The sequence below is a fragment of the Microcaecilia unicolor genome, chromosome 1, assembly GCF_901765095.1.
Source record: "Microcaecilia unicolor chromosome 1, aMicUni1.1, whole genome shotgun sequence".
Lineage (NCBI taxonomy): Eukaryota > Metazoa > Chordata > Amphibia > Gymnophiona > Siphonopidae > Microcaecilia > Microcaecilia unicolor.
The window spans coordinates 680,001,454-680,289,811 of record NC_044031.1 but is presented as its reverse complement, the minus strand read 5'-3'; the positions used below and the strand labels follow the sequence as shown (position 1 = coordinate 680,289,811).

At 43.8% G+C, this 288,358-nt stretch overlaps 2 protein-coding genes across 8 annotated transcripts in view; one reads left to right on the top strand and one right to left on the bottom strand.

Moving 5' to 3' along the window:
- Positions 1-104,488, bottom strand: part of PKM (pyruvate kinase M1/2) — a 107,651-nt gene extending 3,163 nt beyond the window's left edge. The window contains exons 1-9 of one of the 3 annotated variants that reach the window (XM_030187784.1): positions 104,389-104,488; positions 70,463-70,638; positions 69,780-69,871; positions 48,377-48,508; positions 47,949-48,135; positions 38,464-38,734; positions 25,444-25,594; positions 24,651-24,803; positions 2,273-2,439 (exon numbers count right to left, since the gene is read on the bottom strand). In XM_030187784.1, coding sequence (XP_030043644.1) covers positions 2,273-2,439; positions 24,651-24,803; positions 25,444-25,594; positions 38,464-38,734; positions 47,949-48,135; positions 48,377-48,508; positions 69,780-69,871; positions 70,463-70,619 — 1,310 coding nt within the window. In that variant the 5' untranslated portion in view covers positions 70,620-70,638; positions 104,389-104,488. Of the gene's footprint in view, positions 1-2,272; positions 2,440-3,395; positions 3,560-24,650; positions 24,804-25,443; positions 25,595-38,463; positions 38,735-47,948; positions 48,136-48,376; positions 48,509-69,779; positions 69,872-70,462; positions 70,639-104,385 lie in introns of all 3 variants that reach the window. The other 2 variants (XM_030187776.1, XM_030187767.1) reach the window with 2 other exon arrangements.
- A 66,150-nt stretch (positions 104,489-170,638) lies between these two features.
- On the top strand, positions 170,639-287,523 carry PARP6 (poly(ADP-ribose) polymerase family member 6). 5 transcript variants are annotated; one of them, XM_030190369.1, is made up of 23 exons: positions 170,639-170,842; positions 178,815-179,111; positions 184,575-184,652; positions 190,605-190,699; positions 200,662-200,722; positions 204,672-204,762; positions 212,433-212,499; positions 216,663-216,812; positions 226,203-226,353; positions 227,647-227,700; positions 228,320-228,415; positions 235,501-235,593; positions 238,885-239,010; positions 239,970-240,035; positions 244,913-244,980; positions 245,860-245,908; positions 252,907-253,019; positions 257,795-257,867; positions 260,139-260,208; positions 276,269-276,348; positions 276,841-276,904; positions 283,095-283,179; positions 286,981-287,523. In XM_030190369.1, the coding sequence occupies exons 2-23, from the start codon at positions 179,109-179,111 to the stop codon at positions 287,081-287,083; spliced, it is 1,836 nt and encodes a 611-aa protein (XP_030046229.1). In that variant the 5' UTR covers positions 170,639-170,842; positions 178,815-179,108; the 3' UTR covers positions 287,084-287,523. The 5 variants fall into 5 exon arrangements, with proteins under 5 accessions (XP_030046229.1, XP_030046228.1, XP_030046232.1 ...); XM_030190368.1 differs by lacking the exons at positions 260,139-260,208; positions 283,095-283,179; positions 286,981-287,523 and having other exon boundaries at positions 252,910-253,019; XM_030190372.1 differs by lacking the exons at positions 260,139-260,208; positions 283,095-283,179; positions 286,981-287,523.
- Positions 287,524-288,358: the final 835 nt, after the last annotated feature.

The window sequence follows — 288,358 nt, the reverse complement described above, 5'->3', positions numbered from 1 at the left end:
TTCAAGGTTACTAGATTAATAGATCCTCTGTATATTTGAAGCATAGGTCAGCATGAATGTCAGAACAGGAAATGCACAGCACTCCATAGACCATTTGTGATAAGTAAAACACACTCTGGTTAATGACATTTTCTCTGTATACTTCCCCATGATCTCAGGGGCCACAAAATTCAATGCTGGACCGCAGTTGGCCAGTTGCCCACCCTTGGTTTAAAGCATGTCAATCTGGGGGTGCTTCAACTGAAATTTGGCCACCACATTATCTGGTTTCCTTGTGCTACAGGGCCCAACACACCCTTCACCCTCAGAATCTTGTATAGCAGGCAGGATGAGTAACAGCCATAACAATGTGAAGGTACACACTGAAGCTGTAGAACAGGACAGATTCCCCCTCCCCAGATAATAGCCTAAAAGGTCTAAGCATATACAATTTCACAGCTTCAGTGGAATTTAAGCTTACCACTAGGGTTGTACCAAATAGTCATTTAATTTGGGCCCAAATAGCCAGTGATTTGACAATTCTAATCTGGGGCTCTGTGCTAGATCTTTCTGGGAACCCCCCCCCCCCCAACCCCACAATCTCTAATTTCACTTTGCTTCTTTTATTTGTTATGTTAAAGCTCAACAACATTTGTATTTAGAATTCATATTTGGCTGAATAATATTTTTTGATTTGTATTTGGCTGAATAGTAAAATATGCTATTTGGTACAGCTCTACTTACCATCACCATTAAAACCCTTAATTCTACAGAGGATCCCAATTATGTACGGCATAACATGAAACACTAAATTAACCTTAGTGATGACAAATTAGACATGTCAGATCCCCTTTGATCAAAAGGATATAGTACCTGAGAACATACATGCCTCCTCTACATGTAAAAGTGTTTCAAATCAGGTACATATTTCATAAAAATAAAGTTTGCATTGATTACAGCAATTAAGAACCACTTTTCATTCTGTTCTGGTTTGTTGCCTGTACATTGGAGCTTCAATAGGCAGAGTATATCTGTGGTGGAAACTTGCTATATACTATCAGGCATATTTCAAACCTATGGAACTTTAGAAGGCTAAGTGCTTTGAAAATGAGCCCCAAGGAGACCAGCACGGAAAGTGCTGTGAATAGGAGGAAGCATTCAAATCCTTGGAAGATAGGGTTGGACATAAATGAATTACAAAAACATGGAAGCAGCTAGGCTTCTGTAAGTTTTTCTGCAAATTAGACCAAGGATTACATATCTGGCAGGCCTATATTGAGAAATGTACTCTTCCACTCCAATTTTTGGGTTAAGAACATTTCAATTTGCCTTCTTAGTAAGAAAACTGTATTAATCTATTTAATTTGACTTTGACAAGATTAAACAGGACACACGCCTAGATAATTAATCCAATGGGCATCATATATGGCTCTATTATCAAATGACACTGGACTAAGCAGTATAAATGCAAAGCATCTGGCAGAATAACCTTTATTTTTAAGGTCTTCAGTCCTAAGAGGTACTTTTTAGAACATGAAAGGAAACCTAGTTAAGGGCAAAAAACTCAAAAATTTAGATCACTGGACAGGCCACTACTCTTTCACATCCCTGAGTGTGGAATGAGGTCACCTCTCTTGCCCCCTCTCCCCCCAAAAAAGTTTTAGTTCCTAGGCCTTTAACATTTGCCAAGGACTTTTAAAGCTCCTTTCTAGAGCACAAGTCTCCGTCTTACCTGTTTCAGTATTGTGTATAATATTTACCCAATTTGTCTAATAGATATTAAGAACGTGACAACACCCTGTGTGCCGCCAGCCTTACAAATGTTTGCTGTCTCTGCTTGTGGTACTAAACTCAAAATGGAACACAAGGTCACAACTGTGTTGCTTGCCATCACAGTTATCTACAAAAAAAGATAGTTTGTTACAGTAATTGTTCACTATACTGATTAGTTTGGAGGTGTCTGAACTCCCAATTTGCCAATAAAGACTAAAATATCTTACTAAGACAGACTGTATAACATTTGAAACGATTGTCAGCTATTTAGCTTGATTTGTTCCAATACAATATTTAGATCCAGTAGCTTAGTTTTGGAACTGGCGATTTAGGAGTCACACTTCAGACTAAACACTTGCTACAGTACAGTTAAACTCATGGAAGGAACACAAGGTGGTTTCTACTGAAGCAAACGAGTGCTTTATGACTACCAATGCTGGGTAGCAATCTGCACAGCTGTATTTCAGTTGTCTCGTTTCTTGTCCATCCCAAAATATGCACTGCCACTTGGACCTCCTACCTTCCAGATTTGGTGAGAACGATAATGGCCCCACTGAAGCACTTGAAGGAGGCCTCCACAGCACCAATGGCAGCAGCTTCGGTGGGATCTTGGGTCAGAGGGGACACACGGCGAAGTTCCTCAAACAGCTGCCTGTGAAAGATGGCGGCCTCTGCCTCACGGGCAATCTAAAAAGATCAACATGCATGCGGAGGGGGAAAAGACTATTCATGTTGTTCAGCACTCCAAACAGAGTGGAGCAAGATGGGGTGGGGAAAGAATGGCTTAAAAAACAGGGATGTCACAGCAATAGAGTGTTGTCAACCGAGACAAGAGCACCATCTTCAAACTGATGAAAGAATGCAAAAGTCCTTCTCTTTGTGGATGCACCCTTCAGCATGTTAAAATGAGCTCTTGCTGCCAACATCTGCCATGTTCCCTCCTCATCCCTTCACACCACACTCCCCACATGATCATGTGCAACTGCCAGACACTCTTGCTCTGCTTCCAGTACCTACCTCACTTGGATGAATGAAACAAGCTCTAAACCAGACACTGTTATAAGAAGCAAACTGCCAACTAGATTAACAGTGGAACTATAAATATGACTATTGTGTATATAAAAGCCACCACTTTTCAGAAAAGTGGTCAAATATACAGATCAGAAAAAAAAATACTGGGACTGGAGTCTTTACTGAACAGATCAGGTAGACCAAAATACAGAACATTATAAAAATAACCTGTACCTGTCAATACAAAGCAGGCAAGTACAAAGTACCTGCTAGCACTCATTTCCAAATTTTACAAAACTGATATTTTGTAGTCATTTCCAGAGCTATGACTGTGAATTTCTCTTCAGAGAAATGACAAAGTAAAACACTCTTCAAAACCCAAAACCCACAATGAAGTTCCACTATATGCATAAACTATTGAAAAAAATCATGAGACAGTTTTGAATTTTGAGCAATACCAGCATCTGGTTGAGGCTAGTTTCATCTCCTGTGGAAGGAAAGTATACATTTTCAAAATGTCTTCACACAAATACAGCTATGAGTAATCCTTTCTTTAGAGCCCTACCTGCCGGAGTAGAATTTAACCACCACTGTGGTAGTCACAGTTCTCTCCTCATGCTTCTGAGCCCTACCTGCCAGACTCTGTCAGAACTATCACAGATGCAGCTAAGCACTTAAAAGAGGCCTCCACGGCGCCTACTGCAATGGCCTCAGCAGGGTCCCTGGAGCTAGAGGAGCGGAAAAGTTCTTCAAACTGCAGGCGGTGAAAAGTGGCGGCCTCAGCCTCACGAGCTATCTGCAGGCCAGAACAGGGGAGACAAGAGAGGCAACAGGAGGGAGAAGAAAAAAGAGGGAACACACACCAGAGAGAAGAGAAAGCATGTAATGTTATCTAGCTCATTTATGCACCGCACTCGTCATTAGTGGTAGGGTGGGGAAGCTTCCCGTTAAGGCTTATGTAAATTTTGGGGCTAAGAGGTTGCCATAGTATAGCCAACCTTTAACACCAAAAATTATGTCCTTCACAGCTCCAATGCTATATAGACCACCCCTATTCTTGCTACTGACTAGACATGCTACTGAAGAATATCTGGAGTGATTAAAGAGCAGTTATAGCTACTCCAAGACTAGGAACCAGTTATGAAGAGATTCTGTAGATCTGACTAAGGAAGGGGACAACTGGTTTTGCACTTTGGAGAAGCTATGGAATGAGGAAGAATTTGATGTTAAGATACACTGCAAAACACAAATACTCTCCTCAAGTTTCCTTGGACCATTTTCCTGACAGCGCTTAGGCAGCTGCGCCACCCTACCCCACCTCCAAAAAGGATACTACTATTGTGGCATCAATCCTCCTTATAAGGCTACATGGCTTTATACCTCTTCCAGTCTTTGAAAAATACAGCAGCAGCATTTCATGACCACTTCCTACTGGGTCACACTAGCTGCCCTTTACAACTTTATAAGTAGTATTTGTTTTAGCTTAACTCAGCAGGTCTAATGCTAGGCTGAGAGCATTTTCTTTGTGTAGGGCCTGTGTGCTAGAATTTCATGAGGGAAGCAGGCTGCTTATTCATTATTTACACTGTCATCATTCTATCAGCCACAAAAAATGATGGGAAGGTGTCATCCTATTATCAAAGATCTCAAGTTTCCTATAGAAGTATTGCCCTCCAAGAAATGTCCATTACATGGGGTGGTATGCCCAGATCAAGCATGAAAAACAAACTTTTGTATGAAAAAGGGGAATGTGTTTAAGTAGCTGCTTTATAACCTTGTAAGGTAGGATATGCCACTAAACACTAAGCATGCAACATAGACAGAAGGCAAAGAATGAGTTTCTCATTTGCAGTGTTGCAACCCAACTCCATGAGATGAATTTGTTCTATTAATCCAGTCTTGGTTTTTCCCCCAATGCTGTTTGGATCTCTTATGTTACAGTGGGGAGAAAAAAAACCCCTCAAGACTAGACTAGTGTCTTACGACAACATGGAATCAAGCTAGTAACACTGTAGAATGTTTTGTTCTCTGAAGATGAAGACTATATAGAATGGAAAATGTTGTGTAAGAACAGTTAGCAAGTTTACTTACAATGTATGAATTTTAGTATTTGGCATTATGGCTCGAGAACTTTGAGAACAAACCACCCTTCAATTAGAATTAGTGTATCTCAAAAAAGATAGTTTGTCCATCAAGAAAAAGTGGAAATACTTCCATAGCTATGGAAATAATTTAGCTCCTACAATTCCCCCTCCTCTATCTCAGTACCAGATGCTTCTGGACCTCCTATGGAAATTTAAGACTTATTACTAATCTTACGATTTTGTCCACTAAACTGCTTGATATCAAAAAGCCCTATTTTCCATCTGGCATAATATGGCATATGGATTTAGAGCCTATACATTACATCGGAGACAACCTCCCCCCCCCCCCCCCCCAAGACATTACATGCTACTTGTTAAAATGAGACTAAGGGGCATCTTTTTTTTTTTTTAAGTGCTACATATTGGACCCTATGTTTGGCTAAAAACTTTACCTAATTTAAGGATGTAAATCATCTTACTGGGGTAAACCGTGAAAACAGCCATTGGCGAATGTGTCCTGCAGCAGTTTGGTGCCTTCTTGCCAAATAGTTCACCTTGCAAGAGGACCTGAACAGCTCTATCAAAATCTTGGTGTATGAAGGTGTTCGAGGCTCACCTCTTTTGCCCACTCCAACTGGAATGTTAATAAAATGGGCATTACATTGCAACAGAAGGGAATAAAAACACTTATGCTGATTTTCTATGGATTTAAAACTATTTCGTGAAATTTATGACTGAGCTCATTTAAAAATAAATCCAGATAAACGTTCTGCGAGTAGGGCCTCATGCTATGGAAGTTTCTTGTATGCAAGTTTAACTGGTGCTGATGTATTGATTAGATATGAGAATACTGTTAGCTGTCTGGATAGATTCTGCATTAGCTATGGTACTTCATATCAAGATGGCTTTTGAAAGTTAAAATTTAAATAGAATGAGTAAGATACCAAGCATCTACTATACCATTATTGGACTACAGTAATAGTTTTATTGGTATTACCAGTGAAACTATTAAGAATGCAGGTTATGAAGGTGGTTGCTGCGAAATTGATATCAGTAGGTAAGCAACAGATCATGCTACTCTTGTATGTCAACTACACTGTCTTCCTATCCAAGCCAGGCCAGGATCAAATTTAAAGTACTTACTTTTATTGTTGTTTGTAAATGGTTTGTCTGTTATCTTGTATGTTTGGTGTCTGTATATCTCTTGAGCAGGGACTGTCCTTCCCCATGTTTAAACTTGTACAGCACTGCGTAACCCTGGCAGAGCTATAGAAATGCTAAGTAGTAGTAGTAGTATATCTTCTTGTTAGGCACCTTCAATCCTTGCAAGAACTGTAATTGATTAGGCCTACTCCACATGTATCATTTAGTAAGCCCATTTGGTAAGGGTCCTGAACTATGAAACTACCATTTGGTTATTTTAAAATTTGAGCAACCTGGTGACTTCTGGTGATGCCACGAGGGTGAGCAGATGCTGATTGTATCTGCTCTTCTCCCTGTTCTGTTCATGACCTGAGTTTTGTGATTTACCTGCTAAAATTCTTGCCCCATGCATTTTTGGTCCTCCCTAGTCAGCAGTGTGTTTGAGCTGTAAGCACTTCTCATGACCATGAAATCGGTGAGAAAAGATCAAGAGTACACCAAACAGGGAGAGGCCAACATGGACGGCCAAACTCACTGCTGAGGTTTCGGCGGCTGTGGAAGCTGCAATTGATCACAAGCTGCAACAATTCTTTGATAAAATCAACTCGGCCCATGAGAGCCTGACAGCATGGTGCTGAACTCAAAGATACTCAGCAACGGGTTAGTACTGTAGAGGACAAGCTGGCAAGTGTGGAGACACTTAGAAACCCTCTGGCTACTAAGGTTGCCAGACAGAATCCTTAGAGTTGGTTGGTTTTCTAGAAACTTTATTCCCTCAATCTTTGCAGCTGGGCACTCATCATAGACCTTTCGGGGTGGAAAGAGCTCACAGACTTGGCACTAAGGGCACAGTAGGGACCCAACCCAGAGTGGCGATATTGAAGGTTTTAAATTATACCCATAAGGTCAACATTCTGCAAGCCTTATGATCTGGAAAAATGTTAACATATGAAAAAAAAAATGTTTCCAGGATTACTCTGACTGTAGCCGCAAGGCGCTGTGAGTTTGCGCAAGTGTGCTCTGCTCATTTTGCTAAACGTGTTAAATTCGCACTACTATACCCGACACGGTTGTGGGTAGTTAGCAATGGACAACCACACTGACACGGCTGCTGCTGCTCATTCCTTGTTGGCTTCATTGGACACTCGGGACTCTTCAGAAACCGACTTGGCTGGCCACAGCCTGATTGTGTGTGTAAAGGTAATTTACATGGTTTCCACCTTAAAAATTAGCTCCTGGAATGTTGAAGGTATACACTCTCCTATTAAAATGTACAAAGATATAGAGCTGAAGACACAAAAATTGCACATGGCATGTCTGCAGGAAACATCTGTCAGACATTGAACATCAGAAGTTGAGTAACGGTGGGTGAAAAGTTTATTACTCTGGTACTACCAATAGTGCAGGGGTTGCCATACTGTTTAGTAAATTCCTCATACTATTAACAAGGTTAACAGGATCAGTAGCAGATATAGCTGGATACATTTTGATGTTCAGGGTACTGAACTAGTGTTACTTAATTTCTATATACCTATTATTTCAACAATTAATGAAGCTATGCACACCCTATCTTCATTTACCATTAATGGTGGTTGGAGATTTTAATTCTATTATGAATCTGCAGATGTACCACATGGGTGGAGTTGTAGGGGAGTCAGTCCTGGTGATCATAGGTCAACGTGAGGATTGAATAATTTTGTAAAGCTTTGGACCTAGTAGATGCATGGAGAATATTGTATCCATTAAAAAGATTGCACCCATGTGGACATGCACATTCCTCCATGTCATGCACTGATCTTATGTTGTGACCTCATTACCATTTCCCAGGGTTCTGTGGGCAGAGATTGGACTACCGTGTTTGTCATTTATACAATTGTATGGCTGGAACTTTGGGGATTTCAGGCTGAGCCTTTAACTAAATCCTGGTGTATTCTAAATCACTTGTATTGGGATGAAATTCATTGGCAACATATAATTAAAGGAAGGCTTATGTAGAAGATAATATGGTTCATGCTCTGGATCCTCTACCGCTCTGGGAAACAGCTACGGCAGTTTTAAGGGGAGAAACGATAGCATATGTAGTGGGAAAACAGAGAGGCTGTTAGAGTTACTATATTTACAAAATCAAATAGACAAACACACAACAATGCCTGTCCACTGGAAAGTTGGTTGATAGAGATGACCTTTTGGCAGCTAGAGTGGCTTTAAATGTCAAAGTACATAATACTATGTGCTCTTATAAATATTAAGAATATAAATCATACAAATATAGAGATCACACAAGAAAACCTCTTGTCCATCTGGTTCAGCCATTGATAGTCCCCACTTTTGTAGAGGCATATTATTCAAAATGCAATTGGTTACTGAAAGGGAAAGGATAACCAAGCTTTTCAAAATTCTTTATCAAAAGCAAAATATTTCTCTAGAGGATAGTCTAAAGTCCTTACATTCTCCAATTACTGCAGTGGAAATAAGGCAGCAGGTTAAGCAAGCCCAGGTTTCTAAAGCACCAGGCCTGGATGGGATGACTGCAGAGTTCTACAAGATTTTGCAGGACTATATTGTGCTACCTCTGGCAGAATATAATGAGACGGTTAAGAGCAGAGCATTCCACCCTCGTGATAATTATTCTTTAATAGTGGTGCTGCTGATGCCAGGTAGGAATCCGGCCTTACTATGGACCTACTCCCCTTTATTAATTTAGAATTAAAATTGATTGCTAAAATACTAGCTACTAGATTGGCCAAGCTGTTGCCCAGGGCCATCCACACTGATCAGGTGGGTTTCATGCAAGGGCAACAAGCAGTGTGGAATGTCCACCGGGTTACAGCTGCTATGGGACATAATGCTGCTCATACAATCCCTGCCCTCGTAGTTAGTTTAGATGCTCACAAAGTTTTTGATTGTGTAAATTGGGATTTTCTGTTTCAATTACTGGATAAATATGGTTTTGAGGGTTATTTAGATATGATCTGAATTTTATATACTAATCCCCTATCGGCAGTTTTGGTTAATGGTCAGATAAGTATTGCCATACTGGGAAAGACCAAAGGTCCATCAAGCCCAGCATCCTGTTTCCAACAGTGGCCAATCCAGGTCACAAATACCTGGCAAGATCTCAAAAAAGTATAAAACATTTTATACTGCTTATCCCAGAAATAGTAGATTTTCTCCAAGTCCATTTAATAATGGTCTATGGACTTTTAGGAAGCCGTCCAAACCTTTTTTAAAAACTCTGCTAAGCTAACCGCCTTTACCACATTCTCTGGCAACAAATTCCAGAGTTTAATTACATGTTGAGTGAAGAAACATTTTCTACGATTTGTTTTAAATTTACTACATTGTAGCTTCATCGCATGCCCCCTAGTCCTAGTATTTTTGGAAAGCGTAAACAGACGCTTCACATCTACCCATTCAACTCCACTCATTATTTTAGAGACCTCTATCATATCTCCCCTCAGGCACCTTTTCTCCAAGCTGAAGAGCCCTAGCCGCTTTAGCCTTTCCTCATAGGGAAGTCGTCCCATCCCCTTTATTACTTTCGTCACCCTTTTCTGCACCTTTTCCAATTCCACTATATCTTTTTTTGAGATGCAGCGACCAGAACTGAATACAATATTCGCAGTGCGGTCACACCATGGACCAATACAAAAGCATAACATCCTCATTTTTGTTTTCCACTCCTTTCCTAATACCTAACACTCTATTTGCTTTCTTATCCGCAGCAGCACACTAAGCAGGCAGCTTCAAAGTATCAACAACGACACCCAGATCCCTTTCTTGGTCCGTGACGCCTAACGTGGAACCTTGCATGACGAAGCTATAATAATTCGGGCACCTTGTTCCCACATGCATCACTTTGCACTTGCTCACATTAAACGTCATCTGCCAGACTCCCAGTCTCGTAAGGTCCTCTTGTAATTTTTCACAATCCTCCCGCGATTTAATGACTTTGAATAACTTTGTGTCATCAGCAAATTACCTCACTAATTACTCCCATCTCTAGGTCATTTATAAATATGTTAAAAAGCAGCGGTCCCAGCACAGACCCCACTAATTACCCATCTCCATTGAGAATACTGACCATTTAACCCTACTCTGTTTTCTATCTTTTAACCAGTTTTTAATCCACAATAAAACACTACCTCCTATCCCATGACTCTCCAATTTCCTCTGGAGTCTTTCATGAGGTACTTTGTCAAACGCCTTCTGAAAATCCAGATACACAATATCAACCGGCTCACCTTTATCCTCATGTTTGTTCACCCCTTCAAAGAAATGTAGTAGATTGGTGAGGCAAGATTTTTCTTCACTAAATCAGACTCACCGGTCTATAATTTCCAGGATCTCCTGTGGAAGCTTTTTTAAAAATCGGCATTTATTGGCCACCCTCCAATCTTCCGGTACCACACTCGATTTTAAGGATAAATTACATATTTCTAACAATAGCTCCGCAAGCTCATTTTTCAGTTCTAACAGTACTCTGGGATGAATACCATCCGGTCCAGATTTGCTACTCTTCAGTTTGTAGAACTGCCCCATGATATCCTCCAGGTTTACAGAGAATTCATTAAGTTTCTCCGACTCGTCAGCTTCAAATACCATTTCCGGCACCGGTATCCCACCCAAATCTTCCTCAGTGAAGACCGAAGCAAAGAATTTATTTAATCTCTCTGCTACGGCTTTGTCTTCCCTGATCGTCCCTTTTACTCCTCGGTCATCTAGCGGTCCAACCGATTCTTTTGCCGGCTTCCTTCTTTTAGTATACCTAAAAAATTTTTACTATGTTTTTGCCTCCAACGCAATCTTTTTTTCAAAGTCCCTCAGCCTTCCTTATCAGCGCTTTGCATTTGACTTTACATTCCTTATGCTGTTTTATTATTTTCAGTCAGTTCCTTCTTCCATTTTCTGAAGGAGTTTTTTTTTAGCTCTAATAGCTTCCTTCACCTCACTAACCACGCTGTTTGGTCTTCCGTCCTCCTTTTTTAATACGCAGAATATATTTGGCCTGCGCTTCCAGGATGGTGTTTTTGAACAGCATCCACGCCTGATGTAAATTTTTGACCCTCGCAGTCGCTCCTCTAAGTTTTTTTCCCTCACTGTTCTTCTAATTTTATCAAAGTCTCCTTTTTTTAAAGTTAAACGCTAATGTATTTGGTTTCCTATGTATACTTACTTCAAAGCTAATATCAAATCCGATTTTATTATGATCACTGTTATCAAGCAGCCCCAGCACCATTACCTCCTGCACCAGATCATGCGCTACACTAAGATCTTGAGTTTTTTTTTCCTTTGGTATGGGGTATGCGACAAGGGTGTTCCTTGTCCCTCCTTTTATTTATTCTTTGTGGAGCTATTGCTTGTTACTTTAAGGGAGGCAGCCTCAATCCAGGGTTTGACAATTGGGACCAAGAAGTTCGCTGTATGACTTTTGCTGATGATCTGCCTTTGTTAACCAACTCAAAATTCATTGTTGACGGCTTTATTCTCTTATACGTCAACATGGACAGGTATCTGGGTTGAGCTTAAATTTAAATACATCTGAAGCTATGCCCTTGGGTAGCTATAGCTATGAATATTGGTCTGAGATGTCTCTGCTTAAACAGGTGGAGTACAAAAAAATATCTGGTGATATATTTGACTGCATCTGTGGCCAGAGCTTATTCTGAAAATGTCACTAATCTACTGAATACATCTCAGCACGTCCTGATATTGTGGACGCCTTTACCATTGGGTTTGAGAGGCCGAATAGCGCTGTTCAAGATGGTGCTGTTACCTAAGTGGCTATATGTACTACAGACCTTCCTGATGTTTCTAACAAGCATTATAAAAAAACCCCAAAACACTCTGTACTATGCAAATTTCTCTGGAATAAGATACCTCGTGCCACTTTACACCACTTGGCGCTACCTACGGGATGGGCAGCCTGTCGCTCCAAGATCTTCGGTATTACAATGTGGCTTGCTTGATGAGATTTGGTGGATTGGATTAACGGTACCAACTGCTTTACACCGCTTTCTGTGGAACAACTGGTGGTACCTGTGCATCTTTTATCTTACCTACTCATTAAATCACTATTTGATATTTGCTATGCAACAGCATCCAATACTGAAGTCTATGAGGCAGGGTTGGCATTTGCTCTGTAGGAAGCTGAAGGTAACACCACGCACCACAATACTGCTTATGTGGGGCAATAAATATCTAGATCAGGATGGTTCCAAGTGGTATTTGAGAAGATGGCATAGCCATGGACTGTTATATTAAATACTTAATTACAGAGATTGGTACTATGAAGTCATTTGAACTGGTTCAAAAATTAGATTGGTATGCTTATTGCCAAGTAAAGCATTACATATATTGATGGATTGGTGGAAGATATGGCTGATTTGGTAACAAACCTTTATTCTGTCTTGTCAGACTAAAAGGCCTCCATCTTCTCATGAAATATAGTAAAGTGCTTGTGAATCACTGCCAATACAGGAACAGCAATACAAGTTTTTATTGAGGATCTATGTGGCCCCAGGATAGGCATTTAAGGCTGGTTTTCAGCTACAGCTGAATGTCCTCAATGTTACTTTACTCCAGCTACGTTAAACTCACACGTTTTGGTCTTGTGATGGTATACTGTGGTGAAATGGTTAATTTTCCAGCATATGAATAATAAGAATATTTCATGAAGTGTATTTCTCTAGTTTGGCCAGCAGGTGGTGCATGTTTATGTTTAAAGCTGTTAAGAAATGACTATTCCCTCTTTAGTAGACAGTAACCTGCAGTGAAGTGGCCAGCTACTTTTAAAAAATGTTCTGGGTTCTGGCCCAGGAGCTCAAATTCAGTCTGGAAATACTGGATTTTTCACCAGTCTCAGTTTGGAAGTAGAGAGAAAGATCTCTTTACTGAGACCCTGTGAGCAGTTACATTCTGTAACCTGTGAGCAGCTATTTCCTGTACTTCCCAGGCACTATCCAGGTAGAGATAAAAATGTTTAGATATTAACTTGATCCATCCATATTCAGTTACCTCCTGTTTTCTGTTTCATCGTTCTAATTTTTCATGACAAAACTCTGCTTGTCTGGACTAAGAATCCTGGTGGTTTGTGTTTTGGGTCTGTAGGTGCTTTTTAGGAACTGTGGGACCACTGGGAGTGTAGGCTCAGTGCCCTAGAAATCACTGGGGAATACCTTGAAAGTGGGACACTCGCCCAGAGGTGGTTGGGTCCCAGTTGATGGGAGGAGGGTGCTAGTGTAGAGCACATGCCCAGGTGCAGGCAGACCTGAACTGTGCTGGGAATTAGCAGTAGGGTTAGCCCCAGGCAAGTGGCTAAGCGTTTACATATACAAATGTCCTGGAAGAATATACTGGGCTACTTGCACTGTTCTGTATAACGTTTACCACTGAGGGCAGATATACAGCTGTTTTCTAATTTCTTCTCCTTGGGATTGCAGACTGGGACTAATTTACTAAAAAAGGCTTTTATTTTGGCTTGAAAATGTATTTTGAGAAATTGGAGACAAATCACATCCACCAACACTGACTGAATGGAGGAATGAACTGAATTATTTATTGACTGGATGATAGGAGGGGTTTTCTCAAAGTGCCTTGTTGAATATGTGAAGGCTGCTTCTGGTGTGTTGGATATGCAGTGCTGGAGTGAGAAGGGGGGATGCTTTTGTTTTCTTGGTAAAGGTCATCAAGAATGATGTAGGTAACTCCTATCTTTGTTGTAACCTGGTGTTTCCGGGGTTTTGAGGGTAGGGAAAGGGGTATTTGAGGGCTGGGAGTTATTGTAATTTCTGTCTGGAGTTAAATCAGCATAGTATATTATACTGTTTGGTACTTTGATGTGTCATACTGCTTTCTTTTACTCAAAAAATAAGAAAAATTAAAAAAAAATTTGAGCTGTCAAACTGATCCCTGAAAATGTATCTATTCTCTTTTTAACCTATTACAATTTGAGATTTCATGTACCTCAATTTCTAATACATTTGTATTTGATATTTTTTATTGAAATCTGCTTTGAACTGATGGCTAAAGTGGACTATAAATATTGAAATGAAATCAACTTATCATAGATGTAGTTTCCTAAAGTTAAGCAACTAGTGCAGAAAATCAGTGCTAATTTTCATGGCTGTGGAGTCAGTCAAGGTTAGTAAAAAGGTACTAACTCCAACAATAAAATGATAACTGTAGATCCATCCATCCATTTTATCCAGGACAAGAGGTTAAAAAAAAAAAAAAAAAAAAAGTTATATCTACCAGTATTTTAGATCCAGAACAAGGTCATATCTTGTTTATGCTGACTCAAGGGGCTTTTCCTCAGCGGAAATGTTCCATAATACTTAACCCGAATCCCTAAGAGCACCTCGGCATCATTGGGAGACGTTACTAATTACAGGCCCGTTGCTTCTATCCCATTGTTGACTAAGGTAATGAGGGAATAGTTGGTACTTAGCTTATGAACCACCTTTCCTCTTTCTCCCTCTTGCATAAATCCCGGTCAGGCTTTAGGCCTCGTTATAGTAGCAACAGTCTTGACCACCCTCAACATCTGATTTTAGGAAAGCAGTCTATGCTTTTAGGCCTGTCAGTCTGGATAATGTGGGAATGTCAACCAATGGTTTTACGGCTTCCTAAAATCTAGATCGTTATCAGGTGTTGTCAGGTTCTCTCACCTTCCTGGTCTCCAGACTGTGGGGTGCCACAGGGCTCGCTGCTTTCCTATTCAATGTTACGATGGCTCCATTAGGTGAAAGGCTAGAGGCAGCAGCATTCTGTACTTTTATTTACACAGACGTCAATCTATATCCCTTTCAAGACTGGTCTTCCAGAAATTATCCCAAGATTAAGCTTGGCCAGGATCTGCTGGAATCCTGGGCTTCCGAATTTAAGTACATATGTACTTAAGTACATAAGTGATGCCATACTGGGACAGACCAAAGGTCCATCAAGCCCAGTATTTCTAACAGTGGCCAATCCAGGTCACAAGTACCTGGCAAGATCCCAAAACAGTACAATACATTTTATGCTTCTTAAGTTTAAGCTAAACAGAGAAAATTTCTTGTGGTAACCTACCCTTTTGACCGTACCACATAATTTTACTACCGACTTGTCATAACCCCTAGACTCTACACTTAGGGTACCAGTGTATTAATTGACTGATCACCTCACATTCGAGTCTCAGGTTTCCTCAGTAGTGAAGTAAAGAGGTGTGTTAGCCGTGTTAGTCCACTCTTAAAGATAATCAATAGAAATCAAACAAAATTAAAATGATACCTTTTTTATTGGACATAACTTAATACATTTCTTGATTAGCTTTCGAAGGTTGCCCTTCTTCATCAGATCAGAAATAAGCAAATGTGTTAGCTGACATTGTATATAATAGTCCCTCATAGATGGTCTAGCAGGGTAGACTATGGAATGCTTTAAAGTCCCAATGCACATCTCCTACCCACCCTCTCTAGCGTGTCCCCATGTTACATTTACCCTTTCAAGAGTCAAATAGAAAAATCAGATGCCCCAGGCATGCTGATTGAACCTTAAACCAACAGATGTGCCTGAAAGCACAGGTTCCTCTCTGGTAGGGAGAAAGCAAGTCCCTGTACTAAGGTGTTCTTGGCCAATCCAAAGCAATCACCACCACTAGATGCCAGTGCTTCTCTAGCTTTTGAAGGACTGCATATGAGCTGCCATGGTGTAAACATACCCCATTTTTGGCCATAGTTGAATTAAGGCTTCTATTTCTTTTGATACTGAGCATACTAACTGGCCAGGGGGGCTGTACAGGGTTCTTAAGTGAAGACAGAACGTTGTAGTTCATCAGCACAAGCCAAGCATCTGGACTGGTACAGTAGGACAAGGAAGCTTTTTGATTTGCGTTCCACTAGGCTGCCCCCCCCCCCCCCCCCCAATTTATGGTTGGTCTATCAGCATGCATTCATAGGTTAAAACTTAGCACATGTTGAATAAAGCGAATGCTACATACCTGTAGAAGGTATTCTCCGAGGACAGCAGGCTGATTGTTCTCACTGATGGGTGACGTCCACGGCAGCCCCTCCAATCGGAAACTTCACTAGCAAAGTCCTTTGCTAGCCCTCGCGCGCCCGCGCGCACCGCGCATGCGCGGCCGTCTTCCCGCCCGAAACCGGCTCGAGCCGGCCAGTCCAGTATGTAGCAAGACAATACACTTCAAGGGAAGACACAACTCCAAAGGGGAGGCGGGCGGGTTTGTGAGAACAATCAGCCTGCTGTCCTCGGAGAATACCTTCTACAGGTATGTAGCATTCGCTTTCTCCGAGGACAAGCAGGCTGCTTGTTCTCACTGATGGGGTATCCCTAGCCCCCAGGCTCACTCAAAACAACAACATTGGTCAATTGGGCCTCGCAACGGCGAGGACATAACTGAGATTGACCTAAAAAATTTACCAACTAACTGAGAGTGCAGCCTGGAACAGAACAAACAGGGCCCTCGGGGGGTGGAGTTGGATCCTAAAGCCCAAACAGGTTCTGAAGAACTGACTGCCCGAACCGACTGTCGCGTCGGGTATCCTGCTGCAGGCAGTAATGAGATGTGAATGTGTGGACAGATGACCACGTCGCAGCTTTGCAAATTTCCTCCATGGTGGCTGACTTCAAGTGGGCTACCGACGCAGCCATGGCTCTAACATTATGAGCCGTGACATGACCCTCAAGAGCCAGCCCAGCCTGGGCGTAAGTGAAGGAAATGCAATCTGCTAGCCAATTGGATATGGTGCGTTTCCCTACAGCCACTCCCCTCTTGTTGGGATCAAAAGAAACAAACAATTGGGCGGACTGTCTGTGGGGCTGTGTCCGCTCCAGATAGAAGGCCAATGCTCTCTTGCAGTCCAATGTGTGCAGCTGACGTTCAGCAGGGCAGGAATGAGGACGGGGAAAGAATGTTGGCAAGACAATTGACTGGTTCAGATGGAACTCCGACACAACCTTTGGCAGAAACTTAGGGTGAGTGCGGAGGACTACTCTGTTGTGATGAAATTTGGTGTAAGGGGCCTGGGCTACCAGGGCCTGAAGCTCACTGACTCTACGAGCCGAGGTAACTGCCACCAAGAAAATGACCTTCCAGGTCAAGTACTTCGGATGGCAGGAATTCAGTGGCTCGAAAGGAGGTTTCATCAGCTGGGTGAGAACGACATTGAGATCCCATGACACTGTAGGAGGCTTGACAGGGGGCTTTGACAAAAGCAAACCTCTCATGAAGCGAACAACTAAAGGCTGTCCTGAGATCGGCTTACCTTCCACTTGGTAATGGTATGCACTGATTGCACTAAGGTGAACCCTTACGGAGTTGGTCTTCAGACCAGACTCAGACAAGTGGAGAAGGTATTCAAGCAGGGTCTGTGTAGGACAAGAGCGAGGATCTAGGGCCTTGCTGTCACACCAGACGGCAAACCTCCTCCAATGAAAGAAGTAACTTCTCTTAGTGGAGTCTTTCCTGGAAGCAAGCAAGATGCGGGAGACACCCTCTGGCAGACCCAAAGAGGCAAAGTCTACGCCCTCAACATCCAGGCCGTGAGAGCCAGGGACTGGAGGTTGGGATGCAGCAGAGCCCCTTCGTCCTGCGTGATGAGGGTCGGAAAACACTCCAATCTCCACGGTTCTTCGGAGGATAACTCCAGAAGAAGAGGGAACCAGATCTGACGCGGCCAAAAGGGAGCAATCAGAATCATGGTGCCTCGGTCTTGCTTGAGTTTCAACAAAGTCTTCCCCACCAGAGGAATGGGAGGATAAGCATACAGCAGACCTTCCCCCCAATCCAGGAGGAAGGCATCCGACGCCAGTCTGCCGTGGGCCTGAAGCCTGGAACAGAACTGAGGGACCTTGTGGTTCACTTGAGATGCGAAGAGATCCACCAGGGGGGTGCCCCACGCCTGGAAGATCTGTCGCACCACACGGGAATTGAGCGACCACTCGTGAGGTTGCATAATCCTGCTCAACCTGTCGGCCAGACTGTTGTTTACGCCTGCCAGATATGTGGCTTGGAGCACCATGCCTTGACGGCGAGCCCAGAGCCACATGCTGACGGCTTCCTGACACAGGGGGCGAGATCCGGTGCCCCCCTGCTTGTTGACATAGTACATGGCAACCTGATTGTCTGTCTGAATTTGGATAATTTGGTGGGACAGCCGATCTCTGAAAGCCTTCAGAGCGTTCCAGATCGCTCGCAACTCCAGAAGATTGATCTGTAGATCGCTTTCTTGGAGGGACCACCTTCCTTGGGTGTGAAGCCCATCGACATGAGCTCCCCATCCCAGGAGAGACGCATCCGTGGTCAGCACTTTTTGTGGCTGAGGAATTTGGAAGGGACGTCCCAGAGTCAAATTGGAGCAAATCGTCCACCAATACAGGGATTCGAGAAAACTCGTGGACAGGTGGATCACGTCCTCTAGACCCCCGGCGGCCTGATACCACTGGGAGGCTAGGGTCCATTGAGCAGATCTCATGTGAAGGCGGGCCATGGGAGTCACATGAACTGTGGAGGCCATGTGGCCCAGCAATCTCAACATCTGCCGAGCTGTGATCTGCTGGGACGCTCGCACCCGCGAGACGAGGGACAACAAGTTGTTGGCTCTCGCCTCTGGGAGATAGGCGCGAGCCGTCCGAGAATCCAGCAGGGCTCCGATGAATTCGAGTTTCTGCACTGGGAGAAGATGGGACTTTGGGTAATTTATCACAAACCCCAGTAGCTCCAGGAGGCGAATAGTCATCTGCATGGACTGCAGGGCTCCTGCCTCGGATGTGTTCTTCACCAGCCAATCGTCGAGATATGGGAACACGTGCACCCCCAGCCTGCGAAGCGCCGCTGCTACCACAGCTAGGCACTTTGTGAACACCCTGGGCGCAGAGGCGAGCCCAAAGGGTAGCACACAGTACTGGAAGTGGCGTGCGCCCAGCTGAAATCGCAGATACTGTCTGTGAGCTGGCAGTATCGGGATGTGTGTGTAGGCATCCTTCAAGTCCAGAGAGCATAGCCAATCGTTTTGCTGAATCATGGGGAGAAGGGTGCCCAGGGAAAGCATCCTGAACTTTTCTTTTACGAGATATTTGTTCAGGGCCCTTAGGTCTAGGATGGGACGCATCCCCCCTGTTTTCTTTTCCACAAGGAAGTACCTGGAATAGAACCCCAGCCCTTCTTGCCCGGATGGCACGGGCTCGACCGCATTGGCGCTGAGAAGGGCGGAGAGTTCCTCTGCAAGTACCTGCTTGTGCTGGAAGCTGTAGGACTGAGCTCCCGGTGGACAATTTGGAGGTTGAGAGGCCAAATTGAGGGTGTATCCTTGCCGGACTATTTGGAGAACCCACTGATCGGAGGTTATAAGAGGCCACCTTTGGTGAAAAGCTTTCAACCTCCCTCCGACAGGCAGGTCGCCCGGCACTGACACTTGGATGTCGGCTATGCTCTGCTGGAGCCAGTCAAAAGCTCGCCCCTTGCTTTTGCTGGGGAGCCGCGGGGCCTTGCTGATTCGCACGCTGCTGACGAGAGCGAGCGCGCTGGGGCTTAGCCTGGGCCGCAGGCTGTCGGGAAGGAGGATTGTACCTACGCTTGCCAGAAGTATAGGGAACAGTCTTCCTTCCCCCGAAAAATCGTCTACCTGTAGAGGTAGAAGCTGAAGGCTGCCGGCGGGCGAACTTGTCGAATGCGGTGTCCCGCTGGTGGAGAGACTCTACCACCTGCTCGACTTTTTCGCCAAAAATGTTATCCGCACGGCAAGGCAAGTCCGTAATCCGCTGCTGGATTCTATTCTCCAGGTCGGCGGCACGCAGCCATGAGAGCCTGCGCATCACCACACCTTGAGCAGCGGCCCTGGACGCAACATCAAAAGTGTCATAAACTCCTCTGGCCAGGAATTTTCTGCACGCCTTCAGCTGCCTGACCACCTCCTGAAAAGGCTTGGCTTGCTCAGGGGGAAGAGCATCAACCAAGCCCGCCAACTGCCGCACATTATTCCGCATGTGTATGCTCGTGTAGAGCTGGTAAGACTGGATCTTGGACACGAGCATAGAGGAATGGTAGGCCTTCCTCCCAAAGGAGTCTAAGGTTCTAGCGTCCTTGCCCGGGGGCGCCGAAGCATGTTCCCTAGAACTCTTAGCCTTCTTTAGGGCCAAATCCACAACTCCAGAGTCATGAGGCAACTGAGTGCGCATCAGCTCTGGGTCCCCATGGATCCGGTACTGGGACTCGATCTTCTTGGGAATGTGGGGATTAGTTAATGGTTTGGTCCAGTTCGCAAGCAATGTCTTCTTCAGGACATGGTGCAAGGGAACAGTGGACGCTTCCTTAGGTGGAGAAGGATAGTCCAGGAGCTCAAACATTTCAGCCCTGGGCTCGTCCTCCACAACCACCGGGAAGGGGATGGCCGTAGACATCTCCCGGACAAAGGAGGCAAAAGACAGACTCTCGGGAGGAGAAAGCTGTCTCTCAGGAGAGGGAGTGGGATCAGACGGAAGACCCCCAGACTCCTCGTCAGAGAAATATCTGGGATCTTCCTCTTCCTCCCACGAGGCCTCACCCTCGGTGTCAGACACAAGTTCACGGACCTGTGTCTGCAACCTCGCCCTGCTCGACTCCGTGGAACCCCGTCCACGATGGGGGCGTCGAGAGGTAGACTCCCTCGCCCGCATCGGCGAAGCTCCCTCCGCCGACGTAGTCGGGGAGCCTTCCTGGGAGGTGGCCGCGGTCGGCACCGCACGCGGTACCGACGTCGGGGACCTCAACCTGGGCGATGGGCCAGCCGGCGCCACGCTCGACGGTACCGGTGGCGCAAGCACCGCCGGTACCGGAGGGGTAGGGCGCAACAGCTCTCCCAGAATCTCTGGGAGAACGGCCCGGAGGCTCTCGTTTAGAGCGGCTGCAGAGAAAGGCTGAGAGGTCGATGCAGGCGTCGACGTCAGTACCTGTTCCGGGCGTGGAGGCTGTTCCGGGCTGTCCAGAGCGGAGCGCATCGACACCTCCTGAACAGAGGGTGAGCGGTCCTCTCGGTGCCGATGCCTGCTGGGTGCCGAATCCCTCGGCGACCCAGAGCTCTCGGTGCCGACACGGGGAGGAGACCGGTGTCGATGCTTCTTCGATTTCTTCCGAAGCATGTCACCGGAGCTCCCCGGCACCGACGAGGAGGACGTCGAATCCACTCGTCGCTTCCTCGGGGCCGAGACTGAAGAAGGTCGATCTCGGGGGGGCTGTACCGCAGGAGCCCTCAGGGTAGGCGGAGACCCACCCGAGGGCTCACCGCCACCAGCAGGGGAATGGACAGCCCTCACCTGCACTCCACCCGATGCACCACCGTCCGACGACATCAGCAGACGAGGTCCTGGTACCACCGACGTCGATGCAGCTATCCGATGTCTCGGCGCCGATGCAGAGGCCCGATGCCTCGATGCACTCGATGCAGGGGCGGCCGAGGAAGATGGTCTGGACGCTGACGACGTCGATGCACTCGAAGATCCCGGTGCCGATGCCGACGAAGAGCCCGAGAACAACACGTTCCACTGGGCTAGTCTCGCTACCTGAGTCCGCCTTTGAAGCAGGGAACACAGACTGCAGTTCTGAGGGCGGTGCTCGGCCCCCAGACACTGAAGACACGACGAGTGTCGATCAGTGAGCGAGATAACCCGGGCGCACTGGGTGCACTTCTTGAAGCCGCTGGAAGGCTTCGATGTCATGGGCGGAAAAATCACGCCGGCGAAATCAAAAGCCGAAATGGCGAAATTTGAAGCACCAAATTTAGAGGGAGAAAAAATCTCGACCGAGGCCGAAAAGAGGCCTACCCCGACGACGAAAGAAAACTTACCGGGGCAAAAAAAGCTGGAAGTACGGGGAGGATTTACACGAAACCCGGCGGGGGGTTTCCGGAGCACTTCCCGACTAGGACAAAGCTTTCCCGAAGGAAAAAAACACGTTCAAACAAATTGGACGCGCGAGGTCGACTTTCCGGGGCTCGACACGGCGAAAACACGACCGTACCGAGTGCGGACAAAAGAAGACTGGCCGGCTCGAGCCGGTTTCGGGCGGGAAGATGGCCGCGCATGCGCGGTGCGCGCGGGCGCGCGAGGGCTAGCAAAGGACTTTGCTAGTGAAGTTTCCGATTGGAGGGGCTGCCGTGGACGTCACCCATCAGTGAGAACAAGCAGCCTGCTTGTCCTCGGAGAATTTAAGGTGTGCTGATACACAACCCTAATATTTAGATTTCTTCCAATTATCAGCTCTATTATTCAGTTCTCGCTTCTGTACTATATTTTTGCAACTTTATACCAAGTGCTCAAGTTTTATTAGATACACACTCTTAAGCAACAAAATTCTTATATTATCTTTTCATTTGATCATCTCTGTGAACATTAAGAACCATGAGTGCAATGTGATCAGCTACTTTATAAAATGATTGGCAAAGCGAGTGAAGCCCAAAAAGGATGTTTGGAAGAATAAGGTGGCATGTATCAAGGGAGAGAAGAATAAAAAGGCATAGGAGTAAGGATCTTAAGTGACAATGCCAAGGACTAAGCAAACAAAAGCAGAAAGGTACAGTGCCCAAGGAAATCCTGAGAGCAAATTTTTGCATAGCAGTTATACCTGGTATATTAGAATAAGTTAGTCTTTATTTAATAAATGGCTTTGCTCCATCAATAGGTCTAAATTCCATTCTTAAATATCCTCTAGCTACTGTAATATACATAATTGACAAGATGCTTATAAAAAGTTTAGTTATGAACAGGAGGGGTGTTCAGACTAGAAAATCCTTCCTGTACACTGGTAAAACAAGGTGCCTTCAGGACTACTTAGTGAGGAGGAACTTGAGCCAGGTGTTCTGGGTGCATTAGCACCCCCAACATGGAGCAAGCTCTTCCATTACATCCAGGGTGAACTAGTTTTTCAATATGAAGCAGATTCCTTTGGCCTGACTGGATCAATCTGCAAACTTAAAATAGTTAAGCCACTATGTTCTAAAGTGAACTAGCACACTTTGTATAGAGGGCAAACAAGTCACCAGGGCAAATTACCCATGGTGCCTACATCAATGTGTGCAATTTTGCTCTTATTTCACAAAATTTCCTCCAAAAGGATTATGGCTATCTTGGAGTCTTATTCATTTTGACCTGAACATATAAAGCCAAACAAACCCTGCTATTTGGTCATAGCCAGCAGTGCAGAAGGCATCTAAGAAGGCTTTTTTTTTTTTTTTTGGAAGGTGGTGGTAAGTTCTCAGCCCTGCATGCATAGATGAACGTCTCAAATGAAATGAAATGCAGCCTGTTCCACAAGACACAGCAAAGGCAGCCATTCTGCACTGCTTAAGCCCAATACTGTGAAGTTACTTGACTAACTCTGCTGGCCCATGAATAGCATTAAGTAAGAACCTTGTTTACTAGTAGAAAGGATTAGAGAAAGCCAATTTACTTTTACAGTTTTGCAGAAAAAAAAAGTGTTATGAAAAAGCCCATAAATTAATACAAAGTTAGGACTTCACCATTAACATTCACTTGGTAGCCTTATTTCTACTGTCAATTAGTAGTACGATTATCAAAAGCATAATCCACAGCAGTTATCCAGTTCTACACACACCAATTAAGAGCAGAGCGGAGATTTCTGGCAGTTCAAACATGACCAACCCAATTCTCAGTAAGAAATTCCTAGAATATACAAATATCTAATCAAGCTCACACAAGTGGGGAAATAAAAATCTAACAGAAAATAGGAGAATTACTAAGCATCAGTAGCATTAGAATAAGCTTCCTGCCATTATCCCAGGACACAAGTATCAGCATAACATTAATTTACAAGAGACCAACAAAATTAGGTTAAAAAAAGAAAAAGCCAATCAATAGGCATAAACATGCCATCCCGCTGGAAGAATTAAAATACAGAGAATTGCATTACACTACTTGCATACACAGCAGCTTGGACAGACCTTATCCTGATGGTGTTTTTGTCCTTTGGACCAGCCAGACATGGGAAAGCTGTGCTTGGGGCAGGTTGATAATATTTTCTTGCATGGCCCAAGCTCAACAGCATTAGCTCAAAAAAAAAAGAAAAGAAAAAAAAAAACCTGCCACAATTCAGTTATAAGCTCTCTTTAATAGCGGCCATACAAGCTGGTCCTGAATAACAGTTCCTCAAACTTCTTGCACATGACAGACTAAGTCTATATCTGCTTAGCCCCGTCTCTTAAGGAGAAGCCGAGAGATACTGGTTAAAACACAATTTTGCATATACCAAGGGCTATTAGAAACACTTTGTGTTCCTTATGCTTCATTCTTCATCTACTATGCAAGTCAAAAGTTTCAACCAGTAATAGCAATAATGATTGCTTCAAGAGTACTAAGCTTAGGGGAGTCAGCAAGGCAAAGCATGGGGATGTCTAGTTGAGGATGCCATAAGTTCTAACCACCATGTAGAACTACTGCTCAAGATCCAACGTTGTGTAGCACTGGGAGATAAGCACATGCCTTGCTCCAAAAGCTGCTCAGGAAGGTAATATGCACTACTTCTACTACAATAAGTAGCGTTAAAAAAAAAAAAAAAGTTGTTAAAGACATGGAAGCCACTTCCAGCAATCCAGCCAACCTCTTTAACGAGCAGCAAGTACAGATATCTGCTATAGTTTCTACATCAATGTCCAGTGTGACCCAATTACTCACAGCATGCTGCATGCGCACAGCCTCCAGAGGGTAGTCTCCTTTTGCAGTCTCCCCTGATAGCATGATGCAGTCTGCTCCATCTAGAACAGCATTCGCTACATCACTACCCTCTGCACGGGTTGGCCTTGGCTTCTTTATCATACTCTCCAACATCTGAGAATATATATTAAAAAAAAAAAAAAAGTATGAACTAGTACAGCCTTTTAAAAATAGGTTTAAATATTAAAAGAATGTGTGAAGCAGGCCCTAACACCATGTCGGCTCTATTAGGTACCACAGTATAAGTGAATCTTGGTTGGACCAGTTTGATGTTCAAACTTGAACTGCTATTGTTACACGCAAGTAGAAGAAAATGCTGCAGAATGCTTAGCAAAGTGCTTCCAAAACTGTCAGGGCCCCAGATGGCGTCACAAAAGCCATCTTAGAGGTCATGACATGGGTGGACCCTCATCACTAGGCTCTGCCACTGGACAGAGCTCTGCTTTCTGTGGCCACAGAAAGATTGATAACCACTGGCTTAGCGTGACTAAACTAATACAACTTTTGCTTCCTGGTAGCAAATGATCTTGACAGGCTGGGAAAAGGTGGAAGTCATAGGTGGCTGAACCATTCCCAACCTGGTATGGAATTATCAGAAGAAAAAAACCTCAAGCCAAAGTAGTAGAAAACAGATATGCCAGCTATCTCTAGATTAGGCCTACTGGGGAAAAATTACTATTAAAGTTTACTGTATTACAGTTTTGGGTACTGAAGTAAAGAGCTTTGGGTACTGAAGTAAGGTGCTGATCAGTACCTGAGTGGCACAGATAACTGGTTTTCCAGCTCGGTTGCAGCGTCCAATCATCATCTTTTGAGCAAGGAAGACTTTTTCAGCTGGGATTTCAATGCCTAGATCCCCTCGGGCTACCATGATACCATCACTGGCCTCCAGGATCTCATCAAACCTAAGGCAGAAAGAAAACAAGCTATTTCTTCCAATCTATGCAGGATTTATTTTATTTCCCTTGCTCATTTCTACTCTCTCCCTACTTGAATACCAAGCTCTTTAGGACTCATATCATTAAGCACAAGTTTATGCAGAAGGCTGTGTAAACTTTTGATTCAAGTGTACTACTTTAAAAAGGAAGCATCATGATACCATATGGAAAATGTATGCAAGACTTGATAGCACACAAATGTCATGGGTAAAGATTTTGGTAAATCAAAGCTGAAGAATACTCATAACAGATATTCTCTGTTTACGCTTCCTTAAAACAAATGCTCTACCCCACACCCTCAAAACTGCAGAGGGGCAGTTTTAAGACTCAAAGTTGGTATTACAAGATCTCTCCTTGTGCCTACGCGGTTCAATAAATTTGTCCCCATTAGTCCTGGGGTCGATACCATACATCTTTGCCGATGTACAGATTTTAATGCCCTTAGTCTGTATATGCTCCTTCATGGCAGTCAGAGCCAAACTGTTCCAGTTAGACTTGGTTTTAACTAACAAATTACAGCTTAACATTCAGAAGTGGAAAGAGAAAGGTAATGGGACTTGATATACCTATCTTTCTGTGGTTATAATTAAAGTATTTTATATATTATATACAGGTACTTATTTTGTATCTGGGGCAATGGAGGGTTAAGTGACTTGCCCAGAGTCACAAGGAGCTGCAGTGGGAATTGAACCCTGTTGCTGCTACTATTACTAATTTCTATAGTGCTACTAGACGTACGCAGCGCTGTACACTTGGAACATGAAAACACAGTCCCTGCTCGACAGCTTACAATCTAATTAGGACAAGAGATAAGGGAATATTAAAAGTGAGGATGATAAAATAAGGGTTCTGAACAAGTGAATAAGGGTTAGGAGTTTTGAAAAAAGCATCGAAAAGGTGGGTTTTTAGCTTAGATTTGAAGACGGCCAGAGATGGAGCTTGACATACCGGCTCTGGAAGTCTATTCCAGGCATATGGTGCAGCAAGATCCTGTTACCCAGGATCAAAGTCCGCTGTACTGACCACTAGGCTTACTCCTCCACAGAAGATGCGCCTCCACAGTTTCCTATATTGCTAGATTCCAATTTTGGAGATACTACATTACAGATCAGTGATACCATTACTAGGAATCATATTGAACTGTTACCATCTCAAACAATAACAAAAATAACCAAAAAGAAGTCTGGTTATCCCTCTAACGATTAAGAAAGTATACAAGAGGGGCACATTGGGCTGGAATGACTTGCCTTTTACCTTCTGCAAACACAAAACAGAACACCTTATATATATTCTATCCTATTCTACTGTCAAGTGAGAACTATAATATTGAAATATTGTCACCTTTTATATCTACACTCATTTGCCAAAAATTCCTTTGTTTGCTTTTTTATGTTTCAACACTGACAACATTCAGTACAGAAATCTCTGCCTGCGTTCCAAATATCCAGTAATACAATCCAAACCAGATAAATAAACAGTGTGCTACTGACTGTCATCAAGATTTTCATATCTCCCTCCCACCCTCCCTCATTGCATAAATTCAATCATCTTTATTCACACAATCAATGATCACCAGCAGATATCATTTGCCATGACAAACATTAGCCATTGCCCGTTGTCGTGTATTGCCTGACGATCTGGAGCATGAACTCCTTATATGTGCAATTCCTACACTAGCTAGCACTATTCACAAAGATGACCTACTGCCATATCTACTACCCCTCCCCTCTTCCACTCCCTCCCACCCCCTACTCCCCTCCCCCATTCCCCCCCCCCCCCTAAACTGAGCATCACAGGCATTCAATCACACAGTCTTATCTGAACATGTGCTTGGATTTAAGAGTCTATTTTTTGCTTTCAGTTTTAGGGTATCCCAAAATTTTGCCCAGATTTTCTCCAGAGTCTTTCCCTCCCTTGAGAATAAATCTAACTCCACATCCCTCCAATCTCAGAAGTTCGATCATCTGTGTCCTCCAGACTCCAAGAGAAGGAGCCTTGCTCTCACGCCAGTGCAGCAGGATGACCTTTTTTCCAAATCACTACCACTCTGTGCAAAAATGGAGTAAGTCCCAGAAGAACGGGCTTTGTGCATTTATATATCCCAAAGAGTAGCAATGGTTGTCTCTGTATTGTACCACAGCCCCAACAGTGCTTAACTTCAGCCAGTACGTTGGACCAAAACTGAATGACCTTAGGGCAAAGCCAAAACATATGTCCAAGTCCTGCGAGAGAATGTCCACATCTGGGGCAAGCCCCAGTACTACCAAATCCTGCTTTAAATGCCCTTGCTGGTGAGATGTACAACCTCAGCACAAACTTGTATTGAAACTCCCAATAACGGGTATAGACAGAGGTGCGCTGTGAGGAGGATATAAAGGACTGCAGCACCTCCTCCAACACCTCCACTGCCAGATCCGCTGTCCAAACCTTCGCTCTACCACAGTAATCAATGTCTTCTGTCGTATCCTGAAGAAATCTATGATGGAATCTCAGACACTACATTCTGGGCCCCTAATGTCAATGCTGTGTTCAAAGTGTCTTGTACGTCCTCACTCAGATTAATCCACCCCAGCACTATCATATAATGTTGAATCTGTAAGTATGCAAAATGATCAGTCCCTGGCAGACTAAATTCCTGTTGCAGTTCCAAGAAAGGCCACGCCCTGCCATCATCCGTAAGTAGTTGATTCAGATAACAAATCCCTTTCGCTCGCCAACGAGCAAAGGTCACCGATGAAGATCCCTCAGGAAAATCCAGATTATGATGTAAAGGCAAAAAAGGTGTCACTGTCCATTTGAAACAGTGCCTTTTGCAAAGCCATTTCTAGGCCGCTCTCGCCGACAGAACCAAAGGATTATTCCCCAATATAGACACTATACCCCTGCCTGATGCATGCAACCACCAACCCAAGTGCACAGTGAGAGAGAGAGAGAGAGAGAGAGAGAGAGAGAGACCGCTCAATTTGTATGGCCGAGAAGTCCTGGAGCCCAGTCAGCCAGTCTCTTATATGCCTCATCGCACTTGCTACTGTCAGATACCTTATATTGAGTAGGCCCATCCCTCCGTGCGCCCTCGGTTTTTGTATGATGTACAGGGGTAGCCTGGGTTTCTTCCCGCTCCATAAAAATGTCTGTATCATCCTACCCAAGGCCCTTTCCTCCCTCCTTCTGAGGTATAATGGTAACATCTGTAACCGGTAAAGCCATTTTGGTACTATCATCACGTTTATTAGGCCAATACGTCCTGACAGGGTAAGTGGGCATGCCCCCCATAGTTGCAATAAATCTTCGAGTATCGGCCAGTACTGGAAGCACATTTGCTTCATATAACCTTCCTAAATCTGCAGGTATAACCACTCCCAGGTATCTTATCTGTCCCTCCGCCCATTGTAGAGGAAATGTGTCCCCCTAGTCGCGCCGCAACCCCGAGTCTAATGGCAGCGCCAGTGACTTCGCGAGGTTCAGCCGAAAACCAGACAACCATATCTGTCTATGGTCTGGAGGAGGTGTTCCAATGAAGTCTTTGGATTACCCAGCAGCAGCAACAGGTCATCAGCATAGGCCAACACCTTTATCTTATGTCTGTGAAATCTTATCCCTTGTATTTTCTCATGCGTGCGAATCTCACATAACAGCGGCTCCAATGCTAATAAAAATAACAGCGGGGATAGTGGGCAACCCTGTCTTGTCCCTTTCCTGATGTCAAACCCCTCTGTTCTAATCCCATTAACCAACACCATGGCACGTGGCTCAAAATATAACGTGCAGATAGCCTGCATGAACCACTTCAGGAGTCCTACCCATCGTAATGTTTCAAACAAAAAGGGCCACAGCACCCAGTCGAATGCCCGTTCTGCATCGAGACTCACTGCCATCCTTTGTGATTTAGTGTCAGGGTCTGCTAACATGGCCAAAATGAATTTGCGCACATTTATAACTGACTGGCGCCCCCGGACAAACCCAGTCTGTTCTTCTTTCACTAACTGTGGCATCAGCGGCGCCAACCTATCCGCCAGGATCCACGACAAAAGCTTAGCTTCTACATTAATCAGCGAAATTGGCCTGTAGGAACTAGGGTGCAGTGAATCTCTCCCTTTCTTTGGTATCAAACTTATAAGGGCCGTGTTTGCATGCAGAGGGAATCGCCCAGTCTCTATTACTGTATTAAGATATTCCATTAGGGGTCCTAGTATCTGTGATTTCAACAGCTTATAAAATTCACCAGAGAGGCCATCGGGCCCCGGTGCCGAATGCAGTTTTAATGCTCCTATAGCTTTTTGGAGCTCCTTAGCCCCTATCATCTTATTTAAAGAGGCCAGGTGGTCTGGTGCAATCTTCCCCGTGTGTACTGCCTGCAAATAGGTTCTTATATCCCCTCTTTCATCTGTCCCAGCTTCCTCTCCCCTATAGAGGTCCGCAAAGTGCTGGCAAAATATCTGTGCTATCTCCTCAGGAAGCTTTGTGATCTCTCCTGTGCACCTATATATCGCTGCTATTTAATGAGGCTTCCGAGTACCTTTAACTAATCTTGCCAGCATCCCTCCTGTCTTGTCCCCATATTTATATAGCCTGTATTTCCTGTATAATAGAGAACTAGCTGTGCTTTCCTGAAGTAAACTATTTAATGCTGTTGGTGTGGAGGTGAGAAGTTCATAATTCTGTTGCATTGGTCGTCTGCCGCACTGTCTCCTTATCCCCCTAAGTTTCTTTTCCAACTCTACAATTCCTTGTGATATACGTCTATTCCTTTGGCTAACTTAGCACCGCTTTAGCGGTAGACCAAAATAAGAGTGGGTCTTCTATGTGGTCCTGATTGTGTAATTGAAACTCTTCCCACTTCATCTGTAAGTACTCTAAATTCTGTAGAAGAGAACAAGTAAGATGGGAAACTCCACCCTGGGGATTGTTGGAAGTATGCCATTGGTTCTAAATCTATCCAGATAAGGGAGTGGTCCGAGATCTCTTCCGGACCTATTGTCGCTCCTATTACCTTTTGAAACAGATCTGGGGAAGTTAAGATAGAGTCTAAACTGGACTGTGAGTGATGTGCCCTAGAAGTATATGTGTAATCTCTCTCTTCCCCATGAAGTAGCCTCCAGGGATCCAACAGCCCTGCCTTCTGACAGAATAAATCTAAGAGAGACACTTCTGCCGCAGATCCCGGCTGCAAATGACTGGATCTGTCCAGGTCCGAGTCTATCACTTGATTCATATCTCCTGCTATCACCAAAGGAAGGGCTGAATATGCCTGGGACTGAACCAATAACTGAGCATAAAAATGTTTAGCTGATTTGTTAGGGCCATAGGCCGACACCAGGAGAAACTCTTTCCCTTGTAAGGTGACTTGAATTCCCACATACCTCCCTTCATCGTCTTTAAATGCCAGTCTCGCAATGCACTTCATTGATTTATGAATCAGTATTGCTATTCCTCCCCGCCTGCCTGCCGCTGGTGAGTAAAACACCTCCCCCACCCATCCTCTTTTTAATTTCTCATGTTCTTCCCCTGAGAGCCTAGTCTCCTGCAAGCAAGCCACTCCCACCCTGTGACATTTAAGAGCTGATAGTATCTTAGTTCTCTTAATTGGGGAGGTAATTCCACACACATTCCAAGAGATCAACCGTGTATTACCCATCTATCCATGATCCTTATCTCTGCTAAGATGAAAGTCCACCAAACCACCGCATCTCCGGGACTCCCAGCCTGGCCCCAGAGACCTCTCTCTCCCACTGTGTGTCCATTCTGTGAATACCTCATCCACCTCATTCGTTCCCCCATCTGCTTCGTTAGTCTTTGAGCAAAGTAATCTCACATCACAGTTGAATACCTGTCTTTCCCCTCCCCTGTAACTCCTTCCCCCCACCCTATCCCTCCCTCCCGATCTAACCCCAAAATTCCCTCCTAATGCCCTTCCCCCAGACATATCTTACTCAGTACAGAAGCCACGGACAAACCGCCGTGGGACCCCCACCCCCAGAATTACAGTCTTTCAACATTCTAACAGTGGTTGCTGAATAATACCTTATAACAAACAGCTCATTAAACTTTTTACCATCACAGCATTGATCAGTCCGCTTCCATTAACTTGTTATCCATCAGCAGTTTCTTGGCCTCCGCGATTGTATTACAGGTCTGCCAGCGGTCTTGGATACAGAGTCTTAGCCTAGCAGGGAATTGCAGTGCAAATTTGCTTTTTTTCTCTACTAACATGGAGCACTGAGGATGAAACTTTTTCCGTTGCTCCTGCACTGCTAGCGTGTGATCCGGAAAAATCACAATCTTCTGACCTTCATATTGTAGAGATTCCCTCCGAAGCTTAAACCCCTGGAGGATCTCTGATCTGTGCTTATAGTTTAAAATCTTCGCCACGACGACGCATGGCCTGTTGGTTGCCTCCACCTTGCGCCCCACCCGGTGCGCGTGGCCCACCCGGTACGCGCGTTCTACCACCAAGTCGCCACTTGAATCTGTGAGGGCCAGCTCCTTCGCCAACCAACTTTCGAGCCAGAGCCCTAAGTTCTTTTCCGGTAATTGCTCCGGAAGGACCACGATTCGCACATTATTGCGTCTCGAACGTCCCTCCTGTATAAAAATTAAATTAAACACTCCAGATCCTCCAGCTTGTCCTTCTGGGCTTGCAATTGTCGTTAAAGATCTCTCAGATCGGGGGCATACCCACGTGCATCATCCTCCAGCGCCGACATGCGCGTTTCCAAGTCATTCGTTCGGGTCCCCAAACCATCTAACGTAACTTGAAATTATCCAGCTTATTTAAAGCGGTCCATTTTGGGTCCCACGCTCTCTCAATCGCGGCGGTAAGTTGTATCATTTGTTGATCAGTGAAACCCGTATCATTTGTTGATCAGTGAAACCCGACGGCATCACTTCACTCGAGGCGGCCTCCGCCATCTTCCCCTCTGAGGTACTTGCTTTTAGTTTCTTTTTTGCAGATTTCTGCGCCATTCCGATCGGCAATTTGCTGAGATATTTGTCCATAGACAATTACAAATTCACTCTGTCAAATGTCAGTCCAGCAACCAAAAAAATTAATCAATCCAGGGGTGGAAGTCCCGAAGCCAAAGCAACCCACGTCTGCCTAGTTCATAGCGTCACGTGACCCCTTTGTTTGCTTTTAAGAAAGGTGAAAACCATAAAGCTATTCTGGTTCCATCTTTAAGGTCTTTGAAAAAAACAAGGGCCAACCAGATGGACATTGTAGTATTTGTGCCTCTTCCTTCCCAGGCACAATTGAACATGTTCAAAGTAACAATTAAAAAATCTCTTAAGTCAAACTTCGAGTGGCCTATGCACTCTGGTATCTGTGCCAGTTGGTTTACGCAGAGAAAATGAAGACCTTTAAAATCTAGACTTAATTTGCATCATCAAAATCTTACAGCTCCTACTGTGTCACACTGCTTGCAGTTTGCACATAGTTTCAATGATCTACTGTTTTGTATGACAGAAGCATTTAAACTATTTCTCCTTGGGGGTGAGCTCACTGTTCACCTATTCCACAAAGGAAAACCATGGATTGAATCATATGGAACCTGTTGGTTTGAACAGGGAGTTGGACTGGGGGACTATGTAGAACAAAGGTTTTCAGGCACATTCTGTGTGTCATTCTTCTTACATAACCCTGTGTATGTTAAAGTTGGTTGTGCATAACATTTTACCCAGAAACCAGGTGTAGCCAGCCCGCCCAATTGGAAGGGTGGGGGGGGGGAACACGATTCCTTCTCCTCCTCCCCCACATTACATACCTTTACTGGCAGGGATGCCGAATCCCCACCTGCTAAAGAAATGAAGTGCCCGAGCCTCTCCCCACCTCCATGTGCTGCTTCTGTAATGTGGACGTCAGCAGTGTGCCTCCAGCTGCTGACTCCAGGACTCCAAGCATGCACAAGAAATACTAGCATTAGCAGCAGGAGGCACACCGCTGCTGCAGATTTCCACATTACAGAAGCAGCACAAGGAGAGGAGCGGCTCGGGCACTGCATTTCTTTGGTTGGTAGAGCTTTGGTATCCCTGCCAGCCATTTAAAGGAGTGCTGCATGTTTGGAGAAGGCCTGGGTCCAGGCCCCCCTCCCCAGTTACATTACTACCAGGAATGCTGATCTGAAGTTTCTTCATATACTCAAACTCCTCTGCAAATACTACTACACATTTCTAAAGCGCTACTAGGGTTACGCAGCGCTGTACAATTTAACACGGAAGGACAGTCCCTGCTCAAGGAGCTTACAATCTAAAAGACAAGTGTACAATCTAAAAGACAAGTGTAGAGTCAATCTGATAGGGCATACTATATTTCTCGAAAGGTTAGGTGCTGAAAGCAGCATTGAAGAGGTGAGTTTTAAGCAGAGATTTGAAGATGTGTAGGGAGGGGGCTTGGCGTAGGGGTTGAGGAAGACTGTTCCAGGCATAGGGTGAGGCAAGGCAGAATGAGCGGAGCCTGGAGTTGGCAGTGGTGGAGAAGGGTACTGAAAGGAGGGATTTGTCCTGTGAGCGGAGGTTACGGGCGGGAAAATAGGGGGAGATGAGGGTAGAGAGGTAGTGAGGAACCGCAGACCGGGTGCATTTGTAGGTAAGGAGGAGAAGCTTGAATTGTATGCGGTATCTGATTGGAAGCCAGTGAAGTGACTTGAGGAGAGGGGTGATATGAGTATATCAGTTCTGGCGGAATATAAGACGTGCGGCAGCGTTCTGAACGGATTGAAGGGGGGATAGATGGCTAAGGGGGAGGCCGGTGAGAAGTAAGTTGCAGTAGTCAAGGCGAGAGGTAATGAGAGCATGGACAGGAGTTTGGGTGGTGTGCTCATAGTAACATAGTAGATGACGGCAGAAAAAGACCTGCACGGTCCATCCAGTCTGCCCAACAAGACAACTTGTGTGTGCTACTTTTGTGTATACCCTACTTTTGATTTGTACCTGTGCTCTTCAGGGCACAGACCGTATAAGTCTGCCCAGCACTAGCCCTGCCTCCCAACCACCAGTCCCGCCTCCCAACCACCGGCTCTGGCACAGACCGCATAAGTCTGCCCAGCACTATCCCCGCCTCCCACCACCGGCTCTGGCACAGACCGTATAAGTCTGCCCAGCGCTATCCCTGCCTCCCAACCTCCAATCCCGCCTCCCACCACTGGCTCTGGCACAGACCATATAAGTCTGCCCCACACTATCCCCGCCTCCCAACCTCCAGCCCCACCTCCCACTACCGGGTGGTGTGCTCAGAGAGGAAAGGGCGAATTTTGCTGATGTTGAAGAGGAAGAAGCGACAGGTCTTGGCAGTCTGTTGGATATGCACAGAGGAGAGGGAGGAGTCGAAGATGACTCCGAGGTTGCGGGCAGATGGGACGGGGAGGATGACTTATCAACTGAGATAGAGAGTGGAGGAAGAGGAGAAGTGAGTTTAGGTGGAAAGACGAGGAGCTCGGTTTTGAACATGTTCAGCTTCAGGTGGCAGTTGGACATCCAGGCAGCAATGTCGGATAAGCAGGCCGATACCTTGGCCTGGGTCTCCGTGGTGATGTCTGGTGTGGAGAGATATAGCTGGGTGTCATCAGCATAAAGATGATACTGAAAACCATGAGATGAGATCAGTGAGCCTAGGAAAGAGGTGTAGATTGAGAAGAGAAGGGGTCCAAGGACAGATCCCTGGGGAACGCCAACAGATAGTGGGATGGGAGTGGAGGAAGACCCATAAGAGTGTACTCTGAAGGTGCGGTGGGAGAGTTAAGAGGAGAACCAGGAGAGGACAGAGCCTTGGAACCCAAAAGAGGACAGTGTGGCAAGAAGTAAATCATGATTGACAGTGTCAAACGTAGCGGATAGATCGAGGAGGATGAGGATGGAATAGTGGCCTCTGGATTTGGCGAGGAGCAGGTCGTTGCAGACTTTACAGAGTGCTGTTTGTCGAGTGTAGAGGGTGAAAACCGGATTGAAGTGGATCGAGGATGGCATGAGGAGAGAAAATCAAGGCAGCGACTGTGAACGGCGCGCTCAAGTATTTTGGAGAGGAAGGGTAGGAGAGGTGTGACTACAGCGTGCTTGAAGGTGTCAGGGACAGTTGCAGTGGAGAGAGAAAGGTTAAGGATGCGACAGATGGAGGGGGTGACAGTATGGGAGATGGTGTTAAGTAGGTTGGTGGGGATGGGATCGGAGGAGGAAAGAAGGCGGGAGGTTTCATCCTCGGTGATCTCAGGAAAGGAGGAGAAAGAGGCCATGGTTGGTTGGTTGTTGGATGGGGCTACAGGCTGAAGAGGTGGTGGCAGCTTGGTAGTGAACTCAAGGTTGATCTTTTGCACCTTGTCGCAGAAGTAGTCAGCCAGTGATTGAGGAGAGAGTGAAGGGGGAGTGGGAGTGGGGGGCACTTTGAGGAGGGCGTTAAGGGTGGTGAAGAGACAACGAGGGTTGGAGCTGAGAGAATTGGGTGTAAATAGTCCTGTTTTGCAAGGAATAGGGAGGAATGGGAGGAGGATAGCATGAATTTGTAGTGAAGGAAGTCTGAATGGGTACAGGTGGTGGTTAAAGTTGGACGGGGCGGGGGGGGGGGGGGTGAAGTGTAAATGTGATCAGGTGATGATCAGAGAGAGGGAGAGCAGAAGCGTGGAAATTGGAGGGTGAGCCGGAGGAGGAGAGGACGAGGTCAAGACAATGGCCGTCACGGTGAGTAGGGGTGGTGGAGCACAGCTGGAGGTTGAAGGAGGATGTTAGGGTGAGGAACTTTGTGAAGGCATGATTGCCAGCTAAGTAGGTTTCTGTGATATTTCCATTTTTAATTTTTTTTAATTAGTGACTTTTGCTTGAAGTTATTGCTCTTTTAAACTTCAATCTTTATATGACAACGCTCTTTTTAATGATTTAAACTAGACTTGCTTTTCTGAAGCAGGCTGTGAAAACTAAGGCTGTTATACCTATTCTGCATGCTGTTTTAGATTAACTTGTAACTGTTTTCAATTTGTATTTTGCATTTATCTTATTACTTTAATTTTTAGGGCCCCATTTTGATTAAAATTTGTAATTGTGATAGTATGTTCCCCCACCCCACCTACTTGTGATTCAGGACAAGTCACTCAACCCCCCACTGCTCAATCACAAGGAGCTGCTGGGGGGGGGGGGGGGGGGGGCGGCTTCAATCCAGTGGTTCCCAAACCAGATCCAGGAGGCACCCCAGCCAGTCAGGTTTTCAGGATATTCACAATGAATATTCATGAGATTTGCATGCAGTGGAGGCAGTGCAAGCAAATCTCAAATATTCATTGTGGATATTGTAAAAGTTTTATTGGCTGTGGTGCCTCCAGGATCAGGTTTGGGAACCACTGCTTTAAATCACCCAATTAAATCACGATTGAAATGCAGCGCTAGTTCAAATCCCTAGAAGCAGGCATCTCTGCTGCAACATCTTTTACATGTCTACTTAACCTGTTTGATATGTAGGTATCGGGTGTGTGAACTTATACTTGCTTTAGTGCTGTTATACCGATAGTGACTGCTGTTTTTACATGATTATTTTTGACTGGTTTTGCGATATTTACACATACGAGGTGACGGGTTTTTACTTATTCTATAGGGGACTCCCTGATGATTATGCTGCTTATGATTATGATGTTTATACTGCTGATGCTGATTACGATGATTACAATATCAATATTCATATTGACCTCAGCAACCGAGTAGGAGGTGAAGGGTTTTCACTTGTTCTATAGGGGACAAAAGATTACGAAGTACGAGAGGTGACATACACATACAAGGTGAAGGGTTTTCACTTGTTCTATAGGGGTCAAATGATAGAGTAAAGGCTGTGTTCTGAAACAGGTGTTTCCCTATGAGGCCTTTAACCTGTTTAATATTTCTCTGCCGATAGCTTCTTAAAATTAAAAACAAATTGAAAAATTGAAATGCTTCAAGTAAAATTTAAGATATTTTTCAACATCAGATTTTTCTCAATTTATCTTGTTACTGGTTATGTACCCCCCCTTCCCTTTTTACAAAGTCACACTAGCGGCTGCCACACAGCAATGCCAACACAGCGGCTTTGTAAGGGGGTGGGGTCAGTTTGGGAGAGACTGGAGGAAAAAAAAAAAAAAAAAAAAAAAAAAAGATAGGGCAAAACAATTTTCTAGGGACAATTGTATTAGTATGTGATCAGGCCCTTATTCTGTAAGCCCTTTGGGGACACGAAGTCTACTGTACCCAAATGCATACATTGGGCTACCAAAGAAAGGTATCAGCTAAACTTCAAGAAAAGCAAAATTCTACAAATTGTTCTGGGTATGATAAATTAGCATCGAATATTGAAGCCTCATTAAACTTTTGCAGTCTAAAAATATTTAACTATGCAAACCAAGAATTATATCATTCTAAGAAACTAACATTTTATGCAAGCGTTAATGCATCAATATAAAATAGTAAATCCAGCACTAGATTAAGAGACCAATAGAAACAGTGTAAATGAGGACCTATTTATGGGATATGTTTGTTGTTAAAAAAAAAAAATAAAAATAAATTTCAGCATGATAGTATACTAGGCACTAAACGTCAATAAAGACCATGCTTTAAGGCAGTGTTTACTAGTCTGGTCCTTGCCAGTCAGGTTTTCAGGATATCCACAATGAATATGCAAGAGACTGATCTACATACACTGCCTCCATTGTATGCAAGTCTTTCATGCATATTCATTGTGGATATCCTGAAAACCTGACTGGCAAGGGGGTGCCCCAGGACCAACTTGGGAAACACTGATCTAGTACACAGATGTGTTGTCTCCAGAAAGACTCAAAACCCTGAAGATTTTCCACTCTTCCTAATATATTGTGTTAAACCAGTCCTCCTATACTTACCTGCGGACACCTTCGTGGTTCTCTATCTTACTGATTATCTTAATGTTTGCCCCTTTCTCTCCCAAGACTTTTCTGACAGCGTGGACATCTGAGGCCTTGCGGATGAAGGAGGCAAAGACCATGTCTACACCTTGTTCTACACCAAATTTCAAGTCCTGGATGTCTTTCTCAGAGACGGCAGGAAGGTCCACAGCAGCACCAGGCAAGTTCACGCCCTTCTTACTTCCTAAAGAGCCACCATTTTCCACTTCGGTGATACAGTAATCAGCACCTATAAAAATGAAGGCAGTTCCCAAAGTTAATGGGTACATCATGATCCAGAAAAATCAAATTGCTCAAACTGAAATGGATGTGAACTCAAGCTATAAAAAAAAGGCAATAAGTCATTGCTGATGTGTGAAAATGAGATTGACATTTTTGAACAGCATCTATACCTCCACAGCCATTTTAAAGTTATCTGGAGATGGTGAATCAATGAGTTGCAAGATAGCATTATGCTAATTAGAAGCCCTTGTTGGGCTGTTTTGAACGATATATTCATCTAACTCTAAAATTACACACAGTATAAGAACTTTCATATTTCAAATTCCAGACAGTGAATTTATACATATAGGATTCTATGCTACTTTAACTATAAGTGCCGAGTTTCTGAAGCTGCTTGGATTTATCATGAGTGGGGTTTTTTTTAACCTGTGCTTGAATGAGGCTGCTTTGCGACATGAATACATCAGTTGCTTGCTATTTTTCAGAGGTTTTGCTCCACTTATTTTTTTGAAAATATTGTCCCTAGCACTTCTGCATAACAATGCTGATTTGAGCAATGTTTGATTTTCAGAGTGGTTACTTGTTCTCTATAGATATTTTTGGAATCCAGGACCAAGTATCAGCCTGCCTGCCATTGCTGCCTGGATGTCTCACCGTCATCTGAAACTAAACACAACCAAGACTGAGCTTATCTTTTCCCCCTAAACCCACCTCTCTTCCCCCATTCTCCATCTCTGTGGTTAACTCTCATCCTCTCCGTCTATCAGCTTATAACCTTGGGGGTCATCTCTGACTCCTCTTTCTCTGCACACATCCAAACAGGCTGCTAAAACCTGTGTCTCTTACATGATCAAGTGTACAACACTGCTTATGTCTAGTAGCGCTATAGAAATTAGTAGTATAGCACGACACCACATTCTTTACCATTAATTCTGCTCTTCTCACTTATTCACTAAGAGCCCCTACTATGTTGTCCCTTCCACACAGCTTTTACCGTTATGTTCAGGCTAATATGCATGTGAACAAACAGACATGCTGTATAGGGCAACAAATGATTGCTAATAAAAATCACTGCACAGAGATAGTACATAAGTAATGCCACACTGGGAAAAGACCAAGGGTCCATCGAGCCCAGCATCCTGTCCATGACAGCGGCTAATCCAGGCCAAGGGCACCTGGCAAGCTTCCCAAACGTACAAACATTCTATACATGTTATTCCTGGAATTGTGGATTTTTCCCAAGTCCATTTAGTAGTGGTTTATGGACTTGTCCTTTAGGAAACCGTCTAATCCCTTTTTAAACTCTGCCAAGCTAACTGTCTTCACCACGTTCTCCGGCAACGAATTCCAGAGTTTAATTATGCGTTGGGTGAAGAAAACTTTTCTCCAATTTGTTTTAAATTTACTACACTGTAGTTTCATCGCATGCCCCCTACTCCTATCATTTTTGGAAAGCGTGAACAGAGCATTTTTGGAAAGCGTGAACAGATGCTTCACATCCACCTGTTCCACTCCACTCATTAGTTTATATACCTTTATCATGTCTCCCCCTCAGCTGTCTTCTCCAAGCTGAAAAGCCCTAGCCTCCTTAGTCTTTCTTCATAGGGAAGTCGTCCCATCCCCGCTATCATTTTAGTCGCCCTTCGCTGCACCTTTTCCAATTCTACTACATCTTTCTTGAGATGCGGCGACCAGAACTGAACACAATACTCACGGTGCGGTCGCACCATGAATCGATACAACAGCATTATAACATCCTCACACCTGTTTTCCATTCCTTTCCTAATACCCAACATTCTATTCGCTTTCCTAGCCGCAGCAGCACACTGAGCAGAAGGTTTCAGTGTATTATCGACGACGACACCCAGATCCCTTTCTTGGTCCGTAAACCTTCATAGGAGCTGGTCAAGCTACAGTGGAATCCAGTCTGATGCTGAAGTTACCAGTGGAGTCTTTGGATTTGGTGTTAGGAGAAGTTCTTTTCAACAGTCTGAAGACAGACTACACCCTTTTGTAAATGGCAAACCTGAGCTAGGGCAGAGGAGATTTTTAGATCTTAGATCATGTCTTAATAGCACAAGGTGAGTTATAGTAGGTACTTTCCTGTTCATGAAAAATGAAGATACATACCTGTAGCAGGTATTCTCAGAGGACAGCAGGCTGATTGTTCTCACAATTGGGTCGTCGTCCGCGACGGCCCAGGAGGACCAGCAAAAACTTGCATGGCAAAACAAAGAATTCGAGAATGCTCCGTGCATATGTGAACGGCTTCAGCCCGTGACGCGAGCGTGCCCTCTTCAGTTTAATAAAAAGCAAAATAGAGAACTGGAACAACTCCAAAGGGGAGGAGGGTGGGTTTGTAAGAACAATCAGCCTGCTGTCCTCAGAGAATACCTGCTACAGGTATGTATCTTCACTTTCTCCGAGAACAAGCAGGCTGCTTGTTCTCACAATTGGGGTATCCCTAGCCCCCAGTCTCACTTAACACAATAAGCATTGGTCAATAGGGCCTCGCAACAGCGAGGACATAACATAGATTGACCTGAAAAGGAACACAACCAAGTGAGAGTGCAGCCTGGAACAGAACAGAAATGGGCCTAGGAGGGTGGACTTGGATTCTAAACCCCGAACAGATTCTGCAGCAGCGACTACCCAAACCGACTGTCGCATCAGGTATCCTGCTGAAGGCAGTAGTGAGATGTGAATGTGTGGACGGATGACCATGTTGCAGCCTTGCAAATCTCTTCAATAGAAGCTGACTTCAACTGAGCCACTGACGCAGCCATGGCTCTTACATTATGAGCCATGACATGGCCCTCTAGAGTCAGGCCAGCTTGGGCATAAGTAAAGGATATGCAAACCGGTAGCCAATTAGAGATTGTGCGTGTGCGTTTTCCGATGGCAACTCCCCTCCTGTTGGGATCAAAAGAAATGAACAACTGGGTGGTCTATAGGGCTTTGTCCGCTCCACGTAAAAGGCCAATGCTCTCTTACAGTCCAAGGTGTGCAACTTGTCTTCACCACGGCAGGTATGTGGACAGGGAAATAATGTTGGCAAGACAACTGACTGGTTCAGATGGAACTCAAACACCACCTTCGGCAAGAACTTAGGATGAGTGCGGAGGACTACTCTCTTATGATGAAACTGGATATAAGGTGCATGCACTACCAGGGCTTGGAGCTCACTGACTCTACGAGCTGAAGTAACAGCCACCAAGAAAATGACCTTCCAGGTCAAGTACTTCAGATGGCAGGAATTCAGTGGCTCAAAAGGAGCTTTCATCAGCTGGGTGAGAACGACATTGAGATCCCATGACACTGGTGGAGGCCTTGACAGGGGGCTTTGACAAAAGCAAACCTCTCAGGAAGCGAACAACTAAAGGCTGTCCAGAGATAGGCTTACCCTCTACATGTTGATAAGCACTAATTGCACTAAGGTGAACTCTTACGGAGTTGGTCTTAAGACCAGACTCTGATGTGTAGAAAGTATTCAAGCAGGGTCCGTGTAGGACAAGAAACAGGATCTAGGGCCTTGCTGTCACACCAGACGGCAAACCTCCTCCATTTGAAAGAATAACACTTTTTTGTGGAATCTTTCCTGGAAGCAAGACTCAGGAGACACCTTCTGAAAGACCCAAGGAGGCAATTTCTAACCTCTCAACATCCAGGCCGTGAGAGCCAGAGATTGGAGGTTGGGATGTAGAAGTGACCCCTCGTTCTGTGTAATGAGGGTTGGAAAACACTCCAATCTCCACGGTTCTTCGGAGGACAACTCCAGAAGAAGAGGGAACCAGATCTGACGAGGCCAAAAAGGAGCAATCAGGATCATTGTTCCCCAGTCTTGCTTGAGTTTCAGCAAAGTCTTCCCTACTAGAGGTATGGAAGGATACGCATACAAAAGGCCCGTCTCCCAATGTAGGAGAAAAGCATCCGACGCTAGTCTGTCGTGGGCCTGAAGTCTGGAATAGAATTGAGGGACTTTGTGATTGATCCGAGTGGCAAAAAGATCCACCGAGGGGTGCCCCACTCTCGAAAGATCTTGTGGACAATGGCCATGTTTAGCTACCACTCGTGAGGTTGCATAATCTGCTCAACCTGTCGGCCAGACTGTTTACTCCTGCCAGATACGTGGCCTGGAGAAACATGCCGTGATGGTGCACCCAAAGCCACATCCGGACGGCTTCCTGACACAGAGGGCGAGATCCAGTGCCCCCCCCCCCCCCCCCCCCCCCGCTTGTTGGTGTAATACACAGCAACCTGATTGTCTGAATCAGAATGATTTGGTTGGACAGCCGATCTCTGAAAGCCTTGAGAGCGTTCCAGATCGCTCGTAATTCCAGAAGGTTGATCTGAAGATCCTTTTCCTGAAAGGATCAAGCTCCTTGAGTGTGAAGTCCATCTACATGAGCTCCCCCACCCTAGGTGGGATGCACCCGTCAGCACTTTGTGCAGCTGAGGAATTTGGAATGGACGTCCCAAGGTCAAATTGGATCGAATGGTCCACCACTGAAGGGAACTGCAAAAGTCGGTGGAGAGATGGATCACATCCTGTAGATCCCCTGTGGCCTGGCACCACTGGGAAGCTAGGGTCCATTGAGCTGATCTCATATGTAGGTGTGCCATGAAAGTTACATGAACTGTGGAAGCCACGTGCCCTAAGAGTCTCAACATTTGCCGAGCTGTGATCTGTTAAGACGCTCGAGCCAAGGACACTAGGGCCAGGAAATTGTCTGCCCTTGCCTGGGGAAGATAAGCTTGAGATGTCCATGTGTCCAACAGAGCTCCAATGAACTCCAATTTCTGAACCGGGACAAGGTGGAACTTGGGATAATTGATTACGAACCCCAGTCGTTCTAGCACTCGAATAGTCATCCGCATGGACTGTAGAGTGCCTGCCTCCGAGGTGCTCATCACCAGCCAATCATCGAGATAAGGGAACACATGCACTCCTAGTCTGCGTAGTGATGCAGCACTTTCTGAAAACCCTGGGCACAGACGCGAGACCAAAGAGCAGTACACAGTACTGAAAGTGCCGAGTTCCCAACCGAAATCAAAGATACCTCCTGTGAGCTGGGAGTATCGAGATGTGTGTATAGGCATCCTTTAAGTCCAGAGAGCATAGCCAATCGTCGTTTTCTTGAATCATGGGAAGAAGGGTGCCCAGGGAAACCATCCTGAACTTTTCTCGGAATAGGAATTTGTTCAGGGCCCTTAGGTCTAGGATGGGACGCATCCCCCCTGTTTTCTTTTGCACAAGGAAGTACCTGGAATAGAATCCCAGCCCTTCTTCCCCTGGTGGTATGAGTTTGACCACATTGGCCTTTAGAAGGGCGGAGAGTTTCTCTGCAATTACCTGCTTGTGCTGGGAGGTGAAGGACTGAGTTCCTGGTGGGCAATTTGGAGGCCTGGATTCCAGATTGAGAGCATATCTTAACTGGACTATTTGAAGAACCCACCTGAGGTTATAAGAGGCCACCTTTGGTGAAAAAATATCAACCTCCCCCCGACCGGCACGGACACTTTTTCTGAGGCTATGCTGCACTGGAGCCAGTCAAAAGCCCGTTCCTTGCTTTTGCTGGGGAGTCCTAGGGGCCTTAGGCTTACGCCGTTGACGGGAACGAGCGTGCTGGGACTGAGCCTGGACAGGCTGCCGAGAAGCAGGAGTGTACCTACGCCTATTATAGGAATAGGGAACACTCTCTTCCCTCCAAAAAACCTCCTAGATTAGGTGGTAGCAGAAGACGCCCGGCGGGAGAATCCATACCATCATGATCCTTTTTGACCTGATCGATCATGTCCTCTACTTTTTCTCCAAAATGATTATCCCCCCGGCAAGGAACATCCGCCATTCGCTGCTGGGTCTTATGATCCAGGTCATAGACACGCAGCCATGAGAGTCTGCGTATCACTATACCTTGAGCAGCTACTCGGGATGCCACATCAAAAGTGTAAGTACCCCAGGCCAGGATATTTGCGACACCTTCTGCTGCCTGACCACCTGGTGAAAAAGTTTAGTGAGCTCCAGAGAAAGTGCTTCAACCAAACTAGACACAGTTGCCTCACCGAGTTCCACAAGTGGATGCTCATGTAGAGCTGGTATGTTTGGATCTTGGCTGCGAGCATAGCGGCCTGATACGTTTTTCTCCCAAAAGAATCCAAGGTCCTAGAATCTCTGCCTGGGGCACTGAGGCATAGTCGCTAGTACTCTTGGCTCTTCTGAGAGCAGAGTCCACCACCATGGAATCGTGAGGAAGTTGGGCCTTCACCATTAGATTGGAGGAGTGGCCTAGTGGTTAGGGTGGTGGACTTTGGTCCTGGGGAATTGAGGGAGTGAGTGATTCCCGGCACAGGCAGCTCCTTGTGACTCTGGGCAAGACTTAACCCTCCATTGCTCCATGTAAGCCGCATTGAGCCTGCCATGAGTGGGAAAGAGCGGGGTACAAATGTAACAAAAATAAAAAAAGTTACCGGTTCTCCATGGACTCTGTATTGGGACTTGGATTTTTTGGGAACCACTGGATTAGAAAGAGGGAACCACCAATTTCGCATAAGAACTTCCCTGAGTGTATTATGCAAGGGGGCCGTTGCAACCTCAGCAGGCGGAGAAGGATAATCCAAGACCTCGAGCATCTCGGCCCTGGGCTCATCCACAACCTCCATAGGGAAGGGAACATTCCCGAACAAAGGATGAGAAAGAAAGACTCTCAGGTGGAGACATTCTTCTTTTGATTGGTGGAGTAGGATCAGAGGGAACCCCATATGACGTTTCCTCTGAAAAGTATCTGGGGTCTTCCTCCTCTTCCCACAAACGCTCATCATCTGTATAGGAGAATAGCTCTCTAAACAGCAGCCCGAACCTGTCTCAACGTCAAGGAATGACAACCTCATTGGGGATGTCGAGAAGTCGACCCCTGCCTGGACTCCGGCAAAGCTTCCTCCATCGACGTCGAGGGGGAATCAACCCGGGTGGCGGCCGACACTGATACCGCAAGCAGCACCGAGGACAGGGACCTCACCACAGGCGATGGCCCAGATGCCGCTTCCGCAGTCAGTACAGAAGGTGCAAGCACCCCCAACATCGAAGCAGACTGGTGCAGCAATCCCTCCAGCAGCTCTGGAAGAAGGGCCCTGATGCACTCGTCAAGAGCTTTCATCGGAAAAGGCTGGGGGGGGGGGGGGGGCTCGAGTGCTGGTACCAGGCTGCCAGATGACCGACGCATCGGCACATCCTGTATGGAGGGTGAGCGATCCTCCCGGCGCCGACGCTTCTCGGGTGTCAACTCCCTCAGCTCCCGGTACCATGCATGGAAGGAGAACGATGACGGTGCTTCTTAGCCTTCATTCGACGCCCATCATCGAGACTCCTCAGTACCGAAGAGGAGGACGTGGAATCCTCACGCCTCCTCGGGGCCGGGTCCGACGAAGGTCGGTCCCGGGGGGGCCTGCATTGCAGTAGGCCTCGAGATAGCATGGCCCACTCAATGCTTCGCTGCTCCCAACGCGATGCGGTCGTTCGTCAGCCATTACCTGCGCTCTCAATGTTGATGCTTCCCTCGACGTCGATGCTGCCGACCTCAGTACAGATGTCGACGCAGACGTCAAAGGACCGGACCAATCCGCAAAGAGCTTCTCACGTTGAGCCTCCTGAGACACTTGGGTCCATTTCTTCATTAAAGAGCACAGCTTACATGCAGTTGGCAGACGGTCGGGTCCAAGGCACTGGAGACACCACACGTGGGGGTCGGTACCAGAGATTGTCCAGTTGCAGCAAGTACAACGCTTGAAGCTGCTGGGAGTCCTCGATGACATGGCCAGAAAAACAGTGGCTGCGAAATTAAAAGACTTGATTGTGCCAAATGAAAAAGGCACAAAAAAGGAAAAAATGAGCTGGCCGAGCAGCCTAAAGGGCGGCCACGACGAAAAAGAAAGGAAACAAGAAAATTTTTTTTTTCTTTTTTAACATCTGAAAAAACTAGTAAGAAGTCAAAAAAGAGAATTAAAAGGGGGTGATAAAACGCTAACCAGTCTCCTGTCCGAAAAACTGAGTACCATCGAGAAATGTGTAACAAGATGCAGACAGAAAAAAAAAAAACTGAAGAGGGCACGCTCGCGTCACGGGCAGGAAGCCGTTCGCGCATGCACGGAGTGTTCGGCCCATGCGACGGAGCGAGACTTGTTTTGCTATACAAGTCTTTACCGGTCTCCAGGGCCATCGCAGACAACGACCCAATTGTGAGAACAAGCAGCCTGCTTGTCCTCTGAGAAGGCTTACTTCCATATAATTGGAAACATAGTAAATGATGGTAGATAAAGACCTGAACAATCCATCCAGTCTGCCCAACAGTCACACTGATTCATGATTAAAATCAACATTAATGAATTATATTCTTTATCACAAGTCTTTTTTTGGAGTTTCTGGGACACAGATCATAGAAGTCTGCCTGGCTCTGTCCTTATGTTCCACCTACTGGAGTTGGCATCAAAGCTCACACCAGCCAATATTCAAGAATTAAAAAAAAAAAAGTTTGAGGGATATAAAAGCTTCATACTTATGAAATGAAGTTGGTACACCAAGTGTTCACAGCAACTGAGAATCAACTCAGTATTAAGTTGTAAATTTGGGTTTTGAGAAGTTGGGAGGAGAGATTGACGTATGATGCAATATGGATTGTATATAGAGATTTGTTATGTATTAAGGATGGAAGACTACAAATTTAATCTAGATGTGCATGATGAAATCAATTCAGATAACCGGTATGTGTGTGTTAAATGGACTGAATTTAAGAGAGAATGAATAGTCACGTGCGAGGAAAGAAAAAAAAAATGCAAAAAATAGTCTGGAACAAGACTGCAAGGTGAAAACTAGATGAAAATGATTCTACCCTCCCCAAGTCTTTTTCCATAGACACTGAAAAGGACAATCTTGATGAACCAGGCCCAATAGTGTTATTACTATTTAAACCCATTAAGTAGGGGCTTTTCTGAAAAAGCATTCTACACCGTGTGGAGTTCGACTTGCTTTGAGTCTTAATTTGGTCTCACTGCAGTCAAAGATTTTACATAATTTATTGTTTTTAGGATTCAAGTGCAGAAATTTAACATTTGCTGTCTATTGAAGTCAATATGAAACTGTTCTGTGATGTGGTAGTATCCCCATAAACTGTAAATATATACTATTTGAACATTAACAAAAAACGAATAGTTCAGTACTCAAATCACACCTTTCTCCTTAACAAGTAGGGAAATGAGACCATCATCAACGTAAATTTTACTGCCGGGTCCCACAACTTTGGTGAGGTTCTTGTAGTCTACCCACAGGATATTCTCATCACATTTCTCCTGATAAGCATCATCCAGGGTCACTTTCAGCTTTGCTCCCTTCTTCAGCTCCACCTCAGCTGTACCACTCTGCAAATAAAAATTAAAAAAAAAAAAAAAAAAAAAAGTGTTGACCATCAACTTAAACCTCAGCTATGTCACAGAGCTGGTAAATGAACTAAACACACCCAAAAACCCAATGGAACCCTTGGGCTATCCTTTACTAAAATAGCAGATATTTCATCGATTATAGAAAAGCATTACTTATTTGCCCATCTATGTAGTCAAAGTAATGGTTAGATAAAGAGGTAGCAAAAAAACATGCACTTACTCCCTTAATGAGTCCAGTTCGGATCTCAGGTCCCTTTGTATCCAAGGCAACAGCCACAGGCCTGTAGAGAATGGGATTTGAAGCAAAACTTTCTGTGGCTTCTCGCACATTCTTGATTGTGCCTTCATGGTACTGTCAAGATTTAATAGAAGAAAAAAAATTGTTACCGTCCTCTCACTATAATCTTTCTGTACTCCCTCTCACTACATATTTTCCCAGACTAAGATAGTGTTTTCTTAAGTTTGGAGAAAGATGAACTCACTAGTGGGAAGGCTACTCTGGAATAAACTGTGCCACCACATATATTTGTAGGTTGAAGTGTAGTTGGGCTTCATGTTGAAGGTTGGGGAGAATATAGCTATACCAACAGTATAATGAACATAGCTAGCTTAAAAAAAAAAAAAAAAAAAAAAAAAAACACTAAGTAGAGCTGCATGTTATCATGACTAATGCAAAGACTAACAGTGTTAGTTGCGATTAATTTTTTTAAATTACCCTCTCTTCCTCCAATTCACAGTCCAGAATCTCAACCCAGGTCTTCTTAGTTACAACTGTAGTACTCAGGGTGCCTAGGTTTATATAGTAAAAACTAGGTAAAGTAAATAGAGTACCTAGTTTTAAAAGTAAAACTAGGTACCTGAAAACTAGGTTGCCAACATTACCTCCCACTACTGGAAAGTTCTAACAGAACAGTAAAACACTTGACAAAAGTGGGTAAGTACAATGAATACTTAATACAAAAGTGTAGATGATAAAACCTTAGACTGCAGTATTGTACTTGAAAATAGGTTGACTAGATGGAACTTATGGTTATTACCTGCCATCATTTACTAATGGCAGCTTCATTAATCTACTGCACAGCAGATTTCCTTCAATATAACTAGATGTGAATGTACCTAGGAAGCGAGCATTATCACCTCCTTTTTCCTACTGGCCATTCCTCTCCTTTTACATCTAAACATCCTTCTAGCTTTTGCCATTGCCTTTTCTACCTGTTTAGCCAACTTAAGATCATTACATGCGATCACACCCAAGTTCTCTCCCCCTAAATGTACGGTTCCCTCAGGTTTTTGAAGCCAAATGCATGACTACTACTACTACTATTTATCATTTCTATAGTGCTACAAGGCATACGCAGCACTGTACACCAAACACAAAAAGACAGTCCCTGGTCAAAGAGCTTACAATCTAGATAAGACAGGTAAACAGACAGAACAATTAAGGGTAAGGCAATAATAGGTGAGGTTAAGGACAGGGCAGGTGAGAAGTGGAGTCAAAAGCAGTGGTAAAGAGGTGGGCTTTAAGTTTGGACTTGAAAACGGCCAGCCAAAGATGGGGCCAGACGCACAGGCTCAGGAAGTGTATTCCAGGCATGGGGTGCAGCAAGACAAAAGGAAAGGAGTCTAGAATTAGCAGTAGAGGAGAAGGACAGATAAGAGAGATTTATCTACAGAACAGAGTATACGAGGGGGGGCGTAGGGAGAGACAAGAGTGGAGAGGTACTGGGGAGCAGCAGAGTGGATACACTTATAATAAGAGAAGCTTGAACTGAATACAGAAACGGATAGGGAGCCAGTGAAGTGACTTAAGGAGGGGGCTAATGTGAGCATAGCTACTTTGGCAGAGAGTGAGTCGCACAGCAGAGTTTTGGACTGATTGAAAAGGAGAGAGATAGCTAAGAGGGAGGCCGGTGAGAAGCAGGTTACAATAATCAAGACGAGAGGTGATAAGAGTGTGGATAAGGGTTCTGGTAGAGTACTCAGATGAAGGGACGAATTTTGCTAATGTTATAGAGAAAGAAAACAGGTTTTAGCAATGTGTTGAATATGAGCAGAAAAGGAGAGAGAGGAGTCAAAGATGACCCCAAGGTTACGAGCTGATGAGACAGGGAGAATGAGTGCCATCCACAGAAATAGAGAAAGGGGGAGAGAAGAGGTAACATAACATACATAGTATATGACGGCAGAAGGCTTAGGGGGAAAGATGAGAAGCTCAGTTTTGGCCATGTTAAGTTTTAGATGACATTGGGACATCCAGGCAGCTATGTCAGATAGGCAGGCTGAAACCTTGGACTGAATGTTGGTTGAGATTTCAGTGGTAGAGATGTAAATTTGGGAGTCATCAGCATAGAGATGGTATTGAAAGCCATGAGATATCAGAGAGCCAAGGGAAGAAGTGTAGATGAAGAACACGAGAGGACCAAGAACAGAACCCTGACCCTTCCTTTTTTGTTTTTAGCATCTCAAGTCTTTGGTCCAGAATTTGGCTTTTTTCAACTTTAGCTAGGTCTTTCCTCATGTTCTCCACAAACAGTAAAGACTCACCAGACAGCCCTTCAGGAATATCGCTTACAAATGTTTAGAAGAACCAGCCCAATAAACCAACCTTGCAGCACAACACTAACATCTTTTTCCTCAGACTGAGCGCCATTTATCACTAGCATTGAAAAGGTCAGCCAGCAGAGCCTCCAGAACATCCTTAAAATTCATTCACTACACTCAGATGTATGCTATTCTGCAACATTGCTTTGTCCACCTTTAATTTAGCTGCCTCTTCACAGACAGTCCTTTGAAAGTCATTCGGGGACAACACTTCGATTCCCATTTGTTCACCTTGTGGTCCTGCTCCCGGCCCTTTAACTGTGAACATAATTGACACGAATGGAGGTTGCAGGTAAACTTAAGAGTAACGTCAGACTTTCTGGCTCAATATTTGACTCCCTGTATTTCATCCTTAAACCAAGTCTCCCAAGTGACTTACAGAAATTCCTCATTTAATATAATGGGCCCCGAGCTTTGCAACCAGCTTCTAGTGGCTTTGTGGGAAGAGCTTTCTATCCTCATAAGCAGTTGCTTAAAACAAACTTGACAAATGTACCTTAAATAAAACTTTTCTGTGTGCTGGGCTCAGCCAGATGATGGGGCACAGTGGGCTAGGGTCTGGAGACATGGTAATAGAAATCACTTTTTTCTTCTCTGTCCCATTTTTAATGGCATTCCTTTTAGTAAATTTGGTTTTATGATTGTTTATACTCCACCCTGATGGATATTGCTCCCTGGGTGGTTAGTGGGAGCTAGTGTAATTTTTCTTGTAGAGGTTTAGCACTTTCATATTTTGTTTTACCGAATACGAGTCTAGCTGCTGCCTGGGCTGTCTGAAGTTTCTTGATTATTTGCTCTTTACAAGCGGAGTACAGTGCGTTGCAATAGTCTAAATGACTGAGCACCATTGATTGTACTAGGTTACAGAAAACACTGCTTGGGAAGAAAGGTCTTACTCTTTTTAGTTTCCACATTGAGTGGAACATCATCTTTGTTGTGTTTTTCGCATGGCTCTTGAGTGTTAGGTGTTGATCGATGGTAAGCAAGAATTTTTAGGGTGTCCGAAATCGGGAGGTTCAGATTCGGTGAGTTGATACCATCCTGGAAGCCCAGGCCAAATATATTCCTTGTATTTTGGAGGAAGGAAGACCAGAAAAAAAAAGTGAGGTGAAGGAAGCTATTAGAGCTAAAAGAAAATCCTTCAGAAAATGGAAGGAGGATCCAACTGAAAACAGCAGCATAAGGAATGGCAAGTCAAATGCAAATGAATAAAAAATTGCATGGGAAGAAATTTTTTTTAGGTATATTAAAAGAAGCTAGTAATAGAATCAGTTGGACCGCTTGATGCCCAATGGGGTAAAAAGGGGCACTCAAAGATGACAAAGCCATAGCAGAGAGATTAAATGAATTCTTTGCTTCGGTCTTCACCGAGGAAGATTTGGGAGAGATACTGGTGCTAGAAATGGTATTCAAAGCCAAGTCAGAGAAATTGAATGAAATCTCTATAAACCTGGAAGATGTAATGGTGCAATTCGACAAACTAGTGTAGCAAATCACCTGGACCAGATGGTATTCATCCCATACTGAGAATTGAAAAATGAACTTGCAGAACTATTAGTAATATGTAATTTATCTTTAAAATCAAGCATGGTACCGGAAGATTGGAGGGTGGCTAATGTACTGCCGATTTTTTAAAAAGGTTCCAGAAGTGATCTGGGAAATTATAGACTAATATATAGACTGGTGAGCCTCGCGTCAGTGCCAGGCAAAGTGGTAGAGATTATTATAAACAAAATTACAGAGCATATTCAAAAGCATGGATTAATGAGACAAAGCCAATATGGATTTAGTGAAGGGAAATCTTGCCTCACCAATGTATTAAATTTCTTTGAAAGGGTGAATAAACATGTGGATAAAAGGTGAGCAGTCGATAATGTGCATCTGGATTTTCAAAAGGCATCTGACAAAGACTCATGAAAGACTCCAGAGGAAATTGGAGAGTCATGGGATAGGAGGTAGTGTTCCACTGTGGATTAAAAACTGGTTAAAGGATAGAAAACAGAGTTAAGGGGGAAGTGACGTCAGCTCCGGGAGATGGCTGCTTAATGCTAGAGCTCAGCTAGCTCCGGAGCGAAATTAAGAATTCTTCCCGTTTAAACTGAGCGATTTTTGCTCTCTAACATTCCCAAAAGAGCAGATGGCGGCTAGGAAAAGGCTGGCCAAATTTAAATTTACATCAGATGCCGCAAACAAGGGCCAGGGATCGGGACATCGGGCGGTGACACGAGGAGCCAAAATGGCCGCCGAAGACTCTGAATCCGACCCGGACCTCGAGGAGCCCGTTGGTAGCGATGCGGAGATCAGTAAAAACGATCTCGCTAGATGGTTTAAGGAACTGAAGGCAGAGATGGTGGCGACCAGGAGGAGCATCCACACGGCGGTGTTGGAATTACATGATGAAATGCGGGAAATCGGCAACCGGCTCACAGAAGCTGAAGAAAAGGGGATAACGGAGGAAGTGCGGGTCCTCGGGGCAGCCCTTAAAAAGGAACAACAAGCGAAAATAGAGATGGATTTGATGATGGAGGATTTGGAAAACCGCTCTCGTCGGTGTAATCTGCGTTTCAAGGGGATCCCCGAGGAAGAGGAGTATAAAGACTCTGTAAAAACAGTACAGGAGATCTGCGTTCATCTGCTTCAACAAGATCAGAGTGAAGGAGAGCAAATCACAGTGGATCTGATAGAACTTGAAAGGGCACACAGAAGCCTGGGTCCACAACGGGGAGGAGTGCCCAGAGATAGTGTGGCATGTTTCCACAAATACACCATAAAAGAAAGAGTGTGGAAAAAAGCAAGAGCCTTGGGCGACATTGAATGGAAATCTGGCAAAATTAAGATATTCCAGGATCTTGCTAGAAAGACGCTGCAAAGAAGGAGAGACTTTAAGGAAATTACCACCTATCTTCAAAAGGCGGGGCTCCGCTATAGATGGCTCCATCCATTTGGAATACAAATAACAGTGGGTAACAACACGCAAGCTCAATTCACATCAGGGAGCTTGGAAGATTCTGCGAGAAATGGGATGTTCTGATGTTCCAAGAGAGGACAGCGAGACTCAGCTTCCACAGTGAAGTCCGGGAAAGAAAAATCAGAATGGCTGGAAGTAGAAAGGGGGAAAAGGCCATATATCCCCCCACGCAGCGAGACTGGGGTCAGAAAACGGAGAGGCAACCTGATGTGGACACTGTATATTGATCAGAGGGATGAGGATGAGAGGAAAGAAACTGTTGTATGTTTAAGCTGGTGAATGTTTTGGGAAAATGTTTAAGGAGGGATGAAAAGGGGAGAGTTAAATTTAAAGTTAAAGGCTTGTTTAGCTGGATTCTGGGGAGGGCGTACTTCCTAAGGGGTAAACTGGCTGGTAAAGGAGTAAGCCAGTTGCAAGGGAGACTTGGGGGGTTGTTGGGGGGAATGTACTGAGGAAGGGGGGGGTGGGTTGAGGGTGGGGTCATGGAACGTTAATGGGTTAAATAGTCCTGGTAAGAGAAGTATCATCTTCAAAGAATTGCGCAGAATGAATTGGGATATAATAATGCTTCAAGAGACCCATGTTCGGAAACGTGATGTACCATTAATCCTGAATAAGGGTTTTGGAGAAGGTTATGCGCTAGCAGACCCCAAGGGAAGTAAAACAGGAGGGCTGATAATTTATGTAAAAGAAAGCCTGCAATTCACATGTGAGGCCCAATACTGTGAGGGCGATGGTAGATGCCTGGCGATTAAGGGTAGGATAAATAATCAGCTAGTTACACTAGTTAACATATATGCCCCCAATGTAGGGCAAGGCAGGTTTTATGATAAAATATGGGCAGAACTGATTCCTTTTGCGGGGGGGGGGGGGGGGGGGGGGATGGTAGTATTGGGGGGAGATTTTAATTACCCTATGGGGGAGATAGACCATTCCACAGGAAGGATGGGAGGGGGAGGGTACCCTAGGAGGTTGCTACTTAGACTGATGAGGGAACTAGATCTGATAGATGTGTGGCGGTTGCAGCACCCAAATCAAAAACAGTATACTCACTACTCTCATACGCAGGGAACATACGCAAGAATTGATGCTATCTGGTGCAGCAGAACATGGTGGGGTGAAATTCATAAAGCAGAGATTGAAAGTATGCATGCATCAGATCATTCTCCGATATGGATTTCCTTGAGGGGGGTGGGGAAAAGAAGAATGGGAGTAGTGTGGAGACTTAATGAATCACTTCTTGACAGTGAGGCTGATTGCCAGGAAATTCGAGGATCCATAAAAGACTATCTGGCCCTAAATGATAATGGGGAAGTCACAGAGGGGATCTTGTGGGATACTATGAAAGCGGTTATAAGGGGCAAGCTTATACAAAAAGGGGCACAAAAGAAAAAGGAGAGGGAAGCACACGAGTTAGAGGTCCGAAGGCAACTAGTTCGAATGGAAGCTTTACACCAAAGAGAGGGAGGTACATTACATCTACAGGAGCTTAAAAAGTGGAGAGCCGCTTTACAACAGATACAGGTGAAGCGGATGGAATTCCACAGAAGTTTAATGCAGCAGAAATTCTATGAGTTTAGTAATAAAGCGGGTAGTATGTTGGCCAGGGGGCTTAGGGAGAGAAGGATAAAAAATACTAACACAAAAATAAAAGGGCCAAAAGATATAATGCATTACCAAGATGAGGAGATTAGAGAACAATTTATGGAATACTATAAAAAATTGTATTCCTCAGAATCAGTAGCTCCTAAGGAGGAGACTCGAAACTTTTTAAGAGATCTAGAACTGCAAAGGGTCACGGCCAAGCAAAGATGTGAGCTGGAAGCCCCGATTTCCTTGAAGGAGGTGTTAGGAGTTATAAGAGGACTACCGGGGGGAAAATCTCCTGGATTAGATGGGTACACAGCTAAATTTTATAAAATTTTCCAACAAGAGCTAGGACCCTTGCTAGTACGGACAGGAAATGCATGTTATATGGAAAAAGGTTTACCCCCCAGTATGAAAGAAGCGGGAATATCAATATTGCTAAAACCAGGAAGGGATCCGACGGTTTGTGGGTCTTACCGCCCGATATCGCTGTTAAACATTGATGTTAAAATCCTAGCCAAAATTATGGCAAATAGATTAAAACTGATATTACCATCCCTTATACATGAAGACCAGTCGGGCTTCATAGCACACCGTCAGGTAGCTGACAATATAAGGCGCACTTTAAATATTTCTTGGGGAGCACAGAGACGAGGAGACTCGCTAACCCTCCTAACGGTCGATGCAGAGAAGGCATTCGACAGGGTGGAGTGGGACTATTTGTGGGAGGTTATGTTAGAACAAGGAATGGGGAGGCCCTTTGTAAGTTGGGTGAAGGGGTTGTATGCAGATCCGGTAGCACGTATTAAGGTTAATGGGGGGTGGTCGGATCAATTTAGTATCCGAAGGGGAACCAGGCAGGGTTGCCCCCTCTCCCCATTACTGTTTGCTATATCAATAGAACCATTGGCCCAGCGGATCCGGTTGCTAGAGGATATTAAAGGGGTTAGGATAGGGGGCAGGGAGCACAAAATGGCATTATTCGCTGATGACATTCTATTCTATGTGGGGTCCCCACAGAGGACATTGCCGGTTCTTGTAAAGGAACTAGACTCCTTTGGTAAGCTGTCGGGGTTCCGAGTGAATTTTGACAAATCTGAACTAATGGGGATCACTGAAACGAGTCAAGAACTGGAGCAATTGGGGAGAACGTTCTCATTTCGTATAGTGGAAACCAGCTTTCGTTATTTGGGAATCCACATATCTAGAGACCTTAGTATTTTGTACCAGCTGAACTATGTACCACTCAGAGAAATAAGGAGGGATTTAAACAGATGGAGGGCAGGTTGGTTGTCATGGTGGGGGAAAATAGCAGTTGTGAAGATGAACGTTCTTCCCAGATTGCTCTTTCTATGTCAAACGCTACCAATTCCTATTCCAAAGGGAGAGCTAATAAAAATCCAAGCTGACTTGGGGCAGTTTGTTTGGGGGGGGACAAACGGCGAGATTATCTAGGCAGGTTATGTGGAGGGCCGTAGAATAAGGGGGGAGGGGTATGCCAAATATAACTTGGTACTACTGGGCAGCCCAACTTAAGCAAATTGGATTGTGGAGCAAAGTAGATTATTCTCATGTGACACGGTTGGAACAGATTTTTGTTCAGGAGGGGAGGCTGGGTGCACTGTTGTGGGGTTCCATTATAGAAACTAACTACAAGCGCATGTCAGTAAATCCATTTGTATCCCATCTACTCACTCTATGGGGCGCACTTAAACAGAGGCTAAGGGGTACACAAAACCGATCCTCTTACGCTTGGATCACACAAGAACCAGGGTTCCCAGGAGGAGGGGAGAATAAGGTATTCAAATCTTGGTTCCAAAAAGGATTGATTCGATTTAGAGAATGTATGGATGGAGGAACCATTAAAAGCTTTGAAACACTTCAAAAAGAATATGATTTGCCGGACACAGATCTGTATGCATATCTTAAAATTAAAAATTACATTCTGAAAGAAAGGTGGTTAAAGGAAAGCCCAAAGGAAAGTGAAAAACTCGAAAACTTATGGGGGGAGATAGACATGGGAGGGAAAGGGATCACAAAATTATAGGATCATATTAGGGGTAGGGAATTCGTAAAATTAGCTTATATGAAAGCCTGGGAACAGGATCTCAATAAAGTACTAAGCGAGGCAGACTGGAAGAAGGTATGCCTCGAGGTGAAAAAAAGCTTCCTTATGTGTATTACTCAAAGAAAACGCATATAAAATATTAAGTCGCTGGTACTATACACCGGATAGAGTAAAGGCTATGTACCCCCAATCATCAGATCTCTGTTGGCGGTGTGAGAGGGAGAAGGGCACATTTATCCACATATGGTGGGATTGCCCAGTAATAAGAGTCTATTGGGAAGAGGTAACAGCCTCTCTAACTAAAGCGGTGGGGCAACTATTCCCGTGTGATCCCACCTGGTGTTTATTGGGTTTGGGGAATAAGGGGGGGAAGAAGTGGCAATGCCGTATTAAGAGAATGGGTATGGCAGCGGCAAAATCTACTATAGCCTTGAAATGGAAACAGACAAAGGGCCCGGTGGGGCAGGATTGGATAGAGAGACTTAAAGTGGTGATCACAATGGAGAAATTAACAGATAGGCGCAGAGGGCGATATCGCCCTACAGCAGAGGAATGGATACATTTGGATGGAGTAATGGGGAAAGTATAGGACTATGGATTGGAGAAAACCGAGGAGTGGGGGAGGTAGGGAGGTGGGTAAAGGGAGAGGGCAGATACTAAGGAGAAAATGTAAAGATGTAATGTGTTGTTTACGTCAGATTGATGAATAGAATTGGAGTCTGCGCACTCAAACCGATGTTATTTTGGCTGTTTAATAAAAATTCTGAAATTTAAAAAAAAAAAAACAAAAAAAAAAAACAGAGTTAAATGGTCAGTATCTCAATGGAGAAGGGTAGGTAGTGGGGTTCCCCAGGGGTCTATGTTGGGGCCGTTGCTTTTTAACGTTTATAAATGATCTAGAGATGGGAGTAACTAGTGAGGTAATTAACTTTGCTGATGACAAAGTTATTCATTGTTAAATCACAAGAGGATTATAAAAAATTACAAGAGAACCTTACGAGACTGGGTGACTGGGCATCCAAATAGCAGATGACATTTAATGTGATCAAGTGCAAAGTGATGCATGTGGTAAAGAGGAACCCAAATTATAGCTACATAAAGCAAGGTTCCACATTAGGAGTCACCGAGCAGGAATGTATGTCATCGTTCGTTGATGATACATTGAAACCCTCTGCTCAGTATGTGGCAGAGGCTAATAAAACAAATACAGCGACACCTCTGTTTTTGTCGATAATCCATCCAAAAACAATCGGCGAAATCCGAAACAGACGAAAACCGAGGCAATTATTTCCATATGGAATTGTTTGGCTAGACGCGCGGGGTGATGCTCACACGAGAAACAACGCCACACTAAGCAGGAGAACATGTGGGTCACCCTTTGTTTTCGCAAAATTAGCAGCGAGGTCACATGGGCATCCGAGAAATATTTCGTGGGGGAAAAAAAAAAAAAAAAAAGACGAAAACCGAAGTCAACGAAAACAGAGGTATTACTGTAGAATGTTAGGTATTAGGAAAGGAACAGAAAACAAAATACCTTTTTATCACTCCATGGTGTGACCGCACCTCAAATATTGTGTGCATCTCAAAAATAAAGATATGGTGAAATTAGAAAAAGGTACAGAGAAGGGTGACGAAAATGATAAAGGGGATGGGATGACTTCCCTATGAAGAAAGGCTAAAGAGGCCAGGGCTCTTCAGCTTGAAGAAGAGATGGGCTGAGAGGAGATATGATAAGAGATCTATAAAATGAGTGGAATGGAACGGGTAGACGAGAGGGCTTCAATGACAACTCCATATCTGGAATGGAAGGACAGTGTTAGCTTCTACACATGTCCCAGAAATTCCAAATAAAAACTAATTATAAATCACATTCTTTGTCGTCATCAGTTACTAATGTTACTATGTTAAGCAATTCTGCCTTATGTTTATCAGCTTCTACTTATTCTTCTGTCACCTTTGAGTCTCACGATGCCACTTTTGCACTTCCTCCTTTCATTAACCCATCTAAAAATGTCTTGTCCCTCAATTTTACTGTATTGACTATTGTTTCTTCCATTTATATCTTTGCTTTCCTGACTACTTTACCAGGTTCTCTTAGTTTTTCCACATATTGTCAACTTGTCTTCCTCTTTCTGCAATGTTTTGTAGTTTTATTTTCCCTTACCTTTGCAGCTACTATTGAGAGGCTAAGTGTCCTTTTTTTTTTCTTTGCAATGAGGAGTATTGAGTAGGTGTACAAAATCTCCTCTCAAATAGAACCACCAAGACTAGTTTACTATCAGGGGCATTTTCGAAAGAGAAGGGAACCCATCTTCCGACTCAAATCGGGAGATGGGCGTCCTTCTTTCAGGGTCGCCCAAATTGGCATAATTGAAGGCAGATTTTGGGCGTCCTCAACTGCAGTCCATCGCAGGGACGACAAACGTTCACAGGGGTGTGTCGTAGGCATAGCGAAGGTAGGACTGGGGCGTGCTTAAGAGACTGGCATCCTCAGCCGATAATGGAAAACAGGAAGGGCGTCCCTGATGAGCATTTGGTCAACTTTACTTGGTTCATTTTTTTCACGACCAAGCCTCAAAAGTTGCCCAAACTGACCAGATGATTAACAGAGGGAATTGGGGATCACCTCCCCTTACTCCCCCCAGTGGTCACCAACCCTCTCCCACCCTAAAAAAAAAAAAAAAAAAAAATTTCCAGCCTCAAATGTCATACCCAGCTCCATGACAGCAGTATGCAGGTCCCTGGAGCAGTTTTAGTGGGTACTGCAGTGCACTTCAGGCAGGCGGACTCAGGCCCGCCCGCCCCTGTTACACTTGTGCTGGTAAATATGAGCCCTTCAAAACCCACCAGAAACCCACTGTACCCACATGTACAGTGCCCCCCTTCACCCCTTAGGGCTATGGTAGTAGTGTAAAGTTATGGGGAGTAGGTTTTTTTTTTTGGGGGGGGGGGGGCTCAGCACTGAAGGTAAGGGAGCTATGCACCTGGGAGCAATTTGTAGTCCACTGCAATGCCCCCTAGGGTGCCCGATTGGTGTCCTGGCACGTGAAGGGGAACAGTGCACTACGAATGCTGGCTCCTCCCATGACCAAATCCCTTGGATTTGGTAGTTTTTGAGATGGGCGTCCTGTTTCCATTATCGCAGAAAACCGGGGACCACCATCTCAACATTTAGGTGGACCATCTTTGCCCCTCCACATGACCCTACCCTGGAGAGAAGGAGTAGCAAAAACTTCCCACAGCCAACACTGTCCAGTAACTCATGGGGCGGGGGGGGGGGGGGGGTTTACAAGATTTGACTCACTTTTGCATCTTTGTTGGCTAGATGCATGGTCCATTTCCACACTGAGTTTCTCAACATTGGAAGTATGACCCTGGTCCTCTCTGCTAAATCAAGGCCTCCTCATGTCTAGTTGAACCAAATTGACTGGGAGACAGATTTCTGAAAGCCTTGTGTTCCATACTACTCTTAGCTCTAGAAAGTTTATCTGAAAGCCTCTCCTGAGTAGACCATATATCCTAGGTGTGAAGACCATCTAGATAAGCTCCCCTGCCCAGTTGAACAGTTATTTGAATTGTAAGAACTTGGAAGAGGATTCCTTTTGACAAATTGGAATGCATCATTCATTAGGACCATTGAGCTCCATGAAGGAATGGTGGCGCAGTTGCTCGAGTCATGTCTAGCAAGGCTCCTATGAATTTCAAGTCGAGCTAGCTCCCAATGTGAATTGGAATAATTTTATAATGAACTCTAGCAACTCCAGCACCCAAATGGTTGAACAGATGTCTGCTCTTTCCCAAGTTGCATGTTTTACACCACCCAATCATCCAGATAGGCAGACCAGGGGGTGGGAGGGTGTACATTTCCCTATATACACTGATGACTGCTAAATATTTTGCGAGTACTCAAGGCCAAATGGCAGAACACAGTGGTCGTAATAGTGTTCCTAAAATGCAGATACTTCCTGTGCCCTAATGCAACCAAGTGCGAGTGTAGGCCATCCTTTAGATCCAAGAACATAACCAGTCCCCTTTTGAAGAATTGGTATTAGGGTGCCTAAAAGAGCCAATTTTTTTTTTTTTTTTTTTAAGTTTAGGACCTTCAGCAAGCTTTTCCTGCACATCTTGCCTTAAGTCTGATGCCAGCAGCCAGGTGAGTCTGAAAATTCCAATCATCTTGGCAGAAACTGATAGTGCTTCAAAAAAAAAAAAAAAAAAAAAAAAATTTTCTGCACTCCTTCCCTTTGGCTATTAACAAGTGGAGTCTTGAAGCTTTGTCTCTAGAAGTGTCCTCAAACTACATGACACTACACACTTCAGTGTCGGCTTCCCTCCCTAGGGGCACCACGAAGTGAGTCTTGGACCTCTTGGCTTTTCATAGTGGATTTGACCAGCACAGAATGGTGAAGCTGTTGCCTTCTGGATTCTGTGCTAACCATATGGTCAGGTCTCTTACAATGTTCAGACCCCGCAAGTCTTGGTGCCTCTGTAAAGCTTCCTACCCAGACACACTCAAGTGGATACCAGTGCAACCAGTCTCCAACTTCTAAACCTCCTCCAGGCCTCAGTGTTTATGACTTCATTCAGGCAGGACATAAGTTTCTAGTATCCGAATCTGAGGATTGCCTCTGCTCGATATCAATGATGTTGAACCTGCTGCATCACGTCAAGCAAGGAGGTGCACAAGCAGAAGTTCAAAGAACAGATAGAGCATCACAGTAGCAAGCCACAGCCTTCTGAGTTACGTTGGGTGCATCAGAACTGATGTCTTAGGTCTGTGGAAGCTGTCACACCCTTTGATAGCATGGCACTAAGTAGTCCTCACATTGAGGGTACTTCAAGAACACCAGTGACCTCTGTTCTACTCTTCAATAGATCATATTTGGGGACGCTCCAGCTTACATGTTCAGCCTGATTGATCTCCCTCCCAGAAATTCCAAGAAGCCGTCCCGCAATTATCTCAATCTCCACTATCCTAACTGCAGGAACCTAAGATACAAGCTACTCTTCGCCTCCTCTTTCTGCTTTCTATGTCCCCGTTAGTGGAATGCTCTGCCATCAACATTAAAAAGAGACTGCCGATCACAATCTGTTTAAGAAATCCCTAAAGACTTATGTGATCGATCTTACTCCTCTGCTGCTTAACTTCTTGTCGTCCCTCTTGCATTTCTCCTGTTGTTCCTTCCCTCCCCTTTATGTATCTTATTCTCTGTGTTGAACTAGATTTGCTATGATGTACTTTTCTTAAATTGCTGTAAGCCACTTAGAGCCTGCCCTAGTGGGAATATGTGGGATATAAATGTTCTCAATAAATAAAATGTTAGAAAGACAATCCGAAAGAGCCAAGGAAGTGAATTCTAGGCTCTCAACATCCAAGCTGTGAGAGCCACAGACTAAAGGATAGAGTTTAGAAGAGACCCCTCGTTTTGCTTAGTCTGTTGGCCAGGGTATTGTTTACATCTGCCAGATAAGTGGCTCAAAGGAACATGCCATGTTGGCGAGCCCAATGCCACATATGGATGGATGGCTGCCTAACAGAGGGCGTGATCCGGTGCCTCCCTACTTGTTGGTGTAATACATTGCAACCTGATAGTCTGTTTGGATGCGAATTTGATGAGATAACCGATTTTTGGAAGCCTTTAGAGCATTCCAGATCACCCGAAGCTCCAGAGATTGATCTGAAGATTTGTGAGTGGACCAAACACTTTGTGTGTGAAGCTCACCTACAGGAGCCCCCCGTTCCAGGAAAGATGCATCCATCATCAGCCCCTTTTGTGGGTGAGGAATTTGGAATGGAAGTTCCAGGGTCAAATTGGATTGAATGGTCCAACACTGAAGGGAGCGTACAAGCTCTGGGAACACTTGGATGACATCTTCCAGGTTCCCCGTGGCCAGTCACCACTGAGAAGCCATGGTCCAATGAGCTGATCTCATGTGAAGGTGTGTCATGGGTGTAACACTGTGGAAGCCATGTGGCTCAACAATCTCAACACCTGCTGAGCAGTGACCTGCCGAGAGGCTCAAACCCCAGAAGCAAATGAGATAAGTGTCTGCTTTCATCTCCGAAAAGGTAGGCTTGAAACTTGTGTACTGAGCAGGGATCCTATGAACTCCAGTCGCTGGACAGGGTGAAGATGGGACTTGGGGATAGTTTAAAACAAACTCTAGTAGCTCAAGCACCCAAATAGTTATCCGCATAGACTTCAGAGCACTGTCTGGAGAGGTACTCTTTACCAGCCAATCGTCAAGATACGGGATCACATGGACACCCAGACTGCGTAGCAATGTTGCAACTACCACTTTAAAAAAGGCGCCTATATAAAAGCTACCAAATATATTACAGCGTCTCACAGTTAACTTGAGAGAAGAAGACAGTGCAGAGAACGGCTTTACCCCTAGTCCCTGAAGAAAGAAATCTGAAACCCGCGGAATCGGGCGTATCCAGAAGGCGGTTGGATGTTTCTAGAGATTTTGGTCCCTTAATCCAGAGGGGGGCATGACTGCTGATATGAAGATAAGTGCAGTTTGCATGAGTAACTGTCATTTTTTAAGATGTAATGAAAGACTTTAATGGGTGCTGGTATAGAAAGTATGTCACTAAAAAGAAGTATAGTTACTAATATGAATAGCACATAAGTGGGAATATATGATAGCAGACTACTTGCTGGTGATTTGGAAACAACAGGACACGCTGTTTTTTTTTTTTTTGCATTTCCTATTTCCTTGTCCTGATACGCAATTTGCAATTGTTCTTATTCGTACAGATACAGACTAGCCCCTGACGCAGCCCTTTTTTGAGCGAAACACGGCCTGTGTCGGGCAACTGTCTTATAATATCCGCTTGTTATACTACTATCATGTTGCCAACAATTTTCTGTAACACTAAATGTGTATTTTCTATTGTATTTCCAGTACCCTTGATGTATTGTAAGCCACATTGAGCCTGCAAATAGGTGGGAAAAGGTGGGATACAAATGCAATAAATAAAAAATATATGGTATCTTCAATAAAATATTTTGGATAATATACTGCTCTGCTTGCTTATTTTCCACTAAAAAGAATCTAACAGTACATAGTAATGACATTGGAGTTCATCATTATGAAGTTCTTCAATAGGTAGCAAAAACTCCTGGGTCTAGTAGAGTATTGCAACTACCACTAGACATTTGGTGAAGACTCTGGGAGATGACGCGAGACCAAAAGGTAACAGCAATGTGTTCTCAGTCAAAATATGCATAAGTATTGGGATATGAGTATATGCATGAGAGCATAGCCAATCTTTTTTCTGAATCATTGGGAGAAGGGTGCCCAGGGAAACCATCCTGAACCTCTCAGACTACAAATTTCTTCAGGGTCCTTCGATGCATCCCCCGTTTTCTTCTGCACAAGTATCTGGAACAGAACCACCCCCCTTCCTCCCCTGGTGAGCAGGCTCAACCACGTAGGCCTTCAGAAGGGCTGAGAGTTCCTCTGCAAGTACCGGTCTGTGCTGAGAGCTGAGTGAGCTATTGGTGGGCAATTTGGAGGTTTTAGATACCAACTGAGTGCGTTATCTGAGATGGACTATTTGCAGAACCCTCTGGTCAGAGTTGATAAGGGGGGGGGGGGGGGGGGGGGGGGGGGCAACTTTCTTGAAAAAAATTTCAGCCTCCCCCCAACCGGCAAGTCATCTGGGACAGTTACTTACTGTGGCTATGCTCTGCTGGAGCAGCCTTTAGCGCACACTGTTGGCGTGAATGAGTACGCTGGGGTTGAGCCTGAGCAGGCTGGTGAACCAAGTTGTAGCTACGCCTCTGATGTTAATAGGGACGACTCCTTGGCTTGCCAAAACGGTGCCCGGCAAGAGAACGAAGAGATAGTATCAGCATGTTTTTTTTAACCTTCTCTCCAAAAAGGTTATTCCCCCCCCCCTCCAACAGCATGGGGCATCCGCCAACCTCTGCTGAACAGAATGTTCCAAGTCAAACCCTCAGCCATGAGAGTCTGTGCATTGTACGCTCTGGGCAGAGACCCTGGATATGACATAAGAGCCCCTGGCCAAGAATTTTAACATGCCTTCTGCTGCTTGATCAACTTGCGAAGTGACTGACTGCTCCAGAGGGAGCGTCTCAGCCAGGTCCAACAACTTGCGTACTGGTTTTCGCAAGTAGATACTTAGGATTGTATTCAGGATATGAGCATTTAAGCGAACATCTTTCTCCCAAAAGAATCTAGGGTTTTAGCTTCTCTACCTGGGGGCGCTGAGGCATAGTCCCTGGTACTCCGATTCCACTATCATGGAATTGTGAGGCAACCGAGGCTTATCAAAACCAGGTGTACTGTGGATCCGGTACATGGTATCGATCTTGGGCATGACCGGGACCGACAGAGGGGACTCCCCAATTCCTAATGAGGACTTCCCTGAGTACCTTATGGAGAGGGACAGTAAGAGGAGAGAGACAGTAAGAAGGGAATGAAAGGCTCTCCAGAGGAGACTCACTCTTTGCAGGTGGAGGGTCTAGAGAAAAAAGTACCTTGGATCCTGCTCTGAATCGCATGAGCGCTCCTGGTGGGAAAGTCTAGACCAAACCTGCTTCAACATGGAGGAGCTATGTCCTCAAGAATGGCGTCAAGAAGTCTGTTCCCACCTCAACTCTGGCAAAGCTTCCTCCACCAGTGTTGAGTGCCAGCTTGGCTGGCAGTCGACAGTGGAATCGCACTGAAGGCCAAGGGCCAAGCGGAGCTACAACGGGAGGCAAGGTATGCGCAAGCACCCCCCGATGTACACAGTTGCAGGCGGCCATCCAGCAGCTCAGGGAACAAGGCCTGGATGCGCTCACTGAGGGTCGACAGGGCAACACTGGAGTGTCTTGTTGAGGCACAGGTTGCAGAACTGCCAAGGAAAATGCAGGAGATGGCTCTTGGCTGCTGTGAGACCAATGCATCGGCACCTCCTGTATGGAGGGAGTGGTCCTCCTGGCATCAACGCTTCTTGCGTGCTGAATTCTTCGACACCGCGGAACTCCCAGCAACATGCTTTGAGGGCGATCGATGTTTATGCTTCTTGGCCTTTGCCCAAAGCTTGTCAGAGGTTCCTCTGTGCTGAGGACATTGAATCCACATATCACCTTGGAGCCAGGTCTGACAATGGATGGTCCCAGAAGCCCTGCACAGCAGGAGGCCTTGAAGCAGGTAGAGACCCACTCAATGCTTTCACTGCTCCCAGTGTCCAAGGATCTAACAGCAGACATGCCTACAGACACTCAATGTCAAGGAACTGGAATTGACTCCAAAAATCCTTTCTGGAAACCTGGGTCCTCTTCATATGAAGGCAGAGAACACAGTAAGGCTATATGGTTGGGCCCGAGACAGTGAAGACACCAAGAATGGGTGCCTTTCCCAGAGAGATTGTCCAATTGCACCGGGTACAGTGCTTAAAGCCACTGGGAACTTTCGTGGACATGGAAGGAAAAACTTCCTCAGCTAAATTAAATGAAGCAATGGTGCCTGAAAAAAGGGGCAAGGCACAGAAAAAGGAAGAGAAATAACTCAGTCGATGCTTAAAACGGCCAAATGACAGAAAAAAAAAAAAAAATAGAAGATAAAGGAAAAAGGAAAAAAAAAGGGGGGGGGGGGGTTTCCCACAACAGGTACACAAAAAAAAAAAATCACCAAAAGGCACAAGAAAAAAAACCCCAACAACTTTGCACCGAGCAAAGTGAGGAGACTGTAAAAAAAAAATCCACACCCTCTCCTCACTAAAGTAGAAAAGCTTTCATGGCAGGCGGGAAGGCACTTGCACACGTCTCACGGTTCACAAAGCTCTACCAAACTGGGTGACAAATGTCAGCATCACCAACTTATGAGAATTAATGCCCTGCTTACAGGACATCTAGTAAGTTACTGTGTTCTGAATTTTCAGGGCAGTACAGAACTCTGGCAATGTCCTGTAGTAAATGCTGCACAGCATTTGTGTACTGCAATTTGATTAGATGCTCTCAAGCAGCTGAAAGCAAGTTACAACAAAAACCCCAAATTAGATTCTGCTTACTCATCTCTCAGTACAGAAAAACGGTTACTTGATATTGCCTCATTCTGGCCACAAAGAACATTCCCATTCCCCCAGCAAACTAAATAAAAAAAAAAGCAGCATGTTCTTCCAGAGTAACCGAGAATTTGGACTAGAACAGTAAAGGAAATCTGCCAAAAGTAATCAGCACTCTTTCAAGACATCTTAATTTTAAAGCCTATTCAAAAAAGTCAAATGAATATTATGAAGGCTCAATGCCATCAGGTGCTACTGGGCACAGGTAATGTCTTCACTTCCCTTAGGAATCAGTCACATGACATGAGTCAGCTTTGCAAAAGGGACACAGAGATGGCATTAAACACTACGATTAGTTATGGAAAAAATAAGTTTTTAAGAAGCACACACACAATTTCTAAGAAGTTTATTAAATCACATTAAAGATCTACATGGAAAGGCTAGGATGGAGCAGAATATAGGGATTTACTCCAACTGCTTCCTGATCTGTGAAGCCATTAATCAGTTCCACTGCCAAACTGTAGGCTCTTGACCTTTGGGAAGGATAAAGATCAGCAGACTGGAATTTCAGAGGCAGCTTGGCTTGGAAGAGTGTTAATGGTCTACACAGAGCAGAGCACTAATTATAAAAATGTTTGAGGGGCTTGCTTGTCTAGCATGAATGGATAAAGTTTCTTGTGACCTTCTGCGGAGTAACAAATGCCAGAACACAATCTCTGTAAAAGCAGCAGTACACCAAGTGCCAACCAAGGAAGCAGCAAAAAGGAAGGAGATATTGTAGCAAAAGCTTGCCCACTGCCTACCAACAGGTTCAGAGGCAGCTCAGTCTATATACTAGCTTTCACCAAGGATCATATTAAGTGCATTTGGAAAAAAAATTATATAAATTAAGTCAATAGACTGAAGTGGAGGTAATGTGAAAAATAAAATTAGGATAACATATTAGACAAAAAAAGTAGTATTAAGGGTTATATGTGAAGTGCTATAATTTCATGCTGAACCCATGGATAAGATGCAGTGGAGTCACTTATAACCCCCCATCTTCCCATCCATCCCTTTCTTCCCTCACCAGCCTGGTAGAAGTCAATGGTGGGGCTATTTCTCCATTCTCCCCCATACCATACCTTTCTGCTTTCTTAGTGTTACTTATTCTCTTAAGAAAGAAAAGACAGAAATAAAGCCAAGAGGGTAAAAAGTGGACCATAGAAGAGAAAGGACATGACAAAAGGATAAAAATGTAAGACTAGCAAAGCTAGTGAAAGAAGGGCAAAAAAAAATATTGGAACCTTAGGTCAGCTAACATTAGCACTTGCCTCACTGTGCTGCACTATGTACATCTAGCAGAGCTATAGAAAAAGTAGTAGTGGACCAGGAAGCTCCTATTTTGTTATAAACAGGTGTCAGAGAAGCACCAGGAGCGGGTGTTGCCATGTTTAGCATTTTGCAGGAGTGAGCTTAAGTCAGTTTAGTTCTTTATATATGATGGAGGCTATGCCAAAGAGGGGAGGGGGGGTCTCACAAAGGGTTCTTTTGAGAGGAGACCCCAGAGCTTCAATAGGTCCCTTAGCCTGCCAATGTTCTTGATGCACAGAAAGGTGGTATATCAAATCCCATTTCCCTTTCCCCCCAAAATCATAAGTAAATAATCTTAAAAACGTGTCTTGCAAACAATAAAAAAATGTATGTCCATAGGCTTTAGTTACAACCAATTGTGTTTCAAACAGATCTCAGACCTTGAAAGAAGGCTATTGCCCTTCAGCAGTAGTGAGCAAAAGGAGTGCATCCTGATGTATTCAGAGAAGGTTACCTGATCCACCTCCACAAGTGCATATTTACATCTTTTCTGCAGTATTGTCTATATAGAAGCTACTAGTGAAGTGGCTAGGATAATTTGCAAAAAAGAGGCAGGCAGCATTGTCAGAGGTGAAGATTGGATTCTAATGTAGGACAGGTCAACATCTTCACTCAACCTCTTTGGTTCAAACAAAACCCGCTTTACATCTTTTTCCATACCATGCCTTCAGAGCACAAGTACCAACTAGAAGGGCATGCTTGAACGTCCTGGAATAAGGAAGCCCAAGAGCAATATAAACCTCATGACCTTTCTTCCAATAGAGCAGATTGCCTTCTGCTCAGAATTCTTAGTATTTCAATACCATGTGCTCTACAGCAAGTGCTTGTGCTAAAAAAAAAAAAAGAAAATTAAAAATCTAGTTATGCCATATTGAAATTTCTCCCACTAACTTTACATAAGTAAATGATAGAGGTTCAAATGTTCACCACCTATACCTACTGCAATTGAAGGCCCATGGTGTTATACAGTTCTCAACCTGTCCACAAGCTCTGCCTCTCCATACAGATGCTTCCTTGCTCACCTCATGAGTTCCATGAGAGAAGTTAAGACGAGCCACATTCATTCCAGATTTAATCATTTCCTGCAGAATTTCCACCGAGCGGGAGGCTGGGCCTAGGAGACAAATCATCCATGTCAAAACTTAAAAAAAAAAAAAAAGAAATACCCACACACATAGGAAATTCTAGCTCATTTGTTCAATTACTCCAACTTCCTCTGAAAGATTCATCTAAATACTGCACTACCACCACATGTGACAGCTTTGTCCCTAGAGGTTATCACAATGGGCACACAAATCAGAGGACCAAAAATATTTAACATAGAACTCCAAGATCACATAACTGCAAAACACAAATACCAACATTTCAATAGTACTGCGAGAGGTGGCAACCACCTTTCCTTCACAATTTTAGATTGTACCAGTTCTGTGGATAGGAAACTTCTAACACCTCCAGTCTCTATATTTTAGATCTATTCTCAAATGCAACAAGCCATAGGCAGTTTCCATTTTTTTTTCTTTTGGGGGGGGGGGGGGACTGCTCAGTACCTGAAGCATTTGGCCCTCCCCCCCCCCCCAAAAAAAAAAAAAAAAAAAAAAAAAAAACACACCCCCCCCTATGCAGCTGAGCTACATGCATTCTTACTTCAAGTAATCCTACCACCTTATCATACTTTTCTTCCCCATCTCTACCTACTGGTACTTACCAATAGTACAGACGATACCAGTATTTCTTGCTACAATAGGCTTCGAGTCGATATCTAGCCGGCAGAGATGTTCCAAAAATGTGTCAGCCGTGGCAGCATGGAGCTGCTGCGTCTGGATGAATGCACTCCCCACATCTGCGGTGTGATGTTTTGACATGGTTGCTTCAATTTTTTACCTGAAGAAAATTAAGGAACCTTGTTACATGCTAGATTGTTTGAAATTGGGGCGATGTCTATAGCAATAGGCTTTACAATCAAATTTACGTTTGACAGCTTATTCTGCCTGAGGAATGGCTCTGGAATACTTTCCCCCTAGAAACCAGTAGTCACAAAACCATGAAATGTGAGGTTCCCCAAGTCAAGGATTATTCCAACTCAGTTGGTAATTACAATTATCTAATGTTCCAAGTGCTGTTTTAATAGCTACAACCACAGAATACACTACACACAAAAATTCAATTTAGAACCAAACGTTTCGTGTCCTTCATGCCCTAGTTGCCCAAAAATCCTGGTGAGAGTATGGTTTATGGTTATGTTTGAAGTTTAATATACCAAATTTAGGGGTATGGTTACTAAGGTGTATTAGCGTTTTTAACGTGCGTTAAATACTAACATGCCAATATACATTCTTATAGGTACATTAGCGTTTGACGCACGTTAAAAACGCTTACACACCTATAACACGCCTTTGTAAACACAGGAGTTAGTGAAAAATTATATTACCATATTTTGAGTTGTCTGAAGCTTTTTCAGTAAAAATTTAAAAGAAGTCTATATGTCCATATAAACATTACAATGATCAATTTGAGAAAGAGTGATTAGTAAACAGAATTTATCCTTAAAAAAAAATTCCAAATACATCTCAATTTCCATATTACACGGAAAGTTCTCTTAAAATGTACCTGAGGTAGCAGACAATACCATTCCTAGAACCTGGATGTGTGACAAATCTAACACCATACTAAGCTCTTGTGTGTCACTGCTACAATTTCCTACACAAAGCAACTGAACATATATTCTATGAACTTAAGAGTTTGCATATCTTGTATTTATGTTAATTCATCTATTTGTGATGATTTGACTGAACAAGTTTTAGTGCAGATTTAGCTTTTTCTTCCTTCATATTATCCAGTAAAAGAAAACACTAGTAGATCAAGTTAATTTTTAAATTTTTTTTTTTAAAGAGGTCCCAATATGGGTTAGATGAGAGTTGAAATATCTCTGTGCAGGTTTGTGGACCAACCATAATCCTGACTAGCATGTGCCTTTCACATAGTGTCCTCAAACGTCTCACTCTGTGCCTCATCCATCTTCCTATCGCCAGGCTTTGAGGATTCTACCTGGCATTTAAAAATGAGAGGGAAGCACACAGTAATTCTTTCCAATCCCTGAGTATGTCATTTTCTATGGAAATCTTTGTGAGCTGGTATTTCCATGTCATACACATGCAAGCATGCACAGTGTACGTGTGAATGGTATTTGTGTATATTCATATTTGTGTTCTGCATGTCTGATGACAGAAGGTATAACAAATGCCCTATTCTGTAATTACTATGTCTTCTGAGAATCAGTCTTTGTATGCTGCAGCTGCTGGAACCATTTACCATGGGGGGGGGGGGGGGGGGGAGGAAGGGGATTGGTTTCATTTCTCCCCCCCCCCCCAACTCCCACTACATGTGGAAACTTGATATCTATAGCACAGGAACTTGCTCCACACCACCTCCAGCCTCACAGCTTTCCCACTGGTTGGGAACGACAGGGCAGTTAGTCTGGTCTCAGTGGTAAGTAAATTAAATAGAAATGCTTCTACAACAAAAGAGTGATGTTTCCCTCAAGGTCCTGCAATATATTGGATTCCAGAGAGTACTCAGTATGGTGTATTTATATTTTAGCAAATCCTATGCTACAGTTCTGCATAGATGACTAAAACTGAGTGCCTTTAGTATAGTGTTCAGTTATGTGGGTGCTAAATGCAAAGACCTCCTAGCTCTTGGAGAGTGAGTGTTCTCTTGAGGCTAGAGTAGAGGAGCTGGGGGAGACAGAGGTACATGGATGTTATAGATAAGTCCCACCTCCAGTATGGCAGCCCCTCTGCAACCTTGGAGAAGGGAGGTCTTCTAAAAAAGGACAGCGTCACCCTGGTGAAGTAGAAGGTAATCCTGCAGCCAGGACCTGCCCACCAGGGGATACAATATCCTCTCACACAGAATGCGTCTCCAGGATATTCTGCCCAGGAGGGAAGGGTTAGGACAGCTGTTATAGTTGGCAAAATCGATCATTAGGCATGTAGATAACTGGGTAGCTGGTGGATGTGAGGATCACCTGGTCACTTGACTGCTTGATGGGAAGCTGGCGGACCTCATGCATCACCTAGATAGGTTTTTAGATAATTCTGGGGAGGAACCAGCTGTCTTGGTACATGTGAGTATCAATGAGAGAAAAATGTGGTAGAGAGGTTCTGGAAGCCAAGATCCTCGAGGGTAGAATTTTCAGAAATACTCCACGTTCCGTGTGCAGGACCCAAGAGGCAGGCAGAGCTCTGAAGTCTCAATGCATGGTTGACATTGTACAGGGATGAAGGATTTAGATTTGTTAGCAACTGGGCAACATTATGGGAAAGGGGGAGTGGATGGGCTCCTAGCGCTAACATTTAAAAGGAGATACAGCAGCTTTTAAACTAAAATGGTGGAGGTGGGGGGGGGGGGGATGCTGTCACCCAGGAGCACATGGTTTGGTGTGGAGTATCCTTGAAGGATACCATTGAAACAGGATCGTTATGGAATGGAATCCCAATACAGAAGTTTCAATAATGGTGAAAAAGCCAGGAGTGTTTAATGGCAGAACACAGTAAAGAACACAAGTTATCCCCGTCATCTTCTAAGCAGCTTGTAGATGTAAAGAAAACACAAAGTGTATATACAAATGCTAGAAGCCTAAAAAAAATAAGATGGAAGAGCTATATATAGCTCTAAATGAAGAGGCAGAATAGGCATCTCAGAGACCTGGTGGAAGAAGGACAATCAATGGGACACAGGGTATAAATTTTACCGAAATAAGTGAATCAAATTGGGAGGGGGGGGGGGGGAGGTTACGCTATATGTTACAGAGGGCATTGAGTCAAATAAAACATTCTACAGAAAACAGTGTGAATTCTTATGGATAGAAATTCCATGTGTGAAGGGAACAAGTATTCTGGTAGGGATGTACTACCATTCGCTAGGACAGAACAGAGATGAAGAAATGGTTTACAGAAATTAGGAAAGCTGGCAAACTGGGTAACAGTATAATGGGCAATTTCAGTTACCCCAATATTGACTGGATACTGTTACATCAGGGAGCACTAGGGAGGTAAAATTCCTAGATGGAATAAATGACTGCTTCTTGGAGCAACTGGTCCAATAACCAACAAAAGGGGGAACTATTTTAGATCTAGTCCTTAATGGAACACAGGGCATAGTATGAGAAGTAATGGTGTTGGGTCTGTTGGGAAACCATGATCATAACATGATCAAATTTGAGCTAATATCTGAAGTCACTAAGGAAATCTACTGTAGTAGCAATTAATGTTTCAAAAAAACAAAAAGGCAACTACAATAAAGGAAAATGGTAAAAAAGCCAAAATGATTGGCTACAAATATTAGGACTAAAATCATGAGTGAACATTGTTTAAAAATACCATCATGGAAGCCCAGACCAGATGTATTCCACATGTTTGTGGTAGGATAAGGCACTTTTTTTCAGGGGGGGGGGGGGGCAACTCACTGGGAGAGTAGAGAACAGGGAGAGAATTTGAAAGGAAAACTTCTAACTGCTATGTTTCACTAAGTCCTAGTGTCTGTAGCATAGAAACACCTTGGGAGATTTTTTTTTTTTTGGGGGGGGGGGGGGGGAAGGGGGATGCTTCTTTTAGAATTCTACATTTTTACTAGTTTCTCCCACATGCCATTCTTCATCCCATTCTGAGAAATTTAGGAGGAGTTTTGTCCTCTTTCCCCCCCCCCCCCCCCCATTAGCCCCTTTTAGATAATTCTTTCCAACTACTGTTGGGTGGGAAACATCTACCTACCAGCGAGGTACTGAAAAGGCAATGGCAGTAGGGTCTGGGTTGCACTAGAGGTGCATGGGGCTACCTTTGGCTTGTGGGCTTTACAGTAAAACAAAAACAAAAAAAAACTCTTCCAGCAGTGTTTATTCAAGGTAGCTGCCATCTACAGAAAAAGCAATGCGTCCCATAGATACCACGATTTACCACACTAGTTACAAAAAAAAAAAAAAAAACTAAAGTACAGTACATCATCTTCCTTATGAAGCTAACCCCTGCTGCCTTTAATGGTTTTGACCAGCAAGGAGAGTACCTGTAATCTAAAAGGCATTTTGCACAGAAGTCTGTGCAAGACTAAGAACATGCCAGGTAAATATCATGGTTTAGTTTATTAATTTATAATAGGGCAAGGTATCAGTATGGAAACACACATGACTATGAAAAGCTACAAAAAGGAAGTTATACTGTTAACATCCCAGTTTTCTGAATGATGGATTCCCTCCCCCATCCCCTCAGGGCAAAACCTGATCCAATTACTGTATCCAGGGAACAAGGAGTTCCCTGTCCTAAAGCTGTTAGTCCATAAACAATAGCAGTACTATAACCAGGCATATAGAGACCAATACAGAGTTACCTATATGCTTATATAGGTATGAGCGCTCATTTTCAAATCGCATAGACTAACAAGGTTATATAGTAACCTATTTAGCTTTGTAAGTCTATTTGCAATGAGCATCAGTGTTATATACTTATTGGGCCATTTTTCTTCCAGGAAAGAACAAATCAAGCCTTAACATGACAGTTTTAAGTTATTGTCTAACACTACACAACATCTAACTTGATATACTGGAGTTTTAGCACAACAGGACAGATGCTAGCACATTGCAGGGGGCTCTTTTGCTGCCCTTTTAAGAGTGCTTAAAAAGGGGGAATGTCAGCCTTAAAGATGCTTGTCCCAATACTGGGATCTACTAGAAATCAATACTTTTACGTTTCCCTTCAGTTCAAGAAGTTACATTTAAGAGCTTCTTTTGTTTAAAAAAAGTGACTATGGTGAATCCTCTTCCCCATTTTATTAGGAAAAAGGATTTATCAACAGTTTAGAAAACTGCTCAAGACTATTTATTACTAAAAAAAAAAAAACTATTTAGGGTTTGGAGTTATAACAACTTGAATATCTGATGTGTTTTGATATTGTAAATTTCATGAAGTATGTTTCAGGTTTTTGCTTAATGGTACCCAAATTGAACTTTATAGCTTTTGCAGGCTACAAGACCCTAATACTATATAATGATCTGGCTCAAATGATGTGCTTGGAAATTGGGGGGGGGGGGGGGGGGAGATCATACTAGAGAGCTGCACGGCTTCCGTCCCCGTGGGATTCCCGCGGGGACGGAGGCAGTTTCTGCGGGGTTCCCGCGGGGATGGAAGCAGTTCTGCGGGGTTCCCACGGGGACGGAGGCAGTTCCTGCGGGGTTCCCGCGGGGATGGAACCAGTTCTGTGGGCTTCCCGTGGAAGTGTAAGCTGCACCTGCACCAGCCTCTCATCTACCGAATACCAATTTATTTGAGTGCTGTCTCTTCCTCCTCTTCTTCCTTGCTTTAACAGCATAAATGTGGAAAGTCTTCCATTAAGGAGGTGGTAGAGTCACAAATGATGACGGAATTCAAAAAGGCATGGGATGAACACAGAGGATCTCTAATTAGAAAATGGAAGTTATATAAAAGCTAACCTTAAATGGCTGCATGTGTGTGGATATGTCAAGTGACACTTAGATGGCGACTCTGGCTGTGATGAACTAGAGCTGATACCTGGCAGACTTGTATGGTCTGTGTCTCATACATGGCAATCTGGTGTAGGATGGGCTGGAAAGGGCTTAGACAGCAACTTCAGTGGCTGGAACATAAGGACAGTGCTGGACAGACTTTTACAGTCTGTGTCCCACAAATGAGAACATGAATAGGATGGAGTGGGCTTCGATGGCAACTCCAGCAGTTGGAACATAAGGATGGGGCCAGATAGACTCCTGTGGTCTTTGTTCCAGAAACACGAAAGAAAGACCATAATCAAGTATATAATATCACACTCGTTGATTTAATGATGAATTGATCATGAGTGTGACTATTGGGCAGAGTGGATGGACCGTTCAGGTCTATTTGCTGTCACTTACTATGTTACTGTTAATCCTCTTTGCTCCCAGGCTGGTGCACAGACCTCAGCTCTGACAGGCACGAGAATCAGATGTCACCTGACCTACTGGCGCGTGCATGTGGCAGCCTCTCAGCACACACTGCCAGTGAATCAGAGACAAATCTTACATGTGCGCACCAGAGTGTTCCAAGTTCCAACTTCCATTCCTTCCTTGCCTACAGTGCTGTGGCTCAAATCCAGAAAGGGAGCTGACTGGAACTTTCTTTTATGTACTATTAAATTTTTGCGGGGATGGGTAAGATTCCAGCAGGGACGGGTGGGGACGGGTAAGATTCCAGCGGGGATGGGTGGGGACGGGTAAGATTCCAGCAGGGACGGGTGGGGATGGGTAGGATTTCTGTCCCCGTGCAACTCTCTAGATCATACCCCAGTCTTATGTAAAACACCTAAGGCAATGAATGCAGAAGCCCTCTATTATTAATATGCACCTAGGCCCACACAACCTTATTTTAAAATACACAATGCAATGATTTTGTGTGCATTAAAAATATTCTAGTAGTACAGTGAACAGCCTCAGGCTTTATCATACAAAAAAATCTGCCATTTGACACTGTGCCTGTGCAACCCCTGCCCCACCATCATGGATGTTTAACTCTGTAGTGTACTGTTATATGCCCTGAATGAAAATAAAGGTACAGGTCAGGACCAGTAAACTTGTCATCAATACTAAATAGCACAGAAAAGGCCAAAATTGGTGTTCTGAACCAAGCCATTTACTCAAAAGTGGTCTTAAGCAAAAAGGGAAGCAAATGCCAATATGGTAAAGTTGGGAGCACAAGAACATAAAGGCACTCTTCCAGGACTCTTGTCCCAGAGATCTGCACAGATGGTCAAGTAGCTGAAAAGAACTATCTGCTGTGTCCTCCTTTTCCAGGACCAGAGCCCCTTCCTATACTTCTATTTCCCCTTTTTTTTCTTGGAGGCAGTACACTGACCTTCTCCAGATCACTCCTGCAAGTTCAAAAACCTATGCAACCCCTGTAACCTCCAGTTATGCTATTACTCTTCCTAGCACAATGGCTGTGCTAGACAAAGTCCTTGCCTGTCCTCTCCTCCTCCCTCACAAAGCATTGCAGTAGCTGGGGCCAAAATCTTTCAAGTGGGGCCAGGGTTTTATAGCAGTGTTTTCCTCCTATTGTTTCTCTAATAGTTAGAAGGAAAACAAAAACAACAAAACAAAACAAACCCTTTCCTTTTGGGAACTGCAGGAGCATTCACAAGTCAAAGTACAATATTTTAGTAGAACCACTAAAATCTCTATTATCCACCTAAGGTATAGTCTTAAGAACATTTTCTTAAAACAGATGTAGACCTCTTATTGTGGAAAAAATGGTCTCTGCATCATACAAATAGCGTTATTCCAATACAGCAGGGTGAACACTCCAATCAGTGCAACTTAACAGGACCCGTCTACAGACGAAATCAAAATAGAGTTACCCAGTGAAGGGTAAAGACTGTCCACATAGATGCTATTAATCTGTTGAATGCTCTTCATATAAACTAGAGATTGAGAACTGTGCAACAAGTGTTCTTTCCTGGATCCTTTGGTGTTAAGCTCCATATTTTAAAACGAACTACTGAGTTCTGTCGTCATATTCATATTTGAAACATCCTCAGTTTTATCTGTATGTGTCAGCTGGGATACCATTTAGACATATCAATAGAGAACACCCTTGAAATGAATACATAGTTAAATACAGCACATGTTCAAGTGCATCTTCAAAAAGCCCCACCAAAAAGGTTTGCTGCCTTGTAATTTAAAATATTAAGACTTTTTGCTCAATTAGATGTACACAAACAAGAAGCCTTAGCTTACATGGTCAGATTACAAATTGCAATCACATATGATCATTCAGTGAGTTCTATACAGAACATCTCAGAACCCTCATCAATTCTTAATTACATAGAAAGCCATGGTTTGATCCTGTGCAACATTATATTTCCTTCTTGGAAGAAAGAGTAGAAAGTCTTCCTTAAGTATGTACAATGCAAACAAATATAATCTGAATAAAAAGGCATTCTATTGAATAGTGACTATACTGTTTATTTGATTTAACCTAATGGGTAATTGGATTGTTTTGTATTACATATGTAATTTTGGAAGCCACCTAGGTTTTAAGGTGGTATATAAATTTTAAAATAAATATTCCTTTAAACCCCAGTAGCTTCTCCTTTCATGTAGTGCAGATGAAATTAAATGCACTTGCTGGAAGCTAAACCTAGTCGCTTGAGGAACAGAGCAAATACAAATTTCATTTAGGTCTTTACATTTTATAAAAAGAGCTATGCGTGATAAGATGGAATTTTGGCCAATTTTCTGTTCTCCATAAATCCTACTACTACTACTATTTAGCATTTCTATAGCGATACAAGGCGTACGCAGCGCTGCACAAACATAGAAGAAAGACAGTCCCTGCTCAAAGAGCTTACAATCTAATAGACAAAAAATAAATAAAGTAAGCAAATCAAATCAATTAATGTGAACGGGAAGGAAGAGAGGAGGGTAGGTGGAGGCGAGTGGTTACGAGTCAAAAGCAACATTAAAGAGGTGGGCTTTCAGTCTAGATTTAAAGGTGGCCAAGGATGGGGCAAGACGTAGGGGCTCAGGAAGTTTATTCCAGGCGTAGGGTGCAGCGAGACAGAAGGCGCGAAGTCTGGAGTTGGCAGTAGTGGAGAAGGGAACAAATAAGAAGGATTTATCCATGGAGCGGAGTGCACAGGAAGGGGTTTAGGGAAGGACGAGTGTGGAGAGATGCTGGGGAGCAGCAGAGTGAGTACATTTATAGGTTAGTAGAAGAAGTTTGAACAGGATGCGAAAACGGATAGGGAGCCTGTGAAGGGTCTTGAGGAGAGGGGTAGTATGAGTAAAGCGACCCTGGCGGAAGATGAGACGGGCAGCAGAGTTTTGAACCGACTGGAGAGGGGAGAGGTGACTAAGTGGGAGGCCAGCAAGAAGCAGATTGCAGTAGTCTAAACGAGAGGTGACAAGGGTTTTGGTAGAGTGCTCGGAAAGAAAGGGGCGGATTTTACGGATGTTGTAAAGAAAGAAACGACAGGTCTTGGCAATCTGCTGGATATGAGCAGAGAAGGAGAGAGAAGAGTCAAAGATGACCCCAAGGTTTCGAGCTGAGGAGACGGGGAGAAAGAGCGCCATCAACAGAAATAGAAAACGGAGGGAGTGGGGAGGTGGGTTTGGGGGGGGAAAATGAGAAGCTCGGTTTTGGTCATATTTAATTTCAGGTGGCGTTGAGACATCCAGACAGCAATGTCAGACAAGCACGCTGAAACTTTGGTTTGGATGCAAGGTGAGATATCAGGGGTAGAAAGGTAGATTTGGGAGTCATCAGCATAGAGATGGTAGGAAAAGCCATGGGATGAGATTAATGAACCAAGGGAAGAAGTGTAGATAGAAAAGAGGAGGGGACCAAGAACAGAACCCTGAGGTAAAAGAGGGATAGAAGTAGAAGAGGATCCACCAGAGTGAACACTAAAGGTGCAGAGGGAGAGGTAGGAAGAGAACCAGGAAAGGACAGAGCCCTGGAATCCAAGTGAGGACAGGGTATTGAGAAGTATGCTGTGATCGACAGTGTCAAAAGCAGTGGAAAGATCAAGAAGAATGAGGATGGAATATTGACCTCTGGATTTAGCCAGTAATAGGTCATTGGAGACTTTAGTAAGCACAGTTTCGGTTGAGTGGAGAGGGCGAAAACCAGATTGTAGTGGGTCAAGAATAGCATGTGAGGAGAGAAAATCAAGGCAGCGGCGGTGAACAGCACGCTCAAGTAATTTGGAGAGAAAAGGAAGGAGGGAGATGGGTCGGTAATTAGAGGGACAAGTAGGGTCAAGTGAAGGCTTCTTAAGGAGAGGTGTGACCACAGCATGTTTAAAGACAGTAGGGACAGTCGCAGTGGAAAGTGAGAGGTTGAGAATGTGACAGATAAACGGAATAAGAGCAGGAGAGATGGCATTAAGAAGGTGGGTGGGAATGGGATCAGAGGAACAGGTGGTACATTTTGAGGAAGAAAGGAGAAGTGTAGTTTCCTCAATAGTAACTTCAGGAAAGGAGGAAAGGGAGTGAGGGGAAGGAGAGAGAGGGGAATGGACTAGTGGAGGGAGAGGTGGTGAGGTAGAGAAAGCAAGGTTTATCTTTTGAACCTTGTTGTGAAAGAATTCAGCAAGGGTCTGAGGAGATAATGAAGGGGGAGTTGGGTGAGGGGGCACCTTGAGGAGAGAGTTCAATGTGGTGAAGAGAAGTTGAGGATTAGAGCAAAGAGAGTTGGTCAGTTGGATATAATAATCCTGTTTGGCATGTGAAAGAGCAGATTGGAAGGAGGTCAGCATGAACTTAAAGTGTAAGAAATCAGCAAGGGCCCAAGATTTCCGCCAGAGGCGTTCGGCGGAGTGGGTACAGGAACGTAGGTAGCGGATATTAGAAGTCAGCCAAGGTTGGGGTTTTGTATGCCTTACAGGGCGGGTCATCAAAGGTGCAAGAGTGTCTAAGGCAGAGGATAGAGTATTGTTGTAAGATGAAACAGCCTCATTGACAGATGTGGATGGTGCCACAGTAGAGAGGAGGTTTGAAACATGGGAGGATAGATATGAAGGGTCAATATCGTGAAGATTCCTAGACAAATTAGATAAGATAGGACGGGACTGGGGGGGAAGGGGTAGGCAGTTCCAGCAGTTGTTTTAAACACTAATTCCCACCTACTGGCCGACTTGAACCAGAGAAGCTAGTGCCATCTAGTCAGAAGGCTGTTCTAAGCTAGAAGCTCCCTCTCCTACCAATAGCTATGGTAAAAAGACATCATGCTCTTCTATTCACATGTCACTGTTCCACTTTGATTGTATTCATAGGTGGTGTAAATTTGATTCTTTAGCTTTTGAGGCACAGATTACTTCAGTTATTAGATCGTTTTACTTTAAACTATTAACTATTTTTAGTTAAAATGATTTGAAGATATTTACCCTTTGCATTTCAAGTAACTTTATATTATGGGCTAGTCATTCTGCCATTCAGAAATTACAATTACAGGGAAAGGCAGTCTTTGTATCCAGCAGCTGCAGCATATAAGGTAAAATTATGTCTTGCCTGATAATTTTCTTTCCATTAGTCCCAACAGATCAATCCAGAAACGAGTGGGTTATGTCCCCCAACCAGCAGATGGAGAGAAAGAGAGAGAACTTCAGAGGTTGACTATATGTGGACATGTGCAGCCATATTAACTTCAGTATTGTCGATACCAAAGCCGTGGAAGCTAAAAGAGGAAACTGTATGCCCCTCCTGCCTCCATAAAGCCCATGCAGGCTTCTCCTCCATCGCCCCTGCGGGAGGAAAAACATCTGCAGCATGAAACTGCAGCCTAATGATGACCTTCTTCCAGACAGCCAAGAACTGAAGTAGAAAGAAAATAATGGATCCAAGCGAGTGAAAAACTCAACCCAGGGCGGGCCTCTGGATTGATCTGTTGGGACTAATGGAAAGAAAATTATCAGGTAAGACAAGACAATTTTACCTTCCATAGCGTCCCACAGGTCAATCCAGAGATGAGTGGGATGTACCAAAGCAGTCAGAGTCGGGTGGGACCGTAGAAGCGCTGCCAGACCAAACCACCAGCACCAAGAAAGCTCAGCCTGCCAAACCTGAACCAAACTCCAGGCTCAGAAAAAATCTCGAGGATGAGTCCATCGAGAGCAGTAGAGACCACACAATCCCTAGAAACAGAAACAAGGCGCATGCTCCTAATAGGAAGTGAACGGACCATCTCAGAAGGAACTTCATATACTCCATAGAGACAGAGGAAGACCCATTCTCCCTACTCGAATTATGCCCCTCCATCAGAAATGGATCAAGGCCGGACCTCTTCGAGAGGAGCATATCTCGAACCCCAGAGGCACACTCCATCAAGTGCCCCTAAAGTCAGCCCAACAGACAGTGCCAACTGTGACAAACCTCAAGGGAGCAAGGCTCTATGCCCAAAACCGCCCATTGCATGTCAGCTAGAACAGGGCGCAACCTGTAGAGCTGGAGCAGGAATTCACAAGGCCTGAGGACCGAGACCGAGCAAAGCCCCACAAGACTCAATGCCCAGAGACGAAGCAAAGCCAGACATTGAGCAAAGATCGATGAGGCCTGAGGCCCGTAGACGGAGCCAGGCCCAACCAGACTCACATCCAACAACGAAGCAAAGCCTGACACAACTCACCGTCCAGAGACCGAGCAAGCCCCAAGGCTTGAAGTCTAGAGATGGAGCAAAGCACTACCAGGCTTGGTGCCAAAGGCGGCACAAAGCGCACCAATGCAGGTTGACCCGAGACATAGAAAGGCTGGAAAGGCTCAACATCCAGAGACGGAGCAAGGGTCGACCATGCCGGATGTCCAGAGGCGAAGCAAGGCTTGACCAGCACCGATGCCTAGAGCCGGAGTAAGGCTCAACCAGGCCCGATGTCCAGAGGCGAAGCAAGGCTTGACCAGCACCGATGCCTAGAGCCGGAGTAAGGCTCAACCAGGCCCGATGTCCAGAGATGGGGCACGCGACGATCAGGCTCGGCATCCAGAGACATACCAAGGCGTATTAACACTCAATGCTCGACGCTCAGAAACTGAGCAAGTCTCACCCATAGCCAGGCACGAGTTGCAGCGGCAGAGCAAAAGTCGATGGACCTAGACACAGAGAAGCCCACCGCGTAGAAGGCCCAACGTGAGGAGGTGGAGCCACACAGACAGAACAGAGCTCAACGTCCAGAAATCAAACTAGGCTCAAATGCTAGAGGCAGTGCTTGCTTACCGTGCAATGACAGAGCCAGGCGCAACCAGCCTAAGCGAAGCAAGCTCGCCGTCTGTCACTGAAGAGGGAGAAAGACCCGATGCCCCTATATCTGGAAAGGCTAGCTGACCAGCCAGAGGACAAGGAGAAAGGGCCAGAGTCTGAGCAAGAACAACCTACAGACCCAAAAATTAGGAGGTCAAGCGCCAGAAACGGAGAGTGATCCGACTACCAGAGACCAAGCAATGCCCCAACAGCCCCAGACGAGAAAGTCTCCACCAGAATAGGCGGAACCGGTTCCAAGAAAGCAAAGCCCAGCATCCCTGTCCCTGAGACGAAGCAGAGCTTGGCGTATGGAAACAGGGACCAGGTAGGGTTCATCGCCCAGAGCCGGAGCAGGGCTCGTCATCCAGAGACGGAGACATGCTCGCCATCTAGAGCCAGATCAGAGGACAAAAATCAGATATGGAGCAAGACTATGCGCATAGCCTGAGCAGGGACTGACTCCCACTTCTGCGCAAGACCTGCAGCCTGGAGACAGAGATAGGCCCGATGTCCGAAGACTGAGCCAGAACTTGACGCCCACAGAAGGTTCAAGGTGCGACATCTGAAGATGGAGCAAGACCCGACACCCAGAAAGGGCAGAAGGGCCAGCAGCAGGAGCAGGAGACCATCTTCAGTCCCCAGACAACTAGAGAACAGAGCTCGCTAACAGCGACTTGGAGGACGAATCTGCCGCCCAATGCCGAAGGCAACACTAACTTCTTGCAGAGTGTGCCAGAAATAGACGGTGTGACTGAGTAGTCAAACTGTCCTGGGTTGTAGAATATACAATGCAAGCTTCTGCCAGAAACTTGAGACCTGGTCTTGGTACTGCAGGAAACAGGATACTGGTGCAGATGGGCCAATGGTAGACCCAGTACAGCTATTCCTATGTTCCTTAAACTCTTATGGAACCAGCCGCGCACAAAAACTGCCAAGCTTGGCTAAGAACGAGAGCTATATAGAGCAGAGAAACAATGGTGCGAACACCATCGTGCCCACAGATAGTGATGTTTCGGAGCTATGGGGAATTCCGCAATACCAGCCACAAGAAGCTCCCTATAGAAACTGCACCACAATACTAAGGTACCCTGGAATCCAGCCCGCACCAAAACTGCCAGTACAGTAATGAAGGCTTAACAGATCCGCAGGTGCTGACACAATCTAGACAACGAAGAAGTTGCGCTAAGCAGTATAAGCTAGTTGTGCAGACACCAGGCCGCACTCCAGGTTGGCAGAAAACCGTGGCCGCTGGCCAACTCAAACCAAAAAAGGAAAGTACCTGGAATAGCTTGACAACCCAGGGTTTAAGCTCCCACCAAAACAGAAAGGTGAGAGAATCCAACCCAAATAGCTGCCGGACTGCATGACCCCCTTATTTTTAAAACAAATTACAGCATATTATGCCCAAAAGGAAAGCACGGGAAAAACCAAAACTGCAGTGGAGTATCAGCAAAGCCCGAAAAACTATATCATAAAGCAGGAGGGAAGCAACAGAGGTCCCAGAGCGAGAACCAAGAGAGAAAACCACGCCAGAGCATGTAAACAAGATGGCGACTGCCGGCAGTAGAGCGCCCGCCAAAAATGCCCAGCTCTCCGTCCCCGAGCGGAAAGTTCAACCTCCAATAAAATCTGCATAGAAGCACAATGTAATTCCGGACCCGCACATGGCAAACCGCTCTAAAATTACAGACTCTGAGAGCACTCATCATTTAAAAGTACCTCATTCCCTCCAAGCATACATGCAAGCTGTATTTATATCCTGCTCGAAATCAAATAAAACCAGCACTGTCTTGACACCTGAGCTTGGATGAGTACCTGATGGCAGAGATTTGCTCCCTGTCAGAAAAAACTCCCATGCTGGCAGAACCTGGGAATGAAAAAAGCCTGATAGGGCACCAAGCTACAGCAGCAAAAAAAAAAAAAAAAAAAACCCAAAACCCTAAAGGGATTAGAACAGAGAGCCCCACACTTACGGTTTCCTTACAAATGAGCAAATATTCCCTGGTAGAACAGCTCAGAGAAATGTGTTTCCATCCTGCAAACCTTTTTTTTTTTTTTTTTTTTTTAAAGAGGCAGAAGGGCTAGTGAACAAAGGTCTGCTGCAAGGGAAGTATGTAGGGCTGGGGGGGAAGGGACCTGGCACCACCAGGTGTACTCCAACATGGCCGAGCCATGACCCCATGCTCAACTAAACCTGAGGGAACAGAGTAGGAGCAAGGCCCATCCAAAAAGCTGCACAGGATATATCTATCCACCTGCTGCGATAGAGAAAATACTGAGGTTAATATGGCTGCACATGTCCACATATAGTAAACCCCTGAAGTTCTCATCTCCATCTGCTGGTTGGGGGACATAACCCACTCGTCTCTGGACACATTATACTGGCATTGAAACTACAAGTGGCAGATGAAGTTCAATGTTAACAAGTGCAAAGTGATGCATGTGGGTAAGAGGAACCCAAAATTACAGCTATGTCATGCAAGGTTCCGTGTTAGGAGTTAGACCTAGAAAGGGATCTGGGTGTAATCGCTGATAAGACGTTAAAAACATCTGCCCAGTGTGCTGCGGCGGCTAAGAAAGCGTACAGAATGTTGAGTATTAGGAAAGGGATGGAAAGTAAACACGAGGATGTTAAAATGCCGTTGCATCGCTCCACCGAGTACTGTATCCAATTCTGGTCGCTGCATCTCAAAAAAGATATAAAGGAATTAGAAAAGGTGCAGAGAAGGGCGACGAAAATGATAAAGGGAATGGAACGACTTCCCTATGAGGAAAGGCTGAGAAGGTTAGGGCTCTTCAGCTTGGAGAAAAGGCGGCTGAGGGGTGATATGATAGAAGTCTACAAGATAATGAGCGGAGTAGAGCGGACAGATATGGAGCGATTGTTTACACTTTCAAACAACAACAAAACCAGGGGACAAGATGAAGCTAGAATATGGTAGATTTAAAACAAATAGGAGAAAGTTTTTCTTTACTCAGCATGTAGTTAGACTCTGGAACTCGTTGCCAGAGAATGTAGTGACAGCAGCTGGCCTTACAGAATTTAAAGGGGGTTTGGAAAGATTCCTGAGGGAAAGTCCACTGAACATTTTTTTTTTTGGGGGGGGGGGGGGGGGGGGGGGGGTGCCGGGTTTTTGAAGCCTGGATTGGCCGCTGTCGGAGACAGGAAACTGGGCTTGATGGACCCTTGGTCTTTCCCAGTATGGCGGTGCTTATGTACATCATCTGGAACGTGTCATTCATTTCACAGGTGTCCTGCCATCTACTCAGATTTGTTTTGTCTCATACATTGACTCAGCCATTCCACCTCTACTGAAATTTTCTTGACAACCAGATGTACAGTCATTTCCTGTTATGGGGCCTAATGAGGGGAACTTTCTTCCATCATAGCATGCTGAAATATCATAACTTTAAAGCTGTATTGAAAACACTTTTCAAAAGCATTTGAAGGGGCATAAGGGTCATCTGGTAGCACTATACAAATGTTAATAATAATAATTTTTAAAGTTGTGGCAAAAAGTGGTCTTTGCATGCCCATATGTTGGGTTTTTCCTATTTGTCAAGAGCATTTTTACCACAGCCATTAAGAGTGGCCTTTTTGTATTATTATTTTAATAAAAATGGTTATGTGCTAATATTGCCATTAGCACATGACCATTTAAAAAAAAAAAAAATTAGCAAAAAGGAAGGGTCCAAACATACACAGAGGAAAGCGGTTCTTTTGAACTACGAGTCAAGTGGGTTGAAAGTACCAATGTGATCTGCTGGATAATCAGCACCATTTTCCTTTTATATACCTAAGGCAGGCACTGTTCTGCGCCGAAACAAGGCCCATGTAAGGTCCAGTCCATTAAAGATTACATCATTGCTCCTGTTCTGGGGTCCTTTTGTGCTTTTTTTTTTTGTGTATTGCATAAAAAAAAAAAAAAAGTTAACCATCTAAGGATGATAGGTATTTACATCCCTTTTGGCATCCTGGCAGTTAACCTGGAGGCAGCCCCAGTCTTAGGAGCTGCTTGTATATATATATTTGTTTGAAGTACAGCCTCCTGATGGAGCACATTTATGAAACAGATCTTTGTTGGGACTGGAAGTGGACATTTGAACAGGGGCGTAGCTGCTATGGGGCCACGGGGGCCTGGACCACCCCTGCTGCCGCCAACTACCTTTGCTGGTGGGGGACCCCAACCCCCGCCAGCCGAAGTCACCCTTCCTTTGGTTTCTTTCTGACGTCGTGCAGGATGTCAGACTCACAGAAACAGAATGAAGCCCTGCAGATCGCAAGGCTGCGTTCTGTTTCTGCGAGTCTGACATCCTGCACATTGTACGTGCAGGACGTCAGACAGTCAGAAACCAAACGAAGGAAGAAGACTTTGGCTGGCGGGGGTTGGGGTCCCCCGCCAGCAAAGGTGGGTGACAGTGGCTGAAGGGGGGGGGGGGGTCAAACTTGTTGGAGGTGTTGGCAATGGTGGGCGGGCTAAAATGTGCCCCCTTACCTCAACTCTGGACCCCCTGCCGTTGAAGTTTGGCTACGCCCCTGCAAAGGCTTATTGTGAAAACTTGTGAATGGACATTGCATCAGGTTACACCCCTGTAATGGTGACTAAATTTTTTTCAACAAGGAGACTTGTTGGGACTATTGTTTGAGAATGTCTCATTCTATTTCTATGGAAATGTTTGCCTCCTTGAAGCATGATGATTATAAAATAAATGCAAGTCCATTCATATAGTAGTTTAAACACTCACTGTATATTGGGCATATTGTTTGATATTTGAGCACATCGTATCTGTTAATGAATACACTGGAATATACCAAATTGTTCTTAAATACTTTGGTATCTAATTATTCCTTCTTCTGTTTGATGCACTTACCACCCAATTTGTAGGCAATAAGGGCTCATGTGTGGGGGTTTTTTTTTTTTTTTTAACTAACCAATTAGTTCAACATAACTGCATTGATTAGTGCAGGAATGCCCCCCCCCCCCCCCCCAAAAAAAAAAAAAAAAAAAATTAGCATGCTAAATTGTTAGTTACTGTAGGACATCCCATGGAATGACATTTTAAGCTGCATTTGGGAAACAATGCCTGACAACTTAGTAAAAGGACCCCTTAATTTGCTGGATTTGACCAATATGGACCAAGTTTTGTTCTTTATCCTTGTCCTCTTTTTACTTGATAACTGCTTTCTCTATTTCTTTTTATATACTTAATCTGTATCTTTGGTTTTGCTTTTTCAGATGTAAGGCAGTATAAGCTTAAATAACTGAGCTCCTGTACTAAGGGGCAAAGATTAGATAGCTTCTCTGGATGATTGAAACACAAAGTTCATCTTAATATTGCTGGTTTAGCAGAACATGAAGCCAGCCCTTTCTCCTCCACACCCCAATAACAAAGAATATGAGCAATATACAGAAAGGGGAAGAAAATATTGTATGTATGAAGTTAAACCACATAAGCACTGAAATATATATACAGGGGCATCCATATACAAAAATGGATACAATTCTATGCCCACACGCAAAAATCCATGGCTCAGTAACCCAAAAATTTCATCTTTACATAGTGGTCTGGCAGTGCTAAAAACATCTTGTTTGTCATGTGACTCAACCCTCAGGCAGTCAAGTAAAGCTAATACCATACCCAGCTTAGCCCTGCCTGCATCTCAAATGCTGTGCCTTGTGCTAACTTACTCCTTACAAGGCTCCCTCAGCTCCTCCTTGCAGTAACTGCCAGGTCTCACCGCCTGCTTGTCTACGTGCAGCTCGACTCGGAGCAAGCAGGCTATTCTGCCTACACACACGACAAAAGCAATTTCCCTCTATATAGGATAATTACTCACTATAAAATAAAAACCCTCACATCATAGGGTTGAAAGGGAGGTATTCATCAGCAGATTTCTCACCCAAAAGTTTATTTCTTCCTCTTTGGAAAGATTGACATTTATTGGAATGTCCAGAGGGGGTTAAGTAGGAAAGTTTGTCTCTTACATCTGTAAACAGGTTCCTTTCCACCTCCCATTTATTTAGAATTAAAAAAAAAGAGTCTAGGAATCCAAGGTTCACAAAAAGGTGGCTATTCAAAAGGTTATGCAGAAAGTGCTAGTATAAAATATACTGCATCCAAGGATTTTTGCTTAGTTAAGAGATTCAGCAAATTTCCATTTCCTTTAGAAGAAAAATAATGCAGCTTGTTTGGTGCCTCTGGTATTAGCACATGATCACTTAAGATGAAGTAACTACCCTTTATACCTTAAGTATCAGATGCCTAGTAACAACCCCCCCCCCCCCCTCCATAACAGTTCAGATATGACTGTCCTGCAGCACTTGTTCCCAGATTAATTTATAAACCTGCCAGCAGAATTGACTCAAAATCAAACCTCATCTCATCCTAAACACTTTGTAAAAATTCTCAAGTATTTAAAATACAAGTGCTAAAATGAAAAAAAAAAAAAAAAGTACAGAGAGAAAAGCAGTGACACCCATCTATGAAGCTAAGCAATAGACCCTCCCTCCAATTTATTTCCCCCACCAGAACTACCACCAGGTTTCTAACATTGAAGACAACTAAAGGCTCCCCTTTTTATTAAGGGATGCTAGTCACCATATCTCCTGAGCTAATAAAGACCAGATTCCACCCTCTTGATGTAGAACTTAGGATGCCAAGAAGATTGTTCAATATGGTAGATCTGTACAAAGTGTTCCAACTGAATGTGGCTGGGTAGGTCATACAAGAGAACCAGTTGTCTGAGCATGCTTGCTGCCCTTCATGGGTCAACTGCGAATTGTAAGAAGGACTTCTGAGTATGACTGTGGATTTGGTGGGGCACAGGGAAAGCAGCGTAGAGCAAATGTCAATGCCCACCTCCCCAGAAAAGTTATTGTGATGCGACCTATTTTCAAGGTCTTCAATTTTCCACGCTTGGACCTTCACTACACTACCAAGTATTTGCCACTTATTTTTATTAAAATCTGTCAAACTGCTCTGACTTGGCACTGGTCCTTCGTTATCGGGTTTTTTTCTTTTTTATCTCTTCTGTTAAGAATCAGTCCAACAGCATCTTGATTTACTTGTTACTATGAGGCAGATGCAGCAACCAAACATAAAAAAATCAAAATCGTTAAAGTCCCTAACGATTTTTAAAAAAACGAAGAATGCACCAAAAAAAAAAGTCACACATGCTCAGATCGGTATTCAAACGTACAATGTATCAAAGAATCACAATACACATCGGTAATCTGCCCCTAAATCATGCGCAGAGCAGCCAAGTGTTTTGCTGGCTGCTCTGCGCATGCTGCAAACGTTAAAACAAAACAAAAAAAAGCCACAACACATACACGTGGCTACCCGGTCAGCAAAATCCAAAAACAAAGGATCGGGAGGGGGCAAGGGCGCTCATCAGGAGCGTCCTGTATGGATGGCCTTGCCCCCCCCCCCCGCTCCCCCCCCCCTGAAAAAGCAAAATGCTAGCTGGCTGCCCCGGTCCCCCTCCCTTCCTGTTCCTGTGTTCTGCAGAGCTAACTCCGCCTCCCGTCATTCTTTCGCCCCGTGCCCCGCCCCCGCTGCCCCCCCTGAGGTCGACTACGCCACTCCCCCCCTCCACCGAGACCCCCCTCCCTATTAACGACCCGAGCAGCGCCTCTCACCTCTTTCAGAAGCGCTGCACGGGCAGGAAGATCTATTGTGTTGGTTGTAGTCTCCATGACGTCTCTTCTTCCCTGGCCTAGGCCCCGCCTCCTTCTGACGTAAGTAACCTACATCAGAAGGAGGCGGGGCCTGGGCCAGGGAAGAAGAGACGTCATGGAGACTCTACAACCAACAATAGATCTTCCTGCCCGTGCAGCGCTTCTGAAAGAGGTGAGAGGCGCTGCTCGGGTCGTTAATAGGGAGGGGGGTCTCGGTGGAGGGGGGGAGCGGCGTAGTCGACCTCAGGGGGGGCAGCAGGGGCGGGGCACGGGGCGAAAGAATGACGGGAGGCGGAGTTAGCTCTGCAGAACACAGGAACAGGAAGGAAGGGAGGGGGACCGGGGCAGCCAGCTAGCATTTTGCTTTTTCGGGGGGGGGGGGGGGGTGAGCGGCGGAAAGTGGGGAGCAGCAGGGGGGGGGGCAAGGCCGTCCATACAGGACGCTCCTGATGAGCGCCCTTGCCCCCTCCAGATCCTTTTTTTATTTTTTTTATTTGATGTGTTTTCTGACGTCCTTTGGACCAATCACAGCGCTTTTAGCTCTGCTAATGCGCTGAGATTGGCTCAAAGTTTGTTTATTTTTTCACTTAATGATTTTTCCTGGCACAGAGCTGTCCTAACGAGAGGTCCAGACCTCTCGTTAGATTTCCTGCCTTTTTCCTGCGTAAAGACAATCGGAAAAGGTTAGTGCATGTCGTTTCAATGGGGTTTTCACACTAATTGCTCATCTCCATTCCGTTTTCGTTAGCTGCTGGCTTCCTCGGTAAAAGCCCTTTGATGCATGCAACGGATCAAATTTTCCTCGTTGGAGGGTCATTAAAGGCTCATTTAGCTTTAGTGCATCTGCCTCTATGTGGCTTGAGCTGAGATTTCACACATCTCTCCCAAAAAAAGATAAGGACAGATCTGAAAAGATTTAGAAGCTCTAACCACCAGCTTAACTTTTGTAAATGTTAGTATTGTACAATAAAATTGTCAAAAGACAACCACAGCACGCCCAAATAGAATTCTATAGCTTATAGGATGTGATAACTAAGGTGTTGATGTATGAGCTGGCTTTTTGCCTCCCTCCAGAGAAAATGTTACAAAGCTTGGAATAACTAGGGACAGGCAGAGGAAGAGAACCCAAGCTTTTCTTTCACTTCCTCATGCAAAATAGTTGCTCTGGACTGTGACCTTAAATACTTACCTTCAGAAAAATGCTGGCTGGCAACAATAGACTACTCAAACTAAGCACACTATCTTCCATGATTGGGGAGGGAAGAAAGGAATGACAACTAAATCAAAATGTGAACCAAAATGAAAAAAGTTGTATACATAGCCCAACAGCAAGCTATGAAGTTAGACACATGCTAAGTCCCAGTAAGCACCGATAGTGTAGGAATCTGGAGGGCCACTGTTCTAGCCACACCGAATTTAAAATTCTCTTTGGCTGCTCATTTTTCTAAGTTTGAAGGCTATTGCTTTACTTTTTGCTAGTACTCAGCTGCCAGTTAGACTGGCAGCCGAGCACATCACAGGGCATATCTGCCTGCTCCCTCTAGCAACATTCTAGTCAGATTGCCCACCCTTCATAAAATACTTGGCAGCAGTGCTAGGGATCTCTAGATCAGGATTTCAGCTCAAGTTCTACAAATTCACTTACTCTATCCCATTGCTTTATGTATCAGTTAATTGCCCCTGTACCTCAGCTCACTCAAAGGCATTACTATTCCAGGTTCATTTCACTCCATCAATTATCACCTTCCATCCTGAAGAAGCTGTGTTAAGTTGTTGCATTGAAGGTGAAAAGTGAAATTGATTGGATGAAAAGTGCTAAATGCAAATTAACTCATGAGGGACATCATTGTTTTAAAAAATAACAGCAAAAAGTTCAATGACTACCCTAATTATAGTGAACTGATGATATAGGTGAGGGATAAGAATACCACCAAGATCCTTAGGCGGCGGGGGGGGGGGGGGGGTAAGGAAATATAGACGTTTTGTTACGTGTACAGTGATTTTTGTTAAGGGCTACTCACAAGATTAAGTTAGTAATCTCAATCATAATATCAAGATGCTTAGTTGGATGGGGGGCTGGTCTAAGTACTCCATTTCTAAGGACTGGCCAATGCAGAGAAAGCAACAATGAAAAAAAAATTCTTCCTCCTGTTCCTAGCAGATAATTTATTGGTTGCTGGGGAGGAAATGGAAGACATTGAAAGCAACTTGACTATTCTACAATATAAACCATTTATCCAACCAGCTACACCAAAACGTGGCAGGAGCTGAGAACTGTTACATTTGTGTTCTCTCATATGCCATACAAAAATTGTTCTTGGGCTCTGTCCAGTTAAAAAATTAAAATTGTTCAAATATAAAAGGTTTAAGTCTTTGCATTGCTTTTTTTCCCACAAGTTAGCAAAGCTGCATACTATTTGGAGAGGAGTGGCCTAGTGGTTAGGGTGGTGGACTTTGGTCCTGAGGAACTGAGTTCGATTCCCACTTCAGGCACAGGCAGCTCCTTGTGACTCTGGCAAGTCACTTAACCCTCCATTGCCCCCCACGTAAGCCTGCTATGAGTGGGAAAGCGCGGAGTACAAATGTAACAAAAAATAAAAATAAATAAATAAAAATACTATTAGAAGTTTCTAGTTAATGCTGCTGCTTCTTGTTCTGGGTGTGTTCTTGGTAATTAAAGATCACTGCTATGTGTAAAAAAATAAACATTTAAACTCAGGCATTTAAGACCAGTTTACCCTGCAGTCACACATAGATGCCATAGAGGTATTATTTTCAAAGCATTTAGACTTCACATAGTAACCTTAAGTCCAAGTGCTTTGAAAATGAGCCGAATAGTGTATGAGTGCAATTAGGCGGTGCTAGTTCAGCAAGGAACCAGACCAGCTACAAGAGCAGGCCCTAAACCACCAACACATGTAAGAATATTTGACATTTAAAAAAGAATATTACCTATGTTTGTGTGACTGAGAATGGTGGCTATGGTTTTAGTCAACTTTCTTTTTCCTGTTGCAAAACAAGCTGATAGATGTTCTCAGAACCAAAGGGTGGGGGCACAGCCAAGTAGAAGCCAGTTTATGGTAGAAGCTAACCTCTGGTCAGAAATGTTCTACAGGCCTAGACATGAGATTAACAGTTTAATAAATAGCACCTCCTTGCCTTTCCCATCTCAGGAAACAAATACATGAGAAGAAGCCAGGCAGGATTTGAGTTACAGAAATAGCTGGTGTGCAATATGAGATACCAAATTTGGACAGCCTGTTGACCTTTTTCCAGCAGCACTTAAAATGACCAGGGAAACCAGGAGCTGGCACCTACCTGCTGCCTCTGCTTTCCATAGAAATGGAGTAGTAACCTGATCTAGTTTAGCCAATATCGCAGCCTTCATGTAGGACAAGCAATGACCTTAGCCTGCTCAGACCAGATTTGCTGTTGTGAACATTCCTTTACTGACTTCAGATTTGTAACTGGATTTTCCCATCTTGGTGGTGGGAAGCAGCTGCTCACATAAAATGTCACACTGTGGTAGAACCTCAAGCTACTACAGCCATGACTTTGTACACTAAAGTTGGCATGCTTTACTTTAACAGGTTATAACACTGAAAAAGCCTACCACAAGCTAAGTATAGCATATTTTCCATAAAAATGGATGGGAGAGACCTGAATATGGAATTACTTCCAATGCAGGAAAATGTACTCAGCCTAAAGGTTTGGTTTTCTAACCAGAGATATGCCAACAGATATGGCAAGAGTCAATAAGCAGTGCAGCTTTCTCCTCTGCCAGTGTTTAGGAATTTCAGCCACACAGGGACATTATTAAAATAAGGGACCAAAGCACATTTGCCTAGCGCCACCAATGGGTTAATCCTGCCTTAGTACTAAGACAACTCTTTAGATAATGGCACTCCTATTTGCTTAGACATAGCAGGTAGCTGGTGCAATGGCAACCAGTGTTAGCTATACAAAGATGACATCTATTGGGAATTTCTTCTCTGTAGGTGTAGCTTTCAAGTAGCACTCTATGCTGTTGAGTCATTTGTTAGGTGCACTAAACTTGAAAGTGATCAAAAAGCTTCCTCCTATTAAACTGTAAAGCACAGAAATGAATCTACATCATGCTGCATTAAAAGGTCACACCCATCAGCCAAAAATCATGCCCAAAGCTAAATAAAGTTAATTTAATTGCTCAATCTTTGTGACTTTGGGGGGAGGTGGGGAGCTGACAGTCGCTCAAAAGCGCATGGCTCGGGATAAGGTATCTTAAGATATCACCAAAACAGGGAAGATAGGGTATCCTGAGAGTGAGGTTGCAAAAGAGACCGAAGTAGATCAGGTGTCCTTAAATAAAAATCAGACAAAAGATTGCAAATTAATACTGCCAAGTACTAAGCATCATGTAAATAGGAACAACAAACACTTTGGAATGTCTATATGCGAATGCCAGGAGCCTAAGAAATAAGATGGGAGAGTTAGAATATATTGCACTAAATGAAAAATTAGATATAATAAGCATCTGAGACCTGGTGGAAGGAGAATAACCAGTGGGACACTGTCATACCGGGGTAAAAATATCATAGGGTGGATCGAATTGGTGGAGGGGTAGCATTGTATATTAACGAGAGCCTTGAATCAAATAGATTGAAAACTCTGCAGGAAACAACACACTTCTTGGAATCACGGTGGATTGAAATGCCATGTGTAAAGGGGAAAAGGATAGTGATAGGAGCGTACTATTGTCTGCCTGGCCAGGATGAACAGACGGATGCAGAAATGTTAAAGGAAATTAGGGACGCAAACTGGGAAATACAATAATAAATGGGTGATTTCAAATTACCCCGATATTGACTGGGTAAATGTAACATCGTGGCACACTAGGGAGGTAAAATTCCTTGATGAAATCAAGGACAGCTTTATGGAGCAGCTGGTACAGGAGAAGGAAAAAATTCTAGACCTAGCCCTTAGTGGAGCGCATGATCTGGTGCGGGAGGTAATGGTGCTGGGCCGCTTCTTAACAGTGATCATAATATGATCGGAGCTGATATTAGCTTTGAAGTATACATAGGAAATCAAATACGTTAGCGTTTAACTTTAAAAAAAGGAGACTAATAAAATAAGAACAGTTAAAAAAAAAAAAAAAAAGAGGAGCGACTGCGAGGGTCAAAAATTTATATCAGGCATGGATGCTGTTCAAAAACACCATCCTGGAAGCCCAGGCCAAATATATTCCACGTATTAAAAAAGGACGGAAGACTAAACAGCCGCCGGCATGATTAAAAAGCGAGGTGACGGAAGCTATTAGAGCTAAAAGAAAATCCTTGGGAAAATGGAAGAAGGAACCGACTGAAAATAATAAGAAACAGCATAAGGAATGTCAAGTCAAATGCAAAGTGCTGATAAGGAAGGCTAAGAGGGACTTCGAAAAAAAGATTGTGTTTGAGGCAAACACATAGTAAATTTTTTTTTTTAGGTATATTAAAAGCAGGAAGCCGGCAAAAGAATCAGTTGGACCGCTTGATGACCAAGTAAAAGGGGCGATCAGGGAAGACAAAGCCGTAGCGGAGAGATTAAATTAAATCTTTGTGCCGGAAATGGTTTTCGAAGCTTACGAGTCGGAGAAACTTAATGAATTCTCTGTAAACTTGGAGGATGTAATGGGGCAGTTCTACAAACTGAAAAGTAGCAAATCTCCTGGACCGGATGGTATTCATCCCAGAGTACTGACAGAACTGAAAAATGAGCCTGTGGAGCTATTGTTAGAAATATGTAATTTATCCTTAAAATCGAGCGTGGTACCGGAAGATTGGAGGGTGGCCAATGTAACACCGATTTTTAAAAGAGGTTCCGGAGGAGATCTGGGAAATTATAGCCGGTGAGTCTGATGTCAGTGCCGGGCAAAATGGTAGACACTACTATTGAGAACAAAATTGCAGCGCATATTGAAAAGCATGGATTAATGAGACAAAGTCAACATGGATTTAGTGAAAGGAAATCTTGCCTCACCAATCTACTACATTTCTTTGAAGGGATGAACAAACATGTGGATAAAGGTGAGTCGGTTGATATTGTGTATCTAGATTTTCAGAAGGCGTCTGACAAAGTACCTCATGAAAGACTCCAGAGGAAACTGGAGTCTCATGGGACAGGAGGTAGTGTTCTATTGTGGATTAAAAACTGGTTAAATTATAGAAAACAGAGTAGGGTTAAATGGTCAGTATTCTCAATGGAGAACAGTAGTTAGTGGGGTTCCCCAGGGGTCTGTGCTGGGACCGCTGTTTTTTAACATATTTATAAATGAGCTAGAGATGGGGTTAACTAGTGAGATAATTAAATTTGCTGATGACACAGTTATTCAAAGTCATTAAATTGCGGGAGGATTGTGAAAAATTACAAAAGGACCTTATGAGACGGAGACTGGGCATCTAACGTTTAATGTGAGCAAGTGCAAAGTGATGCATGTGGGAAAGAGGAACCCGAATTGTAGCTTCATCATGCAAGGTTCCACGTTAGGAGTCACCAACCAAAAAAGGGATCTGGGTGTCATCGTTGATGATACGTTGAAGCCTTCTGCTCAGTGTGCTGCTGCGGCTAAGAAAGCAAATAGAATGTTAGGAATGGAAAAAAAAAAAAAAAAAAAAAGAGGATGTTATAATGCCTTTGTATGGCTCCATTACACGACCGCACCTCGAATACTGTGTTCAATTCTGGTCGCCACATCTCAAAAAAGAGAAGGGCGACGAAAATGACAAAGGGGATGGGACGACTTCCCTATGAGGAAAGGCTAAAGCGGCTAGGGCTCTTCAGCTTGGAGAAAAGGCAGCTGAGGGGAGATATGATAGAGGTGTATAAAATAATGAGTGGAAATGAACAGGTAGAGGTGAAGCGTCTGTTCACGCTTTCCAAAAATACTAGGGGGCATGTAATGAAGCTACAATGTAGTAAATTTAAAACTAATCGGAGAAAATGTTTCTTCACTCAACGTGTAATTAAACTCTGGAATTCATTGTCAGAGAATATGGTAAAGGCGGTTAGCTTAGCGGAGTTTATAAAAGGTTTGGACGGCTTCCTAAAAGTCCATAGACCGTTATTAAATGGACTTGGGGAAAATCCACTATTTCTGGGATAAGCAGTATAAAATGTTTTGTACTTTTTTGGGATCTTGTCAGGTATTTGTGACCTGGATTGGCCACTGTTGGAAACAAATGCTGGGCTTGATGAACCTTTGGTCTTTCCCAGTATGGCAATACTTATGTACTTATCTGACCATTAACCAAAACTGCCGATAGGGGATTAGTATATAAAATTCAGATCATATCTAAATAACCCTCAAAACCATATTTATCCAGTAATTGAAACAGAAAATCCCAATTTACACAAATCAAAAGCTTTGTGAGCATCTAAACTAACTACGAGGGCAGGGATTGTATGAGCAGCATTATGTCCCATAGCAGCTGTAACCCGGTGGACATTCCACACTGCATGCTGCCCTTGCATGAGACCCACCTGATCAGTGTGGATGGCCATGGGCAACAGCTTGGCTAATCTAGTAGCTAGTATTTTAGCAATCAATTCTAAATTAATAAAAGGGGAGTAGGTCCATAGTAAGGCCGGATTCCTACCTGGCTTCGGCAGCACCACTATTAAAGAATGATTATCATGAGGGTGGAATGCTCTGCTCTTAAACCTTCTCAATATATTTTGCCAGGGGTAACACAATATACTCCTGCAAAGCCTTGTAAAACTCTGCAGTAATCCCATCCAGGCCTGGTGCTTTAGAAACCTGGGTTTGCTTAACCTGCCTTATTTCCACTGCAGTAATTGGAGTATGTAAGGACTTCAGAATATCCTCTAGAGAAATATTTTGCTTTTGATAAAGGGTTTTGAAAAGCTTAGTTATCCTTTCCCTTTCAGTAACCAATTGCTTTTTGAATAATATGCCTCTACAAAAGTGGGGACTATCAATGGATGAACCAGACGGACAAGAGGTTTTCCTATGTGATCTCTATATCTGTACGATTTATATTCCTAATATTTATAAGATCACATAGTATTATGAACTTTGACATTTAAAGCCACTCTAGCTGCCAAAAGGGTATCTCTATCAACCAACTTTCCAGTGGACAGGAATCGTTGTGTGTTTGTCTATTTGATTTTGTAAGTATAGTAACTCTAGCAGTCTGTTTTCCCACTACATATGCTATCGCTTCTCCCCTGGGCTTGATGGACCTTTGGTCTTTCCCAATATAGCAATACTTATGTACTTATGATCTTAAGACAAGGCCATAAACACAGCATAGCAGAACTAGATTCAAACCATTGAGATGTCTGATGTAAACATGGCAAGAGGTGTATACATGCATCTTCATGAGTGTGCAACATTGAGGTACAGAAACAGGCAGAATGACTTCTCTTTACAGGTACAATCTGGAAAAAAAAATTTAACACATTTATACCCCACATTTTCCCACTAGTCGCAGGCTCAATGTGGCTTACACAATACCGTAGGGCAGACTACAGTACAGTAAAAATGCACTTCACATGTCTATGGATACAACAGTTTTAAAACTTTAGACTAAATATGTAAATTCTTGTAAAGAGAACATAAATATAAAAATCTTAACTTCATGAAAAAGCCTTAAACAAGTTAAAATGGCAAATTAAGTTTAAACCAGGTATTAAAAATGTGAGATTTATATGCTAATCCATCAGCTGTTTCTGATCATTTTAGATCCTGTTACTGTCTTGCCTGATTAAGACTGTAGATTCATCCAAAGATTTAAGTCATATTTGCAAGGAAGCAGTAGCTGCCTAATGGTTAGAGCAGCAGGCTGAAAACCCACTGTGGCTCCTTGTGATCCTGGGCAAGTTCACTTAATCCTCCATTGCCTCAGTTATAAACTTGTACGTTATATTAAGTATTTGTACCTGGAGGGTTCAGTCTACAACTTGAATAGCTTTTGGCAATATAAGAAATTAAAATACAGTTCTAAACCCAAAGAAACCACAGGTTGACCTTGTCTGTGATTTTTTTTTTTTTTTGGGGGGGGGTGGGAGGAAGAGAGGGAGGTGTGGATGGGCTGCATGAGAAATTCTCTTTTGTTGAATAGTGTTGTGCCTGTTATACTGACACTTTGTAAACTGTTAAAAATTAAAACCAAAAATACAGTTCTAATATCAAAACTTGCTGTTTATTGATCAGAGAAGACACTACAACCCTTAACGTAGTTCTTTAACAGGGTGCCTACATTTGCATGTACATTATGCACATAAATGTACTGAATACTGACCCCAACATGGACAATTTTATTTACACCTTTTTTGAACAAATTCACCCAAGGCAGTATATTGCTTATGTCCAGATTTCTCTAAAGCAAGAACATTTCAGGAGAAAAATTATTCCACAGTATAATATTATGGAATAGCATGCTACTTAAAATGTTGACAATACAAAACATAAAACAGCACAGGGTGTAAGTGTAAGTAAAACATAGATAAGATGGAGTAACAGTTAAGATAGTAAAATGAGGGGCCTAACATCAAGAAAGTTGCACAAATATAGTCTCGGCTAGGGAAGGAGTGGACAAGAAGCTGGGGGTGTGGGTGTGTCTAGCGAGTGTTTCTTTTATTAAAGGCTTGGGAGAAGAACCAAGCTTTCACCTACTTCCTGAGAGATACTCTTGCATTGAGTGAAGCCTTTCAGAGTATGTGTACTAAAATATCAATGTTCTCCCGTGTTATTCTTTAAGGGCATGCACAAGCAGCATAGCAACACAAGGGGGCACATAGGGGTGGGCTGCTACTTTTGCATGCAACTTAGAACATGGTGAGTTACACCACATCTTTGGCTGGTGCAACTGCAGACACTAAGTTCTTAGGCACCCTGATACTGTGTTACTCTAGTATTCCTTAAATTACATTATGGTATTTATATCTCCACACATGCCTCAAGTTGAGTGTGGCTTACAAGGTAAGAAGCTGGACATTCCCCAAAACATTTTTTTTTTTTTTTAATAGCAAAAGTCATCTGAGGACCAAATACTTGCCAAACAAATGTCCAGCAATTTTTGGTTTAACCTGTCCAATATCTAATCGCACATAGAAGCTCATTCCATTGACTTACAGCCTGATATGCAAATGTTGCCGAAGAAAGCTTCTTAATATAAACAATAATCCTGGGGTCAGTGTAATCTAGAACTCCCTAGATTCAGGACTTGAATTTCTAATTAATAAATGAATAAGCAGAAGCATATAGCTTAGATTACAATCATGCAGAATCAAGAAAACCAATGAACATAGCTTGAATATAATGCATGGTTGTGCCAGCAGCCAATGCAATTGCAACAAAGGCATAGCCCTCAAATTTTGAAGTTTTATAAATCATTCAGGCTTATATTTATCAATATTTTCTTAATGATCTCTTTGCAGTCTAAGTAAATAATTGACACGGGCTAGTACCATTGTTTGTGTGCAATCTGACAGCATCAGGAGTAAAATTAGATCAACTGCAGGATCAAAAGTGCATACTTATGACTGTTAGCTCAGCACCTCAGAAAATTGCGGCTTTTCTCGTTTTGAAATAATTCTCCGTTTCTTACCACCACTTAAAAGGTTTTCAAACCTATTCTTAAGCAGGACCCCAAACTTACAATACAGCAACAAGGAATCACGCAATACCTCTTACCTATTTGATTTCCTCCAAACACGGATTTGTTAGTTCATGCAGACTGAATTTGGACACATTTTTCCATTTCCCCATATTGTTCAGGTTTTTTTTTTAATACAAAAAAACCCCTTATCAATTTAGAATTTTGCTATCCCATTAAAAACAAGCAGCTGGGGAGGGGGGGGGGGGGGAATCATTCCACTAACCTATTTCATGTTTAACTTAACATACCAATGGTTCAGACACTTTCCAAAAAGTAATAAAGACTAAAGAACTGAATATACAGGCACCAAACAGTACAAATCACTTCATTACTATATGGATCATTTCAGAATGTCAGAGACCCAACTTAACTGTATGCTAAAATATTTAAGCTGCAGAACAGTCTCTAACCCCTTTTTAGAATTAGAAATTTACAATCCTTTGAGGCCACACTGGCTCATAAAGGTTGCAATAGTTCACTAGAAGATGCACAGATGGATGAGATTGCAGCTAGCTTCTTAACTAGTAGGCTCATTTATCTATGCATGCACACATCTCCCATTCAACTGTTGCACTGTAGCTCCTTCCACCTTCAAAGGAAGAAGCCATTTCCCCAAGAGATAAGCACACGTTAGTATACAGTAAATCAAATCAATTTAGCATCCATTAAAAAAAATTTAGTGTGTGAAAAACTGAGGAAATGCCCAAGTGAGCAAAAAGTGAACCAAACATCTTTGCCCTGTACAAATTATTATATACTTGCTACAAGCAGTGAGGACCCCATTTCCTGGGAGCTTTATTTCAGGAGATAATGGTCTTCAAGGCCTTTTATTTTATTTTTTTTTTTTTGGGGGGGGGGGGGGGAGGAGATGAGGAAAGGTAAGAGGCAAGCCCTCCTTGAAGTCTAGCACATATTTATCCCAACTACCACCCTTCTTGTCCCCTCAGCTACATATAAGCAAAAGCATTAGCATCATATGTGTGTTATTTAAATATTCTAACGTGTGCTTATGTGATGTTTCAATAGTATTATGCTGACATATCTGTTATTTGAATTTCAGTGCTATTTCAGTGCTATTAAATGTGTATATTTTTATGTAGATTTTAAATTTGCTGTCAAAGTTTCTTATTTGTTGTGATATATATTATATATATATAACTGCATAACTATATATATATATATATATATATACACATATACACACACACACACTTTTTTAGTTATGCAGTTAATTTTAAGTTTTATATTAAACAGTATCTGCTGCACAGTGCCTTGGGTGTTGTCAAAGGTGATAAGCCCCAATCAAATAAAAATGTCAGACAAAAGTTCCATTATTCTTTCTTACTGCAGGCTAAAAACTATGGCTAACGTAAGCATTTTCAACCATGAGGCTGAAATACCACGTCAAACATGGGATGTTTTTTTTTTTTTTTTTTACACACACGAAGGGCTCCTTTTACAAAGCGGCGCTACCGATTAGTGTGCGCTGAACGTGAAGAAGTCCATGTGTTCTTGGCATTCGCTTTGTAAAAGCGCCCATAATAAGCAGACAGCAGCCCCTTCTGGCCTTCAAGTTCACACATTACCAGGGGCCACGCCTTTATTCTCAATTTCCACTTGTACTGCAACCTCCTATTTGAAGGGAATCTTTAGATTCACCGCGGAAAACCTCTTAAATATAGTCATATGGCACTTCAGTCGCTAGGAATCTTCACGCTCTCCTACACACCCTAGAGCTGGAGGGAATGGTCGGGGGGGGGGGGGGGGGGAGAATCTCACGATCTGCCTACACCCACCTACGCAAGTCTGCTATTACTCCTCACAGCCGTATCTCCAGCAGTGACTACCAGCAATCCATGCAAAATCTCTGCAAGGCTGCCAACCCCTTTCCCCAAGTCTAATCGTCCTTCAAAGACCCTAGCACACACTCACTGGCATCTACACAAAGCGCCAACTCCTACAGCTGCCTCCCTCCCTCCCGTCGCACTGCGCAGTGCACAATAATCCCTCCCTTCTTTTAACTACAGTTTACCTCCTAGTTATCCCGCCCCCGGAATTTTACCATTGGTATTGTCACATACAGTCCCGCCAGCCTTCAGACTCTACCAAAGTAGGATTGGTCGACAGAAAGAGCTACGTCACCAAAAGGCCAAAGGGATAGGGCTCCGCGCTAAGATGACAGTTTTCTCCTTCAGGGTACTGACTGACGCTCAGTTAATAGGAAACGCGATATAGAAGGTACCAATACAAAAGACAGCAGATTTGTTGCACGCTTAAAACAAAGTTAAAAACGTGGAGAACTGGGAACTGATTTAACATACCTATTTGGTTGAACCTCCCCCAACCCAAACAAGCACCAGACACTAAATTACCACTCTATCCCACCCACAAAAATCCAGTAACTTTGAACATCCCAATGCAACTGCCACACAGGCGTTTGAGGGCGAACCCCTAGCGAGGGGGAGACCGAGGGGTTTCCCAGCCGGGGCATTTCCGCTTGCTGAGGCCACCAAATTTTTTGCAGTACTTGCATACCTCCTGCTACTGTTACGACGTCCTCTCTCCTCGAGCACCTCGGCGTCAGTGCTACAGTCGCTGGTTTCCCATTCAAGGTGAACCCCCACTGCACTGCCTCGCCACTGAGAGATCCCTCCGCTAGCTCCTCCCCTTTTCCCTCTCTTACCATAAATAACAATTCTGTGCAAACCGCATTTTACCACTTTCCTTCTTTAATGCCTTTCTTGACTGGTGATACAATGCCAAGACGAGGGGGAACGGATAAGAACCTTATTCCTCTTCACTGGGACTATATGTTTAGCGGAGAGACACTACCACTCCTAAGATGCTTGTGCAGTGTGTGAAGGAACCAACCAGCGGCCGAAATAGGAGGAGCAGCCCGCGGGCACGCTCTTTCCATGCCGCAGATGCCGGATCGATGAAGTGAGGTCACATTTAAAGAGGTAGCCTAAAGTAATGTCAGGTTTTGAGGCTAGCCACAGTGAATACGCAGAAAATTAATTTGCATACATTGGGACCTATTAATTGCAGTTTCATATGGCGCAATTTTTATGGTTGCTATTGTGAAAACCCAAGTAGTTCTGGAGTCAGCAGGATAGATTTAAGTAACCGACTGTATCCGGCATCTGCAGCATGGCGCGAGCTCTCCTACGGTACCGGCTGCACACGTCCCGCAGTTTTGGAATGCCCTGCAATGGAAGGTTAATAGCCTCAGTCTGAAAGCTACTACATCTTAGATTCCCTAACGTGTTCCTATCAAATTTAATTTCGAGTTGCATGTGTTTCAAATCATAAAGCAATGGAAGTAAACCCGCTTGAAATCTAGTCAAGAAGCAAATACAGTCTAAAACAAAAGGTGCAAGCCCTTCTATACTACCAGTATGCACCTGTCCTGCTGTAATTTTAAAAGGATTACTTGCCAGTAATTTGAAATTGAAATCCAAATAGTTGGTTATTTCAATAGTAGCATTGTATTAATAATATTTTTATACTTCTGTGTGTGACTAATTCATAATACTAGTTGAAAAGTAACCAGATCAAGAATGAAATCTGGTTCAGTTAAATTCTACAATTGCACCCTCTAGATTATTTGGTACAATTATATTTTAGTGTAAGGTCACATTGTATTTCTGGGCCAAAAAACAAACAAACCCTGACAGGTATCTGGTTTACCAGTGCATCACAGAACTGCAGCACTGTACACACTGCAGCAGCCACCAAATACAGCCTATGTGTAACCACAAACTCTTCGCTTTCTGGTTAGCAATCTGCCAGAGATTTATCTCATTCAGAGGGGCACTTTCCTCCATCTCCACCCCTGCTCCTTCTCCTGCTCCAAGTCTATTTTAACTACTTCTAAAATATATTTCCTTTGGCTCTGTATTGCTATGTTTTCAGATTATATCTCTATGATATGTTTAGAAAGCAAATCATTTTCTCCCAGTGGTCTATTCAGGGCTGGATATATGTGTATTATGGCCCCTAAGCTGTAACATTTAAAAGGCCCCCCTCGATTAAGTAGGAAGTCAATTTCCGTAAATCAACCACAATAACCAATAGTAAAAGCAATAATTACGATTATATTGTTCTTTTCATTGTTTGCAAATGCATTTAACTTTTCTTAGTGAAGTATGAGGCCTTAAGTTGCAGCTTGTCTAGCTTCTACATAAATCTGGTAGGCACATCTAAGGAAATGAAGCTACCCTTTCTCTCCTTCTCCCCCAAAGAAAATACAGTGGTATGGTTCAGTTCTATTTAAGGCTGTAATAGCATAGTTCTTATTTCCCAAGCCCCCAAATTTGTGGATTCAGATTGGACCTATTTGTACATGACTGCCATGGCTTCTGAACTGCTAGGTACACAAGTACATTGAGGTTGGGGGGGGGGGGGGGGGGAAGAGAAATTTATGAATATGGGCTACATTTAAGATGTGTTATTTTTATTGGGTTAGTTCATGGAGCACACAAGAGACACAATTATTAGAGTTTAAGATAAAAGTTTATTGTTAATAGTTATGTAATTGACCTGTAACTGTACATGTACACACTCATAAATATAAAAGAAGACAAGAGGGAAGGGATAGGGGAAAAAAGATTGAAAAACTTTGATGATAGAAGTCCTAGGCTTATTGATATGTGATAGAATTATTTGTTATCAGATTTATATTGATTGATCTGGATTTGTTTACCATGTTAACTCATCAATAAAAAAATCGTTGAAACATAAGATGTTATTTTACTGTTAATCCCATCTATTTTACTATTAAACCCAGCTATTATTAACTAGATCTCATTGCATAAAATGGGATCAGTGCACACATCAGTAGCACACATTGATAACTCCCCCCCCCCTCCCAGTTGCATATTGCTGACTTTCACAGCCACAATCAGGCTCATTTTCAAAAGAGAAATACGTCCAAAAAGTGACATACGTCTGCATTTGGACATTTATCTCACAAAGATGTCCAAATCTGTATTTTCTAAACCTATTTTTAGACGTCTTTCTCTGAAGTCCGTCAGAAGGACTTCTAAATCTCAAGGGGGCGTGCCAGGGGTGTATTCAAGGCGGGACTTGGACGTTCCTAAGACTTAGTAACATAGTAAATGATGGCAGATAAAGACCTGTACGGTCCATTCAGTCTTCCCAACAAGATAAACTCATTTACATGGTATGTGATACTTTATAAGTATACCCGAGTTTGATTTGTCCTTGCCTTTCTCAGAGCACAGCCCATAGAAGTCTGCCCAGCACTTGTACTTGTTCTTGTACTAAGTTCTGAAGCTAACGTCGTAGCCCCTTAAAATTTACACTCCAGCCCATCCATATCTATTCAGTCACGATCAGGGCATAGACCGTAGGTCTGCCCAGCTTCCATTTTGTTTCCCAATTACCGGTGTCGCCACCCAATCTCCGCTAAGATTCCGCGAAGCCATTCCTTCTAAACAGGATTCCTTTGTGTTTTTCCTATGCATGTTTGAATTCCATTACCGTTTTCATCTCCACCACTTCCCGCGGGAGGGCATTCCACATATCCACCACCCTCTCTGTGAAAAAAATACTTTCTGACATTAGTCCTGAGTCTGCCTCCCTTCAACTTCAATTCATGTCCTCTAGTTCTACCACCTTCCCATCTCTGAAAAAGGTTCATTTGCGGTTTAATACCTTTCAAATATTTGAACGCCTGTATCATGTCACCCCTGTTTCTCCTTTAAGGTATACGTGTTCAGGTCAGCAAGTCTCTCCTTGTACAGTTTGCAACACAAATCCCATACCATTTTTGTAGCTTTTCATTGCACCGCTTCCAGTCTTTTTACATCTTTAGCAAGATACGGCCTCCAAAACTGAACACAATACTCCAAGTAGGGCCTCACCAATGGCTTAGAGGGGCATCAACACTTCCTTTCTTCTGCTGGTTATGCCCTTCTCTATGCAACCTTGTCGCATTGTTTCTTCACCTTTAGATCCTCAGACACCAACACCCCGAGGTCTCTCTCCTGAGTCGAGCTTACTAATCTCTCCCCTCCTATTCGGTATCTCTCTTTTGGGTTTCTGCACCCCAAGTGCATCACTCTACTCTTCTTGGCATTAAATTTTAACTCTAATGTAATGATGGGGTACCACAATTTCCTGGCTTCAATGTTATGTACTTATACAGTATTTTTGGAAACTGTTATGCAGATTGTACGTTATTTTTTTTTACACTTTTTATTATGCTGTGACTTGTGTAACTACCATAATAGCATTAAACTTATAATATGTGAGTGCTCAGTACAACTCATGTTGTTGAGGCTGGACTACTGGGAGGCAAACATGAGAATTTCAACATCATTGCACAATCAGCCCTCCCTACCACCTCATTTAAAGCTAATTGTCTGATGTTATAAACCAGCACAGTTCTATGTTCAATGAGCATGTAGATAATTGTAAAACTGGCACTTAGCTTAGGGCTGGGTATTAGAATCGTTAGGTGTGCTCTCAGTAGAGTCTCAGCTGACAGACCGTGCTCGTGTGGAAAGTGAAGTGTCAAATCTGTTCTGGATCAATGGTTCATTTGATAAATCTTCGGTGTTCTAACATCTCTTCTGTTCTCAACACAACTTGTGTTTCGCTCTTATAGCGTCATCAGGAGAACTTATTGAACTTACAAATATATTAAACAGAATAGGCCCATCACTGACCCCTGAGGAACTCCACTGCTCACCTTTTCCCTCCGAGCAGATTCCATTTACCACCACCCTCTGCCACCTGCCGGTCAACCAGTTTCTTATCCAGTTCACCACTTTCAGTCCTAAGTTCAACCCTTTCAGCTTATTCACAAGTCTTTCAGCCATAATGGAACAAAACAAAAACACCCAAGACTAAAAGTTAGATGGTTTGAGCTAGACCTGTTTTTATAATGAATAGCTGCAGTGGGAATTGAACCCACTTCTCCAGGATCAAAGTCTGTTGCACTGACCACTAGGCTACTCCTGTACTCCACACAAGGGGTGCCCCAAATGACCAGATGACCACTGGAGGGAATCGAGGATCACCTCCCTTTACTCCCCCAGTGGTCACTATCCCCCTCCCACCCCAAACAAATGTGATTAAAAATATTACTTGCCAGCCTCAGATGTTATATTCAGGTCCCTGGAGTAGTCTAGTAGTGGTGCAGTGCACTGCAGACAGGTAGACTCAGTCTTCTACCTCCCCCTACTTGTTACACTTGTGGAGGAAACTGTGAGCCCTCCAAAACCCACCAGAAATCCACTGTAAGGGCTATGGTAGTGGTGTACAGTTGGGGGTAGTGGGTTTTGAGTGGGTTTTGGGGGGGGGCTCAGCAGACAAGGTAAGGGAGCAATGGTGAGATGAGTACCTGGGAGCATTTTATAAAGTCCACTGCAGTGTCCCCAAGGATGCCCTATTTATTTCCTGGGATGCGCAGCAAGTAAAGCACTTGCTGTGTGGCCATTTCCGGGGACGCCCTTACTGCCACCCATTGAGGTGGCGGTAAGGGCTCCCGCACTTACTCGGCGGTAACCAGGCAGCTCGCGCCACTGCCTGATTATCACTGGGTACACTACGGTGCTGCAAAAATAAAGGATGTGTGCTCAAATTAGCACACCATCATGCAAATCTATGTTAATGGAGGCATCAGCTATTACTCCCCCCAGTGCAGGGAGATGCCTTGAAGCCCTGAAGGCTTGGCTCATTTTTTTTTATTAATGATGGAAATTTAACTTTTGGGTCAAACTGATGCTAACTCAAGTTTCTGAAACCAATGCTAGTCTATGATGCTGTGTCAGTGTGGCCATGAACATGGAGTTCATATATGCAGAGACTCTGGGCTCAGGTCTTCTAGTCCGGGACTGACCACTGCACCTGGGAACTCCAGGTCTGGGACCATACTGTCACAGCACTGTGGCATAATATTAGCCTCAGTGGGGCAATGCCTCCAAATGTATGTTTTATACATACCAAGACAGTAGTGAACCTCATGGCTAAGCCAAGATAGCCTCAGCAATGTATGTTAACTCTTATTTCTTCTTTGACCTAGAAGTTTAATTTCTGCATCTAAAAAAGTAGGGAAGCATTGGGATTTCTGAATCAGGGATCCTGAGCCAGAGACCCTGTGAACCAGAATTCTTAACCCAGAGGTACAGAACTGTTGTATGTGCAACTCTCCTTCATTGTGTAAGCTCTTTGGGAAAAGTACTTTTGCATCAAATTTGTCAACATTAAGAAGCGCTTGCTGTATGTACACCAGTCTGTTGTTGTCAGTTCATGCCTCTCCAGATTATCTTCTTTTCTCTGCATGTCTTAAGGCATATCTTTTTACTCAGGCTTTTAATTATTGAAAGATCTTATAAGATGCTATGTTGGATTCTGTGTAAGGTATTGGATTGTTTTTGTGGTGTTTTAATTGTGAATGTTTTATATTGTAAACCACCTAGGATAGTGCGGCCTAGAAACTTTGTAATAAATAAATAAAATTTGTGTCATTTTTTGGTGCATAAGACCGGGAGGAGGCTGGCAGCAGAACTGTTGGTCAGGCATGACAGCAGTGTGTTGCAGGAGTGGTAGGTCTTATACACTACAATGAGATGAAAATGTAGAACCTTGAGGCAACAATGCAGAATGGTGACAAATCTACTGCAAAAAGTTTCTTCCTCAAAGGGTTATGTAGCAATAGACAGTTGCACATCCAATAATGTGGCTATGAAAAGAGCTTATCTAATGATAGATAGTTGCACAACAGTGAGCACTGCACAGTGGTGAAAGTTTTGCTTCTATAAGTGCCTGTCCCAAAGAAAAGCTCCTTTTCACTCCATGTCTGACTAAGGCACCTTTTCAGTTTTACACACACACACAACTCATGTTTGACTTTAGGCTAGATGTAGCTTTTTTGACATTTCCCTCTTGATGCCCTATGGTGCCCACAGTACTGATTGCAAATGGAAGATGCAAGCCTACAGCTGGAATGGACCGATATTTGGCAACTAATCTTTAATCCCAAAAAATGCAGGGTCATGCACTGGGGTCGCAAAAATCCGAGGGAACGGTACAGTATGGGGGGGGGGGGGGGTAGTGCTTCAGTGTGCAAAGGAAGAGCGGGACTCGGGGGGTGATTGTGTCTGACGACCTTAAAGCTTTCAAACAGGTAGAAAAAGTGACGGCCAAAGCCAGAAGGATGCTTGGGTGCATAAAGAGAGGCATGACCAGCAGGAAAAAGGAGGTGATAGTACCGTTGTATAAGTCCCTGGTGAGGCCTCATTTGGAGTACTGCGTTTAGTTCTGGAGACCTATGGAAAGATATAAACAGGATGGAGTCGGTCTAGAGGGCAGCTACGAAATTAGTAAGCGGTCTTGAATGCAAAAATTATAGGGACAGGTTTATGAACCTCAACATGCATACGCTGGAAGAGAGGAGACATGATAGAAATGTTTAAATATCTCAAGGGCATTTATGTACAGGAAGAGAGCCTTTTTCAAATGAAGGAGAGCTCTGGAATGAGGGGGCATACAACAAAGTTAAGAGGGAATAGGCTTAGGAGTAACCTAACGAAGTATTATTTCACAGAAAGGGTGGTGGAGGCGTGGAATGGCCTCCCGGTGAAGGTTGTGGAGTCAAGGACTGTTCCAGAATTTAAAAAGGCATGGGATAAGCATGTGGGATCGCTTAGGAACAGGAAGAATTAGGGGTTACAGAGGATGGGCAGACTGGATGGGTCATATGGCCTTTATCTTCTGTCATGTTTCTATGTTTCTACTAAGCTGTCGGTTCAAAAGGCAGGAATGGCCTTCAGAAACTGGGTCACTACACAATTTTGGGAGTCATTTATTAACTGGGTGTGCTAGTACTATCACCATGTGTTACTCACTGCAGGGTCCATAGGAATAACATGGCCCTGCTATAGATAGTGCAAGTTAATGGCCAGAGGCACAGTCAGACCTCAAAATTTGTGTGGGTCTATGGGCAAAATAGGTGGCCACAAAATGTCCTCATCACAGCCTGTCCTCCATTCTCTGCCCCTTGCTGCTCGCTCCCCCAGCACCTCCCATCTAAACTGGGGAGTGTGGTAGCCATGTTAGTCCACTCTGAAACAATGTTATTCTTCCTTTAATACATACCATCCTACAATCAGATTCAAAATTGACTACTCCCCAGAAAAAGTCAATTTTTTGGACACCACGGTCTCAATCAGTGATGGCTGTATACAAACATCTATATACAAGAAACCCACAGACAGATGCAGCTACCTCCACAACTCCAGCTTCCATCCTTCACATACAAAAAGATCCATCATTTACAGCCAAGCCACAAGATACCACCGTATCTGCTCTGACCCAGGGGACAGAGACAGACACCTTAAAAGCCTGACTGCATCCTTCAAACAGAAAGGCTACAACCCCAAAATAATCTCCAAGAATATTGCCTCCTCCCTCAAAACACCCAGGGAGAATCTACTACAGTACAAGGAGAAAAAATCCACAGACAGAATCCCCCTTGTAGTGACATACAATCCAGAGATGGAAAAACTGAGGAAAATCATAAGAGATCTACAACCTCTACTCCAGGAGGATGAATTACTGAAAGAGATATTCCCATCCCCACCAGTACTGGCCTTCCGACAGCCACCCAACTTAAAACACAAGCTAATCAGAAGTAAACTTCCATCACAGACTGAAAAGGAACAGAAGGGCACACTTCCCTGTAATTTATCCAGTTGCAACCAGGGGCGTAGCCAGACTTGCGTGGGAGGGGGGTCCACAGCTCGAGGGGAGGGGGCACATTTTAGCCCCCCCCTGCCGCCGCCCCCTCCCGCCGCCATTGTCGCCCCCCCCATCTCTGCCGACTCCCCTCCCGCCGTGAACCCTCCACCGCCGCCGCCTACCTTCTGTTTTGCTGGCGGGGGCCCCCACTCCCCGCCAGCCAACGTCCTCTCCCAAAGAACGCAGCGGCACTGTCTGGCAGAGAAAAGTCTTCTTCCTTGCATGCTTGTGTACAACGTGCAGGACGTCAGCATGCAAGGAAGAAGACTTTTCTCTGCCAGTGCCGCTGCGTTCTACGGGAGAGGACGTCGGCTGGCGGGGAGTGGGGGCCCCCGCCAGCAAAACAGAAGGTAGGCGGGGGCGGGGGCAGGGGCGGGTTCGCCGGGAGGGGGGTCCCAGGCCCCCTCAGGCCCCACGTAGCTACGCCACTGTTGCAAACTATGACAAAACATTTCACAGGACCCCACAGTCATCCACAAAGGAAAGATATTCAACATAAAGGAATCTTTCACTTGCTCATCTTCCAATGTGGTATATATCATTCAGTGTAAAAAATGTAATGAAGGATGTTATATTGGAGAAACAGGCCAGATGCTTAAGACAAGATTCAATTTACATAGACATCACATGAACAATACTGGTGCCAGTAGGGCTCCCACCCCTGTTGGTCAGCATTTTACAGGACCAGGACACTGTATCAGTGATTTCACAGTGAGAATCCTGAAAGGTAACTTTAAAACCATACAAGAACGTAAGACCTTTGAAGTCAGAATGATTGAATATTTTAACACCTAACAGAAAGGACTTAACAAGGATCTGGGTTTCCTAGCCCATTATAAACCATAAAGCTGTAAGTCTCTGTTGATCATCCCTCCCCTCACCTATCCACACCCATCCTGTTAGAATATCAATGATATGCTTTGATATCCCCATGCATACCTCCTACCCACCCCCACCCTCCCACCCTGTCAGACTGTCATAGTAATGCTTGAATGTTTTCACTTATATACACTGTCAGCTAGCACATTTGCTTATTTCCGATCTGACGAAGAAGGGCAACCTTCGAAAGCTAATCAAGAAATATATTAAGTTATGTCCAATAAAAAAGGTATCATCTTATTTTCTTTTCCATGTTTTATTTTGTTTGATTTCTATTGATAACCATCTAAACTGAAAACAGATACTGGAGCTAGCAGGGGTTCCCCAAGTTCTGCCATTATGTGTGAAAACTGAGCATGTGCTGGGTGCTGGCATTCGGTGGCTCGTAAAAACTGTTACTAACTGTTAAACTGTGCTGCAGGGAGTTCTGGATGCCTTTGAGGAGGTCTTCAGCTGAGGGCCTTGGGGCTGCAGCAAGGATGTCCCACTGCTGGGTAGTCTTGAGCCCAAAATGTGTGGGGTTCTGCCCACCCAGACTCACTTGTGGCTATGCCATTGCTAATGGCATTAGCATGCATTGTTAGTAAATGACACCCTTTATATGTAAGTGTGCCTGCAGAATTGATCACATCATACTGGTTTATATAATTCACCAGAATGAGACTGCCAGCACCATTCCCACCTTTTGTTTGCACAATTCAGGAGACGCTCTCACAGGCACACTCCTGGTGATGTGTCCAAAGTCGTAATCACTGCTGGCCAGTAGCCAGACTTGTACCTAGAGCATCAACTTTTTTTTGGTGGGGGGGGGGAGGGGGCAGGAGACAGGGAACAAGGCTGCAGTGGACAAGAGTTCAGTTCAGTCTACATATTTCTAATTTGTAATCACTTTTTCAGTCATTGGTGAACATTTTTCTATGTGACAAATATGAGGGATTCTGTTAATGTATAGTTTCTGTGTAGTCCAGATTATTCTGTTTTCCCAGTAGGAGGTGTATTGCTAAGTAGTGCATTTGAATTTATAGCTGCCTTCCTAAATAATATTTAAAGCAGCTTACAGTTAGTTTAGTTTAGGTTTAGAATTCAGGTATAACAAAGCTTTTCTCAAAAGAGCTTACAATCCTAGGGGCCAATGCAGCGGTACACAAAGGATTAGCACAGCGTTAGCACACAATTTTGTGGGTGCACAAATCTGCATAGTGTTTTATGCATGAGCTAACCCTGCACGAAGCCTTGCATTAAATACTATCACACAGCATATTTAAAATCATGTGAATGAGGTTATTAGCTATTCTGCGTAGAAGACTTAAATGCCAAACACAATACTGAGGTTTAACACCAAGTCTGAAGGGGTGTAGAAGTGTTGGCTCATTTTTCTGCTTTAGTGTTTCTGAGGATTTAATGCCTGGTTCTTCTTTTGTTGCAAGCATACATGACCTGCAACTTTTTTTTCTGGTTTCCGTGAAGAATACGGGTTCAATAAAAAAACAACTAAGGGGGAGGTGTCTTAGAAGAGCTGGATTTTTGAGAGCACATGTTGTGCGTTAAGGGGAGCTACAGCTGCACACAAGGTTTGAGCAGAAGAAAATTTATTTTGGCACACATCTGCACATGTACTAGAATGCTATTCTGGGCACAAATATCAGTATTGCACAAACTACCTCCTGCAACTGTCCCACTATCTAGCAAACCGCTCCACTCACAAAGTTTAGCGCATACAACTGTCCCACTGCTCTTCAAACTGCCCCATATCCAGAAACTATGCCCCTGCCTTCACCACCTTCCAAATGGCCTCCCGAAATAGCCCCTGCAACCAACTCACCAACTTGCAAACTGATCCTGCTCCCAACAACTACCCCCTCAACTGCAGTATTAGGTTACATTACAGCAAGAGCTTCTATTCCACAATAACCCTTTCAGTTGTATGTGGATAACCTAGTTAAAAGAGAACCAGAACAATGATCTGGGAAGTCACAAAACAAAGAAGTAGAGGAGTGGCCTAGTGGTTAAAACACTGGTCTTAACATCCAGAAGTGGCCAATTCAAATCCCACCAAGGCCTCTTGTGATCTTGGGCAAATCACTTAACTCTTCATTGCCTCAGGTACAAACTTAGATTGTGAGCCCAACAGCAAACTACCCAATGTACCTGAATGTAACTCACCTTGAGCTACTACTGAAAAGTTGTGAGCAAAATCCAAATAAATACAATAAAAACCTGAAAGCAATACCTCAAATATAATCATTTCACATATTTCTTTTTAAATAAAACCATCTTCTGTTGACCAAAGAGCTTCAATTAGCACACCCTGCAAATTGCCCTTGCCCTACAACTACCCCTGGAAACTGCCCCATCACTCCTAGCTATCCCGCACAGATGCAACGTTTCAAAGCACACACAACACAAAACAAAGATACACAAACGCACCCACGAGTTGGAAAGAATTTCATGAGCCATATTCTGCATTCTTTGTCCACTCTTTAACTTCTGAGGTTGTCCTCTGAATCATGTTCTTTACTTCCAGGATAAGTGGAAATCTTGTTCTCTTCTTAATTCAGAGGCCTCCTCCTGTCTTTGACTCCTTAATGTAATAGTGGTACTGTGGCATTGGCATGTATAGTTAATCTTTGAGCAGACCATGTGACATGCAGTGGCCCAAGCAACCCCTGCCACCACACATGCGCCGGTACAATGGCTTATCCAGGCAAAGATTGCAAACTGCCTTTGGGCTTGATTTTTATACCATTCAGTTTTCTCTTTATAATGAGGTCCTTCCTACTGTTACCTCACTGGTATTAAGAACCCTCCCAATTTCTAGAAAGCATCAGTTGGCATAACAAAATCTTAGATATATACACAACACTTAGTAGAACTATAGAGGTTTCTAAACTGGTAGAACTTTACAGGTTTCTACATTTGTATTCTTAAAGCTCTGTGTTTTGGTGCAAAATATTTGGCTACCTTTACTTTGGGCTTTGTAACCATGTATGCTATTAATATTTTCAGGGTGGGAAATTTTCAAAAAGTCCTTTTACTCAGGTAAATCAGTATTCAGGACCCCCAGCCTCTTGTTAGAGACAAACCAAAACCAGATTTTTTGGTTTTGGCCAAAACTGAATCTGTGGCCCAAATTTGCTGCTTGGTTTTGGCTGAAACTGAAGCCAAAATTGAAAGTGGCTGGCACGGACCCTCCCTTCCTCCCCCCTAAACAGTGCTCACTTTCTCCCCTTGTGACCAGATAGAGCCTCCCTCCCCCCTATGACCAGATAGACCCTCATCCCCCCCCCAGACTTACCTTAAATTCAGAAGACTGTCACTGAAGGTCTTGGCAGCCATTTTGAGATTGGACCTGGTATAGAAAGGATTAACTGTTGTGGGGGGGAAGGAGAGAAGGACAGCTCTTCCTGTTCAGGGACAGATAGAGGGATGGATCCAGCTCCTACTACTACTACTATTTAGCATTTCTATAGCGCTACAAAGCATACGCAGCACTGCACAAACATAGAAGAAAGACAGCCCCTGCTATGGCCACAAGAAGGGCAGCATAATCCAGCCCACACTATAGGTTCTAATGGTGGAGTTGCCACAGGAAACTGGAGGCCAGGCCAGGCCAAGCAATAACAGTATTGGCCTTGGCATCTCTTGTTCTCTACACCCACAGTAGGTGTTGTTTCAGATGTTGTAATTTCAAAAGTAGCAGTGACTCTTCCAGCCACTTCCTTATCACCTACACACAAGACTGGAATGTCACACTGTTAACTACTCAGTCTAAAGCGAGCAACTCCTGGGACAGATAAATATCCAGTGTACCTGAATGTAACTCACCTTGAGCTACTACTGAAAAAGGTGTGAGCAAAATCTAAATAAATAAATTAAATACATGTGACAGTCTGGCTGTATGCTGCAGGGTGCAGGAAATGACTGCAGGATCTGCTGCTGTTCATATTAAATTTTTATGCCCGGGGTCAGCACAGGCAGCCAGTAGAGAAGGGGAGAGATGTGCTCATTCTAGGGATCAAAAATGTGTCAGCAGCAGAAATAGGAAGGATATAGTGAGACGGGGTAGGGAGGAGGTATTTAAAGTATAGCTGTGTCCACGAGTACGAAAGAGCGACTATAATAAAATTAGGAAAATGGTTTGAAAAAAACTAAAAGAATCGGCTGCAAAGGTTAGGACACTAACAAGCTCATTTTCAAAGCACTTAGCCTCCCAAAGTTCCATAGAAACCTATGGAACTTAGCCTTCCAAAGTGCTTTGAAAATATGCCTATATGAGGGGCATAATCGAACGGGTATGACCATCTCTAAGGGTGCCCATCTCTAAGGACGTCCCGGCGATGGGGCGGGGAAACCCGTATCATCGAAACAAGATGGACGTCCATCTTTCGTTTCGATAATACGGTCGGGGATGGCCAAATCTCAACATTTAGGTTGACCTTAGAGATGGTCAACCTAAATGTTGAGATGGGCGACCTTAGAGATGGTCGTCCCCGGTTTTCGGCGATAATGGAAACTGAGGATGCCCATCTCAGAAACGACCAAATCTAAGCCATTTGGTCATGGGAGGAGCCAGCATTCATAGTGCACTGGTCTCCCTGACATGCCAGGACACCAACCGGGCACCCTAGGGGGCACTGCAGTGGACTTCACAAATTGCTCCCAGGTGCACAGCTCCCTTACCTTGGGTGCTGAGACCCCCAACCCCCCCCCCCCAAAACCCATTCCCCACAACTGTACAATACTACCATAGCCCTAAGGGGTGAAGGGGGGCATCTACATGTGGGTACTGTGGGTTTTGGGTGGGTTTTGAAGGGCTCCCATTTACCACCACAAGTGTAACAGGTAGGGGGGGTATGGGCCTGGGTCCGCCTGCCTGAAGTGCACTGTACCCACTGAAACTGCTCCACGGACCTACATACTGCTGTCAGGGAGTTGGGTATGACATTTGAGGCTGGCAACAAAAAAAGTTTTTTTTAGGGTGGGAGGGGGATAGTGACCACTGGGGGAGTAAGGGGAGGTCATCCCCGATTCCCTCCGGTGGTCATCTGGTCAGTTCGGGCACCTTTTTGAGGCTTGGTCGTGAAAAAAAATGGACCAAGTAAAGCCGGCCAAGTGCTCGTCAGGGACACCCTTCTTTTTTCCATTGTTGGCTGAGGATGCCAGTCCTGCCTTCACTATGCTTCCGACACACTCCTGGGAACTTTGGTCATCCCCGCGACCGGAAGCAGTTGAGGATACCCAAAATCGGCTTTTGATATGCTGATTTGGGCAACCCTGAGAGAAGGACGCCCATCTCCCGTTGTGTCGGAAGATGGGCGCCCTTCTCTTTCAAAAATAAGCCTGTAAATCAGGTATGGATGTTATTCAGAAATACCATCTTGGAAGCCCAGTCTAGATGCATTCCATGTATTTGCAAAGGTGGAAAGAAAAGAAAATGTCAGCCAGCATGGTTAAAAGGTGAAGTAAAATAAGCCATTACAGCCAAAAGATTGTTCTTCAAATAATGGAAAAAAGACCCAAATGAAGAAAATAAGAAGCAAAATAAGCACTGGCAAGTCAGATGGAAAGCATTAATAAAGAAGATTAAAAGAGAATATGAAAAGAAACTTACCACAGAGGCTAAAACTCACAGAATCAACTTTTTCAGGTACATCAGAAGCAGAAAGCCTGCGAGGGAATCCGTGGGACCATTAGATCATGAAGGAGCAAAAGGGGGGCTCAGTAGGACAAGGCCACAGCAGAGAAACTGAATGAATTCTTTGCTTCTGTCTTTACGGAAGAAGATGTAAGAGATCTGCCCATACCGGAATTGGTTTTCAAGGGTGATGTTGTGGAGGAACTGAAAGAAATCTTGGTGAACCTGGAAGATGTACTGAGACAAATTGACAAATTTAAAAAGTAGTAAATCACCTGGACCGGATGGCATACATGCAACTCAAGCATGAAATTGCTGATCTGCTGTTAGTAATATGTAATCTGTCGTTAAAATCATTCGTAGTACCTGAAGATTGGACGGTGGCCAATGTGACACCAATTTTTAAAAAGGGTTCTAGGGGTGATCCGTGAAATTATAGACCGGTAAGCCTGACGTTGGTGCTGGGCAAAATAGTGGAAACTATTATAAAGAGTAAAATTACAGAACACGTAGACAAACATGGTTTAATGGACCAGAGTCAGCATGGGTTCAGCCAAGGGAAGTCTTGCCTCACCAATTTGCTTAATTTCTTTGAAGGCGTGAATAAACGTGGATAAATGTGAGCTGGTTGATGTAGTGTATCTAGATTTTGATAAAGTTCCTCATGAGAGACTCCTGAGAAAATCAAAGAGTCATAGGTGGCAAGGTTCTGGTGTGGACTAGGAATGGCTTATTGGACAAAAAAAGGAGGGTAGGATTAAATGATCATTTCTCTCACTGAAGGAGGATGTACAGTGGAGTGCCACAGGGATCTGTACAGGGACCGGTATGATTTAATATATTTATAAATGATATGGAAATCGGAACAACGAGTGAGGTGATCAAATTTGCAGATGATATAAAACTATTCAAGGTTGTTAAAGCATGTGAAATATTGCAGGAAGAACTTAGGAAATTGGAAGTCTGGGCATCTAAATGGCAGATGAAATTTAATGTGGACAAATGCAAAGTGATGCACATTGTGACAAAGCTAGCGCTCGGGGCCCCACAGAGAAGCAGCTAATCCCTGAACTACGGTTCCCAGAAGCCCTTGCAAGCAGAAGAGAGGAGGGTAGTCCCAAAAGGGTGGAACGGATTTCCAACCCCAGCAGGGGGAGCAGTGGCTCAGTGCTAGGGGAGCCAGTTACTCCCTTCCCCACTAGAGGGAGAAGGGGAGGTGACGCTCAGTCCCTTAACTGCATCTCCGGTATATAATTCCCTCTAGCTGTGAGAGGGGGAGAGATTTATGGGTGGCTCCCAGCCACCAGGAGGGAGTGGAAACAGTGAGAGGGAAGCTGCCGTGGAGGACAGGAAGGGCCTGCCACTGGAGCTTCCCTGGGGGGGGGGGGGGGGGGGAGAGTAAGCTGCCATGGAGTGGGAGAATGTAAATGTAGCCCTGTCCAGCACCTGAAGGCAGTGTGAGAGGCCACAGGGGTGTGGTGCTGTGAGGTAGGAGGAATGTTGCCAGCCCTGTTTGGTACAGGGTCCTCCTGGGTGCTGTGAAGAGGACAGGTGCATTAAGTAGTGGTTTCCTTTGAAGAGACTGTTTGTGAAAGGGTTGAATTATTGGGATGTATAGAACAGCAGGCTGAACTTTGACTGAGCCCTTCTGAGGGAGAGGGGAAGGTAGTGCAAAGGAAGTGGGCCTGAACTGTTAAGGAACTGGATGTTGGCTGGAGTTTGGAACCTGGCCTGAACCTTGTTTGTGAACTGCATTTCAATTATGAGAGTGGAACTGAATTGAGAATATAGCACTTTAGTCTTAAGTCCATATGGCAGTCTGGTTCTTTGCTGGAAACCTGTGAGCCTAACAGGGCTACCGGCCCCAACCCAGAGTGGAGGAAGCAGACCCCTTTACAACATTGGAAAGAATAATCCGAATCATAGTTACCTGATGCTAGGGTCCACCTTGGGGGTCAGTGCTCAAGAAAAAGATCTGGGGTGTCATTGTAGATAATACACTGAAATCTTCAGTGTGTAGCGGCGGCCAAAAAAGGAAATAGGATGCTAGGAATTATTAGGAAAGGTATGGTGAATAAAACCGAAAACACTATAATGCCTTTGTATCTCTCCATGGTGTTTCTGCACCTTGAGTATTGTATTCAGTTCTGGTCGTCGTATCTAAAAAAGATATAGTGGAATTAGAAAAAGTTTAAAGAAGAGCAACCAAAATGATAGTAACATAGTAACATAGTAGATGACGGCAGAAAAAGACCTGCACGGTCCATCCAGTCTGCCCAACAAGATAACTCATATTTGCTGCTTTTTGTGTATACCCTACTTTGATTTGTACCTATGCTCTTCAGGGCACAGACCGTATAAGTCTGCCCCGCACTATCCCCGCCTCCCAACCACCAGCCCCACCTCCCAACCACCGGCTCTGGCACAGGCACAGACCGTATAAGTCTGCCCAGCACTATCCTCACCTCCCCAGCCCTGCCTCCCAACCCCGGCTCTGGCACAGACCGTACAAGTCTGTCCAGCACTATCCCCGCCTCCCAACCACCAGTCCCGCTTCCCACCACCGGCTCTGGCACAGACTGTATAAGTCTGCCCAGCCCTATCCCCGCCTCCCAACCACCAGCCCCGCCTCCCGATCTTGACTAAGCTCCTGAGGATCCATTCCTTCAGCACAGGATTCCTTTATGCTTATCCCACGCATGTTTGAATTCCATTACCGTTTTCATTTCCACCACCTCCCGCGGGAGGGCATTCCAAGCATCCACTACTCTCTCCGTGAAAAAATACTTCCTGACATTTTTCTTGAGTATGCCCCCCTTCAATCTCATTTCATGTCCTCTCGTTCTACCACCTTCCCAGATTCGTTTGCGGATTAATACCTTTCAAATATTTGAACGTCTGTATCATATCACCCCTGTTTCTCCTTTCCTCCAGAGTATACATGTTTAGTTCAGCAAGTCTCTCCTCATACGTCTTGTAACGCAAATCCCATACCATTCTCGTAGCTTTCCTTTGCACCGCTTCAATTCTTTTTACATCCTTAACAAGATACGGCCTCCAAAACTGAACACAATACTCCAGGTGGGGCCTCACCAACGACTTATACAGGGGCATCAACACCCCCTTTCTTCTGCTGGTCACACCTCTCTTTATACAGCCTAACAACCTTCTAGCTACTGCCACCGCCTTGTCACACTGTTTCGTCGCCTTCAAATCCTCAGATACTATCACTGCAAGATCCCTCTCTCCGCCCGTACCTATCAGACTCTCCCCGTCTAACACATACGTCTCCCGTGGATTTCTACTTTGCATCACTTTGCATTTCTGCGCATTGAATTTTAATTGCCAAACCTTAGACCATTCTTCTAGCTTCCGTATGTCCTTTTTCATGTTTTCCACTCCCTCCGGGGTGTCCACTCTGTTACAGATCTTAGTATCATCCGCAAATAGGCAAACTTTACCTTCTAACCCTTTGGCAATATCACTCACAAATATATTGAACAGAATCAGCCCCAGCACCGATCCTTGAGGCACTCCACTACTTACCTTTCGCTCCTCCGCGCGAATTCCATTCACCACCACCCTCTGGCGTCTGTCCGTCAACCAGTTCCTAATCCAGTTCACCACTTCGGGTCCTATCTTCAGCCCATCCAGTTTATTTAAGAGCCTCCTGTGGGGAACCGTGTCAAAAGCTTTGCTGAAATCTAAGTAGATTACGTCCATAGCTCGTCCCTGATTCAATTCTCCTGTCACCCAATCAAAGAACTCAATGAGGTTCGTTTGGCACGATTTCCCTTTGGTAAATCCATGCTGTCTCGGATCTTGCAACTTATTGGCTTCCAGGAAATTCACTATCCTTTCCTTCAGCATCGCTTCCATTACTTGTCCAACAACCGAAGTGAGGCATACCGGCCTGTAGTTTCCAGCTTCTTCCCTATCACCACTTTTGTGAAGTGGGACCACATCCGCCGATCTCCAATCCCTCAGAACTTCTCCCGTCTCCAAGGATTTATTAAACAAATCTTTAAGAGGACCCGCCAGAACCTCTCTGAGCTCCCTCAATATCCTGGGGTGGATCCTATCCGGCCCCATGGCTTTGTCCACCTTTAGCTTTTCAAGTTGTTCATACACACTCTCTTCCGTGAACGGTGCTCTATCCACTTCAATCTCATTTGTACTTTTTGCAGTCCATCGCGGTCCTTCTCCAGGATTTTCTTCTGTGAAAACAGAACAGAAGTATCTATTTAGCAAATTTGCTTTTTCTTCATCATTATCCACATAGCGGTTCGCAGTATCCTTTAGTTTCACAATTCCCTTTTTAGTCATTTTCCTTTCACTAATATACCTGAAGAAAATTTTGCCACCCCTCCTTACATTTCTAGCCATTTGTTCTTCCGTTTGCGCTTTCGCCAGTCGTATCTCTCTCTTGGCTTCTTTCAGTTTCATCCGGTATTCCTCCTCGTGTCCCTTTTCATGAGTTTTTTTGTATTTCTGGAACGCCAACTCTTTAGCCTTTATTTTCTCAGCCACTTGCTTGGAGAACCATATCGGTTTCCTTTTTCTCTTGCTTTTATTTACTTTCCTTACATAAAGGTTCGTGGCCCTATTTCTTCTTTCAGTCTGGACCACTTCAGGCTTCTTTCAGTCTGGACCACTGTCCTTCCACTTCTTGTATTTCCTCCCATCCCATCAGCTCCTTCCTCAGGTATTCCCCCATTTTACTAAAGTCAGCATGTTTGAAATCCAGGACTTTGAGTTTTGAGTGGCCACCCTCCTCTTCAGCCGTCATATCAAACCAAACCGTTTGATGGTCACTGCTGCCCAGGTGGGCACCCACTCGGACATTTGACACATTATCCCCATTTGTGAGTACCAGATCTAGCGTCACTCCCTCCCTCATGGGTTCTGACACCATTTGTCTGAGCAAAGCACTTTGAAAAGCATCCATGATCTCTCTGCTTCTTTCCGATTTCGCAGACGGAACCGTCCAATCTACATCCGGCAGATTGAAATCTCCCAACAAAGGGGATGGAATTCCTCTCATATGAGGAAAGGCTAAAGAGGTTAGGGCTCTTCAGCTTGGAAAAGAGACAGATGAGAGGAGATATGATTGAGGTCTACAAAATCCTGAGTGGTATAGCACAAGTAGAAGTAAATCGATTTTTTACTCGTTCCAAAGTACAAAGACTAGGGGACATGCGAGGAAGTTACATGGAAATACTTTTAAAAACAAATAGGAGGAAATATTTTTTCACTCAATGAATCGGAGGATGTGGTAACAGCGGTTAGCGTATCTAGGTTTAAAAAAGGTTTGGATAAATTCCTAGAGGAAAAGTCTATAGTCTGCTATTGAGGCAGATATGGGAAGCAACTGCGTGCCCTGGGGTTTGTAGTATGAAGTGTTGCCACGATTTGGGTTTCTGCCAGGTACTTGTGACCTGGCTTGGCCACTGTTTGGAGAATAGGATACTGGGCTAGATAGACCATTGGTCTGACCCTGTATGGCTACTTTTATGTTCTTATGTTCTTAAGATTAGACTGCTTTTGGGCTCTGTGTATGTATGTGTGTGTCGGGGGGGGGGGGGGGAGGATCAGAGGGGGTGTGAACTGTGTGTGTGATTGTGAGAAGATGAGGGGTATAAGCAGAGTGAGCGAGGGGAGGTTGATTGGGATTTTGATGAGTGGATTAGGGGACATAGGGAGGGAAGCAGGCGGTCACACTTTTTTCCACAGTCTAGCACTGTCATCTGACTAACTACTATGCATATGTACTGTATTTTTATGGTTTTAAAAGTGTGCAGAAGTATTTTATATGCTTCTTTGTAACCAACTTAGGAATTTTTATTATTTATTTATTTTAAAAACGTATATACCACTTATGACTAGTTGGCTTCCATAGGTGGGTTGTAGATTGTTTTAAATACAATTATATTTCATATAAGGAACAAAAATCAATTAAAATAATTTGGCAAGGGATACTTTAAGATCCAAGCTGGGAATCTGGGTATCCACTGGGTGGTTGGGGGGCGGGGCAAGGTTACATTTGTTCTCCTTTAAATCGAACCCTGTGATCTGAATCCTGAACTGGGATAACCTCTGCCATTCCACTTCTGGAACTGTCTGAAGGATTCCTTATCTAATATGCAAGTTGGGAAATGCTGCATGAGGTGCCATTGATGCTTAAAGTTAGGCCAGGGCTGACCCCTATCTTTCAGGCCAATGACATGTGAGCCTCTGGACTGCAGAATGCCTGTGCATTGGCCAAATCTATTTGATTGCAGGCTTGAACTGCTTAGTATCTCATGAGCATGGTATCTTCGATCCAGAGATGAAAAGATCCTGAGAAATGTAGAATATGATTTGAAAGTCTGCATCCCATGATATTCATTATGAATATATATTGTAGTTTTTATTCTTCTTTGCCATGCTACAAGTATTCAAAACTTAAAGTAGATACCCCAGTTCTTTGAAATTGTTGAGCTACATTCGTGGTCAGATGTCTGAAGGTATGCAAACTATGGTATTTTTCCGTACAGTCTTTAGAAGATATTTGAGCTGACTTAAGGTATAATCAGATCTATGGAAACAAAGGAAAAAGCAAAAGAAATCCTATGTAGAGCATAATCAGAAAACGTCAGTGGGAAGGTGGGGAAGGCTTGAAAGAAACCAGGGACACAGGATTTTCATCAGTTGGCAAAAATACTTTATTACTTGTACTTGCGAAGACCATGCAAAGCAACACGGCACCGTGTTTCAGCACGAAGTGCCTTCCTCAGGGGTCATAAGGTTTTAATATGCCCAATGTGCTGTGTGAATGTAACACTAGGGAATCGCTTCTGTGATTGTGAAGCTGGTCTTTAAAAAGACCTTTCAAAGAATGATGTTGAATTGTAGTGTAAAACACTGTACAGAAAAAGCCATATATAGAATCCAGGGAATAATGCTTCAGTAAAAATACATGTATTATGGTGGCATATACAGCAGGAACAACCATTTTATAAAAGCCACATTGAAAAACAGAGTGGGGTTTTACACAAGCATATACCCCCCCCCCCCCCCCCCAATATTTAGCTGGTGAAACTTTATCTGGGCACTTACCCAGTTAGTGGACTGAGTATCTCCACTAACAGGGTAAATTCTAACACTACCCCATCCACCTTCGGGCCACCTTAGCACTAACTGAAAAATACCACAGTGGGAAATTCTTTGAAGTATATGTATATTTTCTTTTCTTATTATTTTTTATTTATGCAATTTAAAAATAATTACATTCAAGACACTTGAATAAAAGGGAATGTAAGGAAAATATCTAGTAAAAAAATAAATAAATAATTTAAAGTTCTTTAGGCTTAGCCCACAAAATACAGGACCTTGAAGATTCTTAATACATTAGAAAGGAATCATGGAGGCACAACAGCAGCTAGTTAAGGAGAAACTCATTGAAGCACCCTCTCTATTGTCTGAATTTCCTTAGCAGACAACAAAATTTGAGTAAAAAATAAAATTCTTACCACCATACAAAACAAAACCACGACAGGGAAATGTATCCCCTAGAGGGAAGACTCTTAGCTTCAACACCAGAAATACCTTCTGGCTTGGGTCATTCAAGATAAATGAGAATATATCCACACATAGGACCCTAAAAACTGTGCATTAACATGTCTAAAGTAAAGTCTTTCAACAGTATTATAGTCAGGTTTAAGTGCAGCCAGTTATTGGCTCCAAAAGCATTCTCAAGGAACTTTGTCAGATTCAAAGAATCTTCCTAAGGTTTCTCCTGGCCAGTGACCACCTCCAGTCCTCCTCCTGAAGGTAACCACAAGTATACAGCTCTAACAATGGAAGGAAGATTATCAACTGGAAATCCCAGCACCTCCCTCAAATACCTCTTAACAATACCCATTGGTAGAAAACTAGTGGGGATTTAGGAAAGTTCAGAAAATACAGATTTTTTCTTCTACTTAGATTTTCCAGATAATGCAATCATCTTTGAGTCACATCTCTATAACTTGCAGAGTTAAATCTTTGTATGCCAGTCACTTGAACTTCCAGTTGATCCAACTTAACAGTCTACTGACCTTTTCTACATCAACATTTTCCAGCCAAATCAATGTGAGTACTTTCTAAGCAAATCAACGTGTTTTGGAAACGCAAAAGTACTGTCTACAACCTGCATACATTTCGCCTGCATGCAGGATGGACAGTTTTCAATTAGCTCATTTCCATAGTGAAATGGGTCTGAAAATTCCTCCTTCTACTTACAGATGTATGTTAAAAGCCAGGACCATACTGAGCTATAATTACGCTCTGTGTGATTTGACTACAGGTGCTGCCCCTCATCCTACCCACCAATGAGAGGGACAGTGGGATAGGAGTAATTTTTGTGTCCCTCCATATTTGCACCCTGTGTGGCCACACCTCTCATACAGCCAATGAAGGCAGTGATCGATGGCTGCCTGGCAAAATCTATTGTGTAGCTCTGATGTATTATCTGAGAAAAGATTAATGGTCAGTATGAAAATTAGCTGTAACCTAGTTTATGCCCTCTTCAATCCACTGAGACAGTCCTTGCCAGAATTTCCAACGATCTCTTCATGGCCAAGGGCAGAAGACATTAGTCATGTCATTTTTACGCTGAAAAGGCAGGAAACCCCTCTAAATTTTGTTCCCCCCCCCCCCATGTTTGAGGTAGTGTACACTCTCAGAGCACAAATGGGAAGGGAAATGGGACTTGATATACCACCTTTATATGGTTTTAGCAACTATATTCAAGGTGGTTTACATAGTACTTCCTTGTCATCAGCAGCAGATGAATCCATTACGAATGGGTTGTGTCCACCTACCAGCAGGGGGAGATAGAGAACACTGAAAACCATAGTGCCTCTAGAACGGCTAGCTCCATCCGCCTCTCAGTATTTCTCTATCTCTGATACTTGACTTTTTGCAGGATGGTGTACAAAAGGGTTTGGCCTATAATTCCCTGCATGTTCTAGTGGCAGCGTTGGCATGTTTTCGGGGGAAGGTCTCGGGCCTCTCCCTGGCTGCGCATCCGGACATTGCATGGTTTCTTAGAGGGGTGCTTCAGCTCCGGCCTCCCACGCGGGCCCCTTGTCCGGCTTGGAACCTGGGGCTAGTATTAAAGGCTCTTCAGTGTTCGCCCTTCGAGCCGCTGAGGCGAGCTTCGGAGGAGGATGTGACTCTAAAAACAGTCTTTTTGGTGGCCATTACATCAGCGAGACGGGTGTCTGAGCTCCAGACGCTGTCCTGTCGAGACCCATTTCTGCAATTCTCAGAGTCCGGAGTTACGGTACGTACAGTGCCTTCCTTCCTGCATAAGGTGGTTTCAGCGTTTCACCTAAACCAGCCTATTTATCTGCACTCCTTTTCTAGGGAGGAGTTTCCGGAATCGTTTGGGCAGTTGCACCTTCTGGATGTGCGCAGGGCTCTGTTGCAGTGTCTGCAGATGTCAAATGCTTTCAGGACCTCTGATCACCTTTTTGTATTGTTGTCAGGTCCTTGCAGAGGGTCTCCAGCGTCTAAAGCCACTATAGCCCGTTGGCTTAAGGAAGCCATTTTTTCTGCATATCTGCTATCTGGCCAGCCTTCGCCTGACGCCTTTAAGGCACATTCCACAAGAGCGATTTCTTCCTCTTGGGCTGAGACAGGAGCACTCTCTCTTCAAGAGATATGTAGTGCAGCTACTTGGGCTTCTAAGCTCTTTTTTGCCCGTCATTACAGGCTGGATGTGGCTGCCAGGAGGGACGTGCTTTTTGGATCACAAGTGCTTGCGCGTGGTGTGGCTTGTTCCTGCCCTATCTAGGGATTGCTTTGATACATCCCATTCGTAATGGATTCATCTACTGCTGATGACAAGGAAGAGAAAATTAGGTTCTTACCTTGGTAATTTTCTTTCCTTTAGACACAGCAGATGAATCCATGATCCCTCCCTGATTGATTCTGTTTTGTGTTCAGTTTTTCCTGCAGACATGTTCCCTCATTGGGAGAAGTTGGAAAACAGTCTTCAGGATTTCTGTTCTACTACAGGAGGTTGCGTTCGTCCCTCCTTTATGTTATTGCTCCTGTTCTGGGGCATTCGTTCGCTGTGAGGAAAGTTCATGTTATGCTACTTTGCGGTTTAACACTGCTTTGGAAGCTTCAAAATACTGAGAGGCAGATGGAGCTAGCCGTCCAGGAGGCACTATGTTTTTCAGTGTTCCCTATCTCCCCCTGCTGGTAGGTGGACACAACCCATTCATAATGGATTCATCTGCTGTGACTAAAGGAAAGAAAATTACCAAGGTAAGAACCTAATTTTCCCATACAGATATTTATTTATACCTGGGGCTATGGAGAGTTAAGTTACTTGCCCAGAGTCACAAGGAGCTGCAGTAGGAATTGAACCCAGTTCCCCAGTATCAAGGTCCACTGCACTATCCACTAGGCTACTCCTCCACATGGGATTTGATTTGATATACTGCCTTTCAGTGGTTTACAATCAAAAGGCAGTGGAGTGGAGGAGTGGCCTAGTGGTTAGGGTGGTGGACTTTGATCCTGAGGAACTGAGTTTAATTCCCAATTCAGGCACAGGCAGCTCCTTGTGACTCTGGGCAAGTCACTTAACCCTCCATTGCCCCATGTAAGCCGCATTCAGCCTGCCATGAGTGGGAAAGCGCGGGGTACAAATGTAATAAAATAAAATGGTTTACATATTATATACAGGTACTTATTTTGTACCCTGGAGCAATGGAGGGTTAAGTGACTTGCCTGGGGGTCACAAGGAACCACAGTGGGAATTGAACTCAGCTCCCCTGGTTCTCAGGCCACTGCATTAACCATTAGGTTACTCCTTCACTCCTGTTTCTAACCTAGAACAATCAAAACCAAATGAAATTTCCTGTAAATGACATGGAAAACCAAACAAAATGAACAATTTTGGGCTTCACACCCCTTTCAAGAATAGCATGACAGTTGATAATGTCAAGGCAGCATACATATGCGGCACATTTATCAACTAAGGTTCCACTGCCATTCCGGACATACAGCAGCTGGTCAGTGGCTAAAAATACATCAGCAATTCCAATGTTTCAACACATAGGCTGACTATGATATAAAAGATAAAACTTGACAGTGAACCTCTTGGCCATAAGACATCAAACATATTATTGCTTCAGAGGCACATCCTAGAAAAGGTTTCCCCCCCTTCCAATTATAAATCTCTATCGTCCTCCTCAAAGAAAGAATGCCCCAGGTGCTTATTTTCAAACATTTGGTTCTCTTTATATTGGTTTTCTTTCTCAGTGCCTTATCATGGCTGAGGAAATGTTAAACATTATGGGCACTGTTTAGTAAGCTGTGCTTTGGGCGTGCTACCATTTTTAGTGCATTCTAAACAGCGCACACTAAACCCTAAATACGCTTATAGGAATATATGGGTGTCTCTAGCGTTTAGCACATGCTAATTTTAGTGTGTGCTAAAAACACTAGCACACCTTAGTAACCAGGCCCTTATATTTTCTAGATTTTAAAAGACACTTATACAGGGTAGTTTTAGAACTGTCTCATGTTCCATTATAGTGGTTTGGAATCAATATTTAGTACTGTACCTTAGAGTGAGTAACATGCACATGCTGGGCATTGTGAGGAGGATATATGTGAGGAGGAGGATAAGGCACAGATCCCCATTAGGAGGAAAACTTCCCCTAGACTACAATACCCAGAACACCTTGAGAAACAGGGTCATAAAGGCAGCCCCAAAAACCCGGAATGGAACTTGAGTAAAGAAAGGGATGAAATCAGCACAGAAAAAGGTCTGCCCTTTTCTCCAGTTGCCCCTAGAGGGAGTATGAGAGATGAAGCTCAGTATCTCTCACTGAGAAAGCAATATGTGGTTCTGCCCAGGCAATATGTGGTGTGCTGAGCAGAGAGAGGAATTTCTGAGGGCTCTCAAAGAACGGGAAGCTGAGGCAGAAGGCTCTGAAGCAGCAGAGCCCATGGACTATCTGGAGGAGGAAAAAGAGGTATCTGTGGAACCCTCAAGTGACTGCTGTAATGGATTGGGAGCAGTGGCGTACTGAGGGCAGGGCGGTGGGGGCGGTCCGCCCCAGGTGCACGCTGCAGGAGGGGTGTAGGGAGCAGCTGTGTGGCTGTCAGCTCTGCTGGTTTCCTGCTCCCTCTGCTGTTACTTCCTGTTCCAGGGCAGAGGGAGCAGGGAACCAGCGGAGCCGACAGCCGCGCGGCTTCTCCCAGTACCCCAGCAGGTGAGATGAATGCACCCGGGGGGGGGGGGAGGGCACAGCGGTTATTCCCTCCCGCCGACCAAGGAATGCCACTGATTGGGAGATTACAAACAAAGAGAATACTAGCCAATAAAGGCAGAGTGGGAGGACTTGGACACAAATGGATATTTGCTGTGTTGTGGGAGGTGATCTGCCAGCCCAGGTTGTTGAAGGGCTACTCCTCTGGGCAGAGGATTTAAGTGATTGTCTGCTAATATTTTGCTGAACTGATGAACTTTTGAAGATAAATCATTTGAACTGATTGGGGAGGGAAAGTACTCAATGTGAGCTACTCTCAGCTGCTTAAAGGCTCTCCCTACGGGGATGCTCACTCCTGGGCTTATAACTGGGAAAGCCCAGTAATTTTCTCAGATTATTATTTGGGGGACATTAAAAAAAAATAAAACCCTGATGAGTGAAAGTAACTCCCAGGGAATCCTTACTTGAACCTTTGAGGAACTTCTAAACAGTGTTGCCAGGTGGGCGGTTTTACCGCCCAATTGGGCGGTTTTCCGCGACCCGCCGCGGGTAATTTTTGCCCTCGGCGGGTTGCGGTTTTTTGGGCTGTTTTTTGGGCTTCAGGGCGGTTTTTTGTGCGGCTTTTACGGCCGGGGGGGGCGGGGTTAGTGACGTTTTTGGGCGGGGTTAGTGACGTAGGAGGCGGGGCCGATGATGTAGGAGGCGGGGCCGATGACGTGGGAGGCGGGGCCGGTGACGGGGGAGGCGGGGCCGGTGACGGCGGGGGTGGGGTTGATGACGGCGGGGGCGGGGGTGATGACGCGGGGGTGGGGGTGTCAGGGGCGGGGTTTGAGTTTGGGCGGGTTTTGGGCGGTTTTTGTGCTGGATTGGGTGGGAAAAAAATTTCCCACCTGGCAACACTGCTTCTAAACTGCCAGGTGTGTTTGTAAGTGGAAACAGGCCCTAGGAGGAAGACTCGGCACCACTTCTAAAGGTACAGAGCCTACCCCAGAAGTTTTACAACATTTGGCAATAAATATACAAAGGGGTCGAATTGGCAGAAGTAAATTTCTAACTGGGGACAGGCTACCAGCTCTTTGTGCATTTTTCAAAAGCATTTGTAATTCAGCCAGGTTAATGGTAAATAAAACTGTCAGAGGCACATCTTTCTTTTACTCACTTCGAGCTCAGATTAATTAAAAAGGCAACCCAGTATATAAAACCTTAAAAAAAAAATCAATCCAAGCAAGAAGTGAATGAAAGATTTACTTTTCATATATTTATTTATGTTTTTAAGGTAATTGAATTTTGAAAGTTTATGAAAGATGCATAAATGGACAGTAGCTAGGGCTGAAGTCTTAATAAAGGGTATTAGTTACTGCTCACAAGTTTCAGACTTGTGTGTTATTTCAACCCCCTTTACAAATCTAACACAGTCTTCAAAACCATCAACCCAGTCGGGTTTTCAGGATTTCTAAAATGAATATGTATGAGATCTTTTTGTATGCATTGTCCCCATCATATAAAAGTGGATCACATGTATATTCATTGTGGAAATCATAAAAACCCAACTGGACTGCAGCTCCCAGGGACTGAGATTGGGGTCCCATGATCTATACCAGGGGCGTCCAACCTTGGTCCTTGCCAGGTTGGGTTTTCAGAATTTCCCCAATGAATAGCATAAGGAGTTCAGGGTTGGGTTTAACTGTGTGGAATGTTGAGTATGCCTGTGTTGTCTTGTTTGTGCTTGTATGTTTAATCATAATTGTTTGTTTTGTTTCATGGTCTGCTTGTATTTGTATGCATGCCTGTGGTACTGTTCTCTTTATGACTGAGTTAGTGTTTGATTTGATAAGGTCAGTCTGCTCTTTCCTGTCTACAATTGGCATTCCTTTTCGTTTTATTGTTTTTTAATGGTTTTATTGTAAACTACATTAATTTGCCTACAGTGAAAGTGGTACACCAAATGTAATAAACAATAAATGATAATAACATAAGAATAGCCATACTGGGTCAGACCATTGGCCCATCTAGCCCAGTATCCTGTTTCCAACAATGGCCAATCTAGGTCTGCATGCTGGCATAAGTCAAATTAGTTGCAATATTCCATGCTACTGTGTATTCCCTTCCATCCCTTGTCCCTTGGGAGGGGGGAACACTTCAGCCTCGTGGGCTGAAAAAATAAGAGTGACAATTTAGACTCAGATATAGGCACAACCAATAAAATCGTTATTAGTATATCACTAAGCCAATACAAGGTAATTTTCTCTCTGGAGCAGGTTGTCACACAGCAAAGCAACACGCAAATCCTGAATAACAAAGACTGCTCAGCTAACACAGTGCCAGACATCACATATATACTGTTGTAAGTTTCGTTTCTCCCAAATCATGTGATTTCTCCCAAACTAGAAATCAGAAACTAGCCTGTGCCATATATGGATTTTCCTGTATTATACCAATCTCTCCTGATGTGTGTTCACGTGAACACTCAGTGGCCATTGGCTAATTAGATATCAGTTCTGCGTGTCTGTAGTCACAGAGCAAAAAATACATATTATAATACCCTTGTGTCCTTTCACCCCAAGACTGAAACATTAGGCTCACTGTATCCTCAGTCTCTCAGCACGTCCCAAGGTTATATCCACATTATATGAAAGGCATACTTAGCTCCAGCCAAATGTGCTTCTTTGAAGTGTCTGTTCTTAGCTCCTGAGAAAGCACTGATTGTTACAAAGATGCTGAGTTATTAGGCTAACATGTGAGAACCAAACAGAGCAATGTCAGGCGTAGTCCTGGAGGCGGGGCTGGTGGTTGGGAGGTGGGCCTGGTTCTGGACAGACTTCTATGGTCTGTGCCCTGAAAATGGCAGAAACAAATCAAGGTCAGGTAAACACATAAAGTAGCACATATGAGTTTAAATTGTTGGGAAGACTAGATGGACCGTGCAGGTCTTTTTCTGCCATCATCTACTATGTTACTATGTTACTATGTCCTTAGTAACAGGCCTAGCATAGGAAGGAATATATACTACTAATCCCTGGGTAAGCAGTGGCTTCCCTCATGTCCATCTCGATAACAGACTATGGACGTTTCCTCTAGGAACTTGCCCAAACCTTTTTTTTAAACCCAAGTATACAAACCTTTTTTTTAAACCCAAGTATGCTAACCGCTGTTACCACATCTTTTGGCAACGAGTTCCAGAGCTTAACTGTTCTCTTTGAGTGAAAAAAATATTTCTTCCTATTTGTTTTAAAAGTATTTCCATGTAATTTTATTGAGTGTCGTGTCCCCTGGTCTTTGTACTTTTTAAAAGAGTGAAAAATCGATTCACTTTTACCCGTTGTACGCCACTCAGGATTTTGTAGACCCAATCATTTCCCCCTTCAGCTGTCTCTTTTCCAAAATGAAGAGCCCTAACCTCTAGCCTTTCCTCACATGAGAGGAGTTCAAGTGACCAAGATATATGTAACATTAGTAAGTTTACATTTCATTAACAGAATTGAGTTTTATTTGTTGTATCAACATGTGGCTTAGCATGTAGTAATAGCAAAAATGCTGTGGAAGCAATTACCGAATTGGATGTTACCATGCACTAAACCACACATTAACAGTCTAATGCCTTGGCTTGTTTCCCTTCAAAGGGCAGTTAGGCTTTAGCAGCTCCACCCACTTCTCATGGCTGCTTCTGGTACATCGTGTAGTAATGTAAGCTGCTGTGAAAGGTTGCCGCAGTCATTTTAAATCAGCGCTGCAAGAGGCAGGAGTGAGGGGGCTGTGCTTCTGGCCCCATTGACCACCACTGGATCACCAGGGTACAGGTAGGCCTGGGGGAGGCCTACCTGGACATTAGGGGGTTGGAGGGTTCCGAGGGGGGCCTCTCTCATGTGGACTTGGGGAGGGGGTTGGGAGAGGAGAGGGAAGGAGGGGACATTGTTGGGGGCAGAAAGGGGCTCAGGGGAGATTTTACAAAAAAAAGTTATACGGGTCCCAGTTCAATATTCAGATGGAGCCCACATAGCTAAGCGGCTTAATTTAGGACAGCTTTTAAACTGTCCTAAATAAGGCCACTTAGCTATTCAGATGCTGGCACTTAATATTGCCAGCACCTGCAGAATCCCAGGCTCCTCCCCAGTGCCACCCCCAGCCTGCCCACTGACCTGCCCACTTTTTAGTTGGGCAGTCTGTGGGGATATTCAGTGACACTCTCCGGTTAAATGCCACTGAATATCCCCACTTAGGCTGCAGGAAGTGATTTAAGCAGACAGGAGAGTCTCCTGCATATCGGCCCCTATGAGTGTACAAAGCCTTTGGAATAGCTTCCCATCCAACATCAGAGCTGAACTTTCCTTGCCCAAATTCAAGACACTGTTAAAGACCCATTATTTCCGATTGGCATGTAATATAATCTGCTTCCTAAAAGTGCTCCACATGGCTTGCATTGCCTCACACAGATACCATATTATGGGCCCCTTTTAAAAAGACGCTGTGGGGAAACAGTGTTTTAAACCTGTAAAATGTATTGGATATTTTCCTGCATTGATTATGCCCTGAAGTGTATTTCTCCTATTTGGCTAGCAGATGGTGCATGTTTATGCTTAAAGCTGTTATAGGGAACCGAGTGTTTTTTTCTTTAACACAAGCAGGAAGCAAGCAGCAGTATACGTTTAAAACTTGTTGACTGGGCTCTGATTGGCCTGGAGTTTGAAATTACCCAGTAGTGCTGACTGTTGCTTCAGTCTTGGCCTAGAAGAACAGGGAGACAGATCTCCTTGCCAAAACTCCGTGAATAATTATATATCCTGATCTTCCCAGGTACTGTTTAGACAGTATATAGATGTTTAGTTAGTGTTATAATTGATCCATATTTCAGTTACCTGTTATTGTTTGCCAATTGCACATTTTGTCCACTGTTCCACATTCTAAGAATAAACACAGTTGTTTGTTCTGCCTGTCTGGACTGATAAATAATCTTGGTGGTTTATGTGTTGGGTCTGTGAGTGCTTTCTGGGAACCATGGGACCACTGAGAGTGTGGCCCCAGTAACCTTGAAATCACTGGGGATAATTTGAGCGCAGGGGTACTTGCCCAGAAGCGGTTGTGACCCAGTCAGTGGGAGGAGGGTGCTAGTGTTGCAGAGTTGCAGTCATTTACCGCCCCCCTGATAAGTCCTTCCCTTCCTTCCTTACTGACTTCGATGCCTGGCTCTCCGTTTTTCTTGAGCCCTCATCCCCATCTCTCATTCTTGGTGACTTCAACATACACATTGATAACCCATCCAACTCATATGCTTCTCAATTCCTCACTCTAACCACCTCCATCAACCTCCAGGTGAGCTCCACCACCCCTACTCACCAATCTGGTCACTGTCTTGATCTCGTCCTCTCTTCCACCTGCTCACCTTCCAGTTTCTGTGTATCAGCTCTTCCGCTCTCTGACCATCACCTGATCACATTCACACTTCATCACCCTCCCCCTCAGTCTCGCCCAACACTAACCACCACTTCCAGGAATCTCCAGGCTGTTGACCCCCCCCCCCCCCACCTTATCCTCTATTAACTCTGATCTCCTCCCTTCCATCATGTCCTCCGAGTCTGTCGACAAGGCTGTCTCCACTTACAATGCCACTCTCTCCTCTGCCCTAGACACCCTTGCACCATCCGTCCCCCGTCCCACAAAGCGTACTAATCCCCAGCCCTGGCTGACCCCCTGCACCCGATACCTTCGCTCCTGCACCCGATCGGCTGAACGCCTATGGAGGAAATCTCATACCCATACTAATTTCATTCACTACAAATTCATGCTATCCTCCTTCCAGTCCTCCCTATTCCTCGCCAAACAGGACTATTATACCCAATTGACCAATTCCCTCAGCTCTAACCCTCATCGTTTCTTCGCCACCCTCAATTCCGTCCTCAAAGTGCCCTCCACTCCCACCCCCCCTCACTCTCTCCTCAATCACTGGCTGACTACTTCCGTGACAAGGTGCAGAAGATCAACCTTGAATTCACCTCTAAACCATCTCCTCCTCTTCACCCTATAACCCACTCCCTCAACCAACCAACCCAGGCCTCCTTCTCCTCTTTTCCTGATATCACCGAAGAGGAAACTGCCCATCTCCTCTCCTCCTCGGAATGCACCACCTGTTCCTCAGACCCCACCCCCACCAACTTACTTAACACCATCTCTCCTACTATCACCCCCCCCCCCCATCTGTCATATCCTCAACCTCTCTCTCTCTCCACTGCAACTGTCCCGGACACCTTCAAGCATGCTGTAGTCACACCTCTCCTCAAAAAACCATCACTTGACCCTACCTGTCCCTCCAACTACCGCCCCATTTCCCTCCTACCTTTCCTCTCCAAGATACTTGAACGTGCCGTTCACAGCCGTTGCCTCAATTTTCTCTCCTCTCATGCCATCCTCGATCCGCTTCAATCCGGCTTTCACCCCCTGCACTCGACAGAAACAGCACTATCTAAAGTCTGCAATGACCTGTTCCTCGCCAAATGCAAAGGTCACTACTCCATCCTCATCCTCCTCGATCTATCCGCTGCTTTTGACACTGTCAATCATAACTTACTTCTTGACACACTGTCCTCTTTTGGATTCCAGGACTCTGTCCTCTCCTGGTTCTCCTCTTATCTCTCCCATCGTACCTTCAGAGTACACTCTCATGGTTCGTACTCCACCCCTATCCCGCTCTCTGTTGGAGTCCCTCAGGGATCTGTCCTTGGACCCCTTCTTTTTTCAATCTACACCTCTTCCCTGGGCTCCCTGATCTCATCTCATGGCTTCCACTATCATCTTTATGTTGACGACACCCAGCTTTATCTCTCCACACCAGACATCACTGCGGAAACCCAGGCCAAAGTATCGGCCTGCTTATCCGACATTGCTGCCTGGATGTCCAACCGCCACCGAACTTCTTGTCTTCCCACCCAAACCCACCTCTCCTCTCCCTCCACTTTCTATCTCAGTTGATAACACCCTCATCGTCCCCGTCTCATCTGCCCGCAACCTCGGTGTCATCTTCGACTCCTCCCTCTCCTTCTCCGCGCATATCCAGCAGATAGCCAAGACCTGTCGCTTCTTCCTCTATAATATTAGCAAAATTCGCCCTTTCCTCTCTGAGCACACCACCCGAACTCTCATCCACTCTCTCATTACCTCTCGCCTTGAGTACTGCAACCTATTCCTCACTGGCCTCCCACTTAGCCATCTATCCCCCCTTCAGTCCATTCAGAACTCTGCTGCACATCTTATCTTCCGCCTGGACCGATATACTCATATCACTCCTCTCCTCAAGTCACTTCACTGGCTTCCGATCAGGTACCGCATACAGTTCAAGCTTCTCCTACTAACCTACAAATGCACGCAATCTGCAGCCCCTCCTTACCTTTCTACCCTCATCTCCCCTTACATTCCTACCCGTAACCTCCGCTCTCAAGACAAATCCCTCCTTTCAGTACCCTTATCCACCACCACCAACTCCAGGCTCCGCCCTTTCTGCCTCGCCTCACCCCATGCCTGGAACAAACTCCCTGAGCACATACGCCAGGCCCCCTCCCTGCCCATCTTCAAATCATTGCTCAAAGCCCACCTCTTCAATGTCGCCTTCGGCACCTAACCACCACATCTCTACTCAAGAAATCTAGACTGCACCAACTTGACATTTCGTCCTTTAGATTGTAAGCTCCTTTGAGCAGGGACCGTCCTTCTTTGTTGATTTGTACAGCGCTGCATAACCCTAGTAGCGCTCTAGAAATGTTAAGTAGTAGTAGTAGTAGTAGTAGTAGTAGTGTAGAGCAGAAGCAGCAGGTGTAGGTGTAGGTGGACCTGAGCTGTGCTGGAGATAGATCCTCTAAGTGGCTGTGGGGTAACCCCAGGCGGGTGTCTAGGTATTTCATCACATGCATACTAGCATTTTTAGCACGTGCTAAAAATAAGCATGTGCTAAAAATGCTAGTGTGTCTTTGTAAAAAAAACCCTGTATTATTTATTTATTGTTCTATTAGTTTTATCATATGAGCACATGCTTTTCTATTTTAACTGGAGTTCCTTTCTGTTTACTAGTTTCTTTTTTGGATTTTATTATGTGAACTGCTCTGACCTTTCACTAGGAAAGGTGGTATATCAAATTTGAAAATAAACATGATTTCTCCTCTTCCACTTGCAGGGCTGCATATCAGATTTTCAGTTCAAATGAAGATGTAGTTGGGCAGTTGATTTTACTCAACTTCCTATCTCAATTTGCTTTTTTATGATGATTCTTAGACTTGCTAATGCTCTTAAAGGGGAAAGTATGAGGAAAAAGAAACATATGGACTCATACAAATTTGGCAGCAGACATAAAATAGAAAACAATGGCCAAAGTTTGAGTCAAACAAAAGGAAGTTAGCACCTTTGCTGAGGATGACTAGTTCAAAAGCCCTCATACAACTCAAATATGAAATCAGGGTTTTTTTCCTTTTGTTTTTCTCTCCTCTATTCAATTGGAACCCCCTCGTCTTAGTGGACTACAGTTGAGCAATATATTTCTACTATGTTTTATTTTATGGGAATGAAAATTCCCTTTTCTTGTAAATTGTTTTCCTTGATAATTGTATATTTATGATTTGACTCAGGTTTTCTGTACATCGTTATTTTGCTTGATTCTGAATTTTGAAAGTCTATAAATAAAAATAAAAGATGAAATCAGTTTGCCAAACCATCAACAGTAATATTTGCAACATATTTGTTCCCAAGATGCTATGTCAATAAAATGCTAATGCATCTAGTCTGAATGAACTGTACTCTATAAATTTATACTACTGGTCTACCTGCAGAGATTACACTAATCAACTACAATTTTAATTTCAAGTCCTAAATACAGTGGACTATGATAACTTTGCTCTTGCTCGTGCTCTCTAATTGGAAAAAGCGAGTAATTAAGTCTAAAATCCAAGGGGCCCATATTCAAAGCAATTTAACCAGTCTGAAAAAGCTTGTTTGGGGTTGTCCGCTGATACTGAGTGGTACTTAACCAAACTCAAAGCCAGCTGTTTTGTGGGAAGTCCGTGAGCAGAGTTGGCACTTGTGTGGTTAATTGCTGATACTCAAGACTTGGGGGTACTTTTACCAAGATGCGGTAAAAAGGGTCTTGCGGTAGCGGCGGGGGCCGATTTTGCCTCATGTTAGGGCCTTTTACTGTGTAGCGGGTAAATAGCCCCTAAGAAAGACATGGCCATGTGGTAAGATTATTCTTACCACATGGCCATGTGAGGGGAGCACATTGAGGAGATAGTAAGGGATCCCGTGGTAACTTGTCAGGAACTGGGCAGTGCGCTCACTGCCTGATTACCGCTGGGCTAGCGCCATGCTAGAAATTATAGAATTATTTTCCATAGCGCCGAAAATGGTGCGTGCTTGAGGTGGAACTACCATCAGCAGCTGCATTGGGCTGGCAATAGTTCCCTTTAGTAAAAAGGCCCCTTTATCACCTAAGTTAGTCAGTCTTATCTTTATGTGGTGTCACTTAGGTGGTTAATTGCTGAATATTGCACTTAACCACATAAAGAGATAGCCAGCTGCATAAACCTGGATATTCAGAGTCGATGTCCAACATGAATATCTGGGAATATCTGCTGTCAGCCAAATATCGATCCCCAAATATATGGTATAGATTAGGGTTGTCCAACCTCGGTCCTCAAGGGCCACAATATTGTCAGGTTTTCAGGGTTTCCCCAATAAATATGCATGAGATCTATTTGCATGCATTGCCTCCATTGTATGCAAATAGTTCATCATTGAGAACATCATCAGGAAGCTCATTGGCCTGCTGGTACTGCTAATGACACTGGAAGCAGAAAGAGGCCTAACTGGACATCTTTCAGACACTTTAGCTATCCTTGCGCCTTCTGACATTAATGCAAAAATCTACACAGTCCTGAGACCCTGAACACATCTGACAGGGCCCAGGCATGTGCTTAGATTGCCAGTGCCTTATATTTTTGGACATAACTCACACCTTTCCAGAAATAGGTCAAGGTAAGTTACATTCAGGTACGTCCTTGACCCCAGTAGGACTACAGTCTAATTTTGTGTATAAGGCAGTAGAAAGTTAAATAACTTGTCCAAAATCACAAGGGATGTCACTGTGATTTTGAACCCAAGACTTCCTCCCCCATATTCTGTATAGCTCACCCAAATTTGGGCGTAGTTCCCAGATTCATATGAAAACTAATTAGTCAATCAGGTGCTAACAATCATTGGCCTGCTGGTGCTGCTAATGAGACTGGAAGTTAACAAGCACTTAAGGGTCAGATCTGCCCTATGCCCTATTCTATAACATGCGTGCCTACATTTCATAGTGTGTAACTCAAAAGTGCATGCGGCTATGGGGGGGGGGGGGGTCAGGAGTGTTCCTAAAATTAGGTGTGATGTTATAGAATACATGCATTTGTGCATCTAACTGCTATCAGTTGGGCGTGAGCATTTATACCAGCTTTTGGCAGTTGTAAGTTCTTGCGCCCAAAGGGGCCCTTTTACTAAAGAGTTGGCGTTCCAATACGGAACTACCACTGGGCTACCGCAGGAGCCCGGCGGTAGTTCCCACCCCAGTGCGCGCCATTTCCAGTGCTACAAAAATATTTTCAGTTTTGTAGCGCCGGTGCTTACCCGGCGGTAATCACTACCCGGTTACTGCTGAGTTAGCGCTGGAGCCCTTACCGTCACCTCAGTGGGTGGCGGTAAGTGCTCCTCCCCTTGAAATGGCTGCGCAACACGTGGTTCACTTAGCGCATAGCAATTTTTTTCTCCTCAGAAAAAGATAGCCTTTTACTTGCTGTGGCAAAAGGGGCCTCAGTGCATGTCAAAAACACATGCTGATGCTAGTACAGGTTCTCTTTTACCGCATAGTAAAAGGACCCCAAAGTTAGATGCGAGAAATGCATCAAGCTAGCGTGGATCATAACAGCACTTATCTTTGGGCACCATTTACTGAATCTTGCCCCGTGTTTCACCTTGACTGCTTTGACCATTGGGCTACTCCTTCACAACATTCCTAGCTCTGGAGCTACTCCTAGTTGTCTAAGAAATGTTTTAAAAACTAGGCACTGCTTTCCTGTAGATTGTGAAAGGTGGCTAAGCAAGTAAGTAAACTAAACAATTCTAAGTTTATTACAACAGGAAGAATAACCTCCCTATGGATTTTTTAAAGCAGAAAAACGAAATAATAGTCATTTAATAGAAAATGGTTGGAACTACCAAGATTTAATTCATGAGTTTATGTTTTCCTAAAATCAGATAGTCACACTAAGCTATGTTAATTGTATAATATGGCTTTTAGTGCATGCTACCAGTATGGCACTATGCTAATAGCATGCACTAATTGCCACAGCTAATATGGAAAAATGTAGGAGCAAGGAATGGTAGGGGGGGGGGGGGAATTGTGGAATGGGGAGGTCATTACCACACCTCAACTGTTAAAAAGCAGCATACAATGCAGGGCAGTTAAAGCCACCTCAAAGAGATCTATCTAACTTTCATCCATTAGCAGCTGTGATGTTAACATGCAATAGTAATATTTTATCAGCATTAACAGCATAGCAGCCCTTCCAAAAATGCTACAAATGCCCCTAATATGTAATGCAGAGGTTTTGCAAATAATACTCCTTAGTGCATTTTAGTAAACAGAGGCCATTATGAAATTGGGATTGCACAGCTCCTGGATTCTACAGAGTGCTATCAACCAACTGTCATTAGGAGTGGCAATTCATTAATTTAGTTCAACATAATTCTATGAGGTGTCCCTTTTTAGTCTTCCAAAATGCCCTTTGGCATAGCTCTCAAATGGCAAGATCTGCTCACCAAATCAATCAGTTGCTTACTCGCAAACTAATAAAAACAAGCACTCCATGTTCTAGTATAAATGACTGATTCTAATAAGGTCAATGCATCATAATGATTACTTATTTCTAGAGACTTACTGTCCTTGAGTAGAATATTTAATTTCATTTAGATTATGGATCTATTGTTCTTTCTTAATGTATACTACCTGGGATGACAGCTGCTACCAACATCCCAAAAGTGTTCTGAATGTGCTATACATTGAGTATATGGTGATAAGGTCTGTTTTCAAGTAAAATATACATTGTATAGCTATTACAATATTTCTGCCAGTGCATCATGTGTCAGACTGAAGGTCTATCAAGTCCAGTATCCTGACCTTGACAGTAGCCAGTCCAAGTTGCAAATACCCAACAGAATCTCAAAGAATAGATGCAATACAGAGACAAGCAGTGGATAAGATCATAAGTATTGACATACTGGGATAGACCAAAGGTCCATCAAGCCCAGTATCCTGTTCACAACAGTGGCCAGTCCAGGTCACAAGTACCTGACAAGATCCCAAAAGAGTAAAACAGATTTTGTGCTGCTTATCTAAAAGTAAGCTGTGGATTTTCCCAAGATCATTTTAATGACGGCTTAGGGACTTCTCTTTTAGGAAATTATCCAAACCTTTTTAAAACCCTACTACAGTAACTTCTTTTATCAGTTGAGTGCACAGGCTTTCTGCCTATGATTGCATGGCATCCCCCTGCCCTTTGGCATGGCCTGGTATCTCTCTCCCTTCCCTTGCTGGTCTGGTATCTGTTTCTGCTCTTCTCTTCCCTCCACCATTTTGTGGTTCCACATCTCTTTCCCATCGCCTCCTGACGCTGTAGTCCTCTGACCCAAGGAGGTTATAAAACCTCCTTGCTCTGACCTTCCAGCAGCATCAAGGCAGCCTCACCTCCTGCCAGCCCTGGAAGTCTTCCCTCTGCATAACTTCCTGTTCCCATGTAGGCGGGACTATGCAGAGTGAAAGCTTCTGGGGCCAGCAGGTGACAAGGCTGTCTTGATTGATTGACAACGCTGTTGGAAGGTTGGAAGGCTGCAGTGCCAGGGTGCAGGGAGAGAAGGGGAAGATGCTAGACTGTGAGCAGGTGGAAGGAAGGAAGACAGAAACCGGGCTGGGGGGGGGGCAGTGAAGATGAACCCGGAGAGGGAAGGAGGGGAAGAGATAGAGATGGATGGATGATGCACCCACTGTAGGGGGAGGGAAGGGAAATTAAGAAAAAAGCCAGGTTGCAGAGAGAGGAGGCTAGAGAGGGAAGAGAGAGCTCAAATAAGGGGGTGGGTAAGAAAGGTGGGAAAGATGCTGAACCCAAGGAAGGAGAGAAAGAGAGAGAGCGATACAGCAGGAGAGAGAAGATGGACCTGGGAGGGAGGGAGAGAGATGCTGGGATGGGGGAGGGAGTGAGCAGAGGGAAAAGAGCAAGAGACTGGATGGGAAGAGATGGACCTACAGAGGGAGAAAGAGAGATAATATATACCATGGGGACTTGGTCAATTAGCGGAAGAGTGTTGGGGAGCAGAGCAGGGAATTTTGGATGGGAGAGATGGAGTGAGATTTTGGGGGGGGGGGGGGGGGATAGTGAGTACTTGGCAATTGGTAGGTATAAGTGGGGATATGTGGATGCTAGAAGAATGAGTGAGGGTGTGAAATGAGGGCTAAGAGAGAGGGGATGAAGTTTGGAAAAAGGTTGAGACAAAGTGTGAATGACCTGGAAGAATGGAGAAAGGTTTGTTATAAATTTATTACTTAGTAATAATTTATCAAATCGATTCTTGTACACCGCTAATATCCCCTTTTAGGGTCCAGTGCTTTTTACATTCTAGGTGAGACAAAAGTTGATAATGTTAGTGTGAAGTCTGAGAACAATTTGAGACCATTCTCTAGCAGGTACCTGACATAACAGTTAGGGTGTTTCTTTGTACAGTGTTTTCTAGATGGGTTATAGATTATGGGGATAGGATTAGGCACTAAGCTATCTGGTAGGTTGCCACCCGACGTGCTCAAAAGGGCTAGGCAAATCCATGTGAGCAAATTCATAGTGATAGCTTTTGGAGCTACTTTAAGTCAGTCGGGTTTAGCGCTCTTTATTAGTCCTAAATGTATGCTGTTAAAGACTTCAGAACAGAGTCCTCCCTGAAGGTAGAATCCACCAATGGTAAGGAGAGGTCATGGTGTCTCAGGAGCTCATAAGGTGTGGAGGTGCCATTGTGGCAGACTCCAAAATGATGCTATGACTTGTGTTATTGGGTTCCTCTTTCAAGCTGCCATTTTTCCATGGTCGGTGGTGCAGCAGTAAGGGAGACTTTAGAGAGTGTGAGAAACCACAATGTAGCTCTCATGTTATAGAATTGTCAATTTCCTTTGTTTGCTGTTTGAATTATGGTTACAAATACCATATGAACTTTTCCTCCTGGTTTGTTTTAAATTTAATACTTAGTAGCTTCATCGCATGCCCTCTAGTTCCAGTATTTTTGGAAAGAGTAAACAAGCAATTCACGTCTACCCCATTCTACTCCACTCAGTATTTTATAGACCTCTATCATATCTCTCCTCAGCCATCTCTTCTTGAAGCTGAAGAGCCCTAGTTGCTTTATCCTTTCCTCATACGGAAGTCATCCCACTACTTTTATCATTTTCGTCACCTTTCTCTGTCCATTTTCTAATTCTGCTATATCTTTTTTGAGATGCAGTAACCAGAATTGCACACAGTATTTAAGGTGCTTTCGCATCACGTAGCGATACAAAGGCATTATAACATTCTCATTTTAGTTTTCCATTCCTTTCCTAATAATTCCTAACATTCTATTTGCTTTCTTAGCAGCTGCTGCACTCTAAGCAAAGGGTTTCAACGTATCATAGATCATTTTCCTGGGCGGTGAGACTCATAAATTCTATAAATGACGCCTAAACAATCAATGCTGAAAAAAAGCACTAAGCGCTATTCTATAAACTGCACTCAAAGTTATGAACCATTTATAGAATAGAGCTTAGTGCAGGGAACTGTGAGTATTTTAGGCACAGCTCTTTACACCAACGAAACCCTGGTGTAAATCCCTGCACCTAAATTAAGTGCGGATCCCCTGATTTCTACGACAACACGCCGAAAATTAAAGGAACGCCCCTGATCCACCCTTGACCCTCCCATAGTCGTGCCCCCCTTTTGGACCCATGTGCAAAATATACATGCAGAGCCCATGCCTAAATTTACTTGATGTAAATTTTAATTAAAGCCAATTAGCACCAATAATTGCTTGTTAACATTCCAGTTATCAGCACTAATTGGCTCATTATTGAATTAAATCATGAACATAAATTGGGTATGTGCCCAAATTTGCACATGCAATTTAAAGTGCCATTTATAGAATTTAGAGGTTAATGTAGAACTGTGCATCATACAGCTATAGTTTGGGTTCCTCTTTCCTATATGCATCACTTTGCAGTAGCTCACATTAAATATTATCTGCCATTTTGATGCTCAGTCTCCCGGTCTTGTAAGGTCCTCTTGCAATTGCCTCACTAGTTATTCCCATCTCATTTATAAATATGATAAAAAGCAGTGGACTCAGCACAGACCCCTGTGGAATCCCACTATCTACCTTCCTCCATTGACAGAATATTGACCATTTAATCCTACTCTATGTTTTCTATCTTTTAACCAGTTCTTAATACGGGACTGACTCCTATCCCATGACTCTAATTTCCTCAGGAGTATTTCATGAGGTACTATGTCAAATACCAAAAGGTAACCGAACAGAGAAATCCCATGATAGCAGCAGTGCACAAATGAGTGGGAACAGAGAAAGGCTAGACAACCCTCAGGATCAATAAGGTTAAAAGTTTATTGCTATGATATGTAAAAAAAAAAAACACTACAAAATAACATAAAATCAGTACTCAAGGTTCAATAGATATAAAATAGTACACAATAACATAATATCAGTACTTAAGACTTGAGTAATTGTGTACTGGTTTATATCTATTGAATTTTGAGTACTGATTTTATGTTATTTTGTAGTGTTTTATACATATCATAGCAATAAACTTTTAACCTTATTGATCCTGAGGGTTGTCTAGCCCTCCTCCGTTCCCACTCATTTGTGTATTGTCATGGTCTTACTGTGACTTGGCAGCATCCAAAGACCAGGCTGGTCTGTGAGGGTGGCATCTCTTTTACGATTACTTTTGAAACGTTGAGCATTTTGCTATCTGGTCTCTTGGGCTCTGATAGCAGCTTGTGTTTGTCTTTGGTGCTAACAAAATAGAACACACAGGAATAGATAAATTTTAAATATGTTTAATATAATTTGTAATAAGTTCTCATTCAAGCGCATTTTGATAGACAACATTTTTTCTCTTTTCATTTGGAACATATATGTATAAAGACTTATTTGAGCCAACTTGTGAACAGGCGACATATAATTGGCCATGTGAAAATCATGGATTTTGTAAATTGACACCTGTGACTTTTAACGTTTGACCTTGAGCCTTATTTATCAATATTGCAAAGGCTAGTTGAACTGGGAACTGCAGTCTTTTGAACTGTATCTGATAGAGGGAATAAGAGGAATTTTAGGTATAAAAACATGATGTCCTTTGGGACAACCTGTCAAGATTGTAGCTTCAATAACATGTAGAATTAGAGTTTTAAGAGCCAAATGTGTGCCATTAAATAGCTTTGGAGCATTTAGATTTCATAGCTATATGATTGGCAAACCAATTTTTAAGTGTAGTTGATGTGGTGGCATTCCTGGTGGATGCAGTGACTGGATAATTTATAATGTCATTATTTTATTTATTTATTTATTTATTATTTATTACAGCCTTTTTGAAGGAATTCACTCAAGGCAATGTACAGTAGGAATAAATCAAACGTAAGCAATAGACAATTACAGCAGTAAATTATTCAAATAAAATACAAAGTATGGCATAGTATACTACTTACAAAGTCAACACAATACATAATATAACATTTTAATAGACAGCATAGGGTATAAGCAAAGATGAAACATATAGATAGATAAGAAAGTAAGAGGAGTTAGAAAATAAGGAGACTAATTTAGTATCTTTACCTCCTGAGCAACACATACAAATGGGGTGGGGGGGGGGGGGTTCTGCCTTAAATTTTAGTGCACAACATGATTTGCAGACAATGTTCATTTTGCCAATGCTCAATTGAGGAGACTCTTCATATTCGTTCATTGAATTGTAAGAAAAAGCTGTCCTTGTAAATTTGACTTCCTTATTAGTCTTCCAGTGGCTTCTCTTTTACAATTACTTTTGAAACGTTGAGCATTTCGCTGTCTGGTCTCTTGGGCTCTGATAGCTTGTGTTTGTCTTTGGTACTAAAGTCATATTTCATTTTCTTGTTGGTTTTCAATACTCCTTATTTGAGCTTGCGTTTCCCTTTGGTGCTTGTTGCCTTTGATTTTCAACTAGCGTTTCATCAAATCTTAGTTTAGCCTGCCTTTTTCACTGATCTGCAAGCTGTATTTCATTTTTTATTGTAGTTTCAACCGTCCTAGATAGAAAACAAACTATTTAGTATCTGGATCCATAACTGACCCAGAAACTATGGTCTGCTTTAAATATATTCTACTTTAAGCGAGCCTTAAACATTGACAGTGCTGAGGGGTATGTGAAAATGGCTGAGTGGGGGTGTACTGCTTAGAGTAAGTGTGAATGGGCATGTTAGAATGGGTGAGTGTGAGTAAGAATGAGGGTGTGCTACTGAGGAGTTGTAATGTTGAGGGGAGGTGTGAGAATGGGTGAGTGTGTAGGGGGTGTGGTACTGAGGGGATGAGTGTGTGAGTTGGGGTGTGTGAGAATGAATGTGAATGGGGGTGTGCTACTAAGTGGATGTGAGAATGGGTGAGTGGGGGTGTACTGCTGAGGGGTGAGTGTGAGAATTAATGTTAATGGGGGTGTACAGGTAAAGAGAGTTTGAGTGTGGGAGGGGGTTCTGTTGAGAGGTATGTGAGAATGGGTGAGTTTGAGTGGGGGTGTTTTGCTAAGGGGTGTGTGAGAATAGGTGAGTATGAGCAGGGGTGTTTTGCTGAAGGGTGTGTGAGAACAGATGAGTGTTAGTGGGGGTGTGCTATTTTGTGGTGTGTGAGTTGGGGTGTTTTGCTGAGAGGTGAGTGTGCGTGAAGGTGTGCTACTCTGGGGTGTGTGAGAACAGGTGACAGTGGGGTGTGGTAATGAGGGGTGAGTGTGAGTGAGGGTGTGCTATTCTGGGTTGTATGATTGGGGTTATTTTGCTGAGGGGTGTGTGAGAACAGGTGAGTGTGAGTGGGGTGCTTTGCTGAGTGCTGTATTAGAATGGGCAAGTTTGAGTGGAGGTGTATGAGAATGGCTGAGTGTGACTGGGGTGTTTTGCTGGGGGGAGTGAGAGAAAGGGTGACATTGAAATTGAGTTTAATACTCCCTTAAATCAGTAAATGTGGAGACTGGATCCTTACCAAGCACTAACCTTTCTTTTCCAATCAATTTGTTTAGGTTGATTTTCTTGATTAGTTGTTTCTTTCAATCTAGCAAGTGCCTGCCGTTTGGCTTTCACCATTTTGCTGTCAAAACACAGCCTTCTTTTCAAGGGCATGTTGAAATTCAGTTTCCCGCCCTTTTCGAGGAGCGTTCCCCTGACGGGGTAGTGAATTCATGCACATACACACACACACACACTTATTATTATTATTATTTGTAGCATTTGTATCCCACATTTTCCCACCTATTTGCAGGCTCAATATGGCTTACATTTGCCGTAGTGGCGATTGCCATTTCTGGACTACAGAGTTGCACATGGTTTTACATTCAAGTGCGCACATACATATTAGAAAAATACATTGTAATCTTGCGTAGGTGTCAGCATTATGTTGTTGCTCAGGTATTGACATTAGGATGAGAGTGATAGTGTTTGGCAGTGAGGTTAGTCAGCATTATGTGGTTATATAGTAATCGATTTTAGATTAGAAGTGGTATTGTTTGTTCATTAACAGCATTGAGGTTACTCGGTCGCATGGTTAAGGTCTATCCAGTATTATTCTTCATTCTTATTGTTTAGTAATTAGGAAGGTTGTTTATTGTATGCCTTCTTGAATAAGTCAGTTTTCAATAGTCTTCGGAAGATAGTTAGGTCTTGCGTTGTTTTTATGTTCTTCGGAAGTTCGTTCCATAGTTGCGTGCAAATGTAGGAAAAACTGGTTGTGTATATGGACTTGTATTTTAATCCTTTGCAATTGGGGTAGTGGAGGTTGAGGAATGTGCGTGCTGATCTTTTTGCGTTCCTAGCAGGTAGGTCTATAAGGTTTGTCATATAGGCCGGAGCTTCCCCTTGTATAATTTTGTGGACCATGGTGCAGACTTTGAACGCAATGCGTTCTTTTAATGGGAGCCAGTATAGTTTTTCTCTTAAGGGTTTGGCGCTTTCATATTTTGCTTTCCCGAATATGAGTCTGGCTGCTGTATTTTGGGCTGTTTGAAGCTTCTTAATGACTTCTTCTTTGCACCCTGTGTAAATTGCATTACAGTAGTCTAGGTGGCTTAGCACCATTGATTGTACTAGGCTGCGGAATGTTTCCCTTGGGAAGTAAGGTTTGATTCTTTTAAGTTTCCACATGGCGTAAAACATTTTCCTTGTTTTATTTTTCGCATGGTCTTCTAGTGTGAGATTTCGGTCAATCATAACTCCCAAAATTTTCAGGCTATCAGAGACCGGGAAAGTATAGGTTGGAGTGTTTATAGTATTGTTTTTATTTGGGTTGTATTGGGAGGATAAGATGAGACGTGATTGTGTCTTTTCTGTGTTTAGTTTCAATTGGAATGCGTCCGCCCATGAATTCATTATTTGGAGGCTGTGTTGGATTTCTTTTGTAATTTCAGTTAGGTCATGCTTGAACGGGATGTATATCGTGACATCATCTGCATAGATGTAAGGGTTGAGACCTTGGTTGGATAGCGATTTAGTTAGAGGTGTCATCATTAGGTTGAATAAGGTTGGTGACAGCGGTGATCCCTGTGGAACTCCACATTCTGGTGTCCATGGTGTTGACGTTTCTGATTTTGAGATCACTTGGTAGGTTCTAGTTTCTAGGAATCCTTGGAACCACTTTAGTACATTTCCTCCAATTCCGAAGTAGTCTAGGATGTTCGAGAGTATTTGGTGGTTAACCATGTCAAACGCACTGGACATGTCGAATTGAAGAAGCAGCACACTGTGTCCGGTTGCTATTAGTTGTTTGAATTTAGTTATGAGGGTGGTTATCACTGTTTCCATACTATGGTTGGATCTGAATCCTGACTGTGATTCATGTAGTATTGTGAATTTGTTTAAGTAGTTGGTAAGTTGTTGTGTTACCATACTTTCCATTACTTTGACAATCAGGGGGATGGATGCCACTGGTCGATAATTGGTTGTGTCGTTTAATTTTTTTCTTTGGGTCTTTGGGTATCGGTGTGAGTAATATGTTTCCTTAGTCTTTGGGAAAGAGTCCCTGTTGTAGCATGTAATTCAGGTGTGTCGTGAGTTCTGTTATGAAGTGTTTGGGTGCGGACCTTACTAGATAACTGGGACAAGTGTCCAATTTGGAGTTGGTTTTGGAAAATTTGTTGATTGCTTGAGAGATGGTGTTCTTGGTTAGTAGATCGAAGCTGTTCCAAATTTGATCTGCTGGGTATTCACCGGGGGTTGGATCCATGTAGTCCATAAATTTGTCGTGGTCAGTGGTATTGAGTGGTAATGTGGACCGTAATTTTATGATTTTCTCGTTAAAGTACTTGGCGAGGTCATCTGCCGCTGGGATGTCTGTACTGGTTGTTGTAATTGGTTTAGTGTCTATTAGTTTATTTACGAGTTGGTATAGTTTGTGTGTGTCTTTGTAGTTACAGTAGGTCCTATTTTGGTTCTATAGTATTCTCTTTTGGTTTGCCTTATTGTGTATTTGTATTTTCTTTGTTGTTGTTTCCATTCGTTGAGTGTCTGTTTGTCTTTTCTTTTCTTCCATGTCCGTTCAAGTCTTCTGACCTGTGTTTTTAGTATTTTCACTTCTTCATTGAACCAAGGCATTGAGTTTTTTCTTTGTGTAGTCTTTTGTTGTAATGGTGCAATTTTGTCTAGTGTGTTCTTACATCTGTCATCCCAGTTTTGAAGGAAGTGTTTGGTGTCTGTTTGTGCTGACCATTCGTCACTGTAGATCTCTTGCCAGAATGTTGCAGGGTCAATTTGGCCTCTCGTCATATAGGTTGTGGGGTTTTGTTTGGGTTGTGTGCCTTTTTTCTGCCATAGTAAGTTAAAGTTTAGTTTGTAGTGATCTGACCATGGTATCTCTGTCCACTTTGTGTCTGATATTGTGATATTTAAGTCTGAGGATAATTTGTGTGTGAAGAGATCAATTGTGTGTCCTTTTTTGTGGGTGGCTTGCATGCTGGGCCAGTTAAGGTCCCATAGCCAACCTGACCCCAATACTTTCTCCCTACCTTGTTCCCAACAGTCTCTGAACCTCCATTGTACTGTAGGGAAGAGGGTATTAGAGAATGAGAGAGAGACAACTGCACAGCTGCTGTCCGTGTTTCTCCCCACCAGTTTCTGAGCCCTCACCCTGTCCCAAGCAGTTTGTCACTTACAACAGCAAGAAAGAACTTTCCGACCTGCAGCCTATTCATTTAATGGATGGAGGTATTGCTCCCCCTCCCCTGAGTACCCCCATAAACCAAATTGCTTCAAGCTACACAATAACCTCAGCAATGGCGGGTAGAGTCTGCATGACGGGTTTGGTGGCTGTAGCTCTTTGGGGGCCGGAGGAGTTCAGACATGGACAAACAAACAAACACACGCATCTGATTTATACTTATAGATAGATGCCTATGTATATGCTCAGTAATTCTGTTCCTTATAATGGTCTCTAACATTTTGCCTGGCAGTTGTCTATAATTTCCTGGATCACCTCTGGAACCCTTTTTATTACATTGGCCACCCTCCAATCTTCCAGTACCATGCTTGATTTTAAGGACAAATTATATGTTAGTAACAATAGCTCTGCAAGTTTATTTTACAATTCTATCAGTACTCTGGAACGTACATCATCTAGTCAAGGTGATTTGCTATTCTTTAATTTACTAAATTGCCCCATTATATCTTCCAGGTTTACAGAGATTTGTTTCAGTTCCACTGACTCATCAGCATTGAATACCATTTCTGGTACTGGTATCTCCCCTACATCTTCCTCAGTGGAGACCGAAACAAAGAATTCATTTCCACTATGGCCTTGTCTTCCCCAAGAGGTGATAGTGCCCTTGTATAAGTGTCTGGTGAGGCCTCATTTGGAGTACTGCGTGCAATTCTGGAGACCTCACCTATGGAAAGATATATACAGGATGGAGTCGGTCCAGAGGGTGGCTACCAAATTGGTAAATGGTCTCTGTTATAAAACATATAAGGACAGGCTTATGGACCTCAACATGTATACTCTGGAAGAGAGGTGGGAGAGACAGGACATGATAGAGACGATTATATACCTCAGTGGTATTAATGTACAGTAGGTGAGTCTTTTTCAAATGAAGGAAAACTCTGGAATGAAAGGGCATAGGATGAAATTAAGAGGAAATAGGCTTAGGAGGAATCTGAGAAAATACTATTTCACACAAAGGGTGGTGGATGCGTGGAATGGCCTCCCGGTGGAGGTCGGGGAGATGAGGACTGTATTGGAATTTAAGAAAGCATGGGACAGGCATGTGGGATCCCTTAGAAAAAGGAGGAGCTAGTGGTTACTGAGGAAGGCAGACTAGATGGGCATTTGGCCCTTATCTGCCATCATGATTCTATGTTTCTATTTCTTTATCTAATGGTTTTCTGAGATACTTTGATTTCAATTCATTACCTATGACCTTTACATACAAAAACATCATCAACACAGTCTCATCATCATCTCAACATCATCACTATCATCACTATCGCCGGCCATCTTCCAACACAATTTGGGAGATGGCCAGCAATCTCCTGAACCCGGCCAAATCGGTATAATCAAAAGCCGATTTTGGCTGGCGCCAACTGCTTTCCATTGCGGAGCCGGCCAAACTTCAATGGGGCATGTCAGTAGGGTAGCAAAGGCGGGATGGGGCCGTGCTCAAGAGATGGCCGGCTTCGCCCGATAATGGAAAAGAGAAAGCCGGCCCTGACGAGCATTTCGCCTGCTTCACTTGGTCCCTTTTTTTTCAGGACCAAGCTTCAAAAAGGTGCCCCAACTGAACAAATGACCACCGTAGGGAATCGGGGATGACCTCCCCTTACTCCCCCAGTGGTCACCAACCCCCTCCCACCCAAAAAAATGTATATTTTTGCCAGCCTCTATACCAGCCTCAAATGTCATACCCAGCTCCCTGACAGCAGTATGCAGGTCCCTGGAGCAGTTTTTTGTGGGTGCACTGCACTTCAGGCAAGTGGACCCAGGCCCACCCCCCACCTGTTACACTTGTGGAGGTAAATGTTAAGCCCTCCAAAACCCCCCAAAACCCACTGTACCCACATGTAGGTGCCCCCCTTCATCCCTAAGGGCTATGGTAGTGGGGTACAGTTGTGGGGAGTGGGTTTTGGGGGATTTGGGGGGCTCAGCACCCAAGGTAAGGGAGCTATGCACCTGGGAGCTATTATTTAAGTCCACTGCAGTGCCCCCTAGGGTGCCCGGTTGGTGTCCTGGCATGTGAGGGGGACCAGTGCACTTCAAATGCTGGCTCCTCCCACGACCAAATACCTTGGATTTGGCCAGGTTTGAGATGGCCGGCATTAGTTTCCATTATCGCTAGAAACCAATGCCGGCCATCTCTAAAGCCGGCCCAAATGCTGAGATTTGGCCGGCTCCAACCGTATCATCGAAACGAAAGATAGCTGGCTATCTTTTTTCGATAATACGGTCAGGGTGCCGCTTTATGGCAAGTCACTTAACCCTCCATTGCCTTAGGTACAAACTTAGATTGTGAGCCCTCCTGGGACAGAGAAATATCCAGTATACCTGAACGTAACTCACCTTGAGCTACTACTGAAAAAGGTGTGAGCAAATATAAATAAATAAAATACTTCCTCTGCTTTAAACTGCTTCATCTCAAACACATGTCTCTGCCTCAAACATCCTCATAATAGGAGACATCAACCTACACCTCGAAGATGACACCTCAACAGGCACACAAGAATGCAAAGAATTCTTAAAACTCTGGGATTTACACGCACCCAACACTCAACCAACACACGTAAAAGGACACACACTAGACATCATTACACACAAATTCGACCCAGACTCAACTCTCCACTGGCGAAAAATACACAGAAACGCAGTCAACAAACATGAACGAACAACTTACACCACGAGAGGAAAAATAGACCCCACAACATTCTGGCAACAGGTCTACCAAAACGAATGGTCAATAAACACAGACACCATTCAATTCCTCCAAGAATGGGATGACATATATAAGACAACATTAGACACAATCGCCCCAATCCAAACCAGAACATCATATAGGAAAAAATCAAATTCATGGTTCACTGAAGAGCTGAAATAACTCAAAACACAAGTCAGAAAACTAGAACGCGCATGGAACAAAAAGAAAGATGAACACACACTGAATGCCTGGAAATCACTTCGGAGGAAATACAAATATACCATAAAACAGACTAAAAGACTACACTACAAAACAATGATTGGACCAAACTATAAATACACACACAAACTCTTCAACCTTGTAAATAAACTACTAGACACCACACCAGTTACAAACAACAGCAAAGATACACCAGGGGTCAATGACCTCGCGAAATACTTCAAGGAGAAAATTATACAATTACGACTTAAAATACCCACCAGCCCTATTGAATACTCCACACTCCTAAACTGTCTAGACCCAGAAGACGGAATATATCCAGCAGACAGGATCCGGACCGAATTCGAATTATTGTCAGAGGACCTCATCTCTAAAACGCTTAAAAGATTCACCAAATCCCAATGCAAACTAGATATCTGTCCAAACAACCTGATGAAATTAGCTCCTCAACAATTCATAATAGACCTAACGAACCACGTGAACTTCATGCTACAAAATGGACTTTTCCCAAAGGAGAAAGGAAAGATTTTACTTACCCCAATACCCAAAGACACAAAGAAACATGCAAGCGAAATAACTAACTATAGACCAGTAGCATCTATACCACTAGTAACCAAAATAACCAAAGGGATGGTAACCAAACAACTCACAAACTATCTCAACAAGTTCTCAGTGCTGCATGACGCCCAATCAGGATTCTGGTCAAATCACGGCACAGAAACAGTATTAATTACCCTAATGACCAAATTTAAACAAATGATTGCAACTGGCACCAACATACTCCTCTTACAATTTGACATGTCAAGTGCCTTTGATATGGTTGACCATGGAATCCTATTACACATACTTGAATACTTTGGCATCGGAGGCAATGTCCTAAACTGGTTCAAGGGGTTCTTAACCTTACGCTTATATCAGGTCACATCAAATTCAACTACATCTGCTGCATGGACACCTGAATGTGGAGTACCACAGGGATCCCCCCTCTCGCCAACAATTTTCAACCTAATGATGATCCCCTTGGCAAAACTTCTATCAAACCATAACCTTAACCCATACATATATGCTGATGATGTAACGATATATATTCCTTTCAAACAAGACATTAATGAAATCTCCAACGAAATCAACCAAAGTCTACACATCATGAACATCTGGGCAGATGCATTCCGATTGAAACTGAACGCAGAAAAAAATCAATGCCTCATACTTACCTCCCAATACAACATGAAAAAATGTACCGCTATTAACACACCTAAACTAAATCTGCCAATCTCAGAAACTTTAAAAATCCTTGGAGTCACTATTGACCGCCACCTAACACTTGAGACTCACGCGAACAACACAACCAAAAAGATGTTCTACTCCATGTGGAAACTGAAAAGAATAAATCCATTCTTTCCGAGATCAGTCTTCCGCAGCCTAGTGCAATCACTCGTACTCAGTCATCTGGACTACTGCAACTCACTATACGCAGGCTGCAAAGAGCAAATACTGAGGAAACTTCAAACAGCCCAGAATACGGCAGCCAGACTCATCTTTGGAAAACCAAAATATGAAAGTGCAAAACCCTTACGTGAGAAACTACACTGGCTTCCACTCAAGGAACGTATCACCTTTAAAGTATGCACCTTAGTTCACAAAATCATTCACGGTGAAGCCCCTGCATACATGTCTGACTTAATAGACCTGCCACCCAGAAACGCTAAAAGATCATCCCGAACTTTCCTCAATCTCCACTTCCCTAATTGCAAAGGCATAAAATACAAAGTACTGCATGCATCAACCTTCTCTTATATGAGCACGCAATTCTGGAATACATTACCACACAACCTGAAAATGATCTACGAATTAACCGACTTCCACAAAATATTGAAGACTCATCTCTTTGAGAAAATTTACTGCAAGGATCAAAACACATTAAGTCCATACACACTAATAGAAATGCATCACTACACTTCTTCTGAATTCTCTTCCTCCATACTTTCACCACATTTAAAACTCTACCCACAGATAAAATTGTTCTCCAAAGACAAGCAGGCCAATATTCTCACAGATGGGTGACGTCACGTCGGCCCGGAGGACTTTCTAGCAAAGTCCATGACAAAATCAAAAAATGTCCCCCGTCGCGCGGGCGGATGCAGTGTGCATGCGCGCGTCCGTTTTCCCGCCCGTCGCGCAGGCACATTCCTCAGTTTTTTCTTCTCCGCGTCTGAGGTGACACGGAGCTCGACTTTCGTCTTCGTGTTGCTGTGCCCGGAGGTGAAGATTCGAAGAAAAAAAGAAGTATCCTTACTAATTGTATTAGTATTTTTTCGTTTATTAAGTTTCCTTTCTTTTAGCCTGCGATTTTATTTAAATCGCTCGTTCGGGTTTATTTTTCCCCTTTTTTTGTCTTGTGTCCTCTTTTTATAGACACAATCGCGTCTTTTGATTTGGCAGGGACAGTTTTTCCCGAGATGTCAACGAAGACGCCCAGCGGCTTCAAGCCTTGTGCCCGCTGTCATCGGGCCATCTCTGGCACTGACACACACTCGTGGTGTATTCAGTGCCTTGGGCCGGACCACCGCTCGGAGAGCTGCAAATTGTGTCTCGCCATGAAAAAGCGGACACTGCTCTCTCAAGACGCCCAGAGAGAAAAGATTTTTGGGCCCGGTGCTTCGGCGTCGACGTCGGCGCTGTCGACGTCGTCTAAGTCGGCGCCGTCCAAATCGGCGCCGGTGAAGTCGGTGCCGGTGAAGTCGGTGCCCTCGAGGACGATGTCTTCGAAGCCGGTGTTGTCGAGGTCGACGTCGAAGGAAGCGTCGGCACCGGGAGACCGGGGACAGGCTGCCATTCGACCGATGCACGCTGGGAGCAGTGATGCATCGAGTGGGTCTCCACCCACCTCGGCGCCTCCTGCTTTGCAGACCCCCCGGGACCGTCCTGCGTCGGACCCGGCCCCGAAGAGACGTGTGGATTCCACGTCCTCTTCTCCGGTGCCGAGGAGTCTCGACGACATGCGTCGGGCGAAGGCCAAGAGGCATCGTCGTTGGTCTCCTTCGCGTCACGGCACCGGGAGCTCCGGGTCATCGATACATTCGATACCCGAGAAGCGTCGGTGCCGAGAGGACCGCTCTCCCTCTATTACTGAGGTTCCGACGTGTGGGGTCACTGGCAGCCGAGTCCCCACTCCCCAGCCTCAGCAGACTTTGCCTCCAATGCCTCAACCGACCCCTCAGCATCTTCCGGCAGCAACTCTGGATGAGCGTATGCAGGCCATGTTCCCATTTTTTATGGACATGATGCAGCAGTGGCAGTCGGCATCGAGGTTGTCGGTGCCGACGGCGTCGGCGGTGCCGGTGTCGATGATTTCAGAGGCACCGGTGCTGACGGCGTCGGAGGTATCGACATTGCCGGTGCCGGGTGTTTCTGCATCAGGCCTTCAGTCCGTGGTGAGGTCTGTCTCACCGGTGCCGCCTCCGGCGCCGGTGTCTTTGACTTCCCAAGTTGGCTCTCCCGAGACGTCGGGGCAGGAAGCTTCTCCGGAGTCTCAGGGACCGTCAACTTCTCGGCATCGTCATAGAGGCCATCAAGCCTCTTCGTCGAGACGGGCTCAGATCAGGGCGGCTCTGTCTGAGCTTTTAGCCCCATCTGACAATACCTCATCTGAGGATGATGATGGAGTGCATGGAGAGTTCTCTGGCGAGGATTCTCAAGGCATTCCATCTGACTCCACTCCCTCGCCACAGAGATAGCTGTCTCCTCCCGAGAGCTTGTCTTTTTCATCTTTTGTTCGGGAGATGTCTGAGGCCATCCCCTTCCCCCTGGAAATTGTGGATGAGCCCAGAGCCAAAATGCTTGAGGTTCTGGACTATCCATCTCCACCTTCATCTTCTGCCACAGTTCCTTTTCATGAGACTCTCAAGGAACTTATGCTGAGGAACTGGGAGAAGCCTTTTTCTTGCCCAACCGTCCCCAAAAAAGTTGAGTCCCAATACCGGATCCACGGGGAACCCAGCCTCATGCGGGCTCAATTGTCCCATGATTCAGCGGTGGTGGATTCCGCTCTCAGAAGAGCCAAGAGTTCCAGGAACTTCTCCTCGGCGCCCCCAGGGTGGGAGTTTGGGACTCTGGACTCTTTTGGGAGAAAGGCGTATCAGGCTGGTCTGCTCGCTGCCAAGATCCAATCGTACCAACTCTACACGAGTATTCATTTGCGGAACTCTGTGAGGCAACTTGAGAGTTTGGTAGATACACTCCCAGAGGAGAAAGCCGAACCCTTTCGTCAAGTGATCAGGCAGCAGAAGGCGTGTCGCAAGTTCCTGTCCAGGGGCATTTTTGACACTTGCGATGTGGTATCTCGCTTCTCTGCTCAAGGTATAGCGATGCGCAGGCTCTCATGGCTGCGTGCCTCTAACCTGGAGGAACGAACTCAGCGGAAGATAGCAGATATCCCATGCCGGGGGGATCACCTTTTTGGAGAGAAGGTAGAAGAGATGATTGATCATCTCTACCAGCGTGACAACGCTATGGATTCTCTCTCCCGCCGGGCGCCTTCTGCAACCACTTCCACTGCTAGGAAGTTTTTTAAGGGAAGAAGAAGTGCTCCTTTCGTTTCTAGGAACCAAAAGTACACTTCTTATTCCCGTCAGCCGGTTCAGGCTCGACCCCAGCCCGCTCGCTCTCGTCAGCAGCGGGCACCGAAGCAGGCCCCTGCAGCTCCCCAGCAAAAACCAGGGACGGGTTTTTGACTGGCTCCGGCAGAGCATAGCCGAAATCAAAGTACCTGTGCCGGACGATCTGCCGGTCGGGGGGAGGTTAAAATTTTTTCACCAAAGGTGGCCTCTCTTAACCTCCGATCGGTGGGTTCTCCAAATAGTCCGGTACGGGTACGCTCTCAATTTGATTTCCAAACCTCCAAATTGCCCACCAGGAGCTCAGTCTTTCAGCTCCTACCACAAGCAGGTACTTGCAGAGGAACTCTCCGCCCTTCTAAGCGCCAATGCGGTCGAGCCCGTTCCACCAGGGCAAGAAGGGCTGGGATTCTATTCCAGGTACTTCCTTGTGGAAAAGAAAACAGGGGGGATGCGTCCCATCCTAGACCTAAGGGCCCTGAACAAATTCCTGGTCCGAGAAAAGTTCAGGATGCTTTCCCTGGGCACCCTTCTTCCCATGATTCAGGAAAACGATTGGCTATGCTCTCTGGACTTGAAGGATGCTTACACTCACATATCGATACTTCCAGCTCACAGGAAGTATCTTCGATTTCAGCTGGGATCACAGCACTTTCAGTACTGTGTTTTGCCTTTTGGCTTGGCGTCTGCACCCAGGGTATTTACAAAGTGCCTGGCAGTTGTGGCAGCGTCGCTACGCAGACTGGGAGTGCATGTGTTCCCTTATCTGGACGATTGGCTGGTGAAGAACACCTCCCCGCAAGAAACCTTGCAGTCCATGCGGATGACTATTCAGGTGCTAGAGATGTTGGGGTTTGTCATCAATTATCCCAAGTCCCATCTCGTCCCAGCTCAAAAATTGGAATTCATAGGAGCTCTGTTGTGCACAAAGACAGCTTGCGCTTATCTCCCAGGACCCAGAGCGGACAGACTTCTGTCTCTGGTTTCCACAGTGCAAGCATCTCAGCAGATCACAGCTCGGCAGATGTTGAGATTGCTTGGCCACATGGCCTCCACAGTTCATGTGACACCCATGGCACGTTTACACATGAGATCTGCTCAATGGACCCTAGCTTCTCTGTGGTTTCAGGCCACGGGGAATCTAGAGGATGTTGTCCAGCTGTCCATCAATTTTCGAAACTCCCTCAATTGGTGGACCATTCGATCCAATCTGGTCTTGGGACGCCCATTCCAAATTCCTCAGCCCCAAAAAGTGCTGACGACGGATGCATCCCTCCTCAGGTGGGGAGCGCATGTAGATGGGCTTCACACTCAAGGAGCTTGGTCTCTTCAGGAGAGGCATCTCCAGATCAACCTCCTGGAATTGCGAGCGATCTGGAACGCCCTGAAGGCCTTCAGAGATCGGCTAGCCAACAAAATTGTCCTCATTCAGACGGACAATCAGGTGGCAATGTATTACACCAACAAGCAAGGGGGTACCAGATCTCGTCCCCTGTGTCAGGAGGCCGTGCAGATGTGGCTATGGGCATATCAAAACGGAATGTTTCTCCAAGCCACTTATCTAGCCGGTGTAAACAACAGTCTGGCCGACAGGCTGAGCAGAGTTATGCGGCCTCACGAGTGGTCCTTGAACATGACTATTGCCAAAAAGATCTTTCGAGTTTGGGGCACTCCATCGATAGATCTTTTTGCTTCCCAGGACACTCACAAGGTTCCTCAATTCTGTTCCAGACTTCAGGCCCACAGCAGACTAGCGTCGGATGCCTTCCTCCTTTTTTGGGGGGCAGGACTCCTATATGCGTATCCTCCCATCCCTTTAGTGGGGAAGACTCTCCTGAAACTCAAGCAAGACCAGGGAACCATGATTCTGATAGTGCCCTTTTGGCCCCGTCAGATATGGTTTCCCCTTCTTCTGGAACTTTCTTCAGAAGAGCCATGGAGATTGGACTGTTTTCCGACCCTCATTACTCAGAACGAGGGGGCGCTTCTACATCCCAACCTCCGGTTTCTAGCTCTCACGGCCTGGATGTTGCGAGCATAGAGGTTGCCTCCTTTGGTCTCTCTGAGGGTGTCTCCAGAGTTCTGTTTGCTTCCAGAAAAGATTCCACACATAGGTGTTACTCTTTTAAATGGAGGAGGTTTGCCGTCTGGTGTGACAGCAACGGTCTAGACCCTTTCTCTTGTCCTGCTCAGACCTTGCTTGAGTACCTTCTGCATTTATCCGAGTCTGGTCTTAAGACCAACTCGGTCAAGGTTCATCTTAGCGCAATCAGTGCTTATCATTCACATGTTGATGGCTTGCCTATCTCTGGACAGCCTTTAGTCATGCGTTTCATGAGAGGTTTGTTTTTGTCAAAGCCCCCTGTCAAACCTCCTCCAGTGCCATGGGATCTCAATGTCGTCCTCACCCAGCTGATGACAACTCCTTTCGAGCCACTGGATTCCTGTCATCTGAAGTACTTGACCTTGAAGGTCATTTTCTTGGTGGCTGTTACTTCAGCTCGTAGGGTCAGTGAGCTTCAAGCCCTGGTAGTTCATGCACCATTCCTTGTCTTTCATCATGACAGAGTAGTTCTCCGCACGCACCCAAAGTTTCTACTGAAGGTGGTGTCGGAGTTCCATCTGAACCAGTCAATTGTCTTGCCAACATTTTTTCCCCCTCCTCACACGAGCCCGGGCGAAAGCAAGTTGCACACTTTGGACTGTAAAAGAGCACTGGCCTGTTACGTGGAGCGGACACGCCCCTTCAGACAGTCCGCCCATCTGTTTATTTCTTTTAATCCCAATAAGAGGGGAGTTGCTGTCGGAAAACGCACCATTTCTAATTGGCTAGCAGATTGCATTTCCTTTTCTTACGCCCAAGCTGGGCTGACTTTGGATGGCCATGTCACGGCTCATAATGTTAGAGCCATGGCGGCGTCACTGGCTCATCTAAAGTCAGCCACCATAGAAGAGATTTGCAAAGCTGCGACGTGGTCTTCAATCCACACATTCACATCACATTACTGCCTTCAGCAGCATAGCCGACGCGACAGTCGGTTTGGGCAGTCGGTGCTGCAGAGTCTGTTTGGGGTTTAGAATCCAACTCCACCCCCCTAGGCCCATTTTTATTCTGTTCCAGGCTGCACTCTCAGTTAGTTGTGTTTGGTTTCAGGTCAATTTTGTTTTTGTCCTCGCCGTTGCGGGACCCAATTGACCATTCTTTGTTATGTTGAGTGAGCCTGGGGGCTAGGGATACCCATCTGTGAGAATATTGGCCTGCTTGTCTTTGGAGAAAGAGTAGTTACTTACCTGTAACAGGTGTTCTCCGAAGACAGCAGGCAATATATTCTCACAACCCTCCACCTCCCCTTTGGAGTTGTATTCCTCTAATTCTTGTAAATTAACTGAGGAATGTGCCCGCGCGACGGGCGGGAAAACGGACACGCGCATGCGCACTGCATCCGCCCGCGCGATGGGGGACATTTTTTGATTTTGTCATGGACTTTGCTAGAAAGTCCTCCGGGCCGACGTGATGTCACCCATCTGTGAGAATATATTGCCTGCTGTCTTCGGAGAACACCTGTTACAGGTAAGTAACTACTCTTTACACCCTAATGTTCTCTGGCTATTGTTCTATCATCCTATCATCCCCCATTGTTACATTCCATTGATATATCCCCCAAATGATATTCTGAATTGACTTTGTCTTCCCTTAACTCTTCACAATGTAACCCATAATTATATTGTAACAAATTGTACTTCCATCATTCACAATGTATTGTAAGCCACACTGAGCCCGCAAATAGGTGGGAAAATGTGGGATACAAATGCAATAAATAAATAAATAAATAAGAATAAACATTCACACAGCTTCTGGTACGGCATGGTCCATTATTTTTATCCTTACTTTTCACATCTCACGTGCACAAAGCATCACGGCTTATGGTTTAGCACATTCACGTCCTCTCACCATTATTCCTACTACATTACCATTTTTGATTTCTTCTCACCTTATCTACTAAGGAATGAATATTCTTGGCATCTAAGGTCACACGCGTTATCACTCACCAGTATTCATATATTTTGATTCACACTTCTGTTTTCTATTTATTTACCAGACCATTTTACTCTATTGTTACTCAAGCACGTTGTATTTTGGAGTTTTGCACATCAAACCAAGTTTTTGAAGGTTAGATATACTTCCTTATTTGTTTCACTGACTTTTGTACATTGGCCTACTTTAGCTCCATTGTTATATTAAGCACACCTAGTTTACTGCTTCATAAGATACACCCCTTTAAGTTCCATAAGATACATTGAACAAACCTATATTTCAGTTCTTTCACTTTTGGCAAACTTGTTCATTGTCTTTATCCTTATACTTCTCTTACTTTATTTCTGCAGTTAGTTAATTTAAATCAATTATTTACAGTATCTGGTAAACCACACATCTTTTTATACACGGTTTTATATATATGTACACCATCAGTACTATATGATTCCTATCAGATATATATTTCTTAGGTACCACACAACACGAATAGTATGTGTCTTTGTATAAAATATTTTACATCAACGTTAATTCAATATATTTTTTTACACTATCTCATTTAATTATCACTGTTTCAGTGACACAGATTACTTGTAATTATTTTGTATGTTGCTGTTTTATCATCACTTCAGAAGATGCATTTACTTATTTTTACAATAATGTTTTTGTCATTTGAATTGATTGTAGTACATATGTTACAATTTATTAGCCGCACTATAACTATCTCTTTAACATTACTATATATGCTCTGTTATGATTCCTAACATTGGTATATATGAACCTGTCATGTATTCTGTTTGTCCATTATATGCATCTTACAGGCATTAGATTACTTTGAATGCACGTCTTCAGCATATATTCTTTTTTTACATATCAAATGTTTCCCCATTGTTATTTATATGTTTCTGCATATATTCTTTTATATATCACTAGTAAAAAAAGGCCCGTTTCTGGAGCGCATGAAACGGGCACTAGCAAGGCTTTCCTCTATCCCCCCCACCCAACGCACCTTCGTCGTCAGTGACGCCATTGCACCGCCCTGGCCGCCGTCGATGTGAGTGAATTGCTCCGCCCTCAACGTCATAACATTTGACACGAGGGCGGGGCCCTGAGACTGTGTTTTTTGTGGCTTCAGAGCTTCGAACTTACGAACCTTGGCTTCAGTGACGTCAGACAATAGAACGTTGAGGGTGAGTTTTATATATATAGATGTGCTTCTCTGTTATTACATCACTGTTTTATAATACATTTAGGATTTTATTTTCATTTTTACTCTTATTTTTCTTTTATGTTTTATTTATATTTATTATTATCATTTTAGACTCCTGAGGCAGGCTTGTGGGCTGAAACACAGTACTGTGTGGAGTCTCCGACTAATAAACTTGTATAAAGAAGCTTCACATCGTTGTCCTTGTCTCTTGAGTTTATGGTCTACCTCCCATTGTCCAACACTCTTGTGTAACTATCGTGGGATTCAGCATTCTTCCACCTTTGTGGATTTTTTTCTCGTCTATGCCATCCTTATCATAGTGCCATCTCTCTACCAGTTTGTCCTGGCCTTTCATTTTAATGTAGGGGGTCTTTTACTAAGAGGTGCTAGCAGTTTTAGCTCAAGCTAAAAATCAGATGGTGCTAAATGCTGAGACACTCATAGGAATGTAATGGGTGTCTGAGCGTTTAGCACCAGCTGATTTTTAGCGTGAGCTAAAAATGCTAGTGCAGCTTAGTGAAAGAACCCAGTAGTTTGTACCCTGGTAGCACACTGGTCTCTGGTTATCCTACTTCCTCCAGGTCCCTAAGCAGGGGTGTAGCTAGACTTCGGCGGGAGGGGGGTCCAGAGCCCAAGGTGATGGGGCACATTTTAGCCCCACCCCGCCATTGCTGACACCCCTGCCGCTGCCGACACCCCCCGCTGCCACCACCACCACCTTGACCCCCCCCCACTGCCGACCCTCTCGACCCCCCTCCCGCCATTGCCGTCGCCTACCTTTGCTGGCGGGGGACCCCAACCCCCGCCAGCCGAGGTTGTACGTGCAGGACGTCAGACTCAGAAACAGAACGAAGGAAGAAGAGGACCTCGGCTGGCAGGGTTGCGTGCAGGACTTCAGACTCAGAAACAGAACGAAGGAAGAAGAGGACCTCAGCTGGCGGGGGTTGGGGTCCTCCACCAGCAAAGGTAGGCGACAGCGAGTTGGTGGCAGGAGGGGGGGTCGAGAGGGTCGTTGGCAGGGGGGTCCAGGGCCAAATCTACGGGGGCCCAGGCCTCCGTGGCCCCACGTAGCTACGCCCCTGTCCCTAAGATCCCTATTATTTACACAACCTTGTTCAGTGCCATATATTCTAATGTTCTGATTTTATTGTTTAGCCTTGTAACTTGTCAGAAGGACAGGATCTCTAGAGAGCTCCCAGAAAAGGCTAGCCAGGTTCCTTCTCAATGTCTCTTAGAAAGGGTAGATGAGGGTTGGAAAAGAATCATCATACTGCTCAGGCAAAAGAGAATCCAGCTGGAAAGGAGCAGGAACTTAGCAGGTCCTCTGAGAGGGAGGAGTACAGAAGAGGAGTTTTTCACCTGAGTACATAACATAACAGTATGTTGTGGTCCGAAGAGGGAGGAGCCACAGTCTCAGAGCAAGACAGAAGATGCTGAGCTATAGAGATTTCAGAACACAACTTGCCTGAGGAATCACAGTCTATAGAGACAGAGATAGAGACAGGAGCACACAACTTTCTTGAGCAGTTTGGAGTTTCATGGGATACTGCAAAGGAAGGTATGGACACTAGCCCTTAAGAATCTGTAATAATCTCGATACCAATGACTGCTTTCAAGTTGAACTTTTTATTTTCTTTTTCTGCTTATGCAGTGTTGGGGTGGGTTATTGACTTAGGAGAGCACTGAGGTGGGTGGAGCTGCTAAAGCCTGTCTGCCCTTTGAAGGGACACAAGCCAAGGTATTAGGCTGTTAATGTGTGGTTTAGAGTATGGTAACAGCCAATGCATATACATGGTAATTGCTTCCACTGTATTTTTGCCATTATCACATGATAAACTACACATTGATAGCATTTTTTGCTACTAGACATAACTAGGTGGGGATGAGCAGAGAACGGGTATGGAGAGATTGCATCACTTGACACGCTGCGCTTACTTCACGCTGACTAACACGCAGTTAGCACAGGACCATTAACAGCCTCCTAAATAGGAGGTACTAAGCTCCACGTTAACTGCTACCTCAGTACCACATGCTAAGGGAAGTCTTAATGCGAGATCTGTATTGAAAAATACAGGGAACACCCCCAATAGTTACCACTTTAGTTGTGCAGTTGCCAAGCGTTAATTTCTCACGTTAAGCATTGGCAGCTGCAAATCTGAGGGTAAAAGGTCCCCATAATTACATTACATTAAAAGGTACTTATGTTCCACAATTACCTACTAGGTTCATGGTGAATCACAAACAAATTACTAGGAAACCCTAGAAAATTACATAAAATACACAACAGCAAGGCACAACTCATTCAGAAATTACTTTTCCAAAACAAACTTTTTAACCGTCTTAAGTACTTTTCTGAATGTCAGATAATTCTTAATCGATCTTATTGTTTGTGGTAAGACATTCCAGATTGAGTGTGCTTGATATGCTAAGGATGATGTCAACTGTTAAAAAAAGCTTTGTGTTTTTAACATTAGGGAACTGTAATGAAAGAATGAGGGCCAGATGCACTAAACTTAACAAGCCCTTAACAAGCAAGTAGTAAACCCTGGCATGCACTAAAGACTTTTTTCCGACGACGGTAGCAGCTAACGAAAACGGAATGCAGATGAGCAAATTGTGCAGAAATCCTATTGTAATGAGATGCGCTAACCTTTTCCGATTGCCTTAATGGTGGAAAACGCCAGAAAATCTAACGAGAGGTCTTACCTTTCGTTGGGGCTGCGCTGGATTGAAAAACTGCTATAAAAGTAACAACAAAAAATTGCTCCGCTTCAAAAAAGCCTTCCATTTTGGCCGTTTTAAAATCAGCTGATATTAGAGAGTGCAGTTGAAAGCGTCCATCACAAAAATAGCCTTCCATTTTGGCCATTATTCACACCCAAATAATAAAAACGTCCTTTTTGGCCATGCTTCACTCAGCTGAAAGACCTGGAAGTCTCTGAGCCAATCACAGCGTGTTTAGCTCAGCTAAACGCGCTGTGATTGGCTCAGAGACTTCCAGGTCTCTCAGCTGAGTGAAGCATGGCCAAAAAGGACGTTTTTATTATTTGGGTGTGAATAATGGCCAAAATGGAAGGCTATTTTTGTGATGGACGCTTTCAACTGCATTCTCCGATATCAGCTGATCAGGTGAGCGGCGGCGTCTTCGGGCGCCACAGAGGCATATGTGCTATGTGCAGAGCAGACAGCATAACGCTTTGCTGCTCTGCACATGCTCGACCGGCCAATTGGCCGACTGTTTTACGATGGAATAGAGAATGCAAGTGAGCTACAACGAGTAGTTCATTTGCATTCCCTTTCCTTGATGCATAGCCGTTCCCTACTGATTCGCTATGGAATTCGGTACGGAACGGCTCTAACGACGACTTTAGTGCATCTTGCCCTAAATGTTTGAACTATGAGCAAGCCTAACGTGACAACAAACAGTGCAGGGCATCCCCATATAGATCCTTATGAATCAGAGTGATTAACTTAAAATATACACAGGCAACAATCAGTAGCCAATGAAGTTTGCAATAAAAAGATGTCACACTTTCAAATCTTGTTCCTGCACAAAAATTAAGCGTACCGCTGTATTTTGCACGGTCTGTAGTTTTTTCAAAAGAAAGGCTGTGCAGCCCAAATAGACTTCATTACAGTAATCTAGCCTTGATAGTATTAACACTTGCACTAATAAATTGGAGACAGAAGGCTCAAACTATTTCCTAATGCATCTTTATTTTGATAGCATCAAAAAAGAAGTTCTAATCAGCAAATTAACTTGATTTTCCATAGTAAACATACTATCCACTTGAATTCCCAGTACTCAAACAGGTATGTCGAAGCTGTAACTTATATTATCAATGACAAATGTAAAGTTTGTTGACGATTGCATAGGTGACCTTATCCGCAAAAATGTTGTTTTTTTCTTTATTAAGTTTCAACCTATGGACATCAACCCAATTTTCTACAATTGATAGGCAAAGTTTTATCCCTGAGAAATCTGTGACATTATCTGATGGTCAAGGAAGGATGACTGAAATATCATCTGCATATATATAACAAGAGGCTTCTGTTAGCTTATTTAGTTCAGCACCTAAAGATTTTGTCAAACATTTGAACAGGATTGGGGGGGGGGGTCCCTGTGGGACAAATAAACAAACAGGCTGTTGACCACCTGACCCCATGACAGCTTCTAGGTATTGCTTTTCTGCAAACTCCCACTCCCTCCTTCCCAAATAAGAATTTAAACTTTCTCATGCAGTCACTTAAATCCCAAAGCCAATATTTTTCCAATCAATGCAAGCAAGAGGTGACCCATGGGCCACATTCTTACTCAGTTTTGCTATTATATTTTTGCTTTTTCTTTTAAAGCTATCTGAAATCTGCTGAGAGGTACCCCAGTGCTCAATAGATGGGGTTGAAACTTTGCTGGTCGGCACTGCTATTTACAAGTTTCAAAAAGTTGCACTAATGCATACTTTGGTGTATATGCATGCTACCGTGTGTCCAACACAGGTGCATGCATTTTCCTGCAACTAGGTGTGCATATGAAGTAAATTGGATGGGGTACCCTATGCACATTGTCCAGCCTCCATGAACTCCAGCAATTATGAGCCAACATTTCAAACTCATTGTGGGTGCCAACAAACACAATACCAAATACCCCTTCTAGGACACAAATAAAGGCATTTGCTCAGTTGGGGGGCAGGGCCCCCTTGCTACAGGGGGCTCCAAGCCTGCCTAAATTTGAAGGAAACCCAACCTTTTACAAGCACCAGTATATTTTAACACCAGCCCTGTCTGGGGGTGCTCAGAACCCACATAACTGGCTCCTTATACCAGCAATCCATATACTTTCCAGTTAAGCTGCTGAAGAAATCTGTCACATGACAACAGCCCAGAGCTGCACTGAGCATGGGCAGAATCATCTGGGCCACTGTGTGGTCTCTAAGAGGAGCAACAAAGCAAGGAAGGCTGGATCAGCCGGGAGAGCAGCCTTTTGTTTTCTTTCAGCCATCTGGCTTCGATTTGCATTGCTCTCCTTTTTTTGCCTTCATGTGGAAAGGGCTCCCTCCCCTCCTGTCCATCGGCTGCTCAATCCAGCTGTGCCGTGAAAGCTTTCCGATGGTGACAGGGCCTGTGGGAACAGACATCCAGTGCGAGAAATTGCAGTGAGTATCAAGGTGGCTCTCCCCTCCCCCCTGTTTTTCTTATCTGTGTATTGTGCTATGGTGGTAAAGGGGGAAGTCGGGGGACTGTCTCGCCATGCATGTAGGTATATGTGTGTGCATGAGAGCAAGCACAGCGCTATGATAGGGTCACGAAGTCTAGTATAATTAGGGGATCAAAAGCTCATTTATTCTGTCACCTCACAGTCTCTCAGCTGCTTGCTGTCGGGCAGAGAGTCTAGTGGCCAAGTGCTGGTGGAATAGCTGATTCCCGGGCGGGAGCGAGACATATTGAGAAAAATGCAGATGTAATATGGATGAAGCTAGCAGTCAGGTTCGTGCGTGCAGGTGCATTTGCTGGAATGATTTCATATTTCTGGCAGAAAGTCGGAGCCTTTTGCTGCCTTTCTCCCCTCCACTGACCTTTGCTGCGTCCATGTACCAGGAGGAATATTTTTGTTTAGGGGCTACACATCAGACCCATCAGCAAGTTTGCCCTTCTGAACAAGAAAACAAAAGGTGGGTCTCAGGAAGCAGAAAGCTATTACTAATTAAACTGGGCGGTGGAAACGATACCTCCTCTTCCCTGCAGGAGTCGCTGTTCAGGAGGTGGGAGTCCAGGCCTGCAAATGAGAGGTGTAGGTACCCAGGGTTTATTACCGGTTGACAGAGATGTCCAGGTGTTTGAATCGGGATACAGTCAGTCAGTCCCTATTCAGTATCTAACTGCTAGACAATTATTTTCACCTTCTCTGCTATGTCCATAACAGATGGGCCTAGGTACCAAGCTAGGGATCTTTTCTCTGAAACTGTCTGCATTCAAATATGTTTGCTGCATTTTCTGCCGTCGATGAGTTAATGTGAAGGTTTTCACCAAATATTTAAAGATCTGGATTAATCTAGATCAAAATTTTCTGATACTAGACAGGTTTAACTAGGGTCTGTTGCAGATAGATACAGAGATCTTGCTTTTCCTCTCCTTCTAGTGTCCTTGGAGTAGATTGATAAAGGGACCCTCTTCTTTAGTGATACAAGGTGACACCTGTGGTATATACTTCACTGATAATAGTGTCTATACAGATATATGAGTTAAGGGTTTATCTAGATGACTTTGGAAAACAGAGCTATAGACTCTAACAGAATGAAAGGGTTAGCCGTATTGTTAAATTGATATTACTGGATCAGATACTTTGAGAAAACGGAAACATTAGAGTGTTAAATTCAAGAGAGAAATTGTAATGGGAAAAAAAGCAGAGAAAAAATATGACAGTGATATTCAAAGGGTCCTGTTTACTAAAGTGCGCTACTGTATTTAGTACACGCTAAAAGTAGTACACGTTAAACTCTAGAGACACCTATAAGAATATATGGGTGTCTTTAGCATTTTGCACACGCTAAAAATGCTAGCGCACCCTTAGTAATCAGGGCCCAAAATGCGATTGTTATGGGAAACTTCTGATTACATCCAGCAGGAGGTGGCTATGAGGTAACTCAGGGTTTCCAAAACCTGTCCTGGAGGAACCCCAGCCAGTCAGGTTTTCAGGGTATCCATATGCATGAGTTAGATTTGAATAGCAAGCGGTGTATGCAAATCGATCTCATGAATATTCATTGTGGATATCCTGAAAAACTCACTGGCTGGGGTTCCCCCAGGACAGGTATGGGAATCACTGAAGTAACATCTTCTCTGATCTGTCCTATCATTATATTGTAGTTCTTTTCCACCTTTATGGCCTACTGATTTATTGAGATTGTAAACCGCTTTGATTTCTGGCCTGAGAGGCAGTATATCAAGTACAAAATAAACAATAGACTTCTTGAATAAGTCATATGGTATAGACCAGGGGTTCTCAACCCAGTCCTTGGCACACACCTAACCAGTCAGGTTTTCAGGATATCCACAATGAATATGCATGAGCCAAATTTACATTCCCTACCTCCATTGGCTGCAAATCTATCTCATGCATATTCTTTGTTAGTGTCCTGAAAAGTGACTGGCTAGGTGCGTCCCAAGAACTGGGTTGAGAACCCCTGGTATAGAACTGAGTCCTGATATGTTGTAGAAAATGATATGGGTGTATTCAAAGCTATTCCAGTCCCGGCTTTTCTAAGCAAGAGCCTCAGAAGGGAACAGTGGTGGAGTGCTTTTTCAATGGTAGCTCCCAGCTTTTCTAGTGCTACATATTCCCAGCAGGAGGTTGCAGAGGGACTGGTGTCTGCAGCTCATGCCTTATGTAGTTCAGGAGAAAGGCATGGGATGGAATGGTGTCATGGAGTAAGATCAAAATTCATGTGTCGGATTTAAATAAAAATGTACTCTGCATAGCTTCGTGTTTTCTGCTTTTTTGTTTTGAAACGATTGCAGAAGAAACAATCCTACTATGAATATATATATTTAATTTCTCTTATTGTTATGAATGATAGTAACATAGTAAATGATGGTCCATCCAGTCTGCCCAACAAGATAAACTCACTTGTGATACTCTATATGCATACCTGAGTTTGATTTGTCCTTGCCATTCTCAGGGCACAGACTGTAGAAGTCTGCCCAGCACTCTTCTTGTACTAAAAGTTCTGAAGCTAATGTTGAAGCCCCTTAAAATTTACACTCGAGCCCATCCATATCTATTCAGTCACGATCAGGGCGTAGACCGTAGAAGTCTGCCCAGCACTGGTTTTGTTGCCCAATTACCGGCATTGCCACCCAATCTCCACTAAGCTTCCGTGAAATGGAAGCGGTACGGGGGGCTACGAGAATGGTATGGGAGTTGCGTTCCAGGACATGTGAGGGGAGACTTCCTGACCTGGACGTGTGTGCCCTGGAGGAGGGGAGAAACAGGGGTGATATGATACAGACGTTCAAATATTTGAAAGGTATTAATCCGCAAACAAATCTTTTCCGGAGATTGAAGGGGGGCAGACTCAGGAAAGATGTCAGGAAGTATTTTTTCACAGAGAGGGTGGTGGATGCTTGGAATGCCCTCCTGCAGGAGGTGGTGGAGATGAATACGGTAACGGAATTCAAACATGCGTGGGATATACATAAAGGAATCCTGTGCAGAAGAAATGGATCCTCAGAAGCTTAGCCGAAATTGGGTGGCGGAGCAGGTGGGGGGAAGAGGGGTTGGTGGTTGGGAGGTGAGGATAGTGGAGGGCAGACTTATACGGTATGTGCCAGAGCCGGTGATGGGAGGCGAGGAATCCTGCTGGGCAGACTTTTACGGTCTGTGCCCTGAAAAGACAGGTACAAATCAAGGTAAGGTATACACATATGAATTTATCTTGTTGGGCAGACTGGATGGACCATGCAGGTCTTTTTCTGCCGTCATCTACTATGTATATGTAAGCCGCATTGAGCCTGCCATGAGTGGGAAAGCGCGGGGTACAAATGTAACAAAAAAAAAAAAATGTATGTTACTATGTATGATCCATTCCTTCTAAACAGAATTCCTTTATGTTTATCCCACGCATGTTTGAATTCTATTACCGTTTTCGTATCCACCACCTCCTGCGGGAGGGCATTTCATGTATCCACCAAACTCTCAGTGAAAAAATACTTCCCGACATTACTCCTGAGTCTGCCCCCTTTCAACCTCAATTCATGTCCTCTAGTTCTACCGCCTTCCTGTCTCTGGAAAAGGTTTGTTTGTGGATTAATACCTTTTAATATTTGAACATCTGTATCATGTCACCCCCGTTTCTCCTTTTCCTCCAAGGTGTACTTGTTCAGGTTGGCAAGTCTCTCCTTGTACGGTTTGCAACGCAAAATCCCATACCATTTTTGTAGTTTTTCTTTGCACCGCTTCCAGTCTTTTTACATCTTTAGCAAGATACGGCCTCCAAAACTGAACACAAGACTCCAAGTGGGGCCTCACCAACGACTTGCAGAGGGGCATCAACATCTCCTTTCTTCTGCTGGTTATGATATCAGGTAGCTCAGAAGAGCAGGGGAAGGATAGCGAGGAGGATTGTTTTGGAGAGGGAAAGGGAGGAGCTTTAACCAGAGAGTCCTGTTAACACTGTATACTGAACCTTTAATTCTCTGTTAATTCTCCGAGTCGCCTCAGCCCAGAGTGTAAAATCTGCCTCCAGGTTTTACAGTCATTTCCACCAGCTCCAGATTTTGTGGTTAAAGAGCAATTCCTTTTGCAGTGGATGCTGTAGTGGTACATAAGACCATGAGGAACAAAAATGTAGGACAGCACATGCCATTCATTATGAAATTGCTGTCATTTAAAAGACTGCTTTCCAATTAATGATGGGGATCAGTTATACAGCACATTAAACACGTGAAAGGGCGATATGAAGTTAAGTATATTCAGCTGCTGCAGTTCACGTCACTTTACTGAAAGGGTGCATGCCTTAGACATAAAAAAAGTCTTAGAATAGCACCTTGTACTGTACTGTACTGCCTCACCTTGATTGCATGGGAATGATCTCATCGGACTGCTGGGTGAATACATGGCAAGTTAGAGACTTAGGTATTTTGTTCTCTGAAAAACAATCTGCGAATAGTTTATTGTTCTTTTGGATGGATAAGATTTGAATGTTATTATGACAGGGAGCTGAAGAAAGAAAGAGACTGAAAGGGTGAGAAAGCCAAAGAAAAGAGTGTAGGTGTCTGCTTGTGAGAGAAAAATAGCTGCAGAGTTTTTGACATGTATAAGACATTTTCAAAAGCTTAGGTGCCTTTTACAGGGGTAAATGGAAAAAAAAAAACCCCAGAGTTAACTGATCAGATCTGTAGTTTGCTGCTAAGTGGATTGTTAACCTGTACTTTTATAATTCTCATTCTATTGACTGCAGAGTAGAGAATGACACGGGGACAAAGTTTGACCCCATCCCCGCAGGTTCTGTATCCGTCCCCACAGGTCCAGAATAATAACAACGAGCAGCTATAATAACCCTTCTCCACCCCCCCCCCCCATCACTCTCTACCCTTCCAACCCCAACAATAGCTGATTTCTGCTACCCCCAGGAATCCTAATCCACCCTGTTAAAATGTCCAGGGGTACAAAAGACAACCCGTTCTGTATGGCCTAGAGGGGAAAAATATGCCCTATGAAGCACTGTTATGATTTTTTAATCTGTGGATGAATAAGAAGTCATTGACAATCTCAGGATTCAGTCTAGCTCTCCTGTCTTCCACAGTCCTTACTGCAATAGAAGATGTTCAGGTAGCAGAATGTACAGGATCTCCCATGCAAATTTTGCTAGTTGTGGCCGCTAAGCTAACCACTTTTGCTACATTTTCTGGCAACAAATTCCAGAGTTTAATTACACATTGAGTGAACAAATATTTTCTCCGATTTGTTTTAAATTTACTACTTTGTAGCTTCATTTGTGCCTCCTAGTCCTAGTATCTTTGGAAAGAATAAACAAGTGATACATGTCTACCCATTCCACTCCACTCATTATTTTATAGACCTCTATCATATCTCCCCTCCGCCATCTCTTCTCCAAGCTGAAAAGCCTTAGCCACTTTAGCCTTTCCTCATCGGGAAGTTGTCCCATACCCTTTATCATTTTCTTCGCCCTTCTCTGTACCTTTTCTAATTCCACTATATCTTTTTGGGATGCGTTGACCAGAATTGAACACAATATTGGAGGTGCGGTCGTACCATGGAGCGGTACAAAGGCATTATAGCGTCTTCATTTTTGTTTTCCATTCCAAATGTTGCTTTATGCCATTTTTTAGACATTTTTCTTTCGAAAATGAGCCCTTGTTCTCTTAGACTCAGTTACTGTACTCTGTGTACATTTCCAGATCTGACAATTTTTCAACTGTAAAACAGTTCATCTATGGTGGGAAAATAAATCTTAGCAGGAAATCATGGTCAGAATCTAGCTCCCAGCAGGGACACCTTATTTTTGGGAGGATTTCATAAGGTCAGTAAGGTTTGATGTTTCCATAGTTTGTTGAAACTGAGCGAATTCACAGATTTCTTTATGTTCTTGAATGTCAGAAGATGGTAAGCTTTAGAATTAGATATCATGTGTATAGCCTTCTCAGCAATCTTTAAAACTTCTTGTAGATACTTCTTAAACATGCTGCTCAGGAGCTATTAATTTAGACCTTGGAGGATTAATAAGGTGAAAATTCCTTTGTCTCACCATACTCTTCAAGGCCTCCATATTATTTTGAAGTAGTACATTTCTTTCATTCAAAGAAATAATATGTATTTCATTTTTTTCTCATATTTTGTTTAAGAATGGTAATCCTTTTCTAGACGATTCCTTCACTGACCTTGTTTGGAGATTTGAAGATCTGTTCAGAAGTTATAGTTAGTCTTCAGAATTAATCACCTTAGGTCTCTCAACTAAACCATTTGGAGACACTGCCCCCAAGTGTACCCCTGAACCCCTCCCCCCCATTTTAGTCTGAGATAAAGTAGCTAGCCCCCAGTACCTTCTGTTGGCTAGATATCCCACAGCACAGATATCCTGAGATGCCCTTTTAGCCAGCTGTTCTTCCTCTCATGCTTCTTGCTTACTTTGAATCTCTTAGGTTCCTTTATCTTGATCTATGATCTCCCCCAGGCCCAGGGTTCAGTAGCTGATGACATGGAGTACTGGAATATATCTTGTTCTCACTCAATAGGGTGCAGAAGAGGCTCATGTTGATTGGGGCCTAGAGAGGCCTCCAAATTCTGAAGTGGTGGCAGCTCACCTCCTGCTGCTGCTGCAGCAGCTTGTTCCTTTGGCCAGGGCCGTAGCAAGCTATGTGCAGGCGATGCAGCCGCACAGGATGCAATGGAAGCTGGGGCGCAAAAATTGCACACCTTCCATTGGCTTACTCTGCAAAGTGGGCGCGATGGGGCATGTCAGCAGCATTTGGGGGGGTGTCACACAGGGCACGCACCGGACTTGCTATGCTCCTGCCTGTGGGACGCAATGTTCCGTACTTGGGACCTTGAGAGACCAACAGACAGAAACTTCAAAGACCTGTCTGGATAGACCTTAGTCTTAGCTTTCCTCTTCCCCACTGAAAGAAAATGACTAGGTAGGTGTTTAAAGCAGTGCAGTGTTGCAACAGTAACATGGAGCTCAGCTGTCTTGCCTCATGGCCATCCAGCTTTCTCCTCAACCATAGGATTTTGAGAGCTGCTGTTGTTCCCTAACCAATACAATCAAGGCAACCTGAACATTTTTACCAGTGTCCTATAGAACCAGTTAGAACCTCATTGCTGGGAGAGAGACAAGGGAAGAAGAGATGGTGAGGTAGACTGGGTACAGAGAATTGGGTATCACTGGGAATAGAGTGTATGGGAAATTAAGGTAACAATGACTTAGGAGGAGATCAAAGGAAGAGAAAGTGGGAAGTTAAATGAAGACAAAGAAAAGGAAAGACTCTGGGGAATGTTGATGGAGGCTCAGAAAAGTGCAAGGCAGCTGTGGGTTCATAATGTATTATTAATATGACTATCCTTGGTAATTTTTGTGTTGTTGTCTTATTAATTTTATCATAGAATTTACACTTCTTGATGCGTTCCATAACATGTTATTAGGTGTACTTGGTTCTTGCTGGTTTTAAGATCGAGCTAGTCTGCTGATCTTTCAGCTCCTCCATGCATAAGGTGTGGGATTTCTTAGACCTGCCAAAGACGCAGACTGTTCTCATTCCAGGAAGGTTTATACCAGGGGTGGGCAACCTCGGCGCTCGAGGGCCGCAACCCAGTTGGGTTTTCAGGATTTCCCCAATGAATATGCATGAGATCTATTTGCATACTCTACCTCTGTTGTATGCAAACAGATCTTGTGCTTATTCATTGAGGAAATCCTGAAACCCCGACTGGGTTGTGACCCTCGAGGACTGACGTTGCCCACCCCAGTTCAGACAGTGGGAGGAAAGGACTTTGTTATTAAGACACATGGAGATATTTCAGCACTCTTACTCTTCTTATTTTCTTTGCTGTTAATATTGCATCTGTTTTATTCTGTGTACATGACAGACAATTTCTTTTCTATTCTGCAGTATTCTGTTCTACTAAGGAAAAGTGAAACAGAGGCCAGAATACAGATGTAACTGTGCAGCCTTTCTATCATCAGGCCATGTGGTGAGACGGTGAGGTTGTTGGAATATTCCCGCATTTGAAGGACAGTGACTTGGTTGCCACGGAGACAGAAGCACATACCAGGAAGCCCTTGTTGCTCCTCCCTGACGTCAAGGCCCCGAAGTGCCTGGATGCCTATCTCAGCACTTCCGCTGGTAGTATGGAGGGGAGAGGCCTAGCCCTGGCAGAGGACAGCCTGTAAACCACGAAAGCAAATGGTGAGGAAAAACAGAGCTTAGGTGCCAGATCCTACAAGAAAATCTTCTATTACCTTGATTACATTGCATTTTCATTTTTGAGGCTGAGCAAGGTGAAATATCACCGGACCTAAATCTAAAGCTAATTGCGTTTCTTTGGTTGAGCTTCCAGTATTTTACAGATATTGCTTTAGAAGACAGGTGAATGAAAGAAACAGTGATGCGTTGATAATATGATGCTGTAAGTTTAGAAGTGTGAAGGAATGGTAGGTACAGTTCTGAAATTATATTGCTGGAAAAGTAAAAGGATGCCAAGAAATACTGAGATTTTACAAGGAAGAAGTGATGGAAGGAAAGGATAAAGGAGAGAGCAAATGGTAGAGATAGAAATACATGGAATAAAATAATTAGCACGGATGCACATGAAAAAGTATAATTTAATTTTGTTTCATTATTTTTGGTTTTATTTTTAGTGAGTTCTATTTGTGACTAGCATGCTTAACATGAGAAACAATAAAAATGAAAATTTGTTCTTCTGTTTTTTTTTTGTTTCAAAAACAACATAGTACATATCTAATATAATAATTCGCACCTCCAACGTTCTGAAGCTGACTCCGTGGCAGCGTGGCAGTGAAGCCGTGTAGTGTTTGTAGGGTTCGTAATTGCCCCACCCTCGAGGGAACTCTGAATAGTTGCCAGGGAAAGAAACGCGACGTCAGAAGGAGAAGGGACCAACCACAGGCCTCGCACTCGCTCTCAGAGCCCCGCCCTCGGAGGGAAGGGAAGGCTGCATATAATATTCACCCACCGGAAGTTTGTTCCCTCCGAGTTCCAGGGTCGTCATCCCTCCCTCCCTCCCTCCGAATTTTAAAAGTCATCCTGACTTACCTCGCGCAGTAAAAAGCGTGCAGGCTTGGCACTTACTTTAGTTTTCCCTTCTCTGTCTCTCAGCTCTGGTCCCGCCCTTTGTGGAAACAGGAAATGAGGGCGGGACCAGAGCTGAGAGACAGAGAAGGGAAAACTGAAGTAAGTGCCGAGCCTGCACACTTTTTACTGCTGCTGCCGGCCGCTGTAACCCCAACGAGGTAAGTCAGGATGACTTTTAAAATTCAGAGGGACACGACCCTGGAACTGGAAGGGAGGGAGGGAGGGGCGATGACCCTGGAACTGGGAGGGAGGGAGGACCCTGGAACTGGTAGGGAGGGGGGACGCTGGAACTTCCATTAAAAACATTAATGGCAGAAGGTTATTACCTTGCTAGTGCCCGTTTCATTTCAATGAGAAACGGGCTTTTTTTTTTTACTAGTGACTAATATTTCCAGTATTGTTTGCAATGAGTGTACATGTCTAATAATTTAGGGCCCTGTTTACCAAGGTGCGCTAGCATTTTTTGCGCATGTTAACCGTGTAGACACCCATAGGAATATCCCTATAGGCGCCTACACGGTTAGTGCGCACTAATTTTTAGCGCGTTAAGGGCCCTGTTTACTAAGGTGCATTAGCGTTTTTAATGTGCCTACAATTAGCTTAAACGCTAACTGTGTAGGCGCCTATAGGGATATTGTAGGCACCTATAGCACGACTTAGTAAACAGGGCCCTAAAATGCTAATGTGCCTCTAGCAGGTTTATTAAACAGGGCCCTTAGTGAGAAAGAGGAAAAGTGGTGAAGAACAAAGCAAAGAAGAAAGGAAAAGGAAAAAGAGAATTATGGATATATGAGAGAGAATTTAATTTAAATACTTATATTCCACCTCTGCCCAGTGTAGTGTATGCAGTGGCTAACAATAAATATAAAACAATAAAAAAGGAGAAATGAAAGAGAGAGAATAGTTTAATAAAGACGAAAGGGTACACAGAATAGATTGGGAGAGAGTAAAGTAGAGAGGAAACAGGGAGATGTGGGTAATTTTATTACGTTTTTGCCCCACATGTGGAACTTGTTTTACATATAGAAAGCGGCTTCGATTCCCACTGCAGCTCCTTGTGACTCTGGGCAAGTCACTTAACCCTCCATTGCCCCTGGTACAAAATAAGTACCTGAATATATGTAAACCGCTTTGAATGTAGTTGCAAAAAACCTCAGAAAGGCGGTATATCAAGTCCCATTTCCCTTTCCCTCTTACCAACTAGTGTGGCCGAATACACACATATAAGATTGCACATAATTACATATTCACCATGTGTAGATGTTCCTGGGAGATCAGTTGGGGCAAAATAGCAATGTACCTGCTTCAGAGTAGGTCTCTGTGGTAGAGCATTTGCACATTGCTAAGATTAGTTCTGGGGGTCTGTTTTATAAAAGCAAATAAGCATCTATTTTCTTTAAATCAGAGAGGAATTAAGTGTCTTTTTTTTGACATTGCATGTAGGCAATGTTACAAAACCAAGCTGTATGAGACAAAAGAGGCAGAAAATAAAGATGAGAATCGAATTGAAATTACCAAATAATAGTGGGTGATGTCACTTTCTCAGATATTGACTGGATAAATGTAACATCGCTAGGGAGGTAAATTTCCTAGACAAAATCAAGGATGGCTTTATGGAGCAGCTGGTTCAGGAACCAACAAGAGGGAAGCAATTCTAGACCTAATGATTTGGTGCAGGAGGTAACGTTGCTGGGACCACTTGATAACAGTGATCTCTGGAGTAAGTACACATAGGAAATCCAATATGTTAGCATTTAACTTTTAAAAAGGAGACTATGATAAAATGAGGAGAATACCAGAGGACAAAAATTTACATCAGGCATGGATGCTATTCAAAAGTACCATCCTAGAAGCCCAGACCAGATATATTCCATATATTAAAAAAAGGTGGAAGGAAGGCCAAACGACAGCCGGCATGATTAAAAAGTGAGCTAAAGGAATATCCTTCAGAAAATGGAAGAAGGATCTGACTGAAGGTAATAGGAAATGGCATAAGGAATGGCATGTCAAACGGAAAGCACTGATAAGGAAGGCAAAGAGAGACTATGAAAAGTAGATTCCACAGGAGGCAAAATAAAAACTTTTTAAATATATATTAGAAGCAAAAGAATCAGTTGGACTGCTAGATGACTAAGGGGTAAAAAATAAGGCCATGGCAGAGAGATTAAATTAATTCTTTGCTTCGGTCTTCACCAAGGAAGATGTGGGAGAAATACCGGTACCAGAAAAGAGATTCAGTGGTGATGAGTCAGAGGAACTGAAGCAAATCTCTGTAAACCTGGAAGATGTAATGGTGTAATTTGATAAATTAGAGTAGCAAATTGCCTGGACTTGATAGTATACAACCCAGAGTACTGACAGAACTAAAAAATGAACTTGCAGAGCTATTCTTAGTAATATGTAATTTACCTTTAAAATCAAGCATGGTACCGGAAGATTGGAGGGTGACTAGTTTTTAAAAACGGTTCCAGAGGTGATCCAGGAAATTATAGACCAGTAAGCCTGACGTTGGTGCCAAGAAAAAGGTAAAAATTACTAAGCATATACGTAGGCATGGATTTAGTCAGTGGAAACCGTGCCTCACCAATCTACTACATTTCTTTATAGGGGTGATTAAACATGTGGCTAAAGGTGAACTGGTTGATATCATGTTTTTTGAAAGTCCAGATACACATGATTCCTGAGAAAATTAGACCCTATTATGGATTAAGAACCAGCTAAAAGATAGAAAACAGAGAGATGGGTTAAATGGTCAGTATTATCAATGGAGAAGGGTGGATAGTGGGATTCCCCAGGAGTCTGTGCTGAGACTGCTTCTTTTTAACATATTTATAAATGATCTAGAGATGGGAATAAATAGTGAGGTAATAAAATTTGCTGATGACACAGTTATTCAAACGTGTTAAATTGCAAGAGGATTGTGAAAAATGGCAAGAGGACCTTGCGGGACTGGGCATCCAAATGGCAAATGATGTTTTAATGTGAGCAAGTGCAAGGTGATGTATGTGGGGAAAGAGATTAGGAATCATCACCCATGCAAAGGATCTAGGTGTCATTGTTGATGATACGTTGAAAGCCTTTGCTCAGTGCACAGTGGTGATTAAGAAAGCAAATAGAATGTTACGAATTATTAGGAAAGGAATGGAAAACAAACCTGGGAATGTTATAATGGCTTTGGTCCATGGTGTGACTGTATCACAAATATTATGTGCAATTTTGGTCACTGCATCTCAAAAGAGATATAGTAGAATTAGCAAAGGTAGAGAGAAGGACAATGGAAATGATAAAGGGGATGGGACAACTTCCTTATGAGGAAATGCCAAAGCAGCTAGGGCTCTTCAGCTTGGAGAAGAGATAGCTGACGGGAGATATGGTAGAGGTCTATAAAATACCGAATGGAGTGGAACGGGTAGACGTGAATCGCTTATTTACTCTTTCCAAAAATACAAGAACCAGGAGGCATGCAATGAAGCTACTAAGTAGTAAATCTAGAACAAATCGGAGAAAATATTTCTTCACTCAACGTGTAATTAAATTCTGGAATTCGTTGGCAGAGAATGTGGTAAAAGCAGTTAGTTTAGTGGGGTTTATAAAAAGTTTGGATAATTTCCTAAAAGAAAAGTCCATAAGTCATTATTATGATGGATTTGGGAAAATCCACAACTTTTTTTTTTTCTAGGATAAGCAGCATAAAATCTGTTTTACTCTCTTGGTATATTGCTAGGTACTTGTGAACTGGATTGGCCGCTGTTGGTAACAGGAAACTGGGCTTGATGGACCTTTGGTCTTTTCCCGTATGGCAAAGTTCTTTTAAAGAAAGTGGAATTGTAAAATGGGTTACCATATGGAGAAAGAAACTATAGCAGAGAAAGGTGGGGAGTATTTGGAGAGAGGGAAAGATGCAGCAGGTAAGGAACAGTTACTGAAGAAGATAACATGGGATACCTGTCATTCTGCTTCCTTCTGTCTCTCTTTTGGCTGTTTTGTTTTACTTTCTTCAATGCTGTTTGCTTTTGTTTTACAACTTTTTAATATAATTTTCTTTTCTTCTATTTGAAATGTTCAACTTCGTAACTGCAGATAGAGAAACTCTCTCTTGGAACAGGTACAGTGATGTGGTCCTTTAAATCCTCCACATCTGGAAGCCAACAGGGGAGAGGGGTAGGTGAAAAGGACAGATGAACTGTGGCCCCATACTGAAAGGTAGTTGTCCAGCTTTTGGTGCAGAAAAAGGAAAGTGATAAATTCTGAAATTTGTGATTAAATCTGTCTACCTAGCTAAAGTTGTATAGACAAAGTCAAATCAATTCCACATAACCAGTTGGAAAAATCTTTGTCTAATTTCCCTTGCATTGCAATAAAACAAAATTCCTGGGGTTTACTTAATGCCATTTTTGCATTTCTACATTCCTAGTCCAGCAGATGTACACAGCATTTTTAGATTATTAACTTTTCCATTTCCAAAATATCTTCCCACGCCCTGATTTAGTATTGATAAAAGTAGCTGTTGTCCCCTTCTTGGTAAACTTAAGCAGTTGTTTTCTTATCATATGACAGGACAGCAAAGGCCAGTACTGGACTGATGATGATTCTGATGCAGACAATGAATCGGAAGAATTCCTGTATGGAGTCCAGGTAAGTAATTCCACCTGATATTGAGCCCAGGTGGTGAGCATTTTTTTCTTTAAACGCTGGCCACTGGGGGCAGAAAAATAAAAATATTTTGTGGCGGTATTTGGATACTGACTGCTGGTGAATTGCAAGCAGTATCTGGTTAGTGGCGATATTCAGCTGCTATCTGGTAGCACATACAACAGCTTTTTTTACTGTCTAAAAGGCTACTTATTTGGATAGCACGCTGAAAATTGCTGCAGTCTGGATGACTTGTGTCTTAGCCCTGACTGTATGGTGCTGAGGCAGTCTGTAAAGACATTTGATAACACTGTCTAGAGCACTGTCGGCAACATTTTTCTGGGCAGCAGGATAAATGCTTTTAATTATTGGCCCCTGTGGTAGCATGGACCTGCGTCCAGGTTTGGAACCCTCAGAAATACATCCATCCAAAGGGATGGAAGCAAAACAAAAACAAGTTTTTTAAAAAAAAATTGTACGTTCATGTATACAAGCCTTTTTAGCTTACAGTCTGGATAAAGCATTATCTCTTTATTTACCTGCAGTCTTCTTGTAGTCCTATCCCTGACAGGTTCCACAGTCTCAGTATGCATTCAGGGTTCCTGTAAACTTCCCATAGTCTTGTCCTTGACAGGCTCCACATTAAAAACACACCCAGGCCTTCCTCTAGCCTGGTCTCAAGGCCTAATAACTTATAGGGTTTCCAGGTAAACCTTGTTCTACCTAGAGTAAGTTTCTGCCACTCTGCTTCCCTCTACCTCAGGAAATACAACCTCAACATGGAACACCCAGGGAGGATCCCTTCATCTTCTTCAGGACCTCCATCCTGTTCTGCCAGAGGGCTTTTAACTTACTGCTCTCTGCTTGAGCCCCACCCTCCTGGCCAGACAGACTGACTAAGCTATCCACTGCCTTAAGGTAGCTCAGTTCCAGCCTCAGTGAGGGAGTGTTCTTAAAAAAAACCCTGCCTTCTACCACCCACTCCCTCACAGCCCTGTTGTGTTTAATCCCACAGTCAATATGGCATGATAGTGATAGTACAGGGGAGAAGTGTCGTGGCATGTTAAACAAATACTCAGTGTCCTGTATGTTGGTACTGAACACTCAAAGGCTGCACTAACATTACCTCCCACTGGTCCTGTTTCAGTTTTCTGATATGTACCCTGACTCATTCTTATGCAGAAGGCCTTCCATATGTGTATCCTTTCATACATTTCCTTACAGACGATCTGCCATACACCCTCCTGGTCACAATGGGAGGATAGGGACGAGACAGTGACTGATAGATCACCAGGGGAGGTATTGGTGGGAAGCTTTGAGGACACTTATTTGGCCTTGGGGAGGGGTGCTGCCACCTTGCATATCTGTGGCTGAGAATGTAAGTTAAAAAAATACTGTGAGATAAGATTTATTAAACAGTACTGTTCAGGAAGCAGTAGAACTAGAGGTCATAAATTGAGGTTGCAGGGTGGGAGAATTATGAGCAATGCCAGGAAATACTTTTTTCATGGAAAGGGTGGTGGTTGCCTGGAATGTTCTCCCATGGGAGGTTGTGATGACAAAAACAGTGACTGAATTCAAAAATGCATGGGATAAACAGATGAACATATGAATAGCTATACTGGGTCAGCCCAGTATCTTGCTTCCAACAGTCTTTGTACTTTTGAAAGAGTGAAAAATTGATTCACATTTACCTGTTCTGTGCATTGCTTTGCATTTGTCCATATTAAATTTCATCTACCACTTTGGATGCCGTGTCTTTCAATTTCCTATGGTCTTCCTGCAATTTTTCACAATCTGCATGTGTTTTGACAACTTCGAATAGTTTTGTGTCATCTTCAAATTTAATCACCTTCTCCCTTGAACCTCACAATGCCATTTTGGCACTTTCTCCTATCACTTAAATATCTAAAAAATGTCTTGTCCCCCAATGTTACCGTATTGGCTATCTTTTCTTCCATTTGCATTTTTGATTTCCTGACAGCTTTTCCAGATACTCTTAACTTTTCTAGGTATTTTTGTCCATCTTCCTCTTTCTGAGTTGTCTTGTAATTTATGAAGGCTAATTTTTTTTACCTTACCTTTTCAGTTACTACGTTTGAGAACCAAAGTGGCCTTCTTTTCCTCTTACTTTTATGTACTTTTCTAACATAAAGGTTTGTTGCCTTTAAAATAGCTCCTTGTGGTTTTGTGCACTGATGTTCTACTTCCTTTAGCTGTTCCCATCCAACTAAGTCTTTCTCGACATATTCTTCCACCTTGCCAAAGTTAAGTCTAGGACCTTCAATCTCGAATAAGCTCTCCCCTCCTGTGTCGTAATATTGAATCACACCATTTGGTGATCACTAGATGCCAAATGATCTCCAAGCGTAACATCAGAAATACTCTCACCATTTGTAAGCACCAGGTCTAGAATAGCTCCATCCCACGTGGGTTCCGTTACCAACTGCTGGGACAATTCTTCTTGTAGAGAATCCAAGATCAACTTGCTTCTAGACGACCTCGCAGCAGGGATGCCCCAATTGACATCTGACATATTAAAATCGCCTATCTGTAGTACATCCCCTTTCCTAGCTATCTTGTGAATGTCTTCAATTAAATCTCTGTCCATTTTTTCGAACTGTGAAGGAGGCCTGTGTGTAAATTTTCCATTCCCTTTTTCCAGATTAACCCACAGTGCTTCTTCCTTACCCAATATGCCCTGCAATTCTGTCACTTTGACATGACATATTAAAATCGCCTATCTGTAGTACATCCCCTTTCCTAGCTATCTTGTGAATGTCTTCAATTAAATCTCTGTCCATTTTTTCTGACTGTGAAGGAGGCCTGTATGTAAATTTTCCATTCTCTTTTTCCAGATTAACCCACAGTGCTTCTTTCTTACCCAATATGTCCTGCAATTCTGTCACTTTAATATTATTCTTAACATATAATGCCATTCCTTCACCCTTTTTTCTTACCCTGTCCTTCCTGAATAGATTATATCCAAGTATAACTCTATCCCAGTCATGGTTCTCTGTGAGCCAAGTCTCAGTGACTGCCACTAAATCCAAGCCGGCTTCTACCATTACAGACTTTAGATCTGGAAATTTGTTTCCCATACTACGGGCATTGGTATACAGAGCTCTCCAGATGTTACTGTTTTCCCCATTTCTATAAAGATATTTGATGTCGTACATTTCTGAGGGTTATTAATGACTTTGGGGCTTTTCTCACCCATCCCCAGTGGATTTAGTTTAAAGCCCTCTTTAATATATTAGCCAGTCTGTTACAGAATAAACTTCATCCCTTCTTTGATAGATGGACACCATCTCTGCTCAGCAAGTCTTTGAAAATCATCCCATGATCTAGGAGACCAAAGCGTTCACATTGGCATCTTCCACGCAGGCACACACTTAACTCTAGAATGTGAGCTTCCCTCATTTGGCCTTTACCCTTAACAAGAAGGATTGATGAGAACACCATCTGATCACCTAATTGCTTCACCCTCTGTCCCAGAGCCATGAAGTCATATTTGATATGTCAGTAGAATATCTAGCAGTATCATTTGTGCCAACATGGATGAGCAGTATAGGATAATGGTCAGTAGGCATGATGAGTCTCGGCAAACTTTCTGCTACATCTCGAATCTTGGCACTAGGCAGACAGCACAGGTTGGCAGGTAGGTGCCTCTGTACCCCTCAGAAGGGAATCATCAACCACCTCAACTTCTTGCTTCTTATTGGCCACTGATCCATCAGGTTTGGAATGATCTGGTGATGTGTCCAGCTGTCCTTTTTCTGCACAACATGTCCTTTGGTGGAGATCCCTAGTGTCTCTAGATGCGTTTCTGGGATGGATTTCTGGTTGCCACAGATGCTTCTTAGTCTCGCCACCCCCTCCATTAGTTCTTGTTCTTCTTGCATGACAGATTCAATGTGCATACGTTTAGCACATGAAAAAAGTCTGTCACCTTGGCTCAAGCATTTAGTCTGCACAGAGGCAGAAGCTGTAATGAGAGCAGCAGCTTTGGGGCATGATGTTTCTTAGCTATAATTCAAATGTAGGAGCTTTTTGGTAGGTTTTGTTTCTTTCTATTCACCAGAACAAAGTCCCAGCCTTATTTTTTCTATCACTGAGATTTCCTTCAGTTCCTCTGCATCATCACTCTTTAAATGGTACAAGTAGATCTTACATCTTCTTCCATAAAGACCAAAGCAAAGAATTCATTCAGTCTGTCTGCTATGGCCTTGTCCTCCCCGAGTTCCCCTTTTGTTCCTTCATGGTCTAACAGTTCCATGGATTTCCTCACAGATTTTCTGCTTCTAATGTACCTGAAAAAGCTGCTGTTATGATATTTTTTCCTCAGTGGCAAGTTTCTCTTCATATTCTCTTGTAGCCTTGTTTATCAATGCTTTGTATTTAACTTGCCAGTGCTTATGTTGCTTCTTATTTTCTTCATTCAGATCCTTTTTCCATTCTTTGAAGGATGTTCTTTTGGCTCTAAGGGCCTCTTTCACATCACCTTTTAACCATAGTGGCTGTCATTTGCACTTCATTCCAGCTTTGTTAATACATAGAATACGTCTGGTCTGGGCTTCCACGATGGTATTTTTAAACAATGTCCAAGCATGATTTAAAGTCCTAACCTTTGCGGCTGATCTACATAGAAAAAGGATGGAAACCAATTAAAGCAAAACTTAAATTGTCTCATAGCTTGACTGAGCTTTGATGGCAGCTTCAGAGGGTGGGAAGTATCACCAATGCTGGGTCCTGTAAATTGCAAAAATAGATCAGCATTGAGGCTAGAGTGGGCTTTGATGGCAACTCAAGTAGTTGGGAAGTTTGACCAGTGACAGGCAGACGTCTACTGTCTGTGCCCCAAAATTGGCAGGGTAAGATGGAGATAAAATGTACCAGTCTTTAATAATGAAGAAGTGGAACTTGATGGGCAGACTGGATGGACCATGCAGGTCTTTATCTGTCGACATTTAGTATGTTACTATGCTTTTTGCCATGGTAAAACGATACTTCCATTGCCCTTTAATACAAATTAGGGGCTCGAACTGTTCCACTTTTTTTTTTTGTTACATTTGTACCCCGTACTTTCCCACTCATGGCAAGCTCAATGCGGCTTACATGGGGCAACGGAGGGTTAAGTGACTTGCCCAGAGTCACAAGGAGCTGCCTGTGCCTGAAGTGGGACTCAAACTCAGTTCCTCAGATCCCCAGGACCAAAGTCCACCACCCTAACCACTAGGCCACTCCTCCACTTTCAGTCCTTGAGTTACTAGTATAAAGTCTTTTTAGAGCAGATAGAACAAAATCATTATGATTCTTAAGGAAATAATCAGATTTAAAGTTTTACAAAGCTGCTCCCTCCATTAGGAATTTAAACAAATCGGAGTGCTGCTCTGTATCAGAACCCCATGCAGACATTGCGTGGATATGTGTAAAGCATGAACAGAAACCCAAAGAACTGCGGAAAAGGATATTTTTGGAAAGCATTAGGGATATGGTATAATAAACAGTAAATCTGTCCATATACAGTTCTATATTTAAACCTCACAGTCAATGTTTTTTTTTTTTTTTTTTTTTAAACCAATCCTACCTCTTCAGGTAGTAGGTAATCACACGAATCTAGGCTGTAACCTCCTCATTCTATAACAGGTCACCTAAAATTAACCTTTTTTAAATTTCTCCTTTGTTTTTTCTTTTCTGCTCTCCTCTTTGGGTTCTTCTATTTCTCCTTTGTTACGCTTTCATTTTTGTCTCGTCTATAGTTTCCTGCAAGTTGCTCGTTTCTCTTTGTTTTGTCACTATTTTCTCACATTTCTTCTTGTGTTTCTGTTTATATTCTGGGTCTGTCTTCTATGCAAGGAGCTTTAAACACAGCTATCAATATTTCTTTCAGGCTGATACACTTTTATCTCCTGTCTTATATCTTCACCGCCTCTGTTCTACCTGTATTTCCAGGGCACGTGTGCGGCGGATTTATACCGACACCCACAACTTGATGCAGACATTGAGGCGGTGAAAGAGATTTACAGTGAAAACTCTGTGTCTGTCAGGTAAAGTCCAAGACCAGATGTGTTTATGTTTATTAAGACTTACTATACCGCCCAAGCTGACTAGCAGAACTGAGCAGTTTACAAATTAAAATACAAAGACGAGAACTATAATTATTTGACAGGAAAGTAAAATAAGCAGCCAACAATCAGGGTATAAGAGTAAGGGTAGACAGAGGGATGGGTGAGGTTAGATAAGTGCCTACATGCGTACAACGTGTGTCAAATTAGAACTACCGCCCAGCTACTGCGTGCCCCGGGTGGTAATTCTAATTTTGGACACGCAGCAGAAAATAATTTCTATTTTCTACTGCGTGGCACTAACCAGGTAAGTCAATGGTGGCAGTAAGGTCTCGGGCCCAAAATGGACGTGCGCTGATTTTTATTTTATCACACATCCATTTTCGGCAAAAAAATAGCCTTTTGTGCAGGCACGCTGAAAAACGGATATGTGCGTGTCTAATACACGCGGCTACACTAGCGCAGGCCATTTTTTGGCTTGCTTTAGTAAAAGGGTCCCAAAGTGCTTTAAAAGTAAGAGTAAGAAATATGTATTTGATATGTTATTCATGGGAAGCCAATGAAATTTCTGAAATAGAGGAGAGACGCTATCAAACGTGCATGACAGATGAGTTTAATGGCCATATTTTGAATTGTTTAAAGTTTTTTGAGATAGGTACACGGTTTTGATTTCAGTATACTCTGCGGTCATAAATTTTAAATGGTTTGTATTGCAGCAAGTACTGTGGGTACTTTTTAAATTTAAAATTTTTTTTTTTATCTGTGGTCTCTGTTTTCAGTGGAAAAATATACACTTTCATTTTGAAAGTTACCTAAGGAAAAAAAAAATTACCTGTTAGGAATGCTCATTCATTAGTGTACATTTGACTCATTACCACACCTTAAAAAAATTTAGGCACTCTTTTAATAAGCTGCGCTAAGAAATTAGCTTAATGTGTCCTTATGCAGGACTTTCCCATGCACTAAACCCATTTTTAGTGCATCCATAGAAAAGGACTTTTTTTTTTTCTATTTGTTGAATGTATGGCCATGTTAGTGCACAACCTTTGATAAATATTACCATGGGAGCACTTGCAGCCATTAACCACTCTGTGCCCCTGACTCGTCCTCTCCAAAAGGAATAAAAAAAAAGATACGCAGATGACAAAACCAATGTGGAATGCTTTAGTGTGCCCCGTGTTAGACCATTTTTGCTGTTAGGCGCACATTAGTGCCTAATTCAGCTTAGTAAAAGGACCCCTTGGTGGCACAAAGCCAATTTAACCTGTGTTAACTTACCATGCTAACTTACCAATAAATTCACATTAAATTGATTTTTGTCTATATTTAGTAAACTAAACTAAAAAATCGAGAACATTTCTGAAAATTCCAAAAATTAACTAAAATATTTTTACTTGTGCCCATCCCTGGTACCTGCAGAGGCTTGCACCTGCTTTTTCTGTGGGCAGATTTTCTGACTTCAGCAAAGTACTTTTTGAAAACACAAGGCTACATATGTCCTAGCAATTCCTGCCCTAATCTTGACTCCACGATTGTAGGTAAAAAGACAGATACATGGCTTTTGAAAATGGCTCTTCTCCTGTGTGATAATTGTGTATCTGATTATGGAGAGTGTATATGTGCCTTTAAGGTATGCACTTCTACCCCTTACAGATATCACAGAGATATAGCTACATAGCTTATTCACCAAAGCCATGTGGGCTCTGAAATACTGCCTGTGCTAGGATTCAGTCCTAACATACTCTGTAAACACTTGCATAGTGCAGCATTCATTATAGCCATTGTGAGCTAGATTCTATATTTGGCACCTAAAAAATCCTTGCCATCCTCCGCTCCCCCCCTCCCCGCATAAGCAGTATTTTATAAGCTGCACCTAAAATTTGGCACAGTTCTATAGACTTAACGGTTAAGCAGAGAGGTCACTGTAAATTTAGGTGCTGCCATTTGCACAAACAAAAACATGATGCGAATGCCCGCACCTAAATTTACATGTGGAATACTGTCATTCTACAATTAATGCATGTAACTCAAAACCACACCCTCAATCCACCCTGAAGTGCCCATGTTCCTCACAATTTCACACCCCCTTTTTTGGCCCATGCGTAAACTTTAAGCGCGGATCACGAGTCTAACTTTACACGGGTAAGTCCCAATTATGTTATGTACATATATAAGTTAGATTCTGAGCCCAGTAGGGACAGTGCGAAGTACCTGTAACAGGAACTGTAAACTGCATAGTCGCCTCAGGGATCACTTGTATATTAAGTGCTGAAAATAAATAAATTAATAGAAAAGTGTTATATGGGTCTTTGAATTAATTCAGTGTAAATTTTTAGGTCTTTTTACCACCTCTCTAAATCTTCATATACCAGTTACCCACAATTTGTAGAGATAAAAGACCAAGGCTGCCGCTTATGAGAAAAGTAATTTATTTACTTACCAAAGTACGGATATATAAAGGTACAGATATAATTAATAGTTTCTCATGGGAGAACGGGCTTTGCTATACAAAGGTATTATCTGAACCCGTTTCTCCAAAGTAATGATTTGGTTCAGCTGCTTATATACTTTTATGTTAAACAATGTTTCACATTACTTTAGCACTTCTCTTCCTCAGAGATTGTTCTGTTCTCTGTTCTCACCATCTATTTTCCCTTAAGTTGCTAATCCACATTCTCCTGTTTATTTACACTGGCCTCCCTCTCATGGCTGCTTGCACGCAAGAATGTCTTATCAGATCATGAGTCTCTGGCTCACATGCTTATCAGCCTTTTGCCTTTTTGCTCTGTCTTGTTTCAAAGTGCACACCCGTGCTCATTATTTACACCTTCTAGTCTGCAAATATCTAGAGATAGTTCATTGCGGATGACACCAAAGACTAGTAGAGACAAAACTCCAGAAGATACAAAACTGTCAGTAAATTTCTATCTAAACAGAAAATATTAACAAAAATATTATTGATAAAACACTGTGGAGGAGTGGCCTAGTGGTTAGGGTGGTGGACTTTGGTCCTGGGGAACTGAGGACCTGAGTTCGACTCCCGGCACAGGCAGCTCCTTGTGACTCTGGGCAAGTCACTTAACCCTCCATTGCCTACCGCATTGAGCCTGCCATGAGTGGGAAAGCGCGGGGTACAAATATAACTAAAATAAAAAAAGAAAATAAAAACCCTGCCAAATGGCAACAATAATGTGTCTAAAAAGATGCAACAATACTACTTACTCCTTACCACACTTAGGGGCCCTTTTACAAAGCTGCGGGAGGTCTAACGCATGGGTTGTGTGCGCCAAATTGGCACTACCGCTGGGATAGCGCGTGCACCTGGTGGTAATTACGAGTTTAGACATTACAGGGGTTAGCACAATTGCACCTTGAACCACCGGTGGAGACCCCAGATCCAAATGATCAGGTAACTGGCACTTGCAGAGGCTGATATGGAGTTACGGGCTCGATATTCAGCTGGCAGTGATCAGCATTTTGCTGACTGCTGCTGGCGCTAAACCTGCAAATTCAGTGCCGGGCCATGTCACTTTCCCGGCAGTAATTGGCAGTGTGGCCATGTTGGGGTGCGCTGCATGGTTACTGCGTGGGTAGTGTGTGATCCTTTACTGCTAAGTCAATGGCTGGAGTAAGGGCTCAGGCCATAAATAGGTGTGTGCTAGTTTTAATTTTTGCATACGCCCATTTCCCGGCCCATTAAAAAAGGCCTTTTTCCCAGTCGTGGTAAAATGTGGCCCACTTCGTGCCCAAAAGATGCGCCCACACTACTGCAGGCCTTTACAAAAGAACTGATAATTATTAAGCAAACAAATCTCTCTAGCTAATGAATTCCACAACGATGGCATTCAGTAATGAAGGAAAGAATCAAACAGCTTCCTTGATCTAACTAGTCTAACTGACGGAAAACTTGGCAACATCTGGTTACGAGTTCTTCTATTACTAGTGAAACTGTTATGGAAAAAAGTAATGAAGTCACATGAATGATTTAACGTGACTAGAAAAAATGAAATCTAATTGGTGCCAATAATTGTTAAAACAATTGTTGGCACTAATTGGCTCATTCTGTTAAAATTGGGATCACACCTAAATTTGCGCACACAATTTTTGGCAACTTTTTTATAGAATCAGGGTGAGTATGTTAATGACTGAGCCCTCGTTACTGGAGAAAATTATGGATCACTGCAAAATTCTTTCTTTCCCTCTCTCCCACCTAGTACCCTCAGCATCCCTATCTTCCTATCCCTTCCACCCAGAATCCTGAGTAGCCCCAAGCCCTCCATATTCCCTGTATACTGTCTGCATTGAACCACCCCCATTCCATATCTTGGATCCCCTTCAACAGTAGATTACACCACTATCACCCCCACCCCCAAATTCTGTACAGCAAAAGTTCTCCTCTACTAATATTGAAGATCAGCTTCCATCGCCCTAATTGCATGACTCTCTCTGCCATCCAGGCCCTCTGGCGCCTTCCAGTCTGTCAGAACCCCCCCTTCCTTTACCAGTATGGGGACAGTCACTCCCAGAATGGTATCTCTAAGTGCATCTTATCACTGTGATCTGCATGTGTGAGTCACGATGTGAAGGCGTTTGTAGTGGTGTCGTTCCAAATTGATGGCCAAGTCAGTAGGAAAATAGTGACTTATCTTCCTGCTGTATGGTGAGAGTGGGATGCTGGAAAACTTGGAGGGGGAGGGTTATGAGTATAATTTGAAGCAGCAAACTTAATTTTCAGTGTTGGGGGAAGAGTTGTGAAAGGGAGGATTCTTTTACTGTAGGAGGGTTCAGGGTGAGGAGAACTTGAGGCTGCTTAGGATGCTGGATAGGAGGTTGGGGAATGCTTGGGGATAGTGGGGGTGCTGGCAAGGGGAAGGCAGATTAGCATGCCTGATGTTCACATCTCGTTCCATTGCTGCATCTCAGGATGAGCAAAGTTTTCTTGCTGTAACTTGCAAATTTTAGTGAATGCAGAACCTTTTGTAAAATGTATACAAGGATGTGCAGTTGGAACATCCATTTTACAAACCTACACATGTGTAAAGAGAGCTGCATTACCATGGGCTTTACATGTGTGAATACTGGCATCTACGCACATAGGCACCGGTTTTGGAACATACACTGTATGTGCTGGATTTTTAAAATGCTGAGGGTCAAAGAAAACAACAGGGCAACCGGTCTGCAAACTCCAAGATGGAAAAACAAAAGAGCAGATCGATAAGAGAGAAAAATATAAATTTATTATATGACAAAAATATTCAGAATTAGCCTTTTGTTTTTCCTTCCTTTTTAAAATGCTGTACATATGAGAGGAGCAAGTTAAGGAGCCTGATGAAATAGCTCTTTTTTTTTTTCTTAAAATTTTAAGGTGTAATTAGACAAGGGGAACCACCGGTGGAGACCCCAGATCCAAATGATCAGGTTCTGGCACTTGCAGAGGCTGATATGGAAATTGTTTTTCAAATGGACATGTGTTCTCACCATAAAATGGGAGTTATGGGCTTAATATTCAGCCTGCAGCCATCAGCATTTTGCCGACCACTGCTGGCTCTAAACCTGGAAATTCAGTGTCGGGCCATGTCCAGGCACCTGCATTGAATTTCAGGGTTTGTGGAGCTGGCTAACACGTAGCTCAGTGGTTTTCAAATCTGGTCCTGGAGTCACCCCAGCCAGTCAGGTTTTCAGGTTACCCACAATGCATATTCATGAGTGAGATTTGAATGCACTGTCTCCACTGCATGCAAATCTCTCTCATGAATATTCATTGTAGATATACTGAACACTTGACTGGCTGGGGTGCCTCCAGGACCAGGTTTGGGAACCACTGACCTAGCTAATTAAGTACAATATTCAGCACTTAACTGGCTGTGGGTTATCACATAAAGATGGGACTGACTTTTTGTGGTCCTATTTATGCGGTTAAGTGCTGAATATCAGCACTTAACTGGCCAAATGCTGATTCTGCCTTGGAACACTCGCAAATGGCCGGTTTTGTGTTTGGCGCTAACCAGTTATTTTTAGTGGCTGGTTAAATCACGATGAATATCAACCCCTTTATATATACTTTTTAGGCCTGCCCAAACCATGCTCCCTTGAAATCCCTGCGTCTGGGGTATCTGCAGGTGTAAATAGAAGCTTTCTGAAAATGCCATTTACTCCTGTATGTATATGCTACAATTTTCCTATGTAGATGCTTCTACAATGACTTCCCAAGGGGTCCTTTTACAAAGGCTCGCTGAAAAGTGGCTTGCGGTAGTGTAACATAGTAACATAGTAGATGATGGAAGAAAAAGACCTGCACGGTCCATCCAGTCTGCCCAACAAGATAACTCATATGTGCCACTTTTTGTGTATACCTTAACTTGATTTGTACCTGTCTTTTTTAGGGCACAGACCGTATAAGTCTGCCCAGCACTATCCCCGCCCCGCCTCCCACCACCGGCTCTGGCACAGACCATATAAGTCTGCCCAGCACTATCCCTGCCTCCCAACCACCAGCCCCACCTCCCATCACCGGCTCTGGCACAGATGTGGTTGTGTAGGCGTGGGTTTTGGGCATGCGCAGAATCATTTTCAGCGCGCCTGTAAAAAAGGCCTCTTTTTTTTCCCCGAAAATGGATGTACGGCAAAATCAGAATTGCCACGTGTCCATTTTGGGTTTTTGCCAGCGGTAAAGAATTTGTGCGGTAAGGACCTACGCTCGTCAGATGCCACTTGGAGTGCATCCACAAATAAAAATTATTTTTCAGACGCGCATAGCAGACTTTCGCCAAAAATGAAATTACCGTAAGAGCCACAGGGTACTTGGGCGGTAAGTCCATTTTGACGCGCATTGGGCATGCGTATGCGCCTACATGGCTTAGTAAAAGAGATCCTGAGTTAGCTGCCTAGTGCTGAAAATCAGTGTTAAGCACTTATTTGGTTCCAGAGAAATCTAAAACAGTTGTCAGGGATGGTTATGTTGAACTGAGAAGAACCAGGTGGTTCTGTCATTGCTAAAAGGGCTGTCAGCCTTCTATAACTCCATGGCCTCATGATATCGAGCTTCTCTTTCGATGATCTTAACTCCTGCCTGAGTGCTTTCTAACTTATGTAACCTGCTTTTCTATAATGCATCAAAACTACCAAAACTCCGGAGAGGTGGTCGTCAAACCTAAAAGTGGATTCAAATATAGTGCCAATGATCCCTAGTATACCAAAGGCGGGACAGTGGGTGTGGTCCACCCCAGGTGCAGGCAGCAAGAGGGTGTCTGAGCAGTAGAGCAGCTGTCGGCTCTGCCAGTCCTCTGCCCCTCTGTTGTGAACTTCCTGCTACGTGGCAGGGGACCGGCATAGCTGACAGCCGTACCCCCATGCTCAGAGGGAGGGCTGGGGGATGCCACTGCCAACAATGGAATCAGGGTGGCAAGAATCAGAGAACTATGACATAGGGCAGGAATAGGATCTTGCCATCCTCCTTTGTTTAATTTGACTTCTGCAATGATGTCCTAACCCTGCTTTGTGGTTGTTATGGTAGGTGTTACACTACTAACTAAGGACATGCTTTTGTTGGATTGGAACAGGACATGAAATGAAAGAACATCTCATTTGTTTTCATTCCATTTTAAAATAAACCCTACTCCTCATTTAAAAAAAAAATAAATAAAACAAATCCTCCAGGACCTGCTTCTGATGCCCCTGATCCTCTTCCAACTTTTTCCCTATGTTTTCCATCTTCACTGTTGCTCCTTGTGACCTTGGGCAAGTTGTAAGTGTGCACTGAATGCTAGAGATGTCCATATTTTCCTGTGGGCGTTTCTGGTGTTTGGCGTGTGCTGATCGACGTGCGCTGAAAGTGCTAATGTGCCATTGTAAAAGACCCTCTTTATTTGCTACTGCTCACCGGCGTGGCCCAAGACCAGGCTGTGATTCCTCTTCCTTCAAGTGGGCATGGAACCCACAGGGAAAGGAGTAACACCGACTGCATGTACTGTAGCAGAACTTGCTTATTCCTGCCCTACTACTACTACTACTACTATTTAGCATTTCTATAGCGCTACAAGGCATACGCAGCGCTGAGGTCATATTCGTACACCTTTCTGACTTCACATGCAGTTTTCTTTATGGTAGTCCCCTGTTACTCTTATCATATCCAGTCTGTGTTCCAACTCTGCTTACACCTTGTGTCTGTGTTAATATTGTTAAGTATCGTACTTTGCCATAATATATACTGTTGTTTGAACATTTTTACTGCTGTAATTACCAATTGCCTGTGTTTGACTTAATCTTGCTGTACACCACCTTGGATGAATTTCTCCAAAAAGGTGGAAAAAAAAAAGTAGGGCCTCTTTTATCAAGCCGTGCAACAATACCAATGGAGCCCATTGAAAATCAGTGGGCTTTGTTGGCATTACCGCACCGGGAGCCACTAGCGTGGCTTGATAAGAAGCCCTTAACCTTCCATTGCCTCAGGTACAAAGTTAGATTGTGAACCCTCCAAGGATAGGGAAATCCTACTGTATCTGAATGTAACTCACCTTGGAAAAAGGCCTCAGCTGAATTCTTAACTACTACTACTACTACTACTACTACTATTTAGCATTTCTATAGCGCTACAAGGCGTACGCAGCGCTGCACAAACATAGAAGAAAGACAGTCCCTGCTCAAAGAGCTTACAATCTAACTATATAGTCACAGGATCAATGTAAACTCCAGTTGTCCCTGTCCTGCAAGTACAGTAGTAGTTTTTTCTGGTGCAACTGGACCGACATTTTTTAAATTCAAATCAATTCTTGTATACTGCTAATATCCCCTTTCCAGGGTTCTGTGCGGTTTACATTGTAGGTGAGACAAAAGCAAATAGTGTTAGGGTGAGGTTTGAGAAACAGACCATTGGTGTAATGCATGAGACTAACAACATTAAGGAAAGGATAATGGATGATACTAGGAGGTAGAAGTCTTGCTGGATTGTTATGAAGAAGTCTTTGGGAAAGAGAGAGGTTTTTAGCCTCTTCCTGAAGCTGAGGTAGTTGTTTTCTGTTCTGATGGGAATAGGTAGAGTTATGTATTTTGACTCCAAGAACAGGGAATAGAAAGCTGAAAAAATGAGAAAACAACAAATGAAATAAAAAGAAATAAAAGGCATTCTGTGCTTGCTCCTAGTGCTATCAGACTTTTTTTTTTTTTTAAATGGGTACAGTGGTTGTTTGAAGAGGCAAGTGGAGTAGAGAATGCACAGCGGAAGCACCTATGGTTGTGGCATTATTGTGCTTTTGTGCAGTATTAACATAGTATAAGTTAGAGGGCTGCCAATGAGGGAAAGGTGATAATAGTGTAGTGAGGCGGGTGTACTCTTTATGGAACTCTCTCTCCTAAGTTTTATAATAGAAATTAAGAATTATATCATACTTCATTGCCATTTAAAAACTTGGGGGGTCTTTTACTAAAGCGCGCTAAACATTAGAGACACTCATATGACTACATTGGCGTTTCTAATGTTTAGTATGCTAAAAACATGAGCGCGCCTTAGTAAAAGACCCCCTTGGCTTTTAAATAAATATTTAAGTAGACCTTGAATATATTATTCGAGAAGTCTGGAAAACTGGGTTTGGTTCCACTGATGCTAAGAAGTAGCTGAATCAATGTATATAGGTAGGGCTGATTTTGGTTGGGTGGGATGTATAATATAAGTGTGTTTTTTATCTATTGTAATCTGCTCTGAGTTTTAAGGTTGAGTGGAATATAAATGTGTCGAATTAAATTACTCTTTACATTAATTTTGCTAGTTTGCTTTTTTTCTAAGTATGTAGTACTGTTTCCACCCTGCCTGCAGAATTTGATTTAACCCTAATACCTTACTTCAAGTTACAATTTTGCTTTCAAAGTCTAATAATGTATCTTTCTTTCAGTAACTTCTTGCAGTTTCACCTTCACAAACTCTGTTCTTCTTTTCCCAATCCTCTCCACAGAGAATATGGGACCATCGATGATGCGGACATTGACCTGCACATCAATATCAGTTTCCTCGATGTAAGCGTGAGTGCCATTACACCTTTACCACAGAACAAACAGCACCGAAGCATGTCTGTAGGTGCAGCATGTCCACTATTTCTCGATCAGGTTGTGGGGCTAATGTTTGCATTCACGCACATAACCTGAAAAAACTTTGACTTGGAGGACTTACTGACTCCTATTTAGGGGGCGCTTAGAGCTCCTGTGTGCACTAACCATTTACCCCCAGGTTCTATAAAACGAGACTGAAATTGCACGTGCAAATCCAGTTATATTCTGGATTTGTGTGCAGTTTTAATTACATAACAAGCCAATCGGCACCGATAATTGCCAATTAAGCAATTATTTACACTAATTGGCATTAATTAGAATTGACACAACTTGTGTTTTGTGTGTGTTTTGTAAAGTAATGCATGCTACCAAAAAGGGGTGTGGCCATGGGCGTGGAATGGGCAGACCGTGAGCATTCCAAAAATATATGTGCAGAGTTATAGAATACACCTGTTCCACACCTAACGTAGGTGCCGGTATTTACACTAAGTTTTACGTGGCATAAATGGAAATGCCTAGAGTTAGGCGCAGGCTTGGCCACTAGGCGTATTCTGTAAACCTACTAGGCATATTCTAAATCTAGGCGTGGTTTTTAGAATGCACCTAGGCGGAAATATTTTCGGCTTTAGGCGTCTTATATAGAATCTAGTCCTTAGCGTATGGTAATCAAAATGTGCTAGCTGAATAGTGCGTTCATACCCATTTTCCATCCCCACCAGAAAATAAAAAAAAAAAAAAACAAACAAACTGCATGCTTAACGCTTGCAAACAGGTTACGCAAAACACTTTTAACACACTTTGTGGTAAGCGTTTTCACTCGTGTTTAATTCCTATTAATAGACATACTCTACTACTCTGTATACGTATGAGTGCGGGGGGGGGGGGGGCCTAAATTCTCGAACCTACTTTATAGAATTGCCCTTTTGGGGCCCTATATCTTAGCACGCGCTAACAGAATTAGCAAGCAATAAATACTGCACATCCTATTTTATTTCTATGGGCCATGTGGTACTTAGCACATGGTAATGTCCATCAGCACGTGCTAATCTTTTGTAAAAGGGCTCCTTGGTGAAGAACAACCAACCCTTATGTAGCTTACAAAATTTCTTATTTGCACAATTAATCTCATTAGCATATGTAGATAAAGAAAATTGTATACCCTAATGTGTTACCGCATGTTTCTGTTTTAGACTTGCCAACAGCAAGGTGGATAAATGGCTACAAAGTTTAGTGAATTGATTCCTCTTTGTATGGAACTGCTGTACATAGAAAGTAGGAAAGAAAGCTAAAACTCTGAACCGAAACTTATTGGGCCCAATATTCAGCCGGTGGCGGGCAGTGCTTTTATACCGATATTCAGCACTAACCCCCTAATTCTATAAAAGTCACTATTAGTAACAATTATTGGCACTAATTAGATTTAATTGACTTTTATGCACAATCTGAAAAAGGGGGGCACGGAAATGGGAGGGTCGGGGGCGTAATGGGGGTGTTCCTAAAATTAACTCATGCTGTTCTAGAATAATGGGGATACGTGTCTATGTTGGCATGTACATTTGCACCATGTTTCAGTTGGTGTTAATGGCTGCACCTAAAGTTAGGCGCTACTCTGGGCATAAGCACTATTGTATAAAACGTGCTTAAATTTAAGCACAACTTAAAGAATAGCACTTTTTTGTTGCCGATTGTTTTTGCGCTGTATATAGAATTTAGCCCTTACCAGTTAACTTTTTAGTAGCTAAAGATAGGGCGGCTATTTATGCTGTCCTATTTGACCACAAAACGTAATTGGTTAGGGGCTGAATATTGGCACATAACTGGATAAGTCAAGTGATATAGCCGGTTATGTGCTAGCTGCATTCAATGGAGAGAACCAGTTATCTCCTGCTGAATATTGCCGGTTAGGCACCAATATGCTATTTAACCGGTCAGTGACCGTGTCTGGCTGGTTAAATAGCATTGAATATTGGGGGGATTGTATTCATGTGACCTCATCACTTTGCAAGTGCATGGAATGCTAAGTTACAGATGTTCTGTGAGTGTCTTTTTTTTTTTTTTGTAACTTTCATGGTGTGGAATTTCTTTTTTTTAATAAGATCTTACAAAATTCATTGCAAGTTATATACTTGTTTAAGAAAAATTACACAATCCAAAGTAAACACGACTAAAGGAAAAAAAAAATATACAGAAAAACATCTTAAGTAGCCAGTCTATGTCCGGTTCCAGAGCAACAGTAATAAGCCAAGTAGCCTCAACTCCAAAATTTGTATTGGATCTCTTGAGAAATCCAGTCAGGTCCAATCTACCAAAGGAAATCTTTTCTTCCATAGGCTGTTTTGGTGCCGATGGCAGATTAAAAAAAAAAAAGCCCTGGAGAGGGGAGGGGCTGACTCAGGAAGGATCTTTTAAACACAGAAATAGCAAAGGACATAAACAGCTCAACAGGAGAAACAGGTGGAATTCTAGGAAGTTTAAAATACATAAGTTTTGCTTTCTAATAGTATTCTTCAAGGCCTCCAGTTTCTTGTGTAACATCGCAGAGTTCTTCATTAGTATCGAATCCTCACTGTGAATTTGTTTCACAGACCCCTCAAGAGTGGAAATTCTGTGTTTTAAGTCACTCACTTCTTTCTCTTGTAATTGAGCAGCCTCAGCAAATTTGTCCAGCCAGAGACTACTCCAAAGCAGCCAACTTCCCATATGGACTGCAAATTAAACCACTTTGGTCTTACCAGGACTGAAGTCCAAGAGACTCCGTCTTCCTCTGATTATTTCACAGGTGAACCGTGCTGCTCACCAGAAGCAGACCTTCCAGCAATCAGGTTTAAGGTCAGGTATCTTTCTCAGGAAGACATTGCAAACCCATATACTGTAGGTTACTCTTTTTCCGGGGCACCTCCCCAATCCGGGAGAGGAAATGATCTGCAGGGCATCAATCTCTCTATTCTGAAAACCCCACTACTGCTGACCGCACTTCCATCTCTACGAAGCCAGTGGAGTTTCATAGGATTCTAGGCTCCTTCAGTCAGTGACATGGGCTTCCTTTTTCCTCTGCCACAGAAAGCAAGCAGCCAAGGGTTCCAGCTGCACCAAGCTGAACAAAGCTGTCCATTGGCCCCTGAAGTTGTGCTGACTTCTGAATAGGAGCTTAGTGCTTGGCTTTCTATTTACGATCCATAAGAAGTTGTAAAAGTAAACTTTTCTAAAAGCAATTTAGCTAATCACAGCCAGAGACGGTGGAGTCGTGTGTTAGCAGTGGTGTTCCTAGGTCGGCTGTCACCTGGGGCGGATTGCCGCTGTGCACCCCCCCCCGGGTGCAGCACGACACCCCACCCGGCGCATTAACCCCCCCCCCCCCAGTGCATCAGCATACCCTGCATCAACACACGCTGCTGGAGGGGTGTTGGGAGCAGCTGCGTGGCTGTCGACTCCGCTGGCTCTCTGTGCCCCGGAACAGGAAGTAATCTGTTCTGGGGCAGAGGGAGCAGGGAACCAGCGGAGCTGACAGGTGTGTGGCTGCTCTCTGCACCCTTCCAGCAGCGTGCACCCAGGGAGGACCGCCCCCACCGCCCCGCCCTTGGTACGCCACTGTGTCTTAGTCATCATCTTCACACTTATGGGGTGGACTTTGTCGAGTTTCAGTACCAAGGATAGCTACTGTTTGCAGAATCATGTTAGGTTTCATTACCATGTGTTTCCTGAACAGAAAAAAAACAGTTAATGCTAAAATCGGGTTTCTGGAAAGAATATCTGATTCCACAGCAGAATTATAATTTATTTAATTTTGTTTTAACTTTTTTGCATGTTTCTTTTTGGTTTTCTCTCTTCCATTTTTTCTGTCTTGTTTGCCTCTTATTGACCTATCTTTCTGTCCACCTATCCTTTTTTTTTTTACCCCTTTCTCATCCTCATACAGGAGGAGGTGTCAACTGCCTGGAAGGTCCTGCGGACTGAGCCCATAGTCCTGAGGCTGCGGTTCTCCCTTTCCCAGTACCTGGATGGACCTGGTAAGCAGAAGCAAGAGGTACTCTAAACTTTCTTAGACCGGTGCCGGGTACAGGATTTACTAAACATTGACCTTGTTTTAATTTAAATAAGTAAATTCAACACCAAGATATTATGTTGTTAGTTGAACAATATACAACCTTCCTTTCACTGAGTTATCACATAAAATTAATTTGCTAAAATACAGAAAAAACACAATACAACTTTTGGGTCAATATTTAAACCCTGCAGTCAAGATTTTTTTTCAAATGTTGGGCCATAATTATTAAATATGTTATGCATATTCAGTGCTTCTATTCATAAAAGCATCAGAACGGAATATACGTATATAGTACAGTCTCAATTATCCGAAGTAAATGGGACCAACCCATTGTCGGATAAGTGAAAAGTTAGATAATATGGAAAACACTGCATAAACCCCTCAAACAAATCATAAACAATGGCATAAGAGTTCATGATATTCAAAAATTGTTCTAAAACTGAGATATTTAATAGAAATAAATTCAATGACGTTACTGGGGGGTCTGTCAGATACGCCGGTTGGTCAGATTAGCAAAGGTTGGATAATCAAGACTGTACTGGAACTGACCAACTTTATGGCAATATTCAACCACTATCCGTGCCGTTAAGCAGTTTAAATTAGGACAGCTTTCTTGCTGAATATCGTAGGCTGTCAGTAGTGTTAGGTGGCTCCACCCTGACACTATTTGGATAGTGCTGGGACAGTCTGTGATCATTTTCTGCATCCGTATTTATACAGTGCTACTGAAAATTCACAGATAGGTTTATATGCCTATGCGTGAAGACCAAGTAGGTGCCTATTTCCAGCCTATTTTATGAAGTCACCTAGGTGATTGGATGCAATTCTATAACTGGGCGTCCTGAGGCTATGCGGTGGGAGCCTATCCTGTATTGGAACCTGGGCACCCAGCTTCCATTGTAGGGTACAAGCGTAACCTGGTATTGGCATGTCTACATTTACACCAACCATGGCCTTTTTATAAAATAGCACCAAAGTAGGTATCTTCTTACCCTCTTAAACCAGAGGTCCGATATTCTGCCAGCAGCAGGCAGCGCGTTTGCTGTCATCACCAGCGTTAAACCCAGATATTCAATGCCGGGCCATATTCGGTGACTGGTATTGAATATCCGGGTTTATTTTGGCTGCTAATAGTTAACCGGCTGTGCCGATGTTCAGCACTACCCGATTAACTTTTAAGTGGTCAAAGATAGGCCTGCTATTTAAGCGGCCTATTTTGACTACTCAGCATAGCTGATTTGGTACTGATTATGTGCACCTAATAGGCTATGTCGCTAACCAGGATATTCCGCACCAGATAACTGGTTATCTTCAACTGAATATCTGCGGTTAGGCACTTAAACTCCTATTTAACTGGCTAGGAGCCATTCTTGGCCAGTTAGATAGTTTTGAATATCAGTGGGGGGGAGGGGCAGGTGCCCTGTTATAAAAATTACCATTCTTAGGTGACTAAAATACTAAGATGATGTTCCAGAAGTCTAAAGCTTTATTCATAGATATCCAAGACTCATCACGGATCATGTTTCAGCCTATTTGGCCTACATCAGGACCCTTCCAAATGATGTTGTATAATAAAGTGACTTCTAGCTTCCAGAATAGATTGTAAACTACTGTTAGTCTGTCTCTCGCTGTCTCAAAAGGTTCTCTGTCCAATGTAAAGTCATGCCAAATCTAAACTCAAGAAAGCTCTGATATGACTGACACTGGAATGCTGACTCTCTAAAACACATTTTGTATTTTTTTTACAGCATTTTAGATTCAGTGGTCATACCACAGTTTTCTTGAGTTTAGATATGGTGTGACTTTGCATTGGACAGACAAATTTTTGAGACAGCACAAGGTAGACTCACTGGTAGTTTACAATCTGATCTGGAAGCTAGAAGTCACTTTATTATACAACATCCTCTGGAAAACTCCTGATGCAGACCAGCTAGGCTGAAACACGGTTTGTCGTATCTTGGATGTTTATGAATAAAACCTTAGAGTTTTGGAACATTGTCTTAATCTTTCTTTAGTCACCTTTGCTATGTTTGGCATGTCTTTGCGACTGCGAGGGCTTTTGTTCTTCTGTATTGACATTGATAAAATTACTCTTCACATGCAGAGCACTCCGTATAAGTGGTGAAACAGCTGTCTGCTTAACCTAGAACTAAATGGCACCCAAATTTGGGTGCTGACAAAAATGCACACTGAGTGCTATTTGATAAACAGTGCTCCGAGTTGGGTGCCATTTATAGAATAATATGTAGTGCCGGAATCCATACCCAACTTAGACATCAGGATTTACACCTACTGAACCCTGGCGTAAATCCTGCGCCTAAATAAGGTGCAGATCTCTCAAATTCTATAATAGTGCGCACATCTTTAGTGAACACTCCTGCCCCTCCCTTGGCCATACCCCCTTTTCAGTTGCAAGCTAAAGAATTTATGCATGCATCTTTATAGAATAGCACTTAGCAAGATGCACGTGTAAATCCAAATTATTGCAAATTGGCGCTAATAATTGATTGGCACTAACAGGTGCATTACTTAATCAAATTGTGTGAGCAAATTGAGCATGTGCCCAAATTTGCACACACAATTTTAATTGCCACTTATAGAATTCCCCTGTAAGAGGATATGTATTTTGTATGATAAGAGAATATTTACAGCCAATTAAAATCCTTGACCTGTATTTATTTCTGTTAAGAACAGCTGCTAGCACAGCATTATAATACAGAATTAGCAGAGTTAAGATATTTTAATTTCATCTCCAAATCCCAGAACAAACCTGGTTCTAAACTGAAGTGCAACAGTGAATAAAAAAAATTAAGAACCTGGGGTTGGCCCTGTGGCTCAGGTTGCAGTGCGGTGCATTTTGGTGTAGGCTTCAGTTTTTAGGGCCAGTTGTAACTAGGCATGCTATGAAGGTTTTATGACTGCCGCTATTATGGAGACCATTACTAGCCAGTGAGTGGCGCTGAAGGTATTTTGTGGAGGAGAGGAACCGTGGGCTGGCAAGGGGCACTAGTACTGCCTAGGCATGCAATCTGGTGAGGGGGAACAGCAGAGAATATTGGGAAGAAAAAAAAAGATTATGATTTGAAAACAGGAACTTTAAAAATGTTTTTACATTTTTTCTTTGGTTATTTTTTGAATTAATTTTCGGAATGCAGTTTTGAGGATTTCTTAAAATTTAGGAGCCCTTTTACTAAAGCTTAGCGCACACTAACGGAATTAATGCTGCACATCCTATTTTATACCCATGGGGCACTTAGCACATACTAATGTCTGTTAGCGAACGCTAAGCTTTAGAAAAAAAAAGACCCTGCTTTGCTCCTTGAGAAGAGAATTATTGGTGGTCCTTTCTGTGAAACAATGGGGCTCATTTTCAAAGCACTTAGACTTACAAAGTTCCATAGGTTACTATGAGGGGCATTTTCAATATAACGTCTAAATCCGACTTTGCAAAACGTCCAAAAATCAAGTAGTGAAAATAACCATTTTCAAACCAGAAAAACGTCTGTCTTTTTTCTTTGATAATGACCATTTCCTAGATGTTGTGCTCAGTACGTATATCTTTTTGGACCATTTTCCAAAAAAAAGGTCAAAGTGAAAAACGCAGAAAATCAAGCCATTGGGGACATAGGAGGAGCCAGCTTTCCTAGTAGACTGGCCACACAGGCATCCCAGCAAAGCGGGGGCACTGTAGTGGACATCACATAAAAGTTCCTAGGTACGCATCTCACTATTAACCCCTTATATTGTATGGTGAGCCCTTCAAAACCCATGAAAAGCCTACTGTATCCAACTATATACACCACTACAATAGCCCATATGGCTGCAGGTGTCGCCTATATGTGGGTACAGTAGGTTTTGGGGTTTTTTGGGGGGGGAGCTGACATTTTCCACCACAAGTGTGATAGAATGGATTACGGGCCTTGGTCCCCTTCTCTACAGTGCAGTGCACTGATCACTAGGCTATTCCAGGAACTTGCTTTCTTCTCTAATAGGACTGGCCATAACATCTGAAGCTGTCATAGAGACTGATATGTACTGTTTCATTTACATCTTTTTGGGGTGGGAGGGGGGTCAGTGACCACCGAAGGAGTAAGGGAGTGTCATTCCTTTATTCGTGCAGTGGTCATTTGGGGCACATTTTTGGAGCATATTGATTAATGAAATAGATCTAGACATCCAACTTTTAGCCCTGGATGTTTTTGTTTTGTTCCATTATGGCAGAAAAATGTTCAAGTGTTAGGAACGCCCATATCCTGCCTTTAACATGTTCCTGACACGTCCCCTTGTGACTTAACACACTTCTGACGGACTTCATAGAAAAACATCTAAAAATTGGTTTTGAAAATACCAATTAGGAAATTTTTCTCTTTTGAAAATGAGTCCCTATGTAACTTTGTAAGTCTGAGTGTTTAGAAAATACACTTCTGTGTTATGATTATATAAATCCTGCTTTTTTTTTTTTACATTTGTTCTGATCTTATTTTTATGTTTATGTTTAAATCTTCTTTATTCATATATCCAAAGGCAAGTGCAATACAAACAGACAATATTTCTAACAAAGATAACCTCCTTTACCTTTATGTTTATTTTGTGAACCACCCTGGACAATTTGGTTGGAAGAATATAGATATTTCAGATAAATAAATGTCTCCGAGTTAACAATAAGCTGACAGGAAGAATCTTTCTTGTAGTTATGGAGAGGGATCTCATGAGAATCCTGAGATGAGGAATGAATACCTCTTCTTGCCTTCATTATCCTATACATTTCACACTGTATATGAGGCATCAGCCCTGACCGCAAGCGTGATAACCTCCAGGGACTCCAGGAACCTTTGTTGATGGAGGCCAATCAGAAAGCACCATTCCCAGCTCCAAGTTATTATGACACATATTACATATTTTTTCACAACTGTCAAATGAGATGGGGGTCTTTATAAAACCAACAGCCTTCAAAGAGAACGGCATCCAAAGAATTGTTTTCACTCTAATGACCAAGCCTCAGAAACAGGTGAAAATGGAAAGAATTCTGACAAAGGAATAACAAACCAGGAAATTATGACCTTTGCGATACATTTAAGAATAGAGAAAAGCAAAGAGCATAGCACAGATTGATGAAGAGGGAAGTTGGCTTGTTTGTGCAGCTCCTGTTGAAAAGCGGAATATAGGAGTGAAGAGGCATCCCTAGGCTGTGAGAGTGCAAATTTCTGTTGACCTCTCAGTCAGTAGAAAATTATTCAAAACCCCTCACAAACATCCCCACCAATAACCACATAACACATTTAACACTTTTTTTTGGAAAATGGTCCAAAAAGATATACATACTGAGCACAACATCTAGGACATGGTCATTATCAAAGAAAAAAGACAGATGTTTTTCTGGTTTGAAAATGGTTATTTTCACTACTTGATTTTTTTCAGCAAAACGTCCAAAGTCGGATTTAGACGTTGTATTGAAAATGCCCCTCATAGTAACCTATGGAACTTTGTAAGTCTAAGTGCTTTGAAAATGAGCCCCATTGTTTCACAGAAAGGACCACCAATAATTCTCTTCTCCAGGAGCAAAGCAGGGTCTTTTTTTTTTTCTAAAGCTTAGTGTTCGCTAACAGACATTAGTATGTGCTAAGTGCCCCATGGGTATAAAATAGGATGTGCAGCATTAATTCCGTTAGTGTGCGCTAAGCTTTAGTAAAAGGGCTCCTAAATTTTAAGAAATCCTCAAAACTGCATTCCGAAAATTAATTAAAAAAAATAACCAAAGAGAAAATGTAAAACCATTTTTAAAGTTCCTGTTTTCAAATCATAATCTTTTTTTTCTCCCCAATATTCTCTGCTGTTCCCCCTCACCAGATTGCATGCCTAGGCAGTACTAGTGCCCCTTGCCAGGCCACGGTTCCTCTCCTCCACAAAATACCTTCAGCGCCACTTACTGGCTAGTAAAGGTCTCCATAATAGCGGCAGTCATAAAACCTTCATAGCATGCCTAGTTACAACTGGCCCTAAAAACTGAAGCCTACACCAAAATGCACTGCACTGCAACCTGAGCCACAGGGTCAGCCAAAAGTGAATGAAAAAGCCTCAGAGTTCTTATTTGAGTACATATTTGTACTTCACATGTTCCATCATGGGCAAAAAAACCCAAGCCTCCACACACGGTCAACATTGCAGTGTACAGTTCTAGATTCCCATTTTCCAAGGCTACAAGTGTCTAAATTTCCAAAAAAAAGCTCAAACTTATCTTCACAGCTCTGAACTGGAACTTTCTCTCTGCAGGAACTCCAAGCGAGCAGGATCATGGTCTAAACTACCAAGAAGGTCCTGGTTTTGTGGGTTCAAACCGTTACTTCAGGGCAATAACGGACCATTCAGAGCACAACACATCCAGTGTTTAGGGCCTCTTTTATCAAGGCATGCGGCAATGCCAACGGAGCCCATTGAGAGTGAAAGGGCTTTGTTGGCATTACTGCACCGGGAGCTGCTAGCGTGGCTTGAGAAAAGAGGCTCTTAGTTTCCTGCCTACAATTATTTCCTGCACAGTAACATTGGAGAAGAGGCTTGTCTGATCTCAAAATCTCATATGCTTTTATGCCTTTTTGATTGATAGCCCAATAACACCATAATCTATTAGGCTACCCATTTTATTCTCTTAAGTCCTGTGTGGCCTCTAGAACTCTGCTTTCCTGATTAAACATCACAAAGTACCGTTGCTACAACCTTTGTTTAAAAAAAAATGGATTTGGGGTGGGGTTAATGCTTTTTTGTGGGGAAGTAGCTCTCAAAGGTGTTTCAGTGCACTACTGTGAATCCATAAAGGTTAGGCTTGTTCATCCTCTTCAGTCTCTTTAATTCCTCCCTCAGTAGGAATCAGCTGAGCTCATAGGTTACTCCTGGGGGAATTTTGCACTACTGTGCAGTGTAGAATTTGTGCAGAATTCTGCCTTTCCCGCACAGAATTCTGTGCAGTTGGTTGAATATGCTCCCATTTCCAGCTGACTGCCTCTCTCCCTTTCTGCCTGCCTGCACAGGCACCACTGCAGCATGGCAAGAGAGGAGCTGCTTCCTCTGCTGCCTTGGTCCCTAGCTGAACAGAGGCCCACGTGGGTCAAAGGAACAGTCAGCGTCAGGATGGCAGAGGAAGCAAAAGTGGAAGCCACCTGCTCTGCCTCTGTGCAGCTCCTCTCACTTGCCATGCTGTAGTGGTGCTTGTGTAGGTAGGCAGAGAGGGAGGGAGGTGGATGGAATTGGGAGGGAGGGGGGAGGGGGGACTGGAAAGAAAGGTGGATGGAAGGGTGTGTGTTTGCGCCATTGGAAGGGGTGGAGGACTGCAGGAAGGTGCAAGGGGTTGTGCATGCCATAATTCCCCCAGGAGTAACAGATACAGGTGTGTGATGGTCTCTTCCGCATGACTGTTGTTCGTGTACATCCATCCAGAGCATAGAATAAGCTCTGTGAGCTGTCCCTTGCAACAAAATCATTGTGTCACTGCAAAAGTTGGAAGGCTTGTCCAAAGCATTGCACCTTCAGTCTTTAAAGGTCAGCGAGGGAAGAAAAAATTGGTACAGAGGTTGCATTTCTCGTGATTCAGCTAATTTCACCTTCTTTTCTCCTCCCTGTCCATTTAACCACATCCTTCAGAACCTTCCATCGAGGTCTTCCAGCCATCCAATAAAGAGCGGTTTGGACTGGGTCTTCAGCTTAAAAAGTAAGGATACTAATCACCAGATGCTTAATAAAGTGATGGAAGGTTGAAAGCATAGGAAAGAACCTTCTTTTTGTCCCTGAATTGCCCTAGAAGTTGAAGACCCCTTGAGCGAAGCTTTAGAGTTTGGAAGTGTTATCTGAAATGTCTCTATCATGATATGATATGTTTTCTCATTTTAGAGTTTGTTATAATCTGATCTGTAATGAGTGCTTTGGGTGACTCCTTGCTGCTGTTGTGATTCAACCCAGGAATGCAGTGCCTCTGTTCAGGGCTGGCCCTGCCACTAGGTGGACTAGGCATCCGCCTGGGGCGATAGATCAGGAATGATGGATGAGAAGTATATGAAGGATTATTAATTAGTTTTTTCAGTTGTGTGTATGCTTTTATTTCTCTTTTTGTGTGATGATTAGTTAATTATTTCCTGTCATAATTTGGCATTCCTTTCTGTTGTGTAATTTGTAGTTATTGTTTTTAGTGTAAACTGCTTTAATTTGTTCGCAGCTAAGTGGTATAGCAAATTTAATAAATGATAAACAAGATTTGGCAGGTGGTAGCAGTGCAGCAGATGGGCATCCTGTAATCCTCCCTTCCCTGTCTCGTTCCATTGGCCAGCATCTTGCCCATCTCTTCCCTTTCTCCTACAACCATTATTGCCCTACCTCTTTCCAGATCGCTCCAGAGGCACTTAATGCTGGATGTGCTGGTGCAGGGCCATCCAGTAGATGCCAGTGCTCAACCACTGCTGCATCCCACCCTCCTCCTCACAGGAAATGAGTTAAGGGGAGGGCATGATGCAGCAGGACTTGAGTGTGGGCTTCTGCTGGAAACTCCCTTGCCAGAGCTGAGTACCTTTTGAAGCGGTCCAGGAAGAGGTAGGGTAACAGCTGGGGCAGGGAAGGGGAGATGAGATGCTGGACGGGGGGGATAAGGAGAGGAAGGGATGATGTTGGCCTTGGGGTGGGGGAGGGTAGGGAGGGACAGGAGAGATGCTGGAAGCTGGAACAGGTAGTTGGGTAGGGAAGTGAAGGGGAGAAGTTGGCCTTGAGTGGAGTGGGGTTATTAAGTTAGGGAAGGGGAGATCCTGGACTTGGCAAGGGATAAGGAGGTGAAGGGGAGGTGGTGGACTAGGAGGGGAGGGAAGGGAAGGGAAGATGCCACCTGGGGTAGGTAAGAAAGGGAAGGGAGGATGTTGGCCATTTTGGGGATGGTGGATTGGGGGTGGGATGGACTATAGCCCTGAAACTACCTTGGAGGTGGGGTACTGCATAGCTGAAGGTATGCCTAGGGCATCAGATATCTATGGTCCAGTCCCTCTGTTGCATGCAGATTTCTCTCATTAATATTCATTGTGGATATACTGGATATCCTTCAGCAGGCTATTTACTTGGTATCCTTTTCAAGGGACAGATGTCTGAACATTAAGGGGCCTGCTTGCTAAAGTGCAGTAGGTTTTTGCACTTACTACTACTACTACTACTACTTATCATTTCTATAGTGCTACTAGACGTACTTACTGCAGCTTGAGTGGAAATCTTAAGAACAGTAAGTACGAGCCTGTGTGGTAGATGAAGAGAGTGTGCCTAGCATCTGTCCTGCATTTAACACACAGACACCTAGTACACGGCAGTCACCTTACATGCCTCCACAGATTGCACGCTTGTATCCAAGTAACGTGCTGCTTGACACAAACTAAAGGCTACATCAACAGCTGGGGCACTGAAACCCGAACCTGTTTGACAGTATTGGTTATTTGTTTATACTTGCCTTTGGAATCTCCATCATGGAGGTTCACAAAGTCAAATTAAAATTACAAATAAAATAGGAAAGAAATACAGTATTTTATAGGAAAGAAAATAGAACAGCTCCTGTGTATCCTGTGCCTGCATGGACTTCCAAACGGATCTTCCAATCCTCCTAGATCGACCCCCCTCCCTCCCGAGAGCAAATCTCTGAGTCTCACTAAGGATATTTCCTGGTAGTTTGCTCCCCTTTCTCTCACCCCTCTGGCACTGGATTTTAAAATGGTGCTGATGACCTGTAGGCGGATTTCCCAGATAATAAATTACCTGAAACAAGGTTTCCCAACAGAACTATCCGCAAGCAAAATATTCTGTTCTCTGTCTAGGGGAAGGGGAAAAACCTTGGCTATGGCCCTACATGCCACTATTTCAGTCAGAGAGAGAGAGCTGAGAAATCAGGCTGATATATATATTAGCTTTATTATGGATAATATAAAAAAAAGATATACAAAATAGAAATTTGGCAAAGCTTCAGCTGAACAAAAATACTGGCAGTAATTCTTACAACTATATTCTCACACTACACACATTTCTTACTGGTTGCTAGGTAAACTTGCACAACTGATTAGAATGCAATAACTATGTTATGAGGTAGTATGGTAATTAGCAGCTTCTTTCCCGACCAAGGTTATGACTAACACCAGCCTTATGCTCAGGTAATCACCACTCGCTAACCCAGACTAATAGGAGATAGATCACTGTGTCGCTCACCACACAATCTCCGGTGACACCTCTCAGGAGTAGCACAGGTTACTTCCCAGACTCAAGCTGAGAGATCAGCGAGTCTTCGTCAGAGCCACGACAGGCACTCTGCAGCAGTCAGCAAAGGCACAGGTCACACCTTGCAGGTAGCTGAACCACACGGTACTCTTCCAGATACACTGTTCATCAGTTGGTGGACCTTCTTAGGTCACTGGTCTTCTTTCCACCTCCACCTTCTTCCAAGGATTCCGACTAACTAACTCCCCAACTCTTCCCACTCTTCCAGCGCCTCTCGGTCAGGTGATACCAATTATCCTCTTGTACCATCCTGTGCATGGGCAAGAAGAGTTCTTGTTTTTTTTTTTTCTTTGTGACCTTGGAAATGGTAACTTCTGGTGCCATGCATGCCTCCCTTCTCATCATCTCCGAGATAGAAGGGGAATAATTGGAGCACAGAGTGTCCTTGGCTTCAGCAAGCCTGTCAGTGATTTTCCACAAACTGAAGCTGACTCTGACACAGAGATGTGCAGGTCAGAGGTTTGCAGCAGCCATCTTCTAGTAACAAGATGTCATAGGCTTGTATAGGCCAAGACCAGCAAGGGAGACACAGGGACATACCCCTACAGACCCCTAGTGGTAGTACTGTGAGACTACTGCTAGGGGTTAACAGTGCTGTTTTGAAATCCAGAGGGAATGGGAATTGAGAGGGACTGCTTCCGCCTCATTCCACTAGATTACAAGGGAATCCACCAAGTGAGTCCTAGTGGTTTAAGGGGTGGGGGAAAGTTCAGGGTTTGTCTTGGGGGGGGGGGGGGGCAGCGTTCTTGATAATTGGTTAGCACATAAGCACCACCATCCTGGGAAAAGAACAAGGGTCCATCAAGCCCAACATCCTGTCTCCGACAGCGGCCAATCCAGGCTTCAAGAACCCGGCAAACTCCTCCCCCCAAAAAAATTCCCCCCCCCTTTTTTTTTTAAAATAATGTTCAATGGACTTATTCTTCAGGAATCTGTCCAAACCCCCCTTAAACTCCGTAAGGCCAGCTGCAAGCTGCTGTCACTACGTTCTCCGGCAACGAGTTCCAGAGTCCAGCTACTCTGGTTAGGTAGGGGTTTCCTTTCTACGGCAGGGGGAGAGGATCAAGTAGTGGAGGGGATGCTGTTAGGGAGGGGGCGGTCAAGAGGGACTGAGCCGGAGGCATCAGTGGCTTTTCTCAACGTGATGCAGTTGTACTGTTGGCTGGCTTTAGTACACAGTAGCTGATAGGTGGTAGCAGGTTGTTCATGAAATTGGGTCATAAGTTCTTATTGTTGCTCATACCTTATGATACTTTGTTCACTCTTATATCATTGTTTATTCTACACTTTACTGTAGACTTTGCATTGTAATTTTGTTCAGCAGTTTGCTGTATTGTCCTTTTAATCCTGAATAAAATCTTTTAAAACTTAGTACACATTAGCCTTTACCGCAAGTCTGTGCTAATGCCTGCTGTGAGTTATAACCTGTACAGCTTAGTAAACATTGCTGCAAGATTTGACTGTGCTCCACCAGACCCGTCCCTTAATCTCTGAGCTTTCTATTATCAGTGTCCTCTTTGGAACAATAATGGATAATTTCTGCTTCTGCATTTCTTTTTTTGCTTCTGTTTTTTTTCCCCACAGGATCCTGGGAATGTTCACATCCCAGCAATGGAAACATCTGAGCAATGATCTGCTGAAGATCCAGCAGGAGAAGCGGCACAACTGGTTCAAGGCAAGCGGCACAATCAAGAAATTCAGAGCAGGCCTCGGTATCTTCTCCCCAATCCCCAAGTGAGGACGCTCTCTGCCTAGGGAAAGGGAAATGGGACTTGATATACCACCTTTCTGTGTTTTTTCCAACTGCATTCAAGGCTGTTTATATAGTAACTACAGGTACTTATTTGTACCTGGGGCAATGGAGAGTTGTGACTTGCCCAGTGGGAATTGAACCCAGTACCCCAGGATCAAAGTCCACTGCACTAACCACTAGGCTAGACCTTGCTCTGCCTTTCTCTTTCTCCTTCTGCTCCCCTTTCTGAGATTTATGAACTGCTTTATGTTACTGCAGTTTTAGGGACCAATTTTCAGTGGTGTTTATAGAGATAGGAGTTCCATTCACCAGGTCCATACCCGGTAATGCTGCTGAAAACCTAAACAAACTACCTGGATAGTGCCAAGGTGGTCCGGGGGTGGAATTTCCTCTTGGTTTAGCAGTGATATTTAATCTACTAACTGGGTAAACTGCCCAGATAAAGTTAGGACAGCAAAAAAAACTGTCCTAACTTTATCCAGTGATACCTGGGTACGTACCAGTGACCAAATTGTACCCAGGTATTCAGTGCAGGATGGTATCTAGTTTGCTTACTGTGCCAAGTAATAAGCAGGCATGGTGAACGGTGACTAAGGACTGCGCTTTCTTTTGGAGGGCCACTGTACCATGGAACCAGCTCCCTTTGGAGCTGAGGTCAGAGGTTTAGGGTAGGATTAAAGACTTATTTTTTTTCAGAAAGCTTTTATACAGAACTGATGGAATGCTGAGAATATTTGCAGAGGCAGATATTAGCATCTTACTGAAGATCTCATGGATGTGTGCAGTGTGATTTTGCTAGTCTGAATGTATTTTTCCTATTTATGATGGAGTTCTTTTTTTAATATTTCTTCTTATTTTGTGTATATTGTAAACCACTTTGATTATGTAGAAAAGGTGGTATATCAAGTATTTTAAACTATTAAAACTATCTGGATACCAGCACTGAATATGAGAGAATAAAATAACCGTAGTAGATGGCATTTAAATAAAATTTCAGTTTCTTCGGCTGAATATTGAGGGGGTTAATGTATTAGAATTTCTTGGCTGAATTTGTGTAAAGATGGTCATCCACAAAAGGGTGACAGTGGTCCCTCTGTATTCTGTTATCCATCTGGCTGTGGCAAGGGCAATAGCCAGAAGTTGATTTTGTCGGGGCTCAGGGGTTAGCCAAGCATTTCCTTACAGTCTCCCCCCCCCCCCCCCCACTGCTGCCATTGCTGCCACCCCCTTCCTCCGGATCATACCTTTGCTGGTGGAGATGCTAGTCTAGCCCCACCAGCCAAAGTTTCACCGCCAGAGCCCTGCACGTGCTATTTGAGAAGCAGGCCAACACCAGTCCTTCCGCACATTCTCAGTACAAGTACATGAACTGAGCATGTGCAGAAATACTGGCGTCGGCGGCTACAGCATCCTTCCCACTTCCTGCTGTTCAGGCAGCACGGGCAGGACTCTGGCAGCGAAACTCTTTGGCAGGGCTTGAGCATCCCTGCCAGCCATGTATTGGCTGCCACATGCTTTTGTTTTAGGCACTAACAATGCACATAAATCTTGCTGTTTTATGGTGCCTCTTTCTAAACCTTTACGTGTGCTAACATTATTACCACATGCTAAATGCTAAGAAGCCCATTTTATACCTATGAGCTGCTTAGCATTTAATGTGCACTGATTCATTATTTATAGTAACATAGTAGATGACGGCAGAAAAAGACCTGCGCGGTCCATCCAGTCTGCCCAACAAGATAAACTCACATGTGCTACTTTTTGTGTATACCTTACCTTGATTTGTACCTGTCCTTTTCCGGGCACAGACCGTATAAGTCTGCCCAGCACTATCCCCGCCTCCAAACCATCAGTCCCGCCTCCCACCATCGGTTCTGGCACAGACCGTATAAGTCTGCCCAGCATCATCTCCGTCTCCCGCCACCGGCATTGCCACCCAATCTCGTCTAAGCTCCTTAGGATCCATTCCTTCTGAGCAGGATTCCTTTATGTTTATCCCACGCATGTTTGAATTCCGTTACCGTTTTTGTTTCCACCACCTCCCGCGGGAGGGCATTCCAAGCATCCACTACTCTCTCCGTGAAAAAAATACTTCCTGACATTTTTCTTGGAGTCTGCCCCCTTCAATCTCATTTCATGTCCTCTCGTTCTACTGCCTTCGCATCTTCGGAAAAGGTTCGTTTGCAGATTAATACCTTTCAAATATTTGAACGTCTGTATCATATCACCCCTGTTTCTCCTTTCCTCCAGAGTGTACATGTTCAGGTCCGCAAGTCTCTCCTCATACGTCTTGTAACGCAAATCCCATACCATTCTCGTAGCTTTTCTTTGCACCGCTTCAATTCTTTTTACATCTTTCGCAAGATACGGCCTCCAGAACTGAACATAATACTCCAGGTGGGGCCTCACCAACAACTTATACAGGGGCATCAACACCCCCTTTCTTTGGCTGGTCACACCTCTCTCTTCGGCTGGTATTTATGTATTTATTTATTTGTTACATTTGTATCCCACATTTTCCCACCTATTTGCAGGCTCAATGTGGCTTACATTGTACCGTAGAGTCGTTCGCCATCTCTGATAGAGAAGGAAATACACTGAGTTGGTGTGGTCGGATAAGGTTCATGTGTTATAGACACATTGGAGAATTATAGAGAGGAAGAGTTATGTGGAGTGTGCATGCTAAGCTTTAGTAAAAGGGCCCCTTAGTCATTTACACGCATGAGGAGCTACTCTTACACAGGGCCGGTCTTAGCAAGTGCGGGGCCCTATGCAGACCAATTTGGTGGGGCCCCATCCTAGCCCCGCCCCATCGTAGCCCCGCCCCCACCGTAGCCCCGCCCCCCCACCGTAGCCCCGCCCCTACCTCCACCCCATTGATAAGATTATTCCATTTTTAGAACATTTTTATTTATGAAATTTCAAATAAAGACAAATGAAGCTAAACTTGTACAAAAAAACTGATTGAAATAATAAGCACAATGCTATCATGAAACCTCCCCTCCCCAGAAATTATTCAGTTCAAGTCCACTACAATTAGTAGTTCCAATTCTCATAACAAAGGAGAATAAAGGAAAAATATTAAGAAAAGATTCAGTACTTTCAAATTCCCCTATTACTGTGTAACCCATATATGCAATAAAATAAAAATGAAATGAAAAGATATACAATAAAATAAAGTGATGTGTGAAATATAATGTACAATATAAAAACATATAGACCACCAAGGTATTAAAATTGTTTTAAAATATATACCACAGCTCTCTGACTCAAGAAGACTCCGACTCTTGTCTGTCATCCATAACTGTCTGACAACACACAGAAAAAAAATAAGTAAAAACAAATTGTCACAATTAATACCTTATACACCAATATACCAGCCTTACGGAAAATGCAGACCGTCAACAATATGAAGCTAGCAAGGGATCATAATACTACAATTCTCATGCAGAGCCACAAAACACCCTTTTAGAGGTAGTGTGTCATGATTTAGGCTCTACACCCTTTCTGATGTTTGGTGCCACCTTAGTAAGGCCAACACACAATCTCTCCACTGCAAAACACTATACACAAACTTGTGCAAAAACACACTCATAACCTTAACAAACCATAAACAGCACTAATTCCAAGGACAGAACGAGCTACAACCTTATGCGTGGCGTGGAAAGGCAACTGTAATTACACCTGGCTCTAAAACACCAGTGCACAACCTAGTGAAAAAAAAACAAACAAAAAGGGATTCAAACTATACGCTAGCAGAATACTGCACCTTCCTTGATCACACCTGAAAAACACATGAAGGCAAAATACTGAAATGGAAAGTTACCTCAAGAAGTCAGACTCAGCATGCAGCAATACTAAAAAAATTGAAACGTACATGAAAAATATCACAGATGCACATTTCCAAAAACTGACATATTCCAATTAATAAATCCTGAATAAAATAGTTTTTTCTACCTTTGTTGTCTGGTGACTTTGTTTTTCTGATCATGCTGGCTCAGTATCCGATAGTGCTGCTATCTGTCCTCTTAACTCCGTTTCCAGGGCTTCCTTTCCATTTATTTCTTTACTTTCCGCCTTTCTTCTTCATTTCTTGCCCTACATCCGTAAGTAAAAGCTGGGTCCTCTGCAGACTTGACTGTCCAGTGGATCCAGCTTCTGCCTATTTTCTATATCCATGTGCACTTTTTCTCCTCTCTTCCTTTTCCCTCACCTCATCTCCTTCCTCACTCTTCCCTCGCCTCCATCCATGTCCAGCATTTCTTCTCTCTCCTCCATCCACCCATGTCCAGCGACCCTCCTGTCCCCCCTGCCATCCACCTATGTCCAGAAACCCCCCTCCCCTGCCATCCACCCATGTCCAGAAGCCCCCCTCCCCTGCCATCCACCCATGTCCAGCGACCCTCCTGTGCCCCTGCCCTCAACCTATGTCCAGAAACCCCCTCCCCTGCCATCCACCCATGTCCATGACCCTCCTGTGCCCCCTGCCCTCAACCTATGTCCAGAACCCCCCTCCCCTGCCATCCACCCATGTCCAGCGACCCTCCTGTGCCCCCTGTCCTCAACCTATGTCCAGAAACCCCCTCCCCTGCCATCCACCCATGTCCAGTGACCCTCCTGTGCCCCCTGCCCTCCTCTGCCATCCACCTATGTCCAGAAGCCCCCCTCCCCTGCCATCCACCCATGTCCAGTGACCCTCCTGTGCCCCCTGCCCTCCCCTGCCATCCACCTATGTCCAGAAGCCCCCTCCCCTGCCATCCACCCATGTCCAGTGACCCTCCCTGTGCCCCTGCCCTCAACCTATGTCCAGAACCCCCCTCCCCTGCCATCCACCCATGTCCAGCGACCCTCCTGTGCCCCTGCCCTCAACCTATGTCCAGAAACCCCCTCCGCTGCCATCCACCCATGTCCAGCGACCCTCCTGTGCCCCCTGCCCTCCCCTGCCATCCACCTATTTCCAGAAACCCCCTCCCCTGCTATCCCCCCATGTCCAGCGACCCTTCTGTGCCCCCTGCCCTCCACCTATTTCCAGACCCCCCTCCCCTGCTATCCCCCCATGTCCAGCGACCCTCCTGTGCCCCCTGCCCTCCACCTATTTCCAGACCCCCCTCCCCTGCTATCCACCCATGTCCAGTGACCCTCCTGTGCCCCCTGCCCTCCCCTGCCATCCACCTATGTTCAGAAGCCCCCCTCCCCTGCCATCCACCCATGTCCAGCGACCCTCCTGTGCCCCTGCCCTCAACCTATGTCCAGAAACCCCCTCCCCTGCCATCCACCCATGTCCAGCGACCCTCCTGTGCCCCCAGCCCTCAACCTATGTCCAGAACCCCCCTCCCCTGCCATCGACCCATGTCCAGCGACCCTCCTGTGCCCCTGCCCTCAACCTATGTCCAGAAAACCCCCTCCCCTGCCATCCACCCATGTCCAGTGACCCTCCTGTGCCCCCTGCCCTACCCTGCCATCCACCTATGTCCAGAAGCCCCCCCTCCCCTGCCATCCACCCATGTCCAGCGACCCTCCTGTGCCCCTGCCCTCAGCCTATGTCCAGAAACCCCCTCCCCTGCCATCCACCCTTGTCCAGCGACCCTCCTGTGCCCCCAGCCCTCCCCTGCCATCCACCTATTTCCAGAACCCCCCTCCCCTGCTATCCCCCCATGTCCAGCGACCCTTCTGTGCCCCCTGCCCTCCACCTATTTCCAGAACCCCCTCCCCTGCTATCCCCCATGTCCAGCGACCCTCCTGTGCCCCCTGCCCTCCACCTATTTCCAGACCCCCCTCCCCTGCTATCCCCCCATATCCAGCGACCCTCCTGTGCCCCCTGCCCTCCACCTATTTCCAGACCCCCTCTCCCCTGTTATCCCCCCATGTCCAGCGACCCTCCTGTGCCCCCTGCCCTCCACCCATGTCCAGTGACGCGACTCTCCTCGTTCCCCTGATCCCCTCCCTCCAGCCACCTGAGCCCCCCTCCCCGACCCGCCAAACGACCCTCGTCTACCACCCGACCCGCCGGCACCTCACCTGACCCAGCATTTTTTAAAAAGCTACAAGCGGCAGTGCCTCCTCGCGTCTGTGAAAGAAGAAAAGTCGCTTCGTCCATTGGCCGGCCTTCCCTCATGTCCCGCCCTCTGATGTAACTTCCGCAAGGGCGGGACATGAGGGAAGGCCGGCCAATGGACGAAGCGACTTTTCTTCTTTCACAGACGCGAGGAGGCACTGCCGCTTGTAGCTTTTTTAAAAATGCTGGGTCAGGTGAGGTGCCGGTGGGTCGGGTGGTAGACGAGGGTCGTTTGGCGGGTCGGGGAGGGGGGGGCTCAGACGGCTGGAGGGAGGTGGAGCAGGGGAACGAGGACTGGAGAGTTGCGTCGCTGGACATGGAGGGCAGGCGAGCATTGGCGGTGGTAGGAGAGGCGAGGCAGACTTGAGGCAGGCCGCGCGGGGCCCCCTTAGGCGCGGGGCTCTATGCGGCCGCCTCGGTCGCCTCTGCCTAAGACCGGCCCTGCTCTTACAGAATAATGACCAACGTTAAAGTACGCTTGTTGTTCACATGGCGTGGACTTTAACGATGGGTGTGTGAATAGGCAGAGTTTGGGGAGAGTGTACAAGTATGCACACACATTTACATACGTTCTGCTAACAAAAGGCACAGCCAGTGGGCTGGTATAAATCAAGTGAGATTTTGGCTAGTTATAATGGTATTTTTAAAGAAAAGCAGGCAATGTTTCTTTGTAAAATAAGAAACTTATTTAACACTTTTGGTAGGTGCCCTGTTATAAATTACCCTTCTTAAATTCGAGAAAGGTTCGCTGAAAGATAAGTGCTAAACATTTGGGCACTAACTGCTGGATTCTGTGTAGCGCGCCTAGAGATCTGTGCCGAAATGCAGGTGTATTCTAAAACAGTGTGTGTAACTTTATTGGCCTAACAAGCTAATCAGCATGGATAACAGCACTTAAGCAATAATGAGCACTAATTGGCAATAATTAGAATTTATGCACACAACTCACTAAGTGTATTCTGTAATGAACTGCACCTAAATTCTAACGTGCGTAGTTGAAAAGGGGCATGGCTATGGGCAGGGAAATGGGTATTTTATGGAGATGTAAATGGAGGCTCATAATTTTAGGCGGTGGGATATCAACTAAGCATATTCTATATACCGTGCCTAAATCTAGGTGCCGCTTATAGAATACACTTATGCAGAAACGTTTACCACATGGATTTTTTAGGCATCTTATATAGAATCTGGCCCTAAATGGGGAATTCTGTATATGGTGCCGAATGTTAGTCACTAAGTTCCATGCTGAATTTTCTTCACATAAAAATAGGCACCAAATAGGGACAGAAACGGCAGATCCACGTGAAAACATGAGCTCATTTATAGAACATCGCCTAAGTGTTTCTGTGTAGATCTTCAAAGGGGGAGTGGTCATGGGAAGGGGCATGGGCGGGCCAGGAGTGTTCCCTTAAAATGTGCACAGCGTTATAGAACAGTGCGGATCTGCACCCAACTTGCGTGCCAGGATTTACACTTGGCTGCAGTTGGTGTAACTCCTCGCTCCCAAAGTTGATTGCGGCTCCCAGAACGTCCATTATAGAATATCATTCAGGCTCGTTTTTGTTTCTTCGGCGCCAAATTTTGAGTGTCATTTGTATAACAGAGGTTCTATGCAGAACTGCCATTAAAGAATACTAGTGTGAGGCTGTGTTTACACCCTTAACTTTAGTCGTGAGCACTTGTGCTAGTTCAAAAGGTGAGTGTAAGTGCTTGTTTCTAATTTTGGCAGTTAGACGCAGGTCCTGGGCATACCTCTGACCTGCCCATTCCCCTCCCCAGTCCACCCACCCTGTGCAGTTACGCGTCATTGATTTTGTGTGTACGTTTTATAGAATATCAACTAAGCTCAGTTGTGATGTAACTGCTAACTGGTTCCAATTAATACCAATTAACAGTACTTGGTGCCAGGGGCGTAGCCAAACTTCGGCGGGAGGGGGGTGAGCCTGAGGTGAGGGGGCACATTTTAGCCCCCCCCCGCCATTGCTGACCCCCCCTACCACCACCACCACCATCAACTTTGACCCGCCCCCTGCCGACGACCCTCTCGTCCTCCCCCCCTCCCGCCGCCAACCCTCCCCCACCGTCGCCTACCTTTGCTGGTGGGGGACCCCAACCCCCTGCCAGCCGAGGTCCTCTTCTTCCTTTGTTCTGTTTCTGAGTCTGACGTCCTGCACGCAACTCCCGCCAGCCGAGGTCCTCTTCTTTCTTCGTTCTGTTTCTGAGTCTGACGACCTGCTTGTACAACGTGCAGGACGTCAGACTCAGAAACAGAACGAAGGAAGAAGAGGACCTCGGCTGGCGGGGGTTGGGGTCCCCCGCCAGCAAAGGTAGCAGACGGCAATGGCGGGTTGGCGGAGTCAAGAGGGTCATTGGCAGGGAGGTCCAGGGCCAAATCTACGGGGGCCCAGGCCCCAGTGGCCCACGTAGCTACACCCCTGCTTGGTGCCAATTATTGCTACTTAACATCAGTTATCAGCTCATTTAGTTACACCTGCAACTAACGTGCGCAAGCAACATTGTACACCAATTCCCTAATTCTGTAAAAGTCACTGAAAATTGCGCGTCTACCCAATTTAATAGAATAACGAGCTAATTAGTGCCAATAATTGGCTTTTTAACAGGCAGTTATTGGCACTAAATTTAATTGGGATGTATGCACATAAATTTAGGCGAGGGATCTGTGTCTAAAATTTACATGCAATCTGAAAATGTGGGTTCAGAAATGGGTGGGTCATGGGTGTTATGGGCGTTCCTACAAGTTACACATGTTATAGAATAATGGGGATCCTAATCTAATTTAGGCATGTTCATGTGCACCATGTTTCAGTTGGTGCAAATGGCCACGCCTAAAGTTAGGTGCGATTCCCGTGTGTAAGTGCTATTCTATAAACCGTGCCGAACTTTAAGCACAGCTTATAGAATAGCACTTTTTTCGGCACCATATATAGAATCTAGCTTTATGCGTAAAGTTGGGTGCACAAGTTTATAGAATTTGCATGCTTGTGTCTTGGCGTACTGATCATCTCTGCCTGTAATATATTTGCCATGAAGCAGAAGGGGTATTGTGAATGGACTAATGGTTTCTGTAGCAGCTGTGCCATTAACGCGGAGGGCTCTGTGTTCTTTTAACAGAAAGTCTCCCATTTTATTTCATTGCCTGATAGTGACTCAGTATGTCCTAATAGTACTAATACTAGTAGGGTATTATTTTGCCTCCAGGACATCATTCTCTTGATTCCATGGTACATTGACTATTGCCAACTCTTTTTCTGCTGAGGGATCTTTGACCAGTTCCAATGCTACCCCTGTTTTCTAGATCACCCAGTTTCCCAGTCATCCAGGACTCCATGTTAAAGAGCAAATTAGGGGTACCTGATCTTCGAGTGAACCGTTTGATGAACCGATCCATCTCCTGCACCATGAAGAACCCTAAAGTGGAGGTCTTTGGATATCCACCCAGTACTCAGGTAAATCCTTTTCTCATTTCAGCATCTAAACATACTCCACTCTACTCTTGTGTATTACTAGCATCCATATGCTATTCTTAACACCCACATGACTTTAATCCTTTCAGTACCACTGATCTATCATCAACACTGGCAAGTTTTTCCTTCCTTGCTCCCCTACCTTTCCCTGTTTTATTCCTTTCCGTTTATTAACTCCTTAACCCATTGCTTTATTTTGAAGGATTCTACCTTTCCAGTCAGTAGATTGTAGTTCTTTTCTTGAAGTTCTGTATTTTTTGTAAATTTTAGTTTTTGTACACTGCCCCCCCCCCCCCAAAGATCTGCTGGCCAACTTGGGTGGTATAGAAAGTGTGAATAAACTATAAACATGATTCATTCTGCCTTCACACACATCATATCATGTCACAATCAGATAATTATCCACACTTTATTTTCTAGCTCTGTGCCTTATTACTCAGCTGGCAGGGGTCCGGTATTTGTTTGTGAGGGGAAGCGGCGAGAAGGTGAGGTGGTGGTGGGGGGGGGGGGGGGGGGGGGGCGACACTCCCACCGTGAGGTCTGGCTATGCCCCTGCTCTGTATTCATTTGAAACGATTTAGAGTCCATGTGTGCTGTGGGGCTTTTTACAAAGGAGCAAGAGGGCTAACGTGTGGGTAGTGTGTGCCCAATTAGCACTACTGCTGAGGTAGCACGTGCGCCTGGCGGTAATTCCAATTTTGGCGTTTGCCGAATCTCATAGTAGAAAATAATTTTCTATTTTCTACCATGGGGGTTTTCCCGGTGGTAACCGGCAGCACACCCACATTGGCGTGTGCTGCATGGTTGCCATGTTGGGTAGCGCATGAGCCCTTACCAGTAGGTCATTGGGTGGCGATAAAGTCTCAGGCCGTAAATAGGCGTGCGCTAGTTTTAATATTTACCGGGCATTAAAAAATTGCCTTTTTCCCAGTTGCGGTAAAAAAATGGCTCAGTGAATGCCTACAGACACGTCCACACTGCCGCGGACCACTTTTTACCACAGCTTTGTAAAAGGAGCTCTGTGTGCCTACTTGTGTCTTTAGTTTCCAGCCCTGATAATCAAACACACTTTTACTGTTCGGTGCTTCTTTGACAATTTATTCTTTCACGCTGAAGAATTGAACCAGAAAGATATGGATTTATAAACCGAGCATCATTTTCTGATCCTGTTTTAAGCAGTTTATATAGAATTTCTGAGTGAAGCAGGTACAGGAAGTCATATCAGTGGACACAGGAATCCTGGAAGTTCACGTTGGTGCTGTTCTCTCTCTCCAGGTTGGTGGGCACTGCAAAAACATCCCAACATTAGAATATGGATTCCTTGTTCAGGTAAGCTGAAATGCAGAATATTATGTGGCTTCAGGTGGATGTCAGAGATGATAACGAACGTTAGTGCACTAGCACCGTATTTCTCACACCGGAAATGAACTGATTATCTAATTTACTCTATAATTTACTCTACCATTTATGAACATAATGCAATACCACTTTGTATTTCTCAATCCGGAAATGGCGATCGCCACTACGGCATACTGTAAGCCACATTGAGCCTGCAAAAAGGTGGGAAAATGTGGGATACAAATGCAATAAATAAATAAATAACCAAGAGAACACATTTATGTGTGAAATTGTGAAGATACAAAGCTACAATTGGGACATGAATGCTAGTTACTCCACTACTACTTTGTATTATTTCTCCCACATTCGTGACTTACTGTTCCAGACGATGCAGCGAGCCCCTCATCTGAGTGCTATGTAGATATTGAAGACACAGGGGTATTAGTGTGCAAAGGAACGACTGTGTTTAAGGTTGTTGCTTGGGCTGTCTGGATATTAGGAGTACAGGAGTGTGCAGAAATGTCTGAAGTGGTTATGCCTGTGAAGAGATTGGTGTTACCTGTACCAAGAAGGCTGTCTCTCAGATCCTACTGTCTTCTCATGCATTCAGATCATGAAATATGCTGAGCAGCGGATTCCCACCCTGAATGAATACTGTGTAGTCTGTGATGAGCAGCATGTCTTTCAGAATGGATCTATGCTAAAGGTAAAACAAAAAAACCTCTTAGTGTCTTGTCCCTCCATGGACCTTCCTGGACTCCACTTCCAGTATAATTCAGTTGCATCTGTGAAATATGTGGAATTATTTTTCTGAATGTAGGTACTATCACAATAGATTGTTTAAAACAGTTTATAGTAGGATTTTCTTACGTTTGGATTTGAATTGGATGGACAGTGAAGTATATTGATGCCTTGAGTTCATTAAATTGTTTTCTATACTCATCTGTAAATTAGTCTTGAACAGAGAAATTTTTTTGCCAGATCTTAACAGGTCATTTATTACATGCCTACATAAAATGTCAAAGTGTGGTATAATAAACAAGCAAAAATACAATAACTTGTTATTATCTAAACAAAATATATAAATTAACAGAACATAACTACTTTAAATATAACCTGTTAAAAAATTAGATTCTCTTAATACAGTACCAAAAACTTGCTTGAACAACAGCACTCCCCCCTCCCAAACTCCCCAAAACACGTGGTGTTGATTTTTTAATAATTTAGGCTCCAAACTTTTGGGTCCTTTTACTAAGGTGTTCTAATGGATTTAGCGCATGCTAACTTAGGGCACGGCTGTGTAATCATTGCTACCCTGGCATGAGAGCATGCTCTAATTTATGTGTTAGCTGCATAGCCTGTTATTTGGTGGGAAATGGGTGGGTTTGAGATCGGGAATGGATTTGCACTGCACATTGCAGTTAGCGCATTTTAATTAATTAATTTATTTATTTGTCACTTATCCTGCACTTTCACTGATGCAGATAATGCCTCCTAGACATACCTTGCACTTACTGCATGGGAATTTGGGCACAGACCGTGTGGTCAGTGCAAAACTTTACCACATTTTGGGATAATAGCCCCTTAGGCTCCTATGTTTGGCTGGCTATAGGGGATGAATTTATGAACCTGGAAGGAGAGGGGTGGAGTGCAGCTGCCCAGGTGCAGAGCAAGGAACAGGATGGAGGATGGCCAAAACAAGCTTATATGCCCCTGCTGTGCCCCTTGAACTGTGTTCCAAAGTTAATGCCTCTGATAATGGAATCCTCTAGCAGCAACAGTTTTCTGGTATGAGATACTTTATTAGTGCTTTGGGGTGTCTTTTCTCTTGGGATACCTTTATTGCTTTTTGTTCCACCTCAGTTCTATTTTCTGGAGCATCACAGTGCTGTAATGGAGCAAAGGAATTCTGTAGGGGCAACAATTGTGAGGGTGGATGCTTCTGTGCCACATGTCGTAGTCTGCCTGAGCCTACTATTATCCATCTGTTCATGATGGGTGGGGTAGCAAACCCCTAATAGAGATAATTTGGAGCATTAAAAGTGGGTGGCAACAGGGCAGATTTAGGCAAGGGTGGAAAAAGGTTAGGAGCTTAGCACTGATTTTCAGCACTAGGCTCATAAATCTAGGCAAACTAATAGCAGGTCTAAATTTTATAAGCATTACTTTTAAGCTCCCAAATGTATTTATTTATTAGGATTTATTTACCTCGTTTTTGAAGGAATTCACTCAAGGCAGTGTACAGTAAGAATAGATCAAACATAAGCAATAGCCAATTACAGCAGTAAAAATATTCAAATAACAATACGAAGTATGGCATAGTATACTGCTTATAATGTCAACACAATATGTAAAAGAACATTTTAATTGATAGTGAAGCAAAGATGGAACATATAGATAGGTAAGAGAGTAAAAATAGTTAGATAAGATGACTTATTTAAATAGGTAAGAGAACTATTCCAAGGTTCATGACTTGTGATTTGAGGGGGAGTTCGTATTTCCCAGAAGGGATTTTGATGTCAGGTATGTGTCCACTTGTGTTAGGGACCCAGAGAAGCTCAGTTTTACTTGGGTTCAGGCTAGGGTTACTATTTGGTGTCCTCTGAAAAAGAGGACACATGTCACGCCCCCTACCCCGCCCCCGCCACGCCTCATGCCCCGCCCCACCACACCCCCTTCGGGTCCTCGTTCCGCCCCTATTCCCCGCCCCCCCCCGTCACATAGTCTCCTCCCCCCCTCTCACATACCCCCCCCCTCACTTACTATCTAGCCCTGGTGGTCTAGTAGCGTCTTCTCTTCGGGGCAGGAAAGAGCCCCTTCTTTCCTGCCCAGAGCGCTGCCTGCCCTTGCCTGCTGCATCCTCCTCGGTCTGGCTGGGGATTCAAAATGGCCACCGAGAGTTGAAGCGGCCTCGCGAGAGTTCAACTTTCGGCGGCCATTTTGAATTCCCAGCCAGACCGAGGAGGATGATAGACAGGGGAGGCAGCGCTCCGGGCAGGAAAGAGGGGGCTCTTTCCTGCCCCGAAGACGTCACTAGACCACCAGGGAACATGGTAAGGAAGGGAGGGGACGGGAGACCAGACCCACGGCGCCGATCGCAGCGTCCACATGCATGCGCCTGCCCGCACCCGCGCCCACGTTGTCCAGAAATCCGGACAAACGTGGGTGCAGGCAAAATCCGCCGGACGCCCCGGACATGGCCCTCAAAAAGAGGACATGTCCGGGGAAATCCGGACGAATGGTAAACCCTAGTTCAGGCAAAGTTTGCTGTGTTTAGCCCATTCTTGAATTGATATTAGACTGGTAATCAGTTTATTCAAGGCTGTAGGTAAGTCAGGTTCAATGGGTATGAGTAGCTGCACATCATCCGCGCATAGATGTAAAACTGAGTGTCCATTGACCGAATCAGCTCAGCTAGTGGCTTGAGGTAGATATTGAACAGAATAAGTGACAGTATTGATCCTTGTGGTACCCCACAGGTCAGTGTCCATGGTGGTGATGAGTTGCTGCCAAACATTATGTTTGTTGCCTGTCTGATAGATAGGATCTGTAACATGCAAGTACTGTTCCATTGATATCGGTTTCTGTCAGTCGTGCTAGCATGATATCATGATCCACAGTGTCAAAAGCTGCTGAGAAATCTAGCAGTATTAACACTGAGGCAAATCCCATGTCTCGGTTTCTGTGAAGATCATCTAGTAGGGATATGAGGACCATTTCTGTTCCATAACCGGGTCTGAATCCAGATTGGACATGGATCTAACCAGTTTCTCTCTTCTAGCCAATCATTAAGTTGAACACAGACTGTTCTATGAGTTTCCCTAGAAATGGGATGTTGGATATTGGCTGGTAACTTTCAAGTTTGTCCTGGTCTAGGTTGTTTTTCTTTAGCAAAGGGCAAATCCTCTGCCCTTTTTAATGCTGTTGGTAGTTGCCCATTAGAAAGAGAGGTGTTCACAATGTTTATGGCACCTTCTATGAGGCCCACACTTGCCTGCTGCACTATCTTTGATGGGCAGGGGTCGAGGGAGCAGGTAGTTGGTCGAAGGTCTCTTAGGATTTTGTCAAGGCTCTCTTCTGTCATTGGGTTAAAAGTATCCCATCTGTCTCTGTCAGGAGGGGGCGAGTTTATGCATCCCTGGTTAACTGGTTGGGGACTGGGTGGGATTGCCTGTAAATCCTGGCGGAGACTTTTAATTGTGTTGGCAAAGTATGCATCAAAATCACTGCAGTTCAGTTTAGACTGGGCAGGCTGGTTCTGTTGTGGGGGTTGCAGTAGGCTGTTTACTATATTGAACAACTGCTTGGTTGAATTGGCAGCCTGTGCAATGCATTGAGAGAAATACTGTTTTTTGATTGCTGTTAAGGCTTGGTAGTACATTGTTGTGTGGTTCCTACAGTTTAGCCTGTCTTCATCCAAGTGAGGTTTAAGCCATCTCCTTTCTAGTTTCTGTCCTTCGCGTTTAAGGATCTGAAGTTCTGGAGAAAACCAAGGTGAGCGTTTGTGAGTGGGACATAAGACCTTTTTTAGTGCTGCTGTTTCCTCTAAGGTCTTGGCTAATTGTGTATTCCAGATGTCAACCTGTTCTGATACTGTAGTTCTTGTCATCAACATGTGGATAGTCCAAGGCCTCTAGGAAATTTCAGTGGTCAGCTTTTTTTGTCTCTTATTCAGTACTGTCACTTATTCTCCTTCCAAACTCTGGGAGGTGCCATTTGTTTCAGGTGCTCACTCAGGGAAAATGTAATTAGAAAATGGTCTCATCATGATGGGGGTGTTATTTCAATACTGTTATCCCAGAATTCTGGGATATCCACTCCTTTGTAGAATACCAGGTCTAGTATGTGACCCTTTTCATGGCTTGGAGAATTAATCACCTGTGTAAATCCTAGTGCTGTCATTGTGTCCAGAAAGGCAGCTGTGGTGGTATCTGGGGTTTCGATGTGTAGATTGAAATCTCTCATGATCAGCAGCCTAGGGCAATTCAGGGTCACTTGAGTAATCAGGTCTAGGAGTTCTTGCACAGGTAATGTGTTGTTTCAAGGTGCTCGGTATACCATGAGCAACCAGATTGGTTTCTCTTCAAATTGGGTTAAAAGAGATTCTGATTCATGTAGCTGGGGGATGGATATTCTGCGCAGTTTGATTGTATCCCAAATCAAGACTGCTACCCCTGCACCTCGTCTTCCTGGTCTTGGTTGATGTTGGATGTTGAAATCTGTTGGACATAGTTCAGCCAGTGGTAAACCCCCACTTTCATCTAGCCAGGTTTCACTTATTCCTAGGATGTCAAGATGCTGTTCATGTATGGCATCATGGATCACCGAGCATTTCTTTGCAGCTGATCTGGCATTCACCAGTCTTATAGTTCCTAAGGGTGGTCTGGGGGTGCTGGAAGTAACTTTGATGTGGCAATGAGGTGATCTTTTAAGTACTGTTATGTAGGTGTTTGACCTCTTGCACTTTTGCCTTCTCTTTGGTTGGTGTGGTTTATGGTTTCCTCTCCCATACACCACTGGGATGCTCAAAGTCTCATGGTCTGTGGGACCATGGCACATTTTTTGTGTCAGAAGCTAGTTAGGCAAAATTTCACTGGGTGATAGTGCAATCCACCCTGTGGAGACCACCCTGTGGATCAGCAATCTTACTAGTTGAACAATGCAGGATTAAGGCTTTAAATGCAGGATTAGGGCTTTAAATAATGTAAAAGACAGACCATTTTAAAATTGTAAATACAAACAAGGCCTGTGAGATCAAGGCTTCCAGCAATACAGCAACAAATGGCTGTACTTAGCACTTCTGTGTAAATTTCTGTGAAGACTTAAATGCGGAGGGATTGATGGTTGACTTTAGTTTTAAGTAATCTAACAGAGTTAAAATAAATTTTTAACTCCTGGATTGTAGGTATGAACTTTATAGTTTCTGGCTCTGATATCCTTGGATGGTGCAATTGATGTAGGTTGCTGTAGGCTTTTTCTTTGTTGTCCAGGAGGAGGGTTAGATGTAAATATAGATCCAGCTCCGATCACAGGGCATGAGGAGAGTTATTTGTAACGTGAAGGGAAGATAAAATTTCCTTTCTCCAGCCAAATTAAATGAAAAACGTTCAAAGTAAAATTGAGGACTAGTGCCTCAACAAAGACTGGGCAGAAATCAGTAAAAGTTTGGTTTGTAAATAAGCAGAAAGTGTATTATTATTTAATCTAAATTTAAGATGAATTTTCAGCTGAAAACTTATGCACCTAAGTTCAGCTAGAAATAGGATACAAATACAGAAGCCTACTATAGCTCAGGTTTTTTTTTTGAACATCAGTCCCAGAAAGTTTAAAAGACTTTGTTCTGGGCATGGTTTGGTTCTTCCTCGGTATACATGTAGTCCGTATTTTACAACTGCAGTCCATGTATCTCACAGAAAATTTCCATGTTAGCATTTTCACCTGCTTTGAATCATGCGTAGCCCCTTGCCAACAACTCATTCAGATTTGGGATTAAGAGAGATGTTCAAAAATCACTAAAAAACAACCTGTTCAATAAGGCATACCACAACGATCCATCATAAATACCAGACAACGAAACTTTTACCAGAACTGGACTTAACCGAACTCTCTATACCTGACTGCTTCATCTAATTTGTCACTAATGAACTTTAACGCAATACCACTTTATTTCTCATTCCGATAATGAATTCTCTATACTTGATTGCTTAATCTATTCTGTCATTAACACAATACCACTTTGTATGTCTCATTCCGGAAATGGCAATCGCCATTACGGAATAATGTAAGCCACATTATTCCGGAAATGGCAATCGCCATTACGGAATAATGTAAGCCACATTGAGCCTGCAAATAGGTGGGAAAATGTGGGATACAAATGTAACAAATAATAATAATAATGTTTTGGAGGAATAATGCTTACCTCTTGGGAGTTTACATTTCTTAGTTTGATTCCTTAATTGTCTTTCCATGGACTTGCAGTTTTAGAAAATCTGCCACTTGTACAGATAAGTAGCTCAGGTTCTATGTGCAAAACCCTGAATGATGTCACTCTTTTTTTTGAATGTTATCCTTTGGTTTCTTCTGATGTGCTTGTTGGCAAATACATACATACATACATATATGTATAGATATAGATATATATTTTTTGAGGTGGGGGATGAGTACTCTGAGCACACAGATCTAAGTGTCCATTTATCGATCTGGGTGCCCTACACATTATTTCCTATGTTTACCATTCGTACGTGGTATGCTCATGCTCCTTAGTCAATGCATTTTCAGGTTTCCTTGACTGAGAACATGTGACCACATTATTTCTGCCCTTCTCTTCTGTTTTTTTTTTTTTGCTGTGAGCATGTCAAATTTTCATTGCTCATTAAGGGCCCATTAGCAAGCCTGTTGAGAGTTTTTGCAAGCCCACGCTACAGTTTATTGTAAGTTTTATTGCATAGGTCCCATGGTGTCCATTGTCTGTACATCTTTGAAAGTTGCCCATTGAGTTTTCAATGGACCTTTCACCTCATGGTTATTCATACAATAAAACTAAGACTTTAACCATTAACACTATAAATGAATAACATGACATATTTTACTTGGTAATCAATAGAAGCAATGCCAAGGTTAGCTGCATGTTTTTTCTCTGACCACTTGCAGTCATTGAGCTCCTCTCACTGTACATAGAACATACTATACACTTAAGGATGAAAGAGAAGTGACTTGCATGACTTAAATGTGCCTAGAGTATTTAAGTTGATAGATGCATATAAGGCCTCCGTGCTTTCTTTTTCTCTGCAGCCAGCAGTTTGCACCAGAGAGCTGTGTGTCTTCTCCTTCTACACTCTGGGAGTGATGTCAGGAGCTGCAGAGGAAGTGGCTACAGGAGCTGAGGTATGAGAAGACATTCAAGGGAATAAATAAGTAGTTATGGAAATGAGCAAATAAAGGATGGGTGTGCAGAATAAATGTAATTAATGACCTTTGATTTGATTAACTCCGTTTTGTCAAACCATCAAAGTGTTGTACGTGTCGTTGTATCTGTCAAAAGGACTTACAAAGACCAGGGGATGGATGTAAAACTTACCTAAACCAGCGGTTCTCAACCGCTGTGTCCTGAGCACCTGGAAGGTGTGTCATGGGGCTGCCACACAGAACAACTTTTTTTTTGTTTCCTCTCCTGTCACAGATCCAGTACCTCTTCCACCCCCCCCCCCCCCCCGACTGAGCCTAGCACTTGTTCTTTGTCCTCCCTCAGCTCCTCCCTGATACACAAAAACCACAAAAACCTGTGAGTCCTTTGTTTTTGTGGATGCTGGCGGCTGTAATGGGCCATCTGGGATGGCCCAAATCTTTCCCTCTGCAGCATCCCACCTGAGCGTGAACAGGAAGTTATATTGAGGGGTGGGACGCTGCAGAGGATCTGGGTCAGCCCAGACTGCCTGTTACCACTGCCGGCACCCATGAAGGACTTTCAGGATTTTGTGAACTGGGGAGGCACTGAGGGTGGACAAGGAACTAGGGCTAGGCTTGGGGGGGAGGGGAGGATACTTGTCTCAAAAGAGGAGGTAATGGAGAGGCGCTGGACCCATGGGGAGGAGATGGAGGAAGTCAGAGGGACAGGTGCTGGACCTGTGTGGGGGAAGGAGAGGAGAGATGCCAGACCTTGGTTGAGAGAACAGGGGAGAGAGGACGGACTTGTCAGACCATGAGTGGGTGTGAATATGGGGAGAGGGGAACATATCAAACCGTGGAGGGTGAGGTTGGGGAGAGGGAAGGAGAGGTACTGGACTCATGATGAACAGATGGGGGAAGGGAGAGGTGATGTACCCATGGAAAGGAGATGAAGGAAGGCAGAGGAAGAGGTGCTGGATGTGTGAGGGACAGGAGAGATGCCAAACCTTAGCTGAGGGAACAAGGGAGAGAGGAGGGATATGTCAGACCATGGAGGGTGGGGGCTGGGGAGAGGGGGACATGCCATACTGTAGGGGTGCTGGCTGGGGAGAGGGGGCATTTTAAATTGTGGGAGCTGGTGGAAATCTCAGACCATGCTGGGGGAGAGGGAGAGAGTGAATGTGAGAAACAGATACTGGATTGCATTGCAGGGGAGGGGGAGGGAGAGATGCGACTACGCAAACCCCGATGCTGTGCTCCTTCCTGGGTTGTGTAGGCAGTAAACAACATTTAGCAGGCTTTCACTTCTGGTTCTTGGTTTGCCATCTACACCAGAAATGAGCGGGGCATTGGGATTTGTGTAGGCACATCTGCTGCCAGGCTGCTTTCCCCTCTGAGCTGCTGCCAGGCTGCCTTCCCCTCTGAGCTGCTGCCCTGCTGAACATTGAAGCTGCACTTTTTTGGTGTTGGTATGGGGGGGAGGGGAAGGGGACACAGAGCTGATGGGCCAAAAGGCGGAAGGGGAGAGAGGGGGAACATGGAGATGTTGCACCAAAGGGGAAGGGAGACAGGACAGGGACTTTCTAGATCATAAGGGGGAAGTGGGAGAGGGGACAGGGAGGGCTGGACAATAGGGGTGGAGGGGTAGGGAAAGGGGACAGGGAATTGCTGGATCATAGGGGTAGAGGGGAAGGGACAGGAGACAGGAAATTACTACACCACAGGGGTGAAGGAAGGGACATGGGGTGCTGGACCATAGGGATGGAGGGGAAGGAGATTGGACAACGAAATGCTGGACCACAGGGGTAGTTCAACTCTGGAATTCATTGCCAGAGAATATGGTAAAAGCAGTTAGCAGGGTTTAAAAAAGTTTGGACAATTTCCTAAAAGTCCATAAGCTATTATCAAGGTGGACTTGGAAAATCCACTGCTTATTTCTAGGATAAGCAGCATAGAATCTGTTTTGCTGTTCTGGGATCTTGCCAAGTACTTGTGACCTGGATTGGCAACTGTTGGAAACAGGATACTGGGCTTAATGGACTGTCAGTCTTTCCCAGTATGGTAACACTTATGTTCGTATGATAGGGAGATGCTGGACCATAGAGATGGAGGAGAGAGAAGGGTGAGCAGGAGAGGAAGATAGGCTACAAGTGTGAGTGGAGAAAGAGAGTGGAAATGTTGGGTTGCAAGAGTACAGGAAAGAAGAGGGGAGGGGAGATACTTGGCATTGTGGAACCATGTGGGAGGGACCATGGAGGTTCTGAGGGGAGATGATTGAGAAGAGGATGGTGAGTACAGAGGGTAGAAATGTAGTATAGGAAGTGAGAGAAGAGGACAGAATAGAAAGCTAGGGAAGGAATGAGAGGTAGAAGGTGAGAGGAGGAGATGGAAAAGTTGATAGGTAGGTGAAATAGAGCTGGAGGACTGAAGAGTGAGAATGTGAAATTTGAGTGAACACGCAGAAAAGAGAGAAAGAGAAAATATGTCAGAGATGGATGTATTGAGGGAATGGCAAAGATAGAAAGAAAGTGAAGAAAGGACAAATGACAGCACCCAGTGGAAAGAGAACAGAAAACAGACAAGAAAGCAAAAAAGAGAAACTGGGACCAAGATGCTTTGAAAAATATAATGCCCAGACAACAAAGGTAGAAAAAAGTGTTTTATTTTGAATTTATTATGTAGAATATGTTAGGAAATGTGCATCGCTGATATCTTTGTATTTTGTTGGAAATGCATTTCTGTTTTTAATTTCTCTTATGTTGTGGTACATGCCTAGTTTGACTTCTTGTTAGTGTTATAATTGATCCATATTTCAGTTTGCTGACTGCACATTTTTTTGTTCATTGTTCAATTTTTAAGACAGTAAATAATTGTTTATTGCCTCTGCCTGTCTGGACTGATAGAGAATCCTGGTACTTTGTGTGTTGGTTCTGTGAGTGCTTTCTGGGAACTGAGAGACCACTGGGAGTGTGGCCTCCAGTAACCTAGAAATCACTGGGGATAATTTGGTAGCGGGAGACTCGCCCAGAGGCAGTTGTGACCCACTCGGTGGGAGGAGGGTGCTAGTGTAGAGCACAAGTGGCAGGTGCAGGCGGACCTGACCTGTGCTGGGGATAGACCCTCCTAAGTGGCTGCGGGGTAACCCCAGGCAGGTGGCTAGGCCTCACTGAGCATGGGCACTAATACTTGGAGACAGTGTAGGTATTTGGACTCAAAGCCATGGACAGTTCTTGAGCAGAGAGAGATTGAACTTCTGAATGTGCCTCTAATCATTCTTCTTTCTTCTTGGAGGTGGTTGACTTGTTGGTGGCAATGTGTCGAGCAGCCCTGGAATCCCCAAGGAAAAGTATCATATTTGAGCCTTATCCTTCTGTTGTGGACCCCAATGACCCCAAAACACTTGCCTTTAACCCTAAGGTAAGCTTTACTGTGTGTTGTGAGACACAGGATCCTAGTGTAGACAAGTGCTGATCCTAGTGTTGTATCCTAGTGTTGTATCCATTGTAGACACCTCAAGAGATCATTGGAGATTTCTATCTCATCATTCTCTTAAGCACATGGCTTTCTTCAGCCAGCTGGTAATAGGGAAAGGGGAAAGGGAATGGGACTTGATACACTGCCTTTCTGTGGTTTTTGCAACTACGTTCAAAACAGTTTACATATTATATACAGGTACTTATTTTATCTGGGGCAATGGAGGCTTAAGTGACTTGCCCAGAGTCACAAGGAGCTGTAGTGAGAATCAAACTCTGTTCCCCAGGATCAAAGTCTGCTGCACTAACCACTAGGCTACACCTCCACTGCACTAGGCTCATCCATCTGTTAATTTTCCTTTTCAGGTGTCTTCTGGGTTTTCCATATTTTCAAAACAGCCTGTCAAATGCATCGGAGCTCCATGTCTATATCTTGCTCCAGTGTATGACTTAGTTCTGGGAGATGAGAATGTAGCAGTCAAATCACAATGTATATTCATATGTCCTGAAAGGGAATCTGTGAGTTGCCTCTGAAGTGATTTGGTTAAGGTGGGATGGAAGTTGCATTGGTTGCCCATAGCAAGAGCCTATTGTAAAGGCTGGGAAAGCAGAAAGACCACCCTGGGTGCCACCATGTTTTCCTTTTGAGTCAGTCTGTGAATTTGGAAAAATGTAGGCCTAAAATGAAAGGAGGCACCAAAAATGACCTTTGCCCTGAGCACCATTTTGTCCAGTGTAACTTCTATGTATCTCTGTATGGAACATGGAAGAAGTCACAGCTCTTGGAAAGATGTGAGAATGCTATGTAGTTCTGCGCTACTGGAACAGGTAGAGGGCGCAAGGTAAGCCAGCTCAGATCCATCCTTAATCTCATGCTGCCTCTGTGTCCTTGTTCAATTGCAGAAAAAGAATTACGAAAGACTGCAGAAGGCCTTGGACAGTGTGATGTCTATCCGCGAAATGACACAGGTACAGTCACAACATTCTTAAACCATGAGAAGGGCAATAGACCCAAATATTTTATATCACTTTCTCTTGATGTACAGTTTGTGATTTAATTGAATGAAGTGTTTCTATCCCCCGGAAGATGTTCATGTTTTTCAGAAATCTGAATGATTCAGCAATTACATGCTACACCTTAGAAAAGATTAGAGCAGTGCACAGGGAGAAAAACAAGCCTAATTTCTCAAATGCCAAGAGATCTTGAAGTGATTGGATATGGTTGTGTGTACAGTTCTGGCTACTCAGTTTTAAACGGGACTTAGTCTTAGAAACGGTTCCCAGGACAAGAAAGTTGAGCAGGAATAATGTACAAGGAGAGAATTAATGAAATTAAAATTGTGTAACCCGTAAAGCAATGTGTGAATGGGAGATATGATGGAATCATATAGAATGCAATATGTAAAGAAAGTAAATAGGGCTCATAATACGAGATCTAAGGGGCAGGTGATGAAATCAGTAGGTGTCAGACCAAGGTGTCAGATTAAAAACGAAAGGAAGTGCTTCTTCATACAACACCCAGTTAAGTTGGTGACTTGTGGAGGCAAATGATATAACTGGGTTTGAAAAATGAACTAGACATGTTTTATGGAGGATGGCTCAATAATAGAATATGTCATAATAGACTGGGATGTCATCAGCTTGAGCTGAACTCTAAGCTTGACCTCTGGTAACTGGAAAGGAAATGGACTGGGACTTGTTATACTGCCTTTCTGTGGTTACAATCAAAGCGGTTTACAATTATATACAGGTACTCATTTTGTACCTGGGGCAATGGAGGGTTAAGTGACTTGCACAGAGTTGCAAGGAGCTGCAGTGGGAATTGAACCCAGTTCCCCAGGTTCTCAGGCCACTGCACTAAGCACTAGGCTACTCCTCAGTGATTTGGTCACTGCTGTTATTAACACACTTCCTCCAAGCAGCTGCTACTCGCCATTCTTGGAAACGGGTAAGAGCATTAGAATATAAGAGTTGCCCTACCACATGATTCCCAAACCTGTCCTGGGGGAATCCCAGCCATTAAGAATTTCAGGATATCCACAATGACTATTCATGACATCAATTTGCATACACTGCATACTCCTTGGTATACAGTTCTATCTCATGCATTTTCGTTGTGGGATTCCCCCAGGACAGGTTTGGGAATCCTTGTGCTACCAGGTCAGACAAAGGGTTCATCTAGCCCAGTATCCTGTTTCCAACATAGCCATGCCAGTCACAGCTACCTAGTAGAATCCCCAAAAGTTGGGTGAGATTTAGGGGCTCATTTTCAAAGCACTTAGACACACAAAGTACCATAGAATAGTATGTCTAAGTGCTTTGAAAATGAGCCCCTTAGTGTGTCATTTCTTATATAACTACTGTACCGGAATGTAACTTACCTTGATCAACTACTGAAAAGGAGCGAGCTAAATCCAAAAACCCATCCGCCCTTCCTTTGCATTTGGATGCCATAACTGCTCGTCACTGTTTACTCTCACCCCCTTTCCATAAGTGTGAGCTGTATGACGATAGCTGCAGCTTAAAACGTTAAACGTTTTGGGAAATCTGACCACTGATATTGAAGCCCAAGAAAATCCATCCCAGACACTCTTTTACAGCACGTTTATGAGAAATCAACCATGGAGTATCTGAATAAGACTGCTTCTGAATGGGATATCAGTGCCCAAGCCTTAACTATTCCTCATGTTTTTAACTTTTCTACTTCCTTTGTAGTCTTGGCAGTGGGTGGAGGAAGTGGTAGGTTTAAGAAGTCTCGGTTGCTTCCTCTTCTGTTTCAGATGAGGTTTTATTTTCTTGCTGTGCCGCAAACACATGGCAAAGGTAGAGGAAATCCATAGCTTTCCCCATGCTTTAGGAAGGCTGATAGAACATAAAAACATGACCTTAAGCTTAGTCTGGAAATGGTTAACCTACTATCCTAAGAAATTTGAAATAGGTTAAAATGTCACCTCCTAGTCTTTGTAAATTTATACATGGGAGAAAGAAATGAGAAAGGGAGTGAGAGCAAGGGGTGGTGGAAAATGCAAGAGACAAGAAATGGGGTCATCATATTTTGTGCAACGTTGACCCCAGCACTACAAAACATACTTCTGGTGCCGAGACAGGGAGTGGGGAAGTAAGAGACAGAGAGTGAGGGGCTGAATCACAGAGGATGAATCCCTTTAGTAGTGTGTTTAGGGCTGGCAAAACTAGTTCTAAACTGTGACATTATAATTACCATAACACAGTATCATCTTGGATATAATCAAATGCCAGTCAGTCTGAATGTAGGATCTTCCCCAACCTATTTTTTAATATGTGGTATAACATGGGTTTAGAATTGTTGGCAGTCTTAATGATACTGTGGGAGTGGATTCTGGAGAATAAATTACATGGTGTTGCAGTGAAGGGGCCCACAGAAGATATCATATCATATAGTGTGCCAGATTCTAAACCAACATGGCCGCCTGTGGTGCACTCATAAGCAGTTCTCACTTGGTTTCTTTGTGAACTGAGTTTTATTCACTGCAGGTTACACATCCCTTCTCTGTCTTTTTAGTCTCCGATGCTTTAATGGAGTTGAACTGGCAATTTACATATCTCAGTTGGCCACCAGGACTCTTGACTGTCACCTGGCTATTTTTATTATTAAGGAGTTGATTCAAGAAAAAGCATCAAACTTTAGGCACCAGGATGAGGTGCGCTAAGCACGAACTCTATAAAGGCAGTTTTATTTATTTAGATTTTGCTCACACCTTTTTCAGTAGTAGCACAAGGAGAGTTACATTCAGGTACACTGGGTATTTCTCTGTCCCTATTGGGCTCACAATCTAAGTTTGTACATGAAGCCATAGGGGATTAAGTGACTTGCCCAAGATCACAAGAAGCAGCAGTGGGATTTGAACTGTCCACCTCTGATGTCAAGACCAGTGCTCTAACCACTAGGCACTTCTTCACTCCAAGTTTTGCATGGAAAACGTGGAGTGGAGAAGTGTAAGTCTAACATTAGGTGCGAGCAGTTATTCCATGTCAAAGGCTGCTGTAAGTGGTCATGCCTAATTGTTAGCAGTGCATAAGTACATAAGTATTGGCATACTGGGAAAGACCAAAGGTCCATCAAGCCCAGCATCCTGTTTCCAACAGTGGCCAATCCAGGTTACAAATACCTGGCAAGCGCCTAACCCTTAGTATTCTATAACCTGTGCACCTAATTCCTAGGCACACCCCTGACTTACCCATGCCCTTCCCACTTCCGTGCTTCCCTAGAAGTTGTGTTCAATGGAGATTGAGTGCACAACTTCTACAATAGCAACTTAGCGCAGCTGCCTGTGCAACTGCTAATTGGGGCCAATGCCAATTAACACTAATTTAACCCAGTAATTGGCTGTTAACTCATTTAACAGCCAGTTATTAAATTAAATTGTGTGTGCAACTGACATTCTATAAATTGTGCATGCAACTTTGGGGCGCATTTTCAAAGCACTTAGACTTACAAAGTTCCATAGGTTACCATGGGGCTCATTTTCAAAAAAGAAAAACGTCCAAAAAGTGACATAAATCTGCATTTGGACGTTTTTCTCACAAAAACATCCAAATTGGTATTTTCAAAGCCAATTTTTAGATGTTTTTCTATGAAGTCCATCAGAAGTGTGTTCAAATCACTAGGGAGCATGTCAGGGGCGTGTTAAGGGAGGGATCTGAGTGTTTTTTCTGCCATAATTGAACAAAACAAAAATATTCAGGGCTATAGGTTGGATGTTTTGGTCTAGACCTGTTTTATTAACAAGCCACAAAAAGGTGCCCTAAATGACCAGATGACCACTGGAGGGAATCAGGGATGACCTCCCCTTACTCCCCCAGTGGTCAACAACACCCACCCCCCATAAATGTAATTAAAAACATTACTTACCAGCCTCCATGCCAGCCTTAGAGGCTATACTCGGGTCCATTAGAGCAGCATGCAGGTCCTTGGAGTAGTCTAGTGGTGGGTGCAGTCCAGGCCCATACTTCCCCCTACCTGTTACACTTGTTGTGGAAACTGTGAGCCCTACAAAACTCACCAGAAACCCACTGTGCCCCCTTCACTATTGTAGTGGTGTACAGTTGGGGTAGTGGGTTTTGCGGGGCTCAGGAGACAAAATAAGGGACCCACGTGAAATGTGTACCTGGGAGTATTTATTTGAAGTCCTGCAGTGCCCCTAGGGTGCTCCATTGCTCTCCTGGGATGTCTGTGTGGCCAGTCTAGTAAGAATACTGGCTCCTCCTACATCCAAATGGGTTGATTTTGTGCGTTTTTCATTCGGACTTTTTTTTTTTTTGAAAATGGACCAAAAAGATAAATGCACAGAGCACAAAAACATGTAAAGGTTTTTTTTCTGTTTTGAAAATGGCTATATTCCCCACTTGAATTTTGGACGTTTTGAGAAAAACGTCCAAAGTTGGACTTGGACATCATATTGAAAATACCCCTCCATGTAACTTCGTAAGTCTGAGTGCTTTGAAAATACTCCTTTTTGTGTGCTAAGCATAAAGTTCAGCACCCAGTTTTATAAAATTAGGAGGTAAAAGGGCAATTTTCAAGCTGTTTTATTTGGGCAGCCAAGCAGTTGGTTGCAATTTGTGCTTCCACTCCCTGGGTAAAAGAACTTCTGCTGCTTTGTAGCTTGAGTATTTTTACTTGTGTTGTAAACGGATAGGACCAGATATGGGGGAGGGCGGAGCAAGCAGGTGTGTGGTTTATACAACTTGACAGATCAGAGGCAAAAATACCCATGGCCCCCCTTTGGGCTAAACAATCTGCAAGCTAGCTATGAAATTTAAAAATGACCCTGTAAACTGTTACTTAAGATACATGTTTCTTGTAGGGCTCATACCTGGAGATCAAGAAGCAGATGGACAGACTGGACCCTCTTGCACATCCCCTTTTACAGTGGTACAGACATTTATCTATGTTAATAACTCTTCTTTTTGGCTGGAAATCACTAAAGATATTGTTAGGTTTCACAGGAGACAATCAGGCGCCATCTTGATATGAAAACCAACTTCTTGATAAATTGTGAAGAGCATGGTTCTGGCATGATGCCATTGCTGAGGAGAGAAGGGCAGTGTCACTGTGCAGAGCCGGTACAATGATAGTGGCAAGCTTTCAGCCTTATACCTTCCCCCCCCCCAAAAAAAAAAAAATTAGCTTTCAGGCCTGTGGCTTGTGGTCCCTCCCCCCCCAGTATTTTATTAATTAAACTCAACAGGTCATGATCATCACACAAAAATCCTGTAAAATTGCAAGTTATAGTATGTGTTGATGATTCTTTGTTTTTTGCTTTGACTGCAGCTGTTCTTTGCTGCTCCCAAGAACCTGCAGGCCTAGGTGATGTCCTAGTCTTGTCTAATGGCTGCACTGGCCCTGTCACTGTTTTTTGCAAAGTCAAAACATTTCAACAGTGAAAAACAGAGGAGGCTTTTGTCCTCAACAGTTTCCCTCTCTCTGTTCCTTGAGTAGTAATTACCAAGCTTCTCCTTCTCGAATGTGACTGGGAACAAGCCCCAGCCCTCCATGATTTCTGTTTGAGAGTACACTTCCCTTTTTATCATACCCTATGACACCTGAGCATCCATTCTCTGTCATGGCAGAGAATCTTGTGCCTGCACTGCTTGATCTACAATGTCAGACTCACGCATATGAGAAAGACAGAAGGTGCAGAGTAAATTAAAGATGAATCAAAAAAAGTTAGCATTTTGTCTGTCTGTTTAGATTAACTTGATGATTTGTGTCCTTCATGGCGTTTTCTTCTCTCTCTCTCTCTCTCTATAGGATAATATCCAGCAACAGGTCACACATAGTCAAGCTTCCTCTCAGCAGGGTAAATGTTTCTATTTCTTCACTGACCTCCTGCATCTCAAAGCTGCTCTCCAAGCCACATCCCCCTTCATTCTGTCTTTTGCAGCTTCTAAATGAAACCCTTGCCATTTCTGTGGATGACAAAGCACACCTCATGCCAACTCTGCTGACATCCTGCACCAGTGTCTGGGTATCAGAAACTCTGTGGCATGTTCACAGGGCTGGATTAGGTGTTAGATTTTTGATTAGTAGTAAAAAAGCAAACAAACAAAATGTGTTTGTATTTATAGTCACCTTTTTTTCTTTTGGGTATTTGCACAGAGTAAGGTAAACCAATATGTTAACAGCTGACAGTATGGGTTGGAATTTTAAAGGGTTAACTTTCCTTAGCTGTTCACATCCCTCCTACTTTCTGATATGTAGGCAAAGTATTAGGGGTTCTGATATTCTGTCATACAAGAGTGGAGTGTCATTCTTGAATTGGGTGGCTTTAAGCCTCCACAAAACAAAGTATTTCAATAAAGTTTGTCCTTGCAGTGCAGGTTTTGGCCATATTGGTTGTCCAGCTTTTATAGAAGCACAGGAGAGTAATTTTATAACACGGTGTTTATTTTATAAATGCAACGCAAAAAATAGTAGAACTCAAAACAAGAGTATCTAATTGATTCCAAATAAGTTTATCTAGTAAACAGTTTACAATGTGTGTGAAGGGGAGGTCTCATATGGTCACCAGGGCTTTATTAGATACCACTTGGGAGGGTGGACCCCTGTTGTGTGACAGTTGTAATCATTGACTGACCCCTGAACCTTCCTATGTTTGTACTTTTTCTTTTTTGTTTTTTTATTTTTTTTAATTTTGTGAATCTTCTCAGTTTACTGATTTGTATCTCAGTTCCCAATTGTTAAATTATTTGTTAGATGGTATCATAATATCACAGCTGAACTTAACATTTCATTGCAATACAGGCATTTCATCCAACACTTATCTGTGCATCCCGGCTCTGGTGCTGCCCTGGTGACCATATGAGACTTCCCCTTCACACACATTGTGAACTGTTTACTAGATAAACTTATTTGGAATCAATTAGATACTCTTGTTTTGAGTTCTGCTATTTTTTGCATTGTATATTTAACATCGGTAGAACATCGCCGTTAAAGTTTCACGTATTTTATAAATGCAGTATAGGCATAGATGGGGGACAGTTCTGTAAAGGGTGTTAAAAGTTAAGCACCAAAAATCTGTGTGCTAAGGGCCTGATATTCAGTGCTATTTAACCGATCAGGAACGGCTCCTGGTAGGTTAAGTAGTGCTTACCTTGTATTTGTTCAGATCAGAATCGGCTAACACCGTTAACGGTAATATGTAAGCCACATTGAGCCTGCAAAAAGGTAGGAAAATGTGGGATGCAAATGTAACAAATAATAATAATAACATAATATTCAGCACAAGATAGCTAGTTATTTCATAATTGTGATAGTTAAAATTTTGTTTTAATTTTTATTATTATGTAACTTCCTCATCTTTGATTGAGTTTCTTTTATGTAAACCGCCTGGAACCTCCTAGAACGGTATATAAGACAAGAATTAGATTGGTTACCTCCACTGAATATTCAGCTTTAAACCGGCTGAGCAGTTAAGATAAGCTGCTTAAATAGCAGGGCCTATGTTTAACCATTATTAACTTAACCGTCTTGCGCTGAATATTCGCTTAGCCGGTTAAGTTGCTGCAGCCAAAACTGAAAACGGATATTCCATTCCGGCCACCAGGTACGACCTGGTATTGAGTATCTGGGGTCGGTGCTGGTGGTGGCAGCTAACTGCGCTGCATGCCGTGGCTTAATATCAGGTGGCAAGACAGTATTCTATATCAGCATCTGGACGCCCAGATTTTATTTTTTATTTATTTTATTTGTAGCATTTGTATCCCACATTTTCCCATCTATTTGCAGGCTCAATGTGGCTTACATAGTACCATAAAGGCATTTGCCAGTCTGGTAGAAACAGTTACAATGTGATATTGTGGTCGGATAAGGTACACATGTTTCAGGTACAATGGGGTCGAAGACAGGGAAGGTTGTAAAGTGTCCATTTTGAGCTTTGGTTTTGCTGTGTTGCAGTTACAGTGGGGGTCGAGGAGAGGAAGGTTATGAAGTGTAGAATAGAGTGCAAGTTGACATCTGCATGCCAACATTTAGGTTCTTTCACTTATGCCATGTAAATGTTGGTACCTAAATGTGCATATCCCCCTTACCGCCACTGTAACCTCTAAGCTAAGCAGGAGTCCTCCAACTGCGTTGCTGCCGGTAGGGGGCAGTGGTCCAATACTGTGTTTTCAATTGCTAGGGACAGGCAGATTCCCTGGACCCTTGCAGAGCTTTCCTGCCCCTCACTATTGAAAATGTGATAGTGAAACAGCATCCCCCACTGGCAGGACCATAGGTGGAGTACTCCCACTCATCTTAGAGGAAACAGTGCTTGTAGCTATACAGGAAAGAACTTAGGCGCTACCTTTTAGAATAGCACCTAACTGTCATTTACCTCCGTTTTGGTGCTTAACTTCCATATGAACATCAAGTTACACATTGAACTTATGGTACACTATATAGAATTAGGGGGATGTTCCTTTCTATAACCCGTAGCCAGCATTTAAACTCTCATGCACAGATTCACACCTGCTCCAAAGATGGTGTAAAAAACATATGAGGGGAGATTCTATATATGGTGCCCAAAAAATCGGCGCTGACTAAGCGTATTTTATAATCAGGCACCGATTATGGAATACTTGTAGTTGATATTTCAGCGCCTAAATCTGCACGCATCCACTAACACCAGTGAAAACATGGTGTAAGTCTTGGTGCGTAGATTTAGGCACACTGGGCCATATTCTACAACGCCCATGAAACACCCATTTCCCTGCCTGTGCATGTTAGAAGTTTGGCACACATCATTACAGAATATGCTTAACGAGTTGTCTGCCTAAATTCTAATCATAGTAACATAGTAGATGACGGCAGAAAAGGACCTGCACGGTCCATCCAGTCTGCCCAAGAAGATAAATTCATATGTGCTACTTTTTTATTTGTACTATCCTCTTCAGTGCACAGACCGTATAAGTCTGGCCAGCCCTATCCCCGCCTCCCAACCACCAACCCCGGCACAGACTGTATAAGTCTGCCCAGCACTATCCCTGCCTCCCACCACCGGCTCTGGCACAGACCGTATAAGTCTGCCCAGCACTATCCCCGCCGCCCAACCACCAGCCCCAGCACAGACCGTATAAGTCTGCCCAGCACTAGTCCCGCCTCCCAACCACCAGCCCCAGCACAGACCGTATATGTCTGCCCAGCATTAGCCCCCGCCTCCCAACCACCAGCTCTGCCACCCATTCTAGGCTAAGCTCCTGAGGATCCCTTCCTTCTGCACAGGATTCCTTTATGTTTATCCCACGCATGTTTGAATTCCGTTACCGTTTTCATCTCCACCACCTCCCGCGGGACGGCATTCCAAGCATCCACCACCCTGTCCGTGAAAAATCAGTGTTAATTAGTGATCATTATTGCTCGTTAAATGTTATCCGTGCTCAGTAGCTCGTTAAGCTTGTTGAATTGCGTGCATTGTTATAGAATCCACACTGATTTCGGCGCCGATCTCTAGGCACACGATATAGAATCCAGGGGGTAATTTGTAATATATGATCACAGCTCCACCTCAACTGTGTCCAGACTGTGCCCCTGCGAATGCGATTGCAGCCTGCATAAAAGCACCTGTGGCCTTTTGGCAGTTTTAAAAGCCCCTTTTCACCTGTAAAACGGGCTTTATGTGGGAAAATTCCTTATAAAATTATCCCGCTTTAATTAGCTTCCTGAAAGGAGGAACATGGGCGATATGATACAGACGTTCAAATATTGAAAGGTATTAATCCTCAAACAAATCTTTTCCGGAGATGGGAAGGCGGTAGAACGAGAGGACATGAAATGAGATTGAAGGGGGCAGGCTCAAGAAAAATGTCAGGAAGTATTTTTTCACAGAGAGAGTGGTGGTGGATGCTTGGAATGCCCTCCCGCGGAGGTGGTGGAGAAGAAAACGGTAACGGAATTCAAACATGCGTGGGATATACATAAAGGAATCCTGTGCAGAAGGAATGGATCCTCAGAAGCTTAGCCGAAATTGGGTGGTGGAGCCGGTGGAGGGGAAGAGGCGAAGATAGTGGTGGGCAGACTTATACGGTCTATGCCTGATCCGGTGGTGGGAGGCGGGACTGGTGGTTAGGAGGTGGGGAATAGTGCTGGGCAGACTTATACGGTCCTGTGCCAGAGCCGGTGGTGGGAGGCGGGGCTGGTGGTTGGGAGGAGGGGATAGTGCTGGCCAGACTTATACGGTCTGTGCCTGAAAAGACAGGTACAAATCAAGGTAAGGTATACACATGAGTTTATCTTGTTGGGCAGACTGGATGGACCGTGCGGATCTTTTCTGCCGCCGTCTACTATGTTACTATCCAGCTTATAATCGAAAGTGATCGCCGCCATCTTCCGACACAAATCGGGAGATGGCCGGCGGTTCTTAAAGTGGCGAAATTGGTATAAATCAAAAGTGGCATTTTGACAGCATCGCCGCTTCCCGTTGCTTTCGCCGCGAAAGTTCAAGGGGGCGTGTTGGTAGATTAGCGAAGGCGAGACATGGGCAGGCATGGGCGTGGCTACCAGATGGCCGGCTTTTGCCGATAATGGAAAAAAAAAAGTGGCGTTAAGCAGTATTTCGCCGGCTTTACTTGCTCCTTTTATTTTCACGACCAGCCTCAAAAAGGTGCCCCAACTGGCCATATGACCACTGGAGGGAATGGGGTATGACCTCCCCATACTCCCCCAGTGTCACCAATCCCCTTCCAAACTAAAAAAAATAAAACTAAAACCTTTTTTGCCAGCCTGTATGCCAGCCTGAAATGCTGTACCCACCTCCATGACAGCAGAATGTGTTGTATCCTCCGACAGCCTTTCCCTGGTTGCGATGTGGCTCTCGGGTGAGTGTGACACCTTTCTGTTAGGTGCCCTGCAGAGTCACATTAGCAATGCATTGTGGTGGGTGTAGGGTACTGGTGCTTTTCCCCCCTGCTCACTGGGTCAGAGTTTGCCCTGTTTTGTTTCCTGTTGTAGTCCATGTGGTAGTGGCCATTTTTGTAAGCCAGTTTAGTTCCCTTTCCTGTGTTACCCACGTTAGAGAACGTAGTTCTTACCTTGAATGGTGCCTGAAAGAGGGCATTGTACACCATTGTGCCAGCTCTGACCTACTGCTAATCTTAGTACCAGGGGACTCTTTGCCAGAGGGGCACAACCTCTGATCTGCAGTTAACTGTGAGTAACGTGCTTATTTCAAGAAAGGACTTTTTCAGAGAGATTAGTCTTCAGGTGTGAACTGGTGTGCCAAAGTTATACCGCAGCAATAAATCCAAGAGGCTGTATGCAGGTCCCTGGAGCAATTTTAGTGGGTGCAGTACATTTGTGGGTAGTGGGTTTGGGAGGGGGGTTTGGGGGGGCTCAGCTCCCAAAGTAAGGGAGCTATGCACGTGGGAGCTTTTCTGAAGTCCACCGCAGTGACCCCTAGGGTGGCTGGTTGGTGTCCTGGCATGTCAGGGGGCCAGTGCACTAAAAATGCTGGCTCCTCCCACGGCCAAATGCCTTGAATTTGGCCAGGGTTCGAGATGGCCGACATAACTTTCCATTATCGCTGAAAAACAAACCCAGCCATCTCAAACCCGGTGAACTCCACGGCATTTGGCCGGGCTAAACCATATTATCGAAAAAAAAGATGGCCGGCCATCTTTTTCGATAATACGGTTCCGGCCAGCTGTAGCACCGCCGCCAACATAGATCGCCGGCGATCTATTTGGCCGGCGACGTTCGATTATGCCCCTCTATGTTACTATGTATATGTTACATGAATTTATTTATTTTGTAGATTTATATTTTGCCAGCCTGAAAAAGCTTGCCCTTGATAGATTATTGTAAAAACAGAAAAACCACAGAATAAACACACGTCACAAAATCAGACATAGCCATAAAAAGTCAGTGAAACCATGAGCTGAAATCAGATCTCCCAAATCATCCTGCCTAAAGAATTCTCTAGATCTTTTCACTATCCATAGAAGCCCTAATAAAAGGTAGGCAAGTTTGATTAACAGATATGCAGAAAGTGCATTATATTTATGTCACTGAACTTTGTTCCTTTGTACAGTGTAATATCCATAAAACAGTCTGGTCAAGCTAATGCCTAAGAAAAGATTGGTGAGGTCATTATGGAATTTTATAAATCCCTGTGTGGCAACACTATATGCTATGCATTCCATGGTGTGGTTCTTTGAAGGCTGGGATTAAATACCCCTTTACCCCGCCCCCCCCCCAACCTTCCAGGTGCTGGGGTATGGACTCCATGCAGATTCAATTTATATGACTACTATCATCATTGTTAGTAGGCTAAGTGCCCATGTAATTGTTACAAATGCTCTGTTTGGGATGTTGGCACAGTTTGGAGATCTGTATGTTCAAAACTTTAGAATTTTGGGCTCCTGGGACTGGTTTGGTGACTCAGTGGCAAACACTACGTGCGCTTCTCCGCAGAAGAAATGACATTGATTTCCAGATTCAGCATTTGCTCCCGGGGTCAGCAGTGTTTAAATCCCCTAGGGAGGAAATCTCAATCATTGCTCAGTGGTGACACCTACTGGCCATATTTAGAGCACATGCATATTGCAGGGGCTGGGCTAGGTGACGGAGTATAAAATATGGCAAAACTCCAAAGAAGTTGCAAATAATACTCATGGTATTATAGCTAAGTAGAGGTTGGTTTCAGGTGAGTTGGAAACCCAAGGTATTAGGAGGGAACTGCTGGGCAAAAGCAAAATTTCCCTGTATATTAGGGCCCTAGGTAGAAAGATACCTATGTATGATTAATGCTGCATGTCTGTTTTCTTTCTCTCTGACTTCTTTTTATGCCCTGTGTGATTGCCTCTACGCCTACATTGGTAGCAGCTGAAGTTTATGCACACCTCACACCAATTCCTCCTGCTGAGCAGTCCACCAGCCAAGGAAGCCCGATTTCGCACAGCCAAAAAACTCTATGGCAGCACCTTTGCTTTTCAGTAAGTGCATTGTTCACCATAACTGGGTAATAATATCCTTAACCCATTCCAAGTTTTCCCCAAAATAGTGTCTCACCTGTCCTAGAGACAAGTCAGTTTGCACATGGATGAGTCTACTGTGTTAAAGAAGACTTTATTTAAGCCACAAATCTTAGTGACTCCAGGGATCCTCTCAGTAGAGTCTTCTGTTCTTCTGCTTCATCTCCCAGTATGTTCTGTAGGGTTGTGTGCTTTGGAAAAGCCAGACGAGTCAGACTAATATAGATCCCCACACATACCGCATGCCAGCAGAATCTCTTACCTTGGTCACATGCAGAACACAGAACAACCATCATTAACTGCAGAATAAAGGACCAAAAATTTGAAATTATCCTGTGGCCCAGCATCAACCCTACCTTTCCCTACCCCCCCATCACCCCATCCCTGTAGCCCACCATTGGCCCTACCCCCTATCCATCCCTGTAGCCGAGCATCAGCCCTACCCTTCCCTTCCTACCCCCCCCCCCCCAACTCATATGAGGAAAGGCTAAAGAGGTTGGGGCTCTTAAGCCTGGAGAAGGGATGGCTGAAGGAGGTATGACAAAGGTTTATAACATCTTGAGTGGAGTGGAATGGATAATACATGAATCATTTGTTCACTGTTTCAAAAGAGCAACATACCAAAGGAATACAGTCAACCACAAGACGAGAATAAGGAGACACTGGTTATTAGGAAGCTTGACGCAACCTATGTTTCAGTGGATTGCCTGCATCAGGTGTCTAGAAAAAAACATAGATATACAAATATAAACACACTAATCATATTTTAAAAATATATAAATACATAATCAGAATAAAATCACATCTAAAATTTAAAAAATAACAAGTAAACATAAAATATAAAATAAACATTGAAAGAAAAACATAAGGTAGCCAGACTAGAGTACATATAAGAAAGGCCATCCAATTTGTTTTTAAAATATGTAAAAATGAAACAGAGACAGAGAGAATCAACAAGCATCAATACCATCTTCACTACCAATTAGTCTCCAGGACTCAGTATTGATAATCTGTCCAATGTTCATAATCGTGCAAACCACTATAAAAATGAAAATAAATAAATAAATAAAAAAGAGAACATATTAAAAACAAAACAAAACACATTGGTTCATTGCCAAATTATACAGTAAAAAGGAAATAAATAATTGGTTAAAAAGATTAAGGGAATAAGATTTGATGTACTGCCTTTCTGTGGTTATAATCAAAGCAGTTTACAGGTACTTATTTTGTATCCGGGGCAATGAAGTGTTAAGTGACTTGCCCAGAGCAACAAGGAGCTGCAGTAGGACTTGAGCCAGTTCCCCTTTTACTGAGCTGTTCTGAAAAGTGGCCTGCGGTATGAATAGCATAGGGCTTTCCGTGTGCTGAGTGTCTGTAAAATGGCCGCCATTTTTGTTTCCTCATTGATGGCCACATGCTAATTTCCAAGTTAGCGCATGGCCATTAGCATGTGAGCTCTTACTGCCACCTATTTACTAGGCAATAAGGACTTACGTGCTAAACCCGCACTAATCAGGCAGCATGCAGCGATTTACCCATGCTATCTGATTAGCGCAGGGCACGCCCACTCTTCCCCTCCAAACATGTCCCCTGTGGTAAAAAAATAAAATTTATGTTATATCACGTGGATACTGTGCGCCGATCATAGAATTACCACGGGATGCTTGAACACATTCCATGGTAGTTCCTTTAGCGTGCAGTATTATTATTTGTAGCATTTGTATCCCACATTTTCCCACCTATTTGCAGGCTCAATGTGGCTTACATTTGCCGTAATGGCGGTTGCCATTTCCGGGTAACAGACTTACAAATGATATTGTGTTAGGGTGAATACATGCCTGGTAGCAAACATGGAACATAACATAAATGGAACAGAACATGGTCTAAATTCACACCATGTGCGTATATACATGGTGAAGAAGAATGAATTAAGGTACTGTATGAGGTTCCTGAGCAATAAGTTGGATAGTAACATATGTTAGGTCACCAACTATGGGGAGACCCTGTTCGACAGAAGGTTAAAGTAAGCACGTGCTACTGCATATTGCTGCTAGGGAAAGCATGTCACATTATCAATGCTCACAAACTACTGATAATATCAAAGCAACACTAAGAAATGCTAGAGACTGTAATCCTAAGACTATTTCCAAGAGGAGGTCAATAATATAAAAATTGACATGAATATGCTTATATAATAATATAAGACTCTAATCTTCTAATGCAAAAAGGTGGTGAAGAATATAATATATCAGAACTGAATAAAAATTGGTCTGAGGCATATAAAGAAATTTTATCTACAAAATACCATTAAAATCATGAAAGCTGCAAAACAAACAATTTGTACTGACCTATACTTGCTTTATTTGCAGACTCGTTAAGAACAAAAAAAATGTAAAGACTAGGGAACATGTAATTAAGTTACACAGCAATACTTTAAAACAAACAGAAAATGCTTTCAACTAATCTTGAACTGCCAAACACCCGGCAGAATTACCAAGAGCACCCCTATCTTTCTTTCCCTCCTCCGCCTTCTCTCAAGAAGATGGAGTTCCACCCCCTTTCCTCACTTTCAATTGTCTGTCTATACTCATGCTTTGTTATACTCTACTTTTAACATTGATTATATTGTAAGCTGCCTAGATATATTCCCAATTAGTAAATCTAAATAAAACTGAAACTTGAAACTCATGGTTTCATTCAATGCGTAACAGAGTTCTGAAACTCATTGCCAGAGGATTTAGTTAAAGCATTTAATGTAACTGTGTTTAAAAAAAGGTTTGGACAAATTCTTGGAAATAAAGTCCATAAACCTTTATTAAGGTTGATCTGTGGAAAGCCACTGCTTATCCCTGAGGGGTAGATAGCATGGAACCTTGCTGCTTTTTGGGATTCTGTCAAGAAATCCTGGATTGGCCACTATTGGAAGCAAGACACTGAGTTAAATGGACCTTTGGTCTGACCCAATTATGTTGAAAAGCAATTGAATGTGCGTTTAATCTATGAATTAATGTATGTACAATTGATTTCCATGCATTAAAAAGCTCTGACATGGGATAAATATTTATTAACACAAATGTATGAAGTGAATTATAAAAAAAATTGTGAAAATTGAGGAGGGAGGGAGAAGCCGCCACATTTTCTGAAAACAAATTGTGTGGTAGAGTGGACTGCAGCAGGGCATGGAGTCCTCACAGACTCAGTCAGCAGGAAAGGTAAATCCAACAAAATTCTTTATTATCAAACAAAATGTTCTAAAAGTCTGGATTTGTTTTTCACTTATCTGATGAGCCATCAAATGTAAGCTCAGTTTCACACATCAAAAGGAACTGCAGTCAAGTCAGGTTCCCCAAACCCAACTTCAGTTAAACTCACTTGTACACACCAATGGTGATCAGCTTCTTGCAGGCCAAATCTCCATTTAGCCCAATATAATCTTACTACCTTGGCCTGATTTCAGACACTGCAACCACAGGCATGAAAATTCTCTTGGGAGGACCCTTTATTCCTGCTCTGGGCCTCTCCATCCTGTTTCTTCTCTAGGATTGTAACTTCCTCAGACTAGGCCCCACCCTCCTGGCTAAGCAGACCAGCTATGCCTATCTTAAGGTGATCTTGTGAGGGAGTGTACTTAAGGGGAACTGGGTTTATTCCACCTACTTCATCACAGCTGAAATTGGTTTGTTTGCGCACATGCTTAGAATTCTGCTACCTGTAATATTTTATTTTAAATGAATACCAAAACATTCTGCTTTGTCAAGCCCACCATTACAACCACATACAATTGTTAAAGTGAGAACAAAAAAAATTAGGGTTGTCATGTAGGATATGCCCTTTTAAATCCCTCAGAGCCTCAGAAGACAGTCAAATATAATTCTTCTCAAATGTGACATTTGAAATGTTGATGTGACTGGAAAGACATACGTGAGCTGAATGTGTTGTTGATGTAACTGGAACAGTGAGTTGATGGGCCTGCAGCTTTAGAAGTGAATGTAGTGCTAGTGTGATGGGAAACTGGAAGTTGAGAGAAATATATTTTGGATGAAGGAGGATTTTGAATTTCATTGCTTAGCATTCTAAACCCATGTTCAAGTTGAATTATATTTCAGGTACAGTAGACATTTCACTTCTCCAGGGACTTTATAATCTGTGTTTGTTCCCAAGGCAATGGAGAGTGAAGTTACATACCTAAGATCACAAGGAACATCAGTAGGAGAAATGGGATTTGAACCCTGGCTTCCTTGGTTTCCATCTCATTGCTCTAACCAGTAGGTCACATATTCACTTGGAAGGTGACAGATTAGATGAATGCTTTGTTGGCATGGCTGCAAGACAAGAGGTACGATAATGAGAGTATTTAGGGAAGGGAAATGGGACTTGATATACCGCCTTTCTGAGGTTTTTGCAACTACATTCAAAGCAGTTTACATATATTCAAGTACTTATTTTGTACCGGGGCAATGGAGGGTTAAGTGACTTGCCCAGAGTCACAAGGCTCTGCAGTGGGAATCGAACTCAGTTCCCCAGGGTCAAAGTCCACTGCACTAACCACTAGGCTACTCCTCCACTGAGCAAGATGGTACTAGTGCTGATATGCATTTATAATATACTCCACTCAGCTAGAATTATAGGTTTGAGTTGAAGAAGTGAATCGGGTTGATGTGACTAGAAATGGTGGCTGAAATGAATTCTGTGACCTGTACTGATGAAATAGATTCCCTTTTTTCTGTCTTTTGCAGTGGATCTCACATTGAGAACTGGCACTCCATCCTGCGCAATGGGTTAGTCAATGCATCATACACAAAACTGCAAGTAAGAAACTAAACGTCTTATATCACATTGATATTATTGAACGTTTTACCTTGTCCTGTTCTTATATACCTTGATATTTTATTTTTTACATCTAATTTACTTGATATTTTCTTATACCTTAATTGTAACACCTCTTTGTGTTTATCATTCCGTTAATGGTGATCGCCATTGCGGCATAATGTAAGCCACATTGAGCCTACAAATAGGTGGGAAAATGGGGATACAAATGCAGGCAAATAAATACTAAAAGTTGCCAACTACTCATCTAGAGAAGAAACCAGTACTAGTGGCAGTTCTACGCAACTGTGCTGCTTAGGGCCATGCTCTAAACATCCCATATTTCTCAAAAAGCTGAAGGAAGTTTTAAGAGGGGGGGTACTTCTTTGGTGTTGACTCTGCAGTTAATATGATAGATATTTCTAAATTCCAGTGGGGCCAGTTTACAAAGGGGAGTTATGTTGGCTAGTGGGTGGCCAATTTATAACTTCTCCCTCTGTGTACTTTCAACCACTATACTACAGGTAGTATTGAAAATATGTCTAAGCTTGAAAACTATCCTTCTAGTGGAGGGGTAGAGGGAAAGCACAGTGAGGGCAACAACCAGGCCTAAACTGAAGGATTAGCCATAGTGGCAATCGCTGCACTACATGCATAATGGTTTTAAAATCATGTAGACTTTTTTACATATTTGTTTTCTGTTTTATTGATTGAAATATTTCAGTGTTGTCAATGTATGTATGTTACTATGTAGATAGCTTAGATGTGTGACAATAGGTGGTTCCACTTTAATTTAAATGTCGCCGAGCCTAGAATTACCCCCTGTGTGTGTTTTTTAAAAAAATTTGTAATTGGCTTTGAAGTGGCAGCTGTTATATGTTGCTTGATGGATATAAAGATTTTTTTTTTTTTGTGGGGGAGGGAGGTTAGCAGCATCCCAGCCCCTCTCTCTTCCGGTGTTTTGCCATACCCCCCTTGAGGACTGCTCACTTTGGCAGATTAGGGGCCAGATGCACTAAACTTTACGACCCTTTTACAACCGAACAAGTTTTAAAACCGTGACATGCATTAAAGGGCCTTTTTCCCGAAGGCGACAGCAGCTAACAAAAACGGAATGCAGATGAGCAATTGTTTAGAAATCCTATTGGAATGAGATGCATCAAAGTTTACAGCTTGCCCTAACGCAGGAAAACCACCGGAAAGCTAACCGAGAGGTCTGTACCTCTCGTTAGGGCGGCCCGCTTCCAAACTGTAATGTAAAAAAAAAAATCGGGAGGGAGGGAGGGGGGCAAAGAACGCTCGTCAGGAGCGTCCTTTATGAGCATCCTTGCCCCCCCGCCCCCGCTGAGGTCGCCGCTGCTCCGCCGCTCCCCCTGCATTAAAAAGCACAAAACTTAAAACTTTATCAGCCACCGGCCCCCCCTCCCGCTCCCCCTGCATTAAAAAGCACAAAACTTAAAACTTTATCAGCCCCGGCCCCCCTCCCTCCCTTTCTCCTTTCTTTCTTCCTACAGCTCCGCCTCCCCCGCCATCCTCCACCCCCGTTGCCCCCCCCCGCCCGAGGTCGGACGCTGCTCCCTGCTTCCCCCTGCAGCATAGAAATCCAAACGTTAGCAGCCCCGGCCCCCCTCCCTTCCTCTCTTCCTTTCTTTCTCCCACCAGCTCCGCCTCCCACCATCCTCCTCCCCAGTTGCCCTGCCCTGCCCCCCCTCAGGTCGTCGCCACCGCTCCCCCCTTCCACCGGGGCCCCCCTCCGCCTACCGGGCCCGCGCAGTGCCTCTCACCTCTGTGTGAAGGCGCTGCACGGGCAAGAAGAACATCTGATCACCGCGAGTCTTCAGGATGTCTCTCCTTCCCTGAGCTGGGCCCGCCCCCATCTGACGTAACTTATGTCAGACGGGGCGGGCCTAGCTCAGGGAAGGAGAGACGTCCTGAAAACTTGCGGTGATCAGATGTTCTTCTTGCCCCGTGCAGCGCCAGCATAACGCTTGGCTGCTCTGCGCATGCTTTAGGGGCCGATTACTGATGGGGATTACACCATTTTAATGCATTGTACTTTTCAATACCGCACCGAACATATGCGACTTGTTTTTTTGGTGCATTCTTCGTTTTTTCAAATTCGTTAGGGACTTGTTTTAGATTTTTTTTACGTTTGGTTGATGCATCTGGCCCTAGGTGCTGTAAATGTACGCCAGTTAGGGCAAGATAGATGCAGTAATGGTGCTTAGAGTCCTTGCTGTACTTGTGTTGCTCACCATGCTGTTTTCCTGCAAGCTGCATGGAGCAGCCTATGGAAAAGGAATCTATCTTAGCCCCATCTCCAGTATTTCCTTTGGATATTCAGGTAAGAGTCTGTTCCATTATATTCATCCATATTGCCATCATACCAAGGGATTTCTTCAACACTTAGAAGTATATCATAGTCTTGTGTCTTTGTGGCATACAGAATGATCATCTGACAGAATAAATTGGAAAATGACATTTATGAATCTAAAAAGTCTAGTCGGTCATTAAGCAGTCCAAGCTGTGGTGGTTTCAGAAAGATTTGTATTAGAGGGCTTGGAAAATCACAATCTGGTTATATAAAAATGTTGGCATTTCAGAAGAGGGCTATCAAAATAATACATGGTTTCCAAAGAGAGGCTGGAGTTATGCTGAATGAACTTTCTGGAAGAAAAAGACAAGAAAAGGCTGCTGTGATGGATTTCGGGTATAAAGCAGGCCTCCACAAATTACAGAAAAGGAGCTTATTCCATAGAAAAAGAAGGTCAAGCTCCATCTTATGTATGTTTCGTGTACTGCATTATATTTGCGGCTTCTTTTATCCCGTTGTGAGCTCAGTTGACAAGGCGAGGTAAAACAGATAAAAAGTAATGGGTCAATATTCAAAGGCACTTATCTGGGTAACAGCACCTGCAATCAGGGTAACTGCTACTGACCGGCATATTCAGCATTATTTATTTATTTATTGTGAACATTTATATCCCACATAATCCCACCAAGGCATCCGGACAGTGCCTCTGAATAGCCTTACAGACTGCCTCTGCATTATCCGGATAGTCTGTATGAATACCCTTACAGGTTGCCTCTGTACTATCCAGACAGGGCCTTTGAATATCCTTACAGGCTGCCGGTGCACTATCCAGACTCTCTGCTATGCAGATAGAGCCAGGGCCGTCCCAGAATTTATCTGGATAGTGGCAATATGCAGTCTGCTATCTGGATAACTTAGGGACAGATAAATTTTAAAAAGAAATAAAAGATAGGGGCCCCAAAGGACAATTGTCAAAGTCATTTAGAGGGGAGGTGATACTTTACATGCTTGCACTCTCCATGCTGTCTAGACCCATGGTCTCTCTTGCAGCCTCACTTTCTCCTCCCCCACTCCATCACCAGTTCTTTTGTCACGTCTTTCTCTTTCTACTCCTCCCCCCTACTTGCTCTCCATATCCACACCCCTGCACTCATTTCCTCACACCTACTGTACCTGAAATCCAAACTCAGAACTCATTTTGAGCTGACACCCCATGCTGATCTCCCACCCCCTCCAAAGCATTTGATCCCCGGCATAAAGGACCCTCCCCCCTACAACCCACTCTCACTGTGGATCCCTCTTCCAGCGGACACTTCAAACCCCCTGATTACCATCCAGTACCTTACTGGAGTCTCTGGTGTCTCTAGGGAGAAGGAGTGATGCTTGCTTTCTCCTGCTTTTACAACCCAGAGATCCAAAATGGTTGCTGCAACCCCTAGAGGTAATCTCTCAGTATTACCACTAGAGGTCAGTCTGCCAGATAAGGGCTTGGCAACCTGATCCCCAGTGGTAATATCGGGGTTCTAGTGGTAGGAATGAGTGGGCATCATTCGTGCTCCCACTAGATACCAGGGGCCCCCCATAAGGGCTGGGATGGGGATAAGAACGTGGGATGGGGGAGATTGGGGGTTCATTGTTGCAGGGGAGGTTGTGATGGCGGGGTCTTCGTGCTGGGGTGGTTGTGGGGTGAAGGAATTGGATCTTATGAGGTAGGGGGTGTGTTGTTTGTCAGGGAAAAGGGGTTCGGAGAAGGATCGGTTATTCTGTGGTCATCGGGGATGGGGGAATTAAGGTCAGTGGGTGATTGAGGGGTAGACCAGATCTTGGCTTTTAGAGCTTCCCCTTGAAGCAGGCACATTAGGATACCTCAGGGCAGTTGTAAATGCTGATAACTACATTTTTTTTAGATTTATATGTATTCCCCTTTGTGAGATGGGGAAACCATCATCAGTGTTGTTGACCCGCCTTAACCATACTCTTTCCCTGCTCTCTCCACACCTGGAAATCTAAATGTACTCAGCATCCCCATGTTTAGAGAGCCCTATTTTGAAGTGGCAATTTGCACATGTAGGTCACTTTATGGGGGGGTAATTCTACATTGAGGGAGTCAACAGTTAGACACCAAAGACTCTTATCTGAGATGGAATGACTGTGAGAAATCTCCCCAGTCTCTGTTTCTTGTGCTCCACAGCTCCGCTGTGTGGTGACTGATGCCATCATTAAGTTTGCATCGCACATAAATGGCTAGAATGCTGGGCATATATGTGTGCACGTGTGCATATAAATGCCAGTATTTCAGCTACAGTGCTATTCTATAAAATGGTACCTAAATATGATGTCATGTAGTTTGCGGGTGGGCGTACACATGGGTGGAGTCTGGGCAGAGTGCACAATTATGCATGCAAATTATAGAATGCTATAATTTACATGCATTGTTAAGCAATCTAGACACATTTACGCCAGCTCTAAAATACAGGCATGCATTCGACCTGTTACTTCAGTATTTGGTGCCTTTTTGGCCTGTAAAAATAGGGTCCCCTTTGTAGAAATTGCCCTTTGTATGTGTAAATACTGCTATTTACATGAGGGGATGCTTCTAAAATAACTTCCTTAATTTAATCAGCTAAATACTGTAAAAATAAAAAACACTCTGTGACTCTCTGCATGTGATGTCTGTCATGATGAAGCTTTCTCATGCTGTATTATGTGTTTAGGGTAATTTGCCACTAGCAGGGATGTATCCTTGATAGTGAATACTCTCTGTTCTTCCTGATATACTGGCTGTAGCAGGGGCGTAGCTACGGGTGGGCCTGGTGGGCCCAGGCCCACCCCATTTCAGCTCAGGCCCGTCCACCCAGCTGATCTCTCCAGACTCGCAGCGGCGAACTGGCGAGCGGCGGCACTAAAAGCATAAAGCAGCCAAGCTCTTCGATCCGTCCTTCGCTTTCCTGCCCTCTCAGCGTCCCGCCTTCCTCTGATGTCATTTCCTTTCGGGCAGGCGGGACGCTTTAAAATCTCTGTTTCTACTCTCCTGCGCAGCCGTCGCCATTCACTTAAAACACAGCAAGCAAACCAGTGAGCTGCTGTGCTGCCTGCATCCACGTTGTCGTTCTTTATTCAGCAGAGGGTGGTATAGCAGAGGGAAGGATGGGACTAGGAGGGGTGGTGAGCTGAGGGAAGGAGCAGAAGATTGATGGAATTGGGAGGGTGGTGAGCAGAGGGAAGGATGGGTCTGGGAGGGGTGGTGAGCAGAGGGGAAGGAGCAGGAGATGGATGGGACTGGGAGGGGTGGTGAGTACAGAGTATGGGGAATGGGGGACTAATGAATTGGGTGAAAGATGGGGGAGGAATTTAGGAGACTGGGTAAGGTAGAGACAGAGGGAGGAATGGGAGTGCTGGAGAGGGAATGAGAGGGAGATGGTCAAAGGGGAGAGAGGAGCATCGATGGACATGGATGGGAGGACAAGGCCCAGGGAGAGAGGAGAAATTGCTGGACATGGAGGGGAGGGCAAGGGAGAGAGGAGAATTGCTGGATATGATGGATAGATGGATGGAGGGCAGGGGAGTTGCTGGATATGGGTGGATAGAGGGGAGGGCAGGGGAGAGGAGGAGTTGCTGGACATAGGTGGATGGAGGGGAGGGTAGAAGAGAGAGCCTGTGTGTTAAACATTTACCAGCAAACCACTGTCTAGTGCCCACCTATCCAACCTATTGGCCCACCCAAAAATTGACTTCTGGCTACGCCACTGGCTGTAGGCTCTTAATACAGTATGGCTGGACTCAGGTATGGCAGATTACAGAAGTGGAAGAGGTGAGATTTATATGAAATATATTGTATTAAATACAAACTGTATAAAAATGCAAGGGAAAAACAAAGCCAGTACAACAACAATTAGACCAGTGGTCAATCAAAAAATTAGCATTGATCAAAATAACCGCACATCCATGGAGAACAACTTTATAAAGAACTTTACCACTTCCACCCCTAAAGCAGGAGGCTTTGCCTCTGTTATCCTCCACTCCAATTCCCCAGCCTTCCATCCCTTAACCTAATCCCCCTACCCCCAACAAAAATTAAAGTAGAGACATGTACTTGGGATAAAGGACGCCCTTATGGAGTGCTCCTTCACTGAAAGCTGTAACTTATTCAAGACAATGCTTCTAATCTTCGAGTTAAGAGACTGAATATAGTTGTTTCAAATTGCAAAGTAGCACCTGGAACGTTTACAAGTAAGGTGGGCCTCCCCATCCTCCAACATCATAATGTAACTGATTTCGCCATAAGAGGGGCTCTCCAGTTGTACCCACTGTTGAAGTATTCTTTTTTTTTCCCCTCAAAGGCTGCCTTATGGAGGAATAATTTAGGGCCTCCGCCTCGTATCCCTAAGGCCCTTTCACAATTTAAAATCCAAACTGCAAAAGAAAGAACCGAGCAAATGGCTCAGACAATCTACCAGTTCCTCTCAGAAGTCAGAAATTTCAGGGCAAGTCCAGAACACATGAAACAATGTACCATCAGCCTCCCCACACTTTGCACAAGTCGGAGAACTTACGATTTTGGCTTTAAAGGCCTGCAAGGAAGAAAAATAAGCCCTATGAATAATCCTAAACTGATATTCATGGAAGTCTGCACTATGGACCACTAGGGGTATCCCCTTCACAAACTGTGAAAATTAAGTAACCCCATAGGACGATCTACTTCCCGGAGGGACCCCTGCCTGCAGCAGGTCAGGGTATGAACAGCCATTACAGAGTTGTTTCTAATTCATTAGCAGAACATTAGAGGGTATAGCTGAGCAAGATTGAACTACTCTGGCACTGTCATGTGGAGATCTGGTAATGTAGAGCCAAGACTGCTACAGGCCAGTTTCAACTGAGGAATTATGTAAACGTAGGAAATATATTGGATATTTAAACCCACTCTTTAGACATGTGAAGGGCAATTGAAGGGCTTATTTGCAGAACCCACTAAGTCCCTATTAGTTGCATTGGATTTAGAGGGTTTTGGAAATAAGCCTTTCAGTTCTATAATTAGGCGCCCGCATTTCCGCACCCCTTCCCAAGCACTGTTCTGTAACAGCATGCATAAATGACATAACAGGTAAATGCAAGGTAGCGTGGACATAGGCGGGGCTCCCATTTATACCCATAACTTACAGAATGCTGCCACTTGTGTTTCTACTGCATTTATGCGACTACAGTTATGTCAGGTCTGGGAGTGGTAGAACTGTGGGCATGTAAATCTAAGGTGTACTGATACTGGATTAAGCCAGTGATGTAGCTACAGTTGGGCTCAGGGCCACCCAGTGGCAGCACACCTGTGATGTGGCTGGCGGGGATCCTCAAGCCCCACCAGTAGAAAACTCCCAAGAACTCTCCTGTGTACCTGTCGCTGGCAGCGAGCAGTGACTGATACACTGCTCACACTGGCTCCACAGCCTTGTTTCTGATTTAGTCACACTTATGCAGAAACAGGAAGTTGCATCAGAAGGAAGGCTTTGGGGCCAGTGCGAGCAATGTGTATCAGTCACTGCCAGCAAAATCTGCTATTTAAAAGGTACGCGGGGAGAGAGGTTGTTTTAGAGACCGTATGGCATGCGGGCAGGAGAGGGAGAGATCGAATTGCCTGTAGTACGGGGATGGAGCGGGGTTCTTTTGCCTGCCTACCTTGGACCAGGTCCACCCAAAATTGGGTGTCTAGCTACATCCATGGGTTAAGCTACTGTTGTATAAAGGAATATGAGCACCCTCATACAGAATAGACTCTCATCACATGTCTTGGGGAGCCTAAAGAGAGGGCCTCAAATGTAGAATCGCCCCAATGGGGTACTAAAACCCATTTCCTCAGACCCACTGCACTCTATCCCTGGATTTTATTTAGGTCGCTCAAATTTTGGCACACAAATTTGGATGTGGATCCTAAATCCATGCACAAACTAGTGAGTTAGTGAGCCAATAACAGTGAGTAATTGGTGTTAATTTGCACTAATTTGAGTTTATGCACAGATCCACTCTGCACCCTATTCTATAGCACGTGCACCTAAATTGTATGGTGCACAGCTCAAAAGGGGGCGTGGCCAAGGGAGGAGCATGGGTGGGTCAAGGATGTTCCCAGAAATTACAGATGATGTTTGTTTGTTTATTTATTTATTTATTTGTTTCATTTGCATCCCACATTTTCCCACCTATTTGCAGGCTCAATGTGGCCTACATGGTGCCGCAACGGCGTTCGCCAGTTGCGGTATGAACAAATACAGGTGTTATTGTGATAAACGAAGGTTTGTGTTTGGTAGATACATTGGGGAAGTTAGGGAGGGGGGAGGAGGGTTAAGGTATGTCCATTACAGTCTTTGGTTTTGCAGTGTCGCAGGAACTTAGGTTTTTATGTTGGGTCGGTGGGGTATGCCTTTTTGAACAGGTTTGTTTTTAGTTCTTTTCGGAAACTTAGGTGGTCGTTCATTGTTTTTATTATCTTTGGCAGAGCGTTCTATAGTTGTGCACTTATGTAAGAAAAGCTGGTTACATAAGTTGATTTGTATTTGAGTCCTTTAGTACTTGAGTAGTGGAGATTTAGGTAAGTTCGTGCTGATCTTGTTGTGTTTCTGGTTGGTAGGTCTATGAGGTCTGTCATGTATCCCGGGGCTTCGCTATATATAATTTTATGAACCATGGTGCAGACCTTAAAAGCAATGCGTTCTTTGATTGGGAGCCAGTGCAATTTTTCTCGGAGGGGTTAGCGCTATCATAATGTGTTTTTCCAAATATAAGCCTGGCTGCTGTGTTCTGGGCGGTCTGAAGTTTCTTTATAATTTGTTCTTTGCATCTCGCATAAATTCCATTGCAGTAATCTGCGTGGTTTAGTACCATTGATTGTATCAGGTTGCTAGCCCTCGGGAAGAATGGTTTCACGCGTTTGAGTTTCCACATTGAGTGAAACATTTTCTTTATGGTAGATTTCGCTTGGTTCTCTAGAGTGAGGTTTCAGTCGATTGTTACTCCGAGAATTTTTAGGTTGTCTGAGATGGGGAGAGTGTGACCTGGGATACTTAGGTTTTTGGGGTTTGTATGTTTTGTGTTTTGAGGAGATGATGAGACAGTGTGTTTTTTCTGTGTTGAGTTTTAATTGGCATGCATTTGCCCATGAGTCCATGATGTTCAAGCTGAGCTTCATTTCGTTGTTGATTTCTGACAGATCTTGTTTGTATGGGATATATATTGTGACGTCGTCTGCATAAATGAATGGGTTGAGGCCTTGAGTGGATAGGGCCTTGGCTAGTGGGGTCGTCATGAGGTTAAAAAGGATCGGTGATAATGGTGATCCTTGTGGTACTCCACAGTTTGGTTTCCACGGTGTTATAGAACAGGGTCATTTATGCACCCAGCTGCCATCAGGTGCACACCAGTATCTACACCAGTTTTCAGCAGGCATAAGTGCCGCACCCAAAGTTAGGCACAAGTGCTAAGCTAGTATTATGTAAAAGGCATTCCGTGCAAGTGCACTTTGCAGAATACTAGTTTAGCATGGATCTTCTCAGTGCCTGTGGGCGCTATTTATAGAACCCCCTTAAGGACTGGATTTTATATATGGTGCCAGAAAAAGCGCTGTTCTATAGCCATGCTTAAAGTTAGACACGGTTTATAGAATAGCGCTTACACCTGGAATTACGCCTTACTTTATACATGGCCATTTGCATCAACTGAAACGACTAAAATTGTAGGGGGTTTACGTAGCAAGATATATGTGGAAAGACTTACTGACTTTCCTGGAGGAAAGGAGAAACAGGGGTGATATCATACAGGTGTTCAAATATTTGAAAGGTATTAATCCACAAACAAACCTTTTCCAGAAATGGGAAGGTAGTAGAACCAGAGAGCAAGAACTGAGGTTGAAAGGGGGCCAATTCAGGAATAATGTCAGGAAGTATTTTTTCACTGAGAGTGTGATAGATACCTGAAATGCCCTCCTGCGGGAGATGGTAGAGATGAAAATAGTAACAGAATTCAAAAATGCGTGGGAGAAACACAAAGGCATCTTGTTTAGAAGGATCGGATTCAAAGAAGCTTAGCTGAGATTAGGTAGGGACTTCTACAGTTTGTGCCCTGATCGAGGCTGAAAAGATTTGGATGGACTGGAGTGGAGCTATTCATGGACTTTGACCACAACTTCAGAAATTTTAGAACAAGGCCAGTGCCGGACAGACTTTTGGTCTATGCCCTAAAAATGGCAAGGACAAATCAATGCAAACAAAATAGCGTTTCAATAGTTTTGGACTATCATAAAAGGACTTTTTTTGCGACCCCGATGCTGAAACATGGCCCATGTTGGGTCTTTGCAATGAAGTTTTCCATTGTCCTGTTCCTGGAGGCCCGTTTGTGCTTTTTTTGTTTGCTTTGGTTTGTTGGTGTACTTGGAACTCTCTTTTCTACTCAAGGTCAAATAAAGATCAGGTTATACATATGATGTATCACTTCATACCATATATAATGAGTTTATCTTATTGGGAAGATTGGATGGCCATATAGGTTTTTATCTGTCGTCATCTACTATGTTGCTATGTACATTAGCCATGTATCTCCCTTATTCTATAACAACGCATGTTAATTTTAGGAACACTCTGTTATGTCCATGACCTTCCCATTTCCACGCCCCCTTTTTCAGATCTTACATAAATTTGGGGCACATATCCTATGCCTAAATATATGCTTGTAAATGAGAATTAAATCTAATGACTGCCAATAATTGCTTGTTAAAAAGCCAGTTGGTGCTAATTAGCTTGTTGTTCAATTAATTTCTATGCACAGTTTTTGGCGACTTTTATAGAGTATTGGGCTCATTTTCAAAACAGAAAAAGGTCTAAAAAGTGCCATAAAGCAGCATTTGGACGTTTTTCTCACAAAAATGTCCAAATCAGTATTTTCAAAACCTATTTTTAGATGTTTTTCTTTGAAGTCCGTCAGAAGTGCGTCCAAATCTCAAGGGGGCGTATCGGGCGTGTTCACGGTGGGACTTGGGTGTTCCTGAGATTTAGATGTTTTTCAGCCATAATGGAAAAAACCAGAACTGTCCAGGACTAAAACGAAGACGTTTTAAGCTAGACCTGTTTTTATAACGAATAAGGCACAAAAAGGTGCCCTAAATAACCAAATGACCACTGGAGGGAATCGGGGATGACCTCCCCTAATCCCACAAGTGGTCACTAACCTCCTCCTACCCCCCCCCCCCCCAAAAAAAAATGTGATGAAAAACATTACTTGCCAGCCTCTGTGCCAGCCTCAGATGTTATACTTGGGTCCATTAGAACAGCATGCAGGTCCCTGGAATAGTCTAGTGGTGGGTGCAGTGCACTGCAGACAGGTGGACCCCGGTTTCTACCTCCCCCTACCCTCCAAAACTCACCAGAAACCCACTGTACCCACATATAGGTGCCCCCTTCACCCATAAGGGCTATGGTAGTGGTGTACAGTTGGGGGTAGTGGGTTTTGGGGGGCTCAGCACACATGGTAAGAGAGCAGTGGTGAGATGTGTACCTGGGAGCATTTTATGAAGTCCACTGCAGTGTCCCCTAGGGTGCCCTATTGCTTTCCTGGGATGTCAGGGGGACCAGTGTACTAAAAATGCTGGCTCCTCCTACATCGCAATGGTTTGATTTTGTGTGTTTTTCACGTGGACATTTTTTATTTTTTTGAAAATAGACCAAAAAACAAAACATCCAAGTCACAAAACCTATTTTCGAAAACAAAATATAGATATTTTTCTTTTTTTGAAAATGACCATTGCTATTCAGATTTTGGACGTGTTTGCAAAAAGCCCAAACTCGGACTTAGACGTCATATCGAAAATGCCCCTCTATGTGTGCAAATGGTTGTAGCTTAAAGCATAGTTCCCAAACTTTCTAGGGTCACAGCGCCCCTAGGCTACGCATGTCCTTTCAAGTCCCTCCCCCCCTCCCCCCCAGTCTCATACCGTCGCCACCAATGGTATTCAGTCCTACCTTCCATCCAGCTTTTGCGCACCTTCTCTCCCTCTTCCATCCAGCTTTTGTCCACCTTCTCTCTCCCTTCCATCCAGCTTCTGCCCTCTTTCTCCCCATCATTCTACCCAGCATCCTCTCTGTTTCCAGCTGTTTTCCATCTAGCGTGTTCCCCACTTTTTGTCCCCATCTTTCCACTAATTCTCTCTCTCTCTACTCCTCTTCTATTTAGCATCCCCTCTGTTCTATCATTTTTCTTCCCCTCTCTCCATTCAGCATTTCCTGCCTCTCTCTCCACTTCCCCTTCCACCTGGTATCTTCTGTTCCTGGTCACTGCTGTTTCTCCCGAAGAGCAGCAGTGGCCCTGTCAAAACAACAAATAGCAAGCGTGGGGCTGCAGCCTTTTCAGGCACACACTGTTGGCTTTGCCGTCCTCTGCCCCAGAATGGGAAGTTGACGTCAGCAGGGGGCAAAGGACCAGCAGAGCTGCCAGCACATACCTGAAGGCTGCGGCCTCAATACATTCCATTCCATTCCATCAGACTTGTAGCCATCTAATACCTCAACAGTTCTAAGCGGGTTCCAATCAAAGAAGCCAGAACACACTTCTGGGATGCTATATCAATACCAATTTTAAACGTAAAATTTTCTAAAAAGATATGTTTTTAAAATGCTTCCTAAATGATAGATAGGACAGTGATAGAGAAAATAACTCTGCTATTTCCTCCATGCTTGCTTTCTGTTGTTTTCCGCCACTGCTGCTCATTGGGAGAAGCAAAAGTGGTGGTGTCAGTGTGTCTCAGCGGGAGTACAGGAGATGACCCACCAAAGCGGGAGTCTCCCTCCGAATGCGGGAGACTTGGCAGGTCTGAGAGGTAAAGAAAATATGTTGTGGCACCCCTGCGAGTTCGCTGTGGCACCCTGGGGTGCCATGGTGCACAGTTTTGGAACCCCTGGCTTAAAGGGTCAATATTTGAACAATATGGTCAGTATGTCTTTTAAACCTCGGCCATAGTGTTTAAATATATTACTTATATTTAGTGCTGCTGTCTGTCTATCAAGCAATGCTGAATATTCACAGACTAGCAGGGGCTCTGCCGATAGTTGCCATAAAGTCTTTCTTCTGGCCTAAACCACACAGCTGTTGATACGAGGCTACACTGTTTTTCTCAGCCAAGAGACTACATTTTTACAAGCTCCCTTTGTCTGTCAGTATATTTCCCGTGCTACTACTGATTGACCCCTGATGAAGGTTTTTTAAAAACCGAAACACGGACCGTGTTGGGTCCTCAATAAAGTTTTTCGGAGCATTTCACCTCTTTTCTTGGTTTGATCTCTTGAAATTGTATTTCCACTCGTTTTTCTCTTGTGTTGGACTTTTGTGGAAATTTTTGGACCCTTCATTTCTACGGTTGCTTGGGGAGCCCCATCAGCTATAAAGCAAGGGTAAGGGCCAGTGTTAGACATGCTCTGGCCCAGGTAGGAAAATAAAGGAGGGCACTCTCTCCAATCCCCTCTCTTCCCTGCCTCCCTTCCGATTTCTGTACCTGCCATTACTATCACACTGACAGACCCTCACCAAAAACAGAACAAGGGATCACAAGTTAGAAATAAAAATATTTACACAAAAATTGAATTGAGAACCCCAAGAAGTTAAACTTAACATGTACTACAACCCTGAAGAAATAAAAACAAAAATGCATTTCTGAACACAATGCAAAGACATTTGCTATGCACTTTTCACAAAGCTAACATATTCCATTTAAACATTCAAAATAAAATGCTTTTTTCTACCTTTGATGTCTGGACATTTTATTTTTCCATTATGTTGCTTCTAATTTCCTGGCGTCTACTAATTCTCCTTCAAGTGACTGCTGTGCATTTGTCTTTTCTCCTCTCTACTGTCTATTCCCTCACTACATCTACCTCCGACATACTGATCATTCCTTTTTAGCTGCTTCCTCTTTTTTTTTTATTTTCTGCCTCTCTGTCAACTCAAATTTTACTCTCTCTCGCCTTTCTCCTTTTTACTTTACAGCTGCCTATCAGATCGTCATCTTCTTCTCTCACCCACTAGCTCTCCCATTACCCAACTCACTCCTTCTCCAGCCATTCCCTTTCATCTTTAATCTACTCCCCATTACTATATTTCTATCTTCTGTAATCACTATCCTCTCATCCATTTCCTTGCCACCCTCTTCCTCCGCCCCCCTCCAGCATCTCCCACATGGTTCCACCATTCCCAGCATCTTCCTCCATCCACCCTTCTAGCTCCCTATCCCTTCTCTTCTCTCCACCCCTGTCCCTTCTCTCCTCCCCATGGTCCAGCATTTCTCCCTCTCTCTTTCCTCCCATAGTCTGGCATCTCTCCATCATTCTCATTTGCTCCTGGATCCAATATCTCCCTCTCTCCCCTCTCCTATGAATCTCCCCTGCCTCTCATCCAACCCCATGTCCTACATCTCCCCCTCTCTCCCATTGTCCACATCCTTCTTTCCCCCTCCCTTGTACCCCAGATCCAATAGCTGTCTTCCCCCTCCTTCCCATGCAGCATTCTCTTCCTTCCTCCACCGTCCAACATTTCTGTCTCTCTCCCACTGTCCACCATCTCTGTCTCCCCCTCCCTTGTGCCCCAGGTCCAATATGTCTTTCTCCTCCACCCATACAGCGTCTCTCCCTTCTTCCCATCCACTGTCATGCCCAACATTTCTCCCTCTCTTCTCCGTGCACCATCTCTCCCTCCCCTCCAGCCCCATATACAAGATTTCTCCCTTTCTTGCCCCCCTCTACCCCTTTGTCTCTCTCTCTCTTCCTTCCCTCCACCCTCATGCACCATCTCTCCCTCCTCTTCACCTGTGTCCAACATTTCTCCCTGTGTTCTCCCTCCCCCTCCATGCAACATTTCTCCTTCTCCATCCACCCCATATCTCTTGTCCCTATCCCCCCTCTCCCTCCAGGCAGCATTTCTCCCTCTCCTCCCACTAAACAAGATTTCTCCCTCTGGTCCGCTGCCTGCCCGGTACCTTGGCAGAGTGAGCGCACCAAATGTAGCTATGCGCACCTCTCCCCAGGCTCTGCTTCGCCGCATGATCGTCGCTCCCTGCACTCTTCCTCTCGCCCGCCACGCTGCACGCTGCGCAGGCATTCACACAGGCAGCCGCGCTCCCCCCTGCCGCGTCCATCCGGTCCTCTGATGCACTTCCTGTTAGGACCGGATAGACGCGGCAGGGGAGAGCACAGCTGCCTGCGTGAATTGCAGCACCGCGCGACAGGCAAGAAGAAGAATGCTGAGCGATGCAGCGAAGCGGAGCCTGGGGAGAAGCAGCGAGCGAAGGATGTAAATGGGTGCCTGGGCGGGCCTGGAGGGAAAGTGGGTGGGCCTGGGCCCACCCAGGCCCACCCGTGGCTACGCCCCTGATGTATGTGCCCTGATTCTATCATCTTGCGCTTAGCATACAAAATTGCGAGCCCAGGTTATGTGCATGATTTAATTGACAAATTAGGCACTAACCCCGGGATTCTTTATATTGCGCCTTAATTTCCACATGGAAATCAAAGCGTATTCTATAACAATGTGTAACTTGGTTAGCTAATCGGCGCTGTTAATTGGATGTTAACAAGGAATTAGCAGTAATTGGCATTAAGATTTATGTGCGGAACTCGCTAAGTGTATTCTGTAATGTGTGCTCAAGTTCTAAGTTGTATAGTTGAAAAGTGGGTGTGGTTATGGAAGTGGAATGGGCGGGTCATGGACATTCCTAAAAGCTATGTGCGTTGTTATAGAATACACCCGCTCTGCGCCTAATTTACGTATCGGGATTTACACCAAGTTTTAGTTGGCATAATTGACCGCGACTAAATTTAGTCACGTGGAGCAGCACTTGGAGTATTCTTTAATGTGCACCTAAATTAAAGTGTATTTTATACACTTTGATTTCCACACTGAAATTGAGGCATGATATATAGAATCTAGCCCTAATTAGCTATAATTGGAGTTAATTGGCACTAATTTGCAGTTACACGTATACCTGCACTTAGTATTCTATAAGTTTAGCACATAATTTCTTTATCACGTAGTTTTCTAGGGGGTGTGGGAGGAGCATGACAGGTCAGGGGCATGTCTAGCACTTACACGCTGAGGTTATAGAATACAGATGGTTAACTGTGTAACTATCAGCAGTTAGGTGCATGAATTTACATCAGTCATTGAGCTAACGTAAACGCTCATGCCTCTAAAGTCAGGTGTGTAAAGGCTCATGCCTAAAGTCAGGTGTGTAACTGGACTTGTCCTAGTATTCTATAACGGCAAGTGTTATAGTTTGTCATTTACTATACTGCTAGGCTTAAAAAAAAAAAAAAGATAACAGCAGTTTACAATCCAAAAGAAGTAAACAAACCAGAAAAGAACTCACACAAGATCACAGAAACTGATCCTAACCCACTGCACATCCCATAGATAACAAAAAAAAAAAAATTCAGCCGGCGGTTTTTTTGGGCTGCCGTCGGCAGTATCCCCAAATATTCAGTGACAGGCGATGTCCAGGAATTTCCGGTTATACATTGCCGAATAACACTTATCCAGTTAACTGCGATATTCAGAATTTAACCGGATACAGATAGGAATGTGTTTTATGCAATCCTATTGGTCCGTTTAGCTTATCATAGTTTTCTGAATATTGGCACTTAACCAGATAAATGCCGACTCCTCCCTCAGAACGCACACAAAATAGCTGGTTTCGGCTTAGGTGCTCATCGGATATATTCAGCGGAACTCGCCTCTCCTGGCCATTTAAATTGCTTAGAATATCGACCCTGTAGTAGTTAAATATGGTCAGTTATCCTTAGAGATAGTACCAGTGGAGCATGGGTGCTTTGCATATCTGGTAAGCGCCAGGGTGGTGCATAAGGATTTTTAGCTTTACTAACTGGATCTTGCTGCTAAAAATTCACTGAGAAGGTACATCTCTTTATAGGGGCGGCCGCTATGCGGATAAGTGTTTTTGAATATTGGGCCCTTTTAATTGAAAATTCAGCTACATTTATGTCCCTAAAAGCTATGTGTAGACTTACCAATCGTATACCTAAATTTACGACTCCAAATTAGATGCCGCTGAAAATCAATGCCAAGCTGCTAACTTTTTTTCCCCGCCCTAAATCCACCCCCCTTTCCACCTAGTTTTTATGCTCCTAAATTTAGGAGTTTAGCGAAAGTAGGAGCATTAATTTAGGACCTCGGTCCTAGTTTATTTCCAAAGATGTCAATTCGGGATATTAACTAGAGCCTAAACCCTTTAAATAATGGTCTCATTTTGACTAGCGAAGATACAGTGGGCCCCATTTTCAGTCGCCGGCAGGCAGTGCCTTTGCTGTCCGCCACTGGTGTTAAACCCAGATATTCAGTGTTGGGCCATTTCCAGCGATTGGCACTGAATATCTGGGGATTTTTAACTGCTAAAAAGTTAAGTTCTAAGCCAATATTCAGTGCTAACTGGTTAACATTTTAGCAGTTAAAGATAGGACTGCTATTTATACAGCCTATTTTAACCACTGAACATAGTCGGTTAAGGGCTGAGTATCTGTGGCTAACTGGCTATGTCGCTAACTGTGAATATTTAACAGAAGCTAACCGGTTATCTCCTGCTGAATAGGCGCCGATATGCTATTTAACTGGTTAGCAGCCATGTCTGGCCAGTTAAACAGCTTTGAGTATTGGGGGGAGGGGGGAAGTATATCTTTAGGCTAGTGATTGATCTCACCTTCTGACCAGTCACCCTTAGAATCAGTAAAGCTTTAAGCAGTGGAGTCCACCCATGGTATAGAAACACTTTCAATCTGAAATAATTCCATGAATCTCTTTAAACTGAAGCAGCTTGGAAAATAAATGTAACTGTCTGTACTGTCAAGTTCTCATGATGTCTTTAATATTACCACTTGCTCGTGCAGCTGTCTGATATTTATGAAGGAGACTTTCAAAGGACTGAAAAGCATTAATCACAGGAGTGAGGTGACGTGACCTCTTCCCCTGCTGACAAATGCCACCGGCTTTAGAGGCGCCTGGGGAAGGACTGGAGGGAAAGGTGAGATTTAATTTTCCTAAATCTGTTTTATTTTTCTGACAGGAATGGGGAAAGGACAGCACAGGATGCCCTCCAAGGATGAGCTGGTTCAGAGATACAATCGAATGAACACCATACCCCAGGTAACAGACCCACTGGAGGAACTACCAGAGTCATTACCAGAATAAAAGGTGTCAGTGATAACATGCCTGACTTCACACCTGCTGGGCTCGATTACAGGAGAGTCATGATATTGGATCCTCCGAAGCACCTTGTTTAACCCAACAGGACAGCCAGTATTCTAGCTGTCACTCTCAGAAAGGAGAACTTGGGAAGAACAGGCACAAGACCCAATTGGGCCTTGCAGTACTTGAAGTACACTGGGAGGTAGTTTTTACTTCTGCTAATTGGCCATTAGTTGTTCTGTATATAAATTAAGGTCAGGTTTTCAGCATTGTCCATCTACGGCTTTTAATCATTGCAAAAATTGAATTATGTAGGAGTAAGGCAGGGAACGAGTAATTTCCAGCTAACAGTTGCAGTTAGTTGTTCTTCATGGCTTAAGATGTTTTGGGTTGCAGCTCAGACCACGAGACATATATGTGCGTTCTTGACTTGCTTTTTCTTCCTCACAGACTCGCTCCATCCAGTCCCGGTTCTTACAGAGTCGAAATTTAAATTGCATAGCACTTTGTGAAGGTAAGAGAAAATCCTTGTGCTAACATCAGGAAATACTTTTTCACAGAAAAGGTGATGGATGCCTGGGATGCTTTTCTGAAGAAGGTAGTGAGGACAAAAACGGTGACAGAATTCAAGAAGGCGTGAAATAAACACAGATGAACTATCTAGAGCAAGTACAGCAAAACTTATATGACTTTCACGCCTCAAAAAAGGCATAGACAAATGTAACCTATATGCAGCGGGGGTGGGGTGGGGGTGTAACCTTCATAGAGCAGCAGGAACAACCGTAGCTACTTTTCTGGGAAGATGGGATAGGCCATGCTGGTCTTTATCTGCCATCATTTACTATGTTAATATGTTAACACAAAAATACTTTGCAGCATTATCATACAACAGCCATCTCGCCATCTTAAGGAGGGCTGGAGTTCTTTTTGGTCTTCTCCAAAAGTGTTACTGTTTTTCCATTGTCTCCTTCTTAAAATTTTACTTCTTCCAATGGTGCGTTTATACATCTTGCTAATCAAAAAAACATTTGCTAAGATTCAACTTAGTGAACCTACATTTTCATAACACTTGAAATTTTAAATAAATGAAACCTCAAATACTCCAGGGATATGCACTCAGGCCTAACTTAGCAAAAAAGCTTAATCCCTAAATGGAGTCCAATCCTGTCATAGGTTTCCGTGTCTCAACCGTAAAAAAAGAGGAGCCACAAAAAACTCCCAGTGGGAGAAAAAGCGGCTGCTCCAAAAAAAAAAAAACAGTGTGACAAAATTTGTGTTTTTGAATTCTTTTTGTATTTTTATTCAGTTTGTGTGAACTCTGCATTATACTTGTTATTGCTTCTGAGTGTCATACACTGTTTTTTTGAAGCAGTCACTTTTTCTTCCACTAGAATTTTTTTTGTGGTTCCTCTTTTTTATGGTTGAGACATGGAAACCAACGGCAGGATTGAAATCCATTTAGGGATTGATGGGCCGATGATCAGAAGCAAACATGGGCACTAGAGGCCAATAGCGCCATACTAGCGCCTGTGTTTGCTCCTGCCCGATAATCAGAGCTGGTGAGCTCTGATTTCGGCTGTGAACGCTAATTGCATGCAAATGCATGCAAACAAGGGTCTCCCGCATTCATGCCTCATGATCAGCGGGCAGCGCACCAAACAAGGTTGCTGCTGCCACTGCAAACCTTACACCAGCTTCATTGCTGGCGTTAGGGTTTGCTAGTGAGGGAGGAATGAGGGAGACCCACTGAAGAGGTTTCACAGATTTCCCCCCCCCCAAAAAAAAAAAATACAAGACCTGGAGGTCCGGTGGACCTCCCCCACCCCCAAAGCACAAAAACCCTGGTGGTCCAGTGGGACTTCTAGCTTCCCCCCTCCCCCCCCCCCCACCACATCGCACAAAAACGCCCTGGTGGTCCAGTGGGACCGCTATCTATCTGCCGCCCTCCATCCCCGGCGGCCTACCTCTCCGTAGTAGTGGTTGGATGAGGGAGGGACTATCACTCCTTTCGTCCTCTTCGGGCGCCTTCCCAAAATGGCAGCATCCTGTCCTGCCCTGCCCAGTGCATCCTGGGATGTGCCAGGTGGGGCAGGTGGAGCTTAACCCATATATGGAAGTTAAGCCCTGTCCAGCACATCCCAGGATACGTAGGGCAGGGCGGGATGCCACCATTTTGGTAAGGCCCCTGAAGTGGAGGGAGGGAGTGTCAGTCCCTCTCTCCTCCAACTATTACTACCACTACGGAGCGGTAGGCCGCCGGGGGTTGAAGGGGGCAGATAGATAGCGGTCCCACTGGACCACCAGGGCATTTTTGTGTGATGTGGGGGAGTGGGAAGCTAGTGGTCCCACTGGACCACCAGGGGTTTTTTTGCCTTGGGGGTAGGGGCCTGGAAGTCTACCAGACCTCCAGGTCTTGTGTTTGGGGGAGCGGGGGGTGGGCTTAAGTTTCAATGGTCCGGGAGAAAATCCTGCACTTGTCAAACCTTTTCTGCTGTTTGACAGATCCAGGTTTTTGACAGCCTGGACCTGTCAACTTTTGCGGGAGGATTATGCCTTGGGCTTATCCCCAGGCACAATCCTCCTGCAGAAGTACTCCTATGATCAGAGCTAATAGCGCACATAAATTTGCATGCTGTTAGCTTTGATCATAGGGGCGTTATAGCCCCGTGCTGTTCTGGCACTATTTTTAGAGCACTGTTTGCAACAGCGCGGGGCTTCTGATCATTGGCCCATAAGCTTGTTTGCTAAGTTAGGCCTGAGTGCCTATCCCTGGAGTATCTGAGGTTTCATTTATTTAAAATTTCAAGTGTTATGATAATGCAGGTTCACTAAGCTGAATCTCAGCAAATGTTTTTTTTTTGTTTTGATTCTTGAGATTGACATCTGTACATTTGTTCCTCTGTTTTGATGATATTTGAAAAAAAAAAAATGCATTTACACATCTCCTTTTTCTCCATAAATCTTTCAGTAGCTTCTTAAAGGTTGCCATGTATGCTGCTGTAGTGCTGGGCCAGCTGCGTGTGCAATGGGAACAGGCAGTACCAGGCTGGCAGCCCAAGAAATAAAGTAATGTCTCAGTAATACATGATGTAGGAATTTTACCTTGTTTATTAATGGCAGAGCGTGGTTCTAATCTAGTGATGTGAACTCTGATAGAATGAATCATGGTTAAATTTGATGACTCAGAATCTGGAGCTGACGTTCACTACTGATGTCTTCATTGCTTGCCTAGCTCTTCGTGTCTGCTTATTCTGACTTTGAAAGCAATGAAGTGTACTGAATTACTGGCCCACGTTTTATTTAGATGGAAACACGCCTTCACTTTTTAAAAAGAAGCAAAGTGGACTGAGGAAACTACTCTCCATCCAGTACTGAAATATTGAGGAAATAGGTCTCCCCTTGCCCTCCTTTTACATATAGTAATGCACTAGATTCAGTAGATGAGGGCTATGTGGCCTATCCAATCTGCTTCATGGCCCCTCCCCACAGTGCTTGAGCTAAGGATATTTCAAAGTTCTTAACAGCATAGAGTTGGTCTTCACTTCCACTTTCGAGGGCTGCCAATTGGTTAGGTTTTCAGGATGTCCCCAATGAATGTGCAAGGAATGGAGGTAGTTGGAATGCAAATCCCATTCCTGCTTATTCATTAGGGATATCCTGAAAACCTGAGCTGTCAGTGATCCTTGAGGACTGGGAGTGATCTTCCTACACTGATGTTCTTCTGGTCATTGTCCTTTCTTACCCTTTCTGCCTCCCCTGCTGCTAAGGCTGTCTTTCAACTGTCAGCTATCCAAGCTTGACCACCTGCAGGAGATGGTTATCCTCCATGCCCATGACCTATGGGGTACAGCCACGTTAGCTTGCTGCCCAAATAGGGTGACCTTCCACTTCACTCCAGATTCTAACTGAAAGCATTCAGAGGTCCTTCCACCTCTCCATGACCTTTGTACGTTTCTCTGGGAACTCAGAGTAGCTCTGCCTCCACTTGCTGTACAAGTCAACTTTGGCGTCTTCCCTTTATGATAAATAATAGAAAACTATTAACAGCCCATTGCATCTGTTCAGTCCCCTCGATTTCTTTCTTTTGGTTTTGTCTTATGTTTGTATTTTTGTCAGAATACTGCAGGTACTGGCCACTGCTATGATGCACATGTTCTGAATAGTGGTGTCAAATATCCAAAGAAATAAAACCTTAGAAAGCTTTTGTAATGTCCTAACTTTTAGTGGATTAGATATCCAGATACTTATCTTAATATCCAGATTGATCTCAGCCATGGCAGCCAGCACTTAAAAAAAAAAAACAATCACCAGCCGTTGAGGTGGAATATCAGCAGTTTAGAAAATAAACCAATATGTATGAAACCTTGACGCAAAAGAAGTAATAACAAAAATATTTAAACAAAATGGTGGAAGCAATTAACATAATGACATAATGGAGTAAATGACGGCAGATAAAGACCTGTACGGTCTATCCAGTCTGCCCAACAAGATAAACTCATTTTACATGGTATGTGATACTTTATATGTATACCCGAGTTTGATTTGTCCTTGCCTTTCTCAGGGCACAGACCGTAGAAGTCTGCCCAGTACTGTTCTTATACTAAGTTCTGACGCTAACATCGAAGCCCCTTAAAATTTACACTGCAGCCCATCCCTATCTATTCAGTCACGATCAGGGCGTAGACTGTAGAAGTCTGCCCAGCTCCCGTTTTGTTTTCAATTACCGGCGTCGCCACCCAATCTCCGCTAAGATTCCACAGAACCATTCCTTCTAAACAGGATTCCTTTGTGTTTATCCCACGCATGTTTGAATTCCATTACCGTTTTCATCTCCACCACCTCCCATGGGAGGGCATTCCACATATCCACCACCCTCTCCATGAAAAAATACTTCCTGACATTAATCCTGAGTCTGCCCCCCTTCAAACTCAATTCATGTCCTCTAGTTCTACCGCCTTCCCGTCTCTGGAAAGGTTCGTTTGCAGATTAATACCTTTCAAATATTTGAACGTCTGTATCATATCACCCCTGTTTCTACTTTCCTCCAAGGTATACATGTTCAGGTCAGCAAGTCTCTCCTTGTACGGTTTGCAACGCAAATCCCATACCATTTTTGTAGCTTTTCTTTGAACCGCTTCCAGTCTTTTTACATCTTTAGCAAGATATGGCCTCCAAAACTGAACACAGTACTTCAAGTGGGGCCTCACCAATGACTTGTAGAGGGGCATCAACACCACCTTTCTTCTGCTGGTTATGCCCCTCTCTACGCAGCCTAGCATCCTTCTGGCCACGGCCGTCGCCTTGTCGCATTGTTTCTTCACCTTCAGATCCTCCGACACCAAGGTCTCTCTCCTGAGTTGAGTTTACTAATCTCTCCCCTCCTATCCAATATCTCAATTAGGATAACAGCATCTTCTAGTGGTGTCCCCTTTTTATTTATTTATTTGTAGCACTTGTATCCCACATTTTCCCACCTATTTGCAGGCTCAATGTGGCTTACATTATGCCGTAATGGCAATCGCCATTCTGGAATGAGAAATACAGAATATTATTATATTTTTGGCTATTTAACATCCCAGAGAAGCATATCATTTCCCATACCTAAATAGACACCCATTCTTCTCCATCTTGTTTCCCCTTCCTCTTCATCTGACCTGCTCTTTCCCTCTGGATCTCTGCCAAGCATGCTTGTATTCTGTTGCCCTCTTGGTTGCTGTCTCTCCACTGATGGGCTTTTTCAAGCATCTATCACCCTTTTACTTGTCCCTGAATGAATTTTTCTGTGCAGAAAAAGGTCATCGAGGAAGCTGTTGGCAATTCTTTTTTATTGTACTAATGTAATATATTTGTGACTAGTTTTTGAAAGCTATGCTCCACCAGCTCAGTGCAAAGTTGTAAAAAAGTGATGCAGTTTGAATGTGCAAGGAAATTATATGCTGGATTACGAGATCACAGTTTGTTATCAAAGCTTGTAAAGATTGTAAAAGGATGACGAGGATGATGTGTTTGAAGAGTCGGGAGTGGTGAAGTGGGGGTTCAGGATAGTGTGGAGGTAGGTGGTGGAAATTTGGAAGGATGAAAGGGGGAGCAGTTTACCATGCAGCAGTCCTCAATATGAATTACAAATCTTGTGAACCATGGCAACAGTTTCAATTATCAGCTACAGGCATTGCTTTTTTAATAATGCATTTAAGGTTCCAGGCTAAGGGGTCCTTTTACTAAGGTGCGCTGAAAAATGGGCTGCGGTAATGTAGGCGCGTGTTTTGGGCGCACGCAGAATCATTTTTCAGCGCACCTATAGAAAAGGCCTTTTTATAATTTTTGCCGAAAATGGACATGGGGCAAAATAAAAATTGGTGCACGTCCATTTTGGATCTGAGACCTTACCGCCAGCCATTGACCTAGCAGTAAAGACTCACGCGGTAACCGGGCGGTAATGACCTACGCACATCAAATGCCACTTGGAACGCGCCCGATATGTGCATCTGAAAATAAAAATTTTTTTTTGGACGCGCGTTTTCAGTCGTGCACCAAAATTGAAATTACTGCAAAAGCCACGCAGTAGCAGGGTGGTAACTCCATTTCGGCGCGCGTTGGGTGCGCATAGACGCTTACACGGCTTAGTAAAAGGGCCCCTAAGTTTCCAGTGTCTGTTCCTCAGATTTTATCTGACCCATATTCTGTGTTCTTTTTTTCTATTGCAGTGATAACTTCAAAGGATCTACAGAAGCACGGGAATATCTGGGTTTGCCCAGTTTCAGACCACGTCTGCACTCGCTTTTTCTTTGTGTAAGTGACAGAGGGCAAGAGTCAATTTGAATTTTCAAGTGTTAGGAGGTCGGGTCCTTGAAGATTCTATCCCATGACTTTATAGGCTGCTGAAGAAAGTAGGAAGTCATAGGATAGGAGGCAATGTCCTATTGTGGCCTGGGAACCTGGATGAAAGATAGAAAATAGAGAGTAGGGCTTGTACTCCTCTGTACTGGGGCTGGTGCTTTTAACATATTTGGAAATGATTTGAAAATGGGAACAACAAGTGAGATGATCAAATTTGCAGATGACACAAAATTATTCAATGTTATCAAATCATAAGAGGATTTTGAGAAGTTGCAGGAGGGCCTTGTGAGACTGGGAGACTGAACACCCAAATGGCAGATGAAATTTAATTCGGACAAGAACAAAGAGATGTGCATAGAAAAGTTGCAACCCAAAACTATAGTTACGTGGTGCTGCGTTCCACATTAGGAGTCACCACCCAGGAGAAAGATGTAGATGTCATTGTGAACAATAGGTTGAAATCTGCTCAGTGTGTCAGGAAAACAAATAGAATATTAGGAAAGGAAGGGAGAATAAAACAGAGAATCTTGTAATGCCTCTATCAGTCCATGGTGTGATTGCATCTTGAGTATTGTCACCACATCACAAAAACATATCCTATATTCTGACTAATAATTGCTCACCTCCCTCCTTCAGGACCCAAAACACCTGGAAAATGTGGTTTTAAAACCAAATCAAGATTCCCCCAATAATCACCTACCCCCCCCCCCCCCCCCTTGTCATTGCTTTTTTCTACCCTTCACTGCTATCCCCCCTCCCCACTCGAGACAACTGGATCTGTCTTCTTACTTGAGGTTATGGTGCAGGGCCTTGAGGATCTGCACATGCTCAAGGCCCTGCACCAGCCCAGCACCATAACATCAAGATGAGAGATCCTTTGAAAATTGACCTTTATGAAAAATGCCAGTCCTGAGAGGTTAAAAAATCCATGAGGGATTTCAGAACACGCAGACTTGGCTGATTATATTACTTCCACCATTGTTAGATGACCAGGTAAGAGCCTCTCAGAACTTTCAAAAATTTAATTTCCCAGGCCCTAAAGTGGTCAGTTATAAAATGTTACTTGAACAATCCATTCCATTTCAAATAGCTAAAATATGGTATTATTTACCATTTAGTTTAAGAAGTTGTAGGAATTGCATGTCAGTTGAAAACATGTTTATTTCCAAAAGCTTTTAAAAGTTGTAGATGACTTTTATTTTTGTATGGTTTATTTTATTATGGCTCTTTTTATGTTGATCCACAGTGAACTGCAAGGTATCTAGCAGAATATAAGTTTTTTAATTGTATTGGCTGCATTAGAAAGGGGCGTCCCTTTGGGTGTGTTTAGATCGGGGAGTTAAGCCTGGTGTGCACTTGGTATATCAGAACACGCACACTTTTGGTTGCATTGAAAAGGGTTGGTCTCTTTGGGTGTGTTTAGAACAGGGGAAAAAGCATGGCGTGTATTTGGCTTTGTGGGCTTTATGCCCTCTTCCGCTCTTTTGCTGCCTTTACAAATATCGGGTGCAAAGAATATGAGCACTTCTGGTGCACATACTTTGCTCTACTTTTCAAAGGGAATCTACCGGTATAGTATCCTTTTAAAAATTATTTACAAAATATGTTTGGTAAAAGTACTCCCATACTTCTGCCCAGTGTATGGAAGCCGTGGCCAAAAAAGCAAACAGGATGCTAGGAATTACTAGGAGAGGGATGCAAAATAAGACCCAAAATATTATAATGCTTCTGTATTGCTCTATGGTGCGATCTCATCTTGAATATTCTGTTAGTTGTGGTCATCGTATCTCAAAAAAGATTATAGCAGAATTAGAAAGGTTCAAAGAGCAATCAAATGATAGAGGGGATGGAACTGCTCCCCATACAAGGAAAGACTAAAGAGGTTAGGACTCTTCAGCTTGGAAAAGAGACGGCTGAGGGGGGGATATGATTGAGGTCTACAAAATCCTGAGTGGAGTGGAACGGATGAAGGTGAATTGGTTTTTCTGTCATTCAGAAAGTACAAAGATGAGGGGACACGCAATGAAATTGCATGGAAATACTTTTAAAACAAATAGGAGGAAATATTTTTTCACTCAAAGAATAGTTCAGCTCTGGAACTCGTTGCCAGAAGATGTGGTAATGGCGGTTAGTGGACATGGGTTTAAAAAAGGTTTGGACAAGTTCCTGGAGGAAAGTCCATAGCTTGCTATTGAGATGGACATGGGGGAAGCCACTGCTTGCCTTGGGATTGGTAGAGTGGAATGGTGCTACTGATTGTGTTTCTGCCAGGTACTTGTGACCTGGATTGGCCACTGCTGGAAGCAGGATACTTGGCTGGATGGACCACTGATCTGACCCAATATGGCTGTTCTTATATTATGTTCTTTACAGTTGTGGCACATTCAGATCTACTGCAAGAAGAGGGCGCTGCTGCACAGTTTTTGCTGAAGTACAAATGTAAATGTGATTCCACTTGTGCCTATGCTACTGTTTACCAGGAAACATTTCTTTATTGTTTTAACAAAGGATGGATGAGCTGCACAGATTAGATCTGAGCGCCCATCTTTATGTCTGGAGGAGGCATAGTTTAATGCACAGAGGCTGAGCTGCAGCCAAATCTGACCTCATGCTTGTTAGACAGAATCCAGAGCTCTTTGTGACTTTGCTTACTCAGCAGAAACAGGGAGTGGCTAGCCGTGAGACTGTGGCTAGATAATGCAGGATAGGGCAGAGAGCTCCTTAAACAAACCCAATGTATCTCCTGCCCACCCTCACACGGTGAACTGTGGTGACTGGAAATGAGAACTAAATTCAGATTATGACTGACACAGAAATGCTCCAGTATCCAAGCTGGGATGCCACTAATTCTCCTATTCTCCAGTTTGCACACATTCTGTTCAGTCTATTCTGATCTTCCTGAAAAGGTCCCTTGATAGGTCCTTAATATATTTCTGGGAGGAAAAAGGTAATTTAAAGGAAATTACAAAAACTTTGCAATAGTTCTACACGATGGGTGTGATCATGTTTAATGCATGGATTTACTGCTCCAGTCCTAGTTCTTAGGGTAATTATGTGATGCCAATGTGCCCTTATTCTTCTGATGAGTCTCCTGAAAAAGCAGTCCTGTTTGTGGTCCTTGCTCGGAGCTTCATTATGTGAGCTTTTTGTGGAAGTAAGGATCTAGCTGGTCTTGTGCTCACATGTTAGATAGACTAGAGATGAGTGCAGTGGGCCAAGAATTTCACTGGCACTCCTTGTGACGTTGAGCGAGACTTGTTATCTAGTGCTGTTTCAGGTATTGACTTAGACTGTAAACTCTTTGGGGTACAGTCTTATAGTACTTTTCCATACACTTGACTTTTCTAAAATATACACCTAACTGCAGCCACACCACCCCTTGCACCTTCTCCTGGGAAAGCCCTCCGCTCAGCTTGTGCAATTAAAGGATGCTGTTCATACATTTACCCACATAGTGGAGAGGCACGTTTATTAAAAAAAAAAAACAACAACAACACACACACACACACACACACACACACACACAAACACTTTCCTTGTGTTTTAGCTGCAGAAATGTTTTTATATATATATAAATTATCCTCCTTGGGTGTTAACACCCTGATTCCCATCCCAATAATTCAAATCTTCTTTAAAATAATTAAAAAAAAAAGGTTTGGGGGCTGAGGGTTCTTGTGCCTTGCTATATCCTTTACCTCTTGCTCCAAAGTTTCTTAACAGATTTGTTTGATTCTCTATTTTCTCCTCCTGCAGCTATGAAGATGGACAAGTAGGTGATGCCAACATAAATACTCAGGACCCCAAAATCCAGAAGGAGATCATGCGTGTGATCGGAACTCAGGTCTATACAAACTGAGGAGAACCTGGTGATGGCCACCTCTCTTGCGCTTTATGTGTGGGGGATAACTGGTGAGGTGATAGCGACAGCAGCGGCTCTCATACACCCTCCTGCCAGTGGAATAGGGCCAGTGCTTTATGAGGACACTGAGATACAGGTGAAGCTTTTATATTCAGAAAGAGAAACCATCAAGCACTGGGCCATGCAGCCTGTTTTTCTGTCAATCATGCTGTGACAGAGCCTCTGGAGCAGGCCTGGACGTGTCCTGTATGACTCCACCTTCTTTATGTGAGAAAAGGGGAGGAGTCTGAACTTGTTCCCATTTCCAGCCTTCTCCTGATCTCTGCTCTTTCCCTCTCTGTGGCGATGTTACACCCTCCGTTGGGGGAAGCCTCTTTGTCACAGTCCAGGGATAGAGTCCCTTGAGTTTACAGTGATGACATTTTTAAAATAATAAGAACTGGTTTTGTTTTAGCTTATTATTAAAATTCTTTAACAAAATACAAACTGAAATCCTAATTGTGTTTTGTTTTTTCTACAATGTTCAAGGTGATGTTTTGTTTTCTAGATATAAAAGATGACTGATTGGTAGTTAAGATGACTGTGCAGATTATTATCTGGGTGTGTATATCTCACTTTTCATAAAGATTGCATTCAAGGCAAAGGAGCAGACTGGCCTGGTGCCTCAGCAAACAGTGCCGTGGGTTTGATTTCTAGTTTGGGTCATCTATTCCTTGAGTCAGCTGTGGCTGGGGATTCAATTCCTGCTTCAGGTCTTCCATTCTGTGATTTGGCAGGTAAATCAAAGACTGAAACTAGGAATCATATTTTTGCACAAACTAAAATCTGGGAAAAACCAGTCACTCAGGAGCGAATGGTTTAGACTGAGGTATCTTTGAAGGATGCTATCAAAATAGGAAAGTTCGGGCATCCTGATAGAGAGGTTGCAACAAAGGCAAAAGTGAGTCAGGTATCTTTTAAGGCAAGAGCAGAGTAAAGATTGCAAATTATCCCTGTCCACTGCCAAGCAGCTTGTAGATGCAAAGATAAAAACACAAATGCTAGAAGCCTAAAAAATAAGGGTGCGTTAGCACTGAATGAAGAAGTGGATATAATAGGCATCTCAGAGACCTGGTGGAAGGAGGTTAACCAGTGGGTTGTTGTGTTACCAGGATACAAATTATATGATAGTTTTAGGGTGGATCAGATTGGGGGGGGGGGGGGGGGTGTGACACGTGGAGGGACATAATCGAAGGGGACGCCCTTTGGTCATGGGAGGAACCAGCATTCATA

Coding starts and splice junctions, on each gene's coding strand:
- PARP6 (XM_030190369.1), top strand. Junction 212,500..216,662: donor CTGGGTCTTCAGCTTAAAAA/GTAAGGATACTA, acceptor TTTTCCCCACAG/GATCCTGGGAATGTTCACAT. Junction 260,209..276,268: donor TATTTCCTTTGGATATTCAG/GTAAGAGTCTGT, acceptor TTTTTCTGACAG/GAATGGGGAAAGGACAGCAC.